General features: G+C 31.5%; 10 protein-coding genes and 1 long non-coding RNA gene across 34 annotated transcripts in view; 7 read left to right on the top strand and 4 right to left on the bottom strand.

The window, feature by feature from the left end:
- Positions 1 to 24,835: 24,835 nt before the first annotated feature.
- LOC139513014 (uncharacterized) lies at positions 24,836 to 26,611 on the bottom strand. Its single transcript, XM_071301118.1, has one exon. It carries the CDS (start codon positions 26,318 to 26,320, stop codon positions 24,836 to 24,838), a length of 1,485 nt encoding a protein of 494 aa, XP_071157219.1. The 5' UTR covers positions 26,321 to 26,611.
- A 23,960-nt stretch (positions 26,612 to 50,571) lies between these two features.
- LOC139481913 (uncharacterized) lies at positions 50,572 to 57,878 on the top strand. Its single transcript, XM_071265463.1, has 4 exons — positions 50,572 to 50,680; positions 54,071 to 54,451; positions 55,010 to 55,122; positions 55,966 to 57,878. The coding sequence occupies exons 1-4, from the start codon at positions 50,663 to 50,665 to the stop codon at positions 57,860 to 57,862; spliced, it is 2,409 nt and encodes an 802-aa protein (XP_071121564.1). The 5' UTR covers positions 50,572 to 50,662; the 3' UTR covers positions 57,863 to 57,878.
- Positions 57,879 to 80,091: 22,213 nt separating this feature from the next.
- LOC139481911 (uncharacterized) lies at positions 80,092 to 85,051 on the top strand. The gene is made up of 7 exons (XM_071265449.1): positions 80,092 to 80,211; positions 80,556 to 80,610; positions 80,828 to 80,960; positions 81,523 to 81,594; positions 81,952 to 82,194; positions 84,116 to 84,211; positions 84,961 to 85,051. Exons 1-7 carry the CDS (start codon positions 80,147 to 80,149, stop codon positions 84,966 to 84,968), a joined length of 672 nt encoding a protein of 223 aa, XP_071121550.1. The 5' UTR covers positions 80,092 to 80,146; the 3' UTR covers positions 84,969 to 85,051.
- A 16,458-nt stretch (positions 85,052 to 101,509) lies between these two features.
- On the bottom strand, positions 101,510 to 150,637 carry LOC139511985 (NUAK family SNF1-like kinase 1). The gene is made up of 7 exons (XM_071299245.1): positions 150,057 to 150,637; positions 142,961 to 143,081; positions 130,621 to 130,772; positions 129,762 to 129,827; positions 128,093 to 128,212; positions 106,735 to 106,867; positions 101,510 to 105,436 (listed from the first exon to the last, which is right to left on the bottom strand). The coding sequence occupies exons 1-7, from the start codon at positions 150,300 to 150,302 to the stop codon at positions 104,403 to 104,405; spliced, it is 1,872 nt and encodes a 623-aa protein (XP_071155346.1). The 5' UTR covers positions 150,303 to 150,637; the 3' UTR covers positions 101,510 to 104,402.
- A 7,532-nt stretch (positions 150,638 to 158,169) lies between these two features.
- Positions 158,170 to 181,100, top strand: LOC139511866 (actin nucleation-promoting factor WASL-like). Of its 22 annotated transcripts, XM_071298998.1 has the most exons (15): positions 158,181 to 158,319; positions 161,450 to 161,590; positions 164,081 to 164,101; positions 165,783 to 165,869; positions 168,229 to 168,328; positions 170,539 to 170,601; positions 172,571 to 172,749; positions 173,549 to 173,575; positions 174,031 to 174,208; positions 174,713 to 174,961; positions 175,631 to 175,681; positions 176,435 to 176,482; positions 177,480 to 177,976; positions 178,674 to 178,779; positions 179,319 to 181,100. In XM_071298998.1, exons 1-15 carry the CDS (start codon positions 158,224 to 158,226, stop codon positions 179,372 to 179,374), a joined length of 1,899 nt encoding a protein of 632 aa, XP_071155099.1. In that variant the 5' UTR covers positions 158,181 to 158,223; the 3' UTR covers positions 179,375 to 181,100. The 22 variants fall into 22 exon arrangements, 15 of the variants coding, with proteins under 15 accessions (XP_071155099.1, XP_071155108.1, XP_071155117.1 ...); XR_011662114.1 differs by lacking the exons at positions 173,549 to 173,575; positions 174,713 to 174,961 and having other exon boundaries at positions 179,319 to 180,137; positions 180,317 to 181,100; XM_071299007.1 differs by lacking the exon at positions 164,081 to 164,101.
- Positions 181,101 to 194,665: 13,565 nt separating this feature from the next.
- On the bottom strand, positions 194,666 to 222,877 carry LOC139511855 (alpha-aminoadipic semialdehyde synthase, mitochondrial-like). Of its 2 annotated transcripts, none has more exons than XM_071298978.1 (23): positions 222,753 to 222,877; positions 219,816 to 220,072; positions 218,646 to 218,822; positions 217,379 to 217,531; positions 216,965 to 217,111; positions 215,035 to 215,113; positions 213,820 to 213,947; positions 211,074 to 211,348; positions 210,520 to 210,631; positions 209,849 to 209,908; positions 209,648 to 209,718; positions 207,576 to 207,700; positions 206,969 to 207,098; positions 206,351 to 206,461; positions 205,877 to 205,985; positions 203,484 to 203,560; positions 203,146 to 203,209; positions 201,934 to 202,098; positions 200,545 to 200,640; positions 199,186 to 199,301; positions 197,624 to 197,712; positions 197,039 to 197,215; positions 194,666 to 195,328 (listed from the first exon to the last, which is right to left on the bottom strand). In XM_071298978.1, exons 2-23 carry the CDS (start codon positions 220,047 to 220,049, stop codon positions 195,213 to 195,215), a joined length of 2,811 nt encoding a protein of 936 aa, XP_071155079.1. In that variant the 5' UTR covers positions 220,050 to 220,072; positions 222,753 to 222,877; the 3' UTR covers positions 194,666 to 195,212. The 2 variants fall into 2 exon arrangements, with proteins under 2 accessions (XP_071155079.1, XP_071155089.1); XM_071298988.1 differs by having other exon boundaries at positions 219,816 to 220,069; positions 222,753 to 222,857.
- A 12-nt stretch (positions 222,878 to 222,889) lies between these two features.
- Positions 222,890 to 231,785, top strand: LOC139511948 (kelch domain-containing protein 8A-like). 2 transcript variants are annotated; one of them, XM_071299168.1, is made up of 6 exons: positions 222,890 to 222,969; positions 224,312 to 224,706; positions 225,250 to 225,414; positions 226,815 to 227,021; positions 229,281 to 229,373; positions 230,759 to 231,785. In XM_071299168.1, the coding sequence occupies exons 2-6, from the start codon at positions 224,340 to 224,342 to the stop codon at positions 230,956 to 230,958; spliced, it is 1,032 nt and encodes a 343-aa protein (XP_071155269.1). In that variant the 5' UTR covers positions 222,890 to 222,969; positions 224,312 to 224,339; the 3' UTR covers positions 230,959 to 231,785. The 2 variants fall into 2 exon arrangements, with proteins under 2 accessions (XP_071155269.1, XP_071155262.1); XM_071299161.1 differs by having other exon boundaries at positions 222,925 to 223,027.
- Positions 231,786 to 242,807: 11,022 nt separating this feature from the next.
- Positions 242,808 to 244,321, top strand: LOC139519399 (uncharacterized). Its single transcript, XR_011663582.1, has 3 exons — positions 242,808 to 243,103; positions 243,718 to 243,789; positions 244,095 to 244,321. It is a non-coding gene; the product is annotated as an uncharacterized lncRNA (long non-coding RNA).
- A 3,488-nt stretch (positions 244,322 to 247,809) lies between these two features.
- LOC139519392 (serine-enriched protein-like) lies at positions 247,810 to 249,628 on the bottom strand. Its single transcript, XM_071311442.1, has 4 exons — positions 249,259 to 249,628; positions 248,682 to 248,881; positions 248,316 to 248,476; positions 247,810 to 248,067 (listed from the first exon to the last, which is right to left on the bottom strand). Exons 1-4 carry the CDS (start codon positions 249,399 to 249,401, stop codon positions 248,017 to 248,019), a joined length of 555 nt encoding a protein of 184 aa, XP_071167543.1. The 5' UTR covers positions 249,402 to 249,628; the 3' UTR covers positions 247,810 to 248,016.
- A 2,321-nt stretch (positions 249,629 to 251,949) lies between these two features.
- Positions 251,950 to 263,422, top strand: LOC139511847 (protein SEC13 homolog). Its single transcript, XM_071298965.1, has 10 exons — positions 251,950 to 252,097; positions 253,252 to 253,296; positions 253,890 to 254,005; positions 255,881 to 256,032; positions 256,347 to 256,436; positions 257,147 to 257,190; positions 257,837 to 257,964; positions 260,807 to 260,927; positions 261,772 to 261,915; positions 263,118 to 263,422. The coding sequence occupies exons 1-10, from the start codon at positions 252,095 to 252,097 to the stop codon at positions 263,214 to 263,216; spliced, it is 942 nt and encodes a 313-aa protein (XP_071155066.1). The 5' UTR covers positions 251,950 to 252,094; the 3' UTR covers positions 263,217 to 263,422.
- Positions 263,423 to 271,043: 7,621 nt separating this feature from the next.
- LOC139512950 (acid-sensing ion channel 4-A-like) overlaps positions 271,044 to 288,358 on the top strand; it is a 19,207-nt gene continuing 1,892 nt past the window's right edge. Inside the window, exons 1-10 of the mRNA XM_071300988.1 lie at positions 271,044 to 271,057; positions 271,840 to 272,233; positions 273,489 to 273,553; positions 276,594 to 276,682; positions 278,219 to 278,373; positions 279,269 to 279,349; positions 279,706 to 279,835; positions 280,526 to 280,610; positions 281,888 to 281,945; positions 282,740 to 282,837. Coding sequence (XP_071157089.1) covers positions 271,044 to 271,057; positions 271,840 to 272,233; positions 273,489 to 273,553; positions 276,594 to 276,682; positions 278,219 to 278,373; positions 279,269 to 279,349; positions 279,706 to 279,835; positions 280,526 to 280,610; positions 281,888 to 281,945; positions 282,740 to 282,837 — 1,169 coding nt within the window. The remainder of the gene's footprint in view (positions 271,058 to 271,839; positions 272,234 to 273,488; positions 273,554 to 276,593; positions 276,683 to 278,218; positions 278,374 to 279,268; positions 279,350 to 279,705; positions 279,836 to 280,525; positions 280,611 to 281,887; positions 281,946 to 282,739; positions 282,838 to 288,358) is intronic.

Here is a 288,358-nt window from a genome sequence, read left to right as displayed (position 1 = left end):
TTCATTTATATAAGGGCATATCCAACAGTTTCAGGGGAGGTAATAACAAACGTAAACGTCGTCCATTGTTTCCCGTAATTTAACGTTGTTTCAACGACGTCATAACGGAATCACCATTGGAATTGCTATGGCCGTCTGGAAAGGGAGGGTTCTTTCATCAAAGGAAAGGGCACGGCGGGAATCGGCAAAAAACTCATACAGAATATTTACAGAAAATAGAACTCAAATCTTTGAAATCTTAAAATATTTTTGTCCTCTTCGTCTATCATAAAGAACTGCAATTATCTTGATCATTATAGACCATACTCACTTTAAAAGTTTCAGTTTTATTGAAATTATCTTCAATGCATGCAGTAGGAATCAACGAGAACCAATGCGGAATTATTTATTATTGCATTTAATGCAAATTATAATTTATTCTTTACCAAACTTTTCCGAGATTTTGTCATTCAGAATAGAAAACTCAAAGTTTGGTTTTACTTGAGAAAGATGGAAAAAAAGGTTTCTTGAGAAAAATAAAATACGGTGTAAACTAACATTCATCATGCATCTAGCTTTGCGTTGAAGTGCTATTAATGTACAGTAGCTCTTTATATGAATACGACCTTTAACTCGTTAACAATGTAAAACAAAAGATGACACTGTAATAAAAAAAATAAAAAAACTGAAATAGGAAAACATTGTAATATATACACTGACATACAAATAGAAAATATCTGACGATTTTGGTGTTTAAGGTGTATGAGGAAACAAATATAATTTAGCAAAAAAAAACAACCGGTGTAGGTCTTCATGTAGGTCTTGACTAATAAGACACCCCCTTACAAAATCAGCGGGTCCATAATAGGATAGGGGAAAAAACAGCCATCGAAATACCATAATTCAAAATTGGAGAAGGGAGATGGGGGCCAAAATTTTGATCTTATTCAACTTTATTCTAGCACGGCATACGTTTTACCGTTAGCAAACTCTTTATCATGATAATGTATCAATGAATTACTTCAGATCCACTTTCGCCACGTCGTAAATATGCGTGATATATTTGCCACTGGAGCACGGGAGCAATCAATTTATCAGTTTCATATAGTGATGCATACTCATAAGTTCTCAACTGATAATTGTCTCAAACAGTTTTTTCAGTTTTGGTATTTTATTTTTATTTATATTTTATTTTTAAACGAAAATTTTAGACTTTCTTTCCGCATTTTTTTCTTTAATTTATTTGTTTGAATAATCAATAATAATATAGTAGTCTACATCAGTGGTTACATTGTATACAGCCAAACTAGGTCGAGGGCAGTAGAACAGAAAACAATCTCCATTGTATATAAGCAATAACTCATATATTAAAGCGTAAAACCACGGCAGTCAGGCTCGCTATTCGACCCTTTCGATTATTCTCAATTTATTGTTTTACTGATCTCTTTTGTTAAATAGAGGTGGTTTTTTTTTATCTACAACTGCAAAAGGCGCAACAGATGTGTTAAAATCAGCAATGTGACTTATTTGAAGATTCATGTAACCTTTGGTGTTGTTTAGAGATTTTATTCGATTCGAAGTTCGTATATCCCTTCAATCATTTATTTAGATATTCTTTTAACGTATAGATAGCGCGAAACTCTCACTGCACTATGCATCGGATATTCGACATTTTTATTTCGACTAAACGAGGCTGCAAATTTATACATCCGAGCAGCGAAACGGCCGCACCAAATTTTAGCAAAGATATACTGTCGGACGGGAGAAGTCCAGAGATGTGAATATTTCCATACCCAAATCAATCCTTTTGTTTTGAAAACGATTTTAAAGGTATACATTAATACGACAGCAACCCGGCGACCCATATAATTCAAAACACTAAGAGTCAACATACAGATTTTTTTTATAGCTAGAAGCCTATAAAGAATAAAAAGCCCGAAACTGCAAAATGAATAAAAAATACGGAGTCAGTAAGTTTTTAGACAATAAATAATGATTATGGATGACGGACGTCAAGTGGCATACTAAATGAATATTCAGAACAAAAAGATCAAATGGAAATATAATATGAAAACTAACCCTGCTTTGTACTATAGACCGAGACACAGAAACGGATTTCTAACGAGTAATGCTTTTGTTTTTTTAAAAGAGGGATGAAAGATACAAGAGGGACTATTTTAATAGTTTGTAATTCCACGGTTTGTATGTTTCACAGCCGGGTTTCACAATTTTGACGAACACAATAGTAAAACAAACTGAATTATTATCTCGTACAGATACTGGTCCATTATAATTAAGAAGATACGATATGAGTGCTATCGAGACAACTATACCCAACAAAGTCACAGTGTAAAAATACATTTGTCTGCCACACCGTCGCACTGCCTTTGAAATATTAGCGGGGAAATATAACGTTATTTTCGGAAAACGTCTTAATTTTTGGCGCAATTTGTGAGGCTTACGGGAGGGATTGAGTAAACAATATTATATTTCTCAATTTTCTTCAAAAACGAGTACGGTGACAAATATTTTTCAAAACGTTATGACGTTCCATTTTTTTCAAAGAATAACATATCTTACTTTGGCCAAATCGACACCGTTAGAAATATTTAAAAAAAAAATCAAAAATGTACATTTCAAATGTTCATTTCTTGCCGTTTTTTGGGTCCACCATGACGTTTTTGGCTTTATATGAGTAAGAATTAATGCTTTAAAGGGTAAAGTTAGATTTTTCTCACCATCTTGAATTATTTTGCTTCAATTTGAGCCCAATTATATAAGTATATATTGATTAAAAAATCATATTTAATTTTTTTAAATAAAAAAACGTTTTTACTCAAAATTGCAAAAATTTTCAATTTTCAGCAGCATTTTTTGCAAAAACGAAATCGACAACATATATATTTTTTTTATTCTCTGTCAATTAAAGAATAAAATATCTTAAAGGAAAAAAATTCTCACCGTCAGAAATAAACTGTTGGATATAAACTAATGTACTTTGTCTATATGCCCTCTTGTGTTTTTTTGATACATATGACGTTGCGCGGTACTTATTCATCCCGTCTTTGTGCCATTGTGCTATTTTTAAATTTTGTATTCTTGTCTTTCATTTTTGCTAATGTTCTTTGTCTTTATGCTTTTATTTAGTTAATCAGATTTAAACGCAATGCTGATAGCTGTACCCCTATTTTTTACATTTTTATTGTGTATATTTGTTTTGTTTACACATCGTTGTCAATACAATGGAATTCGACTGTCACACAATTGAAAGGTTGAGCTAGCTATAAAACCAGGTGTATTCCATCATTTTCTACATAAGAAAATTCCTGTACCAAGGCAGGAATTTGATAGTTGTTATCCATTTGTTTGATGCATATGTTTGAGCTTTTGATTTTTTCATTTGATTAGGGACTTTCTTTTTTAATTTTCTTCGGAGTTCAATATTTTTGTGATTTTACTTTTAAGTGGCCTTGTGCTTTTTCTGCTCTTTGGTCGGGTTGTTGTCTCTTTGACACATTCCCCATTTCCATTTTCAATTTAGTTTGTTCGTCTTTCTTTATCTGTTTTCATTCCTTTGTTGTTGTTTTGTCCGCAGAAGATTTAATGTATTTCTCTGTTGTCCGGTATAGGTTGCACTTTATACAGCTGTTTCTCAAATCACGCCTCTTTTGGGGAGAAATAGAATATTCATAGATAATTAATTTTGTTTACATACTGGTGCCCAGTTCTGATCTGTAGGTTGCATCTCATAGTGACATAAATATACATGTGACTATAGTTTATTTTGAAATCTGTGCAAATCCTACGGTCGAGGTTAGGGTAGTTAAGAAATTTAGTGTTAGTTTAAACTCTTACAAGTTCGAGGCATATAAACGATGAAAATATGCCACACAGCCCTATAGTTTGACCTTTGAAAACAATAGTAGTGCATATGAACTTTCCATTCTAGGGGATGATTTTTTTCAAAACTTCATAGTAAAAGTGGTACAGTTTTAGTCGTAAAGGGAGTTCCTATGGGAAAATGCATTGTCAATATTTACAGAAATGCAACCTATAACGTTATAATGTTTTTCCTGTGTATTAATAACTATCACCACGTGAATACCAAAAATAAATGTATTAGCCACGGAAGAAGGTATGTACACATAAAAATTTTGGTCTCAATAATTTGTATATCTCCCGTATAATCTAAAATTACAGTATATAAATTTGTGGAAGAAATAAGAGGTACTATAACTCTCATAACTCATTGAAATTGTAAAATGAAGTAATCATCTATCAAACAATTCAAGTACATAGAGTTCTGTACAGTCGGAAAGCTGACCTCGGTTTGACCCCATTTCTTAAAGCAACAATGGACGTCATGTGATTACCATATATGGGCATTTTTTTACCAAAAAAAGTGAAGCTCGTTTTTTGGAATTTGTAGTTTTTTGCATGAATTAAAACTAATTTCCTTTTAAAAGAACATTCTTGAGTAAATAAGAAATATATTACTCAACTCAATTATGGATTAAACTCATTTTTTTCTCTCAAAATGTGTCTTCAAAGTCAAGGTGTTGACGAAAAAAATTGGTCACAGAAAATTAAAATCGTAATTTTCTTTCTTAACTTCTCGGGAAGCTATGCTGAATTTAAATTATGTTATGTAACATAACTTGGACTATGATGTGTCAAATTTGTGCCAGTTGATATGCTAAGATACGCAAATGTGCCAGTTAGATGTGTCGATATTTCTGACGAAGCGGGGCCGACGGTAATTCACGAGTTACGTCCCTTTGTTTGACACTATCATGAACAAACTATTGTTATATCAAGCAATATGCTGTTATTTACATGTGGATATTATTAAAAATTATCTTATTAAATATATTTTGATACTGTAAACATGTGCCAAAAAATAGAAAAACACATTTTATCACTTTTCAGAACTCAGTCCCTGTGAAATAGGCCCTATGTGTCCCTACTGTATTAGTCCAGCCCTGGCCTCAGTGACTCATTTTTTTAAATTTTTTTTTTGTTGTCACTGAGTCCAGCTCGCCCTCCATTACCTTCAATGGTGCAAGCTCCCGGGTAGATTACCCGGGGACGATAGAGACAATGCCAGAGCGCTCAAGTACGAAAAATGTATCACAAATGGTAAAACTTGATAAAATAAACAAGTTTCATACCTGAAATGCTTGTACACTATATGGAAACTCATCTTAACAGAAGGAAATCCCTTGCAGTCGGAGCTGTGGACATCTTGTTTACATCAGTAACTCTATATTACGGAACGTGACGTTTGTACGCTATAACGTTAGACGAAACGAATTCAATGTATCGATACAGATTTTCAACGTTTAACTCGTTAAATCAACTATTTTGCACCTCAAACTATTTACACGCGGACCTTAGGGCACTGAATGCTGCTGGTAAATTATGACACTTTAAATCATGTTTATATATGTGTACCTTCTGTTGTTCAGATGAAGTTTACTTCATGATTGTGTTTTTTTCTTCAGTTCCCGGCAAGTTCAAACCAAATTAATCAGTTTTAACATTCCACATATCATGGTTTCTTTCAGTAAATGACCGGACAATTATTATAATAAATTTCTTCATTAATTTATCATCACACTTTTATTTTTTTAACATTTTTTTTATCCCGAAATTCCATAAAAAAATCCCGAATATTTAATTTGGGGTTGCCGTACGGCCAACAGGCGGCTCTGTCCATTTCCCTGCGATAACATATAATATATCATCCTTTTTGAATGTGAATTAATTGTTACTTATGACAAAATGAAGAACAACTTTAATACTGACGATTTTCATTTTCTCTCATTTTTTGTTTTTTTTTCTTAATCAGCGAATGATAAGTCTTATATTGTTTTTCCCTTAAAGTCTTTTATTAGTATATTTAATTTAACATTGTATAACATATGGACCAAAATAAAGTATTTTGGATGGTGATTAATCATTTTCCAAGTCCAGTTTCAAAAATCGTATCAGGGCCAGACCATCTCCGTTAACATTCGGATAGAAAAATTGTTAAAAAAATAAAAGCTAGTGTAATGATTAGTTGATGAAGAGATTTCATATTGTCCTGTCATTGACTGAAAATTTACGAAGAAACGGAATAATCGTTCGAGTTATATTAGATTCTATTTTTTTAGTCCTAGAAGATATGGCCTACTATGAAAACATTTCTTTGCAGGTGTGAATGGTTTTTTTTTACTCGAAGAAAACTTTCATACATCCGAGTTAATGCAGCAACTTCTTTAATTATGAAAAAATTAGAAAATAAAGATTATTTTTGTTTTGGTAACTATGTGACATTTTTAACTATTAATTTCCCTAGATGCAGAGTGCCGACAGATTTGTTGCAAAACGTAACAGTTATTTGACATTGATTGCTTTATCGTTTTCCCCGGAATATTCTGCTGATTGTTGACCTTCAAAAATATAATTTTTGAAAAATCTATTGATACCTAAGCATCTGCAAGATTTATCTATATATATATAACATATCTTCTTATGCATTACGGACTGAGTTTTAACACTTTATTTTTATTCTTGCAATAACTTCTCATTTATATTCTTGCAAAAACTTCTCATTTATAATGCACGCCGTATCCCTATGAAATTTTGTTTTGGAAGTAGGAATTTAATTTATAGAAACTCAGGTTGATGTATGAAAATCCGGGAATTGTAACCCTATTAATGCAATTTCGTTAATCCCATCCGTTTGAATATGATCACAAAAAACACCAATAGAAAAATAGAAAAACGAAATTTATTGGACTGAAAGAATACGGATTGAATAAGGAAAAAGCAAAACACAAGCAGACGTTGAAACTCATGATCATACAAAAATTAGTTTGTCAGCATGGAATGAGAAAAAAATGGTTATTGTTCGAATAACTTTCCCTGTATTCCAAGTAAAAACAGTCTCTGAAATTCATTGTTCTGTACAGAAGAAATCCGATATAGAACCGAAATGGTTTCTGGATTTTTTTTTAGTGTTGGTGTTTCTTTGTGTGAATAAATGGAGGCATGGGATATACAATAAGATAGCAAAGGCTATGCAATTAACGACATCAAAACCATAGACATTTTTCAGTTTCCTAGTACATATTTGTTTAAGTCCTTAAACTTCTAATTGAACTTCTGGAGAAAAATCAAACCATAATGAAATCAGGAGATGTGGTATAGTTGACAATGAAACAATTTTCCACCAAAGACCAACTGACGTACATGATAGCTTGCTAACATTGGTACATTTGATAACACCAGTTTACCATTTCACTACACTGCATATTCACTGATACATGAATTGTCACCACATTCCTTATAAAATAGCACCATCATATTGTTTAACCGTTCGGCAGTCCAATTTGCACTGGGTATATATATATAGGTTTCATATATACGGCTTATCTAATAGGACGGTAGTCTTTTAAATAGTATACCTGCTTGCATGCTTGTACTAAAGCTGCGTAAATCGTCAGGTTTTGTTTTTTTTTTTGGAAATGACAGGTTGCTGGATTTGGCATTATGATACATGATATAAAATAACACGCAGAAAACAGACTCCGGCTTACATGTCGTACATGCACAATTTCAAACTGGAATTTTTGCGGGGAGTGTTTTACTTATATAGAGGGTGCATATGTTAGCGTAATTTCATTCCACCGTGTATTTATACCGGGTATCTGTTTTTCACTAGAGAATATTGGAAGTAAAAAGTGTCACGAGCGTCGATCTTGGTATCGTTGTTTTGTTTATATTGACCGGTTTATTGTTTACATATACATTTATGGGTTGAAATTAGAATAATTTTCAGGGAACCAGTTTAATAGGTCCTTCATTACTGAGTAAAAATATATAAATTTTTCGTCAATAGACAAGTTATAAAATTGATTGTTATGTTTTACTGCTTCATTATACAATATATTTCGAAGGTCTGCATATAAAGGACATAAAGTAAATACCTGTTTTTCATCTTCAATTTCGTTTTTACACATGAAACAACATCTTTCATTTATTGGCTTTTTCTCATGTCGTCCTGTTTCTATTTTAATTGGCGCAACGCCACATCTAAATTTTGCATAAGCACTTCTAAATTTAATAGACATATTTTTTTTTTAAATATAACTCTGTACAATATTGTGATTTATATCGCTTATAAGTACGAAGCATGTTACCATTACTCTGTGACAAAATTTTCGTTTGCCATTCTGCAATATATTTATTAAATAAAACATTTTCAATTTGTATAACAATTTTCTTTATGCAGCACACTATCAATACTAGTATACAAATCAAGAGCATCACTGAAGAGACATATTTTGTCGAAATGCGCATCTGGTGCAACAAAATTGGTACCGTTTATTTTATTACAATATGATTTAAGTTTTTTTCATGACTCTATTACACTAGTTTTTCTTATTATTTACAGCATTTTTATGTGACCATTTGAAAACTTTATAATTTATTCTGTCATTGGTCATGACACTACATCTTGCCCAGTGCCTGAAGACACATGTCCATTGTTTGACACTAGGTGGTCTCCAGCCCATGTCCCCGTTAATTTCATCATTTGGCGTATACTTACCAACACCTATATTAAAAAAAACTGATAGCTCTGTTCTGGACAGCGTTGATACAAGAAAAAGAACGAGTGCCCCAAATGGATGCACCGTAGCTTATTACTGACCAGACCAGAGTATCAAATAATGTTTTGAAGGTACTGTGCTAGAAACCACAATGTGCTTTACATTTAACAATTAATAAACTTAGAGCTCGACTGGCAGACATGGCTTCAGCTTTAGCCATAATATTATGATGAGTGGTGGATATTTGGAACTGGATTCGGATTAACCAACCTTTTAAATTCTGTTGATGGATAAAAAGCAAAATGTGAATTTGTCGCAAAAATTGACGTTTTCCTATAAAATTACAAGACAAAAAAATGGTGACCAAAGTTTTTATGCATGCAATGACTTATGCTGATGTAACTAGATTCAAAATACAAGTGTGCCAAAAAGTTTAGAAATCGGGAGATATGCCATTCGGTATTGTGTTACGAGTTTAAACGTTGAAAATCTTTATCGATACATTTAATTCGTGAAGAAAAAAATACAATCATGAAGTAAACTTCATCTGAACAACAGAAGGTACACATATATAAACATGATTTAAAGTGTCATAATTTACCAGCAGCATTCAGTGCCCTAAGGTCCGCGTGTAAATAGTTTGAGGTGCAAAATAGTTGATTTAACGAGTTAAACGTTGAAAATCTGTATCGATACATTGAATTCGTTTCGTCTAACGTTATAGCGTACAAACGTCACGTTCCGTAATATAGAGTTACTGATGTAAACAAGATGTCCACAGCTCCGACTGCAAGGGATTTCCTTCTGTTAAGATGAGTTTCCATATAGTGTACAAGCATTTCAGGTATGAAACTTGTTTATTTTATCAAGTTTTACCATTTGTGATACATTTTTCGTACTTGAGCGCTCTGGCATTGTCTCTATCGTCCCCGGGTAATCTACCCGGGAGCTTGCACCATTGAAGGTAATGGAGGGCGAGCTGGACTCAGTGACAACAACAAAAAAAAAAAAAAAAAAAATGAGTCACTGAGGCCAGGGCTGGACTACCTACTGTATGTGCCATGATAGGGTTAATAATTTAATATTAATTTAATATTCCAAGAGTTAATTTAATATTCATGTTTTGGTAAGTATTTTTACTGCTGCAACCAAATTATTTTAACATAGAAATTAATGTCTACTCAATTTATACAAGGGGTAGTCTAAATATTCATGAATAATGGATCAAGACAGTATTAAAATGATAAAAAACAGCCACAGGAATTCCTTTTCATTACTGACACTTGCAAGTTGGTCCTACCTTTTTCATTCAAACATAAAAGAGATCACAATGAAAGTATTCTGAATGTAAAATCTTAATTATTTTAAATTTATAAAAGGAAAATTAGTTTGCAATCCTTGTATGAACAAACTAAATGTAACCATGTTGTCTCATTGATTTCATGCAAGTTATAGTTCTAATGGATGGACTCAAACTATAAAAATTAACACACTAAACCAATAAATAAATGGTGCTGGTCATGAACTTGAAAATAAATAAGAACAAAATAGACTTAGTAATATTTTTCTTTTTCTATTTGAAAAAAATAATAATAACATTAAAAAAACTATGCATTTTTACATTTATATAAAAGTATTTCAGAGCAGTTTCTGGGGGCTAAGTCAACAATTATGTTTTAGATCACAAGTCAAAATTAAGTCACACTTCATGTCAGTATGATAATGCTTTGAATAAGATTGATTAAAATGATACTCTGAGATTGTTTGAAGGCAGCAACCATTTGTTTTCAGGGAGGGGGGGACTATGGATTTTTTTCCAGACAAGTTGAAAACAATTCTTCTCTTTCAATTTTAGCATTTCATTTAATGGCAGCTGAGGGTAAAACAAACATTTTTTTTTTCTCAGGGTCAAAAACAAATTATTTTTTATCCAAAAATTGGAAACAAACTTTTTTTTCTTCAAAACAATCAAAAGCCACCACCCCTTACCCCCTACAGAAAATCAAATGGTTGTTGGCTGCCTAAGTTGAAATTTAGGACAATACTTTCTCATTTACTTTTGTAGGATTCCTTTATCACAAAAAAAAAGTATTATTTTAAACAACGAATGTGTTTTATGTTAGTGCATTAGTCCTATAACATATGACCTCGGGGGCATTATTTATTATTTCTATTTACTGTTCTGATATTTTTTTTTACTATCAATGTGCATTCAAAAAAAATAAAAAATGAAAATATCAGTATAAAAACGTTAAAAATTGAATAAGAATGCGAAGTCATATGTTATAGGACTAGTTAGTGCATCTAAAGCAGTTAAGGTTGTGCAAAGACAGTATAAGATTTCCTTACCTTGGTTTAGTTAAGTCATACATTTCACTGACTTAAAGAGAATAATTAATCCAGTCAAATATTCACAGCTGATCTCGCCATTACTTTTTCAAACAAACATACTAAATGTGTGTACATTGACTGTGTTTAGATGCCAGGTGACATCGATGTGTAAGACCGAAAAACTACAATGTCAAAAAATGTCTTTCTTTTGGAATTTAGTTCAAACGGGGTTTCCCAAGGGGTAGATCTAATAGAACGTTATACTTTATAATTTTTTTTAATTTTGAGATACGTATTATTAATTGTTTGTATAGTACATATAGTCTTTGTTAATCTGTGAAAAATAGAAGAAAATAATTTTAAACGACGATCAACGGCATTACGGGATCGTTAAAACACGGCCAATTTGACATGTTTGAGATTTTTTTTCCTTTTGATAATAAACTCCATGCCCAACAAATCGAAATAAATCTATTTCAGACCCTAATGGCAAGTAGGAAACTGAAAAGAAGATAAACTTCCAAATTGGCGTTAAAAAAAAAATCCGCGAAATTAATGCAATTTCAGAATGGCGGGTTTTAATATCAGTCCCATTGTTGTCTTAAGAAAGTAGCAACAACGGTCGTTTCTAAGGGCTTGCTTTCCGACTGTGTAAAATACATTTATAATAACCATATTGACAATAATATAACAATTTTGTCAAATATGAGAATATTTTTTTCTAGTATCCCTTTTCCTTCAATATTAATGGGGGTTTTTTTGTAATAATAATTATGTTTTTGAATTCTGACCTAAAACATTATATAGATAGTGTATTTGTGTATAGAGAACACAACATCTGTAAGTAAAAAGTTTATTTCATAATTATGTTCATCATTAATTTGATATCCCCAGATCAATTTTTTTACAGTGAAAATGTGTCTACCAATCTTAGCTATTTCAAATATCTTCTACATTTCTCCCAAAAAAACTCATATAAAAGTCGCACGTTACATGTTCAAAGTCTTCTGTAAGGTTACACAAATTTCAAGTAGAGTAAAGGCTTATTTTACATTGTTTTAACAAAACTTTGTTTGGAAGAATAAAGTGTAATAGTTTCCATCTGCTCAGTTTCAGTTTATTTTCTTTTAAATAGTTATGAATAAATATTTGCACATATTAAGCCTCAATTTGTATTTTTTTCACATTCTAATATTCTGTTCCACTTAAGATATCCTAGTGGAACTTCTTTATCATATTAAAAAAAATGTATAAATTTTCTTCGAATCTAATATTTCTAGTTTATGTTTGCAATAATTTTTTTCACTTATATAAAGTCAGTTTTTACTTAAAACACTAGTTTTAATTGAAATTTTTTTCATTTAATGTTTTAAACTATTCTTTCGGATTGCTTTTCTTAGTTTTGAGAATTAAGCTATCAATTTTGATTTATTTTTTATTTTTATATTTATAAATTTTTCTGAAAAGACTCCTTTTTCATTACTAATAACATTTATATGAAGGATATTGCTATCTATCCAGTTTAGGAAAAGTAGTGTTTTCTTTTGAAATTTGGCCAATCGATTTCCCTGACGGATAAGTCTGTAATTATTTGAATGTTTAGTTTTTAGTATTTTTATTTTTTAACCATACTTTAATCATACCAAGATAAAATTTTATAAGCTCTTTAGTACCTGATAGAGAGTATATATTATTAGTATTTATTATAAAGATAAGTAGACAACAATTTATTTTGATAAAGTTTTGGTATGACTTTCAAAGAAATTTATCAGCAGTTAATTATTTTATCCAAATCATCTTCAAAGATTCTATATATTTAGCTATATTAACCTTTTTAAGCCATCTTCTATGTGGTTGTAGTTCATTACAGTGCGTTTAACTTTTTCTGTCTTATGTTCTATAGAAATTCATATTCTTTTTTTTTATAAATTTATTTAAGTATTTTTTGCCTAAGGTTGAGACTGTAGCCAAATAAGTTCTAATTATAGGAATGTTAAAGATTTGATAACTGTTATTCTTCCTATCATGGTTAATAAAGGCAACAGTAGTATACCGCTGTTCAAAACTCATAAATCCATGGACAAATAAGGTAACCTTCTTTTTTCAGTAAGATATAACTTTTACAGACTTTCTAGCTGTTTTGAGTATATACCTTGGAGTTCGGTATTTTTGTTATACTTTTATACCAACATACTTCTCTTTCTTAATTATAGTTGTACCAATCAAAATATCCTTAAACTTGAACAAGAGTATATCGAAGCTAAAATAGACTCATTACAGGGTAACAAAATTTAAGATTTGAATCAGTTTTTTTTTTTTTAATTATCGGACGGTTTCCGTGCATTCGGCCATAGGAGACTCAATTCACGCATCGCTGTGAATATAATGGACTTTGATGCGACTGACCAGGTTCAATCTACCATTTTCTACATTTTATAATGCCTGTTCAGGAATAGGACTGTTGTTGTCCATTCGTTTGATGTGTTTTATCATTTGATTTTGCCATTTGATTAGGGACTTTCCTTTTCACATGATGATGGCTGATTACACTTTCAATCTTTTTTGTTTATATCTGTCCTTGGAATTTTTAATTAATAGTTAGCATTTTCTAACACTTCGGCCTTGTTCATCACTGAAAATATATTAATTGGTAAATTCAGTTACACATTTGCTTTCATGTAAATGACGTATTCTTAATAGTACATTTTTATTTGCGGGAAAAAATATTTAAAGATTTCAGATCAAAACATTTACATTAAAAATTTTACTTGTTTTTATTCGAGCGTCACTGTTGTGTCCTGTGTAGACCTCGCGTGCGTCTGGCACAAATACAAAATTTCTATCCTGATTTCTAGGTAGGGTTTATATCAGATAAAAAAAGATACTCGTTTATATAGTTTTAGATTTATTTCATAGTCTCGGGAATACATTTCTTCTTAAACCAGTTGTTGGCATGATACGAGTTATGTTGTTCTTATATATTTTATGATGGTATGATACTCAACCTCTAACTGTTGGGATTGTGCTTGATTTTCATATAATGAAGACATAATCTTTTAATCAGTTTAATTGAGGTCTGGAGCTGGCATGTCAGTAACTGCTAGTAGTCCTTTGTTTATGTAATTATCATTGCCATTTTGCTTAGTTTCTTTCATTACCTAAACTGAGTTTTACTGTGCGTATTGCTGTATGTTGGAAAGGGAAATGGGGCATGCGTTAAAGAGTCAACAACCCGACCAAAGAGCAGAAAACAGCTGAAGGCCACCAATGGGTCATCAAAACAGCGAAGAAATCCCATAGTTCATTATATGATTTTGTGTTTTATATATCTGAATATTAAAAAGAAGATGTGGTATGATTGCCAATGGGAAAACCGTCCACAAGAGACCGAAATTACACAGAAATTAACAACTATAGGTCACCGTACGGCCTTCAGCAATGAGCTAACCCCATACCGGATAGTCAGCTATAAAAGGCCCCGAAATGACAATGTAAAACAATTCAAACGAGAAAACTAACGCCCTTATTTATATAAAAAAAATGAACGAAAAACAAATATATAGCACATAAACCATAAACAAACGACAACCACTGAATTACAGGCTCCTGACTTGGGACAGGCACAAACATACATAATATGGCGGGGTTAAACATGTTAGTGGGTTCTCAATCCTCCCCCTTACCTGGGAAGTGGTAAAACAGTACACCATAAGAACGAACTGTAAAAAACAGTTGGAAAAGGGTTAACTCATCAGATGGACAAAAACACAAGCGAACGTGGCCGGGAACTTGTAAATCCCGACAACAAAAAGACTCAAGGAACAGATCTGAGAGTACTTGCCGTTATTTGACAGCTAGTTCAAAGCTACTAACAACTAATAAAAAAATCATGCATCTAAGACTAAAGTCCATTTACTCTGAAATAGTACACTTTTTTTTTTATTTAGGGGCCAACTGAGGCCCACCTCCGGGTGCGGGATTTTCGCGCTGCATTAAATACCCGTTGGTGGCTTTCTACGGCTGTCTGCTCTTTGGTCGTGTTGTTGTCAATTTGACACATGCCCCATATCCATTCTCAACTTGATCATTTTGGTATAAAAAAAAATTGAATACAACACGTTTCTTGCGTCCGAAGCGCTATATTGATTTACCTTCATCCGGAACGCTCAAAGCCAAACATTGAAATCCGAAGATGTATAAGTACCGAAACCGTTGAAGAGCTATATGTCAAAAACACCTAAATTAAATAGCCAAATTCATCTAAAGCCAACTTTGCCTTAGGAAGTTGAAATTTTAGTTTCTTATAATAATTTATAATTTAAAAATTTAAAAACGGACAATTTGAGTAAAGTTTGTTAAATCAGCTACTGAGCTGATGATACCCTCGGGGACTAAAAGAGGGACGAAAGATATCAAAGGGACAGTCAAACTCATTAATCTAAAACAAACTGACAACGCCATGGCTAAAAATGAAAAAGACAAACAGAAAAACAATAGTACACATGACACAACATAGAAAACTAAAGAATAAACAACACGAACCCCACCAAAAACTAGGGGTGATCTCAGGTGCTCCGGAAGGGTAAGCAGATCCTGCTCCACATGTGGCACCCGTCGTGTTGCTCATGTGATTACAAATCCGGTAAATAGTCTAATTCGGTAGGTCACATTCATGAAAGGGAAGGGGATTGTAGTTACGACGTGAGGAACATATCTGATTATATCATTTGTGAAACGGTTATTCCATAACGGTCAACCAACTCGTGATGGCGTCCGTAAAATTTACGAAGGGATGATTTCAACTTCACCATTTGGAACTCTTGGTTTAATAGCTTTCCTTCTGAGCAGTAACCCTCTATCAAGAAAATCATGATAGGAAATGCAAGCACGGGAATATCGTATCAATTGGGAGATATATACCCCGTATGCAGGTGCTGCTGGAATGTTGCTACTTAGAAATGGAAAGTTCACAATTGAAAAGCTGAAATCATCTGTTTTGTCGTAAAGTTTTGTTTTCAACCGACCCTCATTGTCAATTTCTAGATGTAAGTCAAGATATGAAGCCGACTTAACTGTATCTGTAGTATCCTTTATCTCCAATTTGATGGGATAGATACGTTCCACATAGTCACCAAATTTTGAATTGTTTAGTGAAAGAACGTCATCTATATAGCGGAAAGTAGAGTTAAAGGATATTGCTAACTTCTTATCTTTCTTCCTAAGAAGTTCCTGCATGAATTCAGCCTCATAATAATAAAGAAACAAGTCGGCAAGTAGAGGGGCACAGTTTGTTCCCATTGGGATGCCGACAGTCTGTTGAAAAACACGTCCTCCGAACGTTACAAATATGTTGTCAATCAAGAAATCAAGCATCTTGATAATATCGGTTTCAGAGAATTTTTTGTTTGAATCAGAGTGATTCTTTACAGAGTATGAATTATCCCTCCCTAAGACAAGATACTTGTATCTACGTTGGTTGGCTATTCTTTTTTATGAAACAAAGTAATACCAACTCTTTCAATTTGTCTTTTAGTTTGGAATGTGGAATACTTGTGTAAAGAGTAGAAAAGTCAAATGTTTTAATACTGTTACAAGATGAAAGAGAGTTAGATTGTATGTACTCTAAAAGATCTTTGGAATTTTTAAGTATCCACATCTGATTCATGCCACCTCTAGAATAGGCAGTTTCACAATAACTTTGGAGCCCGTCTTTGATTGCTGATAAAATAGATGTTAATAATTTAGAAAGAGGTTTCGTGGAGCACTTGGAAGACCCAGCAATATATCGTTGTTTGTAAGGACACTTATGTAGTTTAGGTATCCAATACAGTGATGGAAGATTCAGTTCTTCATCTTTGGTTGAAATACTAAAGGAACAAAGAACAGACCTATGTTTATCCAGGATTTCCTCTTTGGTAAGTGTCGTGAGGGTATATGTTGAGTTTCCAAGTGAATTGTCTATACCTAATTCGTTTATCAAGCTATTAATGTAGTGACTTTTACAGACAAAAACGATGTTATTTGGGGCTTTGTCTGCGGGGACAACAACATATTTATCATGGAGGTCGGTTAAGTGTTTAGCAACATTTGGGTCTTTAAAGATTGACGTAGCATGGGCATTGATGGACTCATTCAGTTTCTTGATTCTGATTTGTATTAACGACCTCACTGGACTAAAGTGTACTGTACTGTAAAATATATCTAAACAATGAAATAATGTATGAGATGGATTGATAAATAGAAATCTAAAACATTTCCATAAATTTCTATGTCATTTCCAGAATCGGTTCTTTGTCGTAATGATGAACACAGATGTGAATCTAAATAAAGGATACAAGACAAATACAATATTCAGATTTTATTGAAAAGTTGTTACAATTCAACATCACAAAGTATGTTAAAAAGAAAAAATGAAAGGGAAAAAACACGACTGTTTTGAAAAAGATTATTCAAATCGAAAAAATCCTATTGTAACTAATTTTTTTTAATTGTTCTCTTGTGCAATATAATTTAGGTTAACTAAAACAACAAACGGCTTTTGAACTTTGAAAATAAATACTTTGATTGATGACAACATATTTTTAAGCTGTTGTCTAACTCTGGATTGTAAAAGCAAAAAGAATAAAGCAAATACAGCATAAGCAGATACACAGTAACATTCCCTAACACGCTATTTAGTGCTAAGTCGTAAATTGTATCTTTATCACTTTGGGTACACATTTATGGATCTTGGAAAGCATTTTTTAATTGATTTATTAAAAGAAATAAACACAAGTGTGTGATAACATTTTGCACTGTTCTAAAGTTATTTTTGTGCATGCACATTTAGTATAAGTAAAAATAATGAATAAAGGTTATTGAAATTGCAAAATGCCATTGATTTAATATTCCAAACATAAGAAAAAAAAAAAATAAAAAAAAAAATAAAAAAAAAAGCACTGCTGATATGTTTTTCCAGAACTGTATCACCAGCCCTGTAGTCAGCACTTCGGTGTTGACATGAATATCAATGATATGGTCATTTTTATAAATTTTCCTGTTACAAAACTTTGAAATTTTCGAATACTTAAGGATTTTCTTATTCCAGGAATAGATTACCTTAGCCGTATTTGGCACAACGTTTTGGAAATTTTGGGTCCTCAATGCTCTTCAACTTTGTACTTGTTTGGCTTTATAACTATTTTGATCTGAGCGTCACATATGAGACTTATGTAGACGAAACGCGCGCCTGGCGTATTAAAATTATTATCCTGGTACCTTTGATAACTATTTATAAAACACATGACAACGATACGCATACTTAAATATTCTACAGGAAAATCATTTTATAGGTTTTAATTCTACAGTGTGCTCATCAAAGAGCTAATCATTTTGCTAATGGAGAGTCGATTTAGTTTCATAAAGCCTTGCTATTTCGTGGGTTTGATACAATTAGTAGATTTATATAAGAAGACTATTTGAAAAATCCAAATAAAAACAATCTTTTAAAACTCAAATCCAAAATGTGTTACTTTGTAAATGTGTGGTTTCGGCACTGTAAAAAACACAGTGATATATGCAGCTATAATAAACATGCGTTTAAAAGTTGCCATAAAAAACTAACTGATGAAATCATGAATAGGCTAGCAATACTGTTTGCTCTATTTAAAATTGATTTATCATGATTTACAAGACTCACAATACATCAGATCAGAATTGCCAGAGATTTTCATAATTTTTATGAGCGTAACACTAGTTATGGCTAACAAGGCTGTGTATTTTTGTAATTTATCCGTTTTTGTTCTGTAGCTAGTCATCACTTCAGTTTAATCATGTATATCCATAGTATAATCATTGTATAAAATTTACTGTTTGCAAAAGTATGTATTATTCTAAATAATAAGGATGTATTGTCCCAGGTAGATAGATCTGGCCGTATTGGTCACAACTTTTTGAACCTTTAGGTCCTCAGTACTTTTCAGCTTTGTACTTGTTTTGGCTTTCAAACTTTTTCATCTGGGCGTCGCTGGTAAGTCTTGTGTGGCGTATTAAATTTTTAACCAAGCACCTGTTGTTGGCTATTAATCGTTTGTTTCTCTGTCCTTTATTTTCACCCATTGTAGTCCTGTCATGTACTATTGTCATTTTAATGTTATAATTAACATTACCATTAAAGCGGGATGTTTGGCATGCCACAAAACCATGTTCAACCCACCATTTTCATTTTAAAATGCCCTGTACCAAGTCAGGGAAATGGCCATTGTTATATTATAGTTCGTTTCTTTGTGTGTTACATTTTAATGTTGTGTTTCTGTTGTGTCGTAGTTCTCTTATATTTGATGCGTTTCCCTCAGTTTTGGTTTGTAACTTTGATTTGTTTTTTCTCTATAGATTTATGAACTTCCAACAGCGATATACTACTGTTGCCTTTATTTAATCAGACTCTTCTTATTCAAAGGCAGTATCACAAAGAGATCATTGTGGTCTAACTATTAGCGGAAACTGTAATACATATGTATATGTTTTGATACAATAAATTTAACTCGTATGTGAAAGTGTCTTATCGTCAAAATAAGCCATCAGGCATATCCAATCTTAACATAAGGCCACACAAATAAAAGAAAAAGTAAAATCACAAAATTACTGAACTCCGAGGAAAATTCAAAACGGAAAGTCCCTAATCAAATGGAAAAATCAAAGGATGAAACACATTAGGAAATGTTACTTCAGATGTTCAAATCTCGTAATTAGATTAGGAAGAGACAAGTCAAGGTTACAAAATAAATTAAAAAGTTAGGATAACGCATTTACTTCAAAGGAAGCAAAATCGGCTGTGTCGACATGTGTAGGTTAAGTGTTTCCTACTTTCCGCGCATTAATCGCCATGCAAATTCACACTCAGTAAAACTGTCGCAAACAAAATTATTACTCACTCGGAAAAATTACAAATGACACAATAAAACTTGTATCTAAATATCTTTGACCGGGGACAAAACTAAACAGTTGTACTGTTATACCACTGTACCAGGTTAGGGGGGATCCCGCTAGCATGTTTAACCCCACCACACTATTTATGTATGTGCCTGTCCCAAGTCAGGAGACTGTAATTCAGTGGTTGTCGTTTGTTTATGTGTTAAATATTTGTTTTTCGTTCATTTTTTATTTATATAAATAAGGCCGTTCGTTTTCTCGTTATAATTGTTTTACATTGTCATATCGGGCCATTTTATAGCTGACTAAACGGTATTGGCTTGTCATTGTTGAAGGCCGTACGGTGACCTATAGTTGTTAATGTCTGTGTCATTTTGGTCTCTTGTGGACAGTTGTCTCATTGGCAAGCATACCACATCTTCTTTTTTTATATTTATAGTCTATTAAATTGATGAAACTTAACATCTAAAATTATAAAAATGCGTGCTGTATTTGATGGGTATTAGTTTTGAATTTAAAGATCACAAAGAGTGCTGGATTTGAAAGTACATTCAACTGTTATTATTGTGAACTTTAATTATTGAGAAAAAACCAGTTGATATGATTTCCGTTGCAAAATATGCTCATCATGTGTTTAAAGATGAGCACATTAGATATTGATATTCTTTTATCACATTGGTTTGATTAATCTTGGAGTTTTAGTAATTTCAACATGTGTGAGGGATCCGTAATTATAAATCCAATTAGTAATTTATGTTAATTATTACTTTGAACTAGTATTCTAGGAGTTCCAAGTTGTCTGTGATGTGAATATGTTTTGTATTGCCTTAATTATATTATCTTATGTTTTATCTTTTGTGTTTGAATCGTGTGATTTTCTGCACGGAAATGTATTGATTGTTTAACTTCGTGCGGTTTTTGTCTTTGTGTATTTAATTGAGAAAAAAAAGTCAAAGAATTTCAAACAAGGGTAATATCGGAATATCTTGTTTAGATATGCCAGTCAAATGTCATAAAAAAACATCAATCGATGTATTCGTTTATTTTTTCGTATTTTGTTTCCATCATTTTTTTTTTTTTTGTATTGCGAGAATAATTAAAATTTGAAAATTACCATTTAACAACGGTTTTCGACCTTGAACAATGCTTAGTTTTTATTTTGCCCAGCAATATATGACGTTGGTCATATTTGACACAACGACTATTTAAAAAAAAAGAAAATGGTATGGTTGTCAATGAGACAACTGTCCACTTCTTTCTTAATTTGCATTTGTTTTGATTCAAGCGATACGTTTTTAAAGTTTAATTTCATTCTAGCTTCTTGAACAAGATTTGATATATATAATTATCAAACTGATCAATTCAAAAATAGTGAATGTTGTTACCTCAAAGGATAATTAACCACCATTTAAATGTAGATACAAAACAGATAATTAAAGACACGATTGATGTAAATTAGTATTTATTAATAAATATTTTATTTTTGATGTAACGCGTCTTCTGATTAGCTGACATTGTTTTGTTTATCAGGGTTGATTTCAATATCGTAGCTGCTGCGTAGCGGCTACGTAGCTGCTATCAATATCTATTTAGCAGCTAGTTTATAGCTTCACGTTCAATAGTCAAAATCTACGTAGCACTACGTAGCTGCTACGATATTTAACTCAACCCTCCTCATAGACATAATTTTGTCATGTGACCGTGACGTCATCAACGTTTTTTCATGTTCTGTTTGGGTTTAAAGTGAGATTTAGAATTAAATTATAAGAAATGACTGTAATATGTTTTCTGTCTATTCGAAATAACATAAAAATGTGGTGCACACTTTCAAAAGGTGTACCACATTTTTGACGTTACTTCTTCATAGACTCAAAAAAATATTACAGTCATTCCTTAAATCATATTCATCTACACCAAAATATTCAAAAGTTATTTCATGGTAATTTTGATAAACGTTAATGGTAGGAAAACCTTTAAATATAATACTGGTATTGATTTAAGCTTTGTTGAGAATAAAAGGTGAAGTGCAAAAATGCGCATAGTATTCCATGTAATCGGATAATAAATATTCCATGTCGATGAAAATCAAAAGCCTTGATACCCTTGGGGAGTTTGGGTCTTTTATGTCTTTTTTGATTCATTCGATATAAAGAAGAAAATATGTTTCAAAGATAGACTGTTTAATGTCTTTGTATTTGTTAACTAGATTATGTGGTATAACTCTCAGTATATTTATTATAACGAAGGTTCAACCTTAATGGAGTAAATACCTTAAATAAATAAAGTAATTTATATTATTTTTATTAGATAATATGCAAAAGAAACAATTTTATATTCCTTTAAGATACTGTTGTCAAAATATTTCTATATTTGAAGATAACGCAAAGCAAAAACACAACGTTTTAATTGATTTGTGATTTTTGAACAGCAGTATAATAATGTTGTCTTTATTTAAACGTCCAGTATAATCATTTAACAAAATGAGGATTCAAGAGATTCAACCTTGAGTTATTATGATAATGTACAGGTATGGATATTGCCAATAACAATTCAAAACAGTTTAATTGAAAAAATAAAAACCTTTCCATTCCAGAATGCAAAGTGAATGTATTATTATATTGTTAGTCTTCGACCTTCGTCAATTTGTTTAAGTTACTGCGTCTAGTTCGAGTGCCCTTAGTGATTGTTACGTACACCAAAGTAAGTGACGTACTCAATTATAAGCCTGGTTTCTTTGTTTTACACAGTATTATACGTATTGATACAGCAAATAATGGATTTTATAATCGCTCATAATCATTAACTAACAAGGTATGCATATTAGCAATAGTAAGATTCACAATTTACATGGAAGAGAACAATTAAGTATAGAAAAACATTATGTTACATTTTTAACTACCAAAGTAATTGGTTCATCTTTCAATAATTCGTTATTTTTTGTCGCTGATATTAAAGATTTTTATTGATTGTTTCTGTGTGGTGTTATATTTATCATGTTTTAACATCAGTAAAATTATAAAGCAAATGATCGAAATATTATATCATTCGAATTTTGACTACTGAGATGAGCATTTCAGGATAATCCTCTAGGATAAACTATTTGGAAACTACATCAGCACTTAAGTCTTTAGTCGATAAATCAAAAGACTTAATATAATGTGTGTGTTTCTGAATAAAAATGCGACATGTTTTGCGGTCATAGATGTTAAGGTTACATAATAGACGCTTGAGCTGCAATTTTACCGGTTTCTTATTCCCGATTGTAACATTATGAGCGTTGATTGCTGATTGTCATGGTGAATGTTATATGCATAGCAGGAAACAGATAACTTGCCGACCCAAAAGGTCTGGCTATTTTCGAAGTCCTACATTTTTCGTTCTTTTTTTTTAAATGTTTCATTCTTCGATGAATTAATGAGATTTGAACATCGGAACACTACTACAGTCTCTCATAAAACATCGGAACACTACTACAGTCTCTCATAAAACATCGGAACACTACTACAGTCTCTCATAAAACATCGGAACACTACTACAGTCTCTCATAAAACATCGGAACACTACTACAGTCTCTCATAAAACATCGGAACACTACTACAGTCTCTCATAAAACATCGGAACACTACTACAGTCTCTCATAAAACATCGGAACACTACTACAGTCTCTCATAAAACATCGGAACACTACTACAGTCTCAAAAACATCGGAACACTACTACAGTCTCTCATAAAACATCGGAACACTACTACAGTCTCTCATAAAACATCGGAACACTACTACAGTCTCTCATAAAACAATTCCAAACAGAAAAAATGAAGTCTGCATGACGGTGGTGAATATCAATTCCAATATAAAAGTGCATTTCATAGTGTCGTCAATGGGATTTGACATTTGTTGTTTATGTAGTGATATTAAGATGATAACACAATATTGACTGTTGTACCCCTATTTTTGAGTATGTTTGTTTTGTTCATGCATCGTTGACAATGTAATGGAATTTGATGCGACTGTCATACAAGTGAGAGGTTTAGCTAGCTATAAAACCAGGTTCAATCCACCATTTTCTACATTAGAAAATGCCTGTACCAAGTCAGGAATATGACAGTTGTTATCCATTCGTTTGATGTGTTTGGACTTTTGATTTTGCCTTTTGATTTTTGATTTTCCTTTTGAATTTTCCTCGGAGTTCAGTATTTTTGTGTTTTTACTTTTTACTACAAGTATCAGCAGTAAAATTGACAAAGAATTAAGGAATATATATATGGCCCTAGCAATGATGAGAAAATTAAGCGGCACTCACTCTGAATAACCATATGCTCTTTCGACAAAAAATACGTTTCGACGTCTTAAAGGTTTTTTTTAAATCTTATTAACACATTTAAGATATATACAAAACAAAAGTAGAGCACAGCCAAACCCAGCCCTCTAATCAGACCTATGCATAGTAAGTTTCTAAGCGGTATGTTATAGTTTTATTGAATATTCCAGTTGTTTCTTGGCCATAATAATTATTCAATCGGTTTAAAATATGTCCAATGTATATTTTAAAAATGCAAAATAAACCCGACCGAACCAAACGCTGACCACATTAACCATATGTTTGGACATGGCCTTCCATTTGTTTGTTTATCAATAGAATTTACATTAACTGAAATGATCAAAGTTTGTTTTTAAATTTTTGAATACCAGGATGCAGATTTATTGAACTCAAAAAGCGATGGGGTGTTGAGCCCATGTTTGCACTACACCTTGCATTTTAGGATGGCTTTGTTTGAATTTTTTCATTTTCTAATGCTATGTTTTTCCAATTCTGTTTTAACGGATAAAAAATATTTCATCTGTTCTCTTATTTAAATCTAATGTGTGAATTTTACCGCCACTATTTTATTTATATTTTAGAAATAAATATAGATTGTTTGTTTGGTCAATATCTTTACACATCTTTAATGTACGTTTTGAAAAATGCTTGTAACAATGAAATAAAATAAAATTCACTTTTTAAATATTTTAATTCTTATTTCTTACAAAAAAGTTTCGAGATCTTTTTACATTCAGCGTTTACTTTTCCGTTCATAAAAATAGTAATTAACGGATTAACTGTATACACTGTTAATGAAAATGTCGAAAGAACGGCTAAAACATGACACTCTGCCTCCGATAATGTAATTGTATTAAAATGTATAAGAATAAATACAGGAAAAGGTATCCATACTAATCCAAACAAACCTATTCCAATGGCAAAGTGTTTAGCAATTTTGGCTTCCAGTTTTCGTTTTCCAATTTCTCTATTTTTCGGATTGAAAACGCACACGTCTCCTACAACTTGATCGTTACTGTTTTTTTCCACTCTGATGGTTCCATCAGCATCATAAATTTCGTATGTTTTTTCCTCATTCAGTTTATCTGAACAATTTGAAATATTGATATTTCCAACATTTGGTTTGTCAACTTTTTCTCTTGCTGGTGATATATTTATATTTTGCATTTCCGGGGAAGAAGAGATAACTACTAAAGATTTTGATCTTATGTTTTGACTACTACTACTCGTTTCATTTATACTAGGCAATTTGTTGAATAAAATACTTGGTTTCAGCATACTCTCATTATCATTTATTTGTAACGCTTCTTTCATGTCCTTTGAATTTCCATTACCAACATGTAGTTCGTTGATAGAAATTTCCGGAACTGATTGCGTGTTTGTAGTATTTTTAGTTTTAATAACATCCGTTTTCGGCACATTTGTGTGCGCAGGAGTCTTTAATGCATCTACCGAAGAAGTCATATGAACATTACTTTCAGCAGGGTGAACTTTTCTATTTCTTACTTTAGAATGACTCAGCATTTTTTTGGATTGTTTTAAGAGAGCTTTGATGATACAAGTGTAAAATATCAGTACTGATATAAAACACAAACATCCAAACGGAAAACTCACAAAACTGTCGTAATCTACCCAATTTCTGTCCAAATGAGGTTGACCTTGCTTACAAATAATGTATATAGAACTGTCTAATAAAAATACTGTCGATATTGTGCTGTAAATTATAGCTAAACACCAAGATAAAACTATCAAGGTCATAACGCGCTTTACTCTACTTTCCTTTTCAAACGGTAGTAAAACTGCGTGGTATCGCTCATAGCTTATAGTTACTAACATCGAAAGTTGAAATATTTCGCAAAATGACCGAAAGAACGTCACAGTTTTACAAAATCCACTGAGAATAAAAGGTTCATTTACAAACATTCCCAAAACTATGAATCGAAATGGTAATAAAAAACTACATCCAAAAATATTTATTATGCAGCTGTTTATTAACGTTGCATTGGCATAAGTCCGTAATGACTTTTGTCTTTTAATGCAGTATAATATTAACGAATTTGCCGCCATACCAACTATAGATGAAGAAATTATGATAATATGGCAGAAAATAATTGTAATTCCCAGAGATGGTGATTCCAAAAATTCACACTTCACATGTGTTGAATCTTCAGTTGTATTCATACTTCTGTATTAACCATATTTACATTGTTGGTTTTATTTTCCATGCAACCATTTAGAATTGTTTAACTTATTATTTATAAATCGATATATGTAACAACATTACCTGCTTGACGATAGTTATCACTGTATTAACCAATGTTTTAACAGCGCTTTATATCCATACTGACATTTTCTCTCTCGTTTTCACCTCTTTAATACGAGATTTTTCATATAAGCGTACTAAAAATCCTAGTATTGAATATTTACGGGAGTTTCATTGGTTAAGCTACATTACCAGGGTCTAATTACCTGCAGAAGTCTTTGGAAAACTGAATCCCTATTATTGCTAAGCACAAATACCGTCTGTTGTTAATCAATTCTTGAAAGCTTCTCAATTATTATTTCTTAAGCCTATCATCTTTGTCTGTAGGAAACAAAATAAAGTAATGAAAAATCTCACGTTTAATTTAAAATCTCTATTTAAGGCATTAATAAATCGTGTATGATTAATACCGATCTCTCATGGATGAATCCGCACTAAAGGTGTTGTATTTTATGTTTCTAAGCCTAACTGTGATATGAGACTTCGTGACAATTCGTACAGGTATGATAAGCAAAGTAAAAGGAGGCTTATCATGATTTCATTTAAAATTCAGGCTCTAGAAACGGGAAATTGCTTTTAAAGCAAATTTAGATTACATCCTTGATTGTTTATTAAAGGGATTAGATTACATAGAATAGAAGGATAATAGAATTGTGAAAAAAAATGTATAACAAAATGAAAACAAGGTCTAAAAACAATGATTCATAATATCACCAAAATATGGGATTGTTAAAGACTTGTTAAAAACGGATTTATTAGAGTGTCTTCTAAATATTTGAATTTTTAAATGTTTTAATTCTTACTTCTGGTCAAATACATTCAATTAGATCATGATTGTTTTACGTTTCGCATTTTTCATTCAACAAAAATATGATATTGACTGGTTTACTGTATATACTGTTGGTGAATGTTCTGCATTTGCACTTTTCTTATGAAAAATTATAGGGGGGGGCGGGAGGGGTGTTCTAGAATTTTTGAAAAATGGGGAAAAAATTTCTCATTTATTCTGTGTCAGATAGTAGGGTTTAAGATATGAACAAAACAGTTTACAGCGGTGGATATTGTAAGGGTGCGAGATAGATTATATAGATCATTTTGAAGGTGGACAAACACCAATTGTGTCGCCTTTTTTTAAATTGTTTTTAATTTGATTTTAGTTTTAGTCTCTTTTTCACAATAAAATATTTTTATTCATCAAAGTATCTCTTTGGAGCAATGATAAAGAAAAGGCTCATAAATCACTTTAATCAAGTAAGACACACAATATGTACAGTGCAGGAAGTACACGTATAGAACCTAAGCATGATCAAATGAGACATACTTAAATGTTCACTTTTCTGCAGGAATGTTGTGGTCTGCAGTCCGACTCAAGGGGAGGCAACAAATTGTCTATAAGAATTATCGGGTACATTTCAACAATTCTTTTACACTAGTTTAACCGTTTTAAAATGTATGGTGTAGTGAAGTATCATCAATTAAGGTTATTGTTTATTTTTAGGGCTTTGTGATTTTTAGAGAAAAATTAAAGTTTTTATTTTTGTACAAATTTTTTTTACATACTTTAATTTGGATTTCAGTTTCAGTATGATTAGTAATCTGCTACAGTCTGCGACCAAACCCGGAGTAAACTTCGTTATGAGGATCACAAATAGGGAGCTGTGAAAGAAAAATGGAACATAAAATAGTTTAACTAACTAATTATTCATTAGACGAAGGAGGTTATATTCGAATCTCCTCAATTAGACTGACACACAATACCGTACATTCTAACATAATGATTTTAATGTCTCTAATTAATTAAAATCATTCTTTTAGGTATAGTACCAGCAAATTAATAGTCTCAACTTCATCGTCATCTTAAGTACACAGTTAGTGTTACCAATAAATTAATGCATTAAATGTATCGTGTTCCAAGGTTCAAGTCATTATAAATTGAATACTTATTTTTGGTAAATGGGGTAAAACGCTTTGACCGCATATCATTTTGTATGTTTTGCGCTTAATTCTATCCATGCGCGCACGATCAACGTTTTTACAACCTTATAGAATTACTAAAAGAAGCATTCAATAAATATTATTATAGTTTTCTGCTAGGATCATGAAACCTGATTCCTATCAAGTTTTTCCTTCCTTAACCTGTGCACTTTATTGTAGAAACTCGTTTCATTATGAATGTTACATTTTATTTAAGAATTAAATGCTTCTTTTGTAAATTCATACATGTGAATAAGTACGGGTTCAAATTGAATGCAAGGAACTTTTTTTTCGTTTATTCAATCGGGTCTAACACACCAATGACTGTCTAACTTTTCAGAGTACTAGTGAGTATAAATCTAGAACAGCGTTTCGGACGCATACAGTTAGTGTTATTTTTATTTTTTTGTTTTCCTTTTAATGTCAATTACTTAGGTTCCTTTTTATGAATACTAGAACACAGACGTGTTGTATGCTGAAACCTGCATGTCTTTAATTGTTGTTGTTATGTTTAGAAAAATCGAAAACATAAAAGGCTATCCTTAGTATTAGATATCACAACGTTGTTAATTTTCACCATATATAATGAATATCAGTCGTGTGTGACGTCTTAAAACAAATCTGCCCATAAACAAGTCTTAAACAAATTTGTCTCAAGAAATCTCAATACTTTAATGATAATTTGCTTTTCTCTTGGTAGGTGGTTCTTGAACATAAATACATGTTTGACCGTTGCCCTACATTATTTGAGCAATATGGAGTATCAAAATCCGGCTATGATCAATTTCGATTTAAGCAGCATTTGCCTCGTTTTAGTAAAAAAAAATCATTTTGTTTACTGGTGTACCCTAACGACGCAACTATAGTCAATTAATTTGAGGTTTATGCTATCCTGGATGGTTTCACGTCTATATTTTTCTGTTCATACTCAACCTAATTGTCTTACTGCATGTCTTTAATTGTTGTTGTTGTGTTTAGAAAAATCGAAAACATAAAAGGCTATCCTTAGTATTAGATATCACAACGTTGTTAATTTTCACCATATATAATGAATATCAGTCGTGTGTGACGTCTTAAAACAAATCTGCCCATAAACAAGTCTTAAACAAATTTGTCTCAAGAAATCTCAATACTTTAATGATAATTTGCTTTTCTCTTGGTAGGTGGTTCTTGAACATAAATACATGTTTGACCGTTGCCCTACATTGTTTGAGCAATATGGAGTATCAAAATCCGGCTATGATCAATTTCGATTTAAGCAGCATTTGCCTCGTTTTAGTAAAAAAAATCATTTTGTTTACTGGTGTACCCTAACGACGCAACTATAGTCAATTAATTTGAGGTTTATGCTATCCTGGATGGTTTCACGTCTATATTTTTCTGTTCATACTCAACGTAATTGTCTTACTGGCTTATATTTTTAATAGTTTCTAAACAACTGCTTTTATTACTTGGTACCATTGAAAAGTATTCCAAGAAAATGTTGAATTAATTCGTGGGAGACTTATTTAATAGCAAATGTTGAAGGATCAAAGAAAAGCTGACTACCATAATCATTATTCAATTTTTACATTCAATTTCGGTCAGAAAGGAATTGAGCTATTTCTTTATTTCGTGCAATAGGAAATTAGTTTTCTTTTTTAAATATAGATAATTACTTAATAAAGTATTACATAAAGAAGAAAGATTTTGCATCATATCACACGATAAACAAAATCAATATGGAGTTGGTGCCCGTCAACATATTTTGAACGGGTTTCTATCCAAAAAGCTGCAACGACAAAAGCCAAATACACTACAATCAAAATAGTTTAAAGCACTCACAGGTTTATGTTTAATTCTGATGAATAAAATCGTAAGTAAATATCAATTATGTGGGTGTTTATATCTATATAATTAATTTATTCTCTTTTCATTGAAACACTGTGACACATTTCGAAATTACCATAGTGTTTTGGAGTTTATACGTTGTACATGAGCAACACTACGGGTGCCACATGTGGAGCAAGTTCGTCTTACCCTTCCGGAGCACCTGAGATCACTAATGAATTATCATAAGAACGACGTTTACCCTCGCATTTCCTTTCTTTCAAAAAGAACTGTTGAATAAGTAAAAGGCTTTATGCTGCAATTCCACAACGCAAAGTTCCTATTATGTATTGACTTTCAAAATTGCATTAGGAAACTCGAAATTGTTCCTTATTTATCAGTATCCTGTAGATTACGTTGACATTTCAATTCTAAGATCTTCTTTGAAGCTTTTGATATTCCACTTATCGAAACGTGACCAAAGAATTTTTTTTATTCAAAATGTAATGAGAACTGTTATTGCTGTCTAAATCGCCATATTTTTTTCCGGGTCACGTAGGCGCACGCTATTGAATTTTAAGGAACAATGTCTAAAAATCGTTATTTTTCTATCTTATGACGTTTTTGATGCCCTTTTACCCCCTAACCTCATCCATTTTCTGAAATTAATGATTTTGAAGTTAATCCGGACAAACTTCAAACCTAAGGGAATATTTTAACGTGATAAGTAGCTTTCGAAAACAAAATTTAGAAAATGCAAAAATAGGGGGCCAAAATCGGGCCTTATCGTACCTTGTACTGTTTCTTTTGTGTTTAGTGTTGTTGGTCCATCGTACTCAAGCTCCCTCCAACAATAAAAACTGACCACCACCAAAAAGCAAAGTAATGCTGATAGTTATCAAAGGTACCATAATTATAATTCAGTACGCCAGACGCGCGTTTCGTCTACATAAGACTCATCAGTGACGTTCAGACCAAAATAGTTAAAAAGCCAAATAATGACAAAGTAGAAAGTGGCGTTAAACACCAAAAAATCATCAATCATTTGGTTTACCGTCTCATTGATGAATACCCTTCACTCCTTTTATTCATTTTCAAAGTAGTAAACTTATCTACTGTTTTTTTTTTTTACTTATTGTTATACAACTGATGATAATTTTAGTAATAAAGTTTAAGTTCGGAGCCGGAATTTAGGGATATACTCATATCACATGTACAGTTTACCCATTCTTTTACCGATACTAGAAATAAATCAAAAATAATATTCTCTTAGAGAAAAGTATTTTAAGTTAAAGAATTTTATAAGGAATTTTTTTTCTGAATGCACTAACGATAATTAATTCATCTGAACTCTTTCTAATCAATCAAATACCGAGGTATTTACCTTATTAGATACTGATGATGGATGGATGAGTTGTTGAACATCCAGTGTCTAATTCGCCGTTGCAGAATTCAATCTGGGTAATATTTTCAAAAATGTACATCAAAATGTCGTGATTGGTTGAATACGTCTAAAACAATGGAAATTCAACCAATGTCGTGACGTTATTTTCATTTTTGGGTACGAACAATGAAATTACCCATAGCCCTTTAGAATCTAAAACGGCCAATAAGAATCCATATTCAGAACGATATCATGGTAATATATGGATGTTTTGCTGGTTTTTACTAGATCAACACATTGAGCTGGAATTTCATAGTTCTAGCTAACAGGGTAACAATTTGCAGAACGATATGTTACGCAACACAATCACATTATTCTGACTCTTAGCCGATCAGTCTATCTTCATACTCCTTAATGACGCTTGCTGTGCGGAGAAGAATCATGTTCCAACTTTTCAAGTCTTTGGTTTGACAAGGCTGGAGTCGAAGCTACATCCTCCTTTTTTGCTTCTATCAGATAGTGGCTACAATCAACAAATGATTTTTTAAAAAGACAAGCTTTCAAAGATATGTTATCAATTTGAATCTTAAAATTAAAATGTATGTAGCATCGACCTTCTCATTAAACATTTCACTGGATTTGTAATTATTTGAGCAACATGACAGTTGCATATGTGGATTTAAATCTGCTTATCCTTCCGGACCACATGAAAACACACTCGTTTTATAGTGAGGTGTGTGTATTTCAGTCTCAAGTTTTCTATATTTTGTTTTGTATGCTATAATTGTTTGTCTTTATTTTTTGCTAAAGCACTATCTGTTCGTTTTCGTTTGATGAGTTGGATACGCCCTTTGGTATATTTCGTCTCAATACTCTTCTTAAATTATCTTAGTTGTTTTGCTTCAAATGATTTTGATATAAGGAAACAATCTTTTTTGATTGAAAGTTTTCTGATAGTTTAGCTCAAATAAACCTTTTTTATATATTGAGATGACCGTTTCAGGTAAAAGTATGTCAATTTTGTCACATAATAATCTATAAAAACAAAAAGTTATGAATAATTAAAGAACACCAAACTTATCAAATGACAACAACCCGGTCTATTTAGTCAGGAATAAAGGCATTATTTATACTGCAGCAATGGAAAAAAACAATATGACAGGGGGGAAAATACAACCACAAACCATTATATTTCAGGTGTCTGACCAGGACCAGTATTGTAATGTATCTCCCTTGAATTTGAAATTTTAAATGGGCAAAACAGATCTATAAAAGGAAAAATGCTTGTATTGTTCATCTAAGACTGATCAAATATGGGTTTGGAATCCACAGGTATTATTGTTATGTATTTCTTTCATGGATAGTTATATAAAGAAAATCATTATCAATACTACATTAATCTCCGATATCATTTAGACCATTGACATACAATAAAATCAGTTAATATTTTATTTCCACTATAATCCGATTGAAGATTGAAGGGTATTATTTTCCATGTCAACAAAATTGATAAATCATTATATTAGAACAAGCCATAAACTTGGACAAACAAAACAAGTTGATTTCTTTAAACCTTGAATGCTTTATATATGAACGTTAAAATTTTAGCTGTACAGTTTTGATAATGAAACATTTCAATATTATAGTTGATGTTACAAGCTTATGAACAATAAAAAAAAATTAAACAACACTTTCATACATCCGAGCACTTTTTGGGATTTAATTCCATCATGGACGCTCAAAACTGCAAGTTGAAAGCCAAGGATGTATGATACATGTATATGACAACAACAAACTTAAAGGCAGAAACAGTTGATTTAGGTTTATCTTTATATTTCTGAGCATGACAAATGACAACTGATTTTCATAGTAAATATCTACAGAATATTGGTGCAGTGATTAAACGAAAGAACGTATTTTTCACAAGAAAAAACTTAACAGACGACATACCAGTATTTTTTCTTTCTTTCGTCTATGACAGAGAGTTGAAACATAGACAAGATAAGCAAATCTTGATAATAAAAAAGAAAAGGAATTGTTGTGTTTAAATTTCAGTTACTTCATATATACATTAGATTATTTGCAGACGTTATAGAATTAAATGCTGTTTTAAAAAAATCAATAGAAAAAACGCCATTCTTTTTTTACGTTTACAGATCTTCGAAATAAAATTAAGGTATAAACATACATGTTATTAGCATTTTTTTTTAAGTAAAACTTTTGCAGGAAACTTCTGCATATGTTGTCTTATTTGATAGCATCAGTATCAATGCACGTGAAATCCCTTATAGGTCATATCGCTTTATATTTTATAATGATTTCAAGGAAGATTACCTGTCAAATATTTATCAAATTTCATTGTTTTGTAAACACCATATCATAAGATGATAATTGCCAATCCCTTTTTCAAATTCATCATATTTGAGATGTTTGACACACATAACCGTTGGATTTTGAAATGAATTTCACGTGAATCAGACAGTATCTACCAAAGAGTAAACATTTATATTTGGGAAGATGACGTAAATAATTCTGAAATATTTGGTTGCTTTCATAATAAATGATGATTTTCATAATGATAACAAAAACGTATGACGAAATCAAGTACACTGTCTTTCAACCAATAAAACATCAGCATGTGAATGAATGGATGGAATCCATGCTGTAAAAATCTGTAAATATTATATAATTAAATGCTGTTTTACTTTGTTATTTAATACTTGATGTTTGAAGGCTAGAAATTCTCCTGGCTTGAAATGTTACCGTCACTTGCTTTAATTTTTATATTTTTTTTTCTAAAACACATCTTTCAATTGTAAATATAACGGAATTTGATGAGACTGTCATGTCATCAAAGTGAGAGGGTTAGCGCTAAAAAAAAACAGGTTTAATCCACCATTTTCTACATTTGAAAATGCCTGTACCAAGTCAGGAATATCACAGTTCTTGTCCATTCGTTTTTTATGCGTTTTGTTTTTGCCATGTGATTATGGACTTTCCGAATTGATTTTCCTCTAAGTTCAGTATTTTTGTGATTTTACTTTTTGCTATATTTTCAGTTTTTCGAATGATATATGTTATAAATGTTTAGGATCTGTAGGTAAAACTTAGTAAAAACTAGTATAATTACATTAATGCAACTTATCATTCCAATGATCTGTATATCTGAAATTTCAGCAGGATCTGCTCACCCTTCCAGAGCACCTGAGATCACTCCCAGTTTTTGGTGGGGATTGTGTAGCTTAGTCTTTAGTTTTCTATGTTGTGTCTTGTGTACTATTATTTGTCTGTTTGTCATTTTCTTTGTTAGCCATGGCGTTGTCAGCTTATTTTCGATCTATGCGTTTGGCTGTCCCTCTGGTATCTTTTGCACCTCTTTCATAACTAAAATGTCCATTTCAAGGACAAATATTTACTTATTTGTACACCTTATCAGAGGATAGGAAAAATATAATTGTTATATATTTCTGTCAATTATTCATATTTACAATAATGTATAATGTCAACTCCTTTTTCTATACTTTCATTTTTTAATCATAATTTACGAGAAGTACCCCATCAATGCAAAGTATTGATCTTATTTATATGGTGGCCAGATCTGATGATTTTATAATATTGGGTTGCTTTCAAACAGATAGGTTGTTTTCAAGAATATTGGTAACATTTGACAGAATAGTATAATTAGTCTTTCAGCGATTAAAAACGAAAGTGTGATAAACAGCGCTTCCATGTTTCAAATCTGTTACATGAAACATAAAAATAGATACTTACTAAACACATGCAATGCAAGGGGATGAGTTGTAAATTGGATTTGCTTTATTTACAGTTAAAATTTTCACTTTTTCCATGGTTCTTGGGCGTCTTACTTTAGAATATGTTATATTGTAATCCTTGTTAATGAAGCGGAGTGGTATTTCTAGTACTGGTAATTTTAGTAGTGTTCGACTCTCTGTAGAAGTGCCTGGACAATGAGCAGAAATTAGAGTTCGACAAAATGAAGGAGGTATTTGTATATATTTGTTTTCTTTACGAAAAGCTTATAAATGGGTGAAAATGTGTATTAAAGTATTCCACTAGCAAGCTTAATTGCTCGTTCAAAAATTTTGATATAACTGAAAAAGGAAAATCACAAAAATACTGAACTCCGAAGAAAATCAAACCGGAGATTTCCTAATCAAATGACAAAATCATAAGCTTAAACACATCAAACGAATGGATAACAGCTGTCATATTTCTGACTTGGTACATGCTTTTTCTAATGTAGAAAATGGTGGATTGACCTGGTTTTATAGCTAGTTAAACCTCCCTTGTATGACAGTCGCATCAAATTTCATAATTACTGGTCTATAGTTGCTAATATCAATTAAAGTATTCTGTTTTTCTATGGTACAACTTGTGCCTATTCCTGTTGCAATGTTGATGTTAAGTTTTTTAAGTTATTTGTCTACAAATTCATTCCAGATGGTACTGAATTCTAGTTTTTTGTGTGGCAGTAATTTTTTAATGTACTTTTTTAATACTTGGATTGTAACCCATCAAATTATAAGTTTGTACAGAGTTAGATCAAGATTTGTTCTTCGTGGTTTCTCTTTGCTTTGTATATCTGTTTGTTTTTCTTCGAATCTTGGTGGTTTGACGGGTTTGATGTACTGTGTGCTGTTAATGGCGATTGTTGTTCTTTATATACATTATATTGTCCAAATTCGTCTCATTTGCCGTATATTATTTCTAACACTTGATATTTTAGTTAAATTTCGTAACTTTAGTTTCTGTAGTGTGTTTCATTTTTTGGTATTGTTGTTATTGTCTTAACAGTTGCAACACTGTTGTTAGATTTTGATAATGCTGTTAATCTCATTTGATTTTGATACTGATTACAATAATACCAATGATTAATTGAAGTATAGCCCTAAGTTCAAACAATTGATTTTATAAATGTTCCTGTCTTATTTGGTCTTGAATACAATATGACTGTTCCCACTTCTTGCTCTGAGCTTTGCTTGTAAATGTTAATCTTTAAAATGCATATCGTATTCAACATAAAGTTTGAAACCATATTGGTTTTAATGTTCGGATAAGTCTCTACTTATTGCAATGTTTTCCTCAACAATTACTTACAATGGCATGTTTAGCTTTTTGGAAACGATTAAACTTACAAAATATCTTTTGTATTCATTGGTATTATTGCAATTGCTATTATGAATTAAGGCAAGATACTTTAACATATTTATAATTTGATACCTAAATCGGTATTATGATAATATTCTCAATAACCAATTAAGTTTTAAATCCAATAGCAATTTGAAAACGTTAGAACATTTCTTTTATGTTCAAAATTGAATTATATAGTTAATTCTGTTTTATTGCAACTTCAGTGACGTTTTGTGCATGATGCTAATAATGCTTAGTTTTGCGTTAAGTGCAATGCATGTTTATATCTTTTTATTCTGTTTTATGTATGAATATAAATGTTTTGACAAAAAGAATCCTTTTAATGTGCATAGTCTGTGTTAATCTCGTTAGATAAATGTCATTATAGTCAAAATACCTTATACTGAAAGCATACTAGGTTCCTGTAATAGTATTCAGAACAACCGATTTGGCTTCAATTTTACATGTTATTGTGACGCAAAACATTTAGTTAAGTCTTCTTATAACGACGGTTGTAATCAAGTATGTCATTAATATTAATTGCAGAAGAAACTTCATTACTATACGAATGAATTTTGAATAAGCAACTCATTAAAGTGTCACGACTTCTCAAAATTGTTGCTTAGCATAAGAGAAGAGTGGCTATAACAAAGAAAAGTGGATCAATACGAAAAAATCACTTCGCCATTGTGTAATAAGTTGTCATTTTATGTAAGTCGAGCTTCTCCGAATATGTATGTATTAAGTTTAGAAAACCACAAATGTTTGATAACTACATTATAACATTTCCATTATTTGCTTTATCATTATGACATACATCCCTTTAGCCGCTTACAGGTACCATGACGACACCTTGGTTTTTACAATTTTAGAGATTTTTATTCCCCTCGTTATATATTTGTTTCTGGGATTTACAATAATGGATCTAGTATCAACATTTTACTTTTGCAAATTGAAGAAATTCAGAAATACATTATAACTGTCCAAACTTTTTGCAATGAGCTTCGCTTGTGAGTTTAATTAAAATATAAATAGAATCCAACACAATGATTCAAGCCATATTTGTTTCAATATCCGGAGAAGTTTCGTGTTGTTTATTCATTAGTTTTCTATGTTGTGTCATGTGTACTATTGTTTGTCTGTTTGTCTTTTTCATTTTTAGCCATGGCGTTGTCAGTTTATTTTAAATTTCTGAGTTTGACCTTTCGGTATCTTTCGTCCCTCTTTTCTGCCTATTTCAAAATGAATTTCTTTCACAATTGTTCTCGGTCTTTAGAAACCATTTTTTTATATGCATAGGTAATATTGTAATGACATTATACATCAAATTCAAACAATTTGATATGTTTCAATATTCAAACATAATACTTTAACCGATATTATGATGATATACTCAATAAACAATTACCTTTTAAATGCATTAAAAATTTGCACACTTTGGAGGCTTTCTTTGTATTTAAAGTTGAATCATGCATAAGATAAATCATGTATGATTACAACATCAGAAACTATGTATGCATGATGCTATACATGCTTAATTTTACATGAAGTGCAATGCATATTTATATATTTTATATCTGTTGTATGTATAACAATGAATGTCTCAAAGAAAGAAAGAATATCAAGTTCAGTGTGAATAACCGTAGATAAATGTCATTACACCTAAATACCGTTGAAAATGCAGGCATTGAACTTTTATTCATTAACACAGTGTGCTAATCCACAATACCAGATATACCTACTCAATAAGGGTTCAAATATATAAGGTATAGAAGGAAATTCGGGACAAGAATGAAATTATACCACTCTTGGCACATATTTGATTAAGTTTTAATTTCTTTTATTTCAGTTTGAAATGTCTTTCTTGGTCTTTATTTAAAATACATGAAATAAAAACTGCAAATGCTCAATCAATACCGAATGTTTGATGTATTGGTCGCTTCAACGAGGACTAAGTAACTTTCTATGAATCTGCTAAGTATTTTTTCATGCAAATGGGATCGGATGATCTGAAAATAGTTTCATTTAGAATCTTCGACCATTACTCTATTGTAAACTTTTAATCAATTGATAGTACCCATACTCTCAAAATGAAATCAGATCTTGGAAAACGGACACTATCTCGTGAAACTGTGTATGAATATGCATTCAGTTATTTTTAGACCAAAACTTTTAAAATGCTAGTTAATAAAGTATCATCATCACAAGAATAAATATTAAAAACTCGAAACATGGTTAATTCGGTGGTGTTTTTTTTATGTTGCCTGAACTATATGTATATGCCTCACATAGCAATGCTATGATACTAGTTTCTCATAAATACTGTCACTTTATAAGAATTGCATACTGTATTTCAGTATAATAACGAAAAAGAAAGGCGAAATGTACCAAAAGGGAATTCAAATTTATAATTCAATACTAAATTAATAACGCCATGGCTAAAAAAGGAAAAAGACCAACAGAAACAGTACACAAAGCACAACATAGAAAACTGAAGACTGGGCAACACGATTCCCGCCAAAAACATAAGGTGATCTAGGTGCTACGCAAGCGTCATCAGATCCTACTCCACCTGTGGATCTAATCGTGGTGCGTATGTGAAATATTGTCTAGATGGGGAAAAGCTTGAGGTTTGTGCCTGTAAGTCAGGTTTTGTTCGAAGTGGTTTGCCATTGTTTTGTATGACTGTTTTACTGAAGAGTCTAGCCCAATAGTACCTCTTTATGTATTATAATATCCAGATTCGATATTATTTACGTTTTTTGCATTATCAACTTCCTTTCCACCAATTGTAACATATGGAAATGCCTATATGAGGTCAAAAATATTGTCCATCCGTTGATGTGTTTGAGCTTTTGATTTTGGTATTTGTCATAGGACTTTCCTCGTTGATAATTTTTCTTGCAGTTCGTTATTCTTTTTTATTTTCCTTTTTTCTTTAAATAGCCAATTTTGTTTTTCATCTCTGCTTTTATTTGCTTGATAGTGTTTTAAGGTGTTCTATTTTTGTAACAGTAAAAATAAGAGATATACGTTAAGTGATGTAAAAATAGAAATCGGAAATTTGTTTTTACTAGGGTTTTGCTCAATATTTTTATTGTTTTTATATTTCGATTATGTTGTAGAGAATATGAAAATAAGAAGATGTGGTATGCTTGCCAATGAGACAAATTTCCACAAGAAACCTTTTTACCCCGGAATTAATGTCGTTGTAATAATGAACATAAAAAAATAACATGATTAATTGAACTTTAGTCTATATTTTCATAATTTTAGTTTTGAAAATTGAAGAAATTTTGTAATACCATACGACTGTCCCAATCTTTTTGCACTCAATGTCGCTTGGGTATGTTAATTAGAAATGTCAATAGAATCCAACAAAGAGTTTAAACCTATATTTGTTTTAATATCCTGTGAAGTCTCTGTTAATTGTAAAATGAAATCCTATCAGCATTAAACTCTGTCTTTAGAAACTATTTCCTTTAATAGTCATTGGTAATTACATAATACATCAATTTAACATATTTAATATTTTAATTTGATACTTTAATCGATATCATAATTATATACTCAATAACCAATTAAGTTTGAAATGCATTGAATATTTCCAAACGTTGGACGATAGCCTTTTATGTAACAAAAATTGAATATTTATTGAATAAATCTTGTATGATTAGTTTACGACATCGGTAACTTTTTGTACCAAATTCCTGAAAAGTCTAAATTTTGCATGTAGTGAAATGCAAGTGTATAAGTTTTAATTTGTTTGAGTATATTGTGTGTTTCAAGTTATCTTATTCTCTTTCACAAATTTATATATATATTTAGAAGAGCCTATGTGGTCGATTAGTCTAGCGCGTTGGTCACAGTGCAATTCGATTTGGTGCCACGATATCTCAGTAGCATGAGTTGTTGGGCTGATGTTTAGATGAATTATATATATATTTATTTACGTCAGACAGCGAATTATGATAAAAATGTTGTATCAAAATCGCATTGCCATGCACAAAAGAAGGTGTTTACTTCTCTGTTAACATTAGTTTTTGCTACAACAACCAAATTTTTAAAAAATAACCCTGTCTTTCACATAGTGAATTTGATTTTACTCATTTTCGTGTTATGTAGCCAGATCAAATTTTCATGTAGGATTGCCATGATATATTAAACTAACCGTCATTGTCATTTGTTTACCGCAACTTACAATAACTATGCACACCCAAAACATGAATGTGCGTATACGCTCGTTTTTGAAAAACAATACACGTACAGTTAAATTCTCTATCAAGGGGATATGAGGTTTGTTTTCTTAATATCGGAAATGTCACGGAAAGTGTTCGGCCAATATTTGACTCTACTTGAAAAAAAATCCTATAGGGCATTTAGTACGGTGACCAGACCCAATATTTTTAAAATTTAATCGTCAAACATACTATATGGCTATATCATATATCATTGGATTCGGAAAAATTAGTACTTTTGGAATATCGATGTCGTCAAAAAGAAATGTGGTAACAGTTTTGCATAAATTAAGGTCAAAGATCAACATACTGTTTTCTTTTTTTCTTTCTGTATCTTAACAATTGAAAGATATCAGCAGCATTTTGTGTTAAATTTCAAATCAATTGAAAATGAATTATCTCGAAAATGTAAAAAAAAAAAAAAAGGAACATATTACTTAGTAATCGGTTAATTCTGAAAATTGGCGTTTTTCAACACTTGTTCTATTATACAAGATCCATACAAATTCCGTTAAAGTTACAGTAGTTACCTAGCCGGGTGATATTCAACCTCAGCAATAAAAGATAAATGTTGTTTTTAAGTAAAGCCTTCTACCCTGAATGTTTATTTTGAAAAAGCTCATGAATGTAATTCATTGCAACCAAAAACCACTAATTAGCTCGAAGAACATTTAAAAATCCAATCAAAATGATCAGAAAACAGATTTCATCCAGCTGATTCATCTGTCAAGGAATTTCTACATAATTGTTACCCTTGAAAGGAGCAAAGATCCGTACATGTAAGGTTTTGTTGTGAACGAACACTTTTCACATGAAGATTTTCCCTAACATGTACACAAAAGATCCTGCAAGAATTCTGCTGGAATTATGCCCTTTAAAATAAACGGGGTGTAATGAAATAATTAATTTTCGCCAACCGTATTCTAAAGGTGACGAAACAGGGGGTTTAGCAATGTTTTATGCGGTCAAAATTTCTGCTTCGCAGAGAGGTAACCTGACTAAACATACTTTTTTACTGGTGGCAAGCTTGACGCGAATTTTATAAATATCGTGATGGAATGATTTAAAGAGATCATTCCTCAGATCATACATCTTCGAAACTAAATTCTTACACAAACAAGGGCTTCATCTTCGTCAGTACTCCCAAAACTCTGTAACTACAATAGTCGTGTGTGTCCTTTCAAGTCTTTTGTAAAAACAATTCAAACGAGAAAACTAACGGCCTCATTTATATAAAAAAAAATGAACGAAAAACAAATATGTAACACATAAACAAACGACAACCATTGAATTACAGGCGCCTGACTTGGGGCAGGAACATACATAAATAATGTGGCGGGGTTAAACATATTAGCGGGATCCCAACCCTCTCCCCAAACCTGGGACAGTGGTATAACAGGACAATATAAGAACGAACTATAAAAATCAGTTGAAAAAGGCTTAACTCATCAGATGGACAAAAATACAATTGGACGTAGCCGGTTACTTGTACATCCAAACAACAAAAAGACACTAGAAACAGATCTGAGAGTACTCGCAGTTATCTGACAGCTAGTTCAAAGCCACCAACAACTAATAAATCATTCATGTAAGACTAAACTAGCAATCCGTACACATCCAACTGCGCCTACAACTCGCATGCATGTGTCATTTATTTGCAGTAGTGAACACACAGAACAATCAAACCCGTATCAGAGGTCCTTAGGATTATTCTGTCGCTCTTTCCCTTTTCTGTTAACTTCATGTCAAAGTATATGGCACTAATTATCATGCGAGTTTTGGCCCTTGGTGAGTGCTAAGCAAGTTTCAACAGTCATTAACATTATTGTCTGAAATAACTTCGACAATTTTGGATTTACAAACGTTCCAGCTGAGTAAAGCTCACTATCAGGTGGAATCATAGGGGATTTGTCATAGTTTTAAAAAAGAAAATCTACCAAAGAAATTAAGGAGAGCCTGTTGGTTTTCTTTAACAGAAAGAAAATTCGTCCAGTCAGTATCCTTCTCCCTTCAATAATCTGATACAATTTGGTTGAAGGTGTACTCTTTGTGATGCTTTCCTTTTCAACAGACAACTTTATTGAGCTTTTCATGTCGTAGCGGTAAAAATATGTCTGCTACAGTGTGCGCTAGCGAAAAGCATTGGGTCATATTTTTATAATGGTTGCCTGCAAGGTCACCATTTCTTTTGCTTTTTTGTTATCATCAATACATTTAAGCAATGCCATACCACCTCTCAGACTGGTGTAAGTTGTGAGTTATGGGCCAAAGGAAGGTAGGGAAAGTGCACACGAGGCATCAGAATTGAATTGGTTCACCAAATCAGGTTCAACAAACGACCCATACTCTACAACACATTGCTGGCAGATTCCATCATTTAGTCTTTCAACAGAACTTAAGAAGCAACGTTTACTCTTAACAGTAAAGGAGGTGACTGATTCAGTACTTATTCTCTGTCATATGATACAGTTTTCAAAATTAAAAGCCATTTGTTGGCTTTTTTAACTACTAGAACCTAATCATAAAGGACTTCCTAGTTCAAACATTTTCCAGATAACTATATGTCCAAATTCAGACTTGGTTCTTAATTTTTGAAATGTATAAAAAGAAAAAAACCCATATCAAATAAACATACGAAAATATGAAATCTTTTAAAAAGACATAAAAAAAACACCATGGGACCATAACCTATCCAAAAAAAATCGAATTGAACAAATGTTAGCAATGAAAAATCGTTGTGATACAAAATATAATTTATAGATTAAAATAATAGTATCGGTCCGGTTCAATTTTCTTTACAAGTCGAATTTCAAGTGGAAAACCTGCATCTTCAATTTGTAGTGTATATTTTGTTTTAATGCACAAGTTGAAATAATGCTTCTGAGATAAATGATTTTGAAAGTGTTGTTCAATAACGGTTTGAAATATCATATAAATGTTGTTTATTTTACATTTTGGGTAAAAATAAATGATGAAAATGAATTGAAACGTACTCTATTAAATGCAAAATATTCGTAGTATTCAATTTTTACAAAAACTCCTCAATAATGGATTAATTTTGCTAAACTTTGTTTGAAATTGTTAAAATAATGTGTTACAACAATGTATATAATAATAAAAAGCATATCCCGAATGTTCTTTTAGAATGTAGGCCAAAAATCTTTTGAAAGTATTTTTTTCTTTAAAGTAAGGGAACGAACTTCAAAGCCCATTTTACAAAAATTGCACCGTACGATTTTTTGACGACAAGTCAAAATGTAAAGTGTAACCTTTGAACTACCAATACTGTGATTTACAGCCGTATAGTCCGAATGACGATTAAACTCCTTAAATAAGCGACTTTTCCTTACTTGGTCACCGTTCTAATTCGGGTAATTCAAACAAATGATCTTAGTATTCCTGAAATCATATCAGGTACTTTGTATATTAAAGATTATATTAAATAAGGGCATTATATAAAATAACTAATGATGCACAAAAGGCCTGAAAAAGTAAAGATTCTAACATAATCCTTGATAATACAAATCACTACATCATATTGACCTTTAAACTAAACGTCACTCTGCTATGTGTACGATGAGTTGTTGACATTTTTCCATATCTTGTATAATTATTCTCGCCTGATTCGTAATAAATGTCCATTAAAGATTTAAATACATGTTTATCATCTATGCACCGGTTTCAAGATATGAAAAACGCCCTAAATAAGTAATAATACTTATTAAAGATATTCAAACCCATCAGTAATGTAATTAACTGAGTTCTGTGATTAAAAGAATCCAGTAATCATTCACAGATCAATTTATATTAATAATTTTACGCAGGTTTGTACGTAAGTTTGATGAATCGAATGCTGAAATAACTGTGCTGAATAGTTCTGTTTTTAGACTACTTGTATCGACATCTCATGACGAATGTAAAGTAGCTTCCTCTTAAAAGATGATGTCATCTCACAGAATAAACAAAGTTTGAAGACTAGTTGATCGCATCTACCTCTTATTGTTTTATTGTTGTGTCAAGGTTCTCCTCTTACATTTGATGTGTTTTCCTCAGTCTTAGTTTGTAACCCGGATTTGTTTTTTTCTCAATCGATTTATGAATTTCGAAAACAGCGGTATACTTCTGTTGCATTTATCTCGCAAAAATAATAGTGAATGTCAAATGAAAACAAATATTTGAGGTATACACAATTATTTAGATTTTCACATGTGAAGTGTCCTTTCTTTGAAGCAACACCTACAAAAGAATCATGTTTTGGTTGGCCTTTACGGAATATCATTATATAAATAACACATAAGCTGAGAGGGTGATAGAGCAGATTGATACCCCGAGAAAACATTGTCAACCGCGGCGAAGCCAAGGTTGACAATGCTTTTTCGAGGGGTACCAATCTGCTCTATCACCCTCTCAGCTATGTGTTATTTAATTTATTATACTGAATTTCCAATCATCATAGTTATTATACAGAATTTCCTATCATCATAGTTTTACAGATTAATTTTATTTTAAAAGTTGTTTGTTTGACGTCATGTGTTTTATTTTATTTTTTTATTTTTTTATTATTTTGACAGTCAAATAATAAAATCTGAGCCAAAACGTAGAACTTAAGCATTGTATTTAATTACAATTCATTGTCCTTTAAACTATCGATTTTTGATTGGTCTAGACGAGAGGGTAACATTCAAAAAAAATTGCCACCCTCTCAGCCATGTGATAGAGTAAATTAACCCCTCGTATCAGCCATTCAAAATATGGAATTTTAATGTGAAGTATAATAATATAAAAATATTATTAAATTGTCATAATATACTAAACGATACGCGGGTTAGTTGGGCCATATACATCACATTCAATATATGACATATGTATACAAAATTAAAATGAAAGCGCTGGGTTGGGTTGTTTTTTTTGTTGTTTTTTTTGTTTGTTTTGCGTTTTTTGCTGAGCATTTACTGATTTTGTGTCGAGGATGAATACCTCATATCCTTCTATGTTTCGAAAAAATCAACTCTTTATGAACGACAAGTTGATAGTAAATGAGCATATCGACGATGTTACATGTAAGCAGAAACCTGCTAACTACTGGCTGGTTATACCCTCGGGGATGAAACGTCCACCAGCACCGTTACCGGGGTTTAAAAACTCATCAAATATTCCAAGCTTTATATTTGGGATGCCAGTCGCGCGCTTCGTTTGCATTAGATTCATTATTAACGCTTGTTGTTTAGTGAGTTTGTTCTAATGCCGAACACATTTTCTTTAAAAACTATTATGGCAGTTTTTACACAAAAATACCCAATTTACCTCTTTTTCCAGTTTTTTACGCACGCTTTGCTACTGCGTACGCTATTTTTTCATCGTTTCATCTTATTTTGATATGGTAGGAGGTTGTTATGAAGACATCAATATAATAATTAGTACCACGTATCACGTCGTACTGGTACTTTTTTTTATAATAGTATCAGCAAAAAACACACAACACTTAAACAGAACTCATTGCTGCTGGCTTGTTTTCTAGATTTTTAAACTAAATGCACTAATTTAATTTCATGTTAAGCCTTCTATGTTGATCAGTTCTCTTTTCTATACTTAAAGAAAAATAAATTATGTATTACTCCAATTAAGTTTGAAATTGCAAATGATTAATCGATTGTCGTCAACATAAACAGGAACGACCTGGAAATGTTTTGTTATATGGATATTTAAGAAATTAGTACGTAAAAGTATATTATTTTGATTTTTATATACAAAGTTCAAGTAGATTTATCAACTTTTAACTTTTTTGATTTTGAACTTTGAATATAACAAATACAGTGGCCATGCTTTTTCCTTCTTTTTTTTAAGGACATCAAAATTGCAAATTTCTGCTTCTAGACAGGATGCTTTGAAAAAGGAAAATTATTTTTAATGATAAAAATGCTGATGAGGACATCTAGACTTACAATTGATTTTACTAAAGAAAACTATAAAATTATAGTTAATTGTGTTATCAATAAAACTTAAATGTTCAAAAGGAGCCTTTTATATGTTTTCAATGACGTAACTGCCATTCAAATTTTTTAAGCTCAAAAAAAATAAAAAATAACTTTGAATTGGTATTAAATGTTTCCACACAAATTAAGATCTCAAGATGACGTATATTGTTTGTTATGAAATGTTTTTATCCGTCATATGCTGGACGTTTATCGAACATTAAACTGTTTGTTAATATACATCTCGAAAATAACAATGCACATTACATCAGTTTATTAAATAGTCAATACTTTTAATCAATATAGCTGAAAAACTCAAGTTCATCATGTAGAATCTTGAAAGATCGATTTTGTGAAAGTAAAACATTTTAAAACTATTTCTGATTGTGATGGATTGCTCCGCAGTTTCTTTAGTTGTTGTTGGGAGAATCCTGTTGGAATTTCTTTTTTAATTGTATTAATATAACACGCCATTGACATGAAATAAAGTAAATGCAGAATAAAAAATTAAAACAATTAATGATAGTGTCATCAAATTAATAAACTTCCACATATCATTTCAATTGTCTATAGAAAACTTATCCTTGCGTTGGCATACAGTGTCTGAATCAATATTTCAAATGATTCGAAATTTTACTTACAAATTGAAGATTTGTAATTTCAAACTTATGTTTTTTTCTTTAAAAACTATCCGAAAAGATGTTGTGTATCATGCATGTGATATTAAGCTGGTATAAAAAGAAAATACATGATGGTATATATGTATTAATGAAGTTAGTATGGAGACCTTCAGTTGCTTATATCCACTGATGTGGCTGCTTATTTGCTACATATTAATGGCATACATATTGATCGCATATCTCTATGATAAAAAAAATTAAAAAGAATGATTTGTGAATTGGAGATTTACATCCGGTACATTTTTATAATTTCTGAACCGATGATAAATATCGGTTTTATTGATAGTTAAACGCCTACAATTGATATTACAAAGTGGACAGCTGTGGAATTTCTGAGTTAATCGTAAAAACGTACAAAACACAACTCGGAAGTTAGCTGAAGAGTATTGCTGGGACGTAAATATTCTTGTACTATACAAACACAGCTTTAAATATAAAATTAAGCATACGTTTATAGTCACTGGTATCTCTGTTGGTATCTTGCTTCTGTTACGAGCAAATTGTTATACAATATACCAACTTTACGTGCATATGGGATATACATTTCCAACACATACGGTTTTCAAGAGCGTGCAGCTGATACTCAGACTTTATAAAACGTCACCAATGTCTGAGTAGAAAGTTGATGACCCAGGGTTACGTCAAAGAACGTCTCGTCCTCTCTCTCTTAAAAAAAGTTCATCGGAAAATATCAACCTTGCTTATAAATATTCCGTACATTGCAAATAATACATGATGGTATTGAAGTATAGATTCTATGTACTGACGTTGATTATCATCTTAATAACGTGTTGTAATGTTCTTTATTTGTCTTTGTACATTATTACCTTGACTGTTTAGTCCGTTTAGGTAATATCTCTTTGGTGTGGCTCGGTACTTATATCTCGTTATTGTTTTATAGTTCAATGGTATTTGTTTGTAATCTTCTCTTTCATGTTTGATTATGCGCTTTGTCTATATACTTTTTTTCTCCTTTCGTTTTCATAGTGAAAAAAAGTTACACGAAACTGACTTGTATTCCTATATTTTTTTTTACTAAGCTGTTTTTGTGTATTGTCCTTATTCGTTTCAGATATTCTGTGGTTAACATGTCGAAATGTACTATTATATTATTTATCTATGTATTTCTGTGCGTCATTGATGAGTCTATTGTAGACGAAACGCGCGTCTGGCGTAAATACAAAATTTAATTCTGTTATCTATGATGAGTTTATTTACAACCATTGTGTCGATTCCACTGCTGGTGGAGTTTTTATTCCCCTAGGGTATCACCAGCCCAGTGGTCAGCACTTCTCTGCTAACATGAATCATCATTGATATAGTCATATTGATAAATTACCTGTTTACAAAACTTTTGAATTTTTGAAAAACTAAGGCTTTTTTATCTCAGGAATAGATTACCTTAGCTGTATTTGGCAAAATTTTAAAAATTTTGGTCCTCAATGCTCTTCAATTTCGCACTTTTTTTAACTTTTTTTTATTCCAATTTAATCCTGGTAACTATGATGAGTTAATTTCTCTGTCTTTTGTGTTTTTTGCATTTAATTGTACTCTGTTCCCGTCATGTGATGGTGTATTTTTTGCGATATATTTTACATTGCCATAAAGCGCGAAGGTTTGGCAAGCCACACAACCAGGTTCGACCAAAAACAATTTCTTAAATAAAATGTCCTGTACCAATTCAGGATAGTTCGTTTCTATTAATTTTGTATTGTTGTTTGTTTTTGTTGCACTTCTGTGTTCTGTTCTTTCGTTGTTTTCCTCTTATTAATAGCAGATGTGTTTCCTTAGCTTTGAGTTTGTAACCTGGGTTTGTTTTCTCTCAATCTATTTATGACTTTTGAACAGCGGTATACTACTGTTGCCTCTATTTGACATTTTTTTTACCTATTATGTCTGTTTGTTTTGTTCACACATTATTGTCAATATGATGGAATTTTGAGCGACTGTCATACAAGTATCGTCCCTAAACTTTGTAACAATAAACTCATCATAGATACCAGGACTAAATTTTGTATATACGCCAGACGCGCGTTTCGTCTACAAAAGACTCATCAGTGACGCTCGAATCCTAAAAAGTTAAAAAGGCCAAATAAAGTACGGAGTTGAAGAGCATTGAGGACCAAAATTCCTAAAAGTTTTGCCAAATCCAGCTAAGGTAATCTATGCCTGAGGTAGAAAAACCTTAGTATTTCAAAAATTCTAAATTTTGTAAACAGTTAATATATAAATATAAAACAACTCTTGAAAGATGAAGGGCCTATGTTGCCTCCTTTTTCCACTCACATGGTCGAAATCTAAATGTTTCATATCTGTCAAATTGCAATTTTATGCTGACAAATTCATAGACCTTTATGGTTTGGTTTTCTGGTCCTTATAAACCCCCTAATATTGAAAAAAAACAAAGTATACACATGATCGTGACATTAACAAAATAAGTTGTTGTACATGTTTAATTAGGAAATGTAGGACAATAAAACGAAAAATACCGTTGAATTCCCAAACCTTGCACATAATACTGTGATACTATAAACTTGCGAAAAGATTAAGAGACTTTTTAAAAATGGCAAACGTGTGAATAAATAATAACTCTTTTATTGATTATTTTGAAATATTATCTGTCTTGTTTTATTAAAATAACATTTATCTTAATCATAGTTCTCACTTTCAATTTCTTGAATGGGGAATGTATGAATATAGGTAATTGCTTGCTAATTACTAAATAAATTTAAGTCGAAAGTGCAACAGTTATGGTATCCAGTTAATTTTTAGTTTTTGTTTATTCTATATGTACTTTAATGAACCCGACATGTACGTTTCATAGAAGTTTGATCCTAGAAAATATAAATGCCAAACAAATATATTAAGATCTTAATTTAATGATATAGTAGCAATAAAAACAGCGGGAAACCTTGCAATTCCTACGCTTTTTACCTATAAAAAAGGACTTTAGCCATCTTTGGTAAGTGTCACGTAAAATGACTACAACCAACTGTTACATGACATTGACGATGGTGTTTTACCTGCATTGAGCTGGAACCACCACTTTACAATGGAACTTTTCATAAAGGTATGAACATTTGTGTATTCTATCGCAAGTAAAAATATTGATTGTTGGTGGTTGAACGCCATTTTTAAGCGCCACTTTTGGGCTATTTCGTGGCGGTGCATATAAAAGGAGAAGGTTTATGGCTGTATATTATAAGTAGCAATTTAAATGTCCTTTTTCATGAAAGCTTTCTCGATTATGAAAGTCTGTGGGTCGTAGGTGAAGGTCAATAATGGCGAGAACCCAGCATATCTTTTTATTCCCATTTCAAAGAAAACTTTTTAATCAAGCCATTAATTAAAAATATTAAATGCATTTCGGAATATACGTCCGTTGCTTTTAATCCGGACTTGTTTTCTCTCAATCAATTTGTGACTTTTGAACAGCGGTATACTAATGTTGATACATTCAATCGAAAAATATCTATTACTAGCTTTGTTCATTCACCTATTGTGCTTAAGTAAGATAATGATATTGATAAGCAAAATAATATTATTCTAAAATATCTTTTCAAGATCATACCTCATTATATTCACATCTCTGAGGGAAACTCGTATCACGAATATTTGATGCGTGGTTTTGATTGTGGATAGTCACGTACGTAGTATTATGAAACATTTGACAGACAGCATTATAACTTGTAAAACAACTTAGACAATTAATGTATTCCAATAACACGAAGAAGTTAAACTGATCTTCGTTATCTAAAAAAGAAACAATGCAGGAATGTCGTATGGTTCCATTTTTATAAGAATCGTCGAAGATATTAACTGGATATGTTACACAATGATTTGAAATGCTCTGTAGGGCGCAGCTTAATACGACCACAAGGTCGAACCCTGAACATTTGGGGTTAATATGGACACAACATTCAAGCTTAAGCAGCTCTGAATTAGGATTGTGATCAAATGTTTGACACAGCATATGCTTCTGACACAGAATGGATGTGGTCTAAGAACTTCAAATTTTGGAGTTTAACATTTACCTTTTTAATGGTCTAATATCCCAAATCTAAATACATGGTAAGATTTGAAGCTTTTCAAAGAAGAAATAGAAATCATTTTTAAAAAATTTGATTTTGAATCTTTTGAATCTCTTTGTTGATTTAATCTATTAGATAACGGGGACTAATATCAGAAATCTTAATATACTGTTATAACGGGTCTATAAATGCCCATGCTACGTCAATCTTTAAAGACCCAAATGTTGCGAAACACGTATCCTACCTCCATGACAAATATGTTGTTGTCCCCGCAGATAAAGCCCCAAACAACATCGTTTTTGTGTGTAAAACTCATTACATTAACTGCTTGATAAACTAATTAGGTAGTGACAATTCACTTGGAAACTCAACATATATCCTCACGACACTTACCAAAGAGGAAATCCTAGATAATCATAGGTCTGTTCTATGTTCATTTGGAATTTCAACCGAAGATGAAGAACTAAATCTTCCATCACTGTATTGGATACCAAAACTACATAAGTGTCCTAACAAACAACGGTATATTTCTGGGTCTTCCAAGTGCTCAACGAAACCTCTTTCTAAATTATTAACATCTGTTTTATCAGCAATCAAAGACAAGCTTCAAAGTTATTGTGAAACTGCCTATTCTAGAGGTGGCGTGAATCAGATGTGGATACTTAAAAATTCCAAAGATCTTTTAGAGTACATACAATCTGACTCTCTTTCATATTGTAATAGTATTAAAACATTTGACTTTTCTACAGTATACACAAGTATTCCACATTCCAAACTAAAAGACAAATTAAACGAGTTGGTATTGCTTTGTTTCATAAAAAAGAATGGCCAACGTAGATACAAGTACCTTGCCATAGGGAGGGATAAATCCTACTTTGTAAAGGATCACTATGATTCAAACAAAACATTCTCTGAAACTGACCTTTTCAAGATGCTTGATTTCTTGATTGACAACATATTTGTTACGTTCGGAGGACGTGTTTTTCAACAGACTGTCGGCATTCCAATGGTAACATATTGTGCCCCTCTTCTTGCCGACTTGTTTCTTTATTATTATGAGGCTGACTTCATACAGGAACTTCTTAGGAAGAAAGATAAGAAGTTAGCAATATCCTTTAACTCTACTTTCCGCTATATAGATGATGTTCTTTCACTAAATAATTCAAAATTTGGTGACTATGTTGAACGCATCTATCCCATCGAATTATAGATAAAGGATACCACAGATACAGTTAAGTTGGCCTCATATCTTGACTTACATCTAGAAATTGACAATGAGGGTCGGTTGAAAACAAAACTTTACGACAAAAGAGATGATTTCAGCTTTTCAATTGTGAACTTTCCATTTTTAAGTAGCAACATTCCAGCAGCACCTGCATACGGGGTATATATCTCCCAATTGATACGATATTTCCGTGCTTGCCTTTCCTATCATGATTTTCTTGATAGAGGGTTGCTGCTCACAAGGAAGCTATTAAACCAAGATTTCCAAATGGTGAGGTTGAAATCATCCCTTCGTAAATTTTACGGACGCCATCACGAGTTGGTTGACCGTTATGGATACCGTTTAACAAATGATATCGGATATGTTCCTTACGTCGTAACTACAATCCCCTTCCCTTTCATGAATGTGACCTACCAAATTAGGCTATTTTCCAGATTTGTCATCACATAAGCAACACGACAGGTGCCACATGTGGAGCAGTATCTGCTTACCCTTCCGGAGCACCTGAGATCACCTCTAGTTTTTGGTGGGGTTCGTGTTTCTTATTCTTTAGTTATCTATGTTGTGTCATGTGTACTATTGTTTGTCTGTTTGTCTTTTTTTCATTTTTAGCCATGGTGTTGTCAGTTTATTTTCGATTTTTGAGTTTGACTTTCCCTCTGGTATCTTTCGTCCCTCGTTTATAGATTCAGCATATCAAAGAATCCCATATATTCAATGTTTGTTGAAATCAAACATTTTTTTATATTTTTAACCCGATTTGGACCAATTTGAACTGGACAACAAATCAAAAAATATTAAAAATAAAAGGGTCCATGGTATATTTCTATGTTTGCTGACGTTTGTTTTTGTAGCAGTTTAGTGTTTCTGTTATTCAGTTTTTTTCATCTTATAATGGGGGTCTTTCCCTCTGTTTTTGGGGTTGTGGCTGGATTGGTTTTAATTAATTCTATTTATGACTATTGAACAGCGGTATGCTACTACTGATTTAACTTATCTCCACCTTTTACACATGAAATATAAACCTTTTCAATATTCCAAAAGCAAACTATCTTTTAAGTAGAAATGAAAAGGTCATAGTATGTTTGTGCGTGTCTAATTGGTAATCATATCACTTTTGTTTTTATATAAATATTCTATTTTAACTTTCTATATTAATTTGTTATTTTTCTTTAAATTACTACAGTGTATGATATTATTTAAGATATTCTTGGTAGCACTGAGTGGATTTTGTACAGTCTTTGTGCAGAGTAAACTAAAACCCATACCACTACCCTCTACTTTGAAAAAATGTCTGGAAGATAAAAAAGAATCTCGTCCTACTCTTACCGACGAAGAAGCTATAGGGACATGTATGTTAGATTTTATGTGGAAAAATAAATTGAAATGCGGAACCACATCTCAGGATACAATCACGTGGTTTTCTCAACTGGCGGTAAACAGAGTAAATACGAAAATGCAAAAAGGTCGGCAATTGTGGGGACATGCAGAGAAGAAAAAGGGGATGAGAAAAGAATACAGAATGCTAACAGATGATGAAAGAAATAATTATCATAGAGCCGTTAATGCTCTCAAACGAAACACTGTAAGACAAAGTTTACTTTTATTTAGTATGGGCGTTTATGTAAATATATAAAGCTAATTTCCAGTTTTGTTTGAAATTAGATTATTGGTGAGGTTTTCTTTTCTTTCTGATTTTTATAAATTCGAGTAAAAAAAACCAAACGGATATTTCCACTCCTTCCAAAATTAAATAACATAAAAAAGATTTTCAAATAGTCCTATAATATAGAAATAATTTTAGAGCACCATAAGTAGTTGACTTTGCATTCTTGTATTTTTTGTCAAGAAGATGTAACCTTTCAATAGTTACATTGAGCGCATATAAATACACTGTGTCTGTATCATCTATTTGTTATATAGATTGATGCTCGTGATCAAATCAATACCTTTAAATAACCTACGTTGATAAAATCACCTGAATTAGCCAATAGTATAATTTTATTCGTTATTTAATATTTTTAATTGTTATGGCTACGTGTTATGTGTGAGATCAACTTCAGGGGTATTTACCTCCCACTCGTTTTCTGAGAACGTATTTCTAGATATCAATCTATCAGATATTATGTCATTTTATTTCCAGGCCATAAGACCAAACAAATATGATGCGTTGGTAGAATTCCATCGTGGTTTAGCCGGGACATCTGCTCATAGAGGACCCGCGTTTCTAGGCTGGCATCGTTATTTCTTATTTTTGTAAGTAGTCTCTGTCTTCAGACAACAAAAGATAGTCGTAGTTAGATACGAAAACATTCAAATAAAATCGTTCTATTGTATCCCGGTCCTCATACTGTAGGTTCTATAGAACTTATTTCGCCTGCGACTATATAACAACTGGGTTTTTTTTTTTTGTAACTGTTGCTGTTGCTGTGACTGTAATACTATTATTCCTTCCGATTTCCAGATATCGTAGTCCGAAGCCTATGAATTTTACCGCTCTTGCCTTTTCCTATTCGATACATCTATACTAACGTCCTTGCAAACAGGAAATCTAACTCATTGCCAATATACTAGCAAGTCAGAGACAACCAAAACGGATTAAAAGTCAATTGTCTGATTTAAAATAAAATTTAATCAAGGAACAGTTGGATACCACACAGAAAACAAGTAAATTAACAATTGTGATTTTTACTGTTTGATCGTTACTCGAAATAGATAACATTTAGTTAGGTCTCAGCATTTACGACTCTCATTTGAAACATCTTAAAAACTATCAAAGGTACCAGGATTATAATTTAATAAGCCAGACGCGCGTTTCGTCTACATAAGACTCATCAGTGTTAAACAATAGTAAAACCGTATATATGTTCGTCCATTTGTTTTTCGTTTTAACAAATTAAAAACAAATCATCACAAAAAATGCATGTGTTTCCCTTTTCCTTTCTGGTATTCTTAAGCAATTTTAGATCAATTATAGTTAGTACAAAAAAAGGTTGGTGACTTCGAAAGTAGATTAATGTTTAGTCCTGTCGGATTTGTTTTAATTTTTGTAAGTAAAATAGATAGGTTATTTTTTTTTTCAAACATAATGTTTTGCAGGTATGAACAAGCACTTCAAGAAGAGGTACCTGGTGTGATGCTTCCATATTGGGCTTCATCACTTGATGCAGAAATGACGGATGCAACAGATTCTGTCATCTGGACGGATTTATTTGCTGGTAATGGAAATGGATCGGTAAAAACAGGACCATTTGCTAACTGGATGACCGTTACTGGACAATTAACAAGAGCAATCGGACAGGGCCAGCTCATGGATATGAAACGAGTCCAGGACACGATAAATAACCACTATAACCACGATACATTTGGGGTAGATTTGGAAGGTCAGCATGATAATGTTCACTTATATGTTGGTGGCCAGATGGGCGATATAAAAGTAGCACCATCGGATCCAATTTTCTTTATGCACCACGCTTATGTTGATTGTGTATGGGAACAATTTAGGGAAAAATTAAAGCGCCGCTTCGTTGACCCTGTCGACGACTATCCACCTGGCACAGATGGTCATGCAGCAGACGATATAATGATAAATCTTCCACGTTTCCCTAATAAAAGATCTCCATCTCGCCACGGTACGCTGTTAAAAAACAAAGATGGCTACCGAAATTTTTGGACTGATGATTACTATACATGTGCCCCACTTCCAGAATGTAGTTACAGAGACCCTAACTGTGACTCTCAATGGCTAACGTGTAATGTATTCACTCAACGTTGCGTTTCAAAGGGATCTGCTGCTGCTCTTCCAAAAATAACACCTACACAAATGATGAAGGTTATGTACCAATGTTTTCCAGATCGATTACCCTCTCACATGAAACCACCAGCCACACCCACCGACTTTCCGACTTTAACATATGATATGATTTCCTCCGGTGAAATGTTTTACACAGTTATAAGGGAGTCTTCTACTTCAACGACAACCCATCATATTGGGAAAAGATCCGTTGGCAATCATCATCAACGGAACATGATGCAAGAGGTTCAGTTCGAGACTGTGCATGGACCAAGACGTTTTCAACAACATAGAACCCAACCAATGACGGGTCGTCCTATAATTCAAAATGTCACATGGCCTGCTGTTCCCGCGGTTCGTCCTGCGGTTCGTCCTGCAGTTCGTCCTGAGGATATTGCTTGGGTAACGCAAACCCATCACGTTCGCCCAACTCCACGACCAGTTGAGCATATAAGACAAACACAATCTAGAACTGTGCAAGAAATTCCGACTATTCCAACAACTTGGACTATAGAAGAATTTTATATTCCGGAAATCGAAAAACCATGTGATGGGTATCCAATACAAAACACATTTTCTATCAACTGTAAATCTAAAACTGACTTGTGGGTATTTGTTCCAGTAAAAGTTGTTCATGTCCGACATGGTGACGTTAAATATACTAACTACAAAGTTGACGAAGACGGTATATATTCCGATGAAGATATATATTCAACTGGAGAATGGATTGAATTCTTTAATGGAAAGCCTTTAAAGAAACGTCCAGAAATCGGCAAATGTAGAAATGACAAATCAGGTTTGGTAAAAGTGCGTGTGACCTCAATTGGACTCAGTTATGACGGTACCTACCGAGACCACGTGTTCGTTGATAACAGACAACCGGTTACAGAAGCAATTACCTTTATAGCCGTAAAAGACCCGGATATGAACCCGACCAAGGTACTTTTTACGGCTGTAGATCAGTGTGGGATAGCCTGTCGGGCTTACTGTCGCCGACCTTGGGGATCAGGCTATGAAGAGTGTAGTGGGGCTGTCGAGTTGACTTCAAGATATCCTAAAGGATATGCTAAATCATACAGAGATTCTGCAAAAAATGTATGGAAAAGTTCTGGTTCAAATATAGTACATGCAGATGAAAACGAAATTGCAGTCATATTTTATTGTGATTATCAAAATTATCGACCAAAAAAGCTTTTCCAATAAATTCATGAATTTCTCAGTTGAAGTTTTTATTAAAAAAAATATATATATTGTTTTATCAACACCTCCACCCTTTTTTTCCACCACCACCACCACCACTACCAACTTCATAAAATACTTTATAATTTTTTTATTCATATTAAGCGACTATCAAAGTTGAAGAGCTGTGGTCTGATTGCCAATGAGACAACTTACCACCAAAAACCAAAGAAAAAGACAATTTAGTCCATGAACTTCATCCATCCGGCAGTTACCTTCTTACTAACGTTGGGTATCAGTATTTCTGTATACAGTCACAACTGGGAGGAATTGGGAAGTTGAATGAGTGCTACGTTCTTTGTATGTTAAAGAAGCCTTGCAACACAACTCTTAGATGACCTGTTGCATTGTTAAATGTATGTCCCTATCCAACATACCCTAATTTTCGAGTGATAGTTAGTTTGTACTCGTCCTGAATTTTCATAAATACTTACCGAAATTATCGAATTTTACACAACTTAATCATGGTTTATATTAAGACAGAAATGAAAATATCATGAGTATCATTGTCCATTAGAAGTAGCTGCTGGTCAAAATAGTTCATGTTGTATTTTGCAAATAAATGAGCACTAGTCGAAAGGTTAGCATGTTCATTTGAAGAAGTAGAAGAATTTCCAAGTATGGATCCAAAAGGGCATAAAAATTACAACATCAATAATTTCACAATACAATACAAGCAATGAGATTAAAAAAGAAAAACATTTTAAGAAAAGATTGATTATATTTTATGGCATTATAATCAAAGGAAAGAAATGTAGAGACCACATTGAAACATTGGTGTTGTAATATCCTGTATCATTAATATGAATAAGGCATTAATATCAAATTGAACACAAATTTTAAATGATACATTTTGTGTTTGTTAATTCCTATTTCAGTATTATGTAGCTGTTTTGAAACGAAATTTGTAAATCCATCACTAATTTGGCTTTCCTAATTGACCGTATGCACTCAAATATTTTATATTTTTATCTTTCACGATCTTTTGGTAAAGAACATACCTGATGAAGATTACACGAATGGCGGAAAACACTGAACTCGTTTCAACTGGTCTTTGAAATATATCGTCTACTATGCAATTATTTAATATCACTGAACATGCAATGACACAACATTGCGGGGAAAAATAACCTGAATAACCTTGAATAAAACATTTATAAATAGCAAACCCGTTCTAAATCTAGCACACTTAACTGGACCACAAGCTCCATGTTTCATAGCGCATTGTAAGCAATCAACGCCGAGGATTCTCTTTGAAACTTGATATTTATATAGCGAATCTTCATAACAAAATTAAAAACTTTTCAAGGGAAGCATTTTCATTTTTGATTCTTCTGTCTTTGGTCATGATGTATCGTAGGCCTCCTTTCTCTTCATGACTGCATTTTTGGTTGATTGGTTAGATGTGCGGTTTTTGGAAGTAAAGTCTCTAATTGCAGTGAACATAAGATATTTCTCATTATGGAATTTGCAATGAGGATAAATAAAGCACCATTGGTCTAACTGTTTATTAAAGTGTATACCAGTTATGTCATTGCATGTTGTCATTTTGTTATTTTGTTTAACATTGCCATAGGGGCGGGACGTTTGGCATGCCACAAGGCCAGGTTCGACCCACCATTTTTGTCTTGGAATGTCCTGTGCCAAGTCGGGAGTATGACCATTGTTATATTATGTTCGTTTCTCTGTGTGTTACATTTTAATGTTGTGTTTCTGTTGTGGTGTCGTTGTTCTTCTCTTGTGTTTGATGCGTTTCCCTCGGTTTTGGTTTGTGGCCCGGATTTGTTTTTTTTTTCTCAATCAATTTATGAGTTTCGAACAGCGGTATACTACTGTTGCCCTTATTTATAAGTTTAATTAAAGGAATTCAATGGGAAAGCATTGCAATCCACTTTTTACAGTAACATCATTTATGAAAAAAGCAAGTCTTTTAAATCTCTTCAAGGTTGAATAGACTTATAGATTAAGGTTAAAGAATTATGATGTTTTTTAATCGCAAATTCTGGTATTTTGATAGAAACACTATTCTGTCGTTTCTATTTGAAAGAAAACCACAGTATCCCAACGATTCGAGATGGATAAATTAGATCAACAAGTGACTAACAGTATGAATTAAAGCCTTATATTATTTAAGACTTTTATGTAAGTTGCCTAAAAGATTGCCGTCAGTTTAAAAACATATCCCTCTGTGCAATTTGATATACCAAAATGTAACTTTATATTTTAAAAGTTTATTTTAAATAGTTACATAAATTTAGTAAACTTCAAATTGTTCGTAAATATAATTCCTTTACAATCCGTATCATTAGTGTTATATCTTTAAGAGTCTAAGATCGACAACTCTGAAACATTGGACACCGTTAACGATCCTATGCTATTTACCTGATATCTTTGCCGAGCATTCGAGGCCATTGCGTGTCTACAAAAATTAAAAAAAGCGACTAATATTCAAATCATGTGCACGTATTGATTGTGATTTTTTTTTTTGGTAAAATTGCCTCTTACATAAGTAACATAAAATTGTTGTGGAGCATCTGTTTTGGTTTTAAACGCCCAAATAATAATCATATCACATCTCATTACTTTTATAATGGTACACTTTTTTTCAAAATAATCCTGTTCGATTTCTACCAACACAGTCAAATCTGGTCCATTATTGTATAAGTTTTTTTTTAATTAAGCATTTATGGAAAAAAATCATTCGATCTCTTGTCTAAGTATGACTTGTCTTTCTATATAATGCCGGAATAATCCCCTTTGTGGTGACCATATTTTTCCCAAAGATACTTCAAACGAAATGAACTTTGTTCTTACCGATGAAGAAATAGGTCCACGACATGAAAACCTTTAATTACCTATATCAAACGTGTAATGGGTTTGATACATTGGACGTGTATACATACGTAACGTTTTGGGTAGATTGACGAATAGAACAGGAGTTTGCCAAATGTTATGTTGTCAACTTTTAATATTTTCCTTTTCTTGCGATCACATGGTATTTGAATGCTTTCAAATCCCGAAAAATTCTTTCTTAAATTTTTTATTTTTAGTGCTTCGATCAGTTTGACCAATAAGGAACGAACAGCGAAAAAATATTTAAAACGAAGGGTGTCAAATTATGTTGTGGTCAAAGAAAATGCGAAAAAAATAAAATCAACATATAATATTGAGTTATATGCAAACGACACATTTCTACACTCTTCTTTATCAGGTATAGCCTAAACCAAACATTTTGGAAACCAAAAACACAATACCGGTATCTGCATTTCTCTCAACGTTTTTGGAAATCAAAATGCAGAAAATGGCGATGCATATGCATTGAACTCAACGTTTTGAAAACCAAAACCACAGAAAATGTGTATGTATTTAACTCAACGTTTTTAAAACCAAAAACACAGATAATGTATATGCTTTTTTCTAAAAGTTTTGAAAACCTAAAACAAAGACAATGTATATGCATTTGACTCAACGTTTTGAAAACCAAAAACACAGAAAATGTGTATGCATTTGACTCAACGTTTTGAAAACCAAAAAACACATGTGTATGCATTTTACTCAAAGTTTTGAAAACCAAAATCACAGAAAATGTGTTTGCATTTAACTCAACGTTTTGAAAACCAAAAACATATGTGTATCCATTTTACTAAAAGTTTTGAAAACCTAAAACAAAGACAATGTATATGCATTTCACTCAACGTTTTGGAAACCTAAAATACAGAAAATGTGTATGTATTCAACGGAACGTTTTTGAAACCAAAAACACATAACATGTATATCCATTTATCTCAACGTTTTTGGAAACCAAAAACACAGAAAATGCGCATGCATTTAACTCAAAGTGTTGAAAACAAAAAATACAGAACACGAGTCTGTATTTAACCCGACGTTTTGGAGACCAAACACACAGAAAATGTGTATGCAATTAACTCAACGTTTTGGAAACCAAAACACAGAAAATGTGTATGCATTTAACTCAACGTTTTGGAAACAAATAATAAAGGAAATGTGTATGCATTTAATTCAAAGTTTTGGAGAAAAAAAAACACAGAAAATGTGTATACGTTTAATTCAACTTTTTAAAACCCCAAAAAACAGAACATGTGTATCCATTTAAATCAAAGTTTTTGTGACCAAAAACATAGAAAATGTGAATGCATTTAAGTCAAAGTTATATGACTAAAAATATATTTAGGTCTCTAAAGTGCGATGGGGACGCTAAAGTACGATGGTCACGCTAAAGTACGTGGTTCCATACGCTAAAGTACGATGGTCCGGGAAAATATAGACGTAAACACGTAGTTCGATAATGACGTTAACAGTTGTTTATACAAACTAAAAATGAGCATACCGGTAAATATATTAGGAATATTTGATTAACAATTTTTACACTATATGTCCATGAATTACGAGTAATTGATTGAATTTAACCGTTCTTTGTCGGCTGAATCACAATGTTTTTTTTTTTTCGAGTGCTGATAAAAGGACTTGTATCCTACAGTCGACCATTTTACTATATAAATACAAAACTGTATACGCATAATTTTCCTGCTTCTATTTGAAGCGAACGGATACATTCAAATCATAGTTTATGTGGCAGTTTACTTTGTGATCCCCGTTAAAATGCCGTCGATTTTAATGAAAAGCAACGTCGGTATAAAAGAGATACATGTTTTCATGCGTTAACTATAAATTGTCTTCTAAAACATAAGTTCGTACTGTATATTGTAGAAAAATATGCAAAAGGAGAAAGCTCGGCGAACATTGCATTTCTCTCGTATTTAGATTTAAGCTTATGTACATATTCCGACAATGAACGAATTAGGGATTTTTAATTTTCAGACAAATGTAATAGGAGGTAGGTTGTAACATTAGAGTGAACGGCAATCTACACCAATTATCCAAATATTCAATACTCTCCTAATTTAAAAAAAAATATTTTACATGAAATTTAACACAACGTTTTGGAAACCAAAAACACAGGAAAATGTGTATGCAATTTAATCAACGTTTTGAAAGCCAAAAACACAGAAAATGTGAATGCATTTCACTCAAAGTTTTTAAAAACCAAAATCACAGAAAATGGGTATGTATTTAACTCAACGTTTTGAAAACCAAAAGCACAGAAAATGTGTATGCATTTAAATCAACGTTTTTTCAGAAACCAAAAACTTAGAACATGTATATGCATTTAACTCAACGTTTTGGAAGCAAAAACACTTTTAACTCAATTGCGTATAAACAGAAAAATTCAAGAGGTCTTAGATTTCAAGGTCTTTAGAGCAGTTCGGCCAATAAGGAACGAACAGTGAAAAATCATTAAGATCGAAGGGTGTCAAATAATATTGCGATTCAAGTTATATTTTTTATTTGAAATTTTAAACATATAATACTGAGTTCAGTGCAGACGGCATTTTTTTTGGGAATAATATTCTTCAGGTATAGCCTAGACCACAATCACAGAAAATGTATATGCATTTAACTTGAATGTTTCAAAACAGAAAAAAGGTCTGAGAGGTCTAAGATTCCACCGTTTGTCTTTAAACAAATCTCTTTCTCTACAAAAGATACAAGTTTATGGCAAGACCTCACTGTGATGTTCAGATCATGAGAATCAAACATAGGTTAATTGTACTATTTAAACGCTACATGCACTATTGTCGAATGTGTTGACTTGTTTTGAACACGACACATTACTTATTGTAAAAATTTCAACTTGATAAAAATCAAAGTAACTGTTCAAAGAATCAAAACAACAGTTTGGTATTGAAATGTTCGATTTGAAGACATCAATATCGTTACAATTACATATCAGTGCCGCGTGTTTTACAAAAATAACTAATTTCTTTTAAATACACGACATTCATTGAACAAAGATCAAATATTTAGATTTGAAAGATTATGATCTTTATACAGGTGTCAAACCAGGGTTAAACGTACTCTTGTGCTCATGACACGGCGTTTGCTGTGATGCGAACTTAACTTTATCCCACATCAAAGTCAGCTTGTCTAACATCTTAATATCTATCTCGCACAGGTGCTCGCTACCAATTACAAATAACTATTTTAACTTTGTAATATAACACTTTTATTAAATTCTTCTATTTATATTTGAAAACAATACTTATTGTTTAGGTAACCAGAAATGTACTTTAAGCTATAAGTATTAGTCAGTGGGTAAGCACTATATTAAATTAGGGTTATGAGTATACCTTTATACTTTACGTTTTATTTGAAGAAACTTATAATTTGTAGTCTAGTAATGTCAAATATATTTAGTTTCGTACTCTAAAAACAATCATCAAATTATCAATAAATAGAGTTCAGAAAGCAAATAAAGTTTGATTCTCGTTTTTACTGTTAGTACTACAAGGGTACAAGAGTTGTCAAATTATGCCTTGATCTAAAAATCCTTATTATGTATGAGTTCATCTAAGAAATGTATATACGATACACCAAATGACGAACAAGGTATATCAACATCTTTTGACTAAAATCTTTCGACAGATTCATTTTGATAGGTCGATGCCACTGCTGGTATCGAGGGTATCACCAGCCCAGTAGTCAGCACTTCTGTGTTGACATGCATTATCATTGATATTGTCATACTTATAAATAAACTGTTTACAAAACTTGAAATATTTGAAATACTAAGGATTTTCTTATCCCAGGCATAGATTACCGTTTCCGTTTTTGGCACAACTTTTTGGAATTATGGGTACTCAAAGCTCTTCGGCTTTATACTTGTTTGGTTTTCTAACTATTTTGAACTGAGCGTCACTGATGACTCTTATGTAGACGAAACGCAATCCTGATATCTATGATGAGTTTATTTTTCACTGCATTCAAATTAAACACATTCTTTTTTTATTTGAAAGTCAAAAATTTATCAGTCTTTTCTTTACTTCGGCATAGACACTTTCTTTTGTGTATATCCGACTTGCTCATATTTATTTTCCCCCAGAAAATGAAAAAAATCAACCTGACCTCTGTCTGAGGTTTAAAGACAATGTTTTTAAAAGACTACATTTTGTAATTAAAGAACCTACCTTTTGACTATCTATGCATTCTCTCACTGAAATTATTGATAAATCCCCATTTTATTTTTGGAGTTCTAAACCCCTCTTCTTTCTTATGTATGTTCAAATGGTAAATGATTTTAAAAAATACTTAATATCAGTGAACACATTTTCAATCAATATCTTCTTTTTTATAAACTAAAAATGCCGATCTATTAAATAAAACCTTTTTTTTACTTTACGTTATCTTGCTTGGGTATTTTTTCGGAGGGAGGGATTTTTTTATTTGTTTTAATTTTAATTTTTGGGGGGAAGAAACATTATAATCTTGAAGTTTGATTATGCCTTTATTTAGCATTGAAGTCCAAATATTCATGATTATATATAAAAAATAATACATTTATTTTTGTTTTTTGTTGGATTTTTTTTTATCATAACAGTGCAAAGGAGTAATGAATTCCATAACTAATCATCATTTTATCTTTTTTTTGGTGCATTTTCTATTGTAAATAAGCGTCATGAAACTAGAGAACAAGATTTTCTTCCTTCCAACTCGTTAAAATACATTTTTTTCTTTTATGATTTGTAAAGAAATAAGTTGTTGAAATGTTTTTCGTGTGAGATCTCATGACTTGCATTGTAATCAAACTCTATATCACGCTAAGACAACAATGCATAGTGTAAAAGTGCAGATTGAAACCTTGATACGATCTAACCCCACAATATAATTAAACTATGTAACCCCGAACGGACAAAAACAACAAGATATTTAACTTTTGAAGGTAGTGGTTGTTAGGTAATGACTTTGCTTTTTTACTTTATCACTTTGTATTGGTCACAACTTTGAACCTTTGTTTAGTTCGCATTCCAATGTGTTTCCCTATTACTTTACTATACGATTAAAATGTCATTTTAATCTTTTAGTTCTTTTTATCTTTTTTTACACGGACACTCTGTTAAATGTATTTTAGTTTAAACGATATCTTATCCCCATAGGAAACTTCGACTTAAGCAATGCAATTGGAATGAACAAAAACAGTTTTAGTTTTCACAGTTTGGACCTCGTGGAATAAAATTGACATTCAAACATATCAGAATGGTTTGAAGGATTTCACGTAATGATGTGACGCTTTCGATATGCAATGTGCAGTATCAGAATAGTCAATCAAGGTCTCCGGGGACTACTTCGACTAAAGCAATGCAATTGGAATGAACCAAAAACAGTTTTAGTTTTTACAGTTTGAACCTCGATTGAATAAAATTGACACTCAAACATATAAGAATGGTTTGAAGGATTTCACGTAATTGTGAAGCTTTCGATGTGCAATGTGCAGTATCAGAATAATCAATCAAGGTCTCCGGGGACTGCAGCGACATATAGTTAAACTTAGACAAATATCGTTTGTATGCATGTTCCTTGCTAAAGACTCATTTGTAGTTCAAACCTACTTTAGTAATGAATTTTACACGATAATATCAACATCGCTTAAAGTATAATATTAATTGAAAAAAAAATGTTATTCAATTCGATTCCAACCTGATTTCTTTTCTGATATCAAAGTTTGAAACTCCCAATACTACTTAGGTTCAATGCATGATTTTTAAAATAATAGACGGTAAAAAAAATAAAATTATTTTTTTACGGCGAATAACGATGATCACTATATATACAATCCATCCTGGCCACAGGCACTTTTCACTGAATTAGTTTTCCTATATAACTTAATATGTTATATTGAGATATATAGGACTTTTTACAGAAACAAGTGTCTGTGACCCTGTTCTCTGCTCTCGGTACTGCAGATGCATACGTGACACAAATACATACACGATTGTAAAATCAATTGTATTGCGATGGTACTCAGAACAGCAGACACAAATCTGCTGTACACGAAAGAAAAAAAATGGTTTTAAGATAATTTTGTATCTGGTAATATGTAATACGGTGTGTACATGTCAAATGTTGCTGTTTTTTGGTTTTATTGGCACTATTTAAATGGAACCATTTTTAATATTGTACTAAGGCATAAATGCTTTCGTATGAGATATATAGGCACATATGAACAGATCTCATTCAGCGAAATTGTTAAATATTCAGAACCAAACAAATTAAATGACAAACTTTCCAGAATAAGCAACTTGCAATAACATGCAAAACTTATAACATGCAGTGCATCTAATAGTTATAAAATCAATGTAAATCTCGGTAAATTATAAAAAGGATACGAGCACAAATAAATGTTTTAACTCTGCATAAAACTTTGTATTATTTGTTAAATATCATTATGAAGTAGTCTTTCTATAAGAATAATTGATAAATGATATGAACAGTAAGAGTGCTTTATGGTCAGTGTCCTGTTTACATAACACAGTACCTGGTACAAGACCAACAACCATTACTTTGACTTGAGGGCTAGATTTATCAAAAAATTAATACGTTTACGGATGCTTAGTGTCCCCAGAAGTCTAACCACAAACCAAAATAAAACGTAACTTCGCAACAGAATAAAAACATCAGTATGGATTTATTGCTTTTTATATGTCATCTTAACGTTTAACTTATTTGCACTGAAGTGAAACTTAAAACTACTCTTCTCCACAAAAACTTACAGAGACAGAAAGACTTTCAAAATACAACATAAGAATTTTTTTTATTTAGATTTTTAGATATGCATATTATACAGATGAATTTTATACGGAAGATTCATAATAAAATTGCAAAATTAAAAGCTCAAAAACATCAAACCAATGGATAACAAATGTCATATTGATGACTAGGTAAAGGTTTTTTCTGATGAAGAAAATGTTGAATTTTGTATGATACATGTAGTCACACAAACAGAATGTGGCGGGGTTAAAAAAAACGTGCTGGCGCCAAACTCTTTCCCTAACCTGGGACAGTGGCGTAACAGCACAACATAAGAACACATATATCAGTACACATACATCCAATCTTCAATGGATTAAAGACGTCATTAATGTTGTGTTTGATTTTAATTACTGGTAACAAAAATCAATACCAATAAAAACAATATATAAAGATTTATTTACAATGTTGATTTGGTAATGAAATGAGCAACACGACGGATGCCACATGTGGAGCAGAATCTGCTTACCGTTCCGGAGGACCTGAGATCACCCCCATGCAGTTTTTGGTGTGGTTCGTGTTGCTTAGTCTTTAGTTTTCTATGTTTTGTCTTTTGCACTATTATTTATCTGTTCGTCTTAATTTTTTAGCCATGGCATTGTCAGATTATTTTCTATCTATGAGTTTGACTGTCCCTGTGGTATCTTTCGTCCCTCCTGTAACCTTTTTAGAATAAGTTTATTCAAAGTATCGATAAGTTTACCTGAATCGTATCTAAATTTAGTAACGATTTAAGGTAATGTGTGGTAACGAAATCCCTGACTTAATAATATATGATAGATTAAGTTCATTGAAATCTAAAACGTCACTACTGTCACAGGCATAGCGAGCGAGTTGTGATATTGGTCCCTTTGTCGTTATTTTTTGTTTCGAGTTTCCTTTGTAAAACTGAAATTTCTAAATCTTGGAGTAGACAATTATTACCGCCGTTTACATTTGGTTTGTTTAAAGAAAGTTCTTTTTGGTAAATGTTGGCAGTATACAGAATTTAGATACGTTTCTTTATTTAGAACATTATTGGTGAAAGTGTCTCGAACTTTGAACCTGCTTTCAAACAAAATACATACCGTTATTCAACCTCAAGTTCAAAGTTACAATTTGGTCAAAAGTTCTGCTGGTAAATATACCATAAAGGACACCATACCGTAGATTACCAGACATTCTCCCTTTTTTCACCAGAGGGCTATGTCCATCATGATTCCTGATACAAATGAGTGTAATAACCCCACATTCTTTTCCATTAAAGTACATACATGCCTTAATCTATATAGAAACAAGATAACAAAATTTTACATCACAAATAACAGATATAGGTGCTACCGAACAAACTATTTCAAAAAAGTGTCCTTGAATATAGAAATTAAGAGATGGTATTATAGAAATTAAGAGATGGTATTATAGAAATTAAGAGATGGTATTATAGAAATTAAGAGATGGTATTATAGAAATTAAGAGATGGTATTATAGAAATTAAGAGATGGTATTATAGAAATTAAGAGATGGTATTATAGAAATTAAGAGATGGTAATATAGAAATTAAGAGATGGTAATATAGAAATTAAGAGATGGTAATATAGAAATTAAGAGATGGTAATATAGAAATTAAGAGATGGTATTATAGAAATTAAGAGATGGTATTATAGAAATTAAGAGATGGTATTATAGAAATTAAGAGATGGTATTATAGAAATTAAGAGATGGTATTATAGAAATTAAGAGATGGTAATATAGAAATTAAGAGATGGTATTATAGAAATTAAGAGATGGTAATATAGAAATTAAGAGATGGTATTATAGAAATTAAGAGATGGTATTATAGAAATTAAGAGATGGTATTATAGAAATTAAGAGATGGTATTATAGAAATTAAGAGATGGTATTATAGAAATTAAGAGATGGTATTATAGAAATTAAGAGATGGTATTATAGAAATTAAGAGATGGTAATATAGAAATTAAGAGATGGTAATATAGAAATTAAGAGATGGTATTATAGAAATTAAGAGATGGTAATATAGAAATTAAGAGATGGTAATATAGAAATTAAGAGATGGTATTATAGAAATTAAGAGATGGTAATATAGAAATTAAAAGATGGTATTATAGAAATTAAGAGATGGTAATATAGAAATTAAGAGATGGTATTATAGAAATTAAGAGATGGTAATATAGAAATTAAGAGATGGTAATATAGAAATTAAGAGATGGTAATATAGAAATTAAGAGATGGTAATATAGAAATTAAGAGATGGTATTATAGAAATTAAGAGATGGTATTATAGAAATTAAGAGATGGTATTATAGAAATTAAGAGATGGTATTATAGAAATTAAGAGATGGTATTATAGAAATTAAGAGATGGTATTATAGAAATTAAGAGATGGTAATATAGAAATTAAGAGATGGTCATATAGAAATTAAGAGATGGTAATATAGAAATTAAGAGATGGTATTATAGAAATTAAGAGATGGTAATATAGAAATTAAGAGATGGTAATATAGAAATTAAGAGATGGTAATATAGAAATTAAGAGATGGTAATATAGAAATTAAGAGATGGTATTATAGAAATTAAGAGATGGTATTATAGAAATTAAGAGATGGTAATATAGAAATTAAGAGATGGTATTATATTGCCAATGATGAGACATTTATCATCAAAGACCAATTAACAAGGATATAAACAACTACAATAACTGGTTACCCTACGACCTCCAACAATGAGCAATAACAAGGATATAAACAAATACAATAACTGGTTACCCTACGACCTCCAACAATGAGCAATAACAAGGATATAAACAACTACAATAACTGGTTACCCTACGACCTCCAACAATGAGCAATAACAAGGATATAAACAACTACAATAACTGGTTACCCTACGACCTCCAACAATGAGCAATAACAAGGATATAAACAACTACAATAACTGGTTACCCTACGACCTCCAACAATGAGCAATAACAAGGATATAAACAACTACAATAACTGGTTACCCTACGACCTCCAACAATGAGCAATAACAAGGATATAAACAACTACAATAACTGGTTACCCTACGAACTCCAACAATGAGCAATAACAAGGATATAAACAAATACAATAACTGGTTACCCTACGACCTCCAACAATGAGCAATAACAAGGATATAAACAACTACAATAACTGGTTACCCTACGACCTCCAACAATGAGCAATAACAAGGATATAAACAACTACAATAACTGGTTACCCTACGACCTCCAACAATGAGCAATAACAAGGATATAAACAAATACAATAACTGGTTACCCTACGACCTCCAACAATGAGCAATAACAAGGATATAAACAAATACAATAACTGGTTACCCTACGACCTCCAACAATGAGCAATACAGTTCAGTTAGTTTATAAGGTCAGGGAAATTAAAACATGAAAACATTTAAAACATTTAAAGATGAAAGCATACGTCAACCAACGACAACTACTGGATTGAAGGCCGTACGGTGACCTATAGTTGTTAATTTCTGTGTCATTTGGTCTCTTGTGGAGAGATGTAACTCGAATAATTCAAGCCCTTTCCGTGTCCGATTTTCTCCCACACGAGGAAGACGTTCAGGCGTTAATGTAGCCTTCGTAGATCAGCGGAATATAACAACTGAATTATTCGGGTTAGGAGAGATGTTGGAGAGTTGTCTCATTAGCAATCATACCACATCTTCTTTTTTATTTGATTTATGTTCGAATGCATTTAACTATACCCTTACATGACATAGTGGTGCATTACCAAAACATGAAAACGAACTGAACAATCAGTGGAAAGGACATGACCGGTACTGTGTTGATAACTATATAACACCGTTTTATTATTTTTTCAAATGAAATCATTTGCAAGTACTGATAAAGACAATATTCAAAGATAAAGATTTAAGACTAATAAGTTTAAATGTGTCATAACTTATTAACATAATATAGGACATCGGACATCATATCGTATATGACCAACATTTTCACCAGAGGGCTATGTCCATCATATTTCCTTATACAAATGAGTATAACGACCTCAAAATTCTTTATCATCAAAGGACATAAAACATTTGGCCGTAACCGAAATAAAAACAAGATATAAAAGTATACATCATAAATTACAGATAAGTGCTACTGAACTAATCTTTAAAAGGGACAATATTTCTTGATGGGGTACATGTTGCTTAATCTATTTTATGTTGTTTTCGGATTTGTTTGTCTATTTGTCGTCTTAAGTTTTATGTCATTGCGTATAAGCTTTGAATGCCCTTTGGTCTCTTCCGTCTATTTCAACAAACTTTTGATTTTTTTTGGGGGGTAAAAGTTGTGAAAACAAGCTTTGTATTAAAATTGAGAAAAGGGAAACTTTTGCTTTCATATCTAATTTATATAAATAAGTTCTCTGTACATCCTACCCAGAACAATGTTACGGTCTTGATGTGTCTTTTAGAAATAAGATTAATGAAAATGTGAGCATGATCCATGAGCAGCAGTACATATAAGCGTTTTGTTTAAAGATATTCATATTACCCAGTGGTAGATACAGGGGTCCAGGGGTTGGAACCCCATTTTGTTTGGATGATCAATGCTTTTGGACGGGGAAATATGGTTGGATTCATCCTCTTTTATCAAGTGTTGAAACACCCTTTTGAAAAAATGGCTAGATCAAAACGGGATTCCCTTTGGACATCATTATAGATCATACCCCTTATCCTGAGATGGAACCCCCTTTTAAAAATTGCTGGATCCGATCATGTTACCAAAACGGGATTCCCTTTGGACATCATTATAGGTCGTATTCCTTTATCCTGAGTTGGAACCCCCACCTTAAAAATGGCTGGATCCGATCCTGTTACCAAAACAGGATTCCCTTTGGGCATCATTATAGATAGCCATTATAAAAGCAGAAAAAGATTGATTTTGCTTAGCAGCATAATTTATAGACATAATACACAAAGTGATTATCGTCGGTCTTTTTTGTAATAATGAAGATTCCCCTTTGGTATTGATGTAGGTCGTTCGAGAATAAGCCAACTTATAATCGTGCGTCCTCTTCGGTATTTAACTTCATTGTGTATACCTCGAAAAAGTTAAACAGTGTAAGCATAAATAAGATATTTCAGTAAAATAAATGGATTAATGTATTTGCTGTTACATTATAACGACTAAATCATCTTAATCTTTTATGGGCTGTTTTCAATTTCTATTTCTACAGACATTATGGCCAAACGAAAGTTATCTTTAGTAAAAGTCAAGTGTTTTACAAGATTAATGTCTACAAGGGTCGGGCTAACATACTATTGAGTTCATCTTGAAATAAGGATAAATAACTTTTTGTCTTTCCCTGGACATTGACCGTAAAGTCCATTGACATGTCTGGTTTAAAGTTATTCTCTGTAAAACAAAGGTGAAAAAAGACGTTCTAAAAAAAGAAGCCCCCAAAAAATCATAAAAATGCACGAATATTGAAACACGTTTAAAGCGCAAACAAAATGTTTGGCTGAATGTTGTTTAGAAGTTTGCCGATTTGCTTTTGGCAATTGTGTTTGTTACCTTTTGTTCTTTTGTCATTGCCCACTTGCATCAGCTCCGCTCATTTACTCTTTCAAGGCACAAATCATAATTGCCAATAAATAAATACCACAATGAAATAGAGAAACAAAAGATATGTGGAATCCATCTACGACATAATATCAGTACATGCACAGCCAAAAAATTAAAAACACACACAAAGCAAAGCGACAGCGCTTTTATTGGTGTTCTACATTCCAAAGTCACATTGAGGCCTGCAACAATAGAGATCATTTGATGTAGATGTCTGTATTTAACTGTCTTGGGTGCAAACTAAACTAGAGAATCAAATCTTCATAAGTGATCAAAAAGGTCTATTTCAAAGAAGATCAAAGAATGTCAAAAAAATAACAAGAACACACAACGGAGGCAGTCGGGTGTTGTTGGTGTGTGTGGTTTGTTGTACTGTGGTTTATCTATGGTAGCAATAAACAGTTAGGAAAATAAAAAAATTCCCTCGTAAATTTTACCATCACCTTTTCATTGCTTTCTTGCAATATTAAGCGTACTATTTTTGTCATATATATGTGCATATGTATGTAATCAGAATCTTCCAAGGATTTTATATCCAGTATATAAAATGGTAAAATATAATTTATTTGGGGTGTATCCATGGCAACAAACTGCATTTTTTTTGTTATAAAATATTGCAAAAAGGGGGGGAGATGTCCCATATTTCTCCAAAATTTGACCAAAAGTAGAATTTCAATCACTTCAAGTAATACCTTTTCAGAAACTGTTTACACATATCTTTCAATAAATCCAATGAAAATCATATGTCTTTCGTCTCATTTTTTTGTAAAATTGTGTCAAAAAGTTCGTGTAGACAAAATAGGGAAAACGGTAGTATTTAATTTTCCCAGCATTAGGTTGGCCTTTTGTGTACCCAAGGCAGGTGAAGGAAGTCAAATTAGGAGCGCTGTGATTGGATGTAAGGGTACAATATATTTTTTATTTATCTATGAATAACTGCAGTGTGTATATTTACAATATAAATTTTAAAACCTATTGAAATATTTTCTAGAGAATTATTCGAAAAGACTTGCAAAATTTCATAAATTTGGTGCAAAATGACGGTGGGCATGGATAACATAAACAAGCTCCGTTGGAAGTTGGTCATGATACTATTTGGCTTTAATTTTTAAAACAGAGTAATAAAGTACTAACACAACATATAACTGTTTTATCCAGGTTTTTATCTTAAAAAGTGGTAAATTTAGAAAATGTTAACATTGTCGCCAATGGCAGAATAAATAGTACCGTTTTCCCAAAAGTGTTTGTTAACAATACATTAATTTCTGAATCGATGACCGATCTAGCTATGAAAATACGGAGAGTCAAACAGAAAATTGCCCATGAAACATGTAAAAAATATTCTTCATATTCATTATAAACCAGCTTTGAAGGCTAAATAAGTACACAGCTGTCTAAAAATGAATTTTATTGCACAATAACTGTGATATTTGAAAAATGGCCAAAATGCGAAACTAAAATTCTAACTGTGTATTGCTACCTATGCCGATGACAGTTATCCTTCTAGGACCTTATACGTCTTTCATTAGTTATTATGGACAAATTGTGAGCAAAGAACAGACAGATAGCAGTATCAAGTTATAAATGACAATGCACAGATCGCCGGAAAGATTCTTGACGATGTTGATTGGCATAAAATTTAAGGGTGTTGAAAACTATTTTAGTTAACTAACATAGTCTCTAACAACTGTATTTACCATAAATAAGATACTTTTTTCAGATAGTATGGAACAAACCAAACAAAGAAGACAACAAACAAACAAGTATATTGATTCTACAAAACGACCTTGTAAACACTAAACGTAGTACAGTAAAACCTGACTAAACCGAACCCTTTCGGGACATGAGATGTTGTTCGGTTTTGGCAGGTATTCGGTTTCATCAGGTTCACAATGCACAAAATGTGATATGATTGGTCTTCAGAACAAGTTTGGATTAGACAGGTTTCCGGTTTATTCAGGGTTCGGTTTAATCAGGTTTCACTGTACTAGTATTTGCTTGACTAATTTAGCAATGCCGTTGGATTCTAACATTATTTCATTACACTAACATTTTTTTGTGATCGGATATGTTTAAATTAAAGAATGAAACGTGCATTTAATTATTAATTTATGTAATGTGTTTTTAAGTCCCATTGATATAGCATTATTTATTTCAGGGTTAACATGTCTGAATATCAAGTAGCTGTATAACTAGAAATAAAATATTATTTCTTAAATATCCACAATATCATGTTTAAGCCAACCTGGAATACTTTGTCAAAAAAGCAAAGTTCATGTCCCTATAGTGCTAGATCTGCTTGTTTAATTTGCAATAAAAGTACAAATGTGTGCGTGGGTTCCTACCATTATATAATATGTATCGTGTAACATAAATTCTACATAGAGCTATCTATTCCACATTTAAGAAGATTTTTAACCGATTCTGACACTCATTCTATAAAAATGTGCATCTTGTTAAAAGGCTTTCAAAAACAGAAATAAAGATGAATGAAACAGAAATAAAGATGAATGATGAAGTTTTCGATTTCAGTCCATAAAGTTTAACATGTCATAGTTGTCTTTAAAATAGTATAAAAGTCTTGTTACATCATCACCCGTTATTGTATTGTAATCTGACCTTTTAGTACCATATAAATGTATAGGAAGATGATACATTGTTAGTTTTTTTCTTAATTTGACAGGTTGTATTTTATATATTCATAGTTTCAACATATTTATTTATAGTGGATTGGGAAACAAGTTTTAGTGCTGCCTTGTAGCGGCATTAGACTGCTCTTTTTTGAAATCTACAAGGGTGTCTTCGAGACCATACTCGCAAATGGTGTCAAGGGAGAGCCGAAAATTCAGTTCCTGAAATTTTCATCCCAGACGGGAATCGAACCAGGAACCTTTGTGTTAGTAGTCCGATGCACTTTTTTTTTTATCTTTATTACTCAGATGCACTAACCACTACACCACGGCTCTCTATATATTCATAAGTATAAGTTTCAGTCTAACAAGATGAAATTTCAATAATACGAAAGAATTATACATCGGTAATTTTAAAGTACTATTGTGCAAAAAAAAAACAAAGATTTGAGCATGTGTAGTTGGTCTTATATAGACAAAGGACTGTTTTTTTTCTATTTAAGACCCACTAGCGTAACATTGTATGTCTGGTATATATAATGAGTTTATCATAGATGTTCCAAGTAAACTGTGAGTTGTCGAATGCTCTTCAAAATGTTTTTCAAGTAATTTAATAATTAATAAAATTGAGAATGGAAACATGGAGTGTGCCAAAGAGACAACAACCCGACCAAAGAGCAGAAAACATTCGAAGGCCACCATTGGGTCATCAATACAGCGAGAAAATCCCGCCACTCAGAGGTGGGCTTCAGCTGGCCCCTTAAAAATGTATACTAACCCACCATGTACATTTTCTATATTCTTTCAGATTCCCGACAGTACAAATCATAACACATGCAGAGATGTTTCAACTGTATAAAGATAGGGAGATGTTGTATGGGATTACTAGTGTGACAATTAGACCTTTTCAACAACTCTCGACACCTACAGTTGAGAACGACTACGACAGGTAAAATGTGAGTGGTCGTCTCAAAAACTTTAAAAAAGTGAGATCATTATTGATTTTATTGCTTTCAAACAAAATTAAAGCGAAAAAGCGGTCAATAATGGATCTTATTCGTGTAAACCAGCAGGAATATAAAAAATTATAACAAAAAAAATGCCCAAACTGTTAAAGGCTATAGGTGTACCTTTCGGTTCCGGTTCGGATTCTGATTAAAATCATAAAAAAATATTTTTATGTTTTCTTGCTTTTTTGTGCCTTCTGCAGTAGGTATTGAATCTCATAAAACACACATTTAGATTAATGCATGTTTTTCATTATGGTTTGATCCGCCTTTTACAAAGAAAAAGGGGCAAAAAAAATATCGACAGAAATGGAATTGAATATGAAGGCGAAGCATACTGTAAATTATCATATCATTAACTATAATTTCTACCGTATCAAAGACGTACAAATTACCAACATATTCAGGACTTGGTTCAAGCGTACATATTATGCGGCGGGGTTTTCCTAGTCTAATTTGATCCAAAACCTTCCGTATATATGTGGTCAAAGATGAGATAAAAAAAATCTGAAGTACGAAAAAAATTGAAAAAGGTACAGAACCTAAACTATGTACCGGAATTGGATATAGAGAAACAAATTGTTACCCGGTGAAAACAAAAAATATATGGCAATGACAGTGTATAAATAAAATCAACGAAACTCGATCAACTTCTTGTAAAAAAAAACCCCAAAGGTCATTTTCAGGAGCGGGGGAAGGACACTACGACGAAGGGACAAGTATGTAGTTTTTCGGGTCCAAAATTTTTTTGCAATGTTAACAAGCTTTATAAAATTAACTCCATGCGCATATGTACAAACAAATGCACTGCTTTTAAAATGTTGTAACATTGAAACGAGAAGTCAATTATATTTTTTTTCAAAATTCATCAAGGAAAAACATCAACTTTAACAAGAAGCGGAGAAATCCGCCGTTGAGAAAAAAATAGATGTGATATTTTCCTTCAACCTAAACAATCATAATGTGATTATCCCTCCCGAAATTGAATATGTATGTACATCATTTAAGGTGAAGATCGATTAAAAAACACCAAGTTGGTCGTGTTCACAACTTGAGATACGGACGGACGGACACAGTCCAGTAATTATTTTTGATAAATTTTATGAAACCTACTACACCAACAAATTATTCGTTATTGGCCTACGGCAAATATTTGGTGAAAGACTCAGATAATCAGAAAATTGAAGGGATGCAGAATGATTGCAGTATTTTTTTTAATCAATTCTACATGAAATGTCGTGTAAATACATACAAAATATGAAGATTATATGACGGAGACATATATTTATCTATTTATTTGATTAAGATACATTCTGAAGCTATAGTCAAGACAGTATATAACCGCCAATCCAATATGTTACGCAATGATTATCATGATGTTTTTTGTCTTTGAGACGACCCATCCATTTTACCTGTAAACTGTAAGTGTCATTTGTCGGTGTCGAGAGATGTTGAAAAGGTCTACTACGCACCAAAGATCAAACTAGGTGGATGTGAGCAATTTTATGCATTTGTACGGCCTTCAACAATGAGAAAAATCCATACCTTTTATAGTCTGGTTTAAGAAGCTCCGAAATGAAAAATGTGAAATTATTCAAATGAGAAAACTAACGGCTTAATTTATTAGAAAATAATTAAATACAGGCTCCTGACTTGGGACAGGCACAAACAGAATATGGCGGGGCTAAACAAGTTTAAAGGCACCAACCCTACCCTAATCTGAGACAGTGATGTAACAGTTCAACGTTAAAGCAAACTACATGTATAAAAATAAGTTGAACTAGTGTTTGTTTGAATCTGTGTTACAAGCTTCACTGTCTATCATTTGGTTCTTTAGTGGAAATCAGACGACGGTATTAAGTTTTTGAGCAATGTGAAATAAAGTTATAAATCCAGTATTCTATAATAAAAATAGTTAACATCTTTCTTTCAGAGAATCTAATATTCTGTAACAAATACAAATGCATATCCGTTACTAATTGTCTGTAGGGAGTTGATTATTCAAAACCGACTTTCGAGTGTCAGATTCTAGCTGGTATAATTTTTAAGAAATGTGTATGTTAAAATTATTTCTGGTAAATCACCTTTAAATTCAAATGACAGCGTCTGATTATGTAACAAGTTATATTATAATTATAAGGATTGAATTCGAATGTATACTTCCTTTTCGAAATCGACACGAGTTAAAAGTAATCCGAAATCTTATTAAAAATCAGCTGATCTTGATACTTCATATTAAATATGTAACGACAAGGCATATAAGAACTATATTAAGTTATTTTAGTACCTTTTTTAACTTTCAAAACTAAATCATATTCCAGAGAAATGCAGAGAAGGCAAAACAAGAGTAAAGCATGTCTCTGTAAGTTGGGTAACGTACACTTTTAGCGATTGCTAAAACGGTCTGATATAAAGATAAAAAGATGTGGTATGATTATAAATGAGACAAATATGCACACGAAACTAAATGACGTAGATCTATACTATACCAACATATGGACATCACACGAACTTCAACCTTGATGACCAAAGCCAATACCAGTATGATGAGCCGTAAAAGGTTCCAACATAACAAGATGTAAAATATTTCAAAGGAAACAAAACAACTGCCTTATCTATGATAAAACGATAAACAAAAAAACAAAAAAAACAAAAAAAATGACTTGCAGCAGCATACGACAACTGTACTACTGACTTGAGACAGTCTCAAAATTTTGCGACCGCTCGACCATTCTTTTAATCTAAAACATTCTTGATTTGTGTAACAACAAAACAAAAAAAAAGATACTGTCATGTTATGTCAAATCCTTTCATAGCTCATATAAAAGGGAAAAAATACAAGCGTCATTAAGAGGAAAATCAATGGAAAAAACAAACTGCGAAACAAGAAAGACACACAATTAGAAACAATAGACAAGCAACAGAGACAACTTTTTCTGGAATTGATTCCATGAAGTGTGCGCCGGTTTGTTATTTGGTATATGTCATATTTTCGGTATATAAAGCTTAATATTGTCTCAAGGGTAAAAACATCAAATCAAATTGACAGATCTAGAGTGCAGACGATGAAGATTGTGCGCCAAGATTGATTAATTTTTTAACCACTTCTAAAAGAAACAAAATTTCCGGGAAACCTCTACCTACAAAGTAAAATACTTGAACCAAACAAAATTTCTAAATGGTTTCTTTCATTCCTTAGTAGACATTCGCCCTTTTTTAATTTGTACACTTTGAAATGGCATCGTTAGAAACGTCGTTCAGCGGAAATTGTTCCAAAGCTTTATGACGTTACACGGTGTTTCGCTCTACATAGTAACGTCTGATTGCTGGCACCATGGAAGGCGTACTACTGTTGTTGAATGCAATCATCATATTGTTTTGTAATACGTATGATTTAAGGTATGTTTTTACAGTGTTGCTTTAATTTGCTGTAAATAAACAAATCCAGACAAATCCTTAAAAGCAGAGTATTGGTTAAACAAACTTCTGGTCTATTGATTGATAAATGGCCAGGTTTTGGAGATGTTTCTTTTTTTTTTACATAATCTTTTCTGTTATACCTGATCAAGTTGTAGATACATTTACGTTTTTGGTTTTTTTTTATATGCTTTTTTAATTTACTTCATTTTGTTTTGCTTAAATTGATAGTATGCTTTTGTTGAGCTATTTTTGTCTAATAAACTTGTTAGAAAAACTTTGTTGTAACCATTATCACCGATTTAGTTGATGATTCTTTTTTGTAGAATTGATTTCGCAATCTTATCGAAGCTGATCGATTGTGAGTGTATTACCAGTGAGGTAAGTACATTTCTTTTGGTTTGAGTCCGTGAGGTGTTAAATTATGAATCGCATTAATAACGGCCCATTTATATATAACACTTAATCATACAAAATCATCATCCTTACATCAAGAAAACTATGGAAATTTTGGTTCCCAATTCCAGCAATCATTATGTATAGATGTACATTTGAAGCATATCATTTAAAATGTTTGATATTATTTATTTTTTTTCAGTTTCAAAGAGTTACAGATCATATCACATGGACATGGACACATATTTCAGCAGTTCATGCTCAAACATTTGTTATAGCCGCGGTGTTACTATTTATTCTCTACCAGTTGGTTCTTCAGAGGTCTTCAGAGAAAGGTATACTATTTTATTACAGATACTCTTTCTCTTAAATGGATTCCAGTAAGAAAACCGAAATCATGTAATTTAGATACTTTTGCGTAATAAATCAAAGGGAAGCTGAAGTCGAACATGTTCTTGAAGGCCGTTGGTAAAATAGGAATTTCTTACAAAATCAAATTATATATTTATGTTCTCTATAACTATTGTAGAACATTGCATATCTTTATTTGTTCTGCCCAAGCGGTTACAATTATAAATTCTTTAAGGCTTTTTGGGGTTCACTAAAGATACCAATCTAACATTTACTTACGTCTGTACAAGTATATATGCGCCGATGTAATTTTAATCCGAAAAAAATAACTTAAATAATAAAGGCTCTTTGATTTTTTCATGATATCCTAGGAATTTGATTTGTATTTTTTTAACATGTAATTTTTATGAAATATGTCAAATTGCTTAGTTTCATTCTAGGCTTATGTATGTCATGTATAGAAAAACGTTGTTTGATAACTTTTTTCTTGTTAAATAATCTGATGCTTTTTTTTGTCCTTGCTTTAATTTATCCTTGATATTTCAGACGTCGAAAACATTCTGGACCAGTACAGAATAGGACACGCACGAGTAATGGATATTTCAAATTTTAAAAAAGGTAAATAGATCTAATCCAATAGTCTTCCGATTGATAATCTTCAATTAGAATATAGCAAAGAGCTCTCGGCCAATAAAATTGTAGGATTTAATGTGTCTGCATTATGAAAAATTGATGTGATCTTTTCTGTTTGATATCGAGTCGAACGTTCAGCGGTCGATATTACAGGGTGAGATGATTACCAGCAGACCGGGTTGTTTGTGCGATCATTCTTCTAATACGAATACAGTTACCGTCAGAAAAGTTAAATGGTATCATGGTTTAACTGCGTGATTTGTTGGACAAAATTTTCAGAATCTCGATGGAAAATGGTGTGATTGTTTTTATATGATTGTATTCCTTTCTTATTTATTTCAGACGTCGCAAGCCTATTCCATACCATAGAAATCCAGTCCAAAGATTTACAGAAAAAATATAAAAGAGCAGAATCCATCTTTTCAGAACCAGATAATTGTGACCGCATGAGACAAGATATCCAGTCAATGAAACACAACTGGGCTAAGGAATTCACCTGCATCAGCCGATTTGATATTGCGTGCTTGAATGGACAGAAAACTTCAAAAATTAAAGTTGTGCTCACTATGGCAAAAGGATTTGTAGGTAATAGCACTTGCTCAATTAAAAAAAGAGGTTTTATAAATGCTCAAATATATAAGGTACCAAAAACATAAGAATCATAAAATAAATTATCAAAATGTCAAACAGTTTGGTCCGCTTAATTTTCTATCAAATGTAATATTTTGAAATGCCCATATCACCAGATATCTGGGTGTCGTTTTGCGTTCTATCAAATACCGTAGTTTGAAATGCCCGTATCACCAGATATTTGGAACTCGTTAGCAATGCGTTCTAACAAATGCCGTAGTTTGTGAAATGCCCGTATCACCAGATATTTGGGACTCGTTTTGGGTTCTACCAAATGTCGTTATTTGTGTAATGCCCGTATCACCAGATATTTGGGACTTGTTTTGTTTTCTATCAAATGTTGTAGTTTGAAATGCCCGTATTACCAAATATTTTTGGAATTTGTATTGCTTTTTATCATATGTCGTAGCTTAAAATGCATGTATCACAGGATATTTTGGATTCGTTTTGCGTTCTATCAAATATCGTAGTTTGAAATGCCCGTATCACCAGATATTTGAGACTTTTATTGCTATCTATGAAATACCGTAGTTAAAAATGCCCGTCTCACCACATATTTGGGGCTCGTATTGCTTTCTATCAAATGCCGTAGTATGAAATGCCGATATCACCGGATAAATTGCGATTCGTATTTGCGTTCTATCAAACGCTGTAATTTGTGAAATTCCCGTATCACTATATATTTGGGATTTGTATTGCTTTTTATCAAATATCGTTGTTTGAAATGCCCGTATCACCAGATATTTGGGACTCGTAAATGCTTTCTATCAAATACCGTAGTTCAAAATGCCCATCTCACCACATATTTGGGACTCGTTTTGCGTTCTATCAAATACCATAGTTTAAAATTCCCGTATCAACAGATATTTGAAATTCGTATTGCGCTCTTTCAAATGCTATTTTGAAATGCCCGTATCACCAGATAGTTTGGACTCGTTTTACGACATATTAAATGCTGTAGTTTGAAATGCCCATATCACCAGATATTTGCGATTCGTATTTGCGTTCCGTTACATGCTGTAATTTGTGAAATTCCCGCATCACTATATATATATATTTGGGACTTGTATTGCCTTCTATCAATTACCGTAGTTTGAAAAACCCGTAACACCAAATATTTTAGACTCGTTTTGCTCTCTATGAAATACCGTAGTTTGAAATACCCGTATCATCATAGTTGGGGGACATTTTGCGTTCTGTCTAATGCTGTACTTTGAAATACCTGTACCACAAGATGAATCTGATTCGTTTTGCGTTCAATAAAATGCCATAGTTTGAAATTTCCGTATTGTCCGATGTTTGGACTCATTATTCGTTCTATCACATGCTTTAGTTTGAAAAGAATGCCCGTATCACCATATATTTGGTGCTCGTTTTGCTTTCTATCAAAGGCCGTAGTTTGAAATGCATGTATCACCAGATATTTGGGACTCGTTTCGCGTTATATAAAATGCGGTAGTTTGAAATGCACGTATCACCAGATATTTTGGATTCGTTATGCGTTCTATCAAATACCGTAATTTGAAATGCTCGTATCACAAGATATTTTGATCCGTTTTGCATTCTATCAAATATCGTAGTTTGAAATGCCTGTATCACAAGATATTTGTGACTCGGTAAATACGTTCTATCAAATGCCGAAGTTTGAAATGCCCATATCACCAGATAATTGGGACTCGTTTTGGGTTCTATTAAATGCCGTAGTATGAAATGCCCGCATCACTAGATGTTTGTTTTGCGTTCTATCCTTATTGTCTGAATTTCGAATTCTTTCTTAAATTTCGCAATCCCTCACTCTTTCTCTTTCGTATTTGAATTATTTTTTTCGGTATTATACATCTTTAAATATAGTTACTTGTATTTCATTTTAATGCAGACAAAGAATTGGGTATTATCAAGAAGGATATGGCTGAGGACATGTTGTCGCTCGAAACAGTGGATAGGGATGTCAGATCTTTACAGACCTATTTTGGTAAGTTACCATTATTTCCTATGCATTACCCAAATAATTTCTTCATTATTTCATGCAGCTAGCATATAAAAGTATAACAGAAAAATAAGTTAGAATCTACACTAACTTGTAGATTTTTCTTATTATAATTTTGGAAGAACAGCCATGGAGATTGCTTACTATCGAAACATAAAAACATGTGAATACTATTCCTCAAATAGCATAAAAGTGAGGCGAAAGATAGAAACCAAACTCATAAGGCGAAGCAAGGGCAAAAAACACCAAACGACAAACAAAAAACATAGAAAACCAAAGAATGAGCAACACAAACTTCACAATAAACCGGGGTAACTAATGTACTCCGGAAGGTTAATCCGATCCTGTTAAAAACTTGATTGATAAAGATATTATAGACTAGGTTGATAGTCCGATTCGACGTCCGAAAAGATTTATTCGTCGCATGTAAATCCATGTTAGGACCGATGTCAAATATTTTGACACACATGGACTGATTGATTAAGAGAAACACTTAACTTTGATATTCGAAGGAGTTTAAATTAAGGACCATATCTTGGAATCTAATTCAAATCAATGAAGAAAATATTTTCTTGATCACAAGTCAACAAATTAAAGCAATCTTTACAAAATTATTTTTAAAGCACACATAGCTAAATGGTTTTTGTTCTTGGAGCAATAATTATTTTTCATGCGTGCTGTTTGTATGAGCTTTTCGTGATTACAAATCATAGTCCTTTTTTTCTTCTTTGCAGGCAAGTGAAGTAAACTATAGCAGAAGACATGATCTATACAATACAGACTTATTTTTTCCTTTCTTATTTTAATAAATTTTGTTCCAAGTTGGTTAAATGTTGTAGTTGTATACAGTTTCATTACCAATGAAACTTTTGTTACGAAATTGATTCCTGTGTTTACATTATCCATGCAAAAAACTTTAAGAAATCAGTTGTTGAGCCATAATAAAAGAATCAAAGTGAAATCTACGAACATATTCCTTTCAAAACGAGTAATCTGAATCGAACTCAATTCGAAAGGTTTAAGACACGTTCAGAGCATTGGTCAAGAAAAAAATATTGGGATGACGAAATGTTTTTTTCACGCCCAGTAGTCCAAGAAGATTGCTATAACGTCTTACCAACTATATGAGCTGGCTGGCTTGGGCCCTGGGATCACGATCCAAGCAATTTATAAAAATGGCAATTATCAAGTTAAAAAATGCCGTCAGACGTCTAAGCACTAAATGCCCGAATGGTAGTCATAAACAGTAATAAGGACGAGAACATACGTGTTGTTATGATATGAACGCTGTTGCACAATAGACACTGATTTTACCATGTGAACCACCAACTTATAATGTTGACAATAATAATATAACAATTGCAGTCTTTGCATGATGTCAATACGAAGATATATCGACCTGAAGAAGTATATCGATCTCAGAATTCGCCCTCAGCTAATATACTTCTTTCAGATCGATATATCCTCGGATCGTCCTCATACAAAAGCTATGATTTTATGATTTCACAAAATTATAAAACCAGTTTCTCCCGTCTTAAAGTTGAAAGAGATAGTATAGTTGTGGTCAATTTTAAATTGTCTTTGTTTCTCGAGTTCTTGAAAACAGCGGTCAAACTAGCTATTACTAATAATGCCGGACTCCGTTATATTTATTTGGTCTTGCATGTGTTTATCAAATTACGTCGCAGTTATGATTGGTAAATCCTCAAAGTACAAACATGTAACTGTAATACTGTAAATTAAAGTAAGCATTGAACGATATTTTGAAATTACCTCTTTCGGTAAACTGCAATTTATTAATTTTTTTTGTCGAAATATTGAGTTTCCACTGTAAAACAGTTTTTGATGCATTAAAAGATCCCAAGTTGCGCAAAAATCGAAAAGTTGACATTCTAAAAGTTTAAAGAATAGAGAAGAATGGAATGGATCAATATTTATTTCAAAACAAGTTTGTTTAAATATACAGATCATCCAAAGAAATGCAACAAGATTGTACATGGTTCAAATAATGCCATAAATGTTCAGGGTGCAAAATTATCCAATATATATGAAACGTCGCACGCTACTGGTGTTACTTTGGTAAAATCACGGACAAGACACATTCATCTTATTAATTTTCAAACATAAAAATTGATATTATAAAGTGTTGTATATCATTTTAAAGCTTTTAAACTCTTCTTTCAGATTATTGCAATTTTGTATATGTAACAGACCATTTTCATTAATTAAAACTCAATAAAACCTTTATTTTGCAATATGATTTCCTTGTCCCGCGTTACACTTTTAGTTTTGTGAAATTCTGAATACCGTAAAAAACATATAAATTGTATTACCAAACGATATAAAAGTTTGTCTAGAACAAGCAATTCATAATTGGGCGATGACGTAATGTCGATTTTTTTCTCTCGAAAAGACGGAAATATAAAAAAAAGGATCAAGATGATACAAATTATTTGTCCCATGCACGAAAGGTTGCCGTAATTTTTGTTAAATTGTCTAAAAAAAGGGAATTTCAGAGTAATCCCCATGTCGAAAGTAAAAAATTCTTATACTAGTATTTTGTACAAAGATCACACTTTCGCCTCATGCAATAATCAGGATTTTTTTAAAATAAATTCTTATTATTCGAGTTGAATAGCAATGTCCGACATTTTGTCCCCTTCAAACTAAATTAAACGTATGCTTACGTTTTCTGTTTTTTCATGATGTTTATTTAATACAGTGCCATTCGCTACATAAAACAAACTATAATGGATAAAAGTACAAAAAATTAGCTCTATTTTGATATTAAATTCCCATAGATTAAATATAATATACGAGATATCAGATAAAACTAAAATGTCCGATACAATGTCCCCACATACGATTTTGACGTTATGTAATAAAATATACTTCTAACGTTCCGTCTAATTGTCATTATTGCGGTTTTCACAGACGATTTGGAATACGGCTATTTTATTTTGTTGCTTAATAAGAAAACTTTAAAATTAATGTTTTATGTGGAAGCTCTACCGATTCATAAAGAAGGGGTTGGGAGAGATTTTCTCGCGGAACTGAAGTGTTTTCCGGACTATAATAGTCGGATCCGCTATAATAATACAAATTAATAGAAAAAAACAGCAATAATAATTGTTCCCGCTAATTCCCTTGCATATATTTGTGCAGAACTAACATGCTAGATATGCCGTAGTCCTTTCGCCTTGACATTCTGGAGTGCAAAGATGAGTGCATTTGCAGTGCATAGTTTATCCATAAAAAAAGTAATCGATTGCCTTTATAATTAAAATGTATATAAAACAAATGGTTTCAATTCAAGTTACTTTTTTATTTTTAATTTGTTAATAAAACTAAAGCTTAACATCTTTTATCTAAGAAAAAACAATTAATCCTTTCTTAGAAAAAAAAATCAATCCTTTACAATTTTGAACAGATATATCATGTTATGGAGGGGTATTTGCGAAAAATACAAGTCGAGGGACTTAAATTTCCCGAGCCGCTAGGCAAGGGAAATTTTGTCCCAAGACTTGTATTTTTTGCAAATACCCCTCCATAACATAATATATCTGTTTAATTACACCGAATAAATTTTAATTTAAACTCTCTGTACAAGGAAAAGGAAATATTTATTTGAGGACAAGTACTCTCATAAAATATACCGCGGGAACTATACATGTACTTATACGCGTTCGCGCTGTCTTTATGTAACGTCATATCCGAAAAAAAATTGGCGGGAAGATGCTCGCGAGGGTAAAAAATGAATATCCAAAATGGCAAATACCATGGTATTTGAGGCATATTCACCGGCAGTGATGAAAAACAGTCAGATTCGTTTGAAATGAGGAAAAAATGTTAGAATATGCGAAAAATACACTGGCTATCAGCCAATCAAAAGCTGGCATTCTTATATAAGGTGTAATTATTTGGCAAATACCACGGCAGAGAGGGTAAAAAAGGCATATCCTTTTAGCAAATACCCCGGCGGCGTTAAAAATGAACGATATTCATTTGATAACAGTAAATTGGTGAAAAATACACTGGCTATCAACCAATCAAAACCCCGGATTCTTACATAAGGTGTAATTAATTGTAAAAAGCCATCTGAACAACATGCATTTCAACGTTTTTATTTTGGCTTACGTCTTTGAGTGTGTACAACGTTAGGTGACACCAGTATCGTGCATGATGATTTCTGGTCTGTGTGTCCGTCCGTTAGTCTGTCGCGTTAAGGTTATTGTTTTTGTTAGGGCATTCAATGGACTAAGATGTGGTCACCTCCACTTAACCCTTTCACTGCCAAACAAATTGTTAACAAAACCCCTTCAGTGCCAATGCTTTTTTTGATTGTCTTAACAAGACCGCAAAAACGTCGACGTCATAGTAAAGGTATAATAGCGCCAAAAGATGTTAACTGCAAGTGGCGGGAAAATTAAACTTTTTTTACTAATAGTCCATTTTCTTACATATAATACCGATTTTTGACTCCGAAATTATAATATTTAGACAAGTTACGTGTAATAAGATATTCTGGTCCCGGTTCTAGTAAAAGCAACAAGATAAGGTAAATTATTTTTTTTTTTTGAGGGAGGGGTCACTATTTTATGTTTTCCATGAAACATGACAAACTAATTGCACCGATTTAAAGTTTGACTTTACTTCTTTTAGTTGCCCTCACTTGAACTAATACCAGAAATTCCCTACTATAGAGAAGGTAACCTGTCTAAAAATCATATACTCCCGAGTCAAAATTCGGTAATACGAAAAGAGATAATGCAAATTAATTTGTCACTACTTATAAATTAAAGAAAGTTTGTGATTATTTTGTGTGAACAACTTCATTATATGAACTTGATACAAAATTCAAGATTCATATTAACATTTCTCAAGAAAGATATTGTATTCGTCGGTGTTACATCGTCTGTCGTGTTTCTTATATTTACTACATGGTTTATGAACAATTTTACGACAGAGAGCACACATGCATATACATGTTTCGGCCCTTTCCTGCAACCAGGGACATTTCGTACAGAACATACAGAACACTCTCTTCTTTTCGACCCGGCAATTTTCTCAAATGTCGTTTTGTTCTTATTATATGATCTTCGTAAATGTCATCAAACAATTAATTGTATAAAATAAAGACCTGATCGAACATTGTCAGAGTTCTTTTAATAGGAATTTTCTATCATATTAAAAATAATGTGTTCATTAATTCTTGACAACCGTACAATAAAAATTTACTGTGATTGTAATTTTGAATGTATAATTGTTCACAAAGTTTTCATGTTGTTTGCGGTTTTGCTATCTTTTATTTTGGAAGACAAATGGAAGAAGGGATAAATAATAAATGAGTACAGACATGCACCGATCAAAGAACATGTAGTTTACTAGGAAACATGTTACATGTATCAATTAAAAGTGTCATGTTGACCTGGAATATTAATTTGGCCGGCACAATCCGGCAATATTCTTTTTTTACGATGCTATACAGGACATTGCATTTTCACACGATAAATACAATATTAAATATTTTCCTTGTATCTCTTTTTATTATTCATGTTTAACTGTTTTGCCTTTGAAATTTATATAAAAGTATGCCGTATAAAGCCTAGAAAAATTAAACGCAGCAAAACAAAAAGAAATTAACGAAATTTATTCCATGCATTAAAATTCTCTGGTGGCGTTTTAATGGAACATGGGCATAAATGTATATTATCAAGACAAACTTCTTCGTCGAATGAATTGTGAAAATCAGCACGATATAGGCAATGGTTTTGAAATTTCCCTGCAGTATTCTTTTATATGGCCTACATTCTGGTTAAATAATGTGTGATCCCTCACTCAGGAGGATAACCATGGATAAGGATTAGCAATAATCCAATAGATGCGTTATAAACGAATCACGTCATTAGATTAATTACGTCATTAACATGTAGTGCACTTTTTGCGTACTTTTTCATCTTTTTAAGTTTTTGATTTTTTTTGCGCATTTTCTAATCCGTTCTTTGTAAAGGTATTTGAATAACTTCTATCTTCTATATTTTATGTATGTAAAATTTTATTTTTATTATATTCTTACAATTTTGAAAAGTAAATGCTTAAAAACTTTAGGCAGTTTAGGAAAGTAAGCCTAGAATATATAAATATACTAAAAGGCCTACTGCAATAGCGTCGGGAAAAAAGCGTGGATTTGAAACTCTATAGTTCTAAATATTATATAATTTTATATATATTTATAAACGCATCCTTACATAATTTTATTTTCATAAATTTCATAAAAAAGCTCCCCTTTCATATCTTTTAATTTTGGTAAAAAAACGCGCGAATGTTTCAAGACGGAAGAATTAAATTTATCACAAAAACGGCGACGTCATAGTACATTACGTAGTTCATAACATCATTTCAATCGGCCGATGAATTGGCCCTTTGGCACTGAAAGGACTATGACTTTGGGCCGATCATCGGCCCTATGGCACAGAACTCGTTAAAGCTAAGGTGAACTTTATAAAGCATAGCCAAATTATGGTTTTGCGTTTTTACGGTTCACTGAATAGAGACATAGGATAGTGCAGGCAGGAGTGTGAACATTATGGACTCGTGTTCTTTGATTACTTTTGTATGTTTTCTTCTCGTAAAGACAAATTGAATTCAAATAGTGCTGTGATTGTTACCATTGCGTTTCTTTTGGTGGTCAGTATTTTTACGAAACAATCACGTGTATTTTCGATTGACTTCAAATTTAAATCATAATTGATTTTATATAGAATGGTCTTTTATTCAGTTGAATAAGCCTTAATTTATTTGGAACATCTTACCGCTATTTATAAACATTAACCTGGCAAGTAATACACCAAGGACTTTCGATTGCAAAAAGTACACAAGTAATATATCAACAGTTTATTTCTATAAAATATGACCTTGGATTATATAATAGATTATAATAAATATTGAAATTCACGCTTGACTATTTTAATTCAGACACGGAAATTTGCACGCTGTGAATCTTCGTGTTTTTAAATAGATTTTATTAACACCTTCAATTTTGATAAAATATTTAAATTTTATGTACAAAAATATTATTTTCACTGCATTTATTAATCTGAAATCATCCGGTTGTTTAATATTCCATTCACATAGAACATATTAAAAATGAAATTTAGATCTTCAGATTTCTTTGTGGATCTTTGTCCAAAGTCATCAAGTATTATTCCTGCTGTTATGTGCACTGGTAAACCTATAAAGATTTATATTAATAGAATGTCTCAAATTTCAGGTCTACCCGAGGTTGTAAATAGTTTTCTTTGCCGCTGAGCCTTATCGCATTGCGTTAAGAATCCAGGCAATCCATTTTCCAACCATGCTATATATATTGGATAGGAGAGATAAAGGACTATCATTTACAACATGAAACTTAGCGACCATGTTGATCACGTCTATATCCCAGAAGCTATCGCATGGCTCATCCCAATCTTATTCGATAATTCGTCGAAGCACATATGAGCATCATGAAATCAGAGATCTATATTTTCGTTAGATTGGGACTCATTGTACATGAAATGAATGATATTACAGGCACGATTTGCATATTGGTAACATCAATTTTAACTTACATAAAAACAATGACAGTGGCGGTCGGTGGAGAACTAAATTGTAAACAAAAGAGCTTAATTGTGTTCTTCGTGTTTTTTCCATCAGTTGTTAACTGAATATGAGCATTGTATTTTAAAGTTGAACTTTGAAGGCATGAAAACGGATGTCTGGACTTATTTGATCGGGAACCTACATATGATCTATACCTTCCTAACTCATTATAGCCATTGTAGATCATCGAAATATGACGATTGAATTATTATTGTCTGGGTGTATAAATACGCTATCATGTCCGGTCTTAATGAAGACGTCAAATCCACCTATGTCTCGTGGCGAGAGAGTGCCACGCTCTCTCTACGTTTAAGAACCATTGCATTACATCTTTGCATGCATGGGGAGTCATTTATTGGCTTGCTACAATGCTAAATTTTAGATGCCAATATACTTTACCATTCAAAGTGCAGTCCAAATCCAGCTTCATTCATTTGTCTCAAAGCAAAAGAAGGCTACAAAGTGCTTTGGATTTTAAAACCAGGGTAACTTCACAAATTTGGTTTAGTGAACATTTTTATGCCCTACTTACGATAGTAGAGGGGCATTATGTTTTGTGGTCTGTGCGGTCGTTCGTTCGTTCGTTCGTTCGTTTGTCCGTCTGTCCCGCTTCAGGTTAAAGTTTTCGGTCGAGGTAGTTTTTGCTGAAGTTGAAGTCCAATCAACTTGAAACTCAGTACACATGTTCCCTATGATATGATCTTTCTAATTTTAATGGCAAATTAGAATTTTTAATCTTAACCCCAATTTCACGGTCCACTGACCATACAAAATGATAGTGCTAGTGGGGCATCCGTGTACTGTGGACACATTCTTGTTAGTTAATGTCGTAACGTTGCTATTATATCGTATTGCATCCCTAAAAAGGTCTACATATCGATATTAATTGTGAAACACGCACTTGCATTCGAAGTTTAGACACATGGTCTGTACATATGGTTTGCTGTCAAAACGATCATCAGAAACAAAGCTAATTTACATGTTCATGAAGACAGGTAATTGAACTATGTTGACCTTTGATGGTAAAATAGAAATCAGTAGTGTCATCTTCCAATTTAATTACTGTTTATTTGTAATAAATATCCTACAACTATTGCAACAACAACAACAACAACAAAAACAGCAGAAGTTTGCCGACAGCTACCGTGTCTGGTCGTGCCTATGTAAATCATCAAAAGATCCTTTCAAAATGCATTCAATTATTTTAGAAATTAGCATACAAATTATGACACGCTAAATTGCAGAATACCCCCTAAGCACACAGCTTTACATAAGAGAGTGCCATATATCGTTAGGTGAGAATATATAGATCATATCTATACAAAGTCTATAATTTCCATGTAACATATCAATGCATAAATAGTCTTGTCTAATTGCTATGTGTATCGAGTTGTGTCACTTTAATCAGTCAAGGTCATCTATGAAGCCTTAGGTCATCCAGAGTTTTATTTAGATCTTTTGAAAAACTTGTGCAGTTCCTTTCACTTGATGTTTATCTGGTTTCAATCTCTGTTGTATTTAAATTACAAGAGAAAGAATATCTCTTTTCTTTTTCTTTACTGTCTTTTCATTTGTGAGGTTCATTACCAGTGCAATTATACATTGGCGTTTTAAAAAGGTTTTTTACCTTGAAAAACTTGATATTTTATATTATTTGTGTTTCAACAGAAAATTGAAATTCAATCTATTTTGTTTGTCGATGTCACACATTGCTAATTAATAAGAACGTTGCGTGAAAGAATGAATACAATTTTGTCAAGATTAAAAATACTTGAATTATTGAAAGCAAAACTTAAAACTGTACAAACAAAAAACTATGTCTAATACCTTCTTTAACAGATTATTTTCATGTATCAACAGTAACTTTTGTGGGCATAGTGAGTTAAGTAGAGTACTAGACACCATTTAAATAAAATTAAAACAAATAACAAGTATATCAAAGTCACTTTTATTCAGAGAGATGCTAGGCTGCATGGTTCCTATAAAACCAAACGGCGGTAACTAGACTACAGCAATAGTAGAGACATACATGTATATTAGTATATATGTCGTCTCTCGCAAAAGCCAAGCGATAAACATACACCTACCGTATAAACTAGTCTGCAAACGTGACTGACAACGTTTGCTCGTACTTCTAAGCTCTGGTAACGACAACGACGACAAAAACAGGCAAATAAACCAACCATGGTCTTTTATCAGCTCAATATTAAACATAGGCAAATAAGCCAACCACGGTCTTTTATCAGCTCAATATTAAACACATGCAAAATAAGTCAACCGTTGTCTTTTATCGGCTCAATATTATACACATGCAAATAAGCCAACCATGGTCTTTTATCAGCTCAATATTAAAAACAGGCAAATAAACCAACCATGGTCTTTTATCAGCTCAATATTAAAAACAGGCAAATAAACCAACCATGGTCTTTTATCAGCTCAATATTAAACACATGCAAATAAGCCAACCATGGTCTTTTATCAGCTCAATATTAAACACATGCAAATAAGCCAACCATGGTCTTTTATCAGCTCAATATTAAACACAGGCAAAAAAACCAAACATGGTCTTTTATCAGCTCAATATCAAACATAGGCAAATAAGCTAACCATGGTCTTTTATCAGCTCCAAATAATTTAACCATGTCTTTTTATCAACTCCATTAATAAACAAAAGCTACAAACTTATTACAAATCTAGTAAGTTCCAATTATTATCACGTCTTGAAATGCTGTTTCTTTGTCCACAAGAACATTTCTAGCAAGGCTGTTTCTTTGTCCACAAGAACATTTCTAGCAAGGTTGTTTCTTTATCTACAAGAATATTTCTAGCAAGGTTGTTTCTTTATCCACAAGAACATTTTCAGCAAGGTTGTTTCTTTATCCACAAGAACATTTCTAGAAAGAGTGTTTCTTTTTCCACATGCAAGAACATTTCTGGCAAGGTTGTCTTTTCCACAATCAAGAACATTTCTAGCAAGGTTGTTTCTTTTTCCACATGCAAGAACATTTCTAGCAAGGTTGTTTCTTTATCCACAAGAACATTTCTACCAAGGTTGTCTTTATCCACAAGAGCTTTTATTCACAAGAACATTGCTAGCAAGGTTGTTTTTTGTTTGCAAGAAATGTTCTAGCAAGGTGGTTTCTTCTTTCACAATAAACTATCTCGCAAGGTGTTTTTCTCATTAAAAAAAAACATTCTAGCAAGGTGGTTTCTTTATTCACAAGCAATTTTCTTGCAAAGAGTTTTCTTTATTCACCAGATACGTTCTTGTAAGGTGGATTCTTTATTCACAAGAACCTTTCTGGGAAGATGGTTTCTTTATTCACGAGAAATTTTTTTGCACTCCTGAATGCTATGTATTTAACAAGGGGCCAGCAAATTAAACATTTTGTGAATTGAATCAATGACCTACAGATCTTGAGGCAGGCTACCACATCAGCCTTTGTATTTGTGTGACTGTGGCATTACATTTACCCAAAACAATCTTTTTCTTTCAGGTCTATTAACAGATGTTTGCAGCAAATCAATTATCTACTACTGCAGTTGGAATTGCTTATCTGTTTGGGAATCAGCATATATTTGCGGACTTTTTTGTAGTTATGTACGGTTTTCTTCGCCAAAGATTATTTGTGTCTCTTTACAAAGTTTTATGGTAAATGTTATGCAGGTTTCATTATCAATCGATTGACTGGTTGGTGTTTAATGCTTCTTTCAGTAATTTTGGTCATTTTGTTGAGGTCAGTTATGAGTCTTATGTAGACGAAACGCGCGTCTGGCGTACTAAATTATAATCCTTGTACCTTTGATAACTATTTACACCACTGGGTCGATGCCTCTGCTGGTGGACGTTTCGTCCCCGAGGGTATCACCAGCCCAGTAGTCAGCACTTCGGTGTTGACATGAATATCAATTACGTGGTCATTTTTATATTTCCTGTTTACAAAACTTTTAATTTAAAAAAAAACTAAGGATTTTCTTATCCCAGGCATTGATTACCTTAGCCGTATTTGGCACAACTTTTTGGAATTTTGGATCCTCAATGCTCTTCAACTTTGTATTTGTTTGGTTTATAACTATTTTGATATGAGCGTCACTGATGAGTCTTATGTAGACGAAACGCGCGTCTGGTGTACTAAATTATAATCCTGGTACCTTTCATAACTATTTATTTGGTGGAAGAAGCTAAAGTGCCATAAGAGAATAAAAGACATTCCCCCTTTTATTATAATTACTTAAAATACTCATAAACAAGAATGTGTCCATAGTACATGGATGCCCCACTCTCGTTATCATTTTCTTTGTTCAGGGGACCGTGAGAAATTGGTGTCATATCTCTTATTTGGCATAAAATTAGAAAGATCATATCATAGGGAACATATGTACTAAGTTTCAAGTTGATTGGACTTGTAACTTCATCAATCAAAGAGCTGATAACTCTGAAGTGGAAGAAGGTGAATAAAAGGTAACTTGAATTACCATAAAAGCAGCCCCACTTACCCAGACTGCTTTGTTCCATTATCGTTAAAATGTATTTTTTTTCTTCAAACAAGAAAAGGTCATAAGTACATGGATTTCCAATCTGTACAATCATTTTCTATGTTCAGTTGACTATGAAAATAAGGTAAAATCTTTAATTTGGCAGTAATTAAGAAGATCATATCAAGAGGAACACATGTGTACTAAGTTTCAAGTTGATTGGATTTCAACTTCATCAAAAACTACCTCGACCATAAACTTTATAACCAGAAGAGGACGGACGGACAGAATAGAAAACATATTGCCCATAAATGGAGCATAAAAATAGTAAGACTTGTTACATACCTGCCAACTTTTGAAAGTTCCCATATGGGTTTTTACTGCACAACAACAAAATTAAAGGTTACAATTTTTAGCGATGTATTTTGCAAGATCTGGATTGTCTAGAAAAAGTGTCATTTGTATGAACTTACATGACTTACATGCCTTTTCCTTAAGTCTGTTTGCATAATTCTAGTTATATATTAAATCGGTAGAAAAATTATACATGAAGCTAGCAGAAGCTAGACTATTAGCCTAGTTGCACATATTGTACTTCTAACCAGTTATAAACAAATTTAATATATAAACTTCAATTTAATCCTTGAAAGGAGGTCTAAATTAATAAAATAATTTATAAATTTTAATTTTTTTATTTGTCCAAAATCATTTAAATTCATTTAATCAACATCCTTTTATGATTATTTGATTAAAATATTAATCATTTATAGTCTTTTTACCATTTACATTTTTAAAAGCAAAATAACTGAAAACAGGATAAAACAAAGGGAAGTAACAAAAAAGTATTTCAATATTCCCAATACACATCGTTTTGATAACACAACGGCAGTTAGCCGGAGGTAAACATCGTTGATTACCAGTATGTTTGACACCCAAGCTGTCAAGTGAAGCCATATAATTATACATCTTCTTTGATGTTCAGGTAAAATTTAACACAGGTGTCAATTACACCCGTACAGTAGTAAGAAATGATCAAATATGGCGTCTGAAAAATTTCATACACGGGAGTTTTTTCTCCTAAACGGGAGGTTCACATGTATGTTACGAAGGGCATCTAATTCACATGACAAAGGAAACCCATGAATAAAGATAACACTTTATATATCCTTTTTATTTATATAAAAATAAAATCTTCTTGTCTGCAGGATTGCAAATTCGTAACTTCAAGGGCGAACTTGTAAACAGGGCGAGTTGTACCGATACCAAATTCACGCATGCGTAATACAAATATCTGCAGTTAAAACATCCTGTTACAAGTAAACAAATTACGTTCATGTGGATGAGATGAAATCTAATAATTTACATAAATAAAAGGGTCATATTTACGATAGTGATTGTTTTCCAATCATAATTTACAAATTAAATGATTCAGATGCCCAATCATGTGTAAAAATCGGTGTCAGGAATCTTAACTCGAATAATTCAAGCCCTTACCGTCTCCGATTCTCTCCACCTTTAATGTAGTGATCGATAGGGATCGTAATATAACGACTGGATTATTCGGGTTACAGGAATCTAAGTTGGCCACAGACCACAATTAATTCCTCTATCAGTTCTTTATAACCTTTTGCATCATTAAAAAAATTGCACCATGCACTTTTGTCCAATTTTTTGTGTGTGTAATGTATTGTCCTAGTCCAAATATATATCCAAAATTCAGAAAGATTGAAGCAATCACTTTTACAAATTTAGCCAATACACATCCATACCCCTATTGACAAGTCAAGAGATGTTCCGAAAACTGTAAATATCACCTTTTTGCACTTGACCTAATCACTCATTCCATATCAAAATCAGTTAAAATACAACCTCCAAAAATTTATTTGACCTCTCTTCTTTCATTTCCACCCAAAAAGATTTAAGGAATGAGTGAGGAAAGGAAAGAAAAAAAATTAAGGAAAAATACACTCTAATTAAAAGGAACTATATTCGTGGACAACGAAAAGCGGGGTCATTAATTGTGGTCTTGGGCCTATTAGGGGCCTAAAACTTGACCAATTCTAATAAAACTTGGCATGATTCAAGCTTAGTATATTATAAAACAGGTTACAAAGTTTCAAAGCCATATGATACCAAATAAAAAAAATGTGGCATATTTTATATCTGAATTTTGGGTGCTGAATTGTGGCGTTGAATTAGAACAATTAAAACTATCAAATTTGAGCTTCTAAAAACCAAAAGATACCAAAACTAACACTTTTTAATGTCTCTATGTATAAGTTAACATCTATTTAAAGCAACAGAAAGCATATTTCATGTATCAGACTTATGCAAAATGGCCAGAAGTTAATTTTATATGAGCCTGTGCCAAAAAATAGAGGTTTTCAATTAGGGTGAGGCCTTATATCAAATGTAATATTTTTCACTTACCACAATTTTCTGAAGTTGTTAAGTTATCAAACAAACTTTAACAGGTTATAAATGTACTTTTGATGGAAATATAAGTTTCAAATAGCATAACGCATGTGGATAAAATGGTCTTTAGCAATGTTATGCTTAAAAAAACAGATTGCCAGTTTAGGCCGTTCCCCACATTTGCATATTTAAAAGCATATAAATGATATGGGAGATGGAGATAAACTTCTTTTTGCTAAAATCTGTGCTCAGATATGATAAAACATGGAGCCTGGATGTAACAAGACTGTCACTTTCAACTATATATGCAGACAGTATGGTCTGATGCAAAGTTTATTAACTTTACTGTTTAAAAACTGAATGAAATGTCAGCCTCAAAAGGCCAATATTTATACCACTAGCTATCCAACAGAAGAAAGTAAAGGTAGTCTGTGAAACAGAAATGGTTAAGCAACCAGTAATAAGTGTTTTTGATGTAGGTTCAGTGCAATCTGTTTTGGAATACAACTTTTAAGTGCATAGAACTTCACATTTCACCTGCTGCGTACACTGACCGTTAGACGTAGACTATTAAAACAGCACATTTTGCACTCTTTTTATGTTTTTATCTACTTTTTTTTGTGTTCAGAGTTCACAAATAAGTTAAACAACTGAAATAAATACCACAAACACAAATAGATATCAGAAAAAAACTGTCAGAGAGAAATTAAGCATGCTGTTTTTGAAAAAATAGTGAAAAAAGTGAAAAAGCTACATTTTAGGCATTTAACCTGAAAAGTGACTTTTTCACAAAATTTCTATCAAATGAAAGTGAAAATCATTTCTTCTCATATAGTTTGACAAATCAATACCAATAGATCATTCAGAAAAGATGCCAAAGTAAAAATTCTAAATTTGCTGAAATGCACCTCTTAGGCCACAGACCACAATTAATTCCTCTATCAGTTCTTTATAACCTTTTGCATCATTAAAAAAATTGCACCATGCACTTTTGTCCAATTTTTTGTGTGTGTAATGTATTGTCCTAGTCCAAATATATATCCAAAATTCAGAAAGATTGAAGCAATCACTTTTACAAATTTAGCCAATACACATCCATACCCCTATTGACAAGTCAAGAGATGTTCCGAAAACTGTAAATATCACCTTTTTGCACTTGACCTAATCACTCATTCCATATCAAAATCAGTTAAAATACAACCTCCAAAAATTTATTTGACCTCTCTTCTTTCATTTCCACCCAAAAAGATTTAAGGAATGAGTGAGGAAAGGAAAGAAAAAAAATTAAGGAAAAATACACTCTAATTAAAAGGAACTATATTCGTGGACAACGAAAAGCGGGGTCATTAATTGTGGTCTTGGGCCAGTTGTTTTGAAATTGTAATACACGAAATGAATGCGGCATACGGAGACTCAAAGCCAATGGTCGGCCCCTTAAGTCTTCAGAAGACTTGACGTCTTCTTCCACTAAAAACTACCATGACCACAAACTTAACCAGAAGCAGGACAGACAGACGGACAGACTAACGCACAGACTGGAATACGAAATGGCCTTAGGTGGGACCCGACATAAAATAAAGGGACATATGATTTGATAATTAGACATGCTTTTCATCTATATAAGACTCATCAGTGGCATCAAACAGTTGGAAGACCAAATAAAATACGTAGTTGAAGATGCAAGTCATCCTGAAGGCCTAATGCTAAGTTTTCAAAATGCTAGTGTAATAATATTTGATATTGTAACAATAATATTAAGGCCTTTGATGGAAAATTAGGGATACATTTATTGTATTTCTCATGTCTTTGGTGATATTGTTCAATAACAAGTGTACAATATAACTGTCAATATTTTATTTTTTTTCGAGTCAAATTTAAGATAATAAACAGTGAATGAGTAATGTGTATCTTGTCTCTAGAACTCCTCTTACATTTTTTTCTGCTGAGTATCTTTAATTGTTGTATACAATGGTTCAGAAACATGAGCAAATGTATGAGAAGTTTATGAAGCTTGAATTAATTCTTTTCAACTGGTATATTTTTTAATGGAAAATGTAAAATTGGTTCATGCAATTTTTGTATAGAATTGATGCAGTGTTTCTTACTTTGTACATATGTGCAAAATACTTTTTTTCAAAACTTGTTAAGTGGAACTTCTTCTTAAACTACTTCTTTCAGTCTTTGTTCAAAGTATGTTTTTGTTTGTTTCACATATGTCATAGGAGTGCATTAAGAATTCTAATTTTTGATTGTCCCGAATATGCATGAAATATTTGCCACTGGACAATAAGCCAGAAGAGTAATCATCATATGAGGTTCAATATTCAAAATATAAAACCAGTAATCTGGATTTTCTGATATATCACTATACTAAAAAAAAAATTAAATTAAATTCTAAAAAAATATAAGGCAATTTGTTTTTTATTTAAATTGTTTAACATTTTCTATGTCAGCGCCTCTTATAGCTGACTATATGGCATGGGTTTTTCTCATTGTTGAAGGCTGTATGGTGGTTTATAATTGCTTACTGGCTTCTTATTTTTATCTCTGATGGATAGTTGTTTCATATGCAATCAAACCACATCTCCTCATTTTTATATCAACAACATATTTTGTTAAGAAATATGTTCAATTTTTTGAACTGATATGAAATTATGTAATGCAAAAAAGTAACCATTGTTACAAAAGGCAAACCATGTCTAGGTTTTAAAAGATAAATTTGTAGATTCCTTTCACAGAAAACAAACAAGGATATAATTGAGCACATTATGTGTGATTTTATTTAAAGCTGTTTTTAGACATTCACAATGTATATGTTGAGATGTAACTATGTTACAAACATTTCAATGAGCTTTAATACTACAGCATATTATCAGCGATTGAAAAGCCATGAATTTTCTTACCGCCAAGCACTACTGGACATTTTATTGATAATTATAGACACCTGTTGACTAAAATAATTACCTCTTATCAAAGGACTGATTGTATTACACTGTGTTTTTTTTTAACAAAAAATCTTTGTTGAAAGCCAAATAAGAAATAATTAACAATATACGGTAACGAAGGATGAGATGTTACAAAAAATCCACATTGTTTGTGAATTAAAAAATGTTCTAATATTTCATTGATCGATATCTCGAACTTCATTTTGAGCACTAAACATTGAATTTGAATTTTCTGCTCTTTATACCCTAACACATGAACACATGAACTTGTTCATTTCCTTTCCAAAACTAAATCGATCCCTTGCAATACTGTAAATTCAGAAATTATTAATTTGTTTTTTATTATTGCAAAAAAATGTGACAAGGATATATTCGCAATAATTTAATCTCACATTTGGATTTTTTTATATGAATTAAGCAGAAATTTTCTCAAAACGGCACAAATTAATCACATTTTAGTATAAAATCCCAAATTCCCAAAAATAGATGCAGAATTTCAGAATTTACAGTGCTTATGCCATAACAACTTTGTTATCAATAAACAATTAATAACAAGTATTTCATTAATACTGATATTGAACCTGTGTATTACATACAGATCATTTTACTTGTGTCATGGAAAAAAAACATTATTGCGCAAGACCTTATTTAAATATTAAATAATCTTTATAAACATAGCTTATATCCTAAAGGCCAGATAACCTTTTTGAGTTCCAGACTTAACTAAGGTTGCCATTTAATGACTAGTCAAATTTTTATAACATTATAAAAACCTATAGAAAAGATAATGTGGATTTCATAGCAAAAAATTTCACCAAAAAAACTGGGTACAAATTTCTCTAAAGAGACCGTTCTGCAATATTTATGAAAAAGTAATACAGATACAATTTAAGGCTTATTTAATTTCTAATTAGTTAATATACATATAAAATAATCAGACCAGCTGATATTTCTTTTAATTAAGTTTTTCAATAAAATTAGGGAGCCTGTACCATTTAGAAAAAAATAGTTTATGCAGAATCATTCAGCTGTAAATAGGATCCTGTCCCAATAAAATAGTTTGTATACATGACCTTATATAGAAATTAATCTAAATATAAACATGTTCTTATTCTGGTTTTTTTTTCAATTTTTTAAAGGTAAATTAATCTTAAAACATTTTTTTTTACTCAAAAATTGTAATTTTTATATCAAATTTTTGTTCCACTAAATTTTTTTTTAGGAACTTATTTTAATGTTTTATGTTAAAAACCCTGTGTTTTCTCCTTGAAAACTGCAAAATGATCAATATTCCTTTTTCAGAAACCCCTTACATATTTTCCCATTTTCTTTGAGTATCATCTCTCTTTGAATTAACCAGCAATGCTCTTAACAAAAAAATGCTAATAACTATATGCCTAAGTCCAGCAACAATAACTGAGCTTTTTATTTTAAGCACCACGAATATCGACCTTTTTAAATGCATTTTTTTTAGCAAAATAAATACTGAGCTTATTTACACGATGATGGATTTATGAAAATTTATCACAATATACATACAAAACAGCAAAAGAATAAATGTAAAATCTAATGCAAAACTTGTATACAAATAATCACTTCAATGGTTACACATATACACAACATTCTCACACATTGTTTATTTCATTGGCACAAAAACATAATGTACATGTATGCTTCAAGAGCTGAATCTTAACAATATCAAAAATTCTTTATTGACCTAATATGTTGATGTTTTCATTAAAAAAAATGTTGGAATGAGGGTCTGTCTTTTTCCATTACTAATCAAATATGCCTTGAAGGCAGTCTTTCCAAAATAAATCTGACTTATTTTTTTTCAAAACATTTTTTTATTCAAATGGCTAGAGCAGCATGATTTTAGAATTTTTTTACTTGCCCAACAACATTTTAAATAGACTGGACATCAGGCTTATGTTTACAAATTCAATAACCTGAGTAGGTGAAAATATTTAAACCAATAAGGACTATATAATGTAGATTATCAATGTGGTCCCACTTCATTATGAAAAATGTTTGCTGATATTTCATGCTTTCATATTCAAATGTTTAACTGTTTTTTAACCAAATTTTCAATAAGATGAGCAAATACAATATGCAAAACAAAAGGCACAAGATGAAATACACAAGTTATTTTTGATTGAAATCGTATATATTTTGACTTATGGAGCACTTTGAGTGCAAACATGTTGCTATGATAGCAAAATCCCCCCAAAAATTATCATTTCAATTATGTAAATCATACAAACTGCAAGTTTCAACTTTATAAACTCTTATTCATCGCTACACAAACAAATATTACTTTTGTAACCATGATATCTACTAGATGCAAATCTTACTTCCTTCTTATTAAAAGGTGAATAAATTTGCATAATTGAAATGATATATTTTGATGAAATGAAATAAATACAACACAGTTAGACTGTGAGTGAGATCAAAACAACATTAATAAAGTATGGAGCACCAAATTGCCATAATCATTTCACATGTGGTGGATCCTTTTCAAAAACATTAACTTGCATAAACAGGCTAACCCATGCTTACAGTTTAAATTTCCACCCCAGATACAGCATTTGCAAACTTTGCATTAACTAACCAAAATCTAAGACCTGGATTCCAATTATTTTGGATTTCTTTCTCAGAATATGGAAGTTCCAAGTTTGGAATTACAACATAATATTTAAAATTCATTGACTGTCTAATTGAACATCATTGACTATTTGCTGTGCTTTGTCACATAGTTCTCTTGCAGCTTCAGTGTTGTAGAATTCATTATCATTTTCATACATTTGTGGAGTACCGGTTATTGTATTTAACATGTCTCCTGCACTATTCATGTCTTCAAAACTTGGTGTTCCAACTAAGCTTCCCTCGCGTTCCATCTGCGGACAATTTGAAATTGTTTCGTAATTATCATCACCACTATCATATGAAAAGTCTAATATATCTGCTGAGGAATTTGACCCTGTACTACAGGCTGAAAGTCTTTTTCTGGGATCTGTCTGTCCACCCTTTTTCAAAATACTTCTTCTAGGCACTACTACTACGGTGGTATTATTATTACTTTCGACTACATTTTCGGGATAAGTGAATTTATTTTTTGTCTCTGTTGGTGATCGATCAGTTGTGTTTAATACATTGTCAATATCAGATAAATCGTAAAGCATACTGTTGTTCTCTTTAGTGTCTGATCCAGGACTTTTAGCTCCGGATTCATTAAGTATACACCCACTGTCCCCACCACTGAATTTTCCTTTCCTTTTCAAAATTCCTCTTGCTGGTTTCTTTTCAGAATCAAAAACTTTTTTATCATCAATGGAATTATTATTTTCAGAATTATTATCGCAAGTAACATTTGGTCCTTCTTCCGGCATAACCATATAAGCTGTATTATCATCCTTGACTGGTTGTAATGGAACTTTTACTGTCTGTTCCTCCTCGCCAACTTCCTCAGTAGAGCTGTAGGATGTTTTCGGCTTCTTTAATATCCCTTTTAATGGTTGAACTGGTTTAACCTGGTCCCCTTCCCCCTCGCTGTCAGAAGACAAACAAGGTGAGCATCGAGGTTTATATGTATTAAGCATATCATTACTAGGATATTGCTCCCCAATTGGTGTTTCTTTATAACCTAGATTGACCCACCAATGGTTCAGAATGTCTGACATTTTTGCCCGTTTTTTAGGATTGACTGTGAGTAGATGACGAATCAAACCTGCAGCCTCTGAAAAAGACAAACAAAAAACACTGAAACATCTGATAATATGTAAACAAATAAAACAAGATTATAATGGAGTAGTTTAAAAAGTTATCAAGAATACTTTCTTCAAGTGTTCTATGTATCTGCATGAGAAGGAAAATTCCAGAAATATTATGACAAAGAAATTACAAGTTTTCTATGTTATAGATGTCCTAAAATATCACCCACTCAGCACAATGTGTAGTTTTTGTTTTTGTTTGCTTTGCTAACTCACAAAACAGATTCACAATGTGGCCAAAGATTGATATCTTTTTTTATATCAATGTGTGAAAGTCTATACTCTTTCAGGTTTACATATTACTTAAATTAGTTAAAACAGAAATGCTTTGCATTACAGGTTAACAATACAGAAGATTGCTAACATGCAAATAGAGTGACATTCTTTCAACAAGAGCCTTTTATTATTGTAATTAAATTTTCATGAGATATTGCTTTTTTGTATTTTTCAATATTTTAAAACACCATTTAAATTTATTTTATTCATACCATCACAAAAGCCAGATATATTATTGAGACCAAAGTTTTAACCAATAAGATGTTGTCAGACTAGCAAATTTCATATTCATTCATTCTTTTAACAAATTGTTTCAAAAACAAATATATTTTCGCTTTTTTGTCGTCAAACTTTCGTTGCTAAACTTTAAGAAGAAAAGGTTGTTGTTACTCTCATGGTCAATGCCAACGATTAATAACAATCCACAAATCTAGAGATTGATTGATAGAGCACATAATGGGATTAATGAAACGCTAAAGTGATTATGATTAAAATCATTAACAAAAAGCAATGGTCTTTTAAAGGTCATTTTAACATGACTGATTTTAGATCTTATATTAAATTTTAATATCTTGATTTAATGACAGGTGGTTAAACACTTGTTTAACCTTGATCTTAATTCCGACCATGTCAATGTTTGAACGCACTGAATATTGAAAAGAACTACTCAAAGCATTAAAATGTATCTTCTTACACCAAATAAGTTACAAAAAATGTACTTATAACGATAAAACAAAGTTGTGATATTGACTCAATTTTCAGCTGTGTGTTCAAAAACCATCAGTCAATTTTTTTCATTATGCCAGAGAAAAGGGATAGCAAATTGCTATTTGTAAAGCCTTTCATCTAATGTTAGCGATATTCACAATTTTTTTTTAAAAACTAATGTTTGATAATAATGAATTCATTTTTTTCTCACGTTTTTTTATCTAGTTTACATGACAATCTACAAATAGCAATGTAGTTTATACTGACTAATAAAGCATACCTGAAGGTGTATTTGGTTCAAAATAATCGCCATTAGATATCTGTTTTCTAAGTGTTTTAAAGTCTGTTCCTTCAAAAGGCATGGCACCATAGACTAGTGTGTAGAGTATAACTCCTAAAGACCAACAATCAACCTGAAACAAAAAGATTTATCTATAAAGTATAAAGATCAAGATTTCTTCTTTCTTTGCACCAAAACTATTTTTCCATATTAATCAATTTTTTAGTATTTCTACTTTGTGGAACTTAAGAGCCTGATGTAAAAGCTGAAATGTTATGTGTACTGTCATAGGCCATTATTTAGTCAGAACTAATTTTAAAATAGTCTCCAGCTTGTTTGCAAGTACCTGAGTATATTTGGGACCAATACTTATTTCAGAACAGGAGAATTCAAATAGTCTGCTCTAGATTTTTTTCTCAATGTCAATAACCACAGGGAAAAGATACAGGTATTTTAATGATGATTATTGTAATCTGTGTATTTTGATTTTTTTCAGCATACATGTCTAGAATGTCAATCTATATTAGAACTGGATGTAATGAATCCAAATGTTCAGCATATTGGTTGACTGAAATGGCTCACAAAATAATAATTATAACTGATAAAAGAAAACAGTATGTTTATTTTATAAAACTAAGCTTATACTTTTGCTTTGCAGTGTCGCCAGTCTTAAATCTTTGGCAGTAATAAGTTAGATCAGAAATCATTGGACCTGCGTTCATACATTAAACTTTATACCTTCAAATAATAATCTTTATACCATGCAAACATGAGTCTACTTTAAATAAAACAAAGAATCAAGTAGATTATCTAAATCTGGATTAAAACATCCACTTGCACCTGTACCATATTAATTGTAATTAACTCAGGTAATAATCCTGTTATATAAATTATTTGGTCTTATTTATTGTTGATTCGGTTAAAACAACATCTTCCTAATAAACCAGTCCACAAATGTTTCCTAATAGTCTACATCAACATAAATTGATTGTACTCTTACGAGTTTCAATAGGATTAAAAATTCTAACATTTTTTAAGTTCGAAAGTTCATAACTTTTAGTGGGCCAGAATACAAATCCCCTAAAATGTCCAGTGTTTTTGACTAACAGACTGTTTGACGACTTTAATGATGTGTTATACTGATATTTTGATATGATTTAAAGGTTTAAATTTAACGCATAATCTGCAGTCAACATAAAGATCTTTCACACGGATAACTAAACATCTCGAAATATTGTTTGTTTACTTTAAATGCATAAGATTTACAAGCAGGGCGTTATTTAAAGAAGAATTGAGGTCTTGTTTCGAGCTACATGTACCTTAGTCAAACGAACAAATAGAAACTATTTCTTTTTGCATAATTTATTCAGAATGCCCGATAAATCGTTAAAATTCAAATCTTTTATTTACAAAAAGTTCCGAAAGGTGTTTTGAAATAAGCCAAATACAAAGACAGTACTTTTGGTCTTGTCACAAGACGTCAAATTACATCTAGATATAAATAAGAAGAACAAACATGGAGGAAATCCAGAGGTCAAAACTTTAAAGTGAATAACACAAACATTAAAGTGTCACTAGTGATTTAAGCATTCCAAATACATCTTCTTTTTACCATATTTAATACACTATTATATGGTTTATCTGTTTTTAATACAAATCAATGAAAGACACATTTGTTACTATTTAACAGACATTTTTATTATACTTATAAATGTTATCTTGAATCAAACTTAATCCTTATGAAGTGTTGGCTTAAATGAGCAGAAAAAAAGTGTTTTCTTCTTCTTCACAGTTCTGGCATTTTCTACAGACCTTTCTTTGAGACACGTTATATGAATCCCTGTTTTAGAGGATTATTTTTTGTTTTAAAAAGAGGGAGGGGGTTCTTTCCCTTTAATATATTTATGTAAGTGTTGAATTTTATAAAAATGTTATAAAACAGTAACAATAACAACTAAAGCCCTTTTCGTAAAGAAACTTTTCCAACCTTGAATATCATATAAGTGTTTCAAATATTTCATGTTTACGTGCAGTTATGCTCGTAGGTACAATTTTAATTGGTATTTTTCAGGAAGGTAATTGAACTTAAAAAACAAACAGATTGAAATCAAAGGATTAAATTTAAATCAAACGATTAATTGGAAATCATGCGTTCAACATTGGATTGAGACCACAAAAATAAACACATTGAGACTGTATTTACAACTTTGAAAAAAAAATTCAAAACAAATGAAGTATTTAAACAGCTTTGAGATAAAAAACATAGTTCTATTTACACAATTTTACAACTAAAAGCGGACCTCTTTTCCAATTTCGTAATCTGGAACAAAATAAGGATTTGTTGACATCCTGTTACTGACGTAAAAAGTTTGATATCTTTGATCTTAAAACTGAATTGGAAAATACCGATTTCATGTAAACATCCTAGGCAAGTGTGTAGAAAAACATGACTCCAATGTTTAAAGAGGGTGGAAAAGGGTTATTTTCATGCAACGTGTTATGCCATTTTTATTTCATGTGTGGCCGTGAAAAAGGTTTGTTATTCACTGTGTTTCGTGAAATCAGTGAAAAGATCAACATGCAAGACATTTTTAAACGTTCCTTCATCTTGAAATGGCAATTTTATTTCACATTCTTCCTTACAGAGACCCCCACTTAACACCCCTCTTAAAACTTCTCAATTCCAAGGTTCAGACTCGTCTCCCAGAAGAATGAAATTGATAAAAATTGGACAAACATTCATCTAAATGCGAGATTACCTGACACTTTCATCTTAATCATGTTCTTTTTTACTCTTTACCTCAAGTAAATATAAAATGTTTAGAGAAAGTTCTTAGGTGTCAAAGATTCAGCAGGTACAAAAGAAAAGTTTATTAAAATATTGAACATAGGATTAAACAACCATCTAAACACTTCCATCAGACAAAATTGAGACTAATTGTAACAATTATAGGCAAAAACTAACAATGAAAGAATGCTTTACATCTTTTTGACTCTTGAGTCACAAATACAAGAAAATGTTAACCTGACTATCAAACAATGTCAAAGTCTGCACAATTGACGTCAATTGTATGAAATGTGCATTTTATTTGTAAATTACATCATTTTACGTTCATGTTTTACAGTACTTTGATTAACTGTAAATGCTTCTGGCTTTTTAAATTTCTTATTTTTTGCTCACGGTCGATTTATTTTGGAGTTGTACATCATATTTTATTCCATTTTTGCATGTTGTTCAATTTTTTTTTATTATGAAAGACTTAATCATTGAATACAAAGCGTGTGTCATTTGAAGGGATGAATCATATACATGTACATAAATGTAACTCTTGTGTCGTTTAATGATCAACTTACAATAAGGGCACATTGTACTTTTCTAAAAATGATTATACGGCTTGGCACAACATTCTATTTTCATTTTAAAGGAACATGTTTACAAGAGGGTCTAGATTCTGCAAAAGCTGTTGTCTTTATTAGTATTCAGATTTACATAGTCCGCTACCAATTGTGCAGATCTAACATATCAAATAGTTCAGTGTCCTTCAAAATTCTCAAGGTTATCAAAATTATTGAAAAGAATGGTGGACATTTAGCTTGTTAGAAAAAATCTAACTGAGAATGTGCTGTTTGGATGTTATCAGCAATTGAGAGATTTTAACAATATTTTATTGAATTTCAATCCCAGTAATTTGGGTATTTTGGTATTTCCCAGACAACGATATAGATCCTGAGGTACTACACTTCCTTAAGATAAACAACCTGGGCAAAATAATGATAAGTTCAAAGGACTTGTATTAATAAAAGAAGAAACTGTCATTGAGTTAGTGTGTACTGAATTGTCCTAGATTAAGGACAAGAAATAATATTCTGAATCCATTTCATCGTTTAATATTTCAGTTATTTCTGAAATTGGTAAACAACTAAAAAAAATTGTTTTTTCAATATTTACGAAAAATTCTTTTGAACAGAAAGTTTTTGTTACAACAAAGTTCAACAAATAACAAGATAATATCTTATGGTCTATAAATATAGTTTTTTATACAAAGTGTTTAACTGACTGAGACATAAAGATATCTTCTGTCTAATGAATAGGACAAAAACATATTTATACGACCTTTTATACGGTTTTATCACAATAGAAATAATCTTCTGGTATATGTATGTTTACTTTAAAATAATTACAATTAATCTGAAAAACCAAGGTTTGTTGACATGGCTGTTTTTTCTTGTCAAACACAATGAAAACAACTTTTCTTTAATTCTTATCATAATGTATATTTGTGTTAGAAGGAAACAAAAACTTTAAAAAGAATGTGTACACAAATATTTATTTCCTTTTGACAACATTTTAAAGTTTTTTTAACATTTATTTTTCTGATTTAATGTTGATTACTTGAGACATGAAACAATTCAGGATATTTTCCATTTTCTTACTTAGTCTTCCTCATACCTTCACAATTCATACCAGTTAAAACATATCAAGGACAGGGATTTTATTACCAATATCATCAATAAAGTTATTGTTCAAAAGAAATAACCCCCATTAAGCTCTTACATACAAAAGATTAATACATTTTTTTGTTAAATAATTGACACCACTCAATTTTACTGGTAATAAATTATTTATTGTCACCTTTGCCAATAAAATGAACCCTTAAATCTACATCTAATTTACTTTAAATTGCATTTCATTGTAGTTTTGACTGAACATAACAAGAGGCTCTCAAGAGCCTGAATCGCTCACCTGGTAAACAATGCCTTATTGAACATATTGAACCATGCCAGGCAAACATGTACAGCTAACAATTCTTCAATATTACAAATATATATGACTTACTGTTTATAAATAAAGAAAATGAGACCAAAAAAAACTTAGCAATGGACTGTGAAAATGAGGTCAAGTTCAAATAAAACCTGCGTAACTGACATATAGATCATAAAATATTTTCATACACCAAATATAGTTGACCTAATGCATAAAGTATTAAAAAAATAGACCAAAACTAAAAAAGTTAACTTTGACCACTGAATTATGAAAATGAGGTCAAGGTTAGATGACACCTGTCAGCTAGACATGTACACCTTACAATCATTCTATACACCAATTTTAGTAGACCTATTGCATATAGTATAAGAAAAACAGACCAAAACACAAAAACTTAACTATAACCACTGAACCATGAAAATGAGGTCAAGGTCAGATGACACCTGCCAGTTGGACATGTACACTTTACAGTTCTTCTATACACCAAATCTACTAGACTTATTGCTTATAGTATCTGAGATATGGACTTGACCACGAAAATTTAACGTTGTTCACTGATCCATGAAATGAGGTCGAGGTCAAGTGAAAACTGTCCGACAGGCATAAGGACCTTGCAAGGAACGCACGTACCAAATATAGTTATTCAATTCTGCCGCCGGATCACTATCCCTATATCAAGCTAACTGCAACAAAAGTTGCAGGCTCGACAAAAATGATCAAGACAATTTTTTTAACTAATCATTTATTAAGAGAAAAAAATCACACTATTTTGCTTTTTACGTTTTATTTATACACATATCTAGTTGATTTCACAATAAATAACAATGCATTTATTTCCTTTATGGAGATAGAATGTGTCATGCTTCTATGGAGATACATTTATAAAACATTCTCTTCTCAGAAAGTCTATATATATATATATATATATATATACAATGTCAGCCTTTACATCTCACTCAACTGTTGAATTAGTCCATGCTTCATGCATACTAGTCAATCATTATAGTAAATGTCCTTGTTAGATTTTATAACAGTGCAATATATATTGCTTACAATATTCTCTACACATCAACATATAAATTGAATCAAAAATACAGTTGAAAGTGTTTAGTACATAAGCAGTTATAAAAAAGAGTTCTTAAACAACAATATATACTCATGAAAAATTATAGAAACAAATAACAAACTATCATTTAAATCAGATCCATAAAGTTTATTATATGACCATAGATGACTTTTTTGTTTTGTCTGGCCCTGCGACACTGTCGCATATGCGAGTCTAGTGTCTGTATTGGGAGACTGATCTCCTGCATATGTATCAGGTTTTTATGCCACCACATTCTTGTTTGTTATTCGTGCATGGCACAGGACACCTGTTATCCTAGCATAGACCCTGACATTACATTATACCAGAACTTTTCTTCGAGCTATTTCTTATAATATAAATGTTTTTAAAAAATTTGCTTGCTTTAAAAAAAAAAAGGTTATTGCTAACATTTAAACCTGTTTTATAACTGCTTATATACTAAATACTTTTAACTGTATTAAAACATGTATATCGTGAAGTGATTTATTTTTCTACAATTATTTTAACAACATGAAGATCATTCATCTTATCTGATACTTGTACTATTAAATTATCAAGATTATATCACAGCCATCACTATATGCTACAAATTGATCAATCAACTACAAATATCAAAGAATTTAAAAATAAAACACAAATGATACCTCAATTATTGTTCTTAAAACATTTCAAAATGTTTCAATAAAAATTATTCAACATTTATTCTAATGGACCAAAAAATATATCCTAGATTCTCATCCCCTTTATACATGTACCCAATTTTTCCAGCCTTCACAATAAATTATTTAGATTTTTTGTCACATTTTTTTATAAAACTTAAGTATGTTTGAAAGCAGTATTAATGGTAATGGTCCTTTTGGCTCCAGATGTAGCAAAATTTTGAAATGTGGATTATTTCTTTGTGTGATATATAATATTTGATATAAACATGTTTAACAAAATATAATAATCTTGGTTTTCAGAGGCCAATTATGCCCCTTACCATTCATACTCTTTTAACTGTATTGTCAGTTCCTTCCACAATTACACAGGCAAATTTTGTTCACGTGAATTTTATGTGAATTTAATTTTCACGTGAAATTCATGTGATGAATTGAGCTTATACATGAAATTCGTGTGAACTCATTTCATTTGAGTTTCACATGAATATCATTTACATGAATTTGTTTTGATGTGAAATTCACATGAATTTTTTCACGTGAATTTCACAATCATTTCATGTGAATTTCACATGAATTTGTGTGAAATTCACATGAACAAAATTTGTCTGTGACCCCAACCTTTATAAGATGGTGAGGGGAACCCATGAGCAAAAATAACCCCTCTTTGGACATTTAAGGTTGTTCTATTGAACAAACTTAAATGTCCAAAAAAATGTGGTGGGTTTTACACTTCTTACTTTAATATGTTTAATGTAACTGAACTGTAACATAAATAATCTGATGGTCGGACCAATAGGCATCAAGAATATCTGTCTCATAATGAAAAATTTTATCAATATTTAGGAAAATATGATCTAATAATGTTGTGTATAATCTGGTAGGCTTAGTAAGAATTTGGGAGCACATAAATGTGTCCAACATAAAGTTCAGGAAATTATCATGTCCAGATAGCAAATCAAAGTTAAAATCTCCCATTATAATTAAATTTGAATGTTGTAAATCCAAAGTAGGAGCAAGATCATAGAGGAAAGCTGTCTTCAAATCTTTAAGGGAACATTCTGATGCTCTGTAGACAAACACTACTTGGAAGAGTCCTTTGTTAGGCACAATTATTTCCACTAGTAGAAATTCTAATGTAGGTGTTGAATAAGGCAATTGTCTTTGAAGTAAACAGCCATTTTTCAAGAATACAACAAGTCCATGTGGAGGTCTAGTATTTGGATGTTTTTGATTTTGATCAACTCGAATAGGTGTTTGAAATCCAGGAAATAAGTAATTTTCGTTGCAATCTGAAGGGATTAACCTTGATTCTGCGATACCAATGACATCAGCATCCATAATGCTGGGATCTGCTCTAATGTCTTCGTGATGCAAATGCATAGATCTCGAATTGTTAAAAACCACCTTGAAATTTTCACTTGGCAAAGAATACAGTGGTTTGAAACACAATGAAAGGACCGCCTCAGATTTCAATCTCTCAACTTCATCCTTGACACAGTCAGACACAGCAATATTTTTTCGATTCAAGTTAAGTATTTGCAATCCTGATAAAGTTGTTACTCTGCTTAAAGCAACATAATGAATATGAGGAATCTTCCCTTTGCATTTAGAATCAAGACTCACAACTACTTCTTTTAAAGTATCACCTTGTGACTTGTGGATTGTTTTTCCAGCAGCAGGTCGAAGAGGCATCTGGATTCGTTCAAAATTTTTGTATCTATAACTAAATGATCTCTTAATATCAAAAACTGGTGTCCATCTTTTGTCAATATTTTGACTGTACAAGTGGTTATACTTTTTTCTTGTATTTGTTCCAATTTTCTCATCATTAAATTTGACCCATACTATACTTGGTCTTTGCGATTTCGTCTTGTACTCAAATAATTTCACCTGACAAGATGAACCATTGGTGAGACCATCTGTTACTTCAATGTTAGCTGTTAGATCATATTTCATTCCAATAGCTAGCTCCACTTCTTTGGCTAAATTGGCTGTGTCAGACTGCTTTCCAGGTAAAGAACTGATCAATTTTGCTTTAATAGGAGGGGAAAAGTCTCCAACTACGGTGTCTACAGCTTTTACACTTACTTTCTCAGATGTCAAATTTGTTATAAACTTGTTGTTAAATTTATCAACAAGATCATTTTGTACAAATAAGTGTGTACTGTTTTTATTGTATGATTGATCTTCAATCCGGACAGTCCTTGTATCAAGAATAGCAAAATCATTGTCATTGAGATTATTAAGTCTCAACCTATTCAACAACTCTGCAAACTCTATATCATCTTTTTGTCTCATTATCTGTGTAAGTTCATGAACCTTAAATAACTCCTTCCACAAATTAGGAGAAAGAGCAGATATGCCTTTGTTAAGATCTTGAAAAATCCAACCATCAAATACTGGCTTCAGTTGAAAGAAGTCTCCAATTGCAATCACACTTACACCTCCAAATATCTGGTTGCTGCCTTTGATTTTCTTTAATCTAGCATCCAAAAGGGAGAACATTTTGTTTCCAACCATTGAGATTTCGTCAATCATTACAACTGATAAATTTCTATATTTCATTCTTAGAGTATTTAGAACATCACATGACAGAGATTGATTTAATCCTTTATTGGGCTGTATTTGAAAAGCATTATGTATGGTCAAACCATTAATATTATAGGCTGCTTTTCCCGTTGGAGCACATAACAGAATTCTTATATCATCAGGATCTTCACCTTCGGTGGAACACAAATGTCTATGCAGTGCTTGAAATAGAGCTTTGACTACTACAGATTTTCCTACACCTGCACCACCTGTCAAGAACAGATACAATGGGTCACATTTTCTTTTAATCCATGTGAGTACATGAAGGAAAAATTCTCTTTGTTTATTATTTAAAGACCGTATGAGCTTGTAATAGTCATCATCTTCAATGCGATTGGCATGACTTTTTACATCTATTGTTCTAGCTGCTACACCAACTTCTTCTGAAATATCATAATGTCTATGTTCTGTTGGTCTATCTGGGTTGAAATGTACATACTGATCTGCCTCTGTTGACCCTTCTTCAACATCTTCAAGCTCTACTTGCTGAGTTCCAGGAGCTATTTCATCATATTGATGGCAATCATTCTCTGCTTCCTCAATGGCTTTGTCAAGTTTTTCAACATTATGTTCATACTGTTTGGCTTTACTCTCTACTATTCTTCGAACAGAATTGTACATACTTTCATATGTTTCGTTTGTTCCCTTTAGATCAGATTGTTCATTTCTCCAAGGATAGAACAGTAGCAATCGTTCCCTGTAAAAATTTTCAGAATCTGTTTTTCTATTGTATCGGACATACCTAATCACTTTTTGTGATTTTCTTTGTCGAATGATTATGCCATTTTTAAGAGTAATTTTTATTTTTCTATGATTCTCATTTGACATTTCTAGCTCATCTTCAGTTTCAGACTCATTCTCTGACTCACTTTTGTTTTGTTCGTCATCTGAAGCAGGAAATTTCACTTCAAGTTGAGATATGTAGTCTGCAAGACACCAGTTTTGTAGAAGTGCTGGTCTTTTTGAATAACGTTTGATGTCATTGTTTGACTCTACATCAGTAGAATCAGGGGATAATTTTTCAAGCTCTGATGTTTGTTTTAGCAAGAAAGTTCTCTTGTCAGGTGGAGAAGTGTTTATGAATACTACATGTCTGGTAGCTTTTGTCAGAGGCATTTGTAGCAATAAATACACAGCTTCTTGAGCACAGGTTTCGACTGAATTTGTAAAATAATTTCCAATGTGCCTAACTTGTCGCTTGAGGTCCAAATTTCCTTCTCTAGCTTCCTTTGCAGCTTGGTCTAGCAATCCACTCATTCCCTTTTGAGACTTGCTTATATATGAAACAATGTATACAGCACATGCATATGGATCTAGGACAAACTGCAAATCATGATTTGCTTTCCATGCCGGTAATAATGCTTTCATGTATGGATTTACACGAACTTCACTTGGCTTTCTTTTAAGGAACACTTTTGCACTAGATAGATTGCTTCTGATTGCTTTAATATAATCCTCTCGACTTAACTGTAATACATTGTTAAGAAGCTCATCAAAAGTAATATCTTCAACATTATCCATTGTATAAAGTGAATCGACCTTGGTTTGGACTTCTTTATAAATTGCCTTGTATTTATCAATATCTTCATCTAATGGTTCTAAAATTACTGTCTCATCCAAAGGTGGCAAAGGAAACCCAAAGCGACATATTGGCCGGCCTTTAGTTCTGCAAGTCTTTGAATGTTTGTGAACTTGTAAACTAACCAAATCAGATGGAGCAGATGATAATGAACAACTTACATATTTGTCAATAAACTGAACGAGGTCTTCATTTGAATCCTGTTCATAAATTGGAGCATTTTCAATCCATATCAACATGTGAATGTGGGGTGACCCTCTTTGTTGAAATTCAACACGATAGAAATAATCAATCACTTTCCCAATAGGGTCATGATCACTCTGTAAAACTGTCTTGATGAATTGTTGGACACGATAATCAAAAAACCTAGAGCATGTGACAGGATCTTTCTGTACTAGTCTGGACTTTGTATTCCAGTCCATTTGATCCAATTCATCATCAGAATAATATTTACCATCATTCAACTTTCCAAGAATTCTAAGTAAATCCTTCCAATTTGTATCTGCTGAAGAAAAGGAACCAAACCATGTCGGTAAACCTAACTGTCTGATCATTGCAAATACATCTTTCTTTCTCTTCTCAAGGTAAACAGGAGAGTTTCTAAGTGATCTGAAAATGTAATATCCTTCATCTAACTTTACTATATCATTCACAGTTGAAGGGTTCAAAAAGTCTCTTACTGTCCATTTTTTCCCTTCTGATTTGCATCTACGTAAGGCAAGATTTACTCTATCATTTATATGTTTCATTTGTATTTTCTTTAATTTGAAAAACAAATTTGGTACTGACTGTGCAACTCTTCTGTCTACAGATCTCAGTTCCCACTTTACAATATCTGAATAATGCACAGAAACTAATCTTTCTTTGCTATCTGGTCTGCGTTGTCCACAAAATATACTTGGGAATGCTAAATACTCAGCATCTGTGTCATTGTACAAACTCAATGGTCTCTGCCCTTCACCAGGAGCAAAAACATACTGAGAACTGCCTGTGTTACTGGTCTCATCGAACACTTCGTCTAAAAGCGTGTCAGTATTTCCTGCATGGAGTTCCTCCTCATTGATTTCATCAAATTTATCACCTGTGCTTGTTTCTTCATCTTCATTGCTGGTATTATTAGCTACTTCACTTTCATCATTGTTTTGTACAGCAGTGATTTCTCTTATCCAGTTTTGATCGATTTGTACACCAGAGGTTTTGTACAAGTCACTATTCTGCATAAGATAATGCAATGCACAAAGTACAGCAAATGGCCTAACATTCTCACTGAAATCACATTTGTTATATGACAGTTTTTTTTTCAGTTTTATTGGTATTGTACCTGATTTCTCCAGAGTATGAGGAAGGGAATTAATTGTAGGTTGTACATCGACAGGTACATTTACTACATTTCCTTTGACTGAAAATTGACCTCCTCGTGGTAACAACCGAATTTGCATAAATGGTATTCTTAATGACAATAACCTTTCTTCTAATGGATACAGATTCAATTCTATTGGTTTTACTGGAAATCCCATTTTATTTGCAACCGAAAGCCTTGGTATTTTATTTTGTCTTATAGATTGTAAACATGTATTGCAAATCCATTCAATATTGTTGACAGATTTTCTATCAGTAAAACATTGCTTCAAATCACCCTTAACTGTCTGCTTTATTCTACAAGCATTAACAACTGAATTACTAAACCATGTCTGAGTACATGATGTGCACAGGTAAGTCGGACCTTCAATAATGTTTTTAGAAAATATATCAATGCATTGTTCAAGAGAAGAGCCTTGCTGTTTTTGTTTCTTTAATTTTGATTCATGACAGGCAAATTCTTCTGCCTTCCTCTTTTGACTCTTAACTGATCTATCATAGTTTCTAATCTTGGATCGATCTCTATTTCTAGAAGCTTGTTTACATAATCTTTCTTTTTCATTCACTTGGTCATCCTTTCTAGCTTTTCGCTTGGCATCTAATTCTTTCTGTCTGACTTCATCATCCCTTCTCATTTTTCGCTTGGCATCTAGTTCTTTCTGTCTGACTTCATCATCCCTTCTCGTTTTTCGCTTGGCATCTAGTTCTTTCTGTCTGACTTCATCATCCCTTCTCGTTTTTCGCTTGGCATCTAGTTCTTTCTGTCTGACTTCATCATCCCTTCTCGTTTTTCGCTTAGCATCTAGTTCTTTCTGTCTGACTTCATCATCTCTTCTCGTTTTTCGCTTGGCATCTACTGCTTTCTGTCTGACTTCATCATCCTTTCTCGTTTTTCGCTTGGCATCCAGTTCTTTTTGTCTGACTTCATCATCCCTTCTCGTGTTTCGCTTGGCATCTAGTTCTTTCTGTCTGACTTCATCATCCCTTCTCGTTTTTCGCTTGGCATCTAGTTCTTTCTGTCTGACTTCATCATCCCTTCTCGTTTTTCGCTTAGCATCTAGTTCTTTCTGTCTGACTTCATCATCTCTTCTCGTTTTTCGCTTGGCATCTACTGCTTTCTGTCTGACTTCATCATCCTTTCTCGTTTTTCGCTTGGCATCTAGTTCTTTTTGTCTGACTTCATCATCCCTTCTCGTGTTTCGCTTGGCATCTAGTTCTTTCTGTCTGACTTCATCATCCCTTCTCGTTTTTCGCTTGGCATCTAGTTCTTTCTGTCTGACTTCATCATCTTCTCTAGCCTTTTGTTTAGCATTAAGCTCTCTTTGGTGTATGTATGGATCTTCCCTTCTTCTTTGCATGTATGTTTTCATATATACCTTACGTTTATCACATTCGTCTGTCAGGGCTTTGGTCGAAATTTGAATTATATTTCTACGATTTTGATCTTTAAAATAACTATTAATCTGCCTCTGAAGTACTAATGAGTTGTCCATGTCAATTAACTTCACTGGAAGAATTTCATACTGTGACTGTAAATCAATATGCATGCTTGTGTAGTGAGAGTACATATAATTCACCAGACTTTGGATGTCTCTGAATCCTATGAGTATTGACATGCCTTTAGACTCTCGTGGCTCATATAAACCAGACTTGTCATGTGAATGAGAGTCAAAGAAAAAATAAGTATCGTTGTCAAAATAAACACCAGAACATATAGCGCCTATCATAACTAAAGCAGCCTTAGCCTTTTCAAATGCTTCTACAAGGGCTTCTTGTAATGTAAGGAAGTCATTTGTTGAATCAAATTGAACAGCAGTACCAAACAAGACATTTTTTCTTTCCACTATAATTTTTTGTCCTCTAATTTCAAAGACATTTGGAATTTCGTTTAAAGTCAATAACATGTTTCTAAATCTACCTTCCTGTTTGAGATTCTGCACAGTTTTGAGATAAACTTGATCTCCTATTTCCAAAATATCATCTAAGTTATACTGTTGGTCATCTATATTCTTAGTTGCAAAGGCCAAATAAATTAAACAATTGCACGTGCATTGATTTCCTCTAGTAAAATTGGAAAAACGACCATCAAATTGATCAAAACTTCCAAAAGTCAACGTAACATTATCAAAAATATGAAGAGCATTTATTACTGAGTAGTTCATAGGTGTATCATTCGCATATTCTTTAGTATTTTTACTTTTAGTATCAGAAAGAATAGTTCTTGTTTTCCCACAAGGGGCATAATTTGCAATCTGTTCAGTTTTCCTACAAGAGGTGAAATGTACAATCTGCTCAGTTTTCCCATAAGGGGCATGCTCAGTTTTTCTGTTTTTAGGGAGGACAGACTCCTCAGGCTCATTTTCAATAGTATTCCCACAAGGGGCATTTGTTTTTCTGTTTTTATAAATGAGGGCAGACTCCTCCTCTCTGTCATCTACTGAGTGTTGGTCACCAGTCTTCGTCATTGGATTGGCAGCCCCCATGATGGCTTTGGAACGTTTCCAGTTCTTTCTTCTAGGCATCTTGAATGACTGCGAAATCACAAAAGAATGTGTAAAAATCATCAAATGAACAAGAGAACTTTCGAACATAGGCATCCTCAAGTTGGAACTCTGTTGCATGTGGGGACAAGAAACTGATTTGTTATTTATTGCTTTCATGAACTCTGTTTTTGTTGAAGCTAGGAGCATCTGTAACTTTGACACTTACAGTGTACATGTAATCAATCATCATGCACCTAAGACTTCTAATACAGACTGAAATAATACTCACATGTGTATTTCATGTTGGTAAATATTTTTTGTATAAATTACAATTTTTTCTTTGAGCAAACGTTATTTTTTTCGAAATGCACTCTTGTTTCAGTTTAATAAAATATTTAGGATTATCCTTTAATGTTATGAACTTGAAGTGTTTCATATATATATATAAAAATAGAAGACACTTACGGCACTGAATTATCTACTTTTTACATTTACACATAATAAACTCTGGCCAAAGTCGTTTCTTACTTAATCAGATGTTCATTCTGATTCTTTCAACAAGATCATTAATGTGCCTTAGTAATCGTTATCAGGCATATACAAGAGCTTGGAAAAATATCAAATGCAAATGTTTCTTTTGGGTTAAATTTGTACAACACTGAATATTGTATTCATTCAGTCTATAAAACTTTTAAAAGACCTAGAATAAATAGATTATCTAATAACCAACAAGATTTTGCAATGGACGAAATGACGAATTCCTGTGAACAGTATGATTTCTATCATATCTTATATACAACAACTTTACATCACTATATCATGTATACAAACAATTGGCAAGGTCTTTTAGCCACTCTAGATGCCACTCAAGTGCTGTACCTAAAACAACTCTAATACACATGAAATCTCGAGTTGATTTTGACCAGTCGGAACTACTATTTTTGTAATGTTGCACTACAAATAACTAAGTTATTGTGTTCTGATTACATTTTGGAACTTTTTAATGCAAAATGCAGCTTTATCAAACAATTTAAAAATGAAACATAACACAGTTTGTTTTATAAGACTTGGTTGCAATTAATTAAAATTAAAAACAATGCATATAACATTCAGAAGTAGGATAATTTGCCTTAACTCATTATACCCCCCATGAAGCAAACAAAATCGCTGGAGTCTAGATACCATTAAAGGAAAGCTGCCTTTAAAAACATGCACTACATTGTAAATGTACATGAACTGCATAAAAATACAGATATACTGCATATTGCTCTTATTTCTATTTCTTGTAAATGTACACGAACTGCATAAAAATACAGATATACTCCATATTGCTCTTATTTCTATTTCTAGAGAAATCCAAAAACTAACATACATGTATAGTGCATTGTGTAATATAATTTTGGCATAAAATTTTGAATTGTGGTGATTTTATTCTTATCAATTCAATTTATGTATGGATAATCATTCACTATAGCGCTTGTATTTGTGAAAAAACAAAAATGTGTCCAAAGTACACGGATGCCCCACTCGCACTATCATTTTCCATGTTCAATGGACCGTGGAATTGGATAAAAAAATATAATTAGGCCTTAAAATTAGAAAGATAATATTATAGGGAACATGTGTACTTAGTTTCAAGTTGATTGGACTTCAACTTAACCAAAAACTACCTTGACCAAAAACTTTAACCTGAAACATGCACTTTCATTTTCTATGTTCAGTGGACCGTGAAATTGTGGTCAAAAGTTTAATTTGGCTTTAATATAAGAAAGATCATATCATAAGGAACATGTGCACTAAGTTTCAAGTTGATTGGACTTCAACTTCATCAAAAACTACCTTGAACAAAAACTTTAACCTAAAGCGGGACAGACGGACGAACGAACAGACGGACGGACAGAGGAACGGACGCACAGACCAGAAAACATAATGCCCCTCTACTATCGTAGGTGGGGCATAAAGATTGAACATTTGATCTTGTTTATTATGCTCAGGGGACAAAGAAAATATATCTGGACACTTCAACTTCACCAAAAACTACCTTGACCAAAAACTTTAACCTGAAGCGGGACAGACAGACGAACGAACAGACAGACAAAGGAATGGACGCACAGACCAGAAAACATAATGCCCCTCTACTATCGTAGGTGGGGCATAAAAATTGAAGATTTGATCTTGTTTATTATGCTTAGGGGACAAAGAACATATATAGGAACAATGGTACCACAGCCGTTTTTCTAAGGGGCTGCATAAGCCAATTTCCAAACCGTTGTTTGGTGTCTATTTACATCTGATTTTTTCTTTTATATATATTTTTGTTTGTAAGTACATCTTGTGGCAGTTTGCTATGCATTCTAACCAAAATAAAATAGTAAAAATTTGCATTTGTTTTCTCCTCGTCAGAAAATGAAAATGAGTGATTAAAATTATGACTAAACAAACAATAAAACTTGAAACATTTTTACATCTTTTGGTGTTTATTTTATAAAAATCGGTCTTGTAGTTACTTGGCAATATTTTTTTTAAAAACATCGATTTTGGTTGAAATGATAGGACATTTTTTGAGTGGGAACTCAATCTTGTCCAATTACTGTATAGTCTAAGCACTTGTTTCATGAGCTTGAGTAGGCTTATTTTATCAAGAACAATTATTGTTCTTAATAAAATAATATTTGCGAACGTCTTGTCCAGGAAATGCAAACCAAATGACATCTGACAGAGATATACAAAAAATAACGTACACGCGTGCTTCCAATGTTTTAATTATTTTTCCTGAATATAAGAGAACTAGCGGTGAAAATCGAAACAAAAAGTCTTTATATATCGATGGAGAAACAATACCAACAATGCTGGATGAACAACAACACTAAGATTTACTAATATTAAGGAAAATATTTTCAAAAGGCTGAATGCAGTAATATTTCTTACCATCAAGTTACGGAAAGACTGTTTCCGGTCGGTCACACTAAAAACAACCCGGACGCGTCCGAGAGCGCCGGAGAGAAATACATGTATACACGTTTCCTTCTAATATAATATGCATACAAGAAGAGCGGCAGGACGTTATTTTTATTACATTATAGTTACAATAAAAGAATTTTAACAATAAAATTGTTATTGTTACATTATAAAATTGTTATTCTTTCGAATTTCTTGTTTTTAGACAAAATAGAAAATAAAACACAAACTTTATTTTATACACCCTACTGATCATTCAGTTGAAGTTTGGTTGAATTTGGTTGAGTAGTTTTAGAGGAGAAGATTTTTTAAAGTTAGCAAATATGATGAACAAATTGTGAAAAAATTGTCATTAAAGGACAATAACCCCTTAAGGGGTCAATTGACAATTTTGGTCATAATTAACTTATTTGTAGATCTTACTTTGCTGATCATTTTTGCTGTTTACAGTTTTTCTTTATCTATAATGATATTCAAGATAATGACCAAAAACTGCAAAATTTCCTTAAAATTACCAATTAAGTGGCAGCAACCCAACAATGGTTTGTTTGATTCGTCTGAAAATTTCAGGGCTGATAGATCTTGACCTAATGAACATTTTTACCCCATGTCAGATTTGCTCTAAATGCTTTCGTTTTTGAGATATAAGCCAAAAACTGCATTTGACCCCTATGTTCTATTTAAAGTAAGGGCGGCCATGTATTTTGACGGATCAAAAATCGAAGCACACACTTTGTGCAGGATAATCTAAGGAACTATCATGCTAAGTTTCATCCAAATCCATTCAGTAGTTTCAGAGGAGAAGATTTTTTAAAGTTAGCAAATATGATGAACAAATTGTGAAAAATTGTCATTAAAGGACATTTACCCCTTAAGGGGTCAATTGACAATTTTGGTCATATTAACCTATTTGTAGATCTTACTTTGCTGATCATTTTTGCTGTTTACAGTTTATCTTTATCTATAATGATATTCAAGATAATGACCAAAAACTGCAAAATTTCCTTAAAATTACCAATTAAGTGGCAGCAACCCAACAATGGTTTGTTTGATTCGTCTGAAAATTTCAGGGCTGATAGATCTTGACCTAATGAACATTTTTACCCCAGTCAGATTTGCTCTAAATGCTTTCGTTTTTGAGATATAAGCCAAAAACTGCATTTGACCCCTATGTTCTATTTAAAGTAAGGGCGGCCATGTTTTTTGACGGATCAAAAATCGAAGCACACACTTTGTGCAGGATAATCTAAGGAACTATCATGCTAAGTTTCATCCAAATCCATTCAGTAGTTTCAGAGGAGAAGATTTTTTAAAGTTAGCAAATATGATGAACAAATTGGGAAAAATTGTCATTAAAGGACATTTACCCCTTAAGGGGTCAATTGACAATTTTGGTCATATTAACCTATTTGTAGATCTTACTTTGCTGATCATTTTTGCTGTTTACAGTTTATCTTCATCTATAATAATATTCAAGATAATGACCAAAAACTGCAAAATTTCCTTAAAATTACCAATTAAGTGGCAGCAACCCAACAATGGTTTGTTTGATTCATCTGAAAATTTCTGGGCTGATAGATCTTGATCTAATGAACATTTTTACCCCATGTCAGATTTGCTCTAAATGCTTCCGTTTTTGAGATATAAGCCAAAAACTGCATTTGACCCCTATGTTCTATTTTAAGTAACGGCGGCCATGTTTTTTGACGGATCAAAAATCGAAGCACACACTTTGTGCAGGATAATCTAAGGAACAATCATTTTAAGTTTCATTCAAATCCATTCAGTAGTTTCAGAGGAGAAGATGTTTGAAAAATTGTTAACGACGACGACGACGTCGACGACGACGACGTCGACGACGACGACGACGACGGACGCCAAGTGATGAGAAAAGCTCACATGGCCTTTTAGGCCAGGTGAGCTAATAATTACTATTTAATATTTAGACTAATTTTTCTTTTTCAGCACACATAAACTTAAAGTTATTCTATTGATGCAAAAAACTGGCATTCTAATCATTTTCCAATGCTCCTTTCAAATCATTAACAACACAGAGTCAAAACCGAGACGAGCTAAGGTCTTCTGCACTTCTGACCAGCCAAAAAAGGGTCATTAGTTATTAGTTAAAGGATCACAATTGACCAATGATTTTACTACTATTATACTTCAATATTTAGAATAAACCAAGTTCATTTAATGTAATGTTATTGACGATTGATTTATACATCTGAATATTGAAATTAAAAAAAAAAATAATATCCATTTGACTGTCAATTTTTGACAAGAAGGAATTTAACACTACCTTAACATAAAAGGGAAGTGCAACTTTTGCTATGACCTTCAAACGTTTACTATTTTGCAGGTGCACATTTTTTATGTAAAAATATCTGTAAGTTTTCTGTAAGTGGCGTCACAAAACTTAAATACATTTTAAACTTTTATCATTACATTGTTAAGAAAGAGGTTCTTTCAAATTTCCATACAAAATATTTATAAAGTGTCCTTGTTTAACATTAAAATTTGTATGTGTAATATTAAATGAAAAAAAAACTTGCATAATTTCTCTCGAAACCAATAAATTTCTTTGGTAATAACATTTAAATGCATAATTTACACATAATTCATATTTACAGATTCAAGCTTAAAAACTGAAAGTCAACCAAGTTCAAACTTTGCTTATATTATTTAAACGACTGCCAAAATAGCTGAGAGTTCTTGTATACTCAAAACAATAAATACTGTGTTTTTGCTTACACATTAATAAGGGGAGGTAATTTTATCCAAAAGTTTCAGAAAGAGATACAATCTACAAAAATTTATAAATAAACATGTCAATTGCTCAATAAATTTCTTCTTTATGGGTTTTACCTGTGTGATTAGGTGTAGGTGACAAATGCTTTACCTGAATGTTTTTAAAGCAGGTTGCACAGGTAAACATTAAACATTTAAAATAAACTATAAATTATATCAAATTATTAGTTAAAATCTGTTCTGCCTATTGCCATGCCAACTGTATTTGTTTTTCTAAGTTTAAAGACTACACACGAGAGAGTCCATTTTTGAATTAAATATTATCTTTTTCCTTTCATTGAAATTTGACATAAATTGCTGAAAAGGGCGTCCAAAATCAATAAAATGCATAGTTTATCAAGAAATCAATGATAAAGTCAAATCAATTCCTTTTCATATGTAACAAATGAAAAATCAATTTATCAAACTTGTTATAAAAGTGTTACTTCCGTTACTTAAAAAAATCTTAAATTGGGTGTTTTTATAAATATATATTGATGGCTATTGATGGTATCAATATAACTAAATGTTGTTTGAAATATGAGTCAATAGGGCTTGTTATCTCCTGTATTTCTCAACATCATTCTCAATTTTTATCAAAGACTGACGTCAAGATCATATTGATCAGAAAACTGTGTTCAAAGGTAAAAACTCATTTAAGTAACATTTATTCTTCCACTAAAGGTGAAGTGCCAAGATAAAGTCTGCTGTAGGATGTACTTGGAAACATCAACTTTTATGTATTTTCCCCAAGATTTATTTGTGGGAATCTACAAAGATTTTCATTCTCCTCAGTCAGCTCACATCAGAAAAGTTAGTTGAGGTTTTCTTGCTTTTATTGAACTAGACAATGCCCCATCCTCAGTGGCAGATCCAGGGGGCAACCTGGGGGATGGACCACCCCTCTTTCCTCTTTTTTTGGATGATCAATGCATTTGAATAGGGACATATGATTGGATGGCCCCCTTATTAAAATGGCTGGATTCGCCTCTATTCATCCCCTCCCCCCTCCCCCCCCCCCCCCCTGCAAAAAAAAGTAATTCATAGATATGTACCAAAGACAGCACAAAGAAAGATAACTCTTACCTCTGGTCCATAGTAAGGCTGACCATTGACAATTTCTGGGGAGGCATATAATGGACTACCACAGAATGTTTTTAATAATGTGTCTTTACTGTAGAAATTAGACAAACCAAAATCGGCTATCTGAAAATACAAAATTATACAAACATTGAAAATTAGTGTATTACAAATTGACATGTAAACTTATATGTGACCTTTTTACTATGACCTAACTCTTACTATGACTTACATAATCTGACATTCTCATTTTCATAATTAAGATACTTGACCCTTTGACTTGTTACAAACTAATTCATATTACAAGTACATGTATTACCTAAATTTGTCACACTAATTGGGTTACTCTATATTATATCACTTTTTTTCCCCAATTTGATGGATTAAAGTCCAGTATATACAAATCTAGGTAATTGGTTCACATTAGAAACATAATTTTTTTGACTTAACTATGAAATATTTTTTGTGTTTCTTGGAATAAATTCTTCGTATAATTAGAACCCTTTTCTCTGTGTGGTTAAATTTTTGTAAAATAGCATAATTTGTACTTATTAAGGATTTATAACTCAAATAAAACAGAGCGATTATTATGAAGGAACAAAGAAATGTCTGTGCCAACTTTCTCAACTGATCTTCACTCTTGCAACTTTCTTTTGAAAAAAAAACCTATGTTCTTAAAACTTAGAAGAACACTTTGCACATTTTTGGGGTCCTTTACACGAAAAAAAAATTGCAATATAAGCAGGAGATGATTACGATGACTTTTTGAACTGTCGTGCTGTTTACCTTATAATTATGAAATAAGACACATCAATGCCATAAGCTAGTGATAAACCTTTTTATTTTTTAAGACATGTGTGACCTTGCATTCCAAAACAGTGGGACATACATCACATTCCCCTATCACTTTCCGAATTAGACAAAACACCTTTCTAACGTATCATGACATCTTTACTCTTATTTCAGTTATAAGCCCATATAAATACATCACCCATATATACTGGAATTCACTTTGTGAGATCCCTGATGTTAATGACTTAATCTTCGACTGACAACATTACACCTATAAATGGATCCTTTTGTCGTATGATCACAAAAGGGATCTTCATTTAATGAAATGATATTTTAATCTGCTTTGCAAGCTAGTTCTTTACATACAGAAATAGATTGTAATTTTAGACATGATTATAGTGTAAAGTATCAGCACTGGGACGCTGTCAAGGTGTGCATACTTACCTACGAAATAAAATACCAAATTGATTCTAATATATAATGACATGATTAAAGAAAAAAGGGTGTCATTTGCCAAAATAATTGTAGGTCTAGGGCAAAGTGTTAGCAAACATAAGAAAAGCATTGTCAAATTTTCTATTAAATAATGAGGATAATTTTTAAAAAGAATTTATCAAAGTGACGTAATTTATATCAGTAGGTGACATGATCCTTCACAAATTCCTGCTTAATATATATAACATATGTACTTTTGAGTAGAGAAAATACCATGCTTAAGTTTAATAGTTTCAAAAGCAAGAAAATACTTCAAACAAATGTGTCTTCTTTTAAATATCTTCATGATTTGAGTAGAAGTGCATTTTCTAAATGTTTTGAATGCTGTTTTTGCAGTCTATGTACCTCTTTAGAGGAGAGTGATTGATATCTTATCTATAGAATTTACCTTTACATTTTCATCTATGTCTAAAACAATGTTTTCTAACTTGAGATCTCGATGAACAATACCATTCTAAAATAAAAATAGAATACAGTTAAACTTACAATGTTAATTAATTGTCAATAAATGTAATTAGATATCTTGCATTAAGTATGCTTCATGAAAGACCACCCTTCTCAATTATTGAAGTTATGTGAACCATTTTGCATTTAACATAATGTCATTGTATAATTTAGCTGTATTTCTTGAGCTAACACCTTCAGTGTTAAATTTAATACAGAAACAGATATTTAACTTGATATTTTACAAGAAAAGTTTAAATATTTAAGCTGGGATTTTTTCCAGAATATTTTTATAACATTGATAAGAGCACCCTTCTAAATTATTGAAAGCTATCTATTCCATTTTGCATTTTACATAATGTCAATGTATAAATTAGCTATTACTTCTTGGGCTAACACCAACAGTGTTAAATCTAATACAGTGACAGATGTTTAACTTGGCATTCAAACGTTTTACAAGAAATTTTAATATTTCAGCTCGGTCTCTTTTCCCAGAATATTTATATAACATGTTAGGCCACCCTTTCTAAATTATAGAAAGCTATGTATACCATTTTGTATTTTACATAATGTCACGGTTTAAATTAGCTAGATCCTTTCAGTGTCAAAACTAATACAGTGACAGATGTTAAACTTGACATTCAAACTTTTTAAAAGGAAAGTTTTAATATCTCCGCTGGAGTTTAATCCAAAATTATTTTATAACATTCCTTAAAAAAATAATATTTTCTTTATTTAACTTTTCTTAAATTTCATTTTACGAATCTTAAAAGGACATAAAGTATATATTGTATATTGCTTACTTGATGACAATAATTTATGGCAGATGAGATTTGGCGAAAGAGTCTACGAGCACTATTTTCCGTTAACTTCTGTCGATCATTGATGTAATCGTATAGTTCTCCTCCTAATGCACAATCCATGACTAGAATTATTTTGTCTTTGTTTTCAAAAACTGAAATAAAAAAAGACATATTTAATTATATAAGATCTATGTTACATATAATAGGCACACAATCAAAAGATAGGTTCAGTCTTCACACTTCACCACAAGACCATAAGGCTTGTAAATCTGCTTTCTGCCTTGTAAAACTTTTCTCTACAAGCCAACAGAATCAAACTTAAATTTTGGTAAAATAGAGCTTGTAGATTCAAAAGTTTTTCATGAAGACTGCAGGTTGTTTTAAACAGGGAAATTATTGTATAATCTTTATATAAACTTACTTTTGGGAACTTTTTTATAAGTTACAAATGACAAAATTCTACCATTTACATTACTGCTAACCTATATATATTTTGATAAGTTAATTATAATGAACTTCATTAGTGGTTATTACTCATGAAGAACTAAAGAGCTTGATGAAATGTACAGACACCTGTCTTACAGTGAAGACAATAAGTTGACCTTTAGATATCTTTCGCTATTTTTATTTATTGGGTTGCTGTCTTATTAACATTGTATACCCCAAATCTTCTTTTAGTCAAACAGGATGCAAAATTGCACTGAATTCATTTTTCTTTCTTTAATATCACCGAAAATTTAATAATAACAGAACCCAATCAAAATAAACCTATTTCAGAAAGCCACAGCAGACGACAAAATAATTAAAATAGATTACCTATTGTTGTCTGATACATTTAATAAATCTGTTGCAGAAGATAATAAAGAAATGTGGTTTGACACAAAATTAATTTCACCACATTTAAATACATAAAGATTAATGGTTTGAATAAAAAGTTTACCCTGATGTACCAGGTACAAGGTTACACAGAAATTCATCTTCTAGTCTGCGGTCAACGCAGTCACCGAAATATTTAATAAGATGCGTATGTCTTCCCCTTTATTCTGATTCATTGTATAGAAAGAAATTGACAACTGCATGTTAAGATTCTGTCAACTGCATTTTACGTGCTTCAGCTACTCCTAAGTGTCAAGAGGGTAATTCAATAGTTAGTAACTATTATCATAATTAATGCACATAAGTAATGGGTGCGATGTTGAGTAATGCAGTGGAAAGAAAATTTTGTAACCTTGTACTATTACAGGTACTTGGCAACTTATAATTGCTAAATTGGTGATTGAAAACTAAGAATTATTTCCTCTGTTGGTTATTAAACAGCTGTTTTTCACTTGAAAAGGATGTATTAGGGTTGGTGTGGAGTGGTAATAAATTCCAAAATTGGCCCTTCAAAATCCTAAAAGTATTTCCTTTACAACATATTAAATTATAGGTTTAATTAATTTTTATTACGATATGTTTTTCAATAGAAATATCAAATGCGGTCTAAAAGTACCAGTGTTACTAAATACTTATGTATATTTCATTTGGCAAACACCTGCAAAAATGTACATTGCATCTGAGGTATAAGATATCCTTGGAAACATCTATTTGTATAAATGTTGGAGTTTGTTAAACACTGCACTTTACATTTCATTAGAACTAGGAAAGTTGGAAAGTCGTATGACCTTACACATATTAATAACTATAAATTTGACAAAATACATTTGTAAATCGTCAAGTACCCTAAAGTATGAATAGTTTTATAAGGTAATTAATAATGACAAAACTAGTCTAACATCAGTTACCAGACAATATACGATTTTACCACCCACCAGAGTTTAAAGGGAAAAGACCTAAGAGTTGCCATAGTTTATGTTTATTAAAGTGCATGGTCTCGTTTGAAGGCATTCTTATCATTCAGATTAATATAAAGAGAAAAGAAAACGATTCACCTTACAAAGATACTATTATATTAAAAACAACTAGTCATAGAAGACTTATCTGCCCTTGATTGAAATACAACTAAAAACTGGTTTTAGAGGATATTAATTTTATAGTCAAAGATAATGGTGAGATTACTGAGGTGTATCATTTTGATATAACAACATAAAAAAACATTCCAAAATTGTGAGCTCAAAAGATACAAAATGTATAAGACTAGTGAAAATATCAGATTTACTGAGTGAATAATATACTATTGCATATAGTCATATCAAATTATCTTATTTTCATTAACAGTTAGTTATATTAGGATTTAAATTGAGTATTTAATGTCTATTAAGTTAAAATGTTTTTATGCACATGTCTTGCACATGTCTCAATCAAAACATTTATTATTCATTTGAGTCACAAGGCATAACCACTTTACACCAATTTCTTTTTGAGTCATTTATCAAATAATTAAATTTTCAATAAAAATAATTCATGTTGCAATAAATGCTCTAGACCAAAATTAAATGTATACCTATCTGTCAAAGTAATCCTTAAGGTAACCATACAAAATCTATAAATATTTACTTAATTTAATCATTATTAAAATCTTAATGCATTCTAATTAAACTTTCATCTTTTCATGTCATTAGATTCCGTTATTTCATATTGTACCATGAGGGTGTGCCAACAATCTATAACATTAAAACTATCACATTAAATTTTTAAGATGGAATTTCCTCCTGATAGTCAGTCATGCATGACAGTTCTAAACAAGAATATCAATTAATAAATATTTAACTCATTGGGTGGATACAACTTTAAATATATGTATCATATGAATATTCAAAATTAATATATCAAAGCGTTATTTAAACGAAGTTTTTTGTCGATAGTGAATCAAACTTCAATTAGTTTTTGTATATTGGTAGTTTAGGTTTCAACTTTCAAAACTTAAACGTTTTGGCATGTTTTACGAAATTATCTAGCAGTCATCAATATTTTTGTATGATAATATTGAATAAGATGACCTCGTCACACAATCAACACAAACGCCCTAGACAGAAATACTCTTCCATTGTTAGACAAATATTTGGAACAAAGGCTCGATATGAACTGTCTATTGATTTAACAAACATTCAAATCAATCGACTTAACATTGTTTGAATATTATTTGGGATTTCTCAGAAACATCAATTTAAGAGCTTGAAGTGGGATCATTGTGTCACAAAAGGGGAAGTAATTTTTACGGAGAGATATTAAAAGACTAAATCAATAAAGCCGTCTAGGATCTTGTTTAAATATGTTCCACCTTATAAAAATAGAAACTTTTTGCACCTCTTGCTTGACTATTTACATTATACCCTATATTTAAGTCTGTGCAAATAAAAGTCATGATTATTTGTTCATTTCGATTGCTGTTAGCCAATATTACCTCAAATGATTTGCAATTCTTTACTTAACCCACAATTTAAACTAATTTTTGTCTGAATTTCAGGTAAACAGTTCCAGTTTTCAGTACAAGTCTTTGCATATCATATTTTGTCTCAAATATGCAAAGAATGCAAAGATCCATTTAAAATTCCTGATGAATGATCCACTAATTAAGAAAATCTATTTAAAGCTACTTCACTGCACTTCAATTTAACACCTAAGTGCATATTGATATAAATTACATCTATTATGGGTAACTAGCTGTCAATTATTGAAAGATTAACACCTTCTTCATAGCTTTGAACTGAACTGCACTAGTCTTTCTATCCCCCATGCTGCACAGTCTTTTTTTTAAACTATGCAATAAGCACCTGCAGGATGGTGCATTTTCTCATAAAATTTTAGATGTGTATCTAAGATGAAAGGAAAAGTACAATGCAAAATGTTCCCATTGCTAAGTGATCATTGTCATAAATTTCATAAAAACTTTCTGTTATATTTTTTTTTTTACTATTTATTTGATTATGTAAATTGCCCTTTTGCCCTAACTATAAATTTTAAAAGTTAAAATTTAGATTTGGGCAATTTATTTAAAGATGCATTTTGTTTTAAGTTGCATACAGAAGATAACACTACCTTCTTTTTTTACAAAAAACAATAGGAATGGTTGTATTTTAACAGAAGACTTATATTTAAAATTAGTCTTGATTTGCCGACAAAAGTGCATGGAATTTGTGTTTTTTTCCCAGGTACCTTAAAATAGTTATATATATACATAAGTAATACATAATAGACAATAAATTTACACACAACATTAAACTGAGACAAATGATTTAATGAAAGGTTCTGTAAATTTATGACAAAAGCTTGAGTTGGTTAGCTAACATAGGTATGTGAGGAATGTTTTAATACAAGAGGATTATAATGCACTTCTCTTATATATGATATTGAGTAACTTTCATATCTATGCTTTAACTTTTAAATAACAGGTTAAATATTTTCAAAAGATGGATTTATACCTATTTAAAATTTGTACAATTTAATAATGTAAAAGTTTTGAATGTAGTCAAGGCCAGGTTTTGTACACAAAAGTGAAAAGTTTGTTATATAAAAGATAATCTGAATTTTACTTGTAATTAAAGCCCACTTCAGAATTGCTTAGAGGGGAATACTTCAACCTTGCTTCGATACTTTATATTAAAAAATTTCAAGGCCAAAAGAAGATTGAACAGGTTATTTTACGCATTTGAGACATGTATATGTTCAAATTCTCAGCTCTAGACATAGTGCGCGCCAAGAAAACCTGCAGACATACAGATGTCCACTTTTGAAAGAATGCATCAATTTTAAATGCACATGGCAACTGTTTATTTTTGTGCAACATATTAACCTATTTTTATTTCAAATGTTTTAGCGCAAAATGGTCATGTCATGCATATCAGTAAAATGCACAGTTCAAGTTGAATTATTTTTTTCATTCATCATATTAAATCCTATTTCTTTTCACATGCTTTTAAGTGCACATATCCCCCTTTATTGATCCTCTCAAATATTTGTGCCTACATGTACATAATACATTTGTTACCATGAATGAACATATGGCATGTTTCAATATTTTATAAAGGTATACGTTTTCACTAAACCATCAAAATGAAATAAGATCTTTAAAATGCTTAGGCTCCAATGATATATTGCTATTTTTAGTTTTAATAACTGGTGCCATATTAATATTTGATTAAATTTTAAAACAAAAAGACCCTTGCATGTCAAACCCTAATTAAACAAAGGATGTTTCACCAAATGACGTCAACGGGTTGTCCATTAGATAGGTCAAGGACTTTTAAAGACATCTGGGACTTAAGTGGACAATCATCTCTTTAGTCAAATAATTTGAACATAATTATTGAAAATCGATCCAGGGACAATTAAGAAAATTAGATAAATATTTAACACATTTCATAATGTTATGCTAATCTGACATAAGGAAAGAATAGTGAAAGAATTTGATTTAATAAGTTATTGAAAAGATGTCTAAATTCTTGGCAATTTTTGCAGTGTCACTTTTATTATTATGAAATATTTGATAACCTAGTGCATGACATTAAATATTTATAAATTCCATATCTCAGACTAAATGTAGTATTATAAATCATAAATGGTACATTTTGTAAGGTCATATATCATATACCTGAATTGACAAATGTTAATGGGTTATTTTTAATTAAAAAAAAAACTCCTTTTCCTGCAAATTTAAAGAAACTAATATGTCTAATGTGGTCTCCTCTTTTAAATTTTACTTTACTTTTTTTCCACTTTTTTAATTCAATTTAATTTTTTATAAAATCTGTTCACATTATAAGTGTGCATATGTTTTGTGACCTATAGCTACTTCAGATAATTTTGTAACCAAAAGTATGCTTTTTACAAAATTTTCCAATTCAAATTTTATGAATCACAGGTTTAACAGACTGCATAAGGAAAAGAAACGACCTCAGCTGACCAATGGTCACTTGTTTACATGATGACTGTAATAATACAGATTAACATCACAAAGTAATCTTTTTGTTGACAAAGTGACCACAATTACAATCACTTATTATTATTTTATGCCCAAAAGGTAGAAAATCATACATTTTTATTAATTATAAGAATAAAATGACCTTGAGCTATTGGTCAGGATGAAGGTATGTGATCAGATCATATCTACAATAGGACAAAGGCATTTGGTGGAGAGAAATCCAAATTTCCTAAAGACAGACATGATTTTTATGAATACCTGAGCAGTTCATCACTTAATCTCTAACATAAACTATCACCAGACATTTCCAATATTATAACCTCTAACCAGACAAGTCATATTTCCAATATAACCTCTAACCAAAAACATTTGATTGATGGCAATGATGTTGCATTTTCCTAATCCAGAATTTAAAAATACCCTAATAAGTATGTGGTCTCCTCTTTTTAAATTTAAAAAAATACCCTCATAAATATCACGTTGACCAAATTTTGGTTTTGAAGTTTTCATGACATTAAAAAAATATAAAAGAGATAACTGTTTGTATAGTTTACAGGCTTATATTCATCCCAGACAAAAGACGAAACATTTGTAAATTGATTTTGTAATGTATGCTTAACTTCATGAATTTTAAATAAGAAATAACCCACACAACCTCATAAAAAATCATTTTTGAAAAGGTCTAGTCATGGTGATTTATTTAAGTAGGTTACTTTCATATTGTTTGTAAAAAATATAATTATGTGGTATTTATAAATAGGTTATTATTTTTTTAAATTTCTAATTACCTACAGGTGTGCAACTAATTAGAGTTTCCCCCTCATTCTAATTTTAAATCTGATTTTACAAACTCCAATTCCAATTCCTAAGAAACCTTCGACAAAAATGGAAGATTAACAATGTTTTAATGCCCAAAAATTTCAGAAAATGTTCAATTGTTACATAACGATTAGTTTTGACAATGATTTATCTATTTTGTGATAACTTTTAAATTTGATCCTCAAAAAAATCATCATTTTTCAATCACACCCATTTTGTTGATTGTTCATATTGCACTCTGGTGTCATTTGTAGTAGGGGGAACTATGGTAATGCCCATATCAGATGATATTATTAAAAATCTATCTTTTATAAAATCCGTTCAATACTACATTTTGTACTATTGGATGTGGCTAACATATCAGATAGCTTATATATCCTTAACATATCTGATATATGCATATCGTATCATATGCCTTATTTATCAGCTGATTTGACTTATGTTCTTAAAACTGTATGTAATATCAACTTCAAGGTTAAATTAAAATAAATGTTTGAATGAAAAGTCAGAGTAAAGTCATGATCTGAACAAGAAAACGAAAAAAGACACCAGTCCACACCCTATTCACATCTATAAACTGTTAACTGATAAGAAGAGCATGGAGTTCTCAGATGAATCAGAGATACAAAGTGCAGCAGACGACAAATTTTTTAAGCAAGTTTTAAAATATATCTTCATTAAAGTTTGCAAAAGGATAAATTCCGACGAATGAACATGTACTTTTCCCATTATCATCTTTTATAAATTTCTAGGAAACTGACGCAGAAAGTTTTCATGTACTATACAATTAATCTGGTTACTGTAAAACAAAGACTTTGGACATGGGAGATTGAAATTTTTGCTTTTACAAGTTTCTAACAAGTTTTGCTTAATCTACAAACATGAAAACAAATCTAATATCACAAAGAACATCAACCAGTAAACATGTCTATCTGACTTTGTTTAAAGAAACAGATATAAATATTTAATTCAATAATTTGACCCAAGAAAATTAAATTAATATCACTTCCTTTAACAAGCCCATCTGTTCTAAATTTTCTCTGGATTCATAAGTTGTTAGTAAAATCAAGCAAGAATTAAGACTTTTATGTAACTGTATTCTGACTCAGATTGTTAAACAAAATTGGCATACTGACACAAAAAAATGTGCACCAAACACACTTGACATAGTTTACTTTCTTTTTGAAGTTTTTGTGCAGTCTATATCTAATCCCCGCTGACAATAAACTGTAACACAAAAAAATGTAAAATTCTATTTTTTTTTTTTTATATCTTTTCTATTTTTAAGTAAGGAAACCTTAAGCTATTTTGAAAGGATTTTTTTAGAACAATATCTGTGCAGAAAGTTTTAAAATGTCGAAAACTATTGGCCTAATATGGTATTGTACATGTAAGGTTTAATCATGATTGATAATAAAGGTGATCCATGCATGTACCGTATCTTAAATTTACCATTATTTTTTTCCCCCTCCATATTTACAGATTTTTCTGTTTTCCTTGTTCCAAATGTCATTTACAGTATACAAAATAGATTGTTGCTAACGGACCCTAAGTGTGTGGAATTTGACAGGAATGCAGGGGCAGGTGTGGAATGGTTATATTATTACAGCCACCTGTCCCAGCAGACGTCAGGAAAGGTAAATGGACAATTAAGGAAAATGGTCAATAATTCTGTTTATATAGACTATAGGTTATACAAATATTATTGTCCTTTCACATTCAGTTATCATGTGTGAATAAATAAGTCAAAAATTTAAAAATAAGATAAATCAGCACTTCAATCAAAAGCAATTCCGTGGTCTGAATATTTGGATATCTTTGATTAAACATCCTGATACGTGTATGGATGCACCTTTATTTATACGGATGTATGATATAATATTTTTCTATGATAAAATTAAAATTATATCTTGTCTACCATCTGGGGTAATTTGAGTATAATCATTTTTAGATAATCTGCATTCATAAAATGGTCTGGTCTCCTGTTTACATGATTAGTCTGGTCTCCAGTTTATATGATCAGTCTGCAGGTCTCCAGTTTATATGATGTCATACAGACCTGATCAACTATAAGCATGCAAAAATATTCATATCATGTAATAAAATGATGGAAAACAGTTGTTTACACATGATGTAACTGATCAAAATAATTGAAAGTTGACTTTTTGATGGATACTTGAAAAAAAAATTCAAGGTTAAATAAAATTTTGTGCATAAAAATGAGTCTGGTAAGGATTGCATCATGATATTTTTTAGTGGTCATTTGTTCATCCTTCTGTCATTTTATAGCTTGTGGTTCGGTGTGAGCCAATTCAAGACTCAGTGTTGAAGACCATACCTTGACCTACAATGGTTTACTATTACAAATTGTGATTTTCATGGAGAGTTGTCTCATTGGCACTCATGCCACATCTTCTTTTATAACTAAGGACTTCTTGTTGTTAAGAAATCAAATTTAATTTGCAAGATTTCTTTCTGAGTTTTTCAAATTACATCCAATTTGAACCTGTCGACAAACTTTAGACTCTAGAACAAAGCTCCTGAACCAAGGCAATCTTCTTAGATGATTATAGAGGTGAAATAACCATAATGTAATAACATATTTGCATTTTACAGAAGTGGAAATTTAAATACATAGTCATGCTAGTACAAATAATGAAATATATATGCTACTGCATGGTGCATGCATGCACATTAATCTACAAATCATAAGACATGTATCAGATAATCACAGAATAAAACAAAACATGTCGTGGAATTGTGCCAAGTTTAACCACCAAATGCACCGTAAGTTGACAGTTTAAAAAATACAAATAAGTTAGAGATTAAACCATGATGAAAAGTGAAATAAATTCACTTTAGAAATCAACAGAGATACGCGGAATCAGCTGATCAATTACCCCCTACAATCTAACCTAATAGTTTGACACAAAGAAACTCCAGTGGGACAAAAATATTTGATTATCCGTTCTTAAAAACCTGCCAAGTACACTGTTTAAAGTGTACTTAATTTTGAGCTTGCAAGTTATTTAAAACGTAATCCCTTTTATTTGGTACCAAGTTAACACTGTACTATTCAGATGTACAAATAAACAGTATAAGACAGTCCAGGCTAAATGTAAGTCAAGGGGTACATTTTAAAACTTTTGAACAAATATCAACAAAGATCCATTTCATTTTCAAAACATTGGCATTTTAGGCCTTTATTTTCACGATGAAATGCTGAGTTGACGTCAATTCTTCAGAGAAGTTGACCTGTACGTGTCCTTAAATTAAAAAGTCAACAACTTATTATCTTCATTTGTAAAGTTTTTGGCAGCACTTTTACACCAAAGAAAAGAAGTTGGCTATAGAATAAAACAATGTGTGGGGTAAGACAGCAAGGGTAAACCAAATAGACTTCTAGATTTGACCACAGATTTTTTTTTCTTCTGATGGATAACTGCTCACAACAGATGGACAGACTTATAACTAAACTGATTGTTCCTTGTTTGATATCCAGCCCTCAAAATGCAGACACTGAATTACCAAAATAGATGAAGAAAACTTACAACCATCAAGAAGCCAGGGTTAAACAAGATTTTGAATTTACTCAACATTTTTTTAGTAAGAAATTTATGTGACTAGATGTACAGGATGTTTTCAATTTCATCTGAACATCCAAATTATTTTATTTTTAGATAACGAACAGTGCCGATCTTAAATCTTAAACTTCATTTGATCGATACAATTCAATAGCAAAGCATATACATTCTCCAACAACTTCCGCAGGTAACATTGCCTTACGATTCATATATATTTGGTACTATAAATGAATACACATCATTCATAAGTAATTGACCTGAATTATTCATATTTTTGTCATGTCTGGTCTATATATGCCCCTGAGGATGTATTACATATTTTCTACTTTTATCTCTTGTGCAATACACTAACTACAAATAATTTCTCATGCAATACAAATCGATAATTGCTCGTTTCCTAAACGTGTCCTTTTATTTTATCTAAATAACTAAAAATGACCATATTCTAACTTAGTATTCATTGTACGTATCAAAACTTCCTTCCTTTAATGTTTTGAACACTTTTTAAGTACTTCTCCCATAGCTTATTTGTATTTGGTACATTTAAGTTTAAATTTATCAAATCCCAGTTGTAAAGAGGATCAAAGCATAAAAATATGAAGCAGACAAACCAACTAGTCAAATAACAGACAACCCCACAAACTATAAAGAAAGAAAAAAGACAGACAAACCAGAGAATGATAAGAAAGCCATACATATTAAGCAATATGGAAACTTTTATTTCCAACCACATAAATATGAAACATACATTTGTAAATATATGTAAGTCACAGATAAGTATGCTTCTGTTTGAAATAACTTGTACACACAGCGAGAAATTCCATTATCTGTAAGTCATTTCGGTTAATAATTCAATGTTCCAAGACAGTATCAAACTTTTATTTGAAAAATTTAATTTTAAACGTAAAATTAAAATATTTGCACATAAAATAAAAAAATCATTAATTTTATAGTCTCCAAAAGGGGTTGATGGCTTAATGCTCTTTCAGTTTCTTCTGATCAAGCGAATCAATTTTATCCTTGAATGAACAAGAATTTGATATCTAAATGAAATAAATATTGTATGTACTTTTCAGTCTAAATAAAGTTTCTGCACTACGTAGAAAGATTAAACAATGGTAAAAAGCCTACGGATTTTCCTAGGTAACTCCCTCTAACATTTCAATATGTCAATAAATTCTTTTCATCGTTAGATAAGGTTTGATCTATATTCAAAGCCAAGTCAATTCCAAAGATAATTTAAAGTATTAGGATATTTAACAATGTTTTCATTTCTTAAATTTCATTCTAACGATTCTTTGTATTTTGGTTTGTTAAAGGTGATTTTTATTCAGTAAGTTGAGAAATATCTTACGACACTGCTACATTCCACGCTATGTCACAGAGGTGACACTTTATGTATAGTGTTACCCAATAGACCTTTGAAGATGAAATGAATAGTTCAAATTTACCAGGAGTTATTGTTACAACTTCCTTTAATCTGATATTATATTGATCATCTCTAAATAAATATTAATAAATCAATTTGCTAAACAAACCGCAAGGGCATATTTGAGAAAAGGTTTCAATTATTTTTCGTTGAATAAAAACCTTACTCTGGCATTTTACTTTAGGAAATATCCTGTCACATTTTAACCTACCATTCATAAGGGTAAAAAAATAAACGCAATCACCTCTTTGAAACCTATTTAAAAACATGTCTTGTTTTGATAATAGTATGTTGTTAGGTTACTGTGTGTTTATACCACCATCTCCTTATATTCACATTGAAAGTCAAGCTTTATAATCAAGCCAAAATTCGGCAGTAAAGGCTTTCAGTTACAAGCTTTTCTTTCTTGTTTTGTTCATATTGTATAACAGTTTTCAAACTTTGTTATCAAGCCAACAGTTAGCACTAAAGGCCATCATGTACAAGCTTTTCTTTTGTTTTGTTCATATTGTATAACAGTTTTCAAACTTTATTATCAAGACAACAGTCAGCACTAAAGGCTGTCATGTACAGGCTTTTGTTTCTTTAGACTTTAGTATTTGGGTGACCAATGGGCACATTCTGTGATCCAATATAACAGATACATACCTTCTCTAATGTTGATGATATTTGGATGACTGAGGGATGACATGACATGGATTTCTCGTCGTAATCGACGTAGATCTGTATCATCTTGCACTTTATTTTTCTTGATGTATTTTATTGCAACCTGAAATATAAGAATACATGTTATTCATTTGAATAATCTCAAAAGTTTGTCCACCTTCCAAATAGTTTACTAACTTTGTCAGCCTACATGTAACATGACTATAATTTCCAACCTTTGAGCTCAAACAGAGCACTAGTCTATGCAGTTCAATATTAAAAAAAAGTTAGCAAGACTATTGTGTAAAGTAGAACTCAGAATCTCTTTCTATTTAGATCTTTAATCCTAGTACATGTATCGATGATAAGTTTATTGATGGTTCTAATTTCAATTTCTGCATTATTCTAATTTTGGACCAGTTGACCAAATGTCATTCTAAAACAATGCCAATAACATGTAATTTTTTCTTATAAGACAGAAATAAACAGGAGAATGTTTACTTTCCTTAAATGATTGATTGATTATGGTGTTTTAATGCCACTTTTAGAACTATTGCCTATTTCATGACAGAAGCCTGGATTGCACCAGAGAGAAGGAAAACTGGCAATCCTTCAATGACAACAACCTTGCAATTTGTGTATAAACATGTATTAGTTGTAGACTGAGTTTTAAATTAGCCACAATGGCCTTCTCGTAGAACAGTCACCCAGTTCCAAAGAATGAAAATTATAGGCTTATCAAAACAACTCCTCCCTTATGGCTTGATATGGTTATAATATTCAATGTCATTAAGTTCTAATAATCTTTTCTTACACAGTTTAAGCTCATATATACTTCCTATGGACAGACCATGTTTTGTTAATGTATTATATTTCTTAATAACCTTTGCTGGAGGGATTATGATGAAGCAAATTATCGTTACTACGATAATAAAATTTTATACACTATAATAATAATTCTTTTATGTTTGACCTGTTCCACTTTCAAGCTAGTCATTTTATAAACAATAATGATTTTGCAGTTCTCAAATAAGAAATTTCTAGAAAAAAAAGTTGTATGTCAAGAAACTTTAAATATTTAGACTAATCTGTATGTACATGTTACGTACAATGTATACAAATCGTGCTAAAAAATTATGAATCACGTCACTTTGATATTGTGTCAAACATTCGTAATAAAAAAAATGACTATTCAAAATTTCAAAAAATTGGAAGGTAGCGGATATTGTGGTTAAATTACCATAGAAATAAATAGAAATGTTTTATCATCTGATCTCTGACTCTAAATAAAGCCACTAATGGCCCACTGACATCATTTGACAACAACTTACGTTTTAGTAAATTTGACAGATTAAAGTATTTCTAAAATTTGACAAGTAACTGTGTGAACTATGGCATTTGTTTGATCTTTTGATTATTAAATAAAGTGATTTCCATTATAGTTATTTTGAAAACATATTGTATTGTACTTAACCAAGGTGAAAGGAAGTCTCTAATTGTCATCAATTAAAACTTTAATAAAACACCTTTGCATAAAAAATAAAGGGCTGCGCTTTAGCGCATGATACGCCCGTTGCTCTTTTAACTTGTCTTTTATGCTTTAAATGAATTTATATGATCAACTAGAAATAGTGTGAGCCCTGTCAAATACTCCCCCCCCCAAATAATAAATAAAAATGCACAAAAAAATTGGCACTATTAAGGCTACCTCAAATTTAACTAAGTTTGTTGTCTTTAATTTTTCATCCATACATAAAATTTTGTGAAAGTGTTAGTTATTGTCCCAAAATTGGAAAAATCCCCCCTTTTTTAAGCATAAAAATTCATAACACGGAAATGTAAAATCTGAAATTTATAAAAATTGAAAGGGAGCTTACATCAATAGATATAAACAATTCACCAAAGTTTCATGGACATTGGTGAAAGCCTTTTTGAGTTATTGTCCGAAGTGTTAAAAATCACCCTTTTTTTATGAATAAAGCCCCATAAATCCAAAACTTAAAATCTGAAATTTATAAAAATTGAAAGGGAGCTTACATCAATAGATATAAACAATTCACCAAAGTTTCATGGACATTGGTGAAAGCCTTTTTGAATTATTGTCCAAAGTGTTAAAAATCACCCTTTTTTTTATGAATAAAGCCCCATAAATCCAAAACTTAAAATCTGAAATTTATAAAAATTGAAAGGGAGCTTACATCAATAGATATAAACAATTCACCAAAGTTTCATGGACATTGGTATAAGCCTTTTTGAGTTATTGTCCGAAGTGTTAAAAATCACCCTTTTTTTATGAATAAAGCCCCATAAATCCCAAACTTAAAATCTGAAATTAAAAAAAAACGAAAGGGAGCTTACATCAATAGATATAAACAATTCACCAAAGTTTCATGGACATTGGTGAAAGCCTTTTTGAGTTATTGTCCGAAGTGTTGAAAATCCCCCCTTTTTTATGAATAAAGCCCCATAAATCCAAACCTTAAAATCTGAAATTAAAAAAAAACGAAAGGGAGCTTACATCAATAGATATAAACAATTCACCAAAGTTTCATGGACATTGGTGAAAGCCTTTTTGAGTTATTGTCCGAAGTGTTAAAAATCACCCTTTTTTTATGAATAAAGCCCCATAAATCCAAAACTTAAAATCTGAAATTAAAAAAAAACAAAAGGGAGCTTACGTCAATAGATATAAACAATTCACTTAAGTTTCATGGAAATTGGTGTAGGTGTTTTTGAGTTATTGTCCGAAGTGTGGACGACGGACGGACGGACAGACGGACGGACGGATGGACAGACGGACGGACAACGGTATACCATAATACGTCCCGTCCCGGGCGTATAAAAACCACTTTGATATTATTATCCTTGAAAAAATTATTTAGTTTTCTTAACCTTGAAAAAAAAATCTTTTTCTGGACTACTTTCAACATACAAAAAAACTTTCCCTTTATCATATATATATAATGGCAACTTTCATACTATTTGTAATGTTTTAAAGATTAAAATTAAAATAATTAAAATTTCAAAAATTATGACTAAATGATAATATATATATATATATTACAATGTATGAAGATATGTATACATTCGTCATAATTTAGGTTAAATGACCACAAAATATTTTTAAGAGATAAATGACCAAGATAAAATAATTTACCATATCATTTTCACGGATTTACACATCTCTGATTCTGATATTATCAAAGAGATTAAGGAAACAATCAAAGATTTTTACGCCTGCAAAATATTTGTGGTTATAAAAAAGATCCACTAATCACTAAAGTGTGTTTTTAAATTAAATCCTAACAGAAAATTGATAATATAAATCAAAAGAAACATTACATAGATATTGAGTCATGGTTTAAATAAAAGGATCTTTAATTATTATGACAACAAATTGGGACTTAAGATTAAATAACAATATGGATGGCATGGGAATATAAAATTCTTATAGAATTAATCAGAAATAAAAAAAAATCTTTTGTGTGCACAATTGATATTATTTTATTACTATGTGCATAATACAACTACCATAAATTCCTTCCCTGGCTTTAATTTCCCACAAGTTTTAGTATAGTTTTATTATTGTGCACTATCAATAAATACATGCACACATGTAATTAAATAATATATGTTACAATTATCCAGGGCATTGTAAGGACATAAAAAGAACTAAAATATGAGAATGGAATAATGATGAGTCAATACTAACAGGAAGACAATATGACCACAAATAATAATATTGTCTCCATGAAAACTTCCCAATGACAACCAGTTGTACTGATCATAAGTGTGAGACAGTCATGATAGTTTTGTTTACTTGTGGGAGTCAATCATGAAATGTACAAGTTGACAGATTGTGACCTATTGTTTCCCATAAGTTCAAAGAGCTATAAAGACACATGGGAAGTGATAATAAAACATTAAGTTTGTCCTTAAGTCCCATTTCCTTTCAATGCAATATGTATCTTTCATCATAGATGTATATTTCGTTTTATTGTCTATTTCCTGGTTAACTGTATCATCAGAAATGACCAGGTGATACATGTTTGACGTGACCAATTATATCTATACACATTATATATATCATTTTAAAACAATGGTTAAATTACTTAAAAACATTAAACTATGCTGAGAAATTTCATATCCATGCATGATTTTTCTTTACCCTACATCACACCACTTTCTATTGACAAACTTTTTTTGACGGGTCATTGTAAATAGTAATAAATACTTGAAATTCTTTTTGGTAATAAATAACTACCAGTTGGTCAATTTCAGTTAAATAGAGAGTGTATTGTATTGTGTATTGGGGTATAAAATAAATTGATGTTTGTGTTAAAGTGATAATAATAGGGTAATGATTTAAAACTGACCACGGTCACACTACCCTGTTGGGACTCTAAAATATGAAAGATATTTCTTAACTCTTGACAGCTATTGATAACACTATCGAAGTTTCAGTGTATATAATTGTTTTAATAACTTTAATTTTTATCTAGTGATTTTCAGATTGAAATTGTTCATTCAGGACCTAATATTTATATATGCTAATGATGGATCTGAGCATACATGTACATGTAAATGAAGATATAGATACAGTAGCAACTGCAAGCAATGCATGTTTACCACGAAGATTTAAGTAACAATTTATAGCAATGATAATGAGATGACCATGGTCCATTTTCCTGAATTGAGAATATCCTTGAAATAATCTTCTTATCACCTTTTCGATTTGGGAGAAATTTTTCAGTATCTTAAGCACTTGATAGAATATCAATCACTTTCCAATTAAGATTAAATGTGTATCAAACTATATCTTAGTAAATTAGCTGAATCAGCATTCTGATCAAATTTATGTTCAGAGTCCACTACCTCCTACCGAGGAAATTACCAATAAGTCAATTGAGTAGAAACTTCAATAATGGAAAGATGATATAATTAGGGATAAGAAACATTTCATATGACCTCTGGTCCTACTTACTTGTTTGCTTATATTGAAGGGTCAAAGGGTCATTTTGAGAGTTTTACACCTAAGAAACAAACAAGGGTAGATTAGTTATGACTTCACTCTCAGATTGTCGACCCCTTGTGGGGATTTAATATTTGATTATCTAACTTTGGTATGTTAAAAATCCATTTGAATCATTATCCATTATTTAAACAAAAAAGTATGTGATATCATTGGTCACAGTATTATAGATATCATTTATAAATGACTAATTTTTCAAGATAGAAATCTCTTTTAAATAGGATTTACATTTTGTTTTAATTTTTCCTTGAGATGAACTATGGAAAGAGCAATGTAACAAGTACAAAAAATGTATCTAGGGAGAAAACAATAGACATATGAAAATATGAAAATATAAATACACACATTGTTTGTTTAAAAAGCAAAATAATATTGATAAGAAAATAAACAAAGAAAAACGGTATTGAATAACTTGTTTCTGGTATCGGAAAATCTATCCATTACTGACTCATTATATACCCATAGCAAAGACAAAATACAACTTTGTTGTCACTAGAGGCAGGGAAGTGCACCACACTTTCAAACGATTATTTTACCTATATTATTTTACTTGAGTATGTGAGATAACTTGTAATTAGGTCTTCTGTGTGTTTGATTGGAAAGAAAAGATTATATGTGCCTTAAGTAAATTCAAAGAGATCTTTTGTTTTAGAAATAATAGCCTGACGTCAGACATTAATTTTATATCATACTCAATTTTGTAAAGCATATCATACCAGTGACGTGTAAATCGATACATATTTTCTTGTCAATTAGTCTGGAATGAACTAGTTAATTGAAAAAAATAACCCTTTTAAAAATACAATTCTGCAATCTTTAATCAGAGGAAAAAACTGTAATAAAACCTAAGCATATGGATGAGTAAAAGATAAATCAATGCATTTGTACACAAACAATGTGAAAGAAAGAGTTTTATTACAAGTACAAAAGATTTTAAGTTCATAAAGCATTCTGAACAAGTTGATAAAAATAGTTTTTATTCCTTCCAGACAAGAATATAAAATCAATCATATGAAAACATTTCACAGGTATGTGACAAGGATGATCTTTTTTTATATTTATGTGACAAAGCTCCTCTTATTTGAATGATAAGTGTACTGAATAATCCCATTATTACACTGTTGAAGAAGATTACATAATAAATAAAAAGACTTTTATATTTTACAAAGAAAAAAATGTATGTTTTTTTTTTTACATTTCTTCTTCTTGACGAACATGTACATGTATAGTTAAATCCTTAAACAGAATAGAATATGTCACAATAGAAAAAAAATAGAAAAAAAAAATCTTATCACAAAATCAGCTGTCAGAATAAACGAGACAGATGGCACTGTTCATTAGCATGACAAAGCCAATCCAATGGTGCCTTCAGATGAATTGGTAAATTAATAATAATGTGACTCAAACTTAATACTCCTTTCATAAACATGTTAGGTTCCACAAATTTTAGCTTACAGTTTATATAAAAGATGTGTCTATCAAGTATTTTTTTTAAAACTACAATGTACCCATCACAAACATGTCACTGACATACACATGTACTAACAATACTAAATGATTGAAGTTATTGCCAATTATTTTGTAAACATGTACTTTTTAAATCAAAGGAAAACTCCATGTACATTGTTGTCTACTTGAAACTTAAAAAATAATTGATTTCAATTCAACTGTTGTAATTGGTTGTAGACTTCAATTTAATAATCAGACTAAATGTCTGCAATACTGTTGAACCTACATGTAGGATATAGATATTCTACATGAGATGATTTTTTTTGTGTTAATGAATGATTTTATTCTCATTTTTGTTACTAATAGATATGCAGTTTGTAAGTAAACAATTTCAGGCAATAAGGAAAAAAGAAAAGATTGTAAAATCAAAGCCTACAGATGTAAATATACTGTAACATATTTTAAAATGAATTTTGATATCCTAGAGCTAAACATGTAGTGCACTATACATTTGGGTTGAAAAGTGAACAGCAAATACTAACACTGTTAGGGGTTTCAAGAAAAAGAAACATATCAATAAATATACATTGAAAATATCAAAATGAATATTTAAAATACCTTTTCCCCTGTGCCTTTTTCAACAGCAAGTTTGACTTTACCATACATTCCTTCACCCAAAGTTTTCCCCAATTCAAATCTATTCCTTAGATTATGTCTATGTGAATGAAGGACTGGTTTAAATCCAGGACCAACTGGACAGTCCAGCATCTCCTCTGGACCCATCATTTCTTCATCTGACATTTTAGCAGGCATTGTAGTGTCACTCATTGGCATCCATGGGTTCCGGCCTAACACACTGCACATAAGCCTGCTTATGGATCAAGAGCACTTAATTGTCTCATAGAATAATGCAATAAGTTAATGGTGAAATGGTTATAATACGGTAAAATATTCCACATTAAAATTAAGTTAGATATTGTTATAACACTGACAAATCAGAAGATTGAAAATACAAAATGTAGGCACTGTCAGTTGTTGATACTCCAAAGAAAATATGTATACTGTCAACCAGGCAAGCGTGGATACTATTCACTGCTTTCGTTTTGTTCAGGTTGTGGTATATTTAGAGGTCTAATCAGTAATGAACTAGCTTACCACTTAAAAATAATGGGCGGAGTTTCACAGTCTGTTTGTTGTCTAGTCTCGATCACCCAGACGCATTATGAATATAGCGTCTGGATTTTTGTGTCTTTGGATTTCGTTCATAGATGGCGTTTTAAAATTAGGTAATGACCTTGACTACATGTTCCCGGAAGAAAAAACTTCAGGAATATGGACGATAACATGCGGCAGTGGTTGACCAGAGTTGATCAGAGTTGTGAGGTTCAGTGTAAAATGAAACGTTTAAACAGCATGGAAACTAGACAATTAACTTATCAAGGTTCATGTTTACGAATGTCTCTTTTAATAGGATAGGGAAAAGGTAGTTTTTTAACACATAACTCAGAAAAGGGGGGGGGGGGGGGTGCAAACTTATCCTTAGTTGTTACAACCTACTGTTTTTGTACACCTTTATGCAACCAAGGATTAGTTTGCAAAATCATAACAACCAGAGGCGGATTTAGGGGGGGGGGGGGGGCTGGCCTCCCCTTTTTGAGAAAAAAAATTGGTTGCTTATATAGGGAATCATTGAAGCGTGACTGGAGCGGGCCCCCTCTTAGGTCAGTCAGTGGGCCCCCACTTTGAAAATTTCTGGATCCGCCACTGACAACTAGTATCTTAAAAATAAAATATTTGACAGTTTGTATTAGGTTTGCAGTTATTTTACCTCATGCATCGATCAATGAAATCTGAGACAACACAGTAATCTCAGCTGAAATCTCAATATAAAAAAAAACCCAAAACTACCAAAACATTTGACTCTGCAAATCACAAGGATATTTAATATGACTAATCTGCAGTAAGCACCAAGAATTGATGCTTAAAGGGAAGTCCCTTCTTGTACTTTATGCAGATGAGTCAAACTCCTAAATTATTTAAAATATATTTTAAAAGCATATTTTTAAGATTATAGATTCTGTGTCCAACCAGCAAAGATCATCAAGGGACGGTGCAAGAGAATATGAAATTCTTCTTACAATAAGACAATTTATCCTCATGCTATATATATGGATTATGCCATTTAGAATTTAGAATGCACTTAATGAAACTAACAATTAAACAAATACAGATTTACCGTTGTAACAATTGTTGATTGCCATAACAGGCTGATTAGTATTGAGAATGAAATAAATAATATGACCAACAGAATACAGTATATTATAACTATCTATAATCTATGTACATTGTAATCTATGCATAAAGTATCTGCATTGAGTTGCATCTGAAATAGTAAAATACTGACATATTATATCTTTTCCAGGTCAGTTATCTGTATTGAATGGCTGGAGAAGACAAACCTAGTACAAATGTATATAGGGGAACGAAGAGGCCTCACATATAACTGACTGTCATTGGGTAATTTTATTATTAATAAAAAATTGAGAATGGAAATGGGGAATGTGTCAAAGAGACAACAACCTGACCAAAGAGCAGAAAACAGCCAAAGACCACCAATGGATCTACAAAACACTGAGAAAATCACGCACACAGAGGCATGCTTCAGCTGCCACCTTAACAAAAATGTGTACTACTCCTGGTAACATGGGGTCAAGGTGATAATGAATGTTATACTAGACTCCGAAATATATAAATGAACTAAAATTAAATATCATACAAGACTAACAAAGGCCAGAGGCTCCTGACTTGGGACATGCGAAAAAATGTGTAGGGGTTAAACATGTTTTGCAAGATCTCAACCTATCCAGCTAGCCATTGTAGAAAAACAAAAACAATAGGCACATTAAATCTCAGTTTAAAGAAGTCATATTTAGTCCTATGTCAGAATAGGAAACAAACCAAACTAAGCAAAATGACGATGAAAAAATTTACAAAGGACTACTAGCAGTTACTGACATGTTCCTCGGACATATGTGAACTTAACTTTAAATGTCATACACTATATGCATGATATGTTTTATCACTTTTTGACTTTTTTTTTTTTAGCATATGAAATATATCTTGAATATATTGTACCAATGGTTTTTTTAAGAATATTTTTTTGGCACCCTAATACCGGTACGACATAAATTACCAATAAGAAAAATAATTTCTTTGGTTTTATTCCGATACAGATACATGAAGTCAGACTAAATGTTTTTGAACCTTGCATATCTACTTGAACTTGTTTCTTAGTTTTGCAAAATTACTTTATTCAGTAAAATTTCTAAACAAATGTATAGTTTTGTAGACATTGGCCTCACACAAATTGCATTTTATTAAACTTGAGCTAATTATATTTCAGCAAAAGGCTTTGCAGCCATACAAAACATGTATTTCATCTTGGAAGAAAAAGAACAACAGTCCTGATGATGGTGACAGGTCAAATTAATCTACCAGGTAACACATACACAACATATTGTTTTAAGGCTTTTCCATTTAAACATACATGCATGCATATTGGGACCAGGGAAGACACTTAGAGATCCAAAGTTATAATGTGGGGTGGGGTTAATTGCAATGAAAATGTTAGTGAAATTCTCAATTGGCTTCTATCAGTTGATTATTGATTAAGTATAAATTTAACTTTATTAGCTATAGTTGAAAAATCTACTTTTTTCATCTGTTATATTTATCCTTCCATGGATGGGCACTTGTTGTTTAACTTACATACATTATTGTTATGTTAGTTTAGTAAAATATAATAATGGATTAAACCCAGATTTTAGTTATAGCCTCCTTTTGTTGTGCTTGATATCCTGAATTTTTTTTATATTAAGATAAGTAAGTTAACACTTATAGATATTCTCCATCAAATATAATATTTTTTTACAACCAGTATATATTTTAAATGGAACGTCAGAAAGCGAGAGTAAAAAAAAAACAATTCACAAAAACAGAAAAATTGAAACAAATGCATGACATAGATGTGTTGAAAAACAAAAGGAATGTTTCTCTGTTTAAGAGTTATTGTATGGACTACAAACACAATACAACCCTCTTAAAACCCAGGTTATATCAGGTGTTAAAAGTGAACATACACTGCTTGTATATGATTTATAGTTCATAACAGTCTCATTCTGTACCTCTGTCAAATTAGCCATACTTGGTATAGAATAAAGATTATTTGTACACAATGATTTTCAATGTAAAGTTTCACATAGGAAAATAACTTTGTATAATTTTCATATGTCTGTTTCCTGTAAACTAGTAACGATTACCAGTATAGTTGTATAGTTCTGAGCATTTTGTCAAACATATAAACTTGTAATAATATTCCCTGAACATTTTGGTACAGGATTGTGGGTAAAACTCTTAAAATATAAATATTTCTGTAACAATTGTACATGTAATAACAATTAGCCACTTCATGATATCCATTACCAAAAATGTTGTATAGTCTGATTATAACCACAGAATTTACTTTGCTTTTCAGATACTAGTGAAGAAATAAAGAAACAAGAGTAGACACCATTTGACCAACTGTGCTTACAATACTTGTGCAATAGTTGTAATTGATGTCCATACTACATTGTAGTGTCATACATGTATGATAATACATTACAGCATCCATAGAATTATCATCTTGGTCGTCAATGCCTCTCATTTCTTAATAAATTGCATTTGTTATTTTGGTTGTATGATTTTCTAAACAGACTTTTTTGTTATTAATGGAGTAGAATGTTGAAAAAACAAATGACAAAGATCATTGCTGAATGAAGTACAAGTATTTTTTTAAAGTTTAAATAGACAATTGGTATGGTGTTTGAGTGATTTTAAATAGATATTTCTTATTTGTTTCCAGTACATTAATAACCACTTTATCACACAATCAGTGGCAGATCCAGAAATTTTCATAAGTTGGGGCCCACTGACTGCCTAAGAGGGGGTCCGGCCCACTCCAGTCATGCTTCAGTGATTTCCTATATAATCAACCAAATTTCTTTCCAAAAAAGGGGAAGCCAGGGGCCCCTGGCCCCCTCTAAATCCGCCTCTGACAATACCATGAAAATAAATTAGCTGTAGCTATTTGTTGTATTTCGTTTTACATTGTTTATTTCTGACATAAAACCCGCTTAAAAAAATACAATTTGAAACTAGAAACACTTATCCTAAAAATTGCATTTTAATATTAAAACCAAAGAGAATGAAGAAAGAACACTATCGAGTGTACCTTAATATGATTCTGAAAAGTAATCATTACATTGAATGCTTATAATTACAATGAGATATGGTATGATTGCCACTGAGATTTATATCCACCAGAGTTCAAATATTGTGCATTCAATTTGTAGGTCACCTTTCAACCTTCAACAATGAGCAAAATCCATAGCCTATAGTAAGCTTTAAAATGCTCTAACATGGCAAAAAACATTGTTAATCTAACTGATATTTCTAAATTACTGAAAATCAATTGTTATGATGGAGAAAATAAGTGGCATTACAGTTTATCATGTTTATGTCATGGACACAAAGACCATCTAGGAGTTTTGCAAATGCCTACTTTGGACAGTCAAACGACAAGTAGGAATAAAAAAATCTACTTTAATGTTGAATATATTAAATTGATAATAGATATGGGGAATGTGTCAAAGAGACAATTAAGTAGAAGAAAACAGCCAAAGGACACCAATGCTTCTTATCACAGAAAAGAAAATCCAGCTCCCTCAGGCAGGCTTTAGCTGAACTCTAAAACAAAATGTGTACTAGTTCAGTGAAAATAGATGTCATACAAAACTTCAAAACATAAATGAACTAAGATTGAAAGTCCTACAAGGCTATTTAACATGCATAAAAATAAAAAGATGAGTATAAAAAAGATGTGATATAATTTCCAATGAAAAACTATAGGTTACTGTACAGCCTTCAACAATGAGCAAAACCCATACAACGTAATACAAATATACAGTTGTATAAAGATGAAGGAAAAACAAACGACAACCACTGAATTAGAGGCTGTTGCCTTGGGACAGGCACATATATACATACATACAGAATGTGGTTGGGTTAAACATGTTAGCGGTATCCCAACCCGCCCCCCATACCTAGGACAGTGGTGTAACAGTACAACATAAGAACGAACTATAAAAAAATCAGTTGAAAAAGGCTAGTCATCAGATGGATACAATTAGAAATACTACATAGAGTGGACGTGGCCGGGTACTTGTATATCCCAACAACAAAGGTACATTTGAGTATGATTGCCAATGAGACAACTCAATCAAAGTTCAAATCAAGTGGATGTTATCAATTATAGGCAACTGTACAGTCTTCAACAATGAGTAAAACCCATATATAGTCTGCTGTTAAAGGCCCAGACATAAATTATATGAACAATTCAAATGAGAAACTGACGGCCTAATTTATTACAAAACAAAAAATATCGAAAATTAAAAATTACATGCATGAACCAACAACAACCACTGAACTAAAGCTTAAGGCATAACACTGTACAAGGGTTAAATAATACTATTAATTTGAAAGCATGCCTTTTATGGCTTTATTTGTAAATACCCAGCTATCTATCTAATTGCCAACTGCAGAAATTGTAATATTTCATAAAAGGCTATCAGGAACTATGATACTGAAAATATATGGTTTTTGGTAGGGTTTGTGTTGCTTTCTTTAGTTTTTGTTGTTGCGTTGTGTCCTTCTTTATGACTATAAATACTAGGAAAAAGAAATAACCTAGTAAACTGAATTAGTAAGTCTATCAAGCCTCTAATCCTTGTTGTTAGGGTATATTAAGAAAATAAAATTGCAATGAATAACAATACAGTAGAAAGTAGGTCAACAAACACTATCTCGATGTGGCTATATATGTATGTAGATTTATGTTAAATTGAAGGGCATGTAAATAAAAATAATCAGATTTTCCTGTTCTTTTAGTTAAAACCATTCACAGCCAAAAATATCTGGTGAAATTCTGTTGATTGATGTGCAACTCAGTATATTATATAAAGGCATACGACTACAATTCACACATATGCACAGTACATAAAATCATGAGTTACTTAATCCTGCAAAAATCCATAGAAGAATATTGACAGCAATCGATCAATGCAATACTGCTTTGCTCTACAAAATAAAACAAATTTATTATACATTAAATATTGAATCACCTGAGTAAAAAATTGTCTATAATAATAGTCTGAGGTCTTACTCAATAAAATAAGACCTTGTACAGCTGTTGCATACTTGCAGTGTTTTATTCATATTATAAACCATTACCAGGGTAACAAAGAAATACAATATTAAAGACTTTAAATCAAAGAGGACTGACAGAAGACCAAATAAGGTACACAAGCTCCATACAAATTTAAAAAAGAATGTTTAGAGAGGGAAGGCATCACAGAAAAAAACATGCCTAGTCCTATAATTTTTGCATCTACATGTAAGCAAAAATATAAAATAGTCTTTCAAAGTGTCAAAATTATTTGGACTCTTGGACATGTTTTGAACTTACGATACCAGATAGATGTAAATAGTTCTTTCAATGCCAATGTGAAACATTTCTTCAAATAATATAAATATATGCTCATTTGACATAAATTTTGTACTAAAAAGTGGCTTTTATAAAAAAACAAAAACAAAATTAATCACTTCAAATGTATTACTCATATAAGGGAGCTACCATTTGATTTTTATGGGGGGGCTAGGATGAAATTTGAAAAAAATAGGCAGGACAGGAGTTTTGAGTAAAAAAAATAGGCAGGATGAGACATTTGCAAAAAAAAAAAAGTCAGGACGGCAATTTAGGTAAAAAAAAGTCAGGATAAACTAAAAAAAAAAAGACAGGACCGAACAGAGTGAAAAATAAAAAGGCAGGACAGATATTACAGCTAAAAAAAATTCAGGACAAAATTTTTCATCCTAGCCCCCCCCCCCCTTCCCATAAAAATCAAATGGTAGCTCCCTAAGGGATAGTCATGCAATTGAGGGGTTGTTCCTAACCTGTTGGAGGCAATGTCTTTTTAATACAATTATTAAATTAAAATTATTTTGAAACTCAGATCACAGGGGTTTGTTTCAAACCCTGTGCTCAGATGATCTCAGATGTTCAACTGTTCAATAAATTTATGTTGCGCGACTTTACTGTTTTTGCTTTTAAACCTATCAACTATAACCTACAATTCACCTACTGCCTTTTGACAACATATTAATTACACCATGACCCTTTAACACGTATATGCTAGCTGCATGTTGATGTTCTGTGGTTGAAGTCGATAAAAAAACAAGCACTCATGGAGGCTGCCATTTTGGATGTTGTGGGTCAAACTATCATTTTGGATACTATCGTTACTTTTCATAGGGTCGACGAATAATCCAAAATGTTCCGAGTCTCTGACAGAAATCTGTCATAAGAATTTTTACCATTGCGAAAACCCAGACGTTTGATTACAAATTCAAGCGTCTGGGTAATCGAGACTATTTGTTGTCGTGTGTCTGTGTCATTCGGAAATGACAATGGTTCCGAATGGAACTCCCGCGCTTAAATTCTTAAAAATTAGTTATAAACTAAAGAAAGTTGTTACATTTTTTCATTATTACATAAACACAAATATATTTTATATTCTTAATTTCACTATGATTCAAATATATCCATAGATTTGATAAATTTGTTTTTGTATAGAGGCTATCTATTTCAGTTACTCACAACCCGGAAGTTTCAAAGAAAATTTACAAAATGTCTATGAAGAAAAAAAACACGAATGTGTCATCTATTCTGTTAAATGACAATGAAAACGAAGCACTTTTCAACATCCTCGGTAGAGGTTGTGTGGTAAGAATAAGCAAACATTGAATTACAGGAGATACTCCCTTTTGCTTTAATTCTAAATCTAACCGTTTCTATGTAACATTATGTCAATTTATGATCACCTGTTTATTTATAGTACATCATCATACTAGCTTTAACATTTTTATTTGCCGTATAACATGGGTAAAGTTTAATTGGTTTCCGTTGTTTTACTGTAAACTAATGACAACTTTGCTTCAACAGCAAACAGATTGACCATGTTGAATTGCAAAAAGGGGAACAACTCTTTATTACTAAGTGAATATTTTGAACTCAGAGATAGTGCATGTACTTCATTTGCCACAGCTGCTTAACCCAGATTAGCCCGTTTGGTGCTTCCTTTATAGACACAGTCGCTTCATTTGCTGTAAAATCAGCTGGCGCACATATTCATACACTTCTCTCAGCAGTTTTAACACACCAGTAAGAAAGATGTGGTGTAGTGGTTAGTGCATCGGACTACTAACACAAAGGTTCCTGGTTCGATTTCAGTTTCGGGATGAAAATTTCAGGGACTGAATTTTCAGCTCTCTCTTGACATCATTTGAGAGTATGGTCTTGAGGAAACGATGATAGTCTGTAGGAAGGGGACGATAAATGGCTGACCCATGTTAAGAGAGAGCCATACATGTATCTCTTGCACGTTAAAGACATCGTTGTAGATTTCGAAAAAGAGCAGGCTAATGCCGCTACAAGGCAGCCCTTGCACCCGCTAAGTGGAAAGGGATTAATATAAGTTGTAAAACTTGTTTTCCAATCCACTATAAATATGTTTAACCTAACACACCAGCAAGCAATCAGCCTGTCATAAAAGTACATGTATGATGGGAAGCGTAATTTAGGATAAATTGTCGGAATTTGAAAGGTGAAGATTGAAACAATTTCATTATATGATATACTGCAATGGTTAAATGTGACGATAATAAATTGTAAAGCTACAAATGTACATTTTATTTTCAAATTTTTCAAAATCATCTCAGAGAAATGTTTTTATGATGAATAAGGCCTCGAAAAAAGATTGCATATAAAAAATACATATTTATTATCAACATATTCATTTTTTATATTCTCCAACTTGGAAACCAAAAAGTATAAATTTGAACTTCTGTCGCCATCTTTAAATCAGCCTGTTCAACTCCGTTTACTTCTCAGCCATTTGACCCAGTCACATGATAAGGCTAACTGGGCATATCCCCGAACTAGAACAAATGAAGCAGTCACAGATAGTACAATCTGTGAATATCCCCGAACTAGAACAAATGAAGCAGTCACAGATAGTACAATCTGTGAATATCCCCGAACTAGAACAAATGAAGCAGTCACAGATAGTACAAACTGTGGATAATATGTGGAGCTCCTGATATTCATTTCAGTAGGCATAGGTTTTAAAAGAAAAAAAAGGTAAAGTTCAGAAATGTCAACAAAAAAAATTATTGAGAAAAATCCCATATTTTTCCTTAACATTTTTGGCTACTTTTAAGCAAGCTACATTTGCATGGGATTAGCCTGTGTGCAGCTGAATCCAGGTTCGTTCGCCCTAAAACAAGTTCCACTTCTTTCACTTTTGCACTCTACACATTTGCACCCTTTTAATCGGTTTTGTGTTTAATAATTTGTAATTGAGTTTTGGTTTATATTGTATTGTTATAAAAAATATAATGTTACACAACACATTGATTTTCTGAAAACATTTTTTGTGTGGAATAAATCTTAAATCGTGTTTTGGTTTGAGAGTTTCTATATGTATATATATTTTTTTCCATTCAATGTTCAAAATAAAGTGACATTTTGACAACGGTTTTTTAGGATGAATAAATCTTGATCATGTTTTGGTTAGTGTATTATTGCTATACATATTTTTTTCATTGTTTCTTAATAAAGTGCCTTTTTCATGTTTCTTTTTCATGTCATGCATGAAGTCTTTTTAAAAAATAAATTTGTTGAAAAAATTTTAAATACACTTTTTGGTGCGAATGGACCTATTGGGGGACCCTGTGAGGTGATGACATGTATGGTGTGAATGTGAATTGGGAACAAACTGGCCTGATACAGTTCCAGCTTGGATTTGCCAACCAGAAAAAGGGCATCTGATGAGACATGAAATGATAACATGAAAAGGACATTTAACGAGTTAAATTATATTTTATAATAATTATTCTGCTATTTAAAAAAGTATTTAGAGAACCTGAAAACATGCTCAAAACCCAAAATAACATTTTATGTGGTCAAATATAGTCATTTTCTATTTAAAACAAAGAAAGACAATAACAATGGGATACATGTCAATTTTACTTTAATTCAACTTCAGAAATATGATTTTAATGACATGTACATGTACATGAACATAAGTTCCTTGTCCATATTACAATACATAACGGAGGACTTTCAAAACTTTTATTTAGATAGGGTTATTTCCCTTTTTCTTAATTGCATCAGCCATATTGCAGTGTCTTTTTACATGTACCACAGAATACCACAGAACTACAAAAATAAACAAAAGCTGAAATTTCTAGATTTTAAAGTCAGTATTAAGCATTTTTTTAAAGTTTTGAAATATTGAAATTTCAAAAGTAAAATTTCATGTAAAAGTCGAAATTTCCACTGTAAATTAATAAAAAGTTCAATGAAAATCAATTTTCATATATCATGTATATGTCTCTGATAAAATTCTGAAGAACCACATCAAATTCCAGTAAAGAATTGTAAACATATGAAATATGTATGTTAAAACTAACATCCACCAACACTATTCTTTGAATGGTAAATATTGCAGTATGCTACATTTGTACCTACATGTAGCCCAAAATAGCCAGGTGCAACTCTCTTTCTTTTTATATTCTTAAATCTTAGTCCTGACTACTAGTATGCATGAGTTTCCACACTTCAGTGCAGAGGTACTAAGATGTACATTTGTGGTAAGTTTCATTCAACATGGTAAACTTGTTCTATTACTATGTAGATATAAAATAAGAGATAATTGATAATGTCCCAGTTGAACTGTAGAAGAGAGGCGAAAGATACCAAAAAGCAATAGAGAAAGTAGATAAAAAAACATGAAAATCAACAAAAATCTGTTGGTGGCAATGAAAACAAATGAGAATTTTCTATATTTCAGACACTTGCCTCTGGTGTATGTCAACTCTATACAGCTGACCCACCATCAAGACAGAGGTGGAGCAAAAGATTTTGTGGTGTCGTTTGTTTTGTGAAAGACAATCCGAAGAGATCCTACTACATAAGATTGTATGACATTAAGGTACATTTTATGTTATGTAATTACCAGAAGATTTATTTGTGTTTTAGTATTTATTACTGCAAAATGTTGCCTCAAAGGGTGATAATATATTAAAGAGCCTTTATCTATTTCACCTTTTAACCTACCTAATTTTTCTTAATTGTGGTTTTTAAACCATTATCTTGATGTTTCAGCCATAACATAATTTAAAACTTTTCCCCTTACAATCTTATTTGCAACTCCTTAATTATCACATGTAGGCAGTCTCTCTTGTCCCCAGTAGAAAGTACTGACATGTGTCCTATGTTTTATCACATTTAGGCAGTCTCTCTTGTTCCCAGTAGAAAGTACTGACATGTGTCCTATGTTTTTATCACATGTAGGCAGTCTCTTTTGTTCCCAGTAGAAAGTACTGACATGTGTCCTATGTTATTCAAACGATTAATTATTAGTATTGTTTAAAAACCACAATTACATAAACTGTTCATTACATAGTGGAGTATTCCTAGCTAGCTACTTTCTGTCTATAGAAATAAGAAGATGTGGTATGAGCACCTATGAGACAACTCTCCATCCAAGTCACAATGTGTAAAAAGAAAACATTTATATGTACCAAACAGTAAGCTATAAAGGGCCCAAAATAGGTTCATATTTATGAATTTCAAAAACAAGGTTCATATTTATGAATTTCAAAAACAAGGTTCATATTTAGGAATTTCAAAATCAAGTTTATTTTTTATTAAAATTGCATGCTGTTAAAATAACCTGCATCAGTTTGCTGTAAAAAACAAATAGTCAGAAAGATTTAATAAGTTACAACATTTCGCAAGTTGAAGTCAACAGCACATTTTATGTGTGTCTGGAGGTAGGGATGAAATTATTGTTTATACATGTAGTATAAGAGTAAATTATTTTGAGTTTTTCTTTCAATGGTGCTGAACGGCATTTAACACCTATCGATCAATCAATTTTTTTTCAAGGCTCTGAGAATAAGGCAATTGCAAGTCACTTTTACAGGCTTAGGGAACTTTCTTTTAATAGCTATATATATAGTTGACACATTCCCCATTTCCTTTCTCAATTTTATTTATTATAGATAAGTCTTTAATCGCAATTTCAAATTATAACAAAAGAAGTTTTTCACTTTGGTGTGCTCAAATTTAAAACCCACAAAATAAAAAATGAAAATGCCATCAGCCCAATAACATTTAATTTGTATTGCATGACATGCATGTACATGTTGAATTGATATTAAAATCTGGTTAAACACATTTTTTCTTCACAAAATGAAAATCTACATAACAATTTGCTTGTAGTACTAATTTTTCATATTTTATTTATGCATAATAGCATACCAATATGACATGTAAAAATGGCTTATGGCTATAGATATATAAACAAAAAAAACTTCAAAGTCACCTGAAAATGGTGTGATATTATCAATTATTAATGAGTGTTATTTATAGATTTGATCACACGATTATTCAGAAGAATTTTGTAGGATGCATTTGGTATGTCTGAAAGGGACGAATCAATCATAAAACATTTTACCTATATTTACATCGTATTGTATTGTAATCAGTGTGCAAATACGATTTGTTTGTCACATGATTGTAACATGATAACAAAGGAAGTTAGAAGATATAAAACGAAAACCACAAATTAATCAATTTACCACTTCTTTTGTAAATAAGGGACAGGTGGTTTCAGTTGGACAGAAAAAAAGAAGGGAATTTTCTGTTTGGTCATTAGCCATTAAAATTGTTTTCGTTACAAAATGTAGATAATTTCAACAAATTTAAATAAAATATATAAAGGTTAAAAGGAAATACTGATTAACAATGTCTTGATGGATGATGTTTTTGTTTACATTTACAAATTGCATGATTTGGTTTTATTTGTTTTCAGGAAAATGCAAATTAAACATATGGTTATAGGGGTAATAAAATTAAATGTTACAAAAGCCTTGTCTGAAAACATCTATTTGCAATGTTTACATGCATTATTGCATTGACTCCAATTTTAGCAGGGAACTAGTTCTGGTGGATTTTGTGTATTTTAAGGTTAATTGCCACTTTTCCAAAGTATCCCCCTCAATGGCAACAATTTTGTTCAGTAAAGTTAAATGAAATGACTAAAGTGCAATTAACTTACATGTAAGAATGTCAAACAGGCTATTCGAACTTGTAAAATATATGTGTAGCTATCTACATAAAATGATACAATTATACAGTTGCCTCTTTATTCTCAGAAACAAATTAATGCAGAAGCATATATATCATGAATCAAGTAAACATGAATTGATCAAATCTGTCGTTTTCTCTTCCTGCTTTTTGACTTAAATGATTAGCAAAGTTACATTTAAGGGCTCTTTCCATGAGAAAAAAACAAACTTAGAAAATAAGACATTTTTGTCTAACCAATTTACCAGTAGAAGTATTTTTCTGGTACCCTTTTCTATAAAATGAATACAGTGATCACTGAAGAATAAAAACTGATATTTCTATTCAGCTAGGAGGGAGCTACGACAGGGTAAGTTAGCAGTGTTGTTCAACATTTATTGGCATTCATGCATTGGAAGAGTCTACACATTTCCCCTGAATGCTATACGGTCATGAAATATAAATGTATATACATTTTTATACAAGTGTATGTATATATAAAATCATATTTAATATTTGATAAATGATGTATAGTAGATGCATATGTTTAATTGCTGTATAGAATGTGGTCATTTCAGTACGGAAATGCATGAAGGAAATGTTTATTATAGATATTCAAAAACAGTGCCATGAAAGTTCTGGCATATTGTTTTACCTGTATACTTCTGCGAAAGGGGACATTGTCCACTCAATGTTGCCCACAGTTTACAAGGTAGAAAGCTTTAGGTTTAGGTTCAAACACAATCATTGTAAAAACTGTGTGTAGGATGATGGCCTTATGGTGTGCAGTTGTTTGTTTATCTGTTGTAAACATGTAGCGCTTTTAGCCATGTACGCATAAACATTTTAACTCCAGACTTTTAGTTTGTTCTAGACTCACACATTTTCTATAGTATTCTTTGAACCATTATAAAAAGATAACAAAATTATTCAGAAATGTAGTCTTAGACTTAGGGTATGAACTGAATACCGTATGCTATTTTGACAGCATTCAAGTTGGGTTTATTCAAAGACACAAATTATAAGATATCACATCTGCCAAAAAAAAAATAAACCTGCATGAATGCCACCTTAACCCAGTATTGTTTTGAGAATGTGACAAATCAGATTAACAGATAAAATAATGTTCCTTCAGGTTCCAATTTAATCATTGTCCACCTGTCCACCTGTTCACCTTCATGTATGATTTACCTGGATGACTGTTCTTACCTTACAAAATAATATTAACAGTTAGTAACAGTTTATAGCCATTTTATTTAGCAGCTCTTTTATAATTACAAAAAAAGCAAACTTCCAGAAATGGCAAAACTTTTCCATGACCTTTTCAGACTTTTTGAGTTCAAACCTTTTCAAATGCCTGACCTTTTATTAATTTTGTTTCTAATCCTCTTAAAAAAGGCTGGCAGATATTGGAGCAATCTTTAATTAAGTATGCATTCAAGTGATTTTGAATTCAAATGCAAATTGTAACATTTATATCAATAATTATAAAATTGAATTTACATTTTTACATGAGTAAGACAGTTTTCACAACAAGTCTCTACTTTATTTTTAGATTTAAAAAAAAATCTGCCAACTTACTTTAAAAATCATTGTTTAAAAATGTTTGATATTACACTGATTCTCAAAATATTTCATAGTAGTTTCCATCAGTAGCAAATAAAAGATAACATGCTTTTCTTGTTGTTGTTTGGTTTGTATTCTGTTATTTTTTTTTTTGTCTTGATTAAGTGTGTTTGTGACTTCATACCAAGTTTGAAAAATTAATTTAGAATTAATCATACATACTACGTAAAATGGAATAATGAAAGAAATATCTTTTACGAACAAAATCTTTGTTACTGAGATCTCAAAGAGATGTGTTATGTAGATATAATGCTTTTATTTTTAAGAAATAATAAGATTACAAAAAAACTTGCAGCTTTAATACTGTCTTGTTGTTTTATTTAAATTTTCAGTGACTGTATTTTTTGCCATTATTGGCATCATTCTCTGTGACCACTCTTAAAACATTAATATTAATATTCACTTGTATTTATTTTCTTTTGCAGAAAGATGCAGTTATATGGGAACAAGAAATTTACAATCAATTCAAGTACAAAGCACCTAGAGAATATTTCCACACCTTTGAAGCTGATGTATGTTAACTCTTGATAGATACCAATATTATGATATTTCAGAAAGCTACTTGCAAACAATTGATTAGATAAAAGCAACACAAAAAAAAAAAAAACATCTTGAAAAACCATCACAGACAAATAACAACAAATAAAAACAAATTAAATGGAATAAATGTAACAGCTAAAATATAGAAACACAAACTCTCCTTACATGTACATAATGTATGCACTCATTATACACATGTACTATCTTTCCCTCAGTCAAATTTAATAATTGAAAAAAAAAACAGTTTTTGGCACAGTTTGGTCCAAAACACAATGAAATTTTGGCCATTGTTTTGTATTTATTTAGAAAAATAAATTATAATATTCTTCTAACAAATACAAGCTAGCCATAGATTTTAATTTCAAGTTTTTAAACTTGTCAGGTCATTTATTTAATTCCCTATTACTTGGTCATCTAAATTCTGTTCTATTAATTAACAACAAGGTTTTAGATCATTTCATTTCCAAGATCCTCCTACGATGAACCTATGATATTATTTTTGTACTATAAAGAAACCTCTATAACCATTTAAAATAATTAGTTATTAAGGCTTGTGGTTTAGGATAAAGGAAATATATTAAGTTTAACATTTGATTTATTCGCATAAAATTTATAATTAAAAAGCAGATTATTTTTTGTGCAAATATTTCATTTTGGTATTATCATTTTTTTTTTATGTTTATAGAAATTAAAACTTTAGAATAATTCAAAACTACAGTTATAAATGAAGGAAGTGTTCTTATTAACTTAATATAATTAATTAGTTTTTTAACTTTTAATTATCATTATTTTCATCATTTTCCCATTATTTATACGTATGTTTTTCTAAGGTCATCTGTTATTAAGTACTCTTTGTTAACTTCAAAATTAATATGTTTGTGAATAATGTCTTTCTGATTTTTTGCAAAAAGCATATAATTTTTTTGTGTTTTCATTCATGATCGTTCTGAGAAACCTTTTAAGAAAGTTAACTGGCAGGTTTTAAAGAGAACAAGGTTCCAAAAAAGTGGTTATACATGGAAAGACTTTTGTTAAAGAACTAATATTAACCCATTGCTGATATTGAGTTTTTTTTTTTAAAGCTTTAAAGGATTTGGAAATTCAATTCTACAGTTAATGAGTGTTCTTAAACTTTAATTAATTAATTAGTTTTTTAATTTTTAATTTGTAATTATCATTATTTTCATAATTTTCTCATTATTTATACGTTTGTTTTTCTAAGGTCATCTGTTATCCAGTACTCTTTGCTAACTTTATGTTTTTGAATGATGTCTTTCAGATTTTTTTGTGTTTTTATTCAAAATCGTTCTGAAAAACCTTTCAAGAAAGTCTACTGGCAAGTTTTAAAAGCAACAATGTTCCAAAATAGTTGTAATACATGGAAAGACATTTGTTAAAGAACTAATATTAACCCATTGCTATTATTGAGGTTTTTTTAAAGCATTTAAGAATTTGGACCTCCAAAACTACAGTTAATGAAGGAAGTGTTCTTATTAACTTAAAATAATTAATTATTTTTTTGAACTTCTAATTATAATTATTTTCATCATTTTCTCATTATTTATACGTTTGTTTTTCATAGGTCGTCTGTGTTCAAATACTTTTGTTGCTAACTTCAATTAAAGATGTTTTCGTGCCCCACATACGATAGTAGAGGGGCATTTTGTTTTCTTGTCTTTGGGTCCGTTCGTCCGTCTGTTCGTTCGTCCATTTGTTCGTTCGTCCATTCGTCCGTTTGTTTGTCCCGCTTCAGGTTAAAGTTTTTGGTTAAGGTCGTTTTTGATGAAGTCGAAGTCCAATCAACTTGAATTTTAGTACACAAGTTCCCCCTGATACGATCTTTCTAATTTTAATTCCAAATGAAAGATTTGACACCAATTTCATGGTCCACTAAACATGGAAAATGATAGTGTGAGTGGGGCATCCGTGTACTATGGACACATTCTTGTTGAATAATGTCTTGATTTTTTTGCAAAAAGCATAATTTTTTTGTGTGTTTTCATTCATGATTGTTCTTATCGTTTAAGAAACATAAAGGATTTTACCAGATTTTGCATGAATGTAGTTTTAAAATGGTTTTATTTTTTATCAAGAAAAGAAAGACATAGTTTATGTTATACTGAACACAGTAAAGCACTGAAGCCATTTCTGAATAAATTTTACCCATAAAATCTTTAAGAATAGTATAGTATGTATGATCATGGGAATGACCTCAAATCATGAAATTATACATGTAGTAGGTTTTCAAGGTTTAAAACACAGATAATATATGGTTCTGTTAAATAGTAAAAAAAAAGACTTACTTAAAAAAAAATCTTTATTTTATTATAGGAAGTACAGGCAGGTCTGAACTTTGCCAGTGAGGATGAGGCTATAAAATTTAAAAATGCTGTTGAACAGAAATTATTGGAGAGGCATCAGAAAAAAATTGGTAACTTTGCACATGATTTAGGTTCTAAACAATAACTGGGTTGGAAGTAATGTAGTCAGACACACAATGGCCAGTTACCAACAGCAATAGAATAAAATGCAATCGGGAATGACAAATAAAATAATTAAGCATTCATTTTCTTTAAAGTTTTGTTCAAAGTCAAAAATGTAAGATGTAATGTTATGTACAGTAAGATCTTGCTCAGACCATTATCTTATAACATGCATGTCATATTGCCTGAAGAGTAAAAGGGTAATGTGTGTGTCTTACTTAGCCTTGCAAAGGAGAGGGTACATTTTGGGGCTTATTTTATTAGATACCTTTATTATATTATTCAGTTTTAACAAGGAGGTTATATTAGAAGGAGAGTGAACACTCTGCTTGATACAAAATTAGCATCCCCAGGATAGCAGTTCGATCAGAGAAAAATGATAAAATTATAAAGAAACCGACATGTTTATCACCCACTTGACATGGCCCTCTGATGTACCAGGCTGTTACCGCGAGTAGTTCGGGCTATTAGATAAATCGCATATGTCACGTGATTGTTATCAGTGACTGGGTCATTAGAGTTCAGGTGTATTTTTAGTTACAGTGCAGTGCATAGGTGTTTATGATTTGGAAAAAGATTTGTTGCGCAATTTCAAAATCAACCGTCTGTCTACGGTGAAAAAAGATTAAGAAATGACAAAGTTATGAGGGTTTAAAGGAAAGTTAGTGAGAGATTTTTATTCAACACTACATTTCTTTAAACAAAGATTTTCTCTTCACCTGTCAATTTCTGCTTATGAGAATTGGCAGGTAGTAATCATAGAAAATATACGAATATGCCAAGTACTTTAGTTGCGGTGACCGGTAACGACCGGAAGGAATATTTGCAATTGAAACATAGAGAAATTTATCGGGAACAACGTAAAAGTGACTTTCTGTTATGACTGTTGATATTAACATTGACGGCAATGAGACGGATATTCATTTTATTTCTATTGGTAATAAGTTTACTTTTAAAATTAAATTTTAATTTTTAATTACCGTATTCGGCCGTGTATAGTACGCATTTATGTATAGTACGCACCCCCTTTCCATCCCCATAAAATCGAGAAAAAAAGTTTTTTTTACAATTTTTTTTTTTTTTGTAAAAGCCTAGTTCAGTGAAAAAATCCATTGAAAGGGACCTATTCTCCATGTATTTATAAAAAAAAAATTGTTTTATTTATTTCATGAAAAATAATGAAATGGTAGAGCTTTTCATCAGGTAATTAATATTAAATAATTTTATAAAAGTAGTTATTAATCAAAAGATCCCTTTTAAAATCAACACTTGTCTAAGTATCTCCAAGCTGATATATAATATAACAAAAATTATTTGAATATTATGGAACAAAAGAAAAAAGAGATCAAACATTTCTCTAAATTAATTAGCTGTAATCAAAATGTTAAATTTAATCTTATATAATCTTTTCATTGATCATGTTGTTGTTTTGCCTGGGATTATAATATTTAACACCTGTCAAAACTTGACATCATTATTTAATTGCTACACACCCATACTTATTCCTTAATTACCCCTCTTGATTACCTTTGCAGGATGTCACACCTTTACTTTGAATAATCAATTTTGAAGAGAAAAGTTAAAAAGAATAAAAGAATAAGAATGAAATGAAATAAATATAATAAACGTCTCCAATATTCATATTAATGCAGAAAAAACGAAATTAAAAAAAAAAAAAAAAAAAAAAAAAAAAAAATTTTTATAAAATTTCAAAAACCGTCTATAGTTGTGTATAATCCGCACCCCTTGTACAAACTACATAGTTAAGGAAAAAGAGTGCGGACTATACATGCCCAAATACGGTACTTAATAAAAAATATCACAAAAAATCTGATTAAGATTTCAATAATTGTATACCCGGTCAGTTTATGACACCTCGGGTGTTTCCGTTCTTACTCGGGTATGTAATTAGGACAAATTTCCCTCTGTGACAGAGTCGATCTCAACTAATTAGCACCCACTTGAAGAAAAGTCAGTAACATTTTATGTGTAATTATCGTCTTTCGTCCTCTCTCCTTCTAATATAACCTCCTTGGTTTTAATGAGTTTAATTTCCAGTTGTAAAGATATCATTAAAATATCATATTTATATCAATTTGTACATTTTTTTTATATTTAAAAAAAAAATAGTCATTTAATGATGAGATTTTCTTTTCAGAAAGGAAAAAACAAACCACTGTTGTCAGTCATGGTCATCAGGCTAGTTCTCCTGTTATGAACAGTAAGTAACATGTTAGTTTATATTGACCAGATGAGTATACACATTTTAGTGAGCAATTTGCATCTGTTGTCAATTTTCATTTAAATCATCTCAGAAAAACTAAACTGGACAGTCATTTGTTCTTACCTCAGAAAAACTAAACTGAACAGTCATTTGTCTTAACCTCAGAAAAACTAAACTGGACAGTCATTTGTTCTTACCTCAGAAAAACTAAACTGAACAGTCATTTGTCTTAACCTCAGAAAAACTAAACTGGACAGTCATTTGTCCTAACCTCAGAAAAACTAAACTGGACAGTCATTTATCTTAACCTCAGAAAAACTAAACTTGACAGTCATTTGTCTTAACCTCAGAAAAACTAAACTGGACAGTCATTTGTCCTAGCCTCAGAAAAACTAAACTGGACAGTCATTTGTCCTAACCTCAGAAAAACTAAACTGGACAGTCATTTGTCCTAACCTTGCTAAAAGAGTTCATGGGCTATATACAATCAAATGTCAGTTGGAAATAATATTGCTTTGATTGATTTAAACTTAAGCTGATGTTTTTTACCCTGACATGCTTAGAGAGCCACAATGCTCCTTCAAAAGAAATTGCACAGTTATTGTAAAACAATGCTGTTCAAAATCCTAGGTCCAAATGATATATAGAGGCATGCAACAATCTAGTTTTTCAGAGAAATATTTCAGCAAATGATGTATATATATATTAGATATAAGAAGATGTGGTATGAGTGCCAATGAGACAACTCTCCATCCAAGTCACAACTTGTAAAAGTAAACCATTATAGGTTGAAGTACAGTCTTCAACAAGGAGCATTGGCTCACAACTAACAGTAAGCTATAAAGGGCCCCAAAAATGACAAGTGGAAAACCATTCAAGCGGGAAAAGTAACAGTCTAATCTATATAAAAAATGAGAAATAACAAGGATTTTAGAAGATATCTGACAATCAGGCAAGACTTTACTGAAAATATCTTATTCGAAAAACCCAAATGTAATCTAACATTATAGAACAACTTAAACAATGCTTAAAATAATACTGGGGCCAGTTGTTTGGTATCAATTTTGTTTTACTAGTATAACTGAACATGGTTATTTTTTTGGCCTATAAATATATAATATTGGGGTAACCTATACTTATAGTAATTATACCCCACGCAACGGGTTGCGGAGGGTATAATGTTTTTGACCCGTCCGTCCGTCAGTCCGTCAGTCCTGTTTCTTGTCATGGCAACTCCTCTCAAACCACACAATAGAATTTCACGAAACCTTTTCAGATAATAAGGACATACTATGTAGTTGTGCATATCGTCGGGAAATTGCGATTCAATTTTTTTTCTAGGAGTTACGCCCCTTTGAACTTATTTACTTTAATGTACTACTGCAACAGTTTGTCATCGCAACTCCTCTCAAACCACACAACAGAATTTCACGAAACCTTTTCAGATAATAAGGACATACTATGTAGTTGTGCATATCGACGGGAAATTGCAATTCAATTTTTTTTCTAGGAGTTACGCCCCTTTGAACTTATTTACTTTAATGTACTACTGCAACAGTTTGTCATCGCAACTCCTCTCAAACCACACAACAGAATTTCACGAAACCTTTTCAGATAATAAGGACATACTATGTAGATGTGCATATCAACAGGAAATTACGATTCAATTTTTTTTTGTAGGAGTTATGCCCCTTTGAACTTATTTGCTTCAATGTACTTCTGCAACAGTTTGTCATCTCAACTCCTCTGAAAACACACAACAGAATTTCATGAAATTTTGTAGATAATAAGGACATACTATGTAGATGTGTATATTGACAGGAAATTATTATTCAGTATTTTTTCTTATACAATTTTTTTTCCTTATACTTATTTAATTTCTCCAATGACAATGTGGGGACGTGGGGTATGTGAGCGTGCTCACTAAGGTTCTTTAATTATTTAATGATATTTATTTAATATTCAGATGTGCCAGCTCAAGCTCCTGTGGTTAATGTTGATATAAAGTCTGGATCAAATACCATTGGAAAGAGTAAGGGAAATAAAAAGGACAAGAAGAAAAAGCTGACTAAAGAAGATATTAGTACACCCACTGCATTTAGACATGTTAGTCATGTTGGTTGGGATCCGACTAAAGGATTTGATGTGAGTTGATTAACATGTCAAAAATTGAAGGAAATCAATTAATCTAGCCTATGTCAAAAGTTAAAGAATATGTGAGTTTATTAATATGTCTAAAATTGAAGGAAATCGATTGATCTAGCCTATGTCAAAAGTTAAAGAATTTGAGAAATAGGGATACTTAACATACAAAATCAGCTATCATTTTCCTTGACCTCATTTTCATTATTCAGCAAGTCCGTACAAATTATGCACAAATAGGGAAGCACATAATATATAAAGTGTTATTTCATTTACTAGTACCTGGTCGTTAACCCTGTGGAACTGTGAAAATAAGGAGAATATAAGAAGTGAAATCAATTTGGAAATCATTGATGTAACAAAAAGATTCAGAAGTTAACGAACAAAACATTTGAAGGCTTGATGTTGATTTCTATGAATTAAAAACTGTAGAAGAGAAATATTGTCCACCATTAAAAACATAATTGTTGATCCTAATGACATAAAATGAAACCATGAGAACATCCTTTAAAAGAAATATTGTAAGCTGCAAAATTTTTGTAATGACTTATCATTATAAGAAATTTGCAAATGGATAGGTTTCGCAAAAATAAAATGTAATTATTTGTATGCTGCACATCTAAAAATCACAATAATTTATCTCACATGTTTGTCCATCGTTCAAAATATGCAATGACAAGAGCACACAAACATTTTACGTATTTGCAGTACTATGAAACTTTGTCATAGATTTAAAAGCCTTTGTTGATGATATTTGAAAGCATTTATCACAGTTAAGAAATTAATATTTACCAATTCATAGAGATGTAAAAGCGTGGTCAAGAAGTTTGTAAGTATACCTGAAGTGTTTGTTATATGACTGCATGTTGTTATTTTTACAGTTTTATAAAAAAAAAAATGTTAATCCTATGATATACCAGAAATTTATCTTTCTTACTGTTCTCTTTAGATATACATGGTAAATTTTTCCATGTTATTAAGTTTGAACAATAGTTTTGAACACCAAAACATAGATACCATGTCCAAAATTTAAAAAAAAAACTTTTTAAACACTTAACAAATGTAGAGCTAAAATTAAAAAGATTAGAAATATCTGTTTTATAGATACTTCTGTCATGCCAAGTTAAAATCAACTTCAGTAAATGATACAGAGAGTTTATAGGATTTATTAAAACAAAAGTCACAGATAAATTTCATGTTGTGAAGTTTTGCACATTATAAAAAAGAGTTGGTAGCTTTTGAGATATGATGAAAATTGTATTGAATTTTCAATTTTTATCACAGATGAATAATTTGGACAATGATATGAAGTCGCTATTTCAACAAGTTGGTATTTCTGACACGACTGATATGGACAAGGAAACCGTGGATTTCATTTATGATTTCGTTGAACAACATGGAGGGATAGAGAAGATTAGAGAGGAAATAAAAAAGAAACCTCCTCCTCCACCCTCATCTCATAGTAAGTATTAAGATTAATTTGTCAATTCAATTCATTGTGCAGGTGCTTAAATTTTATATACTGGTAACCCACTTTTTTTTTGGGCGTACACTATATTTTGAACATAGCCCATTCTAACTGATTACGCAGCAATTTTATTTTTTTATGATTATTGGGGTAAAGATTGCTTAAAATGTAATCAAAACCCTATGGCACTGACTTGATATCTTGATCTTCCAAGGTTTATCCAAACTTTTGAGATACACAAAATATGGTGCATAGATCATAACATTCTATACATCCTATCCATGAACATTTCCAGAAATTCATCATTTACAAAATGATATTGTACCTGTCAAGAAAATAACATAACTTTTGCAAAGTGCAGGAATCTAATAACAGTTTTAAAAATATCTATGACTTTAGAAATTGGAGTTATCTTCCTTTGTTCAAAATTGTAGTTAATTAAACTACACCAATGGGTTATCTATCATAGTTGATAAATTAATATTCACTACTCTGTAGAGCATAGCCCTAAAGGTCCTATACGTTATATAGATCTTAGTCCTGAAAGTCGTAACCGTGCTACAGAACGTAGTCCAGGAGGTCCTAAGCGCTCTATTGAACTTAGTCCTGATGGCCGTTATCGCTCTGTTGAGCGTAGCCCTGAAGGTCCTAAGCGCTCTATAGAACTTAGTCCTGATGGCCTTAATCGCTCTGTAGAGGGTAGTTCTGAAGGTCAAAACAGATCTATAGAACGTAGTCCTGAAGTTAGTAAGTATACTTGAAGTGTTACTGTGTTAGTTATTTGACTGCATGATGTTATTTTTTCAGTTATATCTGGTCTCCATTTCTTTGAAACAATGGTGCATCCATTGATAATAACTTTTTTCAAAGAATGGTATTTGAAATGTTTATCTTTTATCTTTTAAAAATGTTGATTTAAGTTTTTGTTGTTTTAAATTTGTAAATTAATTTCCATTTTATACTGTTAAATGGACATACTTTGTGGCAGTCAGCATTACACTTTTACATTGACAGACATACAGGCAAGACATAGGGTTACGTTAGAGGATTTATCCTATGCATATATTTCTTACCTTTTTATACCCCAGCACAGAAAAGGGGGAAAGGGGGAGGTATACATGTATATAGTTTCCACCTGACTGTCATTTTAGATTCCTTATACTAACTTACATACTTTATGTTGCACAGCAATCTTACTTAGATATTTATCACATATGACACAAGGAACATCCCTTTATATTTTTATTTGGAAACCATTTAATTTTTGTTAAAGAGATATTTTAAATGAAAGAGTGAATTGCTATGTGAAATAAATGTACACAAAAAAATTATGTGCTGCCATTTTTTGTTTTTCTCTATGGATATAATTCATAGCACCACAAAGTAGTTCTCTTGTTTAATACATTTTTCACTTAGGCCAGAGTCCAAGAGAAGACAAGTCTTCAGGAGGTCAAATAAGATCAAGCAGTATGTATTTCAGAGAATGGTGTTGTCATTTTGTTCGTTTCATATCATGGAAGTTGTTGTTGGTTTACACGTACCAATCAAAACATTGGTACATGTATATCTTGCTTTTACTAAGAACCAGTCAGAAGATTGAATTCAATGATTTGATGGTACACAAAATTATTTATTTGTTTTATTTAGTTGATGGTTCACTTATTACTTACTAGTTTTATTTTGTTGAGTTGTTGGTACACTTATAAATTTTGTACTAGTTTTATTTTGTTGTGTTGTTGATGCATCTATAAATACTTTACTAGTTTTATTTTGTTATGTTATTGGTACACATATAAATTGGTTTTTGGAGTTGATGTTACATCTAATTAATTATTGGATTTATTTTATTGAGTAGATGGTACATGTACTATGCTTAAACATTTGCACGCCTCACTCCAGGGCGATGTTTAGCTATTTGGAAAAGTGAAGAATAGATTAGCCTGAAGTTAGATTATTAGAAACTTTGTTTTATGGATGCTTACTCACATGCTACATATAATATTAATCTTTAAATTACCTTGTTATATGGTCACATGATAAAAGGAACATCCCTATTGATTTTGAGCTGTAAAGTGTTTCATGTTTTTATTGGAAATTTTAAATAAAAGAAAAAATTGACGTATAAGATAAGTGTACTTGAATAAACATGATACCAATTTGTGTTCTGCTATGAAAATAAAGCAAAGCACTCCAAAGTATAAGAAATAAATTTTTACTTAGGCAAGAGTCCAAGAGGAGAAATGTCCCCAGGTCAAAAGAAATCAAGCAGTATGTATTCAGAAATTTGTGTTGTCACTTTGTTTGTGTGTGTGTTTGTTTGTTATGTTATTGTATTGTATTGTTGTAGTTTTTGTTGTTTTACATGTACCACCCAAAGATTTGATATCTCTTGCTTGACTAAAAACCAGTCAGAAGGTGAAGATAAATGATTTGATGATACACCTAGTTTTTTACTGGTTTTTGTTTTTTTCCCTTTAGCATGATCATGATGCAGTTTATATCTACATTTTGTGTCACCAAGTTATTAAATCTCTCTTGTTATTATTTAACCAAAAACACAAAGACATATTCATTTTTTTATCATTTTTGTTGAGCATGCAGCATACAAACATAGCAATCCTTTATTGGTTTGGCATCTTTAACATTTAGGGGCAGTTTTTAGTACAAGTTTTTGGAAAATCAAAATTTTAATTGAAACATGGACAGAAGCTTTTCATGATCAAAAGACAGTTTTTGTAGGAAAATTTTGAGAAATAGTTTTTTTCTAACATGTGGTAGTTTACTGATAAAAAGACTGTATTTTTTGGCAGGTAATGTTTACATTCAATCTCGGTTAATGCTTTTAGACATTAATATCTTTGTGAACCCTCATTGAATGTAATGAAACTTGGATAGACACTTCTTCATGATCAAGAAAGAGCATCTTGATAATAAAAATGTTATTTAAATGTAACCAACAATCAATTAGATATACAAAGTATTTTTAGTATGTAAGATTGTTGATTTATATTTTGTTTCCTAAGTATTTAGAAAAGTAATGTTTCCTTGAAATTATTCCACAACATTGATAATAATGGTACATTCTGTAATAAAATCTTTTCAGATAGCACTTTGGTACCATGGTGCAAGAAGGCCGTTGATAAAAATACTTTTTATTGTCAATACATAGATGTATATTTACCCTTAATCTTTCCTGGATACATTGTGTTCTATAGTATACAAGTGTGATATAGACTACATATTATGTGTAATTTTGTTCTTTTAGATTCACCAGCACATCCTCCTCCACCAAGATCAAGTGGCCCACCACCACCACCACCAGCTAGAACTGCTGGTCCACCTCCACCTCAAAGGGGTGGACCACCGCCTCCTCCAAATAGGACAAACCTTCCTCCACCACCAACACCAGCTAGACAAACTGGCCAACCTCCTCCTCCACCTTCATTCCATGCACCTCCACAACCACCACCTCAGTCTTCCAAAGGGGCACCTCCGCCAGCCCCTGCTCCAGGAATACCTCCACCACCACCCCCTCCTGCACCACCCGCTGCTCCCCCACCACCAGCAGCACCTGCAGCACCAGCTGGTGCACCACCAGTAGGGGTTGGTAGAGGAGCATTACTGGAGTCAATCAGAGGTGGAGCTACCCTCAAGCATGCTGCAGATGGACCCTCCAGAGGAGGAGGAGGAGGAGGAGGAGGAAGTAGTGATCCAAGATCAAATTTGTTAGATGCCATTAGATCTGGTAAAACACTGAAGGCTGTAAGTACTAAATAATTCTACATAAACAATATTACTTAAACTATTAGCAGGGGCTACAGTTCCCTCTTATATGTGGATAGTGGTTATATTTAGAATTAACAGTGAGAAAATATGTGTTATATTTGACCAATTCAAAAAGTAATGGAAACCTTATCAAATTCAATGCATGTTGGTCCAGATCTAGACATTCAGAATCCATGCATTGATCAATATTTACTTAATTAATACATGTACTTAGAACACAACAAACCAGCAGATGTTTTTGATTTACATTTTCAGTTGAATTTGTAGTCAATTTCTCACTTTAAACATTTTAAGATTTAAAATTTATCAAAAAACTATTAGCATAGGGTATATACACATGTACTTTTCCTTTTTAAATGTCTCAAAATTGAAGTCTTCTATTTATAAATTCTTTCATTTGGTTTTGAACACACAAGGAGCCATTTTTTCTGAATGCAATTCATTATCAATATTTATTGAATATGAAATGCACATTTCCGTTAAATTTGAGGAAAAATTGTCTTGAGTTATGTATATGATTTCTATTTGTAACATTTGAAAAAAAATCTTCAGTCTTGTTAAAGAGTAAATTGAATTAACATTTTGTTTAATGAGTTACAGTGAAAGCTATTGTTAAAACTTTTTGTTCTTCTTACAATAATTATAATTATATAGTTTTAATTTACAAATATAGGTAGAAAAGGAGGACAAACCAGAGGCTGACCCAGGCCAAGGAGGAGGTATTGTAGGTGCTTTAGCTATGGCATTGGCTAACAGACAGAAAGTATTACAGATGTCTGGTAAGGAACATGTTAAAACTCAGAAATAAGTCTCAAAAAGTATCAGCCATCACATGTTTGAAATTTGTCCAAATAAGATCAAATTTACTTATATGACTTATGAATGAATATAGATAAAAAAAAAAAGATTAAATGTTAGTTTTCTAGATTTATCTTCATCAGGAAACCTTGTTCCAATGCATTTGAAAACTAGGAATGTGTAAGTTAGTAAAAACATGACGAGCTAAATAACTGAAAGGGGTGTAAATAGAGAGCCAAATTCAACTAAGTTCAACAAATATGTTTCAAATTTTCCTCTTGATCATAAAAAAACTTTGTTCCAAAATTCCTAAAATTACAGAAAGGCTTGTCAAATTTATTCTGGACTGAATTTAATTTCTTATTTATATTCACACAGAAAGCTGAGCTGATGATACCCTATGGGACTAAATAAGTATTTGAATATGTTTATTTAAAATTTGTTTTATTTTATTATAAAAAGTTGTTTTCAAGGTTGAGGGAAAAAATCCTTAATTTGTGAAAATTAAATTATTTTACAGAAGATGAAGATGAAGACGAGGATGATATGGACGATGATGATGAATGGGATGACTAAGTCAGGGACAATCAATCGGATGACTTAATCTGAAAAAAAGAATGCATTATGATAACCAATAACAATAGGATTAAAAATACAAATTGTTACCTTTATTACATTTATTGACATTTGAATGATATACAGATTTTCAAGAAGACAGCATTATATTTGCCAGTAATTGACATTGAAACCATTTTAAACCTAAACAAACAATTAACATTTCCTGTGATAGTATAAAGCCCTTAAAATGAACCTTTAGAGCTGAAGTTAATTTTTTAAGCAAAGGGTAATAACTTTAATAAAAGATGGACTTTTTTTACCTCACACTCTCTGTGATATTAGGAGTGGAGAAAATAAATAAATCTTGGCCTTCAATTTAAACTTAGGGTTTAACAAATTCTCTTTTAAAAGTATATTAGAGACATGAGATGATGTTGTGTCTTTCTTTTTTTATCAATTTTTAGGTTAAAACTTTGCTTATCTGGTGCTGGAATTCAAAATATATATAGTCTCTAAGCTATTTGATTCAAGAGGTTTTGTTTTGTATTAAAAGGCTCAAATTGTACATAGGTGAACCAAAGAAGAACACATATCGTTTTGATACTTTTATACATCAAATTATTGTACTAGGTGGGAGTAGATATTACATTAGAGTTAAATTAAGAGATTTGCATGTTACTTGGACAGCATTTAAAAAAAAATAAACATTGGTGATGGGGACAGGGCTTGAATTTATATAACTCTATATAATTTCATTTGCTATTAACATTGCAAAGGGTTGGTAATGAATATTGCCCTTCAGTCTTTATATTATGATACTATACTAGTCCACACAAAAAGCGTATTGATCGTTATTTTTTTTAATCAGCTTTTAATGAGAATGTGATTTGTTAATTACTTTTTCAAGCATATGGTCAAAATTGCTGTCTGAGATGTTTAATGTTAATACTGATTCATGAGTTTTGTTTTAAGTATGGAAATGTTATTTAAAATATAATAAATGATACTTTATGATATTAATATATAAATTAATAATAAATGCACTTCATAAAACTGATTTGCTAACAGGTCATTCCTCTATGTAACTTCCAGTTTACCGTTGCTTTAACATTCCTCAGCTTGTTTGATTTTATATAGTGAATGCATAGAGTGAAATTTTTGTTGTCACATACATGTATCAGTCTTTTCAGTTCAACCATTTTGTTTATGATTTTTCAAGTGATTTTTATGTTTCTGATCCAAATAATGACAAGAAAGAGCTGTTATAATGCAGCTGATCAAATGTTTGTTTCATTATTTAATATTTATATTCCCACAATATGTAATTAAAAGTTAAAAATACTGTTACAGTAAGAACTATCACCTTGTACTATTCTATACTTATACATTGTTTAAGTTGAAATGTTACAAAGCTTTTTTAATGGAAATTTGCTTTCCACAAACATTAATATATATAATATATCTAAGTATATCAACGTGTATGATTGCATCCTATATTTGTCAAATATATTTGTTCAAAATGAAACAGCAATATTCTAGTGAAACTTGACATAACATGTCAACTTAAAATTACCCGTCAATTTTTATTTACTTATGATTTCCCTAGAGTTAAAAGTTTGTTACATGTCAAAAGTCATTTAAACTTTAGTTTTCTATTTTTGTGTATGAAGTTCATTGCTTTGCATTTTTAATATTATATAATTATTTCTTGCATGTTTAAGAGTTATTAAAGAATATTTTTCTATCTTGTTTCTTTATTAAGCCAATGATCAAATATTCACATTGTTTGTGCAACTCATATGCTCCAGTAAATTAATTATTATTTTTTTCAATCATTTCTGCTCACCTAGCACCCAGGACTCATCAGGTCATGTCTGTCATATGAAGCGTTTAAGAAATCTTCTCCTTGAAACCACTGTATCTGGGTGTGCAGGTTTGAAAACTGTAATTTCAGACAATGATGTGTGCATGCTACTTATAAAATGGAATTATTTGATGAACTTTTTTTAGATTTTGAACACTGGAACTTCTGATTATGGCCCTGTCACAAAAGGTTTTGGGCCATTTAGTTTTACTCTCATCTATCATTCCACAATGAACAGTGAAACAGACTTTTCTAAACGCCTTCACAAATTGAGCTGATTTTTAGTATGCAAGTCATCAATGATTAGTTACAATTTATTTAACCTTTGCAGAAATTGCAGACCTTAGACTTTGTGAAAATGGAGGTCAGTTTCGATATTGATGGTTTTTATACGACTGCAAATTTTGAAAAAATTTTCGTCGTATATTGCTATCACGTTGGCGTCTGCGTCGTCGTCGTCGTCGTCCGGCGTCCGAATACTTTTAGTTTTCGCACTCTAACTTTAGTAAAAGTGAATAGAAATCTATGAAATTTTAACACAAGGTTTATGACCATAAAAGGAAGGTTGGTATTGATTTTGGGAGTTTTGGTCCCAACATTTTAGGAATAAGGGGCCAAAAAGGGCCCAAATAAGCATTTTCTTGGTTTTCGCACCATAACTTTAGTTTAAGTTAATAGAAATCTATGAAATTTTGACACAAGGTTTATGACCACAAAAGAAAGATTGGGATTGATTTTGGGAGTTTTGGTTTCAATAGTTTAGGAATAAGGGGCCAATAAAGGGCCCAAATAAGCATTTTTCTTGGTTTTTGCACAATAACCTTAGGTTAAGTAAATGGAAATCTATGAAATTTAAACACAATGTTTATGACCACAAAAGGAAGGTTGGTATTTATTTTGGGAGTTTAGGACCCAACAGATTAGGAATTAGGGGCCAAAAAGGGACCCAAATAAGCATTTTTCTTGGTTTTCGCACTATAATGTTAGTATAAGTAAATACAAATCTATGAAATTTAAACACAAGGCTTATGACCATAAAAGGAAGGTTGGTATTGATTTTGGGAGTTTTGGTCCCAACAGTTTAGGAAAAAGGGGCCCAAAGGGTCCAAAATTAAACTTTGTTTGATTTCATCAAAATTGAATAATTGGGGTTCTTTGATATGCCGAATCTAACTGTATATGTAGATTCTCAACTTTTGGTCCCGTTTTCAAATTGGTCTACATTAAGGTCCAAAGGGTCCAAAATTAAACTTAGTTTGATTTTGACAAAAAATGAATCGGTTGGGTTCTTTGATATGTTGAATCTAAAAATGTACTTAGATTCTTGATTATTGAAGTTTTTTTGGTCCAGTTTTCAAATTGGTCTACATTAAGGTCCAAAGGGTCCAAAATTAAACTTTGTTTGATTTCATCAAAAATTGAATCCTTGGGGTTCTTTGATATGCCAAATCTAACTGTGTATGTAGATTCTTCATTTTTGGTCCTGTTTTCAAATTTCAAATTCTACATTAAAGTCCATCCAAAATTAAACTAAGTTTGATTTTAACAAAAATTGAATTCTTGGGCCTCTTTGATATGCTGAATCTAAACATGTACTTAGATTTTTGATTATGGGCCCAGTTTTCAAGTTGGTCCAAATCAGGATCTAAAATTATTATATTAAGTATTGTGCAATAGCAAGTCTTTTCAATTGCACAGTATTGTGCAATGGCAAGAAATATCTAATTGCACAATATTGTGAAATAGCTAATTTTTTTTTAATTAGAGTTATCTTTCTTTGTCCAGAATAGTAAGCAAGAAATATCCTATTTGTGCAATAGCAAGAATTTTTTTTAATTGGAGTTATCTTTCTTTGTCCAGAATCAACTTAAATCTTTGTTATATACAATATACAATGTATATACACTTTTTACTACCAACTGATAAATTTAAATAATCTTTACCATTCAGTGATAACAAGCAGTTTTTTTACATCTTAATATTTTATGATGTATTTAAATGAGTAGTTATTGTTGCAAACTCCATTAGAAATTTGAATTGATATCAGTTTTGAAAAAGGGAAACGGGGATGTGAAAAAAAAGGGGGGGGGGGGTTAAATTTTTCTCATTTCAGATTTCATAAATAAAAAGAAAATTTCTTCAAACATTTTTTTGAGAGGATTAATATTCAACAGCATAGTGATTTGCTCAAAGGCAAAAAAAACCTTTTAAGTTCATTAGACCACATTCATTCTGTGTCAGAAACCTATGCTGTGTCAACTATTTAATTTTAGATTTAAAAAGTTTGAAGAAGAAATCTTTAATTGATTTGTAAAATCTTGGCATTTGTTTTGTGTAAAAAAAAACCATGTAATGTCAAAAATTTGATCACAATCCAAATTCAGAGCTGTATCATGCTTGAATGTTTTGTCCATACTTGCCCCAACTGTTCAGGGTTCGACCTCTGCGGTCGTATAAAGCTGCGCCCTGCGGAGCACCTGGTTACTTCTACCTTCAGCAGTTATTGCCTTGATGTATTGGTAATTGGCCCTCTTAAGACATTGCTGTGTTATTTCTACTGAAATGTTCAATCAATGTTTTCAAATTTTAATGTGTTGTTACTGATGACAAAATGGAGTTCTGTCTGATTATTGTCAAATTCATTTTTACCGTTGGAGTTTTGGTCCTTGGTAAATTGGTAATAGGCACTCTTAAGACTTTGCTGTGTCATTTCTAATGAAATATTCAATCAGTGCTTTCAAATTTTAATATGTTGTAACAGATGAGAAGATGTAGGTAAACAGCTGAGGACAACCCTGGTTGCGGGAATTTCTCGCTATGTTGAAGACCTATTGGTGGCCTTCAGTTGTCTGCTTTTTGACATATTCCCTGTTTCCATTTTTAATTTTATAAAGAATACTGTAAATTCAGAAATTATTGTGAGGTTTTTATTAATGCGAAAAATGCGACAGAGTTGTAAACGCAATAATTTAACCTCTCATTTTGAAACATTTTATTTGAATTAAACAGGATTTTTCTCAAAATCATAATTAAAATCGCATTTAAGTCTTTTACGACAAAATCGCAATAATAAATTCACGCAATAATTTCTGAATTTACAGCATTATGAATGATTTTCACTTTTGTTGTTCATGCCTATTGGCTTCATGATACAATGGAAGAGAGGCTAAAGATACCAAAGGGAGACTCAAAATCAGTTGAAAATGAACTGACAATGCCATTGTAGAAAAATAAGGCACAGAACATGAAGGGTCAAACAAGCCTGAAAACCCTTTAGAAACAGAGAAAACACAATTATTTTGTACTAGTCAATTTGACAACTAATTTGTTGTCTTGTGAAACTGTTATTTTTCAATTAATTGGCAGCTACATTTCATGCATTCTCATCACTTGGCTTCTGGAGTCCTCCATCATTGTCGTTAACTTTTTACGTTTTGAGCTCTTCTAGAGAACAACTGAATGGAATGGAATCAAACATGGCATGAATGTTCCTCATGAGGTGCTGACCAAGTGTTGTTACTTTGTAGCCGATCCATCATTGAAGATGGCCCCCAGCGGGGGACTTAGTTTAACATAGGACCCTATGGGAAACACATTTAAATGTCTTCTTTAGAGAACCACTGAATGGAATGGAACCGAACATAAAGAATGTTCCTTATGAGGTGATGACCATGTGTTGTTACTTTGTAGCCAATCCATCATCCAAGATGGCCACTAGCAGGGACTTAGTTTAACATAGGACCCTATAGGAAATGCATGGAATGAAACCAAACATAGCATGAATGTTCCTTATGAGGTGGTGACCAAGTGTTGTTACCTTGTAGCTGATCTATTATCCAAGAATTAGATGGCTGCTAGTGGGGACTTAGTTTAACATAGGACCCTATGGGAAATGCATTCAAATGTCTTCTTCTAGAGAACCACTGAATGGAATGTAACCAAACATAGCATGAATGTTCCTTATGAGGTGCTGACCAAGTGTTGTTACTTTGTAGCTGATCTATTATCCAAGATTTAGATTGCCGCAAATGGGGACTTAGTTTAACATAGGATCCTATGGGAAATGCATACAAATATCTTCTTTTAGAGAACTACTAAATTGAATGTAACCAAAACTTGCATGATTGTCCCTTATCAGGTGCTGACTAAGTGTTGTTACTTTGTAGCCAACCATCATCTAAGATGGCCACCAGCAGGGGACTTAGTTTAACAAAGGACCCTATGGGAAATATATACAAGTGTCTTCTTTTGGAGAACCACTGAATTGAATGTAACCAAAACTGGCATAAATGTCCCTTATGAGGTGCTGACCAAGTGTTGTTACTTTGTAGCTGATCCATCATCCAAGATGGCCGCAAGCGGGGACTTAGTTTAACATAGGACCCTATGGAAAATACATACAAATTCTTTTAGAGAACCACTGAATGGAATGTGACCAAAAAAGGCATGAAAGTTCCTTATGAGGTGATTACCAAGTGTTGTTACTTTGTAGCCGATCCATCATCCAAGATGGCCACTAGGGGGGACTTAGTTTAACATAGGACCCTATGTGAAATGCATACAAAGCTTAATACAAAAAATTATGATAAAAGAGATGATTTTTCATTTCCTATCGTTAATAATCCATTTTTATATGGTGACGTTGCCTTGTCACCATCTTATGGTGTTTATATATCTCACCTTGTAAGATTCGCTCGTGTGTGTACAACGTATTAGATTTTAGCGAGAGAAATTTATGTATTACTGAAAAATTACTACACCAGGGTTTTCGATATCACAAACTAGTCAAAACATTTACTAAATTTTATCATCGGTATAAGGAAATGATTCGTAAATATAACTCAACATGCAGACATCTTATACGTTCAGGTATTTCACATCAAATCTTTTATGGTAATATTCTTTACAAAGCACAAAAATGTCAGTATTCACCTCAAAAGCTTACAAAACCTTTAAACAGATTTATTTAGAATGGATATAGTTACGATTCTGTTGTAAGGTCATTTAAGATTGCATATTTTGGCTTTAATATTGATTAACTTATAGGGTCTTTGCATCTGAACTACGGTAAACACATTTATTTAAAAAACAGTTGTTGGCATGACACGGGTTATGTTCTTCTCATATATTTTATGATAGTATGATACTAAATCCCTAACGGGAGGGATTGTGCCTAATATTCATATGATGAAGACATAATCTTTCAATCAGTTTAATTGAGGTCTGGAGCTGGCATGTCAGTTAACTGCTAGTAGTCTGTTGTTATTTATGCATTATTGTCATTTTATTTATTTTCTTTTGTTACATCTTCTGACATCGGACTCTGACTTCTCTTGAACTTAATTTTAATGTACGTATTGTTATGCGTTTACATTGCTACATTGGCTAGAGGTATAGGGGGAGGGTTGAGATCTCATAAACATGTTTAACCCCCGCTGCAATTTTGCGCCTGTCCCAAGTCAGGAGCCTCTGGCCTTTGTTAGTCTTGTATGATTTATAATTTTAGTTTCTTGTGTATAATTCGGTGTTTAGTATGACATCCATTATCTCTGTACTAGTATACATATTTTTAAGGGGCCAGCTGAAGGACGCCTCCGGGTGCAAGAGTTTTTCGCTACATTGAAGACCCATTGGTGGCCTTAGGCTGTTGTCTGCTCTATGGTCGGGTTGTTGTCGCTTTGACACATTCCCCAGTTCCTTTCTCAATTTTATACAAATGTCCTCTAGAGAACCACTGAATGGAATAAAACCAAACATAGCCTGAATGTTCCTTATGAGGTGAAAACCAAGTGTTATTAATTTGTAAATGATCTATTATCCAAGATGGTTGCTAGCGGGGACTTAGTTTAATATAGAACCCTATGGGAAATGCATACAAATATCTTCTTTAAGAGAGCCACTGAATGGAATGAAACCAAACATGTCATAAATGTTCCTTATGAGGTGCTGATGAACAGTTGCTACTTTGTTGCTGATTTACTGTTCAACATTGCCACCAGGATTAATTATTAAATTACAGGGCCAATATTAATCAAAATTTGGCCTCAAACATTATTTCAGTTTCTGTTATAATTTTTATCTTTTTTTATATGATTTCAAAAATCCAAGTAAAGTCAGGTAAGTGACACAGGCTCTTAGGAGCCTCTAGTTTTATGTTGATGGCATGGCAGTTTAGCACCTAGAATATAAGCAAACAATTTCAAATTTTTCATCTGAGCTTTCTTTCTTGTGAATGATGTGACATACTTTTTGAACTTAGTTTATGAATGCTACAATAACAGAATCTTATCGCAAAAAATAATGTAATTCGGGTCATTGATTATAGTCTTGACTTGTACAAGCAATAACTCCAACAGAAGGTCATTGATCTCTCTTGGCACTCCAGCTCCCTCCACCAATATAAACTGACCACCATGAAAAAGCAAATAGTACTGAAATAAGTGTTAAACACCAATTAATCAATCCAAGTAACAAGACACTGGCTCTGATCTTATGATACACTATTATATACTTTACACTTCTATTTTCACAATATTTTACACAAGTTATAAAAAACACACATGATATAATCAAACATTTTAATGTAAAACAAATCCTTAATGACTACACACAGCGATCAAATTAACATGATAAAACATTGCGCATTTCAAAAGCCAGTTTAAATGTACTGTAAATTCAGAAATTATTGCGATGTTTTTATTACTGCGAAAAATGCGACTTTGTTATCATCGCAATAATTAAAACTCGCATTTTGTAATTTTTTACATGAATCAAACAAGATTTTTCTCAATATCGCAAAAAATAAATTCGCATTTTAGTCCAAAATGACAAAATCGCAATAATAAATGTAGGCATTAATTTCTGAATTTACAGTATTCAGAGCAATTATTTCTCCTCTATGTTAACATTTTTGTAGCACTGTTTATGCTTTGCTCTTTAGATGGACTTGCATCTGTTTTCAGTACAAATATTTGAAAAGGTTTAAATTCCTTAGTAAACAGTCCCAACAGGGATCCAGATGCATACTGGTTCATATTTTGACACAAAATTTGCAAATTAAGCTCAACTAACAATTTCTTTCATAGAACCTCATGGGTACCAGTAGTCAAGGTCACAAAAAACCACCCTCATTGGTTCACAGAATATGAATGAAACAAAATTGTGCGATGACATACAGATATAAATAAATTTGGTGTTTTTACTGTCTTTTGATTGGTTAAAATTATTAGTTTTATTTTCAATGTTGTCAATTTTGATGGCGACACGCCCACTCTGACGTTGTGTATTCATACGCCAACATGTGTGTACGTTGTTATTGTTAACATAAAAAATATAAAAAGTTCTTTGAGCCTTATTTTTGATAGAAATTTATTTATAATGAATGGCAATAATTTATTTTGATTTTATTGAACCATAAAACTATTTTTTGACTCTTCACATTTTACATAATCCGCTTCGTGGATTATTCAATGTGAAGAGTCAAAAATTAGTTTTATGGTTCAATAAATTCAAAATAAATAAAAGCCATTCATTAAATATATCTTTATACCATGTAGGCAGGTTAAATTTTGATATTCATTAAACAACTCTTTATTTCAAATTTGCATACCAAACATTTATAACCAGCTTTTGAATTGTGTAAATTAACAAGTGGTCTATCACATGTGTGCTTAACAAACAGTGGAATATAGAGTATTCAAACAAAATCAGTAGCTACAATCTATCACACTTTGATTGTATAAACAAAATTCAAAAAAATAATTGTGGTCAAACTAATGCTGCTATAAATAGAGTAAGATCATTTCACATTAATAAACTAAAAATTAAAAAAATGATATTAACTAAAATAAAAATAGCTGAGTTGTGACAAGAGTTTTGTAACATGAATTATTTTTGTGTGACTTCTAAATGACATTTTTCAAACTCTTTGACAGTTTTTCCTATGGGCTAAACATTATTAGGTTATCGGTACAATACAAAACTACAGCAGTTCATGTAGCTTTGGTAGTAAATTTACATAAAAACTAACAACATAGTTAGGCTGGACTGTTACTGCATGACAAACTTGCTGTTGGTTCGTAATCTTTGTTCAGATAATAAAACAAGCACATGCATGTCTAAAAAAAAATAAAAATCTGAATATTTGTTGTACCTTTAACTTTTGCATTTAGATTGATATAAAAAAAAAATATTTAAAAATCAGTGGTAGATCCAAGGCGGAGGTTCATGGGGCTGGAAAACCCACCTTTTATGATGCAATGCATTTGAATTGGCACATATGGTTGTAACACCCATCAACCCCCTCTTTTATTCCGAGTTGGGAATACCTCCTTTATAAAATGACTGGATATGCCCCATAAAATATAAGTATCAATAATATTTACCTCTAAGGGAAAATTACAATCTAATGCATAGTATAATATTATCACAACTCGGCTAAAAATTTAAACAAACTGTCATGTTCTGAGACAAATAAAGAGGGTTATGTGCTTAATATTTTTTTCTGTATATTCAGTTACATTGTCAATTTTTAAATATCAAAAATCTTTAAAGCTGTATATGTACATGCAATAATAACAGACATTTGATGTCTTTATAAAACTTAACATCTGTATATGAAAAACAAACATTTTGATATGACTCAAAGGTACAAACTATAAAGTGTACATCTCTGGTAAAAAGAAAGAACAATAAAAAGACTAAATTTAAATGTATTTCTTTAACAATCCAAATTTCCACATCAAACGACCATTCAACAACAAATATTATTGCATAGCACTATATTTCCCACAGAAAGTAACCAAAAGTTAGCGTGCAATAAATTCTAATATTGCACTAGTGCAATAAATCTTCAAAAATTCATGACGTCATCAACTGCAAAATCTTAGTTTAAACCATTTTTTACTTTTAAATATTATATTGCTTTACAATAAAAGGGTTATTGCATGAATATTGGGGAATATTGTCCCTCGTAGAACATATATTGCACTCGCAAGATCGTGCAATATAAAATTCTACTCTGGACAATATTCCCCAATATTCATGCAATAACCCTATATTATCTAGTAAACTGTAGAGTCAACTCTTAAGTAAAACAGTGTAAGCATTTTAAAAAGTTTAGGAAAACATAACAATAATGAAAAAATTCTATAAAATGAGATTCATGCATTAAACAAAAAACTTTATGTTTCTTTCATTTTTCAAATTGATGCTCATGTTAAAAAGCTTTTTATATTTTGATGGAACTGAAATCTATAAATATATTAATAAAGATATTACGTCACTTCTTCAGACACATCTAATAACTAGAGGCTCTAAAGAGCCTGTGTCGCTCACCTTGGTCTATGTGCATATTAAACAAAGGACACAAATGGCTTCATGACAAAATTGTATTTTGGTGATGGTGATGTGTTTGAAGTTCTTACTTTACTGAACGTTCTTGCTTCTTACAATTATATCTATAATGAACTTTGCCCATTAGTAACAGAGAAAAATATTTGGTAAAAATTTACATAAATTTACCAAATTAATGAAAATTGTTAAAAATTGACTATAAAGGGCAATAACTCCTTTAAGGGGTCAATTGACCATTTAGGTCATCTTGACTTATTTGTAGATCTTACTTTGATGAACATTATCGCTGTTTACAGTTTATCGCTATCTATAATAGTATTCAAGATAATAACCAAAAACAGCAAAATTTCTTTAAAAATTACCAATTGGAGGGCAGCAACCCAATAACCGGTTGTCCAATTCATTTGAATATTTCAGGGCAGATATATATTGACTTGATTAACAATTTAACACCTTGTCAGATTTCCTCTAAATGATTTGGTTTCAGAGTTATAAGCAAAAAACTACATTTTACTCCTGTTCTATTTTTAGCCGTGGTGGCCATCTTGGTTGGATGGCCAGGTCATCGGACACATTTTTCAAACAAAGTACCTCAAAGATGATTGTGGCCAAGTTTGAATTAATTTGGCCCAGTAGTTTCAGAGGAGAAGATTTTTGTAAAAGATCTCTAAGATTTACGAAAAATGGTTAAAAATTGACTATAAAGGGAAATAACTCCTAAAGGGGTCAACTGACCATTTCGGTAATTTGACTTATTTGTAAATCTTACTTTGATGAACATTATTGCTGTTTACAGTTTATCTCTATCTATAATAATATTCAAGATAATAACCAAAAACAGCAAAATTTCCTCAAAATTACCAATTCAGGGGCAGCAACCCAACAACAGTTTGACCGATTCATCTGAAAATTTCAGGGCAGATAGATCTCGACCTGATAAACATTTTTACCCCATGTCAGATTTCCTCTAAATGCTTTGGTTTTTGAGTTATAAGCCAAAAACTGCATTTTACCCCTATGTTCTATTTTTAGCTGTGGTGGCCATCTTGGTTGGTTGACCGGGTCACGCCACACATTTTTAAACTAGATACCCCAAAGATGATTGTGGCCAAGTTTGGATTAATTTGGCTCAATAGTTTCAGAGGAGAAGATTTTTGTAAAAGATTACTTAGATTTATGAAAAATGGTTAAAAATTGACTATAAAGGGAAATAACTCCTAAAGGGGTCAACTGACCATTTCGGTCATTTGACTTATTTGTAAATCTTACTTTGATGAACATTATTGCTGTTTACAGTTTATCTCTATCTATAATAATATTCAAGATAATAACCAAAAACAGCAAAATTTCCTCAAAATTACCAATTCAGGGGCAGCAACCCAACAACGGGTTGACCGATTCATCTGAAAATTTCAGGGCAGATAAATCTTGACCTGATTTTTACCCCATGTCAGATTTCCTCTAAATGCTTTGGTTTTTGAGTTATAAGGCCTTTTTTTTTTAATTAGTTGGTTTACGGATCCGCCGACCCGATTTTGTTTAAAAGTGAAATAAAATTAAAATTTTGATTTCGTGTTGTTTTTTATTCCGCCGACCCGATTTTTCGAGTGCTGTGAATAAAAAAATCCGAGGCGTTCCAAAACGTTTTGTCTGTGTCAATAAAGCGTTTGTAGTGAACGGCGTATTTTGAAAAGCTTCGAAATGACGCAGACGAATTCAAAAACCCAACGAGGGAGGACCATGGAGTCTGACGGCTTCATCTACTTTCAGTTGAATATTAACTTTGATGGTCAACGTACTGAGAGCACTTTTATCAAATGCAAACCTAAGCAAACAATCGGCGATGCCATATTCGACAATATGGCTGATGAAAATGTTGCCATTGTCAAGGTACAAACAGTTTCGCCACCAAACAAAACTAGGGCAGACACCCCTACCAGTACACCCGTAGAAGTGCTTGCGTCCTTTTATTCTCATCCTAATTATGCATCTGATTAGCCACTAGACATTAAACAACAATTGACCATCCATCCATCAAATGCAAAGCATATCAAGATAAGAGCTAAACTATTTCTCCTCCTCAACCCCTGTAATGTCATGAATGAACAGCATTTTTTTTTTTGTTTCCTCCAACTCAAATTTTTCAGAACAGTTATACGTGAACAAAAAAAAAATCTAAGATTGCTATTTTATTTTTATTTTTTTTACCTCCTCCGACCCTAACCTTTGACACTAGTTGTCCGTAAACCAACTAATTAAAAAAAAAGGCCTAAGCCAAAAACTGCATTTTACCCCTATGTTCTATTTTTAGCCGTGGCGGCCATCTTGGTTGGTTGACCGGGTCACGCCACACATTTTTTAAACTAGATACCCCAATGATGATTGTGGCCAAGTTTGGTTCAATTTGGCCCAGTAGTTTCAGAGGAGAAGATTTTTGTAAAAGTTAACGACGACGGACGACGGACGACGGACGACAGACGACGACGCCGGACGCAAAGTGATGGGAAAAGCTCACTTGGCCCTTCGGGCCAGGTGAGCTAAAAAGGTAAAAAACGTTCAACAAATTTAAATTAAGATATAAAATAAGTTTTATAGCATGTCTAAAATAATTCTTTTTTGGCTAAAAAGATTTTTGAGGTCAATAGACACTTGCAAAATACACCCATTCCTACTACTTTGATCTCTAAAGCACCAATCCAAAACAACAAATCTGTTGAAAATATTTTGAATTTTGTAAAGGAGGTAGCTTTTTTTGATTGTATGACTCCTAAAAACATCAATAATTAAAGAAAGAAAAAACTACACTTTATGTAAAACACACATAACAATGTCTTAATATATTGAAAAAGTCAGAATAAGGCTCCAGAGATTATTAAAAAGTGTATATAAACAAAAATGAAGCTTAGGTTGATGAAAAAAATATATGTCAAATTTTTCCGAGATACAATCCCTCAAACCTGAGATAGATGACAACCATCAGACATGCTAAAAACTGTCAAATTTTTAACAACTAAAGTCAAATAAATCTATTAGAACTGATAAAAAGTTATCAAAACTAAAAGATTTTATAAAACCAAACTTTGTTTATAAGGTCTATAACGATCAAATAAAACAAACCTAACTTATTAATGAGATCATTGAGAGACTAGCTAAAACTCAGGAATGAAAATCTTAATAAAAAATCTAAATTGAATCAGGAGTTTTGTCATCGTGGAACAAAATATTATGTATATATTTTATAAAGTGTCTGCAAACTCGTCATGTAAAGAGTAAACCATAGTATGCCTGATCAAAAATTAAGATATGTTCTTTACCAAATTAACAAGAAATCACTGTTTTTAAATATTTCATAAATAAATCTTTTCATACATATATACATATAATTTGATATGTTAATAGAGAAAAAGAAAAAAAGTAAAACACTAGAGATAACAATACTATAATATTCATATTACCCTGGATATAAGTTCATAGCCGATAAAATACAAAACTTAAAAAAATATCCATATCACAGAAATATTTAATTTAATTTTGACTAATTCTTGATTATATGTAAAATATTAGGATTATAAAATTAGAAAAAGATTTATAACAAGTTAGTCATTTAAAAGGCCCTATTTTTCAAAAATAATCAAACATTTCCAATCCATGGTAACACAATTATTTTCACACAAAACATGTATAAAATTTCATAATTCATCTACTTTACTAGCATTAAAAAATCTTGCATTACACAGGAAAGACCATAGCAAACACAGTAGAAAGTTATAACAGTAATATAACATCACAATTTTGTGCTATAAAAATTATATTAGTTTCATGATTTTATAGATAAATGTTTATCAAATGTTTCCTTTTTTTTTTAAATCAGCTTAAATACCTTTTTTATAAAGTAATCATATAAAAAAACTACAAAGTTGGGAATTCTACAAGATAATTTAACTTCATAAAGTACCTACTGCATAGTTGTATATTCAGTAATATCTTATTAACATTTTTATCGTTTTCATATCTTTGAGAAATCATAAATCAAGAAATATCTATTAAAATAATTTATTTTTTTTGCAAATGTATCCTCATGATGGTTAAGCTTTTAGGTTTAGATGAATATTTTTCTAATTGGTTTTCATTAAGTTCAATTTGAATGCAGCTTTATAAATGTGTCTCTAGAATTAAATTTCTAATCTAAACAGTTTCACTCACACACTCAACAAAACAAACATTAAATTTGTATGGACCATTTCATACTGTATAAATGTCAAAATCTAATTTATTCAACAATTGTTTACATCTTCTAGCCACTCTTAAATCACTCTCTCACTCTAAATGTTAACTGATAACACTACACATAATTTGATTCATTTCATTTCATTGTTAACTGATAAAACTACAATAATTTGATTCAGTTCATATCTTCATTGAGATCTACCAAAACTTTACCATGTTTGAATAGATCTACCAAAATTTTACAAAGTGTGAATCTTTTCAGTTTTGAGATCTACCAAAACTTTACAATGTGTAAATCTTTTCAGTTTTGAGATCTACCAAAACTCAACAATGTCTGAATATTTTCAGTTTTGAGATCTACCAGAACTTTACAATGTGTGAATCTTTTCAGTTGTGAGATCTACCAAAACTTTACAATGTGTGAATCTTTTCAGTTGCTTTGATTCCCTCTGCTTTTAGTCTTTCTAAGATTGGCTTATACACATCTTTAGACATAGGTAACTGTACACCTTTCCTCTGAATTTCACCTGTAAGTATATAATTCATATTTTACATTAACATCAGTGATGAGAAAATAAATCTACATTAATTTAAGACTAAATATTAAGCCTCAGTTTCTGTACCTTGACCTATAGCTGTTAATTTCTGTGTCATTTGGTCTCTTGTGGAGAGTTGTCTCATTGGCAATCATACCACATCTTCTTTTTTATGTGCATGCAAACTATAATTGTTTGTACTTCATCTAACATCGAAATTAGTTATTCAACCTACACCAACAAAATTAATGAAAGTTGGTATCCCACCAATAATAATGAATCCACAGTAAAAGACTTACCGGTAAGGGGGCTCGAAGGTATAAATAATTTTGTTTTTTTTAATATAGGATTTCGCTATATTTTTTTTATAAATGAACTTTATCATATACTTAATTGGAAAATGAAATAAAAAAATGGGGTCACCATTCATTTAAGCTCACAATCTGCCTCCGAAAGAAGCATCCATTTTTGTTAATGTCCTTTTTTCTGTTGAACTAATAGGAAAAATAGAGATAATATCGAAATAAAAAAAGAACTAAATTACAGAAATCGCTTAAATTTACAATTATTTAGTTTGTGTACAGTTTATTTAAAAACAATAATTAAAAAAATAGGTCACCGATGAGTTTAAAAAGATATTTCAATTTTAATGCCAAAAAAAAATGGCATTTTTGCACTAAAGGGAGATAATTTGGAGCTTTTTAAATGATATAAACATTTTAAAAGTCATCTGTGGCCAAATCAAATCGATTTGTTTGGTTGGTTTTTGTACCATATCATAAAGTAATAACTAATAGTGTAATAAAAAAAATTTGTAATGAAAACAGTTTTGTACCCGCAAGCCTCCTTATTAAACATATTTTCTCTTCCTCAATTAGCTGTTTCAAAATCTAAAGCATTGTGGGTAATATGTCAAAAACATACACCAAAATGTTGTGACTGGTTAAAATCATCTTAAACAATGGATATTGAATCAATGATGTTACAGCATTTTTATTTTGGGGTACAAACGATAAAAACCCATAGTTCTTTAGATCTAACAAGAATGTGTTCATAGTACATGGATGCCCCACTCACATTATCATTTTCTATATTCAGTGGACCATGAAATTGGGGACAAAAATCTAATTTGGCATTTAAATTAGAAAGATGATATCATAGGGAACAATTTACTAAGTTTCAAGTTGATTGGACTTCAACTTCATCAAAAACTACCTTGACCAAAAACTTTTAACCTGAAGCAGGACAGACGGACGAACGAATGGACGGACTGTAAGACAGACGAAGAGATCCACAGACCAGAAAACATAATACCCCTCTACTATCTTAAATTGGGCATAAAAATGATCTATACATTTGGTCTGAAATGTGGATAATTTTAGCCTCAGATTTCGAATTATGATAGAATAAAAACACTAATTAATGTTTCAACATAATGATTGTTTTTTTCTCAGTTTGTTTTTAATGAGTGTTTATTGAACAAATTGTTTTGCCTCTCATTTACCAAGGTTTTATGGGTCAGATTGCTACGGCACTCTGGGTTTTCCATGCTATTTAGCTTATAAAAATTAATTCAATACATTTGTACCAAAGTTATGCCTGATATTGTTTTTAACAATTCACCACTTGAAAATATAAAATAAAATCACTGAGCACACATATTTCACCTTCTACCTAAAATGTTGTGATTATATTACCTACCATTTAATATCATCTCTGTTCCAATAGCTGTAGGATACCCAACTGTCTTAGCCATGGCAGAGTAACCATGGTAGTCCCCATACACTGTCAGTCCAACTGTTCTCCTCTGTGTTGTGCCATCGGGCCACTCCACACCAATGTTATGATGCATCAATATCATGTCTCTCTCATTGGGTTCTTAAAAATTCAAAAAGTTAAACACAAATGTAGGTATGTTTACAAGAACCGTTCACTTTTAAACGGTTAATATATTTATCAAGCATAGATTTTTTAAAGTGTTTCTGCACAGCACATTTTATAAAGGAAATAAAATTTCCACAGATATAATGAGAAAAGAATTAATAAGTTTTCAAGGGTGACTCTATATGAAGTTTCTAATAAAATATGTATGTGTTTACCGTTATGCTAATTTCAGCACTATGGCTATTTTGCAAGTTTTTATTGGCAAAGGAGACACTCCTTTTGACCCATGATTGTAAATTTGCATGTGTGTGAAGTAAACTTATTTTCATGATGCATATATTTAACTTAAAGCTTTAAACATGTTAAAAGAGTGTCTGAACATCTGTAAATGATATTACTTACCATATGCTAACTTTTTAGCTAGATAATGACATAAAGTGTCTATGGGAGTCCCTTTCTTATCAATGACTTGATCATCAAGTAAACCAAGACTGAAAAGCATTAAAAAATAATTCATAGTTTTGTTTAAATCTTTTCAATAAAAACTACTTCACTAGCGATTATTTCAACTTAACTTTCATATATATGTAGGACTCTAAAGTGCGATGGTCACGCTAAAGTGTGATGGTCTACGTTACGGTACGATGGTGTCTAATGCTAAAGTGCGATGGTTGTTTGTTCGCTTAAGTACGATGGTGTATCATGCTAAAGTGCGATATTCCAAAGGGTAAGATTCGAAGTATTAAAACATCGAGGTTTAAAAAGTCTTTTTGCAAAAGCTATTATGCTAAGGTATAACATATGTGATAGGCTTTAGAATTTACCGAAAGGCTGAAGTGATTGTTTCTTAATTTACAAATCCACCCAAGTAATAATTGCTATAAAGGTAATTTATGTTTTGCAAATATTATATTTCATGTAAAATGATTTTTTTAACAATTCGGAGCTTATTGAATATTTGGATAATTGGTGAAGATTGCCGTTCACCCTGATGTTACAACCTCCCTTACATTTCTCATTGAAATTTAAAAATACAAAATTTGTATATCATCGGAATATGAAACATTTATTTGTATAAGCTTGAATCTAAATGCAAGAATAATGCAATGCTCGCCGAGCTTTCTCCTTTTTCGTAGCGAGTACAAATACATGTTTTATTTTCCTACAATGTACAGTACGAACTAATGTTTTAGGAGACAATTTATAGTTCACACATGAAAACATGTATCTCTATTTTACCGACGTTTCTTTTCATTAAAATCGACAGCATTTTAACAGGGATCACAAAGTAAACTGCCACATAAACAATGATTCGAATGTATCAGTTTGCTTCAAATAGAAGTAGGATAAGTATGCATGTACAGTTTTGTATTTGTACAGTAAAATGGTCGACTGTAGGATACAAGTCCTTCTTCTAGCACTTGAAAAAAAACCAAAAAATCATTGTGCTTCAGCCAACAAAGAACAGTTGTGTTTAAATCAATTACTAGCAAGTCATGGACTTTGGTGTAAAAATTGTTAATCAGATATTCCTATCCTATCTTCCGGCATGTTCATTTTTAGTTTCTATAAACAACTGTTAACGTCATTATCGAACTGCGTTTCTAACGTCTATATTTTCACGGACCATCAGACTTTAGCGTATGGAAGCATCGCACTTTTGCATAGACCATTGCACTTTAGCAGGACCATCATACTGTAGCTCCTAATCACACTTTAGAGTCCTACATATATATTGAAGAGCAAATGTAGTTACTAGTTTGCATGTTTGTATTTTAATGTCAAAAATAGCAAATTAAGATCCTTGAAGACTGTAGAATAAAAAAAAAAACTAAATAGTGAAATATATCTATTAAAGTTTCTCAACATTCATAAGCATTTGTACAGGCTAGAGGTATTCTTTAGATTTTTTTATTTATTTAACTTTCAACAACACCTCACAAATTAATTTAAGCAATGCTTACTCGATTATTGTCTGCAACTTTTTTTCTGAATGTCCAACTCTTTCAAATACCATATCTTTCACCGAATCATAAAAGGTATCGGGTGATTTACCCATAACATCACAAACATATGATTTCTGAAAAAAACCCACAAAAAAACAATGATTATTTACTGACATGAAAAATATTACTAGATCTTGATTAGTAAATGTACCAGCAATTTTGAGGAACAGAGTTTTATAGGCATACTAGGAGACAGAAGGTCAATCAGAGTCTTACATATCTATGAGTGGTCATGGGTTTCTGCCTTGAATAGCTCATGATATAAAGGCTAAATTGATTTAATGCATAATAATATTTCAAGTAAATTTTCAGAAAATAAACTGATTTCATTTTGGTCACCTTTGTCATTATAAACACTTCCAATGATTTTCCAATATTTGTGAAAACTAGCATACATGAATCATAGAATAGTTTAATAGTTGATATTTTCTACATTGCATTTGTCTCAACATAAAGTTCTTTTTTATTTTTTTTATCATATCAGTATTTCAATTGTTCTTGCAACTATTGAAGGATTGCATGGAGCATAATGTTACAATATAAGGTGTTAAAATTTGGAGAAAAAGAAACAGAAAGACATAAGCTTTGCTCATTATTAAAGACCGTATGTGACCATAGTTGTTAATTTCTGTGTGATTTGGTCTCCTGTGGATATTTGTCTCATTGGCAATCATACATCTTCTTTTTTAAGGGGGTTCGCGGGTCTAAATCATTTATATAGGATTTCTCTATATTTTTCTATAAATGAACTTTATCTTATAGTTAATAGAAAAATAAAATAAAAAAGTGGGGTCACCGTTCATTTGCTCTCACAATCTGCCTTCGAAAGAAGCATACATTTTTGTAAAGGTGGTTGAAGTAATAGGAGAAATATAGGTAATATCGAAATAAAAAAAGAAATTTATTACAGAAATCGCTCAAATTTTACAATAATTTAGTTTAAGTACAGCTTATATGGAAATTATATTAAAAAATATATGTCACCGATGAGTTAAAAAAGATATTTCAATTTTAAAGCAAAAAAAAGGCATTTTTCCACCAAAGGGAGATAATTTGGAACTTTTTGAATGATGTATACATTTTAAATGTCATCTGGGGCCAACACGAATTGATTGTTTTGATTGATTTTTGTACCATATGATAAAGTAACAACTACAAAAGGTAATAAATAAAATTTGTAGTGAAAAACAAATGTTTATTTTTTTCTGAAATTTTTATCCCTCGAGCCTCCTTAAATAAGAGTAACCAACTGTTTGCAACTAATGCTAGAAAATACAATAATGGACAATAATGTACTAAATAAGTATTGATAATTACCCATGTCATGTCAGGTCCTTTAGGATGAAGAGCTGAATTTTCATCTGAACTCAGTAGGTTAAGATCAACCAGACCTTGAATAACATCGCAGAATCCCTGCAAATATAACAGCCAATAATAATATCTTTGTAGAGATTTTGGTATGAAAATCAATCCAATTGAACATGTCAATTAGTTCTAAATTATTTATACATGATTCAAACTTAAGGCATCTTTAAATAAAAGAAAACTTTAATTCTTTTAATATTTATATTGTGGCAAGCTGACTAGATATAGTTATGTTTCAAGAAATAAGAACATTGTACAGCAAACGGGATACATTAAATGTGAAAAATTTAAAATGTCCCATTTCCATAATATCTAATTACACGATTAAAATATATTCAATAATTTAGTTTGATTGAATCCTAAGATGCACTGACTGCTGCTGTTTGAAAGGTGTTTATATTTCAGGCTCATCACCACAGTGTAATGGAAGAAAATAATCTGCAGATTAAGTAAAACTGATATTTTCCCCTGCTTTTAAATTTTGTTTCTTGTAATAAATAATTGTACTAGCTAGCTGTTATATTTATGCGAATACATATCTTCAAATCAAATTATTTATCTTTGTTTACTTCATAAAGAAGTTTGAATACTTATGTGATGTCAATACTGGTAAACAAAGGAACATAACTAACAAGTGTGTGAAGTTTTATGCAATAATAATTTATAGTTTCTGAGATACGATCGACATTTGAACTTACAAAAAGGCTATCACTCTAAAATAAAATAAAAAATCATCACGAAAAAGGATAGAGATCTTCAGATTAATATAAATAACAAGTGTGTGAAGTTTTATGCAATAATCATCAACAGTTTTTGAGATACAGCGCGACATGTGCCCCCAACTCCCCCCCCCCCCTTTTTTTTTTACAAAAAACTCAATAACTCTTGAATGAAATTCTTAATCGTCACCAAAATTGACGGGTGTATAAAAAAGTAAACAATATGGAAATCATGAAAATTTAAAGCTAAGAATGATTTGGAGAAAACCAGACACAAGATGATAAACAATCTTTCAAGAGCCCAAATAAAAGGTACATAACTCTTAATGTGGTACCCAACACCTTCACTTAAATTAATTTGGCTTGTTTAATTTTCATAAAATTTTGACAAAATATTTACTTTAGCCCTTAGGCAAAAATATGAAAATTTCAAATAAATTTGAACTGCATACTTTATCTGTTAATTTTGATTGGACATATATCAGTTTGACTAACAACCATTTTGATCATTGAGAAGCTTAATATTTCCTTAACAATAGAACTGGAATAAAACAATCAGCTGATTTTTACAGAGTTATCTCCCTGTAGTGTTATGGTCCTCCTTAATAACAGAAATATTTACCTTGTATCTTATGGTTCCTCTCAACATAGTTTTAGCTGACTCAATACCATACAATGAAGTATATTTTGTGGAATCTCTGTTGGGGATACCTTCCAAGTTAAATCCAGGCAAAAATGTCAAGTCTTCTGGTGCATCCAATAACCCACCGCTAGGAATCTCAATTTTCTATAATTGTAAGAAAAATATTGTTACTGATTTATACAAGGAAAATATCTGATCCTGTTTTACATATACCTGTATATATGCATAATAATTAAACTTTTTAGAAAAAAAAACTGAAATATCCTTCCATATAAATTGACAAAGACTTTTACTGAGAAAACAGTAACTTGTTATTCTCTGATTTTCATACTTTTTTCACATTTTCATTCAGTGTGAGAAAAAAAAATCCTCTCTAGAGAAAACTTTGTTTTCAGCAAGTAATTGGTTGAAATTGAATATTAATGTCAAATTTTCTTGGTTTCTGTTCAGAATTTAATATTGTGCAATGTCATGAAAAAAGGTGAACAAGTCTGATGATGTCATTAAAAAAGTTGAACATGCCTGATGACATCACATTTAAAGAACACAACTTTTTGGCAATGTTTGAAAAGGAAGGATAAACTCATTATAGAAACTGATTCCACCGCTAAAACTCCTGTTTTTTTTATATTTCTCAACTCTCAACTCTCAGCAGTTAAACTTTATTTATTTATTTAAAAAGCTCAGCAAGCCTCGGCCATTAAATATTCAAATTTAACTCTCTGGAGTGGAGAAATATTGTAGCAAACTTGATGTAGTGGTAAAATATTTTTTTCTTACACTGATGTGATATGAAATGTGGAATAATACAAATATCATGTAGTTATTGAAATAATCATTTGTCTAAGTCATAAATATATGTCAAACTATAAAAACAACTAATAAAAATTTCCTTTCGTTAATTACATATCTACATCAAGACCTTTCTTCCTAAGGTAAAATATATGTACTATAAATTCAGAAATTATTGCGTGCATTTATTATTGCGACTTTGTCATTTTAGACTAAAATGTGATTTGACCGTTTGCGATATTCAGAAAAATCCTGTTTGATTCATATAATAAATTTCAAAATGAGAGTTTTAATTATTGCAATGATAAACCTGTCGCAATTTTCACAATAATAAAAACATCACAATAATTTCTGAATTTACAGTACTTTACATTTGTGATTGTAGAAAAACATAAATACCTTTCCATCTTTAAGATATGTAGCTCCTGCTAAGCAATTCTTCAACACACCTATTGGGAACCAACTATAACAAAAAAAAGAACATTTGTCCTATTACTTTAGAAAGTACCTCTGAAAAATTGTCAAAAAGTACTGAGACCATCTTTCTAAACACTTAATTTAATTTTTAAGAGATTTTGTCATAAAAACATACTTTTATTTGATATTAAGACATTGTTAGAGAAACATGTAATTTGGTAAATGGAAAGAAAGTTGGATATTTGCCCATCATTGGTAATCAATGCTATTACCTGATTACTAGGCATACAGGAAGTGCATAGAAGCCATAAAGTGCATACCTGAATTTGTACATCAATGGTGAGTCTGAATGTTCAGGTGCAGGTAATCCACCACACCAAGAAATGTAAGAAGTGATCTGAAATTAGTAAGCAAAGCTAAGTTTTACAGAGTATTATTAAAATGTAAAAGATAAGATTTGAAAATGAACATCAGTCTGGTTAGAGCTGGAAATAAATAACCTTTTAGAAGATGGAATGAAAAAGAATTATCTTCAATAATTCATTTTTTTTTTAAAGAATTGGCATTGTTCTCAGCAGTTATACCCCATTAAATACAACTAAACATCATTTATGTGAAAGGCATTGTTCTTGGCAGTTATACTTATTAAATATAATTATTGAATTAACCACCATTTATTTGAAATCTTTTGTTAACCAGATGCTCCGCAGGGCGTAGCTTTATACGACCGCAGAGGTTGAACCCTGAACGGTTGGGGCAAGTATGGACACAACATTCAAGCTGGATTCAGCTCTAAATTTGGATTGTGATTAAATAGTTGACACAGCATAGGTTTCTGACACAGAATGAATGTGTTCTAATGAACTTAAAATTTTTGTTTTCTCTTAGAGCAATTCACTATGCTGTTGAATATTAATCCTCTCAAAAAAATGTTTGAAGAAATTTTCTTTTTATTTATGAAATTTCAAATGAGAAAAATTGAACCCAATTTTTTAATCACATCCCCCTTTCCCTTATTCCAAAACTAATCTCAATTAAAATATTCTAATGGAGTTTGCAACAATAACTACTCATTTAAATACATCATAAAATATTAAGATGTAAAAAAACTGCTTGTTATCACTGAATGGTAAAGATTATTTAAATTTATCAGTTGGTAGTAAAAAGTGTATATACATTGTATATTGCATATAACAAAGATTTAAGTTGATTCTGGACAAAGAAAGATAACTCCAATTAAAAAAAAATCTTGCTATTGCACAATATTGTGCAATAGGATATTTCTTGCTTACTATTCTGGACAAAGAAAGATAACTCTAATTAAAATTTTTTTTTGCTATTTCACAATATTGTGCAATTAGATATTTCTTGCCATACTGTGCAATTGAAAAGACTTGCTATTGCACAATACTTAATATAATAATTTTAGATCCTGATTTGGACCAACTTGAAAACTGGGCCCATAATCAAAAATCTAAGTACATGTTTAGATTCAGCATATCAAAGAGGCCCAAGAATTCAATTTTTGTTAAAATCAAACTTAGTTTAATTTTGGACCCTTTGGACTTTAATGTAGACCAATTTGAAAACAGGACCAAAAATGAAGAATCTACATACACAGTTAGATTTGGCATATCAAAGAACCCCAAGGATTCAATTTTTGATGAAATCAAACAAAGTTTAATTTTGGACCCCGATTTGGACCAACTTGAAAACTGGGCCTATAATCAAGAATCTAAGTACATTTTTAGATTCAACATATCAAAGAACCCAACCGATTCATTTTTTGTCAAAATCAAACTAAGTTTAATTTTGGACCCTTTGGACCTTAATGTAGACCAATTTGAAAACGGGACCAAAAGTTGAGAATCTACATATACAGTTAGATTCGGCATATCAAAGAACCCCAAGTATTCAATTTTGATGAAATCAAACAAAGTTTAATTTTGGACCCTTTGGGCCCCTTTTTCCTAAACTGTTGGGACCTAAACTCCCAAAATCAAACCCAACCTTCCTTTTATGGTCATAAGCCTTGTGTTTAAATTTCATAGATTTGTATTTACTTATACTAACGTTATGGTGCGAAAACAAGAAAAATGCTTATTTGGGTCCCTTTTTGGCCCCTAATTCCTAAACTGTTGGGTCCTAAATTCCCAAAATCAATACCAACCTTCCTTTTGTGGTCATAAACATTGTGTTTAAATTTCATCGATTTCTATTTACTTAAACTAAAGTTATTGTGCGAAAACCAAGAAAAATGCTTATTTGGGCCCTTTATTGGCCCCTTATTCCTAAACTGTTGAAACCAAAACTCCCAAAATCAATCCCAATCTTTCTTTTGTGGTCATAAACCTTGTGTCAAAATTTCATAGATTTCTATTAACTTAAACTAAAGTTATGGTGCGAAAACCAAGAAAATGCTTATTTGGGCCCTTTTTGGCCCCTAATTCCTAAAATGTTAGGACCAAAACTCCCAAAATCAATACCAACCTTCCTTTTATGGTCATAAACCTTGTGTTAAAATTTCATAGATTTCTATTCACTTTTACTAAAGTTAGAGTGCGAAAACTAAAAGTATTTGGACGACGACGACGACGACGACGCCAACGTGATAGCAATATACGACGAAAATTTTTTCAAAATTTGCGGTCGTATAAAAAGTTCAATAGAATGTCATAAGGTATCAAAATACTGTAAAATATGAGAAACATACCTTTCCTCCACTAGACCTAACATCATCAAAACATTCCATAGCTAACATGTGGTCAATACCTGGATCAACACCAATCTCATTCAAAATTGTAATCCCTGCATCTACGGCACTGTGTATAAATATGTTATTATAAGTTGTTATCAGTTTGTGCAAAAAAAAAATTCTTGTTGAACTCCTATTTTGAAAGAATTCGTTCATTTATATCATGTATATTGTAGGGGAAAATGCTGTATTTTTTCCATTTTCAGTTAAAGTTCAAAGATTTAAATTTGCATGCAAAATAAAAAAAAATCTGTGACATAGCCCATTCACTGTAACTAGACTTTCAGGACACATTTTCAATAAGTTTAGAAAATTGCAAACATTTGTTTTTTTTACTCTTGTGATAAACATTTCTAGTGTATATTAATAATAATTTTTTTAAATGAGAAACATATTTCCACTGTTAAATGTTTTTATAAATTAAATACTAACTCTTGGTGCAGATGCTGCATCTCTGGTGAAACATAACTAGCAGTGACCATATTTCTTTTGTGCTTGATACAGAGCTTGGCTACTTCAGGATGTAGTGGTCCTGGCAACAAGCTATAAACAATGTATAATTAATCTACATGTTAAATGGAGTTTTATATTCTAACAAAGTTTGTTACTTTTCTAAGAAACCTAACGATGTATATACTGCCCTATAATTAGTTCAACCCAACTTTTTTTTTTTAAATATGAGAAAAATTTAAAATCATGAATTAATATAATAGAAAACAGGACCTTTATAATAATACATTTGTGGAGATAACTACTTATTTATACAAATATTTAGTTTTACAGATGATACTGTACACATTTAATAATTGAATACAGCATAATTACATACTGCGGATTCATTTATTTTTTTCATTTGTACCAGTTTTCGTGCATTTTAAGATGAAATTGTATTTTCATGAATAATTGATGTTGTGTTTTTTTTATATGTCTGCATTTAAACTTTTAGAAAATTCCTACTTCATTGCAAAATTAAGAATTTTTTGAAAATTATTTTTATTTCCTATTTTCTCTGTTTATAAATCTGAGCGTAAAATATTTATATCATCATACCTGATTACAATGTCATGTTCTTGAATAAGATGTTCGAATTCTTCATTTTTTCTTGATACATCCAATAACAACATTTCATTCTGTGGGTACTGCTTTGATAAATTATCCAATTCAGCTTTAAATTTGGATGCTAAAATCAACAAACATTTATTAAAAATGGGAAACTTTCTCTAATATTTTGATGTAGTCATCGTAATTCTTTAACTATGTAGAAAATAGTAGATTAATGATGACTGAATATGTGTTATTTCTACTGTCGTGGCATAGGAACTAGATTCGTTTATCAAAAAATGAAATAGATAATGGAAACATGGAATGTGTTACAGAGATACCAACCCATTCAAAGAGTTAACCCAAATGATATTTATGTTCATCTCAATAAGATTGATTTTCTCACATTAGCCATTACAACGAAAGTGAGAAAAGCAATCGAGTTGAGATGACCAATGAAAATCTGTTTATCTATATTTTGCCTATGAAGTGGATGATGTTTACATTGACAACTACACATGCGTCCTAAATTTCTAGCGAAATTTTTTAGAAAGAAAAATATCAGTCTGTAAGATCAAGGGAAATTTTGTAAATAGCAATAAAAACTGATATTTACCAACAGTAACAATAAAGTCTTTATTTCTGTTTAGATATTCTATGACTGTACTAGACACATATCCTGATCCCAATATAAGAATCTTCTTTTGTTCTGGTGAAGTCTTTTTAGACTTGTGAGAAGATCTGAAAAAAAATAATCATCAAGGAATTATTACTAAAATAAGTCTTTAGTACAATTGATTTAATTCGTTTTAATGATATAAAAGAAAGAATTTAAATAAAATACAAATTTACATAAAGACATAGATTTTATAAGATTTAGCCATTTAATTGCATAAGAAATAAATCCATTAGCCAGAATCAGTTGTTCCTTGTCAGGTTACTAAAATGTTTGCACATTAAACTATCCCACTGATTTTATACAATAGTTCTTTTTCTCTAGATTTTATTCAATGGAAAAACAGTAATAGAATTAACCATACAGCAACAAGAGTACACACACTGAAATGTCTCACCTACTTTTCTAATCATTGATATTATGATGATAGTCCTAAATATAAAGCTTTATTACAACTGTCACATAAACTAAACATAAACTAAAAAAATAAACATTGACCTTTGAACCATGAAAATGAGGTCAAGGTCAGATGAACCTTGCCAGGCAGGCATGTACAGCTACAATTCTTCCATACAACAAATATAGTTGACCTACTGCTTATAGTTTAAGAAAACAGACAAAAACTTAACACTGATAAATGAAACGTGAAAATGAGGTCAAGGTCAATTAAAACCTGCATGACTGACATAAAGATAGTAAAATATTTCCATACACCAAATATAGTTGACCTATTGCATATAGTATTAGAAACAAGAATGTGTCCAAAGTACACGGATGCCCCACTCGCACTATCATTTTCCATGTTCAATGGACCGCGAAATTGGATAAAAAATATAATTAGGCATTAAAATTAGAAAGATAATATCATAGGGAACATGTGTACTAAGTTTCAAGTTGATTGGACTTCAACTTCATCAAAAACTACCTTGACCAAAAACTTTAACCTGAAACATGCACTTTCATTTTCTATGTTCAGTGGACCGTGAAATTGGGGTCAAAAGTTTAATTTGGCTTTAAAATTAGAAAGATCATATCATACGGAACATGTGTACTAAGTTTCAAGTTGATTGGACTTCAACTTCATCAAAAACTACCTTGACCAAAAACTTTAACCTGAAACATGCACTTTCATTTTCTATGTTCAGTGGACCGTTAAATTGGGGTCAAAAATTTAATTTGGCTTTAAAATTAGAAAGATCATATCGTAAGGAACATGTGTACTAAGTTTCAAGTTGATTGGACTTCAACTTCATCAAAAACTACCTTGACCAAAAACTTTAACCTGAAACTCCCACTTTCATTTTCTATGTTCAGTGGACCGTGAAATTGGGGTCAAAAGTTTAATTTGGCTTTAAAATTAGAAAGATCATATCATAAGGAACATGTGTACTAAGTTTCAAGTTGATTGGACTTCAACTTCATCAAAAACTACCTTGACCAAAAACTTTAACCTGAAGCAGGACAGACGGACGAACGAACAGACGAACGGACGGACGGACGGACGAACGAACGGACAGACGGACGAACAGACGAACGGACGCACAGACCAGAAAACATAATGCCCCTCTACTATCGTAGGTGGGGCATAAAAAAGACCAAAACTCAAAAACTTAACTTTGACCCCTGAACCATTAAATGAGGTCAAGATCAGATGACACCTGCCAGTTGGACATTTACATCTTACAGTGAGGACCTTGCAAGGTATGCACATACCAAATATAGTTATCCTATTACTACTTATAATTAGAGAGAATTTAACATTACAAAAAATCGTAACTTTTTTTTCAAGTAGTCACTGAACCATGAAAATAAGGTCAAGGACATCTGACATGTGACTGACAGAAAGTTCGTAACATGAGGCATCTATAAGCAAAGTATGAAGCATCCAGTTCCCATCTTCTAAAATGTAAAGCTTTTAAGAAGTTAGCTAAAGCTGCCGCCGGATCATTACCCTATGTCAAGCTTTCTGCGACAAAAGTCGCAGGCTTGACAAAAATGAAATAAGGACTTACGTGAATTTGTTCCTTAGTTCTTGAATGTATTGATGATTTGGTGTTAGAACTCCATTAGATGCTATAACTGCCTGTCAAATCAAAATTTATATTTATATTTATAAAAGTATATAGAAGTATAAAAAAATGACCAAGTAAAAAGATGGTTACAAAACATTAAGTCATAAACATAAATAGCATGTATCCTTAAACTACACTTACATTTTTAATCTCTGGAGTTGTATCAAAGTCTTCATATGGTTTTATGGCATCAGACTTTAACTGAAAGAAAAAAAAACAATCATAATTGCTCAAACAGTTCAAACAGAAAGAAAAACACAACAATATCATACAAACTTTTATATTTGACTCAACTTCCTTTTGAATGAAACATTCAAGTATTCTCTGAGAAAATTTTGCAAAACAATCAATGACAGTATAAATACTTGAAATTGAAAAGACATTCATTTATCTGATGTGTTATTGGTAAATAAAAAGACATTTTTTAAAAGAAAAACTTCTGTCTAATATTTTTCTTTGTTTTGGGAAATACAATGGTTTCTTTTGTGTACAGACCTCAATACTGTTAACTTTTTCTTCCATTTATTATTGCAATTGTTGAACAATTGCCAAAAATGGGAAATTAATTATAGCGATTTCAAGAAAAGCTTGCTTAAAAAATAAGGCTTTTGGAATCTAAAATGTGAGATTTTATCATTTTTGCAATACCCATAAAGTTATAATAATTTAAGCAGTTACAAAAACACGGTAAAAATTCATGAAATTACATTTATTCATTACTGTCAATTGATTTTGTGAGTACTCACTGTTTTTTTACTAATGTGACAAAATCAATTAGAATGCAAATGTCAAAATACTTCTAATTTTCTTACCATTTCTTTCACTTTAGGGAACAACAAATGACCAAAGAAATCTGTGGCCTCTTTTGGTATCTGAGCTGGCATATTATCTATCGAACAAATCAATACACCCTTCCCTGCAAAGCTGAAAGGTAAAATTATAAACCATTTATATCAAAATGTATGTTTGGCAGAGTCATTACATTTATCTTCAGTAGAGGAGTATCATAGCTAAAGTTTACTAAAATTAATTATATCACTCCATAAATCATTATGTATAAAATAGTTTTCCTTATACAATTCTATACATAACTGTAGTTACATTACTCATCTTAATTTACAGACAAAGATCTAATCCTAAAATGTGACCACTACAGATATTTCATCAATATTTGCTCACAAATGCTTAAATTGCATTAAAAACGTAGAAACTAGTTTTCTAACTATGACATACTGGTTTTTTTTCTCAAGTTAAAGAGTTTCATGCAGTCTTTTCTTAGTTTCATGCAGTTTTTTCTTATCTTTTATGCCCCCAATTGTTTTTGTCAGTGTATAACGTCCAAAATACCTAAACATTACATTCTTACCTGTCTGTTTCTTTATTTTGATCAGCATCATACAAACAAAATGGTTTATCAATTGTGGTACATTCATTCATAAATTCAATAGAACCTCCAGGGTCAGCGGAGATATCACAGAGGGCAATGAGACGATGAGGTAACTGTGGACAACCTGAGCTGGACGGAATCCATGGAAACGACTGTGTTGTGAGGAGACTTTTAGCCTCTGGGATAGTTATCAATCTTGGTGCTGTTGGAGCCCAGTAAATTCCATTTATGATAACTGAGGCATATGGTGCTATCTAAAAAATAAATTTATCAATGATGAATTTAGCGTAATTAAAGCAACAACTGTGAGCAAAGATTGTGATGTCTTTAAAATTACAATAATATGTTATATTTTTAAGATATATTTACCACTGTCACCCTTGCATAGGCAGAAATTCTTACATATTATTGTATTAAAACAACTATATATAAAAATTGAAGATTTTACTTATTTAAATATCGGTTATCAAAAAGTAGACTTTTGAGTTTCATCTTGTAGGTAAATTGATCAATTGAAAATATACATTAAATATGCATTTTAAGTGTTTCTCACAAGTATTTTGATAATAGTGCTGAGTTCACACGTAATTTGAATTTGATTCGCATCAACTATTCCGAATTAGTATAATTCGCATTCAAAACGTTTTACGTTCACATTTCCTATAGGAATTGCAATGTGCGTCTAATTCGCTTTCCTGTCCCAACCACAACTTTTAAATCGTATTAACAAAAACACATTTCTAATGGGAATTGGATAATGCATTTTAGCCAATTGGAATCAATTGGAATTAAGAAAGAAGAGTGTGTGAACGCGATTAGGGAATTCGATTCACATTCGATTCAAATTAAATGTAGGTGTGAACAAGGAATAGGATTTGATAGTGGACATATGTTGGTAAATTTATAAAACAGGACGGTTGTACACTGTGTAAAAGGAAAATTAAATCAAGCTGAAATGTGTAAATCAAGAGAGGTAGTGCACACTAGTTTACATCAGGTGATGGTTTTTTTTTATAAATTTGCAACAGAGGGAAAATCTTTCTTTCTAGATTCCGTTATATATTTTGATGCAAAAATATAAGACTGAGAAGTCAAAATTCAATGAATACAATTGTATGCATAAAATAATTCCTACTCTTATATAACTGAAATAAATGTACATAATTCTTTATGGGACAAAAGCAGAAATGACTTATTATAACTTGTAAATATTGCAAATACTATTAAATATAAAGATTAAAGATTGAGGTCAAGTAATTTATAAAAATTAAACATAACTGTATTAGGATAAGCCTTAATAAGTCAAATACCCTACAATGGTTCACCTGGTACAAAGTTGATAAATATGTTTATTTAAAACAGGTAAAATCTTTATAAACCCAAATAGAAATACAAAATTCAAAGAAAAAGTTTTGATGACAATAATAGAATAAGAAAAGTTGAAATCAACAAGATAATACTTTTTGGTTTGATTGTGTTTCTGAGTTGCTGTCTCGTTTACATTTACCAAACACCTAGTCTTATTCATGTGTATAGCAAACAATAAAGGTGCTTCACAACAAAAAAGGCAGACTACACTTAAATATAAACATTAAGGTGGTATGGGTGTCTTCCTCCATCTTGGATTGTAAAAAACGGAGAATCAAAGGTCCAGATTTTCCATCAAGTTAGCAAAATTTGATGCAGGAATGCAGATGTTTAATGTACATTTTCATTTAAAAGTACCAATTTATAAGAATATAACTTCTAAATATTGATATTTTTGCAAATGTTAATTATTTTTGGTTGTTTTTAAATTTATTTTAAATAAGCATTTTAAGGGGAGGTAACTCTAAAAAAGTTCATTTTCTGAAGGATTCTGTATGGAATTTTCCTATTTTGTATTTTAGCCGGAAAAAACGTACGGTGACCCTATCTTTTCTTTTGATATTCTCAAAGCAGTGTCTGAAAGCTATCTTTTCCTGAAGTATTTAACAATTCTATCATTTTGTTTAGTTTCTAATCACAAAATGGTATTTTTTCCTGTATAATCCATACAAAATGTGTAATTTTGTCCCGTCCTGTAGCTTGAGAAAATGCGCGGTGACCTATCATTTTTATTATATTTTTCAACATGTATCAATAGATACAACGTTTTGGCAAAGTATGCACAAATTCTATCATTTTTATTTTAAGACTCCCATACCACCTTAAGTAAAAGAATCCACATAAAAACTAGGAGAAATTTGATTTTTGTATACTAATCACAAAAAGAGTAAAGGTTTTTCAACGCAATTTGAAGGTATATAGATTATAAAGAATTGTTACAAACTTGTGTATTCGCTGTCATTTGTTCAATTGATTTATTTTCTAAATTATTTGTTCCATAGATCAGGTTGTTAACTACTTTTTCAGCAGTTTATATACATTCTATCATTTTAATAGTATGAAATAAATTTATATGCCTTCTGGATTTATTATTTTAAAGTATTTTGTTTCATATCCAAACTTTAGAACTGTTCTTTATTGGAAATTTTGCTTGAATATGTATAGAAGTCAAACTGACTATTTATACATGGATTGGATAATTTGATATCGTTCACATTTTTGTTCTTTTAGTTTCTGAGTGCATATGTATCTTTGTAGCATTGGATGTGAAATACTAGTTACTCAAAATAATTGTTGAAAAGATAGGATGAAAATTTTCCTACTGTGATAAGATCCTAATTAATTGTAAATCCCATACCTTTGAGGCAAATGTTGAACCATATCTTGATGGATGCTGTTCAAATTCTTCAGGATCAAATTTTCCACCATCTTTGTGAATGTAATGATCTTCCCTGCTTACAACACATATGTACAACTTATTGGTGGCTGCAATTGTAAGAAATAATCCATGTAAAAAATGGAAAACAAATCAACTTAAAAAAAAACCCAAGAAACAGAGGAGACAGTATGACTCTTTAAGGTGGTACCTAACACTACAGGGAGATAACTCTGTAAAGTCAGCTAAACATTTTAATTACGTTGTGTTGTAAAAGGAATATTAAGCTTCTCAATGATCAAAATTGGTGTTTGTCAAATTGCTATATTACCAGTGTAATTTTTCTGACAAAACGGTTGGTTCAAAAATTTTTAAATTTTTATATTTTTGTCAAAGGGTCAAAGTAAATATTTTGTCAAAATTTTATGAAAATTAAACGAGCCAAATTAATTTTAGTAAAAGTGTTGTGTACCACCTTAAATGTTCTTATTATGTATGTTATTTCTGAATTCCCATAATAAATAAGTAAACATTTGAATAGTATAAGATACAGTAACTTCAAAAAAACTTTCTAAACATAAATTTAAGATATATTACTGAACTTTACAAATATGCAGGATATAGTCAATAAGTTTGCACTCTTAACTTTTTAATACTGTCAATTCAGAAATAATTGCAAGATTTTTATTAAGACCAATAATGTGACTAGGAGAGTATTGCAATAAAGATAACTTGTATTCTAATATCAGATACATATAAGGCAAAATAAAAAAGTATGTGTGGTTCTAGTTACATCTGAAAAAAGTTAGGGTAGGGATTTTTTTTTATTTTATGGGTTTTTTTTTACATTGAGTCTGTGGGAGCAACATTCTGACTTTAACAGTCCTTAATGAAAAATGACAATAAAATCTTTAGGGTATGCTATTTTTAAGCCGAAAAAGTAGGGACGGTAGGGTTACTGGAACCACACATATATTTTTATTTGGCCTAACTGTATGCAGATTTTCCTAAAATTAATCTCTCATTTTTTTTTCTTTTTGTCTTTTCTAGAAAAATCTCAGTTATAAATGGATGCAACAATTTCAGAGTTTACAGTACCTAAATAATACTTTTTTACAATTGGTAAATGCGTGCATCAGTCTTTCTTGGATATATGGCTAACTTTCTTTTATTCATGACTGACAGAATTTAACTTACCACCATGTTTGGCAACTTTGGGTAGATGTTCTGGTTCTATATATTCATGTGGAAATTCTTGGAATACTTGTTGTGCACCCTAAAATATGAAAAAAGTTTCAAGCAATGATATGCTAAGCATATCCCAAGTCATAATTCAAAGTATGGAAAACAGAAAGTTGGTGGTAGACAAGTAGGAAAAGTACTTGCAAGCAACAAATCATCACTGTGATTGCTGCTGACCAAATATGACATTATTCTATTCATTTGTTTCTGAGAAAGTGTGAAGAAAATATATTTTTCATTTAACATATCATTTCAAAGTATCTGAAATAGGTGTCTGTCAGATTAAAAAGGCATTGGTTTTCATCTGTATGTCTACTAAACCTTCTACTAAAATTCTGCTGTTAATCACAATAACCTTTAACATACATACCCTCAATAACTAAGAACTTTTTTAAACAAATAAACCAAGCATGTGTCTGAGGACATGAATGCCCCTGCTCAAGCTTGCTTATTAAATGTGAAACCAGATGCTCTGCAGGGCAAAGCTTTATACGACCACAGAGGTTGAACCCTGAACATTTGGGGAAAGCATAGACACAACATTCAAGCTGGATACAGCTCTAAATTTGGATTGTAATTAAATAGTTGACACAGCAATGGTATCATCATTTCTTAATACATAATTTGCAGTGTAAGGGAGGTAATCAAATATATATACATGTAACAGTATTCTTTAAATGGAATTGGCTTACCTCCCTTACACTGCTTTAAATTTGTCTAAATTGTCCTTAAACCAGAAAAAAACCTTGTTTTCCCCCTTTTTTGTCCTTATTTGCTAAATGATTTGAGCAATAAACCCCCATAACCATCCTGTGTAGTATGGAAACTTGTGGTATAATTTCAGAGAGATTTATGCACTTTAACACAAGTTATTGACTGGAAACTACAAAAATGCTTATTTGGATCCCTTTTTTGGCCCCCAACTTATTGAAACCCCCTTGGAGCAAGAACCCAAAAACTCAATTCCAGCCTTTCCTTTGTAGTAAGAAACCTAGTAGTATAATTTCAGAGAGATCCATACACTTAAACACAAGTTATTGTCTGTAAACTAGAAAAATGCTTCTTTTTGGCCCTTTTTTTTTGGCCCCTTATTCCTACATGTTCAGGGAAATTAACCTCAAACTCAATTCCAGCCTTCCCTTTGTTATGGAACCTTGTGGTACAATGTCAGAGAGATCCATACAGTTACACACAAGTTATTGTCCAGAAACTAGAAAAATGTTTTCGGCCCTTAATTCCTAGACTATTTGCCCCATAACCCTTAAAATAAATCCCAAACTTCTACCTATGGTATTAAACATTGTGGTACAATTTCAGAGCAATTGAAATACTTATACTCAACTTATTGTCCTGAAACTAGATAAATGCTTGTTTTTGGCCCCTTTGGCTAACCTTTGGGACCATAACCCCCCCCCCTCCCCAAAAAAAAACAATCCCAACCTTCCTTTAGTGTTTATAAACAATGTGCCATCGTATAAAAACTATTAAGAGCATTTGATGTCACTGCTAGTTTTTAAAGAGTTCTATTGTTCTAGACAGCGGCACTTTTGCAATTTAACAAGTTATACAGGGGTATAACTCTAGAACAGTAAGGACTTACTGCCCAATTTCCAAATCTCTCTGTTTTGGTTCTAAGCATTGTGATGAGTAGTTTCATATAAACTGGATGAGGAAAACTAAAAGTTGAAAACAAAAATAGGACAGATGGAAGAACAGACAGACATCAAGGGTGACATTTAATGGCCCCATTGCAGCTTAATTATCTTTAATTGAAGTCTAGTACCTATTGCATTTCAACACACTGGCAGGAATGTTTTATCTACTTCATGTTGCTTTCAAAGTTCTTTTTTCATAAATGACTAAATAAAAATTCATTAGACTATACCTGAGAAACATTACCAGATCCTGTGAAGACAAAAACTAAAGGTCCAAGAGATTTTGGCATTCTTTCTAAAGCAATCTCATATCCAGCATCACGAATTGCCTGTCTTGCTTGTTCTGTGTTTCTGTAATTATGGCTGGGTCCAATATACTAAAAATATATAATTTGTATAATCACATGAAATCTTCAGAGTAACATGCTTCCAGTATTTTTATTATTCGGGAATGAAATAATGCAATCGAAGAAGTGTGAGGTAAAATCACTAATCAGAATATTTGTCAACAAATGATGTTCATTCAATAAGAAAATTAGCAAGACTTTTTTCATCTTATTATACAAGTAATGAAATGACTGATTTTTGAAGAGTATAAAGCTAAAATAATATAATTTGTCTTCGTATTATGAAATGGAGTTTACCATAAAAGGTGTGTGATGTCCTAAGGCCAAAAGTCTCAATCCCAAACCATGAAGTATATTTATCATTCCAGCTACTCCTGCATACACTCCAAAGGCAACAGTTCTCTGTCCTTTCTCGTCTACCATGCGTTCATAATCTATCAGTCTTATGTTCTGTAATATTAAAGTTGCTACCAAAATTATGCTTTTAAAAAAACCAAAATACTTGTATAATCATTAAAGATGTTGGCCACACTTGCTTTGACTTTTTGTCCAATATTCAGGATCCCCTATTGGCCTAGTTTTATCCTTGTAGTGCTGATAACTTTTCTTTTCATAATCTAATGACATACAGTTTAAAAGCCATTTTGGAAAGTCCTATAAAATCCTTATTTTTTTCTTCAAAAAGTCCTAACGAGGCAAATTTTAGCAGATCATTTATTTTTTGGCAGTATGACTACAATGGAGACTTATTAAAATAGCTATGATTTTATTTTTAAGATTAAGGTACCCCTCGAAAAAGCATTGTCAACCTTGGCTTCGCCGCGGTTGACAATGTTTTCTCGGGGTAACAATCTGCTCTATCACCCTCTCAGCTATGTGTTATTTATATAATGTCAATTGTTAACAAACTAGACGAGGATTATGAATTATCATGATTATAAGGATTAAATGTTTATATACATGTATGTGCATCATTGTAAACTTATAGGATAAAAAGAGGATATCACATTGTTGAAACATATCAGTTACACTCACTACAAAAAGGATTAAAGTGAGACAAGACCCTCTGATCTCTGACTAAAGCTGATTAAGCTGATCTTATCTACAGTAGATTAAGATTTTACAAATGAATTAAATAGTTTCCACCAACGTGCATATATATTGGCTGTGTTTCATAAAAACACATTTCAGCACACAAGATAAACAAAATTACAGATAAAATGAGAAAAATATGAACTATACCATGTTCACTGATATAATAATTTCCTATTAAAAAGAACATAATTTTGTATGTAGAAATTAGAAAGTTTGCATCATAATGAACATGTTTCATGCAGACTATCTATTACCAAAATTTTAACCTGATGCAATAGGAACAGCTAAACATTTTCGCTTTTTTGAGGAGCCAACCGCATTTTTAATTTCATTAGATTATAATTAAAGAGCAGTTCAGTCATGTCAGTTACATAATTAAAAATATCATTCTTGATGAAAAACAACTTTTGTTTAATAATTTATATAAGGAATAAGAGAAACAACACATAAATTCACTAATTAATATTACCCTTTCCATAATAGCATCTAACAATGGCATATTAGCCTCCTGTGCTTTGATTGTATGAGAGAAGAAAGCATATGTTTTGTCAGGTAAGAGTAGATCTATAGGAACAGACTTTACACCCATAACGAGGGATGCCTCAGACATGTCTTCCTGTATCGTAGCTCCAACCTTCGCATACTCCTACAAAGCAATAAATATGCTTTACATTTGATTCATTAACAAACCAATCTAATTAAAATTTAACCTCAACTGAACACTTTCTCATTTTTTGTAATGCATGCACATTGAAAATCGGACTTAGAGGAATTCTAATGCAACCTCCTTTGTCATGTTTGTAAAGTTAATCTAGAATGGATTACATCACACAAAGGAGTATGTTCAATAAGGCAAAAAAATGGCCCCCTTTTTCAGCTTAAATTTCAAAATAAGAATTAATGACCAGTATCACATTGAATCATAGCTAATACATTAACTAGATTTGAAATAAGCCTTTTTGTTTAGAATTTACATCCCTGTGTTTAATTTATGACGTCACAAATGGTACATGTATTCATATTGATTTTCAGCAAAAAATCAATGAAAATGGGTCAATTTCCAATGATTATTAGACAGGAAACATAGAGCGCATACGTAGACTAAAAATATCTTTGAAAATAAAGTTTGTAATGACATTTTACATGTCTAACTTGAATATTTAGATTGTCGACGCCTGCGCTTTATGTTTCCTGGTCCTAAATTTGGCTAAAATCTGTCAGATTTTGTCAAATTTTGCCAAATGTCTTATTTTGACCTACTTTCGATGTAAAAATCAACGCCTTAGAACATGTAGAATAAAACTTTGACAGAAATAGTTATATTTAACACATGTCTTTAAGTCATTTTTAAACATTGTTCATCTTGTAACATTAAACTTCATAATCGGGGCCAAATATGACCCTTACCGAACTTATACTCTTTTTCATTGCATCAATTCAAAATTAATGCTATTAAAACCTATGTGCAAGCACAGACGACGAATGCCAGATTTGAAATGCATGATTTGATGTCAGTTTCATTAGAATGGAGATAACAATGTTATATGTAACTTTTAACATGACAACTGTTTATAATAGAAAAGTCAAAACATATGTTTGTAGTTTTAAAAAAGAATTATTTCCAATATTATACATGTACCTGCATATTGTAAGCCCTCCTGTTTGATGGTTGAACTATTACTTTAATACCATCTTTCACCAGCTTTCTAACATGTTTAGGTGCCAGTGGTGCTCTCCTTTCCCATACATTAATTGTCTCTCTCCTGATAGCGAGAACACCAGGTAATCCGGAAGACATTGCTCTCCGGGTAAACAAACAGCCATTTTGCTTCAGAATCTGCTTGCACAATGGCTGAGATTGCGTCCTCCACATTCTAGCTCAAACTTTCCTTTCTTCTAATAAAGAGGGTTAAATGTATACATGTATGCATTGTAAATAAAGACTACCGGTATCTTACATCTGTATCTTTATTCTGTAAACATTTCTAGACAAAGTACCAGAATTTTACATGCATAAAAAAATCAAAGAGTAGAATGCTCTGAGGGATACGATTGCCATTGTTTTTATTGACACATGTACAATGTATACATGAAGCTAGATAATATTATTTTCAAAACTAATTCAACTGCACATGTAAAATGTAATTTACGTAATATGAATAGTTACAAAATAGCCAATCCCAGATAAAAGTGTATGAACAATGTACTTAGGCCTATTGTGTCTTATTTTTGTACTATACATTCCAAGTTTACTTTCCACCGCAGTCATTGAGACTCAGAGTGAGAGAAGGTATTTCACTTTGTATCTTAATTATCACCTATTTTTCTATGTTAATTCTAGGAGGAACCCCATTCCTAACTCTTTAAATGTTTAATTTCCTTTGGGTCAGTTGTCATGACTCCTTTTAGTACATATTCCTCGGTTTAAATTGCGATCGTTTTTAATATAATACAATGTTTATCGACAGAATGAGTTAATTTTTCTCGAAGTGTGTTTACATTCAGAATTGACGGAAGTTACTTCCAGAAGGGAGACAACTTGTAACGATACTATGGAAGACTCCATTTCGCCTGAAGGGGTGTTGTAATGATACCTTAACAATGTGGAATACATTTATTTTAATTTAAATGATGCATATGATTTAAAATTATGCAACAACAATAACCCTCAATAGAAGACATACAAAGAAAGGATCCCATGAGTTTTAAATTATTCAATTGAGTGGGGAATCCAGAGCAACCATTCAATCTATATATAGCTAATACCCTTGAAGTCCAGAAAACTATACGCATGCGCAAAATTACATAAACAAACCCTGAAGCAAGAACGTATATTAAATTTTAATTAAACGACCTAGATGGTTCTGTATTTCTTTATGGAAGTACAATATCAAGTATCAGTTTCATAACGGTGACATATAAGAAAAACTCCACTTCAGTTCTTATATGACAGAAATAGATTTATCAGAATTCAGAGAACTCTCACATTTTTATAAAACTGGGGTCTTCCCTCTGACATGTTTTCTAAATTTATAAAAACACTAAATATAAATACTGCTCAATTCTGATTTTCCGTGTTGTTAAAAACATGCATATAAGTAAAGGGAAATATCAAACATGAAGATTATGAAAAGAACATTATAGGAAATTTGTTTAAGTTCAATCCCTTTGTTTGTTTTTTCCTTTTAAAGCAAGACAATCATAAGAATCTGAGATGTTCTTTAATCTTTAGAATAAAACGGTTGACGTGAGGTCATTGTCCTGAGCCACTAGTATAAGTCTACAGATTGCTTGAAAGCAATCGTATCCCAAAAACTACATGCAATTTAAAGGAAACATGTGGTATACATATCCTGTGTATATTTAAATCAATTAGACAGCAACCAAACAACATGCCACATATTCAAGATCAACACAAGGTCTTCAACAATGGATACACAAGCCTAGATACATTTGTAAGGTTATATGGACCAAAAATCTAATTAAGTTACATGCATGTTTTTCACTAAAAATGTGAGGTGTATTTTCCGGAATATGCTGAATGATGTTGAAATGTAACGTGATAACGTTACAGAAAGGTATGCAATAATAATCGGAAGAAGATGATAACGAAAGTCATATATCACAATTCTAAGACATTTCTTCAAATTTAAGGAAAAAATATTTGAACAAATGAGTTTATCAACATGATCGAGGAGTACAATTAAACTGTTATTTTCTAAAAGAATTTGATAAATATTATACATTTATTTCCCGTGCCTGAGGGAGATATGAAGATTTGTTCACCCAAGAATATTCATATTTCACGAGGGCTCTGCCCAAGGGAATTATGATATTTCGAGGGTGAACAAATCTTCAAATTTCCCGAGGCCAATTGGGAAATGAATGTTTTGTTCCACTGCCTAAGCTTTGTATACTATCTAAACTTCAAATATTAGTTTGAATACCGGCGTTTTTCTTATCTGCTTGTTTTTATTACTAAACACACATACATATTGATAAACAGCATGGCAAAGCTACCCTAGCCTTATAATTATTTAGACTATAGTAACGTCCATAATTATTTGGACTAACCTTTTACTAGTTTAGTTAAAAAGAAATTGCAGGTATTTTGTGGAATTTCTTTGAAACCTTAAATAGCTAATAGCTCTAGCAGTAAATTATTAATGTCTGAACAGATACCATAATCAGAAACTTAATCTGAGCTATAAAACAGCTGATAAACTGATAAAAAAAACACATGAACAAAGGTGCAAATTTATCTCATTTGTTTGAAGTTAACTCAATTAGCTCAATCAAAAAGATTATTTTATGTCCAAAAAATTTTGCCTGACAAAGGATTTTTGGAGTATTTATGGAATGATTAAAGTACACAAACAAAATCTCAGAAACATGATCAGATTAGAATTTAGTGCATAAATATCCGTAAACCAGTTCAAGGTCACAATTTTGTAAGACATGTTTTGAATAAAACCTGAGCCAAGGTGAAAGGTAAGATTCTTGTTCTTGTATTTTTCAAATGAAAACAAATACAATAAACTTATATTAAAATAATATCAATAATGCGTCTTTCTACCTGAGTTTATGCTGTTTTCCTATACAACAGTTCCAGACTGTTTGTTGATATTTTTCAGCGAGGTGGGACAAAACTAACCAATCGAAACGTCGACCTATTTTTCACCCAACGAAAATTGTCAAAAGTAACACACCTTCCGAGAGGTCAAGGACGTTTTACATAGAGTTATCTTCCCGGAGGTAGGGTTGGAAATCCGGCATTATTGTCTCCCTTACTGGTATGCATGTCAACATTATAAACATTGCACCGACTTGCACCATTGAAAGACATCAAATGTATTTATTTTGAATCATTTGCTGATATCAATTATATGATTATCAAAGTTACCCTTCAGTAAACCCCAACAGTATTAAGTCTGACCCCAATTGTGCCATTCTAAATTTATCAACTTGTCATATACATCATACATGTATGACATTTTTGTTATGTCCTGATTTTTTGTAATTTTGAATTTATGTGGATATGCACATGCTTGCCTTGCTGAATACACTCCTGTCTGGTTTCCTGAATTTTATTTTATAAGAACTATCTTTAGTTCAACCATTGATAATGATTGCCAGATAATGGCAGCTTGGATGAAAAGGGGAGGGTCACGGCTCTTGGTATGGTGTGGACAAAAATACCTTGATAGTATTATTGCAGACAGACCGTTGCATTTACTGCACATCTGTAGACAAAGCATTTTATCAGTGCACACTAGGGACGCTATTAAGTCTTATTTGTTGACAACAAAAAATCAAGGCAAGAAATTGGTTCCTAGACCACTTAAAAGGCACTATGTTTATTATTAAATTAAAATTGGTTGGACATTGCAATAAAGGCTCCACCTTGATTCTGAATATTTGTTTAACATGACAGGGGAGAGCTTTCTTAATAACACTGGAATCCTTTGCTTTTCGGATAGGTAGATAATCATGATAATGTTTGTAATAAATATATACATGTTTAATATGGATCAAAATTTAAAGTTGAAAAATAAAAGAAAAGAAAAACTGCTGAATGCACTTACATGTAACTTTTCAAACTACAGGGTTGAAATGTAATTGGTGTCAGTATAGAAATTAAACTGTGAATCTAAAGCGTGTAAACAAGGACGTTATACAGTATGCCCCTATGTTGTGGGTCTCATTGGGGTCTAAGCGTGATGTGGGATTGCCAATTTTTTTCTAAGCGTGACGTGAAAGTCAAATTATGGTGCTGTGAAAACAGTAAGCGGGATTTGGGATCAGAACCCCCCAATGAGACGCCCTATGTTTTTATTGTTGCAAAAGATGGGTCTGCATAAATTTTGTTCTTAAATAATTGATATGTAAAAGCTTCTGATTTCTAAATGTAAATCCTTAAGCATACATTATTTAGTAGGAAATTACAACCATTTTTAATTTACCATACTACATGCATCTATTATTTTGAAAAATTAAAATATTATTTTCTTGCTCAATTATATAAATGCATGTAAACAGAAGACTTTTTGTTTATAAAAATATATACTCATATCATGGCATTATCACAAATACATGAGACAGTTATAAAGATTATACTATAATTTATGTTTTTAGAATCTTGGAAAAAAGTGTTTAGTTCATAATGGCAGGAGGAACATTTACTTGGGAGACATGGAAGAGAATGTTCAACAGTCGAGTATTTGCCTTGCCGTTACTTCACGGTGATAACATGTACATCATAGGCGGATGTGACCAGATGGGCAAACCTATAACGGCTTTTGAAATGTATGAAACAAAAAAGAGAAAATGGCATAATCTGCCCGAGATGCCAACAGCCAGAGCATCACCAGCAGCGGCCATACTTGGAGATAAAATTATTGTTATTGGAGGAGTTGGAGAGGGACAAAACCCTGTAAATGCTGTTGAAATGTATAACATAAAGGCTAAAAAATGGGAGAAGATGGAACCACTGTCAGAAGCTTTACTTGGGTTATCAAGTGTTGTTAGAGGTAAAATAAACATGGAAATTGCAATTGCAAAAATGGTTGCCAGTTATATAGCTAAGTCACCCATTTTGGAACTGGTTGAGTCCCATGATTCTCTGTTTGTTTAAAAAAAAAATAGTGCATGCATTGACAAAAAATTTTTTCAGCATTATGTTTGTTTTAAGAGTTAAATAGTTTGAACAACAATGTGTATTTTGTTTCTTATGCTTAATTGGTGTTGAAAAGCAAAAGATTTTGTCAACGTTCATAAATAAATCTTATCTACAACCTAATTGGGTTGTCACAAGCAAAATTTTATATGAAAGTCCCTACTAAGTCAGTCTGTTTCATTTTACAAATGCATAAATACATAAACTTGAAATCCTTTTTTATCTTTAATTAATGAACTAATAGGTACTAAAAGGGGCCCTTTCCCAACATTCTCCTTTCAAAAATCAATTACTTGATATATTTTATTGCATGGCTTTGTACAAATAACAATGAATTCAACAAAGCTAACAGGTAAACTAATGTTTAATGATGACCCATTACAATTATTTATTTCAGACAACAAAATTATAGTTTGTGGTGGTATGGGATTAGATACAAACCCCAAAGACACCCTGTGTGCATATGATGTAGAAACAAACACATGGAAACAAATGAAAGGAATGCCCACAGCTAGATATGCTACATATTCATTTCTTGTCAATGAAAAGTTGTATGTTTGTGGTAAGTGGATCAATGATGGTCTCCACTAGAGTTGTTAGGGTATGTTATAATTGTTTAGCCTTCGTCTTTTGTTGAAAAAGCGAGACATAGCTATCCTACATTCTATTGACGGCGGTATCCACAAATATTCACTCTGTTGTTAAAGGTTTTGAAATTTGAATAACTTTCTTAAAATATCCTTGATTTCTACCAAACTTGGACAGAAGCTTGTTTATGATCAGTCAAGTCAATCTAGCATCAATTTTACCCCAACCTTGAAGTAATTGCGAAATAAGATTTTTAAGTTTTAATCTTTATCATTATACCACAAATATACACAGAAAAAAGTCCCATAAAATTTAACTTCAGGAAAACTAAAAAATCACAATTTTAAAATATCCTATGGAGATTTGCATTGATATGGGAGATAACTCTGCAAAAAAGACAGACATATTAATAAATCTCTAAAAAATTATAACTTTTCCGCTTTTATTCAACAGAATGTATTGATTCTTGATATTTTAGCAGCCTTTATAGTATAAAAAACAACTCTAGTCTAAAGGCGTTTTCATATTTTTTTATCAAGCTACAACCTAAATTTCATAATGCATTATTTGACCATCTTTTAGATTTTTCAGCATTTCAAGGTAAAGAGTCTCAAATTGAATGAAACTAATTAAGAATATATTCTTCTTTTTGTGGTTTAAAGTTTCCTTAAACAATAAACAAGGTAGATGCTGAACAAATATAATTTACAGATATTAACAGAACCAAATAACATTTTTTTCTTTAAAATGGTCATAAAGCCATAAACTTGCAATTTCTTTAAAGGAAAATGTGCAAAAAATACACATAACACTGAGGTTTTGTTCATTTCATAAGCAGAAGATTATATTATAGTCAAATACAAACTTATAACCCCATCAAAGTTATCCCCCTTTCCAATGTTAATTTGATAAGAAATTAAAAATTCTGATTTTGAGTTTTCCTCAAGTTAAACTTAATGATACTTTTTTTCTGTGTACATTAGGGGCATTATGCTTTAGATTAGAACTAAAACATTTTCTTCTGCAATTAGTTTGACTGGACTATCCAAAATTAAATTTTGTAAAAAGAAATCCTGTTTTTCTGTAAGTTACTTAATTATGTACATAGTTTTCCTCCAGTTAACATTACATACAATCTGCAGTTAAAGATCCCCAAACTTTTATTAGCTTTATAAAGTAGGCGACACACAGGGTTCCCTGGAACCCTTACAATTTTTTTTTAAGATAAATATTGATAAGTTTACTTTCAAGTTGAAGATTAAATAGTGAATACACAAATATTGGTCTGCAATTTTATCACTTTGATGGTTACATCATTTGCATCTGTTTTCATATATAAGTGTTGGTGCAATTTTTTCTTTGATTTCTTTTCAGGTGGAAGACAAGGAAAGTTACCTAACACAGCTTTAGAATGTTATGATTTTACTGAAGATAAATGGGAGAAGTTACCAGATGTTCCGAGTAAGAGGGTGTTTGCTATGTATACTGCTTCAGATAAACATATATTCAGTATGGGAGGATTAAAACAACCAGCCACAGAGGGATTTTCAGATGCTTGTGAAGTTTTTGACACAGAGAAAAGTAAGCTTTTTATGGTTTATGAATAACTAGTTTTTTTGGCACTCATGAGTGACTTCCCTTTGTAATTTGGCTTTTGAGAGGTAAGTTGTATTATATTGATTTACAAAAAGTCAGTACAAGATAGTAAACCAGTGTATGTGGTACATGTATTATTAAAGACACACTTGTAGATTTCGAAAACGAGCAGACTAATGCCGCTACAAGACAGCACTCGCAATTGCAAAGTGGAAAGGGATTAATATAAATTGAAAAACTTGTTTCTCAATCCACTATAAATAAATATGTTAAAACTAACATGTATTATTTTGAACAATTAATTCTAAATTCAACAATAAACAAAAAATATTTCGTATCATTTATTAGATGAAAGAATATCAATATAGAGCACTACACATATAACAAGCACATATAAGCACTGTAACAATAACAAGAATGAATTTTAACTGTCTCTGGAAAGACAACAGAAGTCTTCGGTCAATGACTGTACTGTGGTGTCGTTGTCAAGTTGTCTGGTATTTGGTGACAACTCTATGTTGATAGATCTTGATGGAGATGAGCTTGCAGATTTCATGATCAGGGTAGACAACTCTTGGATTTGGTTCCATTTCTTCTCTTTGTACTGGTTATACATTTTACGAATACCAACAGTGGTTGACTTTTGGGTCTTGAGGCGAAGTCTGTAAGAATTGCATCCATTGATGTCTGCTGAAAACAAGTGGTTGTCAAGTTGTTGTATCTTGTATTCTGTAATAGAAAAGAATATATTAGAATCAAAGTTAGTTGCTTTTAAAAGTAATTATGATTCAAATTGGTTACAGTGTTCTTAACTTGATTAACAAAATCATTTTGCATTTTAATCAATGAAGTTAAAATAAGATTATTCTCACAAATTTAGGAAATAAGATTAAAGAATTTATTGTTATTTATTATACTTATAACTTTTTATTCAATTGTGAAAATACAAAAAAATTAACTCTATAAGAAAATATTGAATTAATACCAAGATAATAGTAAATAAATGATTACCTAATAAGTTGAGTTGGGTAACTGCTTGGTCATGTGACATCAGTAGGGTCTTCAGTTGCTGAGCATAGTAAACAATGCTAGTGTACTCCATTGTCTTGTAAGCTACTTTTTATGGTTTGAATGACAGAATTCTATGGTAATGAATGTTGTGATTTTCCTCCATAGTGGATCTGTATATATATTGTACTATTTACTCAAAATTATTTTGGCTTCATGTAATGTAAAATGTGCTCACCATTACACCAAAGTTCAAAGGTGTTTTAATACTTTATTGTCTTTTAATCTATCAATAATTGAAGATCAAAAGAGCTAATCAAAGATCAAAAGGCATTTAGGTTTTTAAGTTTTAATAATCAAAGGTAAAAATATTTGATTATAATTTGTCAACTAATCATGATAGATTATCAATTGATTAATTAATTGATTAAGTAATAATTAATTATACTATACATTACTGTTACTTTTATTTTAAACCTTTTACCAATTGCAGAATTTACTTATTGATTGAATATCAAAAGATGATAAATTTAATATTCAAAAATTATATCATTTCATAGATGTTCTTTTTTTTTATTTTGTTGTATCTAGCTTAAATCTTCTTTAATTCATCCCCATTTTTGTATGCTCCCACCTTCTTTTTTTGGTCTGTGCATCCTTCAACAGGTTCTTTCATCTGTCTGTCCTGCTTCAGGTCAAGTTTTTGGTCAATGTATTTTTTTATGAAGTTGAAGTCCAATCAACTTGAAACTTAGTACTCATGTTCCTTATGATATGATCTTTCTGATTGTAATGTCAAATTAGAGTTTTGACCGAAATTTCACCGTCCACTGAACAAAGAAAATGATGCAAGTAGGGCTACTGTATACTCTGGAGACGTTGTTTATTTGTACCAGTATTTTACTTACAAATTGACTTAGTTTTTCTGCCAGTCAATTTTACATTCACTCAAAGTCTATGGGTTTAGTTTTTTAAATTTTAGTGGCTTTCTTAAACTATCCTGGATTTCTACCAAACTTTGACAGAAGCTTGTTTTTGATCATAAGATAGTGTTTAGAAGTAAATTTATGTATTTTCTTCACACATTTCTAACGTTTTATTTCATTAATTGTAAATCTATTACCAGTATGTGCATTTTCCTACAGACAACAGCAAAAGTAGGCAAGACACTGAGTTCAATGGAACCCTTTCAATTTTTCTATATTTTAAATCAAAACATATATTATACAATTACAGAAGAGTGGAAGATAGGAGCTAGTATGCCAACAAAGAGAGCAGATTTCGCTATTGGTGTGTTAGGAGGGAAAGTAGTATGTGCTGGTGGATTAGGTAAGTTGTTATTTAGTACATATTGTGATGTAAGAGAATATAGCGATGAATGCTGTTAGATCAAATATTCAATATTTCAATTTTTATACTGTGGATTCATTAATGATTGTTATTTGTTGGATAAAATTGAGAATGGAAATGGGGAATGTGTCAAAGAGACAACAACCTGACCATAGAACAGACAACAGCAGAAGGTCACCAATAGGTCTTCAATGCAGCGAGAAACTCCCGCACCAATTTTTCGTTAATTTTGTGGTTCCCTGGGAACTACAAATTCAAATATTCAAGAGTAACAGATTTTTGTTAGGAATTAATGCAGACTTAAACCTTTTGAAAAGTCAAATATCCATGAAAACCGAAAGTTTTCCTCAATCTTGGTACCGGCAAAAATAAATGAATTCACAGTAGCTGAACTGATTAGATTCTATTTGGAGAGGTTCCACATTTAAATTAATGAATGAATGAATGACATACAGAAGACAAATAGTAATAATTTGTTAAAAATTTAAAAACAATTTGGGACAACATCATCCCTGAATGGGACAGTATGACCTAATGAACATGAAGCTCTCATTTTATGCAGATCTTTTTTTGGTGACGGTAAGGAAACATTATATGTCTCCAAATTGTTCTGATACTGTTCCAGAATATTTTTTCCTTCCATCACAGAAAAATTCATGTGGTTAAGGAGTCATATCTCCCAGTTCGGCCATATATGTGCAATTGTTTCTCCATATGCAGTAATGGTAACGTTTTCTTCTGTAGCTCAGTCTGTATTGTAAACTTGTTGAAAATTTGCATTTTGCTTGACTGTTTGAGTGCTGGATTTTCTTGCTGTGTTGAGGACCCTGCTTGGGCTGTTTTCTGCTCTTTGGTCGGGTTGTTTTCTGTTTGACACATTCCATATAAGCATTCTCAATTTGGTTTAAAAAAAATTCTTCAAATACATGGCTATAGAAGCATTTCTGCCATGTGTGAAGAAATGGTGCTATGATGATGGGGACTGCTATCCCACAATGCAATGTTCTAACAATTAAAGAAGACCTGTTATTGGAATATAATTGTTGTTATAAAAGTTTGCTCATTAGCAAATTATGGCTGTCTACTCTACATACTAAACCAAGCTAGATTTGAACTGGATTTATACCCTAATGTTTTTCTAAGTAGGGTTTCAGAATGACTTTTTTGTACATTTATGACCTTTCAATAGCCTAAAAGGTTTACTCTCTTTTAAAATGTACTAACATTCTAGGTGACCAATGCAGGCCCATTAGAGTTGTGGATAATATAATCATTATAATATTATGAGGTCCAAATTTTCAGAAACCAAAATTTATTTCCATAATTTTTGGCATATATAAATTGATAAAATTATTATTTTTCAGGTGGACCAGGCAAACCACTTGAAACCGTAGAAGTTTATGATTGGGAACATGACAATTGGACTAAAATCAAAGATATGCCGACTACACATTGTTCCTGTGCCTATATTTTAAAAGACGATAAATTGGCCGTTATAGGAGGTCTATCTACTACAGGACCTAGTTCTTGTACTGAAGCACTCAACTTTAGGCCAGATAGATAATCATGTTAAATGATAGGATTTTCAATTTCTGCAATGACTATTTTACTTGATCAAATGTTTTACATTTTAAATCCAATTTGGATATACTGCATTAAGTCATGATAGCCTAGGAGATATTTGTGGAGTTTCATGAAAACTGTTAAAAAGAAATCAGTAATAAGATATTTTCTGCTTGATTGTTGTATGACTATAGACTTCTATTATAAATTCAAGCAAATACCAGTACCATTGTTAGTTACCATGGCATGTCAATTTCTCAGATCTAGAACCTAAATTTTGACAATGCTTCAGACTTTGTTTGCAGTAGCATGTCCATAGTGTAACATTTACAAGGAGACTTGACAATTTTTTTCTAATAACTACCCAAAAAATACTTCTATAGCAGTTTAAGTGTCAAATTAATATTTTAAATATGTATGTAAATGTATTGCAACTGATTGCAATATGCATATTTCAGTCCCAGAAATCACTCAGAAAGAGAGTGGACAGGCAATTATGAAGTTTTTGCATGAATTCTTATTTACAGTATTGTAAAGTGGACAATTTCACTAGGAGTTTAATTTTGCTTATTTTACAATTAGATAGATTTGCAAAAAATATCAACCTCAGAAAGTTTAGCTTTAAGGCAGATAATAATTTTTAAACAAGAAAAACATGATCTTAAAACTGGAGCATGTTTGGCATTTTGAATCACACCATTTGAAACGCAAAAATAAACTGCTTTGCAGAATTTTATTGTTGTAAAAGATGAACTGTGATGAAATATTGCATCACCTTTTTGTTTGAATATAAATTTTTAGGCATGTCAATTAAAACTTTATCTTTCATATGTTCCTTGTTGTTTATTTAAAAGAATAATATAATATATTTTTATTATTTATCCATCAATACATACCTCTATTATTTATATTTACTGTATTTTTCAGTATTGCATCATATCAGTAAAATTCTGAACTATAATAATTATGCATGAATGAAAAACTTTTATTTTCCATTGTAAGTATATTTTAGAATAAAAAAAAGTGCAATATATTTCTGGAGTATATTATGAAAAATATTTAAACATTACAACTAACCAATATCTATGCATTATGTATTATGACTTACCTTAATATATCCTTATTTTAAAGTGCATGTGTAAATACTATCAAGGACATGTCATTAATCTATGTCAATTTTTTCTGTTGAATAAATTATTTGTTAACAGTATTTGCATATATTTTTGCATTATAAGCACATTATTTTTAATCACAATATTTTGTTGATAATATTTTTTCAATTTAAACTGGTATGGTGTTGTTTTTTTAAATAAACTGAATCAAGATTTTTTTTTTTTTTTTTTTTTATAATTTTAAATTATAAACTTAAAGGGATAATTCGCGATTTTTCACTTATCATCTTATTATGTTCATAATACCATAAAAAACATATTCACCAAGTTTTATTTTGATATGAAATCTAATAAAGAAGAAAATTGGGAATTATTAATTTTATTTCTTGAAGCTTCCTGACTTATGTGACGTAGTTTAAGTCTTTGATGCATGCCGGGAGTGAAAATATCTCATTTAAGTCTTGTTCGTTAACAATCTAATTACGCGATTTAAAGCGCATCGACGACTTTTGATGTAGCTATTAACCAACGAAAAATAAGTGATAGCCATGCAACTTTTAAAATTAGATCGTGTGGATATTTTAAAACGAATTTTAATAATAAAATTAATTCATACATAGAACATTTTTATGATTTGTTTTGTACAAATACTTTAAACAAACATATGAAATTGACATGATCAATAGTGTATTAAAAATACATGTTTGTATTCTGACGTTTTTGCTTCATTACAGCAAACATTTTCACTAGCTTGTACGGTGGAAATAAAATGTGTATTGTTTTGTGACACCTAAAGAATGTTGAATGCGTAGGTTAACTCAAGGTAATTAAAAGATTAGCATTATGTAATTCTAATCCTTTGATCCTCATTCAGTGAAATCTAGTCGTCACGGTTCACTGGCATTCAGGTGTGAACAACATAATTGTAAACGGGACTCCGACAAAATTTCAGACACATGAATGTAAAAAAAAAAAAAATAATTAACGAGAATAATAAGATCGCACAATAACTGGATATAGCTGTTGTATATTTTTATATTTTGCATAAGATCACTTTTTAATGAATTATGACTTTTGATTACTTTAGTAACGATAAAACACTGAATTTAAAGGGAAACTTCGCAAAAAAATCAAAAATTGATATTATGTTTATTCTGTATAAAAATGCTCAAATTCATAGGTATTAAAGTTTTATTCTGCTAGATAAGAGATCACCATCGATTTTAAATTTAGTGTATCAATTCTCTCCGGTCGGCCATTTTGTCACCTTGTCCGATTTAAAAAAATATAGGTGAAAAACTGTATAATTATTTTTATCTTAATTATTGTTAAGGGGTGTGATATTCAGTCTCAGAATTTTACTATTATCCAACTTTGGTTGATTTTTGAAATTGAAGAATTCTCTGTTGAAACATGTTGTAGCCTGGGTAAAAAAACACTCAATAAATGCAAGAACACAACTTGGCTAACGTTCTCATGGGCATAGATTCAGGATTTAGTGGCAGATCCAGAGGGGGGTTAGGGGGTCGGAACCTCTCCTTTTTTGGCACGGTCAATGCATTTCAATGGGGAGATATAGTTTGAGCCCCCTGGGTTGGGACCCCCCCTTTAAAAAATGAATGGATCCACTCCTGGGATTTATATTATTTTGATAAGATGTCAGCTTTTTACAGGAATAATGTGTTCTGTTTATTTCAGTGCCATTTACCAGTAGTATTATCTTTATTGTAGACTTCCCTTTTCTTATTGGAACTTACTAAAGCTTTCAGTTAAATATAAAGCACATGTGTGCCAATGTTGATAATCCTAGTGTTTTTATATTGACAAAGGTAGAAGATAAACCATATTGATTTTTATATATTGAACAACATGTTGTGGTATATTGTTTAATATAAATATCAAACAAAATGTTGTGTTATAGGTCATACATTAAACATGCTGTGGTATAATTTATTCTTTAAACAAACATGTTTTGGTATAATCCATATATGTTTACAGCTTATTTTGATATAATTCATGTACTTTAAACAATGTTTCTTTAAAATTCATCCATTTATTCAAAACAATGTTTTGGTATAATTCTCTCTTGAAAATTATGTTTTGGTCAAATGATTCTTTTCAACAACATGATTTTACTTAAATCATCTACTAAACACCATTTTTGTATAATGCATATAATAACAAAATGTTTTGGAATAAATAAGCTGCTATACATTAAGGATGTACTTAGGTGAGGTTTTGGAAATTGGTGTCAAATGTTCGGACTCCGTAGTATTTTTCCATCAGTACTGGGTTAAATTTTTTGCCCCATAACACCCATTTTTCTTTGTATAAAATACTTCAATTGCTCATAAAAGGCCATTTTACAAAATTTGAACAATTTCTTTATTTTTGTTCTTTCGATTTGAGACACAAATAATACTAATGCAACTGTAAGGTAAAAGTCCAAGTCAGCCTTTTCCCGCTTTTAAACTCAAATATCTCGAAAACGAGGTCCATGACCTATCAATATTTGTAGCTTGTTTTGTTCCTTAACTGGTGCTCCTTCAAAATGTAGTATCAATTTTAATTTCTTGATTTTTAAATTTCACCTAAGTACATCCTTAAACATACAAATGTTGTTAATTTAAAAAGATTAAGAAGATATAAATTTGCAGACATTGATTTAATGATAAAATGATCATTCAACAATGTGAAAGTTTTTGATAAGATGAATTCCAACAGCAGACTGTGGCATCCCTTTATTTTGTGACATAGATTATACCATAATTAATTTGAAAAGTAAAATCTTAGAAATATCTTCTTTTCTTCTGCAGTCGATCATCTTCAAACAAAATGAGATAAAATTATATATAGTAATTATTTTTTTTCATCAGAAATTAAGAAGCACATAAAGATAAGGACTTTTTCATCAATCACTAAGTTCTGAAGTACATGTAGCATATGCAATAGTAATAGACAACTTTCGAGTTCGATGCATTTCCGTCAAAAACTCGGGTTTTAGTGAACGTCATTTGTGCGTTTAGGGGCGTCGTCACTTCCATTCCAAAGTTGAGCGAGTGGTTGGAAAACTATAATTCTATATTGTACGAATTATACGACAAATTGAATTCTCAAAATTGACAATCAGCATTGATGTCATTAGGGAATTGTCATTAAGTACCTACAGAACAACCATTATTTCTAGTTTATCCTGCACAATGACGATCACCAAGACGCTTGATGAACGTAAATAGTGCAGGGATACAGGCGACCCCCTCTATCTGGTAAATGACGTCATAAAGGCGCGTATAATTGACGAGTTTTTTCCGGTGACGGATGAACTCGAAAGTGGTCTATTAGTTTGTGTTTCAGAGTATAATGAATTAACTACACAAATATGTTTCTGTAAAGGGTGTGTGTAGACTTATTTACTTTGTATTAAAGTTTTTGCCTTTTCTATTAAATTTTTAACACTTTATAAAAATGTTTAAGTTTATTATATTAATCCCATTAGTTGAGAAACAATTGCTAACGAAAATATCAGAAATATTTGAAGAATGCTGCAAAGTCCTTGGAACTCATACTTATAAGGAGTTATCAAACAAATATCAATCAAAATACTAGTGGATATCATTACACATTATATAAGTAAGCATGTCAGTACCAATCCAGATGAGCTCCAAAATCAAATTATACAGTATTTGTGATACAAAATATTAAAGAGAGAGGTGAAAATGACAAAGGAATAACCAAACTCATAATATAAAAAAAAGAAGATGTCGTATGATTGCTTATGAGACAACCCTCCACAAGAGACCATATGACACAGAAATTAACAGCTATAGGTCACCGTACGGCCTTCAACAATGAGGAAAGCCTATACCACATAGTCAGCTATAAAAGACCCCGAAATCATAAGTCAAACAAACTAACAATTCCATGGCAAAAATAACAAAAGACCAACAACATTATACAAAATGCAACATAGAAAACTCAAGATTGAGTAACATCAATCCCCGTAAAAAAAACCAGGGGAAATATCAAGGAGTGTAAGCAAATTCCACTCCACATTTTACACCTGTCATTATGCTCCTATAAGTAAAAACACTGTTATAAGTCTTATTTGGTAGGTCATTTTCATGGAAAAGAAGAAAATTGAATTATAATCTCTTTTTTTTTGTGAAACATTCAACCAACTTGTGATGGCATCAATGATTTCAACTGCACCACTTGGAACTCTAGTGTTTAAGCTTCTTTGTAAGCAGCAACAAATTATAAATGAAATCCGATAGGAAATGCATATTCTGGAATTTGGTGTCAACTGGGAGATATATGTCCCATATGATGCTGCTGTTGGAAGATTGCCACATTGAATTAAAAAGCTAAAATCATCTCTTCTGTTGTCTTAAAAGTTTTGTTCTCGACCTGCTCTTATAGTCAATTTCTAGACCAACTGTATCTCTTGTATCCTTTCCTTCAAGCTCGGATGACATCTCTATATATAGCAGAATGTGATGTTAAAGAATAATGCTAGCTCCTTTGCATTTTTCTAAAGAAGCTCCACACATGATTTTTTTGTCTCTAATTGTTCTCATGGAAAACCGATTGTTTGTTAAAAAAACAGGTTCCCCAAACTTTACAAATACAAATGTAATCATCGGGAAATTGAGTATCTTGATAATGTCAGTTTCAGAGATTATTTTGTTTAACTTTGAGTGGTTCTTCACAAAATACGATTTATTACTCCCCAAGACAAGCTACTTATATCTATGTTGGTCATTGATTTTTTTTTTAATAAATAACATATAAAATTGAGAATGGAAATGGGGAATGTGTCAAAGAGACAACAACCCGACCATAGAAAAAACAACAGCAGAAGGTCACTAACAGGTCTTCAATGTAGCGAGACATTCCCACACCTGGAGGCGTCCTTCAGCTGGCCCCTAAACAAATATATACCAGTTCAGTGATAATGAACGCCATACAAATTTCCGAATTGTACACAAGAAACTAAAATTAAAAAAAAATAAAATACAAGACTAACAAAAGCCAGAGGCTCCTGACTTGGGACAGGCGCAAAAATGCGGCGGGGTTAAACATGTTTATGAGATCTCAACCCTCCCCCTATACCTCTAGCCAATGTAGAAAAGTAAATGCATAACAATACGCACATTTAAAATTCAATTCAAGAGAAGTCCGAGTCTAATGTTAGAAGATGTAACCAAAGAAAATAAACAAAATGACAATAATACATAAATAACAACAGACTACTAGCAGTTAACTGACATGCCAGCTCCAGACTTCAATTAAACTGACTGAAAGATTATGATTTCATCATATGAATATCAGGCACAATCCTTCCCGTTAGGGGTTTAGTATCATACCATCATAACATATATGAGAAGAACATAACCGAGGGCCCTCATGGGGTTTTTGATTATGTGATTACTTGGCCGTTTTTTTAATGATTATTTGATTATTAAGCCAAATATTTCATGATTATTTGATTACCTAGGACTGTATTTTTAGTTTATGATTATTTGATTACTAAAGATAAGCAAATATTTAATGATTATGTGATTATATTGGCCAAAAAATGGTGATTATGTGATTACTAGGACCCCACCCCCCCATGAGGGGCCTCATAACCCGTGTCAAGCCAACAACTGTTTGTTTAATAAATGTGTTTAGTTCCGATGCAAAGACCCTATCATTTCCTTATATTTGGAATATGGGAATACTACTACCAGTGTAAAGGGTAGAAAAAAAGAGACTTAGAACGGATTTACTGTGACAGATCTTTGGAAAAAATTTAATACTAGCATCTACATCTAGTTCATGATTAAATACTTAAACTACAAGCGGGAGCATACAAATCGTTAATGTAAAGTGCTACAAAATCTAACACAACAAGCAGGCTCAAATTCCTGATCGTTCTGAACATGCATGGAATATTTGCCACTGGACGATAAGTAACTAATAATCAATCAAATTACGGATATCGGACCAAAATAACAATTAAATTACAATTCTTAAAACAACATCAGAGTATTGACTGGGGACCACAACCGTGGCCATACATGATCAAAACTAATCCAAATATCGTGGATATCGATTCGATGAACACATCCACATTATTTGATCGATATCGACGATAGCTAATGACATCAAAATTTCAATGTAGGATAAAAAAAAAACTTAATTCATAAAGTTTTTTTCACTGACCCCCTACATCCCCATTCTTAACTTAACAATAATAATAAGGATATATATAAAATTGATATCAATTCAACAAACTTGACTTGCAGCAATTTCGACACACCCCCTACCAACACCCCAAACTATTTGAATTAAGTTTTTCATCCTTCATTGATTTTTTTTATGTCGTCCCTTAAGACAATGTCATTTCAAGCTGATAAAGTTTAAACCGAAGCTAATCGGGGAGCTACCATCTGAATTTTAGGGGGAGGCTAGAATAAAATTTGAAAAATTAAAAAAAAAAAAAAAAAGGACAGGACAGGAGTTTTGAGGGGGAAAAGGCAGGATGAAACACTTTGAATAAAAAAGAGAGGACCGAATAGAGTGAACAATAAAAAGGCAGACAGAGATTACAACAACAAAAAAATTGCATGACGAACAGTATCAAAATCAAATGATAGCCCCCTTCTATACAGGGTGAGATGACGGCGGCTGATGTGTAATAAAATTGAGAATGGAAATGGGGAATGTGTCAAAGAGACAACAACCCGACCAAATAAAAAACAACAGCAGAGGGTCACCAACAGGTCTTCAATGTAGCGAGAAATTCCCGCACCCGGAGGCGTCCTTCAGCTGGCCCCTCAACAAATATATACTAGTCCAGTGATAATGAACGCCATACTAATTTCCAAATTGTACACAAGAAACTAAAATTAAAATAATACAAGACTAACAAAGGCCAGAGGCTGAATTTATTTCCCCCATCGTCTTTATACTTTGCAATCATGTGGTCACTTCACAAATATTACTGTATCCTTTGAAACCCTATTTCATTTGGTTGTATAGCGTTTGTATGGGTTTTTATACGCCCGTCGTCTTTTAGACGGGGCGTATTATGGTATACCGTTGTCCGTCCGTCCGTCTGTCCGTCCGTCCGTCCGTCCGTCTGTCCGTCCGTCGTCCACACTTCGGACAATAACTCAAAAACACTTTTACCAAATTTCCATGAAACTTAAGTGAATTGTTTATATCTATTGACGTAAGTTCCCTTTCGTTTTTTTTTTAATTTCAGATTTTAAGTTTTGGATTTATGGGGCTTTATTCATAAAAAAGGGGGGATTTTCAACACTTCGGACAATAACTCAAAAAGGCTTTCACCAATGTCCATGAAACTTTGGTGAATTGTTTATATCTATTGATGTAAGCTCCCTTTCAATTTTTATAAATTTCAGATTTTAAGTTTTGGATTTATGGGGCTTTATTCATAAAAAAAAGGGGGATTTTCAACACTTCGGACAATAACTCAAAAAGGCTTTCACCAATGTCCATGAAACTTTGGTGAATTGTTTATATCTATTGATGTAAGCTCCCTTTCAATTTTTATAAATTTCAGATTTTAAGTTTTGGATTTATGGGGCTTTATTCATAAAAAAAAAGGGGGATTTTCAACACTTCGGAGAATAACTCAAAAAGGCTTTCACCAATGTCCATGAAACTTTGGTGAATTGTTTATATCTATTGATGTAAGCTCCCTTTTAATTTTTATAAATTTCAGATTTTAAGTTTTAGATTTATGGGGCTTTATTCATAAAAAAAGGGGGATTTTCAACACTTCGGACAATAACTCAAAAAGGCTTTCACCAATGTCCATGAAACTTTGGTGAATTGTTTATATCTATTGATGTAAGCTCCCTTTCAATTTTTATAAATTTCAGATTTTACATTTCCGTGTTATGAATTTTTATGCTTAAAAAAGGGGGGATTTTCGAATTTTGGGACAATAACTAACACTTTCACAAAATTTTATGCAACTTTGATAAATTGTTTATATCTATTGACATAAGCTCCCTTTTCATTTTTATAAATTTTAGATTTTATGTTTTCTTAAGTAATGAATTTTTATACCTAAAAAAGGGGGATTTTATGAAACTTTGGTGAATATATTAATGTAACATCTCTTTTGATTTGTATATATATTTCTAGTTGATCATATAAATTCATTTAAAGCATAAAAGACAAGTTAAAAGAGCAACGGGCGTATCATGCGCTAAAGCGCAGCCCTTTATTTACTTGATAACTAGGTAAACAGGTCGTACATATTTACATACATGGATCGTCAAAATAAAGTGACAGTACAGACATAACACAATATTTTATTTTAATGTCTAAATTCTTGTGACGTGGTTCACATTTGAAACTGGGAAAACATGGTTTATTGGTTGAAATAAGATTTAAACTGTAAATCGAAACTTCGAGTACAAATGTACTGTTATTTCACCATATGGTTTTGTGTATTGTGTCGATCGAATGAGTTGAGGCCATTTGGTTTTGTGTATTGTGTCGATCGAATGAGTTGAGGCCATTTGGTTTTGTGTATTGTGTCGATCGAATGAGTTGAGGCCATTTGGTTTTGTGTGATGTGTCGATCGAATGAGTTGAGGCCATTTGGTTTTGTGTGATGTGTCGATCGAATGAGTTGAGGCCATTTGGTTTTGTGTATTGTGTCGATCGAATGAGTTGAGGCCATTTGGTTTTGTGTGATGTGTCGATCGAATGAGTTGAGGCCATTTGGTTTTGTGTGATGTGTCGATCGAATGAGTTGAGGCCATTTGGTTTGGTGTATTGTGTCGATCGAATGAGTTGAGGCCATTTGGTTTTGTGTATTGTGTCGATCGAATGAGTTGAGGCCATTTGGTTTTGTGTATTGTGTCGATCGAATGAGTTGAGGCCATTTGGTTTTGTGTGATGTGTCGATCGAATGAGTTGAGGCCATTTGGTTTTGTGTATTGTGTCGATCGAATGAGTTGAGGCCATTTGGTTTTGTGTGATGTGTCGATCGAATGAGTTGAGGCCATTTGGTTTTGTGTGATGTGTCGATCGAATGAGTTGAGGCCATTTGGTTTTCGATCGAATGAGTTGAGGCCATTTGGTTTTGTGTGATGTGTCGATCGAATGAGTTGAGGCCATTTGGTTTTGTGTATTGTGTCGATCGAATGAGTTGAGGCCATTTGGTTTTTTGTGTTGTGCTGATCGAATGAGTTGAGGCCATTCTAGCTTATAGTTTTATGTTTTGTGTTTTATATTTCGGTGTGATACTGCACTGTTTTATATGTGAGGGAAGGGTTTATACTCCATAAACATTGAAAATCCCGCTACATCCTTCCCCACTCCCATTCTTAATTAACATTTTGTCGTCAGGTGTTAGTGTTGGTCATTATTGAAGACTAAACGGAGATACATAGTTGTGTTAACCCTTGTATTTTTTGTGTCTCGGTGTTAGTTGTCCTGATCATTAGAAATCGTACATTATCTTTTTAGTCCCTACCGACAAAGTCAAAGGGGACTTTAGGTTTACATTCTGTCCGTCTGTCCAACCGTCAATCCGGCAAATCAGTTTTCCAAACTTTTTTCTTCATGCTTGAAGATATTGATTTGATATTTGGTGCATAATCTATCATGACAAGTTACAGGTCAAGTTCGATTTTAACGATTTTAGCTTTTCTTCTAAGTTAAAGCCCATACCCTACGGAATTAAATTTGATGAAATACTATTTAAATACTAGATATCTGTTCAAAGGTAAATAACTCATATTTTTTTTTTAACTTTCCATAGAATTAATTCAGTTTTGATGGAAAAACTGTTTACTTACTAGATTTCTGTTCAAAAGGAGAAATCGCTTTTTCTTTTAAAGATTTGTAAAAAGTAAAATCACAAAAATACTGAACTCCGTGGAAATTTCAAAACGGAAAGTCTCTTATCAAATGGCAAAATTAAATGATAAAACACTTCAAACGAATGGACAACAATTAACTGTCATATTCCTGAATTGGCATAGGCATTTTCAAATGTAGAAAATGTTGGAAAAGACATTGTATAACGATAAATGACATTTTGGATTTTTTTCCTTTTCATTTGAAAATTTAGTGGTAGGTTTGTTTGGTATTTTATGTAGTTTACACCATGATAAGTTATAGATCAAGTTAGAATTTCGTTCCACAATAACAATGAACTTTTATTATAACCGAAAGGAGACTATGTATTGCTATGCAATACTCACAGAATGCTTGTTATTCTGACAATGCCAAATGTAAAAGTAAAGAATTGAACAGAGAAACAAACCATGAAGACATTTTTTTTCAATTTGACTGTCGATATCAAACCGATATTGTCTGTCTCTTCGATATCAAATCGATATTGTCTGTATCGACGATATCAAATCGATATTGTCTGTATCGTCGATATCTACAACCAGGAAAAACTGAATGGTTTATAGACAACTGTTGCAGATGGATATTTGAAACATTATTTGTCGATATCGACGCGCAATGTCTGTATCAGATGAACATAATGTAAACTGGGTTGAGTTCAATATCGTAGCAGTTGAGAAATTCTTTTAATGTATAAAAAATCGAGAGAGAAAAAACGACAATACCATGGCCAAAAAGAAAAACACAGAAAAGGCATGACGAACCCGTCCAAAAAGGCAATGATTTGTTCTACAACGTCACAATAAATGTTCTTTGAGACGTCCATTATTGTATTTTCGGCTTTAAGTTAGAAGGTCAATAATTATGGGTGCAAAACTAACAACATTAAATTGTTTGTTTTAAGGGTTGCGGAAAAAGAAACAACAAAGCAAGAGGATCGAATGCCTCTGTTTTGAATCAACATTCACGACAGAAAGCCAGATCGTCATCCGATATTATCCAGGAACTGAAAACTATTGGCATAATTTCAAAGAAGGCAGGAGGTATGAAATTCTCTGTCGAAATACCAGACGAAAAACCCCGAAAGAGGAAACCGAGACGCCTTCCTGTTATAAGCTGTCCCAAAAGACAAAACACTGGTACAAGGTAATTGTCTGATACTTGTACATATATTACTGTCTTTCAGTTAACTAAACTACTGGACATCTAGCAGGTAACACCAAATATTACACTGAGGTTACAAGCTGTAATAAAAATTTAAGACATCAACCAGAATGTAACTGTAATATAAATATTTAAGACATCAACCAGAATTTTTCTGTGTAGTTGTGTATAAATTCAAGTTTTGAACTTATTTGTTTTTCCGTTTACACTTTAATTCATAATTCTCATGTAACAGCAATTATTAATTAGGATACACCTGATGTAGCTTTTCTCTAAACTATCAAGTAAGGGACAGAATTTGCAAAAACTTTGAAGGGCAAAAAAAAATCTGTTCAAAGCCATAGGCTATATGCAGTCTCCAATATGCAATTCAAACTAGTTAAGTCTGTACTGACTACTTCGTTTCAGAGCTTGAGTTGAGAGCAGCTTTTACTTACTTACTTACTGCCCTTGTACGCCATTTTCAGCTCTGTATCTCTTTAAAGCAGTCAAAGAGACATAATATAGTAATTGATTCCAATCCCTGATGCCTACAAAGTTTCAATCTTGTCAGATATACACTTACCTTATATGCATATTATATATATAATTTTCAGGAAGCCAATACGATCGAGAGGAAAAAGATCTCATGACAGAAATTAGAAGAATTGGTGCTATCGCTGAAAAAGGTAATGCCTGAATTTAAAGATTACAACTTTTAACAGCCAATTACATATACAAAATTTCTAAATCTAAACAGCTTCAACAGAACGAAAAAACCTGAAAAAAAACATACCTGTGGTGTTATCTGGCATTTGACTATATGTGTCTTTGATATTTTGGCTAGATAATTTGTGTGGCGGTAGAAAATGATAGTGCGACGATAAAAAAAAAATTTACATCGCGTAATTTATCTTTTATCAATCAATATATTTATTTATTTTTGTTTTTACATATGGAATAATCTTATAATCATGTGCTTCTTATTTTACAGTTATCATTGCTAGAAAAGATGAAGAAAAAAGACAAAATGTCCTCGCAAGAAGGGAAGAAATAATCAAAAGGAAAATAAAGAAGACGGCCGGAAGACAAATTAAGGAGAGATGCAGAACGGCTAGGAGAAAGAGAAAGGACGAAGAAAGAGAACCATGTTGTGGGAGAAGTTCTTCCGGTTGTGTCAGTTTAAATTATAAATATTTGAGATAAATATCTTTATATATACATTTGTTTTGTTGGAAAAAAGTCCTTTCGTCCTCAGTGAGAAATTGAGTGCAATTTAAGAAGATTTTGCGTTTGCACATTTGACTGAAAACATAATATGTTGTTTTCTAAGTTAATCCTGTTCATTGCAGGCAGGTATAATTCATCAATTTAGTTAACTCCCCACTCTAACTCCAGTAAATTTTCTCTCTGCTTATTCATATTTCACTACGCTTTCAATTTAACACGTTTAGTCTATAGAATTTAAGATTAAATGATAGATACGTTCACTTCCGCTTGTAATATTTTTTTGGTCGTGGTAAGAGAAAAATGTTGGGAAAAAAACTTTTTAAAAATATATACATATAGCAGTTAAGAGGCATCATAAATATTCAAATTATTTTGTTTTGCATTCAGACTCATTAGTCAGGAGTCTGTGATTCGGTGGTTCTCGTTTATTGCTTGTTTTATATTTGTGTGTTCGTACCTTATTTTGTACATAAATAAAGACGTCTGTTTTCGTTTTCTTGTTTGGATAGTTTTACATTAGACATTTCGGGGCCTTTTATAGCTGACTATGCGGTATGTGTTTTGATCATTATTGGAGGCAGGACTGTGACCTAAAGTTGTCTGTGTCATTTGTATTTTGTTGGGGGTTGTCTCATTCACATCTTCTTATTTTCATATTTACGACATGATATTTTTTGGTGTCTCAAACTAACAAATTTGTCCTGAAAATTCATGAACTATTTGCCACTGGACAATAAACAAACAATAACAAATTAATAGAAATTTACAGAAAAGAGAGCGATAAATATTTTTCGTTTATTAATAGAGTTCAATCGAAAATGGAAAACGGATTTTTGAATTATAACCCATAACTTTAAATAAGTTTGAAGGAAAATATTATCTAAAGAAATTTCTGCATGTGATGCAACACACATACGTTGTAAAACACAACGAATTGAATGAAACTTATCTTCAACTGCTACACCACTGTCCCAGCTTGAAAGAGGAATGAGCGCTAAAAAACTGATTTTACTCCAACCCCCTAAAAAGATATAATTTACTGGTGGTTGTATGCTCAGTGTTGTCTGTCATTTTTTTGTCGTTTATATATTTTTCAGTGCAAATTAGGTTATCGGTTTTGCTCTTATAAATCGTTTCATACTTTATCCTACACGTTTACAACAAAAAAAAGATTGATTAAGTTACAATTCTAGCCGATATGACTTATAAGCAAGGGACGAAGCTCATAATGCCGTACTCTATCGCCACGGAAATTAAACAAATTGCTTGCCGAGTTTGAGGATTTTGGTCCTTGCTTGGAAATTGGGTTTTCTAGGCTGGAATTGTTACTTTTTATCCTTCTCTTTAATCAAATTAGTTCCTTAGCGATTCACTTTTAGTTCCTATGGTCCTTTTATTTAAACAGATTAACAACTCAACAGACTTTCAAACAAAAGCAATGACATTTCATATTAACAAAAATATACTGATGAACCACCTTTACCTTCAATATGTATCTGTATGATTTGAAATATAAATAGTAGGTTTTTACAACTTAATTGTGATGAAACCAAGAAGAATATGATATAAAATGTGGCTCGTTGTTTGTGCTGTTCAATATACATTCGAGGACAAAATATACTCATTAAGCTAATTTGAAACATTCCGTTGTATACTTCCAAAAATAGTAAATAATTACATGTTGTTTTTTGTCGAGCCTGCAACTTTTGTTGCAGAAAGCTCGACATAGGGATAGTGATCCGGCGGCGGCGTTAGCTCACTTCTTAAAAGCTTTATATTTTAGAAGGTGGAAGACCTGGATGCTTCATACTTTGTATATAGATGCTTCATGTTACGAAGTTTCCGTCAGTCACATGTCCAATGTCCTTGACTTCATTTTCATGGTTCAGTGACCACTTGAAAAAAAAGTTCAAATTTTTGGTAATGTTGAATTCTCTCTTCTTATTATATAAGTAAAAGGATAACTATATTTGATATGTGCGTACCTTGCAAGGTCCTCGTGTCTGTCAGACAGTTTTCACTTGACCTCGACTTCATTTCATGGATCAGTGAACAAGGTTAAGTTTTGGTGGTCAAGTCCATATCTCAGATACTATAAGCAATAGGGCTAGTATATTCGGTGTATGGAAGGACTGTAAGGTGTACATGTCCAACTGGCAGGTGTCATCTGACCTTGACCTCATTTTCATGGTTCAGTGGTTATAGTTAAATTTTTGTGTTTTGGTCTGTTTTTCTCATACCATATGCAATAGGTCTACTATATTTGTTGTATGGAATGATTGTTAAGTGTACATGTCTAGCGGGCAAATGTCATGTGACCTTGACCTCATTTTCATGGTTCAGTGGTCAAAGTTAAGTTTTTGAGTTTTGGTCTTTTTATCTAATGCTATATGCCATAGGTCAACTATATTTGGTGTATGGAAATATTTTATGATCTTTATGTCAGTCGGGCAGGTTTTATTTAACCGTGACCTCATTTTCACGGTTCATTGCACAGTGTTAAGTTTTTGTGTTTTGGTCTATTTTTCTTAAACTATAAGTAATGTGTCAACTATATATGTTGTATAGAAGCATTGTTAGCTGTACCTGTCTGCCTGGCATGGTTCATCTGACCTGGACCTCTTTTTCAAGGTTCATTGGTCTTTGTTTAGTTATCTTGGTTAATGTTAAGTTTATGTGACAGTTGTAATAAAGCTTAGCTTTATACTTAGGACTATCAACATAATATCAATGATTAGTATAGAAGGCGAGACATTTCAGCGTGTGCACTCTTGTTTAAATAATGGACACACATGTTGATGTCGTTGGGTTGCTTTCTCATTGACGTATAACAAGATATTTACTTATTTGTAAAACACAAATCAGCTGTTTACTCCTGCAGCCTTATTTTACTGTTACAGCCGATTCCATTGAGTGTGTAGTCAAAGGTAATATCTTTTGTTAGCTTGCTTGTTAGCCTAAACGTGAGGTCATTGTTTTGTAAGGTATGCTACCCTCATTTCGAAGTAGTCTAGTCCTACATACAGATAGATTGGTAAATGTTGGACTAGTCTACTCTTAACGGAGGTTAGTTTACCTAACATAACAATTACTTCACGGTTAAGCAAGCTAACCAAATTTTTTGACTTTACCTAAGCAAACCAAATGTATTGCCTTTGCCTACACTCTCTTTAAAATCGGCTGTAAGCCTATTTTGGTTTCAACAATTAAGTTCCCTGTGCACGGAAATAGTAACAACCCCGGATGTTTTATCAATTTTTGTTTGTTTGCGATGGACGTATTCGTACACCGAAAACATGAATTTCTGGAAAACGAAATTAGATTAGCAATGCTACTGAAATTTAGCAAAATTATGTTTCTAATGCGTAAGTTTCACGACAAATTTGATATGCCAACAATGCGAGTCAGGCACGGCGAAAAGTACAACAATAAAGGAGTTCAATAAAGTAGTTCAGGCCATTGGCAACTATAAAGAAATCAAAAGCAGTAAACGTTTATTTTTATAAGCACTATGAATACATCATGTATAAACATTTCTATAGTTGTATTTTCAATCATATATAGTTATCTGTATAATTCATACTAGAATGCAAAGTATAGCACTAAAATTGATAATTCTATAAATTCAAACTTATGTCTCTTTGCTGGTACCGCGATCTTGTTCAGTGCTACGGGAATTCAATCTCTTAAAAAACAGATGAAGATGTTAACGATGCCTTTGTTGCAGTTCTCAAAATCTGAAAAAAAAACAAAAACACGTGAAAATGGCTTGTAAATATTGTTGGAGAATGCTTGATACTTAGACTGTTTTTTTTGGTTTTTTTTCAGTTTCTTTTTATCTTTAACCGATACACTTATATGCATCCATTAATTACTAAAATGTTTTTCTTTTTTTCTTTACCTCCCCCCCCCCTTTTTTCCCCCTACATGCACTTACATTACACAGAATCAATCATAAGTTTTTACAATAAAATTTAAATTTTACCTTAATCCTAAGTTTCTGTGCAGCTTTGTGGTCGCCATAAAAGATCGTTTCTTTCATCAATACGGTAGAAAAAGATTGCACTGACAGGCATCGGTCTATGAATTCCCAGCATGAATTCCGCAGGTCGGGAATATCAAACTCCGTAGCCAAACAAAGTAGCCCTAAAATGAGATCAGTAGCGATTAGCATTTCAAAACATTTTTAATGTTATTTCAGATTACTAGTTAGAACTGTTTAATTTTTGTCTTGATACAAAAAAAAAAGTGTGAAAAAAAGGAAAACACTTTACACTTTATTTGAGAAAAGCCTCCCCCTTTCTTCTATCAATCGATCGATGTTTATAGCGAGTTCACAACTTATGCTTACCAGTAACTGTTGATGGCTCTATTTCTACTGTTCCACAATGGACAAACAACAAAAATGTACGGAATATATCAGCATCATAATTATCTATAGTCATAGTCAATTTGTTGCTCTGGTCTGGTTGGATGTGCGTCGTTATCTTCGTTTTCTTTCTCTGTTTCAATGCTTCTTTTGAGTATTTCAAAAACATAACGAAAAATAACCTAGAAATGGAAATTAAGATTTAAAATTTATTCCCAGAAAACTATTATACTAAGAATACATGGTTTATTATAGCTGCAAAGTAGTTCGGTTTAGAATATATTCCATTGTTTAGAAGACTCACTTCAAGCGAAACTCGTTGTTTTTCTTTCAACTTTCTATAAAACAGATGGCATTTAAAATTACCTAAAATCAAAGACGCACTCAATTCATTATCATAATGACCTGTTATATTTCTTGGACAATTTAAAAAAAAAAACCAAAAAACCGATATGATATAATTCGTCCAAATTTGAGACTGTATTGAGAAAATGCATATAAACTATTTACATATGTACAAATGTATTGGAGATCAACATCTATTAATTTAGACAATTACCTGCTTCGTGTGCTTAAAATAGCCTTCAGTCCATAGACGGGAACTCTTTGTGGGCCTACGATAAACATAACATCGCATAAATCTGGCATCGATAAAATATATCGAATGTTATCGATCAATGTATGCACATTGGTTACTTTCATCGAATCGGCAATATCGTTATCATTATGTATGTCGTCATCCTCATATGAGTAATCATTAAACGGAATCGATTCAGCAGATGAAATGTCCGATTTATCAGATAATGGGACTATTTGTAATCTGTTGGAGCAGTTTCTTTTTGTATCTTGATCAGAGAAGTACTCTGGTGAATCATATCCAGATGAAAAGTCTAAAAATACAAAATGATTAAAAATTTTAAAGATATTCCAAGAGTGTTTCAAAACAGTTGTTTTTGGTTAACTACTGCTTGTTTTTAATATAAAAAAAAAGAAGATGTGGTACATGATTGCCAATGTGACAATTCTCCACAAGGGACCAAATGACACAGAAATTGAAAATATCAAGATATAATTTCCTGTATATGAATAACTTTTTAGACATGAAAATACAAAACGAGAAGAAAAAGACTTTCAGTAATGGTGATAGTTTTTCTATGAAGAATTTACTTTAATATATGTTTTTCAAGTTTTCTTATTAACACTAGCTTTACGATTAGAATGTTCAAAGACTCGACGAACGTTTAACAGATATTTTAAATTGTGAAAATACAAATTATAACACACTTACCTTCATTTTCACTATCTTGGGATAATAAATTGGCTTTTTCCTCTACCATAGTTTGACATTTAGTTGAACTAGTAAACAATGCCATCATGTATGTCTTGTAAGCTTTGGTTGTTTAAATGATTTGAAACCTAGGCTTGGGATATTTATACGCTCATTTCTGATTAAGAAATTTTAAAATCCCAAAGTTCCAAAGTTGTGACATTCCGAAAATTGGTCTGTCAGTTTCATAAATATTGTTGACGTGGACATGATCTTTTTCTTACAATTTAACTAAACGGTAGATTTCCGTTGACAAGTTGACGAGCTGTCTTTTGGCTTGGAGTGATCAGAATGTCATTTTATGATTATTCTATCGTTAATTACCCAACACCTCATTAGAGCAATTATAACTTTTTTTGTTTTTCACTAAACGCGTAAATGGATTCAGATTCAGATTCAATATTTTATTTGAGTCTCACCACTTGTAAGACATATAATACAATCATCATAATATATACATTGAATAAGACAAAAATTTTATAAATTAAAATACAAGTGCCATTCTATAAAGAATTATGAGAGACTATAGAAATCAATATAAATTATAATTATATATTTATCATGTCTATAAAAACATTTTTGTTATGTAAAACCATACAACTACAATTAGCATGTCTATAAAAAATTTCAAGTTTATAAAAACATAACCATGCATCAATCAAGCACCAAGCATATAAAAAACTATTTTTTCTACTTAAATTGTTCTGAGACTACTATAACATTATAGTAGTCTCAGAATTGTTAAAGCAGGTCTTGGCAACCACATCAAAACAATCAGTATTTTTAAAAAGATATATATCACCATCAGATTAAATATTAAAATCACCATTACTTCTTTTAACTTCATAAACTAAAATTTCATGTAAATCTGCATATAAAGCACATGTTTCTCATCTTCAATTTTATCATTGCACACAAAGAAAACTCTTTCATTTACAGTTTTATTTTCATAGCCACCTGTTACTATTCGCAATGGGGGCAACGCCACACCTACATTTAGAAATTGCACTTCTGTATCGTATTGAAATGTTCTTCCTCAAATACATCTCTGTTTCAAAAACATTTTTAAACAATTTATAAGTGCGTAATTTTTTTCCAACATTTTGTGACAATATTCTATTATGCCAATTTATCTTAATTTTCAAATAAAAAATCTTCTAACTATGTAATTAAATAACATTTTTATGCAACACATTATCTAAATTAGTGTATAAATCTACATTACATTCTCTAAATTTTGTCCTAATTCTATAAATGGAGTACATATTTAAATTCATAATTGATTTATGTAGAAATGGGCAGTATTCTTATACCTGGATAAAGATGAAGTAAAAGGTGGTTCATCGGTCTAAATACTATAAAAAAAAAAACATTTTCTCATATTTTATTTCAAAATTCTGTCTTATATTTTTTTTCATTCGCATCAAAGATTTATGTCATCATTGATGAAGAATGCATATAATCAAAGATTTGTATAGTTACTATAGATATACCAGAGACATATATATATGTCTCTGGATATACAAATCCTTGATATAATTATCCAATATTGCTCGACTTAATTGCAGAATGAAAAATAGCATGGTTCACCCAGGGACTTTCTCAATACCTGATGAACCATACTCTTATTTTATTTTTTAAGAGAAAAAAAATGGTAAAATATATTTTTTGGTTCCTAAACTAAAGTATGAGAAAATTGTATAGCTATGAAGAAATAAATACCGATGATGGCGTTATCTCCCTTAACAGTTTTTTGCTGACATTTTTTGTTTGCACAATAAGTTAAAAAGAAATAGATAAATGGGCAGAAAAAGAAATAGATAAATGGGCAGAAATAGAAAATAATGACCCGAGGACTTATTTATTTAAAAACATGCTATGAATTTTATCCGGAATACGCCACTGTTGAAAAAGGTTCACCCATCGGTTGAAGGGGGGATAACTTTGCAGTTTTACCGGAAGTAAATTTTGCCACGTTCGTGTTGACATGTAAACTTAAGCCTGGCACATTCTGAGGCATTTAAAATAGACAAAACACGCTAATACTTTACTTCAGGACAAACCCACAATGGTAGGTTACAGGTGAAAATATTGCTAACTATACTGCTTGTATACAAAGACTAACACAAAATATATCTGTTAGTGTTTAGTGTTATGAGACCGGGAACTTATAAGTCTTTATATATAATTTAAATATAGTATTTTTTAGTATCATCAATTGTGTTTTAGTTAATTCGTTTATGATATAACAACAGTGAGACACTTTTTCATTCTCAATTACAAGTCTACTCAATGACTACTGGACGTTAGTTTTCTCGTAGAATTGTTTTACATTGTCTTATCGGGGCCTTTTAGAATCCGGGTCCGTTCGCCCTGATTCATGTTCGTCCGAGAACCTGTTCGCCCTGATACCTGTTCGCTCAGGGTCCATTCGCCCTGATTATTATTTTTTTCTAATTGTTGTCTAGTCGCATTATTTTAAGTGTTTGAACAAATTATGTTAAAGTTTGTTGAAAAATTGACAGAATATTTATATTGCAGCAATCAATTTATCATTTTCCCTTTGATTTGCAGAGTAGAATACTGGAATACAATGTATTTATCTTTATTGATATTTGTTAACAAAATAATTGTAATCAGTCAATCACGAAAGTATGCAGTATAAATAAATGAACTAGTCTTGTAAATCCGTTTCATAATTTACAGTTCGTACATCATTAGTTTTATTAATTTCAAGCTGAATATTTTATCAAAATAAAACGTTTGTTTTTATTATTAATCCATCAGAAGACAAGGTTCACAATAATCAGTTATCCGTATTATTTTGTAATTGAACAATTAATGATCAAAAACAAGCCATAAACTTTTAAATATTTCAATGTTTCCATAAATTTCAAGAATATACATGATATATATACCATAGAAATATCTGAATAAGTTTATTCAATTTCCAATGCCCTGAATATTAATATTTTTATAGTAGGGCGAACAGACTCTGGGCGAACGAACGGACCTAGGGCGAACGGTCCCGATACCGGCCTTTTATAGCCGACTATGGGGTATGGGCTTTGCTCATTGTTGAAGGCCGTACGGTGACCTATAGTTGTTAATGTCTGTGTCATTTTGGTCTTTTGTGGATAGTTGTCTCATTGGCAATCATACCACATCTTCTTTTTTATATAACTTGTTTGCTAAGATAATCATAATTTGTTTTAACTATTTCAGGTTTCCGTCATCAATTCTATAGATACAGCTCATGAAGATATGATTGTAAGTAATAATACAAAATTTTAAGAACATGTCATTGGATCAGAAATGCTAGGTTTTTTTTAATGCATTTACATAAACATGATAAATGCAGAAAATGAATAAAGACACTTGTCAAACAAAGTTTACTAACTTATCATGTGAGCACTGCAATACACCTTAGCACTTATCCCGGCTGACCCAGCCGCTTTAACTTTTGACGCAATTGTACATGTAGTCAAAACAATTTAAAATTAACCATGTTAACTCGAGCAAAATACTGACAACCAAAATATATTTACTGGTACTAGCAGTGTATTTATTGTGATACAATGTACCTTAAAAAATAAACATATATAATTCAGCTAATATGTCAAACTAGAAATATTTCAGATTTGAGCACATCATCAAAGTTGCAAGGTCTTCTAGAAAGGGCTTAACACAAAACAAATGTAATCGCTGTTAAATTATGGTCTTCTATTAAATAATGAATGCATAGGGCCCTCGTCTAGCATCAAATTCTGGAACTCTTTAGTATACATGTAATATACTAGTAAATAACTTCTTTATCATTCAAATTATGTTAAATTATTGTAGAAAACAATTATTTATTTCAGCATGATGCTCAGCTTGACTACTATGGAACAAAACTAGCTACCTGCTCATCAGACAAAACCATTAAAATATTTGATGTTAAAGATGGCCAACAGACACTTATAAATGAATTACAAGGGTAAGAATACATACATATCACATGAATATACATTTTTAGTTCATACATGTAGGTGTTTTTTATTTGAGTGTGTATTAATAAGATAAAAATAAAGAGATGTGGTATGTTTGCCACTGCAATGAAACAATTATCCATTTGAAGCCAAATGAGGATACAGTTGCTCCTTTTCTTTGGGGTACCCTCCTTTTTGAATATAAATCTCCAAAATTAAGAAATTAACTCCTTTTTTAAATCTAAATTCTAGGAGCAAAAACAAAGGTGTTTACGTGTATGGATTGTCAATATTTTACACAGATTTTTTAATAAAATTACTCAATACGGATTCGTCATGAAAAAGTACAGATTTTCTAACAATCGGTGAAAAAATCATAGTTGCTTTCGTTTACGGCGATCAGTGTCTGAAAGGCACTTTTTTGACTGGGAATAACCGCTCTTTAAAGGGCAAAAATGATAGCGATCAAGTATATTTCATGGACGGCATGAATCAGGATGCCAGCGTTTGGAATTATGAAAATTCACCACAGTATCGCACATTGTGAAAAGTTTTTTCTTGTGTTAGAAAAAAACGAACTGAACAAAGATCCTGCGAACTCTGAACTATGAATTGAATATGATCTACAATAGTACCTTGTTAAACCCTTAATCTGTTGGCAACTTTGTATTGAAAGTAACTTGCTAATATTTATATTCATTCAATGGCAATTAAATTTCTTGTCATAAGTATTGAAATCTTGTCCCTATTGAAATTATTATTTTGAGGTTTTGTATTTTTAATGTGTTGTACAACAGTACAAGATTAAATAATTAATGAAATTTTTAATATTTGCATGTTTTGACTTATTCCAAACTTTAACTCAACTTTTTGTAAAATCATGCAAATTTTAGGTTATAATCTTTGTTGCAAAAATATCTGAATAAGACTGCAGATACTGTCAGAATGCAGGAAATTGCACCTAGTTTTTCAAAAGTTTCTTGGGGGGGGGGGGGGGCATGCCCCTAAACCCCCCTAGATGGTTCATGCCGCTTCACAGCACTCATGAAGGGTATTACTGACAGCATTTCAAACTACTGACAATTCTACTGATAGACATCATGGTGGGTAAACAGGTCTGCAAAACTGTTGACCTTATCGGGGCCTTTTATAGCTGACTATGTGGTATGGGCTTTGCTCATTGTTGAAGGTCGTACGGTGACCTATAGTTGTTAATGTCTGTGTCCTTTTGGTCTTTTGTGGATAGTTGTCTCATTGGCAATCATACCACATCTTTTTTATACTTATTACATGTATTAGGTATTATGCTGTATTAAAATTAGCTTTTACTTATCTCAATCAACAATCAAATTATACTTTGCAGGCAAGCAATGCAATGATGAAGTTATTCTAAAATTAAGAGGATGTGATAAGCCAATGAGACAACTCTTAACAGGAGACCAAATGATGTAGAAGTTAGCATCTATAAATGTAGGTTACCATTGGGCCTTCAACAATGAGTCAAACCCATACTTGGTCTTGTTAGCACTAAGCAGTGTAACACATTGAATGTATATTGTAAATTATCTGATTCAAAGACATGAGGCCACAATTAAAAATATTTTGGTTTGCCCAAACCCTACCCAAAGGTTGAGACAGTGGGTAGGTACATGTAGGTAGGCATTTTCTTTTTTTTTTCAAAAAGAGAAATTGAAGTATCGGGTGTTTATTAGCATGATTAGTCTTTATGCCTATCTGATTAAAAAAAAACTTCTTCAAATCAGGACAATAAAAGAATTTGAGTAGGCAACTTTTTTCTGGGTAGATAGTGTTTGGGCAAATAAACCTATTCTTTTTTATGGCCTGATTGACCAGTAATATTGCAAATTATCTGTGTTTTGTAGGCATGATGGACCAGTATGGCAGCTAGCATGGGCGCATCCAATGTTTGGTAATTTGATAGCATCTTGTAGTTATGACAGAAAAGTTATAATCTGGAAAGAAACAAATGGCACATGGGGAAAGTTGTATGAATACACAAATCATGATTCGTCAGGTAGGTTATAATAGCGTTTTTAGATGTAGCAATATCTTTAAATGTGTGTAGATATACCATTTTTAACTGTAGAAGTGGGAAAAAACACATGTGTAAGCATATGAACTTAAAATTACTTCAGATTAGTTGATTTTGATGGTCTTGTCTGACTGTGATGTAATTGGTCTTAACTACACGTATTCAAGACCATTTTTCAACAAAACAGAAATTCATAATTGCAGAAAAATATGTTTATGTTCTTACATAAAGAATCAAATAATTTTCAGTATATCAAATATATGAAATTTAATGAACAAATTATTTCTTTTTTGTAGTAAACTCAGTTATTTTTGCACCACAAGAGTTTGGATTAGTTCTGGCATGTGGAAGTTCAGATGGTTCTATATCCATTATTTCAAGTTCAGGTAAATCAAATTTTGAATAATGCAATTGTTTTTATAAGAAAATACAAATTAAAACTTATTAAAAAAAAATCAACATTGCTGGATGATAAATAAAAAGAATGCTCGACTTTCATCTTTTGAAATTTGAAAGTAATATCATGAAGTTGAACCTGATGTCAACTTCAGCTTTTGCATTAACCATTCAAGAGTTATCCCCTTAAATTAATTTAAAAGATTTGTTTGCTTTTCTGTGGTTTATGGATGATAAAGTACCACTTAAAACAATCTTTCTAGATTTTAACACAATGTCAAAACCATGCAGGTGAAATGTAATCTTGACAAATTTGATACATACTGATCTAAAGTTATGTCCCTTTGTTTTCCTAAAGATTTGATATTTAGTAAATAATTATATGCTCCAGTTTGATGTCAGTCAGTTTAAATGCTCAAGGAATCCCAGTATTTGGGGTTGAATCAAGAATTAAAAATTAAATAAATTACCTCTCATTTTTCTATAGTTCATTCAGTAATCCAAGAACATGTTTTAAAGAATGATATATATTCAAGGTTTATATGGCAGGTTCATATCTTTGATTCATTGATAGATTTGATTTTACATTTCTACCTCTTTTATTAAGAAATTGTATATTAATTGTTTTATTCATCATGCCATGACAAGTAGTACTTTTCAATATATAGAAATCTAATGTTGCTGTATTTTCATTTAATAGGTGATGGAAGTTGGACAGCAAAGAAAATAAATAATGCTCATAGTGTAAGTACAGATTTGATTTGATTTTTAGTGTTTTAACGCCACTTTTAAGCACTGATTTTGGGCTATGTTGTGACAGCCAGTTTTTATTTGTGGAGGAAGCTGGAGTGCCCTGAGAAAACAATGACCTTCGATAGGAAAACTGACAATCCTAGTCAATTAAGATTGGAGTCGAGTACACCTGCACGAGTGGGGTTCGAACTCACAACCTCAGTGTTGACTGGCTAGTGAAGTATTAACATCTTAAACCACTAGACCAACGAGGCCCTGTGTAAGTAGAGGAACTGTTGGAGAGTTAATATGTACCAGTAGTATTTACTTTTGTAAATTTATTCCGTTAGAAAATTGCTTACTGGAATTCATGTTTCATATGCCTGTGAATTGAAAGGAAAAACTGATGTGTGGTTGTATTTTTTACATCAGCTTTAAGAACCATATTGGATGATGACTGCAGTTATATAATAAATGGCTTGATAGCCTCATCCCAAATAAAGCTTTATTGTCTTTTGTCAAATACATTTTAACCAACTAGTAGTTTCTAATGTCAACTCTACCAAGACTCTAAACAGTTTTTGCTCCTCTTTATTGATTCAACAGTTTTAAATGACTTACAAAACGAGTTTTATTTTAAATCTTGTTTTTTTAACAGATTGGTTGTAATGCAGTTAGTTTTGCTCCTTATGTTAGTCCTGGTGCCTTGTTAGATCCATACAATAAACAGACACCAGTAAAAAGAATTGTTTCTGGAGGATGTGATAATTTAGTAAAAATTTGGAGGTATGTGTGTTATATCTGTATGTTGTGATGTAATGAGCAATTTAGGGGTTTCTTTTTATTATTGGAAGCTCTGATTTAACATGTTTATGAGTCCTAAACCCTCTTCCTTTCCTTGGATAGTGGTGCAATAGCACAACATAAGAACATGTAGTAAAGTTAGAAGAATATTATAATAATACACAAATCTTGTCATGGTTAATAGAACCAGATCCAACCAACAACTGTTCTTTTGGGACATATGCAAAACTCTATGTGGAAATCCTATTTATGATAAAATAAGTCATCATACATGCAATTCTTCCACATTATGGATGACAATGGTAATCTACTACTGGCTATTAATATCGCAAAGTTCAATATCCTGTAATTGGCAGGAAATTGGAAGAAAATCTGAAATTTGATAATATGTATTTTTAATATGGATACAAACACTTTGAAAACGAAAATGGTTGCTCTTAAGAGTCTTAATTAATCAATGAACATACTGTCAGTGTTCTCCCCAGGCCGTTTTAGCGTTGCAGTACTGCGACGCTATATTTTTTACCCGCGACGCTATAATTATTTCCACGACGCTATAATTATTTTGAGAATGTTATTTTTCTCGTTTCTATATGGCAAAGCCATGTCCTTAATTTTGAACTTTCATCTTATTACCGCTTATGATCATAAAAAATATATCACCTTTAATTGTAACGGTTTATTTCTTCCTCTGTGATATTTTATCCTGAGGATAATTTGTCCCGGTAATTTTTTTCCAGGCATGGTATTTCACAGGTTGATTTTTTCCAGAGGAGTGAAAATCTATCTGTGTTATGCGGATAGTATGTACCGGTATATATTTGCCGTACTATATTTCACAGAGCCGTGTGAAATAGAGTCCCATTAACTACTATGTGAGTTACTCACAATCAATATATACCTGACTATAATTATAAAATGTTTCACAAAGGTAGACTAAATTTGCATAATTTATCAAAGGGAGGTAATTATGAGCAATTTATATTTTAAAGACATTAATTTTTAATATAGTTCTGAATCTATTTTATAGCGAAATTTGTCTTTGAATCTTATTTTTTATATATTCATTTATATAAAAAGATGACTTACAACTTGATTTAATAAGACATATAACATTTCACAGGTAAAAACTATCCAGCAGTTAAACATGCTATTCTGTTCCAATATATTGTTATGCTATGATTTATCTGATTTCCATATAATCAACAACTATATCTCTGTTCCCAGACAAAACTATTTATATAGTTAAAAATATCATCATAATCAAATTCTTCTATTACTGTTAACAGTAGCCATATTCAACTATATTTCTACCCTACTTTTAAATTTATATTTGTACTGAGATCTGAAAACAACTCACTTTTACATGAATTTCACTAACCTTATTTAATCATTTTATTATTTTCACAATTACGACCTTTGAAATTACTTCTGATTTTCTTCCCTATGTTTCATGATAATTTTCTTTTTAAAAGGATGATATTGACTTGAATATTTCAGGAAATTTTTTCAAGGATAATTTGTGAAATTATTTCCCATTATAATATATTTTTTTTTTAACAATTTCGCTTTATTTCAAATACACTATTATTATTTCATTGTATTTTTAAAGGATATTTTTTTTCTAATAACTATTCAATAAGTTAACTACCCAGATAGAATTTCACGGCAAAGGATAAAATATCCCAGGGAAATAGTTTCCTCCGGATAAAAAAATAACAACAACTACTGTGACATTTTTTCCTCCGGATCAAATTTCACCCGGATATAATTTTGCTTTACATAATCCCTTCAAGTCGGACAATAGACAATTAAGAGTGATCAAATAGGTGTTAATTGCCCTTTGGGGGATAACTGTTTTGATAGGAATACCCCAAGCTGTCACTTGTGACATGATTAATACCACGTGGTATGAAAAATATTACAGTAGTATTACTTTCTTTCTCTTCCTACACATGTATCACTTTTTGTAAATCGAGAGTGAAAAGTTTGATTATGAGCTAAATAAGTTTTGGTCTTTCTTGAGAAAGTGATCATAATTGGCTTTAGTTTATGTTTCATCCATTTAATGCATTAAAAACGCCATATTCATTCCAAATCTCTAGTCAAACATTGTTTATTTTCGTATTTTTCATTGCTTTCGGCGGCCATTTAATATTTCAGTGTAAACTACTGGTTGGAACTGGACCAGATATGACAAAAATCTGTATTTTACGATAATAACTACATTTGCACAAATGGCACAGTAGACAGAAAACAATGATACCTAAAGAGAAAACTAAGCATTAACAGACTTTTTGTTAGATAACTTTGTTAAGAATATATATCATTTTGATAAAAAGAAACTGATATATTTCATGTATTTCATAGACATGATAAAGATTTTTTTTTTAACTGGGTAGGTAGGGCAGAGACGTGTCTCTGGGTAGGGTAACTGGAACCACACATATATTTTTATTTGGCCCAAGAGGAAAAAATAATTCTGAAACTATAAATGAATATAGAAAACATAAACTGAGGATACTGCTATCATGGTTATAGTTTAATTGTATTCTCAGTCATGAATTCAACAATATTGACACAAAGAATAGGGTTGAAAAGAATATTTTATTCACCAAATAAGGACCTATAGCATACAAAAAATATAATACATTTTGTAATAAACAATAACGCATATATCATAATGGAAATAGAGCATTGCCACGACGCGAAAAATTGCATTGAAAAAAATACTTTTTTTTTTTACGCCAAATGTGATGCTATCCAAAATTTCTGGGGAGAACACTGATTGTATTTTGCTTTACTTATAATTTCATTTTATAAGAGAGGAAGAAGGAGAATGGAAAGAAGAAAAGAAACTAGAAGGTCACAGTGACTGGGTCAGAGATGTGGCATGGGCTCCTTCAATAGGTCTACCTAGAAGTACTATAGCTAGCTGTTCTCAGGTATGGAAAATCTTCATATTAACATGTAGTGGTTATATTCATTTGAAAAACTCAGTCAAGGAATTTTTATGCCCCCACTAGGGGCATTATGTTTTTCAGTCTGCGCATCCATATTGGTCGGTCTGTCTAGCTTCAAGTTAAATTTTTTGGTCAAGGTAATTTTGTTGAAGTTTAAGTTCAGTTAACTTGAAACTAAGTACACAACTTCCCTATGATATAATCTTTCTAATTTTAATGCCAAATTAGAGTTATTACCCCTATGTCATGGTCCGTGGAACAAAGAAAATGATAGTGCAAGTGGGGCATCAATGCACTATGAATCGATTCTTGTTTTCTGTCAATTCATTAAATAACTTAGTTTAGTTGAGAAAAAAAATACAGAATTAATTTTATTATATCCCCTGCTGCTTTTGGATATTGGAACTCTGTTCTTTAATTAAGACCTACAAAAAAAGCATTATTTTAATTGAAAATTTCTTTTTCTTCAAATATTTAAAAATTGTTCATGCAGCAGTGGATAATTAGGCATGTCTCTTCATTCTTTTGTATTGATATCCTCTCTTCACAGAAATCATAAAAATTAATTATTTTCTCAGTAGTGTAGTCTTAAATTTAATTAAAACCATCAGTGTTGAGGATAAAAGAATGGCACATTACATGATAAAAGGTTGGTAGACAGAACAGGACTCAGCTTAGATACTGCTGAGTATAAATGACAAAGAGTTAGACAGTTTATAGTCCATTTGTAGCAATCTGGAGTATTATACTAAGTTTTGAGTTGTTTTATGAAATAAAAAAGTAAAGTTTTCAGCAGTTACAAAATCTTAATTATGATTTTTTACAGGATTTCCGTGTAATAATTTGGACAAATGATGGAACTGGTAATGATTGGTCACACAAGATACTTCATAAGTTTAATGATGTTGTTTGGCACCTCAGTTGGTCAATAACAGGCAATATATTGGCATGTTCTGGGGGAGATAACAAAGTAAGTATAATGTTGTTGTTTGACACCCCTGTTGGTCAATAACAGGCAATATATTAGCATGTTCAGGGGGAGATAACAAAGTAAGTATTATGATGTTGGTTGGCACTTAAGTTGGTCAATAACCGGCAATATATTGGCATGTTCAGGGGGAGATAACAAAGTAAGTATTATGATGTTGGTTGTCACTTAAGTTGGTCAATAACCGGCAATATATTGGCATGTTCAGGGGGAGATAACAAAGTAAGTATAATGTTGTTGTTTGACTCCCCTGTTGGTCAATAACAGGCAATATATTGGCATGTTCAGGGGGAGATAACAAAGTAAGTATTATGATGTTGGTTGGCACTTAAGTTGGTCAATAACAGGCAATATATTGGCATATTAAAGGGGAGATAAGAAAGTAAGTATAATGTTGTTGTTTGGCATCTCAGTTGGTCAATAACAGACAATATACTGGCATGTTCAGGGGGAGATAACAAAGTAAGTATAAATGTTGTTGTTTGGCACCTCAGTTGGTCAATAACAGACAATATATTGGCATGTTCAGGGGGAGATAACAAAGTAAGTATAATGAAAGTAAATTCAGAAATTATTGAGATTTTTTTTATTATTCAATTGCTAAAAATGCAACAGGGTTATAATCACAATAATTTAAACTTTCATTTTTGGAATTTTTATATATGAATTAAACAGGAATTTTATCAAGTTTTTATTTAATTCACCGGTGCACTTTATTGTGGGACCTCGTGTCATCATGAATGATAAATTTTATTGTGTAATGCAATTGCTTAAGGAATAACGCGAGATGTACAGTTAGCCAATCAGAATAACATATTATAATGATACGTACATCTTATGTAATTATAAGTATGTAACACAACTTTTACCACAGCACATTATCCTGGTACATTTGATTGTTTATAAGAATTTTCAGTTTTTATTGATAGATTATATTTGTTAACAAAGATAGATAAAAGAAATCATAAAGAGATTTGATTGATTGAATTTATTCTTTTTATTTATCTTTTCAAAAGATTTCTCTTCAAAGTATTTTTTTTCTCTCAAGAAAACCAACAACTCAATATGTTTGTTTAAAAGATCTGATTAAAACTTGAATTCTGATATTTATAAAAAAAAATGTATGTATAATGCACAGGTCTACAAGAAATAATATTACATTGGTGTTGATTTCTCTTTTAAAGGTTAGTTTGTGGAAGGAGACTTTAGAAGGACAGTGGGTGTGCATCAGTGATGTTAACAAAGGTCAAGGACAAGTGACTGATAAATCAATATCAAGTTGATCATGTGACATAGTCTTCTAAAAGCCATAATACATAAGTTGTTGAACTATTTATTGTCAGTTTTAATTAATGGTAGATTGGAGGAATGATTTACTTCCTGCTTTAAGAGAAAGACATTTTGCCCAACAGGAAGTAAAATGCTACTCAGATAATACATTGTGTTTCATCATGTCTCATTATCATTAAATTGTTTCATTTATACAAAATGGTTGTTTAGTTTTTGGGAAATTTTAGCTGCCTACTATTTTTGTGTGTTTTTAATAGACAGATTAAGAGTATTGGTCAAACATGTCTGAGGTTTGAACCTACACTGGTAGTATCCCAGGCATAGATTACATATGTCTTATTTTGATTGTAAAGTTCCAACAAGTTTGAGCTACAATTTGATAAAGTTGGGAAAAGAGTTTCACTGTTTGAGTCGCTGTTTGGGTTTGTTCTAGTTCAAGTTATACGGTTAAAACTTATAGCAAGCTGTGTTGTTAGAGATTGACCTCTAGATTAGGTTACAGTTTGATTAAATTCTAGTTAAATTTACAGCCTTAGAAGTTAAAAAGTTTTAAAATTTTACTTTAGATTTTAGATAACAGTTTGAGCGACAGATTTATGGTAATTTCCCTTTTTTATCGGATTAGGATAGAATTCATAAGTTGATAAGAAGCCTGCATAATTTTTTTTTTTATTTCATATTTATGTCATAATGAGCAGTTGGAGACAAAATTTATCTTTACATGTGATAGAATATTACTTATGATTGATAATGTTCTTTATATTCATTTCTTTTACGAATAATCAGAATTTGTCAAATTTTTCATAAATGCTGCTTTACCAATTTTAAGGCATTAAAATGGGATCATCTGTTGTCACATGTTATAAAGTGGCTGATCCAGAACTTTTTATCAAGGTGGCACTGACTGACCTAAGAGGGTGCACGCTCCAGTCATGTTTCCGTGATTTCTTATATAATCAACCAAATGTTTCACCCTGGATGTGCCTATGCACTTTAATGTTGTTAAAACCTGTTGAAGTATAGAGATGGAGCTGTTATACTAAGTATTACGGAAATAGATTAGAAGACATTTATAGAATGGCTCTGTTGTGAAACAAATTCTGGGGATCTGGCCATACCCCTTTTAACTAAAACTTTGTTCTGTTAGTTTTAAGTTTGAGTCCAGCTAGAGTTTATCATTTACTTAAGATATGATATAGAAACAATGTTAAAAAACATCATTTAACTTGTAGCAAAGGAATTCAAACCATTCCCCAATATCATTTGGTGTTTATCTTTCCATTTAATTATTTGCAAAGCAAGTTCTGTCCAATTGAATGAATACACCTACTGTTGTTTTCTGTGGAATCAATGATAAGCAGACATGTACATCTAACAATCATTATATACACCAATAATAGTTCCCCTATCACTTATACTATATGAAAAACAGACCTAACCATGAAAATAACCATTGACCAATGAGCCAGGACAAGGTTGAACGAGACTTGTCGGAGAGGAGTATATACCATACAATCATTACACACAACAAATATAGTCAAGTAAATAAAAGTGTATCTTATATTATCTGAGAGTCAAACCACAACAACACTTAACCTTGCTCACAGATCCATGAAATAAGGTCAGTGTATGGTTAAATCTTTCCAATGAACATGTAGATCTATCAAGGATCATATAATTATAAAAAAAAACAGCCTATAAGTATCATACAACAAAAGATAATTGAAAAATTCATAAGACTGAAAAAAAAACAGGTAAGCATTTTTTTTAAGCAGTCTCATTAGTCATTATGAAAATTAGACCATGGACAAAGGACTATGACAGTCCAAAACGTCCATCCATCGTAATTTGGTTTAGTGACTGTTCCCTTATCAGATGATTAATATAAAACGAAGGAGATGTTGTATGATTGCTAATAAGACATTCTATACACTGAAGTTCAAATGAAGTGGATGCAAGCAACTATAGGCAACTACAGCCATCAAAAACGAGAAAAATCCCATACAGTATAGTCTGCTATAAAAGGCAACAACATGACAAATATGAAACAATTCAATTGAGATAAATAACAGGCTTATTTATGAATTTTTTTTTTACGAAGAATTGATATGACAGATATGAACCAACGACAACCATTGAACTGCAGGCTCCTGACTACAGTCAACATTCAACATTCGTTTTCAATATTCAACATTCGGTTTTCAACATTCAACATTCATTTTCAACATTTATCATTCGTTTTCAACATTCAACATTCGTAATTATGAATATTGAAAACGAATGTTGAATGTTGAAAATCGAATGTTGAAAACGAATGTTGAATGTTGAAAACAAATGTTAAATGTTAAAAAACGAATGTTTGAAAGTTGAAAACAAAAGCTGAATGTTGAAAATCGAATGTTGAATTAAATGTTGAATGTGGAAAAAAGAATGTTGAATGTTGTAAACTAATGTTGAAAGTTGAAAACTGATGTTGAAAATCGAATGTTGAAAGTTGAAAATGAAAGTTTTGAAAATTGAATCTTGAATTAAATGTTGAATGTGGAAAAAGAATGCTAAATAATGTAAACTAATGTTGAAAGTTGAAAACTGATGTTAAAAACGAATGTTGAAAGTTGAAAACGAAAGTTGAATGTTGAAAATCAATGTTGAATTAGATGTTGAATGTGGAAAAAGAATGTTGAATTTTGTAAACTAATGTTGAATGTTGAAAACGAATGTTGAAAGTTGAAAATTGAATGTTTGAAAACAATTGTTGAATGTTGAGAACGAATGTTGAAAGTTGAAAACGAAAGTTGAATATTGAAAGTTGAATGTTGAAAATCGAATGTTGAAAACGAATGTTGAATGTTAAAAACGAATGATAAATGTTGAAAACGAAAGTTGAATGTTGAATGTTGAATGTTGAATGTTAAAAACGAATGTTGAATGTTGAAAACGAATGTTGAATGTTGAAAACGAATGTTGAATGTTGAAAACCGATGTTGAATGTTGAAAACGAAAGTTGAATGTTTAAAACGAATGCTGAAAACGAATGCTGAATGTAGAAAACGAATGTTGAAAGTTGAAAACGAAAGTTGAATGTTGAAAATCGAATGTTCGATGTTGAAAACGAATATTGAAAGTTGAAAACTGATGTTGTATGTTGAAAATCGAATGGTTATAACAAATGTTGAATGTTGAAAACGAATGTTGAATGTTGAAAACTAATGTTGAAAGTTGAAAATTGAATGTTGAAAACGAATGTTGAATGATGAATTCAAATGTTCAATATTGAAAACGAATGTTGAATGTTGAAGTTGAAAATGAATGTTGATTGTTGAAAATTGAATGTTGAAAACGAATGTTGAATGTTAAAAACGAATGTTGAATAATGTGGAATGTTAAAAACGAATTTTGAATGTTTAAAACGCATATTGAGTTCAAAATGAAAGTTGAATGTTTAAATCGAATGTTGAAAACGAATGCTGAATGTTGAAAACGAATGTTAAATGTTGAAAACGAAAGTTGAATTTAAAAATCGAACGTTGAATGTTGAAAACGAATGATGAATGTTGAAAACGAATGATGAATGTAGAAAACGAATGTTGAAAGTTGAGAACGAATGTTGAATGATAAATTCAAATGTTAAATATTGAAAACAAATGTTGAATGTTGAAAACGAATGTTGAATGTTGAAAATGAATGTTGATTGTTGAAAATTGAATGTTGAAAACGAATGTTGAATGTTAAAAACGAATTTTGAATAATGTGGAATGTTAAAAACGAATGTTGAATGTTGAAAACGCATGTTGAAAGTTGAAAACGAAAGTTGAATGTTTAAAACGAATATTGAAAACGAATGCTGAATGTTGAAAACGAATGTTGAATGTTGAAAACGAATGATGAATGTAGAAAACGAATGTTGAAAGTTGAATGTTGAAAACGAAAGTTGAAAGTTACAAAGAAAGTTGAATGTTGAAAATCGAATGTTCGATGTTAAAAACCAATATTGAAAGTTGAAAACTGATGTTGAATGTTGAAAATCGAATGTTTATAACAAATGTTGAATGTTGAAAACGAATGTTGACAGTTGAAAATTGAATGTTGAAAACGAATGTTGAATGTTGAAAACTAATGTTGAAAGTTGAAAATTGAATGTTGAAAACGAATGTTGAATGATGAATTCAAATGTTCAATATTGAAAACGAATGTTGAATGTTGAAGTTGAAAATGAATGTTGATTGTTGAAAATTGAATGTTGAAAACGAATGTTGAATGTTAAAAACGAATGTTGAATAATGTGGAATGTTAAAAACGAATTTTGAATGTTAAAAACGAATGTTGAATAATGTGGAATGTTAAAAACGAATTTTGAATGTTAAAAACGCATATTGTAAGTTGAAAACGAAAGTTGAATGTTTAAATCGAATGTTGAAAACGAATGCTGAATGTTAAAAACGAATGTTAAATGTTGAAAACGAAAGTTGAATTTAAAAATCGAACGTTGAATGTTGAAAACGAATGTTGAATGTTGAAAACGAATGATGAATGTAGAAAACGAATGTTGAAAGTTGAGAACGAATGTTGAATGTTAAAAATGGAATGTTGAAAACGAATGTTGAAAACGAATGTTGAATGTTAAAAACATATGTTGAATGTTGAAAACGAATGTTGAAAGTTGAAAAAGAAAGTTGAATGTTGAAAATCGAATGTTCGATGTTGAAAACTAAAATTGAAAGTTGAAAACTGATTTTGAATGTTGAAAATCGAATGTTTATAACAAATTTTGAATGTTGAAAACGAATTTTGAATTTTGAAAACGAATGTTTACAGTTGAAAATTGAATGTTGAAAACGAATGTTGAATGTTGAAAACTTATGTTGAAAGTTAAAAATTGAATGTTGAAAACGAATGTTGAATGATGAATTCAAATGTTCAATATTGAAAACGAATGTTGAATGTTAAAAACGAATGTTGAATGTTGAAAATGAATGTTGATTGTTGAAAATTGAATGTTGAAAACGAATGTTGAATGTTGAAAACGAATGTTGAATGTTAAAAACGAATGTTGAATAATGTGGAATGTTAAAAACGAATGTTAAATGTTGAAAATGCTTGTTGAAAGTTGAAAACGAAAGTTGAATGTTTAAATCAAATGTTGTAAACGATTGCTGAATTTTGAAAACGAATGTTGAATGTTGAAAACGAAAGTTGAATTCAAAAAACGAATGTTGAATGTTGAAAACGAATGTTGAATGTTGAAAACGAATGATGAATGTAGAAAACGAATGTTGAAAGTTGAGAACGAATGTTGAAAGTTGAAAATCGAATGTTGAAAACGAATGATAAATGTAGAAAACGAATGTTGAAAGTTGAGAACGAATGTTTAATGTTGAAAATTGAATGTTGAAAACGAATGTTGAATGTCAAAAACATATTTTGAATGTTGAAAACGAAAGTTGTGAAAGTTGAAAACTGATGTTGAATGTTGAAAATCGAATGTTTATAACAAATGTTGAATGTTGAAAACGAACGAATATTGAATTTTGAAAACGAATGTTGACAGTTGAAAATTGAATGTTGAAAACGAATGTTGAATGTTGAAAATTGAATGTAGAAAACGAATGTTGAATGTTGAAAACGAATGTTGAAAGTTGAAAATTGAATGTTGGAAATTGAATGTTGGAAATTGAATGTTGGAAATTTAATGTTGAATATTGAAAATGAATGCTGCAAAACAAACAAATAAAAAATCAAAAAATCAAAAAAAAAATCAATGTTGAATATTGAACCAACTTGACATCCGTCATTCTAATACCATTTCTAAGTTATTATAATTCAAGAATAAAGTCAAAATTCAATTCAAGATATTGAAATAATTTGACCGTATTTGAAAAAAATATATATTTTTTCATTTGCACCGATTTTTCACAGGTATTTATTTGTTGCAGACCATTGGAATAAGTAGATCATAAATTTATAAGTATTAATTTTCAACAAATGGAAGTTATTAACGACCTTGACTGGCTACACAGCCCTCGCACGGTCGGTATGCAGAGGCGGATTTAGAGGGGGCCAGGGGCCCGGGCCTCCTTTACTGGGGAAAAAATGGTTGATTATATAGGGAATCACTGAAGCATGACCGGAGCGGGTCCTATCTTAGGCAGTCAGTGGGCACCCACTTATGAACATTTCTGGATCCGCCACTGGTATGACTTTTAAAATCATTATTCACATTAATAATACATGGAGACAGGATCAAACAATGTATCTGTTAATGGAGCAATCAGCATCATCATTATGTAGTATTCAAGGGAAATCACTTCGGGGACCAACTGGACAAAATTTCGAATTGTCAATTACAAAATTTAATTATTGATTGCAAGTTTGATCTTTATTTTCTGGAATACACGGTACGGTTATATGCTGTACACTGTAATATATAATTCATATGTAATTAAAACTGCAACGGTTAGTAAACAATGCTTAATGTCACCCTTGTTGATACCGCTTTGAACATGCGATTCATTGATCTTAATTTAATTTCTGATGATGACGAACAGATGAATAAATGGACGAAGGAGACACAAGGTATTTATTGAAGACAAATTTCAAATATTTATTTGCAACTAAGATTTACTATATATTTCTTTAACGTTTACTGTTTATTTTTTTTTACTTTCCATGACGGTGCAGTTGGTATATCAGAAAAAGAGACAGTCGTGACAAACAATAATACAATATTTTAAAAATATTAAGTAAATATGTAATTGACAATTATGCAAATAAAAGACGATTTGCAATAGCACGCGTCTTATCTTATACTAGTATTTCAAATGAACTGAGAATCAGATAAGAGGTGATGTTTTCTAAGAAAGTATAAATTAATTGTAATTCGTAGGTTGTCGTTGGTTGTCGTTGGTTGTAGTGTTCCTTTTTGTATTTTACTTGTTGATTTAAAAATATTGTTAATTTTCACCAACTCCTTCGTGATGATTTGTTTGTCATGTACATGTTTCTATAAGTTAGTTCCGTTTTGCTGGCATTTGCACTTGGCTTTTCAGATTTCAAAAAAATATATTGTCATTAATAAAAAAAACAACTTGTACATCGGAGAGCATTTAATATGCGTAATTCCGTTATTAATATCCTTCAACGACACCAACCTTGAGCTTTAATGGAAGACTTATAGTGATTTGTTTTATTTGAGTGCATTAATTTGTCGTATTGTTTTGAAAATCCGACATTTTCATAAGGTCTATGGTGGCAGTGGGTTTTAGATATTTTAGGGAGCAACCATATTTGACTTTTAGGAGGGGTGGATGAAAAATGTTGTCCTGCATTTGTTTTTAGTAGTAATCTCTGTCAAGCCGTTTATTTTTCATCTATTTGGTCCAGATTTTTAAAAGATAGTTTGTCCTGACATTTTTACATACATTTTCATCCTGCTTTTGTTAATCACCACCTCCCCCCTCCCTTACAAAAATAAATGGTAGCACCTTAATATGGTATCATAGGTGTCGTCAATAAAATGAGAAGAAAGACAGATTCAGATAGCACACCAACTACTAGTAATTTTTCACAAGATTTTCCGATACCACACGCAGCTCTTTTATACATCTTGTGTCGGGATTTAAGGCACCTCACCAATCGGGTTTACAGAATATTGGGATGACCCCGTCCGTCTGTTTAAAGGAAGAATTTGAGCAGTACATTCACTAAAAGTACTGTATTTCTATACTCTTTCCAGGTTTAAGGACGTCCTTAGGTGCGGTTTGTGATTTTTTTGTTAAATGTTCGGACCATAACACCCATTTTTCTTTTCATCTAAGACTTCAATGGCTCATAAAAGGTAATTTGCCAAAATTTAAGCAGATTCTAGATTTCCTTTCTTTTGATTTGAGACCCAAATAAAACCTATACAAACAGTGTGTCAATTTACGGTTTTTTGATTGAGTCAAGCCTTCCAATTGATATTTTATCGTGTGTTTTTCTATGTTGTGATGTTATATTATTGTTTCAGAAAAAAGGGAGAAGGTTTGGTACCATTAAAACGTTTAATCCCGCTGCAAATGTTTGCACCTGTCCTACGTCAGGAATCTGATGTACAGTAGTTGTCGTTTGTTTATGTAATTTATACGTGTTTCTCGTTTTTTATATAGATTAGACCGTTGGTTTTCCCGTTTGAATGATTTTACACTAGTAATTTTGGGGCCCTTTATAGCTTGTTGTTCTATGTTAGCCAATGCTCCGTGTTGAAGGCCGTTCATTGACCTATAATGGTTTATTTTTATAAATTGTTATTTGGATGGAGAGTTGTCTCATTGGCACTCACACCACATCTTCCTATATCTATATAAGGTTAAAGTCCGAGTTAGACTTTTCAAGCCATTTTAATTTTCCCGAAAAAGAGCTCCATAACCGATCATAACATATCAAATTTTTGTTTAGCTAATTTTGTTCCTGAAATTTGCTCTTTTGACTTAAAGTATCAATTTTAAATTCTAGATTTTTTAAAATTTCACTTATTTTACATCCTCGACTTCGCTAGCCAAGGGTTACAATCAGATTCCCTCCCCTCCCTTGGCTAGCGAAGTTGGTAACACCTATTAAAATAATTTTTGTTTGTTATAGAGGTATGGACCAATTGGCGAGGAAAAGTAATGAAGATATTTTCTTGTCTAGGACACCATCTGTGGTATGGCCTTCTGATGTTATGAGGAATGACGTAACGACACACAAAAACAGCGATTCCAATCAAATCTTAAAACACATATTAACTGATATAGCATCTAGATCTACTGTGCATGGCATATCTAATATTGTGTCTTCAAAGTCCATATATACAAGATTAGTGTGGGTATTGGCATTCCTTGCCTGTTTAGGCCTCGTTGTGTATCAGCTGGTCAAGATATTTGTTCTGTATGCGTCCTTTCCAACCCAAACTACATATAAATTAGACCGTCACTCCGAGTTTCCATCGGTAACTGTCTGTAATAATGGATATGCTGAATACGACTACTCGTATGTAAGTTTGAAATAAAGATAATTTGTTAAAAAATATTTTTTTCTTAAAGAGAGGCGAAAAATAACTAATGGATATTCAAACTAATAATTCGAAAACAAACTGACATGTCATGAAAAAAAACCTCAACAATACACAAAACACAAAACACAACATTGAAAATTACATGAACAGCACACAGTGTTCGTTAAGATCTGTGTAAAAATTGACAACAGTCAGTGATATGTAGTTTTAGTCTAGGGACTAGAAAATGTTAAAAAATGTGGCAAAATAAACAAATAGAAAAGGAAAATAAATACACAAATAGAAAAATATATACTATTGTAGTTCCAACAATGAAGGGATTCTGAAACAAGAAAAACTGATATTAACCAATCTTTCTTAATCGAACCATAAATTGTTCGTAAAAATCCGCTCCAACTATTATTGAATATAGAAATCAGATTAATGACATGTTTTTTGGTAGTTTATCCTGACTTTTTTATATGTCGATAATAATTTACTCTTGTCGTGACACATCCATGGTAGCCAAGGGTTACGATCCCATATGAGGAGTGAGTCGTGTAACCCTTCGCTAGCGAAGATCGTCGTAACATGACCCATACAGACAATTTATGTTGAAGCGACTTCAGTCAATCAATGACCATCACTATAATGATTCGTGAATACCCATATGCATATATACATCTCACTTGTACACCCCGGGCAGTCCATTAATAATCTCAATCTGAATTACAAATTCATGAAATTATTATTAATATTTCAGCATCCGTTGGTGCCATTGATTTAAATCACACGCAATACAAACATAAACGCCTCGTTTCGATCAAATTTTAATTTATCAGGGTTACGTTCAGTATTGTAGCGTCTACACAGAGGTATACGTAGATTTGTGACTATTGAACGTGTAGTGTAGCTAGCCTAGTTGCTACAGATATTGTTGCAAAATTATACCTTCTCTTTGTAAGAAGCGAGTAAATAGACGAATGTGTCATGTGAGACCCAAATTAAATAGCTTCATGGAATTTGAGCAAACTTCGAATATTGAATTCGTGACGGAACTACATATCTACATCAGAAAAGAGTATTTCAAAAATATGTTACAAAATTTACTCAAATAAATAAGATAAATAGATATTTGTATTCCAATAGGGGGCCCATGATTAGCCATGTATTTTCTTACAATGACTTTTTATGACTGAGGGACATAAATAATCATTCTGACAAATATTTTACTCATGGATACTTTATACTGTAGACTCACCTGGTTGGTAATATGTTGGTGAACTGTAAATATGCTCAAGTCAATGGTTCTTGTGAAACGTAAGTATACGATTACTGGACATGTATATGGTTACTACATAAGTAACACAATCCAGTTATCTGCTTATGGAAATTAGCTTGTTAGAAAATTCATCATGTCTCATATTATGTGTTTTAATAACACGGTGCCTTCTTGAACTGTTGTAGCTTAATAAAGAAGGGCCTGATGGGTTATTTTCATTCTTCGTGATCGGCGAATTTTCGCTATCGTGATCCGTTTTTCTACAGAGTTTTTTTTTTTATATTTTCGTGATCTGTGATCATGGAAATTTATTTTCTGTGAATCGTGATTGACAAAAAAATCAACTCGTGAATCGTGATGAGACCCCCCCCCCCCCCCATTCAGGCACCTCAATAAAGAGATGTCCAGCGCAAAATATTTTAAGTCTATCGACGGCCTGCTGTATCAACACCGGCAACTGAGATGTGATGTTCAGCTTAAAGCTTTAAACCACTGAAGATTTTAAGTCCAGCATTTGAGATCTACTTTACTATTTTTGAAACTCTAACGCTTGATCTTAACATATTCACGGCATGAGTCAAAATCGGCAACATTCAAGATAACAAGTAGTGAGAACTGCTGAGTTTTATGCAGCCTCAAACACATAGCCCGTTAGGGCCAAGACGGCGACAATTTGAAATCCCCAAGACTAAATATACATATATTTCGAAAAACAAAAAGAAAATAAACTATATGCTAAATTGTATGACAAAATAACTAAGGATGTTAATCCCTTATACATTACATATCGTTTGCTTAAAGTTGGACTTAATGATGAAATGCCTCATGTATATTTGACCAATGAAGCCTGCTATATAACAATATAACGATAAAAAGATTGTAATACCCTCGGGCTCTATGTTCAGTCTACATACAACTGATAACTGAATACAACTTTAACCTTCTCAAGAACTTACACATCAAGTTTAGACTTTATGTCCTTAGTGCTGGAGTTTTAATATACGGGGAAGATTTTGAATGGATTTGGCAATGACAATTTACACTGTTACAGATGAACAATACAACAAAATAACTTTATAACACCTAATGCTACACGTGGGTGGTAATGGGGTAATGAGGGTATCATCAGCTGGGTAGTCAGTACTTCGGAACTGACATGATTTTTAACAAACCATTTTAAAAATGTTCGTTAATAAATTTCTTAGTTATTAGAAACTAAAGTTTTAAAATCCCGCAGGCAAAGTTGACCTTTTTTGGCTATTTTATCAGGTCGTTTTTGTCATAAAGCAGGAGGTTTTGGCTAGTCATTAAACCATGTTTAAACCACCATATTTATTTGAAATATCCCAAACAAGTCAGGAATATGGCACAAGTTATCAAATAGCTCGTTTCTTTGTATGTTGGCGTTTGTTTTTGTTGCACTTCAGTGCTCTTTTTTGTTGTTTATAACCCAGATTTGTTTTCTCTTAATCGATCTAAGACTTTGAGCACCGGTATACAACTGTGGCTTTTATTGGTTATATTGCTCTTAATGTTCTTATACTTGTACATCTTCAACATCCTCATACATCATTGGCTTTCTAATATTCAACTCTATAATCACAGGCACTAGACGTTCAATCAATGACTTAAAAATGTGGATAATAGGAAGAAAATATTTTTAATGCACTTTTATATATATATTCTTCCAATTACCCATAAATTATTTTTATAAGTTTGACTAACAACTAATCTTTATTAGGTTTGGCTTTGGCAAACACATTTCATTATCGACAAATACGTAGTATTTTAGACAGGAGCAGCCATTGTGTCTTGCAACAAGGATCCCAATAAGATCGTATTGATGTCTTGCAAATTATAATCCGTGAAAAAGTTTTTAACTTTTGGCGGTATTAAAACACAATTGAAAGAAACTGACTGATAAAAGTCTAATTACTAATTATTATCAAAAATTTCGTTCTTGTCAAAGTTTCACACCAAACTATTTGTTTTTCTTTGCTTTAACAATCAAAATCGAGGCTAATGCCACTTTAAAGAACGATAAAACCCGATAAAATTAATGTCATACTTTTAAGATCATGACTATAAACAAAGGAGAAGGGTCATTAAGGGCCATTTTGGCCCAATCTCAAAAGTAGTGTTGTGAAGGATTTCCTGGTGAAACTAATATGTCTTTGCCATAAAATTTAATTTTCTAATATTTTTGGGCATTTTCACCATTTTTGGGCAAAAAAGTAAAAAAAATCAAGAAAAAGTGAGAATTTCTGGATTTAAGTAATAACAAATTTATTAAACATAAGTTAAATGTATCCAATACTGCATATGTTATATAACAACACCAACAACTATATTAGAGTTAAAATAACAAGATTGGTGCATATGTTTTGAATTGATACAGTTTACATGAAAGTTATAAAAATAAATAAGAATGCATTTTAAAGTCTTTTTTCGGCAAAATACTGTAAAAATCTTCAAAAAATGAGGATTTCTGGGATTATTTAATAACACACACACCACTGGGTCGATGCCACTGCTGGTGGACGTTTCGTCCCCGAGGGTATCACCAGCCCAGTAGTCAACACTTCGGTGTTGACATGAATATCAATAATGTGGTCATTTTCATAAATTTCATGTTTACAAAAGTTTGAATTTTTCGAAAAACTAAGGATTTTCTTATACCAGGCATAGATTACCTTAGCCGTATTTTGGCACAACTTTTTTGGAATTTTGGATCCTCAATGCTCTTTAACTTTGTACTTATTTGGCTTTATAAATATTTTGATATGAGCGTCACTGATGAGTCTTATGTAGACGAAACGCGCGTCTGGCGTACTAAATTATAATCCTGGTACCTTTGATAACTATACAAATAGTTAAAAAAAAAAACAAGTGAATCTTCCTAAAAATAAATTTACCGGGATGCCTGTAATATGATAGTGTGGTGAAGGTTTTTTTTTGGGTCAAAATGTACATTATTCCAATATGATTGACATAAAGATCTACGGAACTCGCATGCTCCAGTGACCATAAATTGAAGTCTAATCTATAATTCAACGAGATTGTACATCATTATTGTAGGCCTTCTTCTTATGTGTCATCGAAGTATGGAACTTGTTTTACATTTAATCCTCCTGACTATTTAACCAAGCTTAGTGGTCTTCAAGGTGGTAAGTATGGATCTTGATTCACATTTAATCCTCCTGACTATCTAGCCAAGATCAGTGGTCTTCAAGGCCATGAAAGCGGTTAGCGTAGAACATGTCTTGCAGCATGATTCGCGTATAATCATCATAACTAGTAAGACGAGCTCAGTTTCTCACCGCCATGAAGGCGGTTAGTATAGAAAATGTTTTACAACTTGCTTCACGTATAGTCCTCCTTACTAGTAAGCGCCGTTGAAGCCAAGCTCAGTTTCTTTCCGACATGGTGATCAAGCGTAGTTCGTCTACAAAACTGAAACTGAAGAGTATTGTTATCATAATTTCGCATATTTCGTCCATAAAACCTGATTGTAAACAAGCGTAATTGAACATGACTTTATTAAAGGTAACAAAAAAATCTAGGTCCGTTTGATTTTTAATTGCAGGATAAAAAGTATGTTTATAATAATTTTTACCTGCATAAGAAATGATTTTTGTGGATCGAAACAGTCAACCAAATAAATGGTTCATAGGCGTTTCACTTTCAGATCTAATATTTTTGGGTTGATGTTTAAACGAGTTGTATATATATATATATATATATATGTCGTTGAAAATGTCCCTTTGAATGACGTCATTGTTTGGTATGTGACATCACGAACGTCGAGTTTTTACATTGTATGTGACGTCACGAACGTCAAGTTTTCATATTTTTTGGCACACTAAATGCAACTATGAAAAATACAAAACACACAAATTAATACAATAATAAACAAAATATTTTTAAAACAACAGCACGCAAATTGTAAGGTAACCCAGGTGCTTCGGATAAGTAATTGAGCAGTTCTTTTAAGGCCTTTGAAACAAGACAAAAGTAGACCTGAAGGTAACCCAGTGCTATGAATCAGAAAACAGTTCATATAATATAATACTCTTCTGTTGAAATTTATGATAAAGCGTATAATACATGGCAAAATCCGTATCACATGCCGTATCACCCTCGACCAATATCATCCCTCGGGCCTAAAGGCCCTTGGGCTGATATTGATGTCTCGGGATGATACGACATATGATACGGATTTTGCCATGTATTATTCTCTATATATATGTCGTTGAAAATGTCCCTTTAATAATTCGTTATAGCTAGGTTTACAAAAATTTATAAAGAAAGCAATGTCAGTAATAACGAAAAAAATTTCATCAGATCTTATTAAAATACAATTTTAAATTGATAACCGTGAGAATAAATGTATTCAAAGGGTCGATAAGTGAACATCGCTCTTATCTAAATTTGCAAGCTTTTTAAACAACATCACCGTTACAATGTCGTGGTATCTTGTTAGTTTTTTTATATATATATTTCTTGACATTTTGTTTAATATTTGTAATTTCCTTTTCTTATGCACCTATTAATACGCCACCGTAACAATTTTGAGAAGCATTATATATTGAGGGAAATTATTTTAATAGAATATCTTTATTTACTCTTTATAAATCCAATTTAAAGTAATGATAACTTTTGATCAGTGAAAAATGTTTAGATGAACATTTTTTTTTATCAAGGAATAACATTGGAACTTAACCTTGAAACACACCAACAGAGGAATATAGAGTATGGTATGCGATTTACAGTACACGTCAAGAACACCTTTCCATTTCCTTTTGAAGAAGGTGTCACGGTTTCAGGTGGGGATGTTGGATACATAGCAATAAAATCGGTATGTTTAATTTTTAAATCTTAAAGCTACATTAATTCGATTAAGTATCTTTTTAAAAACAAATGTCTTCGGGAGGTCTACTTACTTTTGTTAAAATTAGTTTGCTATAAATACGCTTTAATGTGAGTTTGTCTCACAAATATTATACAATTACTGTCTTTTGATGAGGTAAATATGCGGTTTTATTGACTTTTGAAAAAATGATATTCACTGAGGCCGAAACAAAGCACAGTAATTGTTTTATTCCATAGTCCGAGAGAAGAAAATGACAACCATATACCATTTTTTTTTACATGAAACATTTTACCATAACGTTGCATGTAAAAGCGCGTGACGTTTAGCGCGGTGAATAACACTTTCTCAGGTGAATATGCTTTCTTTTCATATAGAGAAACCTACTAAAATAATACCAATATAGAATAATCTCTGATATCGTTTCAAACTGGTTTTATGTGGTTGTTTGTAGTTTAACCTGACAGAGCCCTAAGTAGCCGCTACGATATTGAACGCAACCTTGCTATCAATTTCTATGTAGCAACTAGGCTAGCTACACTTCAATAGTCATAAATCTAACGGTTGCCCTATGTAGCTGCTACGATATTGAACGCGACCCTGTTTTGTGTCATCATTACTGACGCTTTCTGCCACCTATTCAGCAAGAAATTAGAAAGATTTGTAAAAGCTATCTCAGTCACCATTCCATTAACGTTTCAAATTCGTCAGCTTTTTAGATTTTTTTTGTTATCAAACTGGACATTGATAATAGGAATATAAATTTCATTTATATGCAGTTGTAATATTTGAACTCGTTTTTGAATATTCATACTACATATGAAATTTTTGGCCCTCATTCTATTGGATTTTACCACACTTAATTCTGCTCTTATTTTATCAGAGACAAATAAAAAGACTTGGTGGTGATTATGGTGACTGTCAAAACGAAAAACAAATATATGGACGAATATACACATCAAAGGTACATATATATCGGTTACGTATCGGATAATAAAACATGTTTGTTATTGACTTGAAATTCATTTTTTGTTGTTATATCGACTATAAAAGGGTACAGAATTAATTTCACTTCCACGAAATTTTAACAGACAACTCCGACTCTGAGCGAGACTTTGTGGTATAGATATACATGTATATGTTTTTGCTGAAGACCAAACTATTTCGTTCGACTTTTATTTTGTGTTGTTTGTTTTCTATCTCATAGACTTAAATCACAGCTCTCTGTTTATTTAATTAAAACGACATAATTGCAATGTCCAATATAATAGCGAGGTAACTGCAACGTAACTCTTGTAACTTGTATTTCCCTTGATATAGGTTTGTTTACAGTTATGTTGGGAGGAACTTTTATACGACGAGTGTAGCTGTTTTGACCCTGATCTTGATTCTCTTCTATGGCAAGTTGGAAATATTAAAGGATCAAACTGCTACAACAAGATAATAGGAGGTAACACACATATATATATATATATATATATATATATATATATAGATTCGTATAGATATTAATAATAATTTTCCAAAAGCTTGTCTTTTCTCTTTTTGTAATAGCTGTTTACATGCCTGATGTCAAGGGTATCTTATATTTTAGTTTGTAGAATGTATGCATGAAACGATCGTCCATACTTGCGCACACAAAAAGTTGTCAAGTTTGTGAAAGTGAAAACAATGGTGTAATAATAAATCAGTTATACCGAGATTACTTCGTTAAAATCGAATTCTTTGTTATATTACATGAGCGAATCGAACAAGTTGAGATATAAAAACACCATAAAATGGTGCCAAGGGAACGTCACCATCAAAAACGGATAATTAACAATAGGAAAAGACAAATCACCTCTTCTATCATAAAACAAATGCAAATACAACAGATTTTAAGTTAATTTTGAAATTTGAGAAAGACAAAAGGGGGACCACGGAATCAGTTAATACCTGACCGAACTTAAAATACAAATAAAGACAATCACTAATTTGTTTGATAATTCAAAATGTTTAGAAAAGCAGAAAAATCCTTAAAAATACTGGTATTTTGCCATAAAGAAAAAGTTCCTGTAGTTTTATTTGTTGTACCCTGCACAGTCTTTGAGAATAATTGCGTTTTATAATGTTAAATATAAGCGCAAAATTTTTGTTACAGAACCATCACCATGTTATTTAAGAGCTCGCGAATTATATTTGTCGCCTGAAAGAAGAAATTGGTGCGATTGTCCATTATCTTGTAGGTATGTGATGGGTTTGTCGCATAGACATTGGTGCGAGTGTTTAGTATCTTTTAGGAAGGTGATGGGTTTGTCCAAGTACTTAAATTGTATATTTAAATAAAAAAATCTTTGTATTCTCCAGCTAAAAAAAAAAACCGGAAAACCTGTCACTTTCGTTACAATATCTAAGAAGATGTGGTATGAATGACAATAAAACGACTATCCAGGCAATACTTACACATCTTATTTCAAAATCGGTATATCCTATAGAGTCCAAGCGAAGTCGATTTAGGCAGTTATAGGTTACTATACAAAAGAGGGACGAACGATACTAGAGGGACAATGGAACTCAAACTGACAACGCCATGGCGGAAAAAGAAAAAGACAAACAGAAAAATAATAGTACACAAGACACAACATAGAAAACTAAAGACTGAGGAACATGAACCCCACCAAGAACAAGTTTAGATACAATCTTCATCAACGAGCAAAACCATATCGTATCGTCACCTATCAAATGCCCATAAAGTGTAACGATTTAATCGAGAAAAAACCATAGCAACATGACATCTCTGACCGTCTATGGAGACAACTCGGACCGTCTACAGAGAAAACTTGAATCGACCTATTCAGAATATTGCTGGTGTTTAATTTAACCGATTGATCACATATATATAGATAAAGATAACTCGCCTGGTGTTTGTAAAATAAACTCACACTGTAAGAACTTCGTCATATTCATCTTATATGGTACCGTACAGGCTTACAAAGTAAGCTACAAATAGTTATGACATGAAAACAATTCAAATAAAAACAAACAACAACATGATTTATTAGTGGTGTAACATGAAAACACACAAGAACACACTGTTGAATCAGTTTGTTAAAGGGCTTCATTCATTTTATTAACACCAAGCACAAAAAGACAAAAGACACCAATCTAAGAATACTCACCATTACTGAAAGCAAGTTCAAAGTCCATAACTAACATATAAATACGATTTCCAAGACAAAAACAAGAATTCATGCGTTGTCGTGTTTTAAAAGCATTATGCTATTTGCAATTGGTAGTATCTTACATTGAAAGTAGACATGCGGCATTGCCGAAACGTGCTCAAATGAAACGACTCACCACTCTTTGACTAAATATGAAGAATTCTTTCAACTATTCCGTCTTTCAAAAGTGTGATGGGGATATTTTTTGCATCTAGCTAGTTATTTGTGCGAGCATTGCTGAATAGCTTTAGTAGTGTTGCAATCTATATTATATTTTTTTTTAAACTATCTTTTTATTCAAGAGAAAACACATATTCGTTGAAACTAACTCGGCACCAATGGCACACAGGACCAAATGTGGTAGGTAATTTATCAAAGGCCTTTATACTTTATATTCTACAATCATAGGCCTTTCAGTTGATTTTTTGCAATCATAGGCCTTTATGTTTTATATTCTACAATCGTAGGCCTTTATGTTTTATATTCTACAATCATAGGCCTTTATGTTGATATTTTGCTTTATATTCTACTATAATAGGCCTTAATGTTTTATATTTTGCCAACATAGGCCTTTATGTTTAATATTCTGCCATCATAGGCCTTTATTTTTTATATTCTGCAATCGTAGTCATTTAGTAACTTATATACCAAAGAAAGAACGTTTAAAAACAAAAGACTATTGAATAGAAATTAAAATTTCACAAACGCCATTACAATTGTAAGCATATCCAACGCATGCGAAACTTGTCTTTTAAAATATATGAATTACTGCATAAAGCGTTGAAAGATGTCTGTAAATGTATGATGATTGGCTGTACGATCGTTCTGCTCTTTTGAGTATATATGGACAATACTATCTTCCGTTTCTCATTGATCTTCAAAGGAAGATTACAAAGTGGCACGAGACTGACTTTGGAAAAAGTTGATATTTTCGACAGGGACAACTACTGTTTTGCATACGAAACCCTTAAGATTATCAATTAGCACATTTCAATAGAATGATAAAATCGTAACGTGTAACATTGAAGATGTTCTAATATTACATTGATTCACATGAAGTATGCAGGTATACCATTAGAGAAAAGTTTCGGTAATTTTGTTCTAATGTTTAACATCAGAAATTTTTTCTAAAAAATACTATTTCTCATTTAAAGGGTTTATATTTGGACAAAGTATGTGAACAGATATACAAAAGCTCACCATTTAGTTGTGAATTAGCCTCTTTGTATTCAGACCCCTTCAGGGAAGCAGGGTAAGTCAAAAATTAAGAATTACTATCATTTATTCAAAATTCTTTCTGACCAACATTTAATTTTTTTTAGTTCAGTTATTTAAAACCAGAATACATGTGCTTTGCATATTCACAGTGCATATCTTATTAAACATTGAGGTAATAGTATTACAATTATATTCAAGTTTTTCATAACATATCTTATGTTTACCATCATGCATGACACACATTTAATCGTCAAATTATTTTCTCTCTTTTATGAAGTGAAATAAGTTTTCTGTTCAGAATCGATCTAACACAACTTTCCAGTATTAAATTAGAAATTATTAGATCCTTTAAAAGGTACTTAGAACAAAGTACAGGAGAATCATAATCTTTTTAACTTCATTTCATGGTACTTTTGTTAGTTTAAACATATTTATTAATAGTTGATTGGGAAACAAGTTATTGCAACTTATTTTAATTCATTTCCACTTTGGTACTTTTGTTGTCAAAGTAAATAAAAATTTCGTGGTGAACCATTGAGTTTTTATACGGACGTATTATGATACCCCGTTGTCCATTCGTCCATCGTCAGCATGTCGGACAAAAACTCAAAAACGCTGTAACCAATTTACTATTGAGGTATCTTCCCTTTCGAATTTTTAGAAATTATTGATTTTACATTTCCGAGTTATGATCAGTTATGGGATTTTATTAAACATTGTAGAGTTTCTTAAGAGCCTGTGTCACTCACCTTAGTCTATTTGCTGCAGTGCATGTCAAACAAAGGGCACTCTTTAATATTAAAGACAAGAATATAATTCATGGCAAAATTATCTGTTTTGGTGATGGTGACTTGTTTGTAGATCTTATTTTACTGAACATTCTTGCTGTTTACAGTTATCTCTATCTCATGATAATGAACTTGGTCAAGTAGTTTCAGACGAGAAGTTTTTTTGTAAAAGTTAAGTTTTTGACATTGAGAAATTATTTATAGGTGTCATAACGAGTGAAAATATATATCGCTTTTTATCAACTCGAGTTATTTAATTTCAATATAATTATAAACGAGCCTTTGACAAGTTTATTATTACTAGTACGGTGACCAGACCCAATATTTTTTTTAATTTAATCGTCAAACATACTATATGGCTATATTATATATCATTGGATTCGAAAAAATGAGTACTTTTGGAATATCGATGTCGTCAAAAAGAAATGTGGTAACAGTTTTGCACAAATTAAGGTCAAAGATCAACATACTGTTTCCTTTTTTTTCTTTCTATATTTTCAAAATTGAAAGATATAAGCAGCATTGTGTGTTAAATTTCTAATCAATTGACAATGAATTATCTCGAAAATGTAAAAAAAAAGAAAAAAAAAAGGAACTTATTACTTAGTAATCGATTAATTCTGAAAATTGGAGTTTTTCAAACACTTGTTCTATTATACAAGTGCAATACAAATTCCGTTAACGTTATGTTGACAGTAGTTACCTTGCTCGGTGCCGGGTGACATTCAACCTCAGCAATAAATGATAAATGTTGTTTTCAATTAAAGCCTTCTATCCCGAACGTTTATTTTGCAAAAGCTCATGCATGTAATTCATTACAACAACAAAACACTTATTACCTCAAAAACAGTTTAAAAATCCTATCAAAATGATCCACAAAACAGTTTTCATTCAGGAGTATCTTCTAATTCATCTGTCAAGGAATTTCTACATAATTCTGACCCTTGACAGGAGCAAAGCTCCGTACATGTAACACACAAAATCTGGCAAGAATTCTGCTGACATGTGCCCTTCAAAATAAACGGGGTGTAATGAATTAGGTAATTTTCGCCAACCGTATTCTAAGGGTGACGGAACAGGGTATTTAGCATTTTTTTTAGGTTTTTATGTGCGATGCGGTCAAAATTGCCGATTCAAAGAGAGGTAACCTGACTAAACCTACATCTTCACTGGTGGCAAGCTTGACACGCATTTTATTCATATCATGATTTATAGAGATTCTCCAGATCATACATTTTCGAAACTAAATTCTTGCACAAACAAGGGCTTCATCTTCGTCAGTCCTCCCAAAGCTCTGTAACTACAATAGTGTCCTTCAAAGTCTTGTAGACTATTTTCTCACAGAGACGAAGTTGTGTCGAATCCGGTAAGAGTATGTACAGCAGGAGACAGTTTATATATATAAATTGTTTGGGGAAAGCAAGCACTAAGTTGGTGAACGGATAAAAATCTTCAACTATTCTTTACACTGCTAATGTTCCCCATCTGCACCTACAACTCGCATGCATGTGTCATCTGTTTGTAGTAGTGAACACACAGAACAATCACACCCGTATCAGAGGTCCGTATTATTATTCTGTCGCTCTTTCTCATTTCTGTTAACTTCATGTCAAAGTATAAGACATTAATTATCATACGAGTATTGGCCCTTGTTGAGTGCTAACCAAGTTACGACAGACATTAACATTATTGTTTAAAATGACTTCGACAATTTCGGATTTACAAACGTTCCGGCTAACTAAAGTTCACTATAAGGAGGAATCATAGGGGATATGTCATAGTTTTGAAGAAAAAAACACAAAAGAAATTAGGGATAGCCTGTTGTTTTTCTTTAACAGAAAGAAACTTCTTCCAGTCAGCTAGGAATCATTCTTCCTTCAATAATCTGATACACTTTGGTGGAAGCTGTAGTCTTTGTGCGGCTTTCCCAATAGACAACTTTTTTGAGTTTTTCATGTCGTAGGGGTAAAAAAATTGTCTTCTTCTGTTTGGGCTAAAGAAAAGCATTGGATAATATTTTTATAATAGTCAGCTGCAAGGTCGCCAATATTTTCCTTTTTTTTTTATCATCAATACGTTTAAGCAATGCCATACAACCTCAAAAAACGACTCATACTCTTCAACACATTGCTGGCAGATTCCATCGTTAAGTCTTTCAACAACTTAAGAGGCAATGTTTACTCTTTACAGTACATTTAGGAGGTGATTCAGTACTTCTTCTCTGGAACACGATAAATTTTTTATATTAAAACACATGTGTTGCCTTTTTTAACTACTAGGACCTAATCGCAAAGGACTTCCTAATTCAAACATTAATTTTTCCAGATAACTACATGTCCAAATTCAGACTTGGTTGTTAATTTTTGAAATATATAAAAAGAAAAAAATCCATATCAAATAAACATACGAAAATAAGAAATCTTTTAAAAATACATAAAAAAAACCACGATAACGAACACGAAATGGTACCATGAACAAACAAAAAAGATCGTATTGAACAAATTTTAGCAATGAAAAATCGTTGTGATACGAAATAGCATTTATAGATTAAAATAATAGTATCGGTCCGGTTCAATATTTTTGTACAAGTCGAATTTCAAGAGGAAAACCTGTATCTTCATTTTGTAGTGTATATTTTGTTTCAATGCACAAGTCGAAATAATGCTTCTGAGATAAATGAAATTGTTGTTTTATAAAGGTTTGAAATATCATATAAATGTTGATTATTTACATTTTGCGTAAAAATAAATGATGAAAAATTAATTGAAACGTACTCTATTAAGGGGGCTCCTGGGTATAAATGAATTTTTTTTTCTAATATAGGATTTCGCTATATTTTTTCATAAATGAACTTTATCAAATACTTAAAAGAAAAATGAAATAAAAAAATGGGGTCACCGTTCATTTAAGCTAAAATCTGCATCTAGAAGAAGCATACATTTTTGTTAATGTCCTTTTTTTCTGTTGAACTAATAGGAGAAAAAGAGGAAATATCGAAATAAAAAAATAACCTAATATAAGAAATCGCTTAAATTTTACAATTATTTAGTTTATGTACAGCTTATTTGAAAACAATAATAAAAAATATAGGTCACCGATGAGTTAAAAAAGATATTTCAAATTTAAGGCCAAAAAATGGCATTTTTGCACCAAAGGGAGATAATTTGGAGCTTTTTCAATTTTTAAAGTCATCTGGGGCCAAACCAAATAATTTTTTTGGGTTGTTTTTTGTATCATATCATAAAGTAACAACTAATAGTGTAATAAATAAAATTTGTAATGAAAAAATAAAGGTTTAATCTTTTGCTAAAATTTTTGTACCCATGAGCCACCTTAAATGCAAAATATTCGTAGTGTTCAATTTTAACAAAAAAAACTCTTCAATAACGGATTAATTTTGCTAAACTTTATTTGAAATTGTTCAAATAAGGTGTTACAACAATGTATATAATAACAAAAAGCACATCACGAACGTTCTTTTAGAATGTAGGCCTAAAATCTTTTGAAAGTAAATTTTTCTTTAAAGTAAGGGAACGAACTTCGAAGCCCATTTTACAAAAATTGCACCGTACGATTTTTTGACGACAAGTCAAAATGTGAAGTGTAACCTTTGAACTACCGATACTGTGATTTATAGCCGTATAGTCCGAATGACGACTAAACTCCTTAAATAAGCGACTTTTTCTTACTTGGTCACCGTACTATACTATTTGAATTAAATAACGAGAGTTGATATCAAGCGATATCCCATTCTCACAAGTTATTAAACCTAGTTGTCTTTATACGGCCAACACTCTCATTGCGTTAAACTAAAAATTCCGAGAATCGTTGTTCTAGCATTTTGCACACGAAATGTACATCGGCGTAACCTTTGAAGGTCATCAATGACCTAACGAATAGCCAGTGAAAATGCCGAAATATCGTCTCTTCATGATGTATAAGGTGTCAGACCACCTATTAAAATTCCATATCTGTTCTACTAAATTTTGCAGCTTTCTAAATATCTTACCCTAAGTTTAACTTCTTAGAAACCAGGTATATCCTGATATGTACATGTATCATCTTTCTACATGCCAATACCATTAAAGCCTTCTAAGGAAAACAACTGACTTCGAATAGAGGTACTCCAAAAATAACCCCTGGTTTTCTCGAAATTGTTAACTTGATTAGTATATCGTGGAGCGCATTGATCCTCAATTTTTAATTCTAACTCATAGACCAGTAAATTTTGGCTCAAGATGGTCTAAATATATTTCTCTTTCACCAAAAGTTTGATTTTTGAAAATTTGTTGGTTAGTTTAAGCAAACAAGGACATCGAAAACACTATTTTGTGTCTGAGTAGGACTACTTTTACATACGTTCTACATTGGAGGGAGTAATTGGTGGTGTGACACCAGCAGATCAAATTCACGCAGATTTTCGTATTTTCATATCACACTCTGTGTAGTGATGATACGAGAAATTTCTAATCATGCAAGAAATAGATAATAAGACACAACCATGCATAAGAGAAATGAACTTAAAAACGTGACAGGTGTATCATGCGACCATGGCGCAGCTGCTTATTCATGTTATTAAAAAACGGAGTAAGAAACATCAGTACTGGACAGCAAAGAAGAATAAGAAAATCGCTATGTAATAAAATACATTCTACTAATAGAGTCCTGACTCCCGCCCCCAACACACAAAAAAAAAAACATGAATGAAAAATATATATAAAAAAAAGACACAATTAATCCGCTCGCCTTTTTATTCCAATTGACAAA

This window comes from Mytilus edulis, chromosome 1 (genome assembly GCF_963676685.1).
Source record: "Mytilus edulis chromosome 1, xbMytEdul2.2, whole genome shotgun sequence".
NCBI classification, from domain to species: domain Eukaryota; kingdom Metazoa; phylum Mollusca; class Bivalvia; order Mytilida; family Mytilidae; genus Mytilus; species Mytilus edulis.
This window is presented reverse-complemented; position numbering and strand designations above follow the sequence as displayed.

Bases quoted from the DNA above. Each gene is read 5' to 3' on its own strand.
- LOC139511985 (XM_071299245.1), bottom strand. From the start codon at position 150,302: ATGTGCAGTGTGTTAGGCCGGAACCCATGGATGCCAATGAGTGACACT. The intron at 143,082-150,056 runs GTATTTTAAATA...CTTATATTTCAG, and splicing joins AAAAAGGCACAGGGGAAAAG to GTTGCAATAAAATACATCAA. The intron at 106,868-128,092 runs GTAAGAGTTATC...TTTTTGTTTCAG, and splicing joins AGCCTTACTATGGACCAGAG to GTTGATTGTTGGTCTTTAGG.
- LOC139519392 (XM_071311442.1), bottom strand. From the start codon at position 249,401: ATGAAAGTAACCAATGTGCATACATTGATCGATAACATTCGATATATT. The intron at 248,882-249,258 runs GTAATTGTCTAA...TTCCATTTCTAG, and splicing joins ATTTTAAGCACACGAAGCAG to GTTATTTTTCGTTATGTTTT. The intron at 248,477-248,681 runs GTAAGCATAAGT...ATCTCATTTTAG, and splicing joins AGAGCCATCAACAGTTACTG to GGCTACTTTGTTTGGCTACG.
- LOC139511855 (XM_071298978.1), bottom strand. From the start codon at position 220,049: ATGTGGAGGACGCAATCTCAGCCATTGTGCAAGCAGATTCTGAAGCAA. The intron at 217,112-217,378 runs GTAAACTCCATT...ATATATTTTTAG, and splicing joins GACATCACACACCTTTTATG to TATATTGGACCCAGCCATAA. The intron at 215,114-216,964 runs GTATAGTCTAAT...TTCATATTTTAG, and splicing joins GATCTGGTAATGTTTCTCAG to GGTGCACAACAAGTATTCCA.
- LOC139481913 (XM_071265463.1), top strand. The intron at 54,452-55,009 runs GTAAGACAAAGT...TTTTATTTCCAG, and splicing joins ATGCTCTCAAACGAAACACT to GCCATAAGACCAAACAAATA. The intron at 55,123-55,965 runs GTAAGTAGTCTC...AATGTTTTGCAG, and splicing joins CATCGTTATTTCTTATTTTT to GTATGAACAAGCACTTCAAG.
- LOC139511948 (XM_071299168.1), top strand. From the start codon at position 224,340: ATGGCAGGAGGAACATTTACTTGGGAGACATGGAAGAGAATGTTCAAC. The intron at 225,415-226,814 runs GTAAGTGGATCA...ATTTCTTTTCAG, and splicing joins TGAAAAGTTGTATGTTTGTG to GTGGAAGACAAGGAAAGTTA. The intron at 227,022-229,280 runs GTAAGCTTTTTA...ATACAATTACAG, and splicing joins AGTTTTTGACACAGAGAAAA to AAGAGTGGAAGATAGGAGCT.
- LOC139513014 (XM_071301118.1), bottom strand. From the start codon at position 26,320: ATGAATACAACTGAAGATTCAACACATGTGAAGTGTGAATTTTTGGAA.
- LOC139481911 (XM_071265449.1), top strand. From the start codon at position 80,147: ATGGAAGGCGTACTACTGTTGTTGAATGCAATCATCATATTGTTTTGT. The intron at 81,595-81,951 runs GTAAATAGATCT...TATTTATTTCAG, and splicing joins TATTTCAAATTTTAAAAAAG to ACGTCGCAAGCCTATTCCAT. The intron at 82,195-84,115 runs GTAATAGCACTT...ATTTTAATGCAG, and splicing joins TATGGCAAAAGGATTTGTAG to ACAAAGAATTGGGTATTATC.
- LOC139511847 (XM_071298965.1), top strand. The intron at 253,297-253,889 runs GTAAGTAATAAT...TATTTATTTCAG, and splicing joins CAGCTCATGAAGATATGATT to CATGATGCTCAGCTTGACTA. The intron at 261,916-263,117 runs GTAAGTATAATG...TCTCTTTTAAAG, and splicing joins GTTCTGGGGGAGATAACAAA to GTTAGTTTGTGGAAGGAGAC.
- LOC139511866 (XM_071298998.1), top strand. From the start codon at position 158,224: ATGTCTATGAAGAAAAAAAACACGAATGTGTCATCTATTCTGTTAAAT. The intron at 175,682-176,434 runs GTATGTATTTCA...ATTTTTACTTAG, and splicing joins AGGTCAAATAAGATCAAGCA to GCAAGAGTCCAAGAGGAGAA. The intron at 176,483-177,479 runs GTATGTATTCAG...TTGTTCTTTTAG, and splicing joins AGGTCAAAAGAAATCAAGCA to ATTCACCAGCACATCCTCCT.